General features: G+C 43.2%; 3 protein-coding genes and 2 non-coding genes across 11 annotated transcripts in view; 4 read left to right on the top strand and 1 right to left on the bottom strand.

Moving 5' to 3' along the window:
* The window catches only part of NGEF (neuronal guanine nucleotide exchange factor), a 63,560-nt gene extending 4,058 nt beyond the window's left edge, over positions 1–59,502 (bottom strand). Inside the window, exons 1-13 of one of the 2 annotated variants that reach the window (XM_066620217.1) lie at positions 59,247–59,502; positions 53,316–53,445; positions 35,007–35,237; positions 33,813–33,955; positions 28,791–29,065; positions 17,604–17,764; positions 16,166–16,318; positions 14,721–14,850; positions 13,681–13,755; positions 8,938–9,027; positions 4,766–4,929; positions 2,374–2,529; positions 223–302 (exon numbers count right to left, since the gene is read on the bottom strand). In XM_066620217.1, the coding sequence (XP_066476314.1) occupies positions 223–302; positions 2,374–2,529; positions 4,766–4,929; positions 8,938–9,027; positions 13,681–13,755; positions 14,721–14,850; positions 16,166–16,318; positions 17,604–17,764; positions 28,791–29,065; positions 33,813–33,955; positions 35,007–35,237; positions 53,316–53,445; positions 59,247–59,502 (2,044 nt within the window). Of the gene's footprint in view, positions 1–222; positions 303–2,373; positions 2,530–4,765; positions 4,930–8,937; positions 9,028–13,680; positions 13,756–14,720; positions 14,851–16,165; positions 16,319–17,603; positions 17,765–28,790; positions 29,066–33,812; positions 33,956–34,693; positions 34,724–35,006; positions 35,238–53,315; positions 53,446–59,246 lie in introns of those variants that run through there. The other variant, XM_066620218.1, reaches the window with a different exon arrangement.
* A 33,727-nt stretch (positions 59,503–93,229) lies between these two features.
* Positions 93,230–170,879, top strand: INPP5D (inositol polyphosphate-5-phosphatase D). Of its 3 annotated transcripts, none has more exons than XM_066619442.1 (28): positions 93,230–93,365; positions 105,820–105,883; positions 121,867–122,017; positions 123,157–123,328; positions 125,148–125,288; positions 126,264–126,351; positions 127,104–127,172; positions 128,914–128,985; positions 129,715–129,838; positions 135,999–136,105; positions 137,545–137,647; positions 138,858–139,054; positions 139,784–139,901; positions 141,294–141,390; positions 143,994–144,132; positions 146,891–146,999; positions 147,880–147,968; positions 148,153–148,234; positions 149,652–149,741; positions 151,757–151,870; positions 153,554–153,636; positions 159,300–159,387; positions 160,678–160,827; positions 162,846–162,942; positions 163,282–163,383; positions 166,556–166,816; positions 167,384–167,915; positions 169,638–170,879. In XM_066619442.1, exons 1-28 carry the CDS (start codon positions 93,232–93,234, stop codon positions 169,638–169,640), a joined length of 3,576 nt encoding a protein of 1,191 aa, XP_066475539.1. In that variant the 5' UTR covers positions 93,230–93,231; the 3' UTR covers positions 169,641–170,879. The 3 variants fall into 3 exon arrangements, with proteins under 3 accessions (XP_066475539.1, XP_066475538.1, XP_066475542.1); XM_066619441.1 differs by having other exon boundaries at positions 163,264–163,383; XM_066619445.1 differs by lacking the exons at positions 93,230–93,365; positions 105,820–105,883 and adding an exon at positions 109,432–109,513 and having other exon boundaries at positions 163,264–163,383.
* Positions 170,880–185,667: 14,788 nt separating this feature from the next.
* ATG16L1 (autophagy related 16 like 1) lies at positions 185,668–208,647 on the top strand. 4 transcript variants are annotated; one of them, XM_066619601.1, is made up of 19 exons: positions 185,668–186,053; positions 187,656–187,749; positions 188,458–188,563; positions 189,537–189,610; positions 189,714–189,965; positions 190,809–190,874; positions 191,631–191,717; positions 193,256–193,312; positions 193,512–193,559; positions 194,265–194,367; positions 196,050–196,155; positions 196,557–196,627; positions 198,179–198,250; positions 199,979–200,099; positions 203,545–203,650; positions 204,590–204,739; positions 205,124–205,171; positions 207,626–207,727; positions 208,463–208,647. In XM_066619601.1, the coding sequence occupies exons 1-19, from the start codon at positions 185,939–185,941 to the stop codon at positions 208,554–208,556; spliced, it is 1,872 nt and encodes a 623-aa protein (XP_066475698.1). In that variant the 5' UTR covers positions 185,668–185,938; the 3' UTR covers positions 208,557–208,647. The 4 variants fall into 4 exon arrangements, with proteins under 4 accessions (XP_066475698.1, XP_066475700.1, XP_066475699.1 ...); XM_066619603.1 differs by lacking the exon at positions 193,256–193,312; XM_066619602.1 differs by lacking the exon at positions 193,512–193,559.
* On the top strand, positions 194,575–194,853 carry LOC136647096 (small Cajal body-specific RNA 6). The gene has a single exon (XR_010794260.1). It is a non-coding gene; the product is annotated as a small Cajal body-specific RNA 6 (non-coding RNA).
* LOC136647095 (small Cajal body-specific RNA 6) lies at positions 196,899–197,161 on the top strand. The gene has a single exon (XR_010794259.1). It is a non-coding gene; the product is annotated as a small Cajal body-specific RNA 6 (non-coding RNA).
* Positions 208,648–215,729: the final 7,082 nt, after the last annotated feature.

The following is a 215,729-nucleotide window of genomic DNA, read 5'->3' as shown; positions in this document are numbered from 1 at the left end:
TGCTGAAATCTTTTGTTAGGGTAAGTTGACCTGATGGGACAATGCAAAACTGAGTTAAAAAACATAGCCTCAAACTATGTGTGTTCAAGAAATTTTACCTGACTTGCCTTTTACCCTGGGGTTCACACTGCTAGAACCCAACAAACAGAAGTAAGAAGCATTTTTGGACACATCCTGATGGCAGTTTCCCATCATCCCTCCTTTCCCCCTTGTCTTCCTTACCCACAAGTCTTGACGTAAAAGAGACAAACTTGGTTCGCCGATTGGGTGCCAGCAAGATCATCCAGCGTTTCATCTCACTTCTGCATAGGACAGGGGTAGCGGGGAGAAAAAATACAGCAGTCAATGCCTTCCATAAAACTTAGATAAAGGGAACAGAAATAGCACTGCTCTTACAACCACCTTCTCTTGGAATGCCCCCCCCTTCCCTGGTTTATACATTTTGCTCATTATGTTTTCTCCTTCTGTGCCAGAACTAGAAGAGTTCACACCTACTACTTTGAGTTTATTCTACTGTCATTCAAACTGAGACCCATTTGCTCTCCATTCCAGATAAGCTAATGCGTCTTTTAAAGTATTCCCTGCCTCCCTTGCTGTACACTCTTCTACACGTGTGAACTGGTGAAATCCATGTGTTCCTTGTCAGCCTGTCAGCCAAGCCTGCAAAGTGTCACTCTTTAATAAAATATTCATACTTCCTGACTCATCAGCTCCCACTCACTGGTTAGAATGTCACTCATGCACAAGATAAAACGGCAAGGTGTTCAGGACTAATCTAGGGTGGATACAAAGAATCCAGCCATGTTTCCTGAGAGTCTTGACAGAAGAGAAGCAGATGAATTCTGGTGTCACATTCCTCTTCTTTTCACCTTGCTTATGTGCAGTGTTTTCTGAAAATCCTTGCAACAGCCATTTCCTTTCTTAGGTCAAGTTACATGTGGTACTGTATATATGGAAATAAGGAAACCAGGGATGTTGGAGAGACTGAGAAGCAGCCCAGTTTGACAGACATCATTTTGCGGTTCAAAGATAGGATTGATTTCAGAAAGGAAACTGTCCCACTGCTCCACGCACATGCACAAAAAGTGTGCCAAAAAGGAAGATGGAACAAGCAGTCTCTCTCTCACATACATATGAACTCTTTTCAGTTTGGATACCATGGTGGGGGTTGAGCATCTTGAATGCTGGTGATGAGCTCACTTTGCCATGTTAATCTCCTGAGCTAACAACAAGCCCCCATGATTGCTTCAGCACCAAAGAGTTGGAACACAAACTGATTCCAGAGCTGAAAGCATGGTGGAGGGACAGGGAAGGTAGAAGTAGGAATTATTTCCTCTTTGCCATCTTGCTTCGTCTGTACTGCAATTTAGTTGCGAGACCCTATTTGTCAAATCTCAATAGCAACTGAGACAACAGAATAAATCCTCTGTCCCAATGGCCGAGTTGCTGGGACTAATATTTGGGTTTTATTATCTATGCCAAGAAATGTTTGATTTGATTTGAAATGGCTGAGTTGAAGCAACTCAGAGTGCAAATTACTATTGTTGGCATTGGCACACTGAATATGCTGTTCACTTTGCTATGGCATTAGAGTATTCCAACAGGAAACCTTCTTTGACAGCTGTCTGACTTCCTCCATCTGTGGGAGGAAGGGTGAAACCATTCTAGTTCTGTGAGAAACCTGTGAACTTTACTCTGATAACACCAGAACCAGGGGACATCCACGAAAGCTGAGTGTTGGAAGAGTTAGGACAGACAGAAGAAAATATTTCTTTACCGCACATGTAATTAGTTTGTGAAACTCTTTGCCACAGGAAGTAGTGATGGTATCTTGCCTGGATGCCTTTAAGAAGGAATTGGACAAATTTTCTTCAGTGCTGTTTTCTTCAGACAAATTTTCTTCAGCGCTGTTTTCTTGTGGAAAATCATTCCTCTGCAGAAATGGCTATTTAACCCTGACAGTGCTATTGTAACAAATGGCATTTTCAGGATTAAACAGCCACTTCGGGAGGGAGGATTTCTAAAACCAAAGAAAAGGGCTAAACATCCATTCTTGCTGCAAGCCTGTTCTGAATCACAGCACTGCCTGATTGCTATTTTAAGTAAAACAAGTTTTCACTACATGATGACGCTTTTAATATCACATGCAGTTTGGTGCAAGCATTATGCAGTTATTGGTTGCCTCCTGAAGTGATTGCTCTGCATAGAGACAATGACATGGTTTGTAAATGGGCCATATTCAAGCAATTTGTTTGTAGATTATCCCTCAAACCATAATGGTCTGGAATCCATTATGACAGTTTATCAGCAAATTATATGCATGATCCCATCCTAATGCAAGCTACACAATTTCACTTCTGTGTCCATACTCACTGGGTTGGTGCCTTCAGCATGTAGCTGACTTCACGATCATCTGCATTTTCCAGCAGCCTAAGGATGAAAACATTGGCCAAGCTCTGTCCTTGGTCCTCCAACTCCTCTACTCGAAGAAGCCCTCGAGAAGCAGAATCAAACACCTGGTATTTGTCACTGAGAGAGGAAAATATAGTGGTCAGAATCATTAGCTTTGAGTTGAAAGATGTGACAGAGAAGGCACGAGAATATGTTTCTGGTAGGTGAAAAAGAGTTAACCTGGAGAGGAGGGAAATGTAGGGCTTGTGTTAAGGAAGTAAGCTATTTGTAGAACTGCAACCTGGTGTAATGAAACTTTGGGAATCCCTTCTCAAGTCCTCAATTAAAGAGTGTGTGTGTGGGGGAATTTTAGAATGAACAGGAGGGAAAGGAAGGTGCTTTTACCCCCATCAGTGTTCAAAACTGCTTTCTTATCTAGATCCGTGTTTCTCAACCAGTGGTACTCGTATCACTAGGTGGTGTCTGGTGGTACTTGTGGGACCCCAAGACCCCTGGCAGCAAGACCAGCAATGCAATGTGACAAGCAGCAGTTGGAGGTTCGGCTTGATGGGCAGAGGTCCAGAGCCCTCCCATAAAAGCCCTCCCACCTGCCCTGAGCCTCTTACCAGTGTTTGTTACATTGCATCTGGCCTCTCAATCCAGATGTAACTGGCTATGACATCTGACATTATCACCAGTTACTTCCAGTGTGTGGACCATATGAAGTGGTACAGTGGGGAAATGTTGAGAAACGCTGACCTGAATGAATATGATTCCGGAACTCCAAAGCTGAGTGGGATGGGTGGAGTTTCAGGGGAAAGTGGCATTAAGCATGTCCTTCCTTCCCCTTCCTTTTCTGGGGCAAACTGCCACCTCCTGAAGCTGCTTGCAGCAAAGAAGTGGCCATTGGGGCTTCATCAAATGGAAACTGTGTGTAACAAGTAGCTTTCTCCAAAGGCAAGGCTTTCTTGGGTCTCCCAAGAATGGAGACCCAAGTTCTAATCTTTGAATCTCCACATGATGCTTTCACAATAAATTGCAAAATGTATATTTCACAGAGTTTTCTATCCCTGCTTTACAAAATGATCTACAGTTCCAGCATTCTGACTCTGCAGAACTATAGCTCATAAGAACATAAGAACAGCCCCACTGGATCAGGCCATAGGCCCATCTAGTCCAGCTTCCTGTATCTCACAGCGGCCCACCAAATGCCCCAGGGAGCACACCAGATAACAAGAGACCTCATCCTGGTGCCCTCCCTTGCATCTGGCATTCTGACATAGCCCATTTCTAAAATCAGGAGGTTGCGCATACACATCATGGCTTGTACCCCGTAATGGATTTTTCCTCCAGAAACCTGTCCAATCCCCTTTTAAAGGCGTCCAGGCCAGATGCCGTCACCACATCCTGCTCATTCTCTACACCATATGAGTTATCTTCACAACTCCAGTTCTTGCCAAACAATTCTGGAAGGAGGGGAAGCTAGGGAATTCCCAATTTTAAAAAAACAGAATAATGAAGTAAAGATACACATATTTGCTAAAATTCTGCAATAGCACCTATGAAGGTTAAAGTAGCATGCTTGCCTACAGCGGGGTCTGCAGCGCATCAAAAGACTCAGGTAATAATCAGATACCATCACTGGCGTAAGTGTTGAAACCCAACTAGATATGTCAGTGTTTCCCAAACTGTCAGTCACAACTCACCAGTGGGTCGTGACCTGATTGTTGGTGGGTCATGACAAGCTGATAGCTGACATGGAAAATGTATTGAGCTCTATGGAAAGTGAAACTCAGCTGCACAAGCATGTTTACTCATGAGTAGGCAAATGTGACTCAGTCCACTTCAACAGGCAGGCTGAGAGGAATGCAACGCCACTAGAATGGTCTCAATTTGATGAATGCAGGTCATAAAAAATACTGGAAAAGAAAGTCCCCCTTGCAACTGACAAGGAAAATGTATTCAGCCCTATGGAAAGTGAAATTGATCCATACCTGCACATTTACTTGGGAATACACAAATATGCTTCAGCTACTATGGAAGGCCAAGTGAAGAGGAACGCAAGGCCACCAAAATGGGCATGATCTAATGAACATGGAGCTCACTCAACAAACCATCTAGAAGGAGCCCCCACCGTAGTAAAAAGGATAAAAACAGAGGCTTGGGCAACTGGTAAGGTGAAACCTTTTTTTTCCAATCTCATAATGCTAGGTGGGTCCCAATAGGGTATCATTTTAAAAAGTGGGTCCTAGTGTTAAAAAGTTGGAAACCACTGAGTCATGGAATACTGAATAAACACAGTGCCCAATCTGGCAGCCTGGACTCACAGATCAAGAATGCATTGTCTGTCTGTCTGTCTTTGTTTCAAACTTACCCAGAAATTTGCCGACAGAGCACTAGCAAATCATTGAAGAGGAATAGGTAGATTTCTCGGAAGAGTTTCTTGGTACGGAGGGTCCGTGATGTTTTAGGGCCATTCATCTGCTGGAGCTCTCCTTGCTTTAGCAGCCAACGGGAGTGAGATATGATGGGCACAGACTAGTGAGGAAGATAAAGCAATGATCAGGATGTTGCAAATTAGCACCCTCTGTCAAGCAGTCTGAATTCACTATGTTGGAGCAATTGCAGTCTTATCACATACAGCCAAAAGAGTGCAATTTTTCCATTCCAAAATCAAGGAAAATAAATCAAAGGAATTTCAATTTTTAAATTCTGTCACCAGGAATACTACTACAGGTCTGTTCTTGGACCCCCAGCAGATACAAAAAACCATGGATAATGAAATCCATGGTTTTGGCCCCTTTAAACCCTCCTAAGGCAACTGGAGCTGCACTCCAGTCACCTCTGGGGGGCTTTCTGAAACCCACAGAGCATGCACTCATCTGCCTGTGGCCCCTTAGGCTTCAGAATAGCCATTTCAGTCAAAAAAATGCAACTTTCAGTTTCTGGAGGTTTCCCTCCAGGGCTTCCCCAGGCCTCAAAATGCCTTATATGAGCAAAAAAGTCACTTCCAGTTTCCCTTCAGAAACCAGAACTTGCATTATTTTTTGCCAAAACGAGCATTCTGAAACCCACAGAGGCCACAGGCAGACACATGCAGCCTCTGCTGGCTTCAGAAAGCCCTCCCCCCCCAAGGCAACTGGAGTGCAGCTCCGGTCGCCTCTGGAGGGTTCAGGTTGGGCCAAGTCTAGCTCAACACAGGTCTGGGGGAACCCGCATTGAGCAGAGTCCATGGATATGGAGACCCCACCTGTACTTTTTATTAAGTGTCTCCGATGAACTCAGTGCTGTCCAAATAGTAGGAAATATTATTGGCAGGGAATACTCAGCTAGGTCAGGATATGTCATCAACATTTGATAAACACTGTAAGCCACCAATGCAACAGGATAAGGAAGAATTTTTCTTTGAAAACTTAAATGTACAGGATTGCAATCAAAGTTTCATTAGAGATATTTATACTCTGTTGGCAATATCAAGGAAACGGAAGAAAGACTTGAGCATCACAGTTCTATAATATGTTTGGAAATTGATCATCTACCGATGTTCCCTGAAAATTAATTCATGTAAAGCAGTGATTCCCAACCTTTAGGAGACTATGGACCAATGAGGTCAAAATTGGAATTGTCAGGGACCACATGCAACCTCCTACCCCTGCACACAAAAAAGACATTTACGGTAGATACTCAGGTATAGTACTTTGCCTTATCTCTGGGTCAATCAGAGGGCAAAGCCTTTCAACTCTGAACAGTTTTGTTTCTCAAGGGGCAGGCAGGCAGGGCAGAGATCGTTTCTACAGCAACTGGGAAATGCCAGCCAAAGTTAACCTTTTAATCTCCTTCCTTCTGCTGCAGCCTGGTTCTGGTTCTGCTTGGCAAATGCTTGCAAAGCAGGTCTGTTTTTTGAAACACCAGGATGGGCCCCTTCTTCCCAGGCTACAATTCAGTGCACCATGACTTAAGAATAACACCCATGGAAAGCAGTGGGTCTACTGCTGAGTAAAAAGAGCTGCAAATAGACGCAGCTGCATCTCTCTGCTGTGAATTGCACACTCCCAGTTATGTGTTATGGGTTGTAGGTTGTACGCAGAGCTTCTGGCTTAACACACCAGACACCTTAAAGGTGAATTTGATTCATAGTTCAACCTTTTCCACTTGCTGATAGGTGAAACATTTTGCTGATAGCCCTTGGCAGCCCATTTCCATAAATTGTACCCTTCCTATCAGCAAAATGTTTGTAATTAATAATACAAGCCCTCATCTCCCCCATATGAAATCCCAGACTTCATGTATTCATCACAGTATTTTCTCTTTTCATCTGTTTGAAGAACAGAAGACTTTGTCTTTGCACTGTTTTGCACCAGAAATGTGCTGAGAAATTCTGGGTGATTGATCACTTTCCATATTATGTTTCAGCTTTTTTACTGTGTTGGTTTTCAATCACTGGTGCATACATGAATTGATGACCAAAAACTAGCTACTGGTGGGGCTTTCACAGTCAACTAAGTACCTTCCTTCCTGGCCCTGCAAAGCATTGTGGAGCACGACCTGCCTTTTTCTGCCATTATTCCATTCTTTTTCAAGTACCCCTACAGGTCCTGTTGATTGTCCCTGGGAGTACATGAATACCAGGTTGGGAAACACTGTTTTACTGGTATGTTGTCTACAGTGCACTTACCCTGATAGTGTTTACAAAAAGGTGGTGAAGACCAGAATTTAAAAAAGAATAAAAATGTATCTTATGATCTTTTATTATGTTTTTAATAAATTAGAGACTACAGTTTTTAGTAACAATTAGTGGTAGGTTATTTTTCAGGATCTGGCCTTGGGTAAAATCTATAGTCAGACACCCCAAGTTTAACCTGTGACTTATCTGAGAGTCATGGAAAATTCAATGATTGTTGGTTCAAAACCTGCCCTCGACTTATCTGTGGGGTCAACTTATGGGCGGGTGCCTGCAGTGAATTTGTGGTGCGGGCGGTCCTCATTATCCACAGGGGTTCCATTCCCAGAACCCCTACAGATAAGGAAAACAGTTATTTGAAACCCGCTGTTTTCGCCCCCCCCAGAGGCCGCAGGTGGACACACATGGCTTCTGTGGGCTTCAGAAGAGCCTCCGGAAGCGAGAGGAGCACAGCTCCCGTTGGTGGCTCCACTTTGGCCCATGCCATAGGTCCGGGAACCTGCAGATGAAGAAATCCATAGGAACCCACAGATAATGTGGGCTGCCTGTAATTAGAAAAGATCTGTTAGAGATTTTTATTTATAGTGAAGATTTGTGGTTTGCTGCTTTTGCTTCTAGCTGCTGGCGGTCCATTCTCCACTCTCTCTGGTGGACCATGGGGGACAACAGGTTGGGAACCAGTGATGTAAAGTGAAAGAAATTGTTATAATGGTGAATCAATAGTATTTAACACTTTCACAAAAAGTATAAATAGTAGGTCAGCCAAATGTTGGAGATGCAGCTTTTTTCAGCTGGCTTCATTCATATCCGGTAGTGAGGCTAGTTTTGGAAGACTAAAATTCCGTTCTCTGAAGATATTATTGAAGGTATGCATTCCACTAGACCCACTCTTTGTGACTTGAAGAAAAAGACAGAGAAGTGATCCTAAATTTATTACAAACTTTCTGTGCCCAGCCAACATTAATTTGGCAGCAAATTGGAAAAGAAGCTGCTGCTCTCAAACTTAAACATTGCTTGGAGGAAATCTGGTGCATAAATGAGCTGACAACATTTACAAATTATTAGGAAAGAAAGGGATGCCAAGAAGCTAATATGTTTGTGGAGCAATAAATGCTATTTATTCAATACTGGAATGAACAGTTTAATTATAACATCCAACTGTATATTCTATTCTCACAAAGGTATTTTGTGAATATTTGTGAAATATTTTGTGAAATTGTATAATAAACTCTTTAAAATTAGATAGTCCTAAGACAACGAGAAACTCTGAAACAGACTTTTGCTGTAAAATAGGAATTAAAGGGGTGCACACTGTAGATAATCAAAGGAAGTTATGTCATTGGACAGTTTAAAGGTCCATTCTAAGAAAAATAAAGATGAATGGGATTATAACGGTATGAAATACTGCTTTGAGTCTATTCCTGTATTGTCAAGCAGGACATGCATTTTAGAATATAATTTTAAAATGGAGTTTCCTAACATGTAGCTGGCTTGTGGAAGTTATGAGAAAACCGATTAAGGAGCTGGATGGAAGCTCCATCAAGGTATTCAGCACAGATATTAAAAATGTGAGTTACGAAAGATAGCGGCCTCCATTCTTTGAACAATCCAGTACTGAATTACAAGAGTGGGCTCTCAGAGAAATGTCTATGTACTTAGCAGGCGAAAATTGGCCTGGCAAACAAACCACTGGTATGAAGAGAGAGTACCATAACTAGGGTTGCTTTGTCCAATATCAAATAAGATGACTGACTGCTTAATAAGGTAATTATGGGAAAAACTATTTACAATTATTCCATGATTTTTCACCATAGCAAATGTTGTCTGCTCCCTTTCCTCATGATTCACCAACCTAGACAACCTACCTTGATTTTAAATTCTAACTTCTTCTGAATGCTGATCATCTGTTCAGTACGGCTCATCTTCCTGACACCTTCATTACATGCCTTCACCACCTGGAAGAGAAGGAAATATAGGTTCAAAAATAGGATTCCAAGTCCTAGGGTTATATTTTGGAATTCAAGACACAGTTTATGTAAAAGTCAGGCCATTTTGCCAGTAGAAACAGGTGACACACAGCCAGAGATAGAAGGAAAATGAGTTCCACTCTTCAGTAACACACATAAGTACCATAGGAGTATGAAACTACAAGTGCAGGACATCGGGTTGAGAACCTGCTAGTTAGAGATTGGCTTTAGACAGAGGATGTTACAAGATTACTGTTTTTGGCCACCTTCTGAGAATCCATCTTGGGGAAGCTTAGGGATGCTCAAAGCCTCCAAGTTTCTCCCAGAAATCCTACTCCTGCATTTGTGGTTGTCCCAACTATATTTATTCTTCAGGGTCTAAAATTCAGTTTCATGTATAGTTAGGCCTTTGCAAATCTGTTCATCAGGAACTGGAAACATCTTTCCATTGTTGTCTGATTGCAGGTCAGGGTTTACATTTCTGAATGCTCCCTCCTTGGAAATCGATTAAAATGCCATATTGCAGTGGAATTCAAACTGAGGTGTCGCAATGGCCCAGCCTGAGGGTCCTAGTCCCTTTTCCCTGAAGGGACGGGAGCAGCCAGGAGGCAGGGAGGAGGCAGCGACGCAATCCGCTCAGGGGGGCTGCAGGGGCTTGGTGCACTTGCCCAAGCCCCCTGTGGCCCACCGGGGGTGCGGGGAGCCCTGCGCGACCTTTGGCAGGGCGCCCCGGGTCAGGGAAGGTGACAGCGGAGCGATCGCGCCCCACTCCGCTAAACCGGAAGTGGTGCGTGATCGCTCCACATTCCCCTTTTGACCAGGCTGCAGGGACTGGGGTGCAACCTCCAATCCCTGCAGCAGCCGTCCCTGGCTGCAGGGAGCCCGGCGTGAGCACCTGCAGGGCTCCTCGGGTCAGGGAAAGTGAGAGTGGGGCGATCGCGCTCCGCTTCCCGTTTTGCGGAGTGGGGTGCGATCGCTCCGCTGTCACCTTCCCTGACCCAGAGAGCCCTGCCGAAGGTTGCACAGGGCTCCCTGCACCCCCTGGGGGCTGCAGGGGGCTTGGGCAAGTGCACCAAACCCCTGCAGCCCCCCTGAGCAACGAGATCCTGGGATTGTGCCACTGCCTCTCCCGCCCCCGCAAAGACTTCCTTCAGGATTCGAACTCCCTGCGAGTTTGAAAACCACAGCCGTATTGTATAAAACAGTTGCATACACAGACCAGAGATTCAAGAATGGGAAGTCTGATCTATTTAAACAAAGATATTTGAGCAGGTGTGACTTTATTATTCAGTTCTAAAAGTATGCTTGTTTAGAAATATGGTCCACAGAAATTGTGGGATGTGCTAAGAAGTGAATGTGTTTACTACTCAGATACAGTCCCACTGATGTGGAAGGCTGATCTATAGCAATTCTTCTTAAAGTGGTGGCCAGTGGACCAGTGCTGGTCTGCAAGCCATCACCTGCTAGTCCATGACAAAATCCAAGAAAAAAAGAAAAGAAAAATAGTAATACTATATCATGAATAGGGTACCAGACACTGGCACATTGGAAACAAAAAATTGCTGGTCAACTACATCAGATAGTTTGAGAAATACTGATTTATAGAACTTCTCTATAAACATGCATTTCACTTCTTCCTCACACACATCTGTTATCAAGCTATCTCCTCAACGATATCTTGGAGAATCCAGAACAATATCACAAAACATGATGCAACAACAGTAATGCTTACATGGACACTGCCCAGTTGCTGGTACCAGGTTGCTGGGTGTCCTTGGGGAAAGCTCTGTCATTGCCATGAGGGGTGGGTCATGCCAGCCAGGTGGATCCTTGGCCAGCATCCAAGTTGGCCAACTTCTGATGCCACCCACAACAGTAACAGTAGAGATTCCCAAAATCAACTGTTCATTTACTTTCATATACTGAATTTGATTGAGTTTATGGCTATTTGCCAAACTGTCTACATCTAAGAATGCCATCCAATTCATTCCTATCAAATGTCACAATACACTGGAGCAATAATAAAATAAATGACACCTTGCCACATCTGAAGTGCTGAAAGCAAAGCCTTTTGCTTTTTTATTCATTCCATTTTATTCTTGTGAACCATTAGTAGATGGTCAAGGTGGCAAAGTTCTACTCTACAAATAAGTCAGACTGACAAAACACTACCCATGTGATGCTATAGGGCAGCAAACATTTCCAGGATGCAAGATTCTATTTCCAGAATTGTCTCCAAAGCCTTGTGGGATAAACATTCCTAATTCAATACAAGCAGTAGAGATTCTGTCAAATTCCACTGTGATTATTGCGCTCTTCTTAAGAACATAAGAACAGCCCCACTGGATCAGGCCATAGGCCCATCTAGTCCAGCTTCTTGTGTCTCACAGCAGCCCACCAAATGCCCCAAGGAGCACACCAGATAAAATTCTTGCTCCCTTCTCTTTTTTCATGTCTGTTTCCCTAAAGGAAAGCCTCTTTGTACAGTTCCATAAGGGAGTTCCCTTTGGCCTTGCACCAGATGTGCAGTTATTCCATGAGAAAATACATTATTGAGTCACACCCACGAGTTTCAACCCATGTAGAATTTACAACCACACATTCACTCCAATTTGGGGATTCATCCATTGAAAAAGCCACACTAGTTCCTCTGCTGATGGTGGTGCCAATAATCCTTTGACACACTTCCTTCGTCTCAGTGGAGTAGCTGGAGGGGACGATCACCCAGCCTGGCATGGAGCTTCAGCGCGGCGGGCAAGCCGCCCCTCCCTTTGGAGCCATTCCCAGCGGGGTGGGGGCAAAACAGAGCTGGGCAGGAGGTCTGGTCTAGAGGGTTGAGCCTCCATTTGCCTGAAGATAACATCTGAAGGGCACCAGTTCAAGGCCACCAGCACCATGAATGGCGAGACCTTGAAGCAGCTGACAAGCTGAGCCAAGTTATTCCACCTGCTCTTTGGAGAGATGAAGGACCTGCTTGTCAGCCTGTGTGTTAGGAGGCCAGAAAGTGATAACAGACCACAAAAGATCCACCTGAAATGTTGTGCGGTTCTTGAAAGATAGAACCTTTCTTCAGCTGTAAAAATCCCTACGGGGATTTAAACAGCCTGCCTATGTAAACCGCCTTGAATTAAAGTCCGAGGAGAAATCTGACGACCAAGAAAGGCAGTATAGAAATACCCATAGTATTATTATTATTATTATTATTATTATTATTATTATTACCCGTCGTGCTGAGGCTCCCTGCCAGGCTGGGTGCTCCGCCCCCCCTCCAGCTATGCCACTGCTTCGTCTGCAGGTATTCCAGCATCACTTGCCTGCTGAAAGGAGTGGAAGTTTCCCCCTGAGATTTTGCCCTTCTGAGGGCAGACTTTGCCCTTCTGGTCCTGCCCTGCAAATGATCGCAGGATTCACGTTCTTTTTGTTTATTGTGTTTCTTTACAAGTCTGGTAACAGCCATTTTCTGGTAGCAGCACCCATGGTAGACCGGGCAGAGAGTAAAAAGCAACCTTGCCGCACCTTCCCACCTGCTGTCCCCTCCTGCACCACAGCAGGAAGAGAAGTGCTGATGAGAGAGCCATCCAGGCTGGTGGATGGGGGCTCTCAGTTTGATGCCCCTTGGAGTGATAGGATTATACCCCAAGCAGGCAAGTGGGGATGCCCACTGCTGCCACTCTGCCTAGGTGGCTATCCTATACACACTTTCCTGGGAGTATGCCCCATTTCACACAATGACAGCAGCAGCCATACCAGCCCCGGCAGAAAGCGGTGATGTCTACTGGACTGATACTGCTCACAGCTCACTTCTCCCCCATCCATCTGTCCTGACAGGGATCCTGAGCAAAGAAGCAATGGAATAGACCCATCCATAGCTTTCCCTGCCTCTGCTTTCACCCATCCCCCCCTTCCTCACTCTTTTTATGTTGAAGGAAGGAGTTGGAAGTTGTTCAGACCACAGGATCTTTGGAATGCAAATCAGTTTCGAGAAAAAGGTGGTTTTTGGTGGACAGCTAGAAAATGAAGATCCTTCATTACTGAAGGGGGATAGGAGAATTCAACCTGTTTCTTATGGTGACTCGTTCAGTACGTAGTCCAAAACATATGTCTGAACAGGCAGCACACAAGGTAAGGCTATATCCCTTATTCATTGCACTTGCTCAAGGCCCCCATAAAAATATAGCTTAAAATGAGCTGAAGTAGTCCTAAAATATATCTCAAGTCCCATTCAGTTTTGGGTCAGAAAAATAAGTTGGCACTCTTGGATGAAATCTGACCTACTAACAGCATGCTTCTGTTGGCAACTAATTAAATTACTGCTCTCCATGGATTCCATCACCTTCAGGTGTCTAATGTTTTTGCACTCCAGTATATGAAGCAATTCTTTCTCCTAAATTCTTTTCTCCCAAGGCCCTCCTACCAGACACTGAAAATGGGCATATGGTACAACATTAACCTACTGAGCATTAATGGTTCTAAAGTCACTCATTGGAAAAGTTGTTTAAAGTCCAGAGCAAAGGAACAGAATGATTTTTATAGCACTATAATACCTCAGCTACTTTCCTTCTGTAAAAATAATAAAACTGCACCAGAAAAGTATGTGAAAATTTCAAACATTTTGACAAATGTTAAGTAGCTTGGACTTACTGTTTCCAGTTCCTTGTGAGCATCAAGGGCTGTGATTTCCCGTTCAGATTTTTCTTCCACTTTCTTCAGGATATTCTGCACGAACAGAAAAGTATGTATTAATATCACTAGGTAATATTTTTTCAGCAATCAGAATTTTTCTGTCTAATAGTTAAGAAGAGATTAGGGCATTTTAAAAAGGTCATTTGATTGCTTTGGTTTAAACTCCAACCCAGACAGTTATAAATATTATGCTGGTAAGAGTATAATCAATTCACTCCTACTAGAATCTTTATGAAATGATAAACAATAATCTTGGTAAGGATCCAGTCCTGATGAGCCAGCCCCTGCACTGGCTCCCAAGTGTTGTAAATGTGCCATAAGGTATGTTTGCACCAATTTGGGAGTTGGCTGGGCCAGCGTGGAGGCCTGTGCCTGCTCAGGAGGGCCAGATCCAGACCCTGTGATTGTCCAATAGGGTACGTTTGTGCCAGGCGGTGCAGGGGGTGTGGGAGGGTGCTGAGAGGGCATCATGGAGGTGGGGAGGATGGAACAGGAGGCAGATTGGGTTCAGGAGGGGGGCAAGATTGGCCATGGTGGCACAGGCCACATTCTAACTCCCACTCCTGGCCTGAGCAGCCTCACATGGGCTGCTTGGATTTGCACCAGCTAAATAGCTGGTGCAGATCTGAGTAGCCCCATAGGGCAGGCTGGGGTTCAACACAAGAAGGGGAAAAAATCCCCTTACCCCCAGTTAACCTCCAGCTTGCATCTAACCTGTACTGGATGCAGCACAGACCACTGTGGCGCTGTTCCACCACAGGTTAGGATTGGACTGCCTATAGTTTCTACTTGATTGCATCTGTAAGAAAAAAGTTAACATTTTGTTTTCTGTAAATCATTGTATTTATTAGGTGTCTGGTGATTTATTTTGCCCCAAGAAATGTTCCTCAGTGGCTGTTCCTCATGAAATTTCTTGAGTTTCTGCTATCTAGTCCTAGGACATAATGGAGTGGTGTTCAAGCTCCATGAAGGATTGCCAGAACAGCATAAAGATGTACCTGCACCAGCAACTTCAACCTCGTGATCCTCTGAAAAGGCAAGATCAAGAAGGATGAGAAAGACAGGCCCTTGCATTTCGGATCCAGTTCCAATTGTGAGATCACCTCCCGGAAAGCTGGCTTGTCCTGGCTGACAGTGAAGACAGATGGAGAGTAATGTTTGTTATTTCCTTGCATTTTAAACCAGTGTGAGTAACTGACATGCTCGGTGTAGTTCTTTGTCCCATTATACTACGTTCCTCAGAATTGTATTTGGCTTTATTCTCTCTGAGAAATTTGGAAAAAAATATTTATTAACACTGAGTGAATTTTGGTTTAAGGATGATTCTATTTATAGTTTTGGGGGATGGAAAAATTGGCTTTTAATGTGCAAGCAAAAGTAATGGTTTCACATGTGTAGCACATACAGACTTAGCAGCATATGTTGTGTGTGTGGGAGGGCGTGAATGGGGTGTGTGTTCAAGGAGATGAGTCAAAGGCATAATTATACATCTCTACACAGTTGGATTACTGTGGCAAGGTAAAATGCATACAGTCATAGGAAAAAGGTCTTCCAAAAAGTGATTTAGCCAAGCTAGGTCTAGCTGAAAATGACAGGATGAGAAAGTCATCTGGCAAAGGAGAGAAGCAACTCACACTAGTGGAGATTTGCCAGGGTCTATCAGGGCTATAGATAGTGTGAATTTAGTGCTACCAAAAAAGAAGAAGAAAGCAGCACATCATCTTTTGCTTATGCTGCAAAGAGGATTACATTATTGAATCATTTTGTCATTTTCAATGACAAAAAGAGCACCAACATGTAGGAAATTTCTATTTATAACTAGCATACAATATATAGAAACTTTTGGAATAAAAAAGAAATTACTCAAGTTAATACAGCTCAAAGGATCAAGTGCATGGGTTCCATAGCGGCATTAGAAGGCAGCTTAAGATAGGACCTGACATAGTCCTTGTGTTTATTGAGTCATATGTTTTTACATTTAATAAACTGCCTTTCTGCCCAACCTATCTTTCCAGCACAGAACATGGTGCATGACTGGATGTGAATCTACAGCAACAGGCTCATAGTGTATTGCAGGAGTGTACTATAAAAATTGTATCAAGAAGGCAGCTATAACTGATTGCAAATGAATTCCAGCTTTCTGTCTATTGTTTATGTGTTAAGCATTTGATTAAATGCTAGTGAAAACAAGTTTCCCTTATATGCCAAATCATTTGTCCCTTTCTTGAAAGATAGAACCTTATTTCAAATTGTAAAAAATCCCTATGGGGATTTAAATTAGCCTGCCTATGTAAACTGCCTTGAATAAAGTCCGAGGAGAAATCTGAGGACCAAGAAAGGCGGTATAGAAATACCTGTATTATTATTATTATTATTATATTTGATCTCAAATATCATCCAGCCGATTCTAGCAAGCAATCCACATTTGGGTGAGTACACTTACAGAACTTGCTTGTAAGCTCTCTCCTGATAAGTCTGATTGGAGACATAGGTGACATACACGGAGAAATGGTTAATAGTATGCAGATATACAATGTCACAGACGTCTGAGATTACAATGTTTTCTTCTACTCGCTTCTCAAGGTCCAAGAGGAAACTAAATGAGAAACCCAGAATTAATCAAAATCCAAAATGGACATAGTAAAAAAAAGTAAAAATAAAATATTTCTTTAGTGTTAGCATATTGCTTATTTTCTGCCATATAGTGCAGTTTTTGAAACATATTCATTCTCATCTGTGTGTGCTACAAGTGGTTTAATTATTTTATTTTATACTTAAAACATGAAGCATTTTGTTCAATTAGGAACATCACTATGGTTTTTAAAAGCTCAGGTAATGCATCAAATAATCTAATCCACAGGTCTCAGTTTTGATGCAAATCAATTTACCTTCATTGCATTATTTGAACTATCTAGTTCAGAGAATTTCATATGATTAATTAAAGATCATAAAGATCAATCCTTAGCAATGTAATTTACGAGAGAAAACTTCATACACTGTTTCCCATGAAAATGGGGCAAAGAATGACGCCCACTGTTATGTATGCGTTGTAATAGCAATAAAAAAAATCTGGTAGATACAGGCAATGAAAGCCAGGGAATCTATGCAGCTTGTCTCTTGGTGAGTTACTCCAGATCAGTGCTGAGTTGAAATCTAGCCCCCCATTATGTATATACAACTATAGTAATATATAACAATACATATAACAAATATACTATATAACAATATAAAATATATATCAAATCTAAAAATATATTTCAATTATATATATATATATAACAAAAAGTATAACAATTATACTATTCCCTGTTGCACAATATGATTGCATAATCAGTGACATTATTTTTCAAATAGCATCTTTCCTCTGAACTGCCTCCAAGTCCTGCCGCTCCAAACAGCCTGTAGTGCCCAGCCAGAAAAATATACACATGAATGTAAGGATGAGCATAGGAGGGGCTAGCCATGCTGCACTGTATCTGCTGTCCGCACAATTCCCCATTCCCTCTCACCAGCCTGCCTAAAGCCTGTGCCTTTAAGGTACAACTGAGTACCCACCACAGGATGGGAATTCTTTTTCCCCATGCGGCTGTTGGAATTTAATTTTTTGTATGTGGCTATTTCTGGTGCAAAAGAAGAGACTGAACTAACTGCATGGGATTCAGCAATATTGCAACTCAGTATAGTAATGGAAATTAATGCATTTCTCCATGAGATTAAAGGAGAAAAAAAAGTAAATTTTTAAAAGTTGATCTAGGAATGTAGAAGAAAAGCACGATCTCCTCCCTACACATCGTCAGATACAATACCAAAAGAAGAGATGGAAAATTCATAATCTAACTGGAAGGTTTCATTCCAACTCAAGTAACCATTAAAAGATTTACCGTTCACTGACTGCCATGACATCCAAGACATTGGAGAAGAGAATGTGAGCCTCTGAGGGATGTAGAATCTTTTTCAAACGTTCATTTTCCATGAAATGATATACCAGTAAATTCAAGCTCTTGTAGTATGAAGCTTCTGAGGTGACCAATTCAAACATGGCCTGTGGGAGAATTCCAAAGTTTTCATATGTGAAGACCATGAAAGTCTCAGTGATTGTCACTCAAATCTGATTTTTCAGTGACAATGTAAAAGTTCACAGTACTGCACTGATTAGCAAGCCTAGTTAACAGGGCACATTAGAGACTGAAATAAAACATGCATAAAACAAAGGCAAACCCTAAAAGGCATGTCCAATATTTTGAATATTTATGTGCACTGGATGAAATATGCACATTTTGGTGACTGTTGTCCTGATCCATCTAAAGGGATTCACATTTTCAGCAAATCTGGACACTGATACAGCTCCCTTTTATTTTTATGAATGCATACATGTTATGGATAGAGTGCTCTCCCTCCCTCTGTTAAAAATTTTTTTACACACCTTTTCCTACATAATTTTCAAGATTCAACATTGATCTTCAGCAGTTGCTCTTCCTAAGTCCACAGACATGGAACTTGACTTCTATTAGCCTGCCTTTATCATAGCACTTTAAACAGAAAAATGTCACTGTATGGTTCGTACATATTATATCTGATAATTAAAATTGTAGTAGGGCAAGGAAAGTGAGGGTAATGTTCTAGAAGTGAAAGAGAAATGCCTGTGGGAAAAGAAATACAGAAAGGAGGGGGATAAACATACAGGTTTCATTTTAATGCCAATTTTTAATTATGAGGGATCAGCATAAAGTGCTTTATGCCTTAACTGCTTGGTGTAGGAATACTGCATCTTCTCAAAGGCTCAGCCAAAAGACTGGTGGGGGGGGGGAGTGTAGCAAAGAATGAAGAGGGAAAATAAGTTTCTTACAGTTGAAAATATTTTCCCAATTAATTCTAGTGCCTGTTTGAAGAAGGCATTTAATGAAGGCATTTAATGAAGAATTAGAGCCAAAGAGTAAACCTCCTTGCTGTATCTATCTACTTTTGTTTAAAATGTTAAATTATATTAGTAAGAATTCTGCTGTGGATAGTAAGGATAATGCCAGTCTTTATTTCAGCCCTGTACAACTGTTTGCAGGAGTAGGGGACCTATTAGGATGGTCCACCTCAGTGAGTCTAATGAATCTAGGTGGTTTCCTAATGGCTCTTGTTTATTTCCCTGTCCCCGCTGCTGCCAAAGTCCCAGCCAGCCTTTGCAATGAGAAAATGGCCTATGTAGTCAACAATAATCTCTGTGGTTGAGCTAAACTAGCTCCCTGATTTTCTAGAGATCTGGGACAGCAACAAGGGTGACAAATAGAGTAAAAGCAGGATGAATTCAGTGGATTGGCTAGCGCTAATTTCAGAGTCTACTTTGTGGCAAAGAAGTTGTACTGTTCCACTATCATTGCAACCACAGAGCCATCTGGTAGAGTTGTTTTCTACGATTAGGAGACTTAGCATCTTGATCCTTGAGGAGGGAAAGAACACTTGAATACACACTGTGAATTGTTTGCAAGGCAGACAAAATCTGTAGTTGGTAGTGTTTCAGTGGATCATTAGGAAGGGTATTGAGAACAAAATGGCTAGTATTATAATGCCGTTGTACAAATCTATGGTAAGGCCACACCTGGAGTATTGTGTCCAGTTCTGGTCACCGAATCTCAAAAAAGACATAGTGGAAATGGAAAAGGTGCAAAAGAGAGCGACTAAGATGATTACGGGGCTGGGGTACCTTCCTTATGAGGAAAGGCTACAGCGGTTGGGCCTTTTCAGCCTAGAAAAGAGACGCCTGAGGGGGGACATGATTGAGACATACAAAATTATGCAGGGGATGGACAGAGTGGATAGAGAGATGCTCTTTACACTCTCACATAATACCAGAACCAGGGGACATCCACTAAAATTGAGTGTTGGGCGGGTTAGGATAGACAAAAGAAAATATTTCTTTACTCAGCGTGTGGTCGGTCTGTGGAACTCCTTGCCACAGGATGTGGTGCTGGTGTCTAGCCTAGACGCCTTCAAAAGGGGATTGGACAAGTTTCTGGAGGAAAAATCCATTATGGGGTACAAGCCATGATGTGTATGCGCAACCTCCTGATTTTAGAAATGGGTTATGTCAGAATGCCAGATGCAAGGGAGGGCACCAGGATGAGGTCTCTTGTTATCTGGTGTGCTCCCTGGGGCATTTGGTGGGCCGCTGTGAGATACAGGAAGCTGGACTAGATGGGCCTATGGCCTGATCCAGTGGGGCTGTTCTTATGTTCAGTGGATATCCCATGTCATGCCAAGATGGATATTTTTCAGTTGGGACAGCCCAAGGATGTGTCCTGGATTTTTGGAGTCTAATTACTGGTGTTCTTGACCTTTGCCACTCTGATGGATAATGGTGGCTGGGGAATGGCAACTGGTGGAGCAACTAAAAGGAATAGTAAATGTTACGTGAGGATATTCTATCTATCATGAAATAAGCAGTTGTTGGACCTCGGGGGGGGGGGAATAGCACATCCCACTGTACCAGTTCATTTCCAAGCAATTTCCACATTTCATTTTTGGGCAAGGTGCTCAAGTGTATCCCACCTCCTAGCTTTCCTGGGGGGATGGAGATTATCTGAATCCATTTCAATCCAGCTTTATACCTGGTTCTGGAGACAAAGATGACCTTGGTCACCACACTGTCTATGCTGGAAAGTGGACAGGAGGAGTATATCCCTCTTGATCCTCTGGTGCTCTCAGTGGATTTAGCTGCCATCGACCAAGATATCGTTCTGGACCACCCAGCTGGGATGGTCTCTGAGTTGCTGTCTTCAGTCCTCAAGGGACAGTTCTAGAAGATAGTGCTGGGAGTGCTGGGACTGAACTGCTGTTTGACTATACAGTCTCAGTCATGCCTGTGTAGTTCCACAGGATCTATCTTGTTGTCCGTGCTGTTAAATATCTATTTAAAACTGCTGAGGGGTTGAAGTTTGGTAGAATTAATAAGCAGATGCTAGAGCAGATGCTCAACTTTACTTTTTGAACACAATCCAAAGAAGCTGTGGAAGTTCTAAACAGAGTCCTGCGGTCACTAATGGACTCACCTTCTTTGGATAAATCTTTGTTGTGGCAAGCATTCAATTTATAAACTACACAGAGATGTTCTTATTGTGCTGGTACATTAGATGCTGCTAATCTACTGTATTTTAATGCCTATGGCTCTAATTGTTTTTAACACATTGCAAGCTATCTTGGGCAGCCATTGCTCAGGCTAAAAATAAATAAAATAATAAGCAATCAGTGCTAATCTGAAACACAGAGAAGCATGTCACCTGAAAGCATGTTATTTCCAATCCCCCTTTGGTGAATTTTCTAATGTGTTTGCAAGGGTGGAGATGCTGTTGGGAAGAGTGAACATATTCCTGTTGCCAAGGCAACTGCTACTGGTCCCTTGCCCTGATCCTGTTTTGCATAGTTGACTCACAGCCCAATCTTAGGGCGCCTTCCAATGACAGAACTAGCATTCTGTCAGTGGAAGGAACCTCTCTGTTGGTGCTGCAGTGACAAGGCTTGCAATGGGGCTGACAGCGTGAAAGGCTGGTGACAGCGTGCACATGCTACCAGAGCACAACCAGAGGACATGAGTTGTTCTCATGCAGAGGCTGGGCTGTGGGTAGAGAGGGGGAAGATTGGAGCAGGGATTGGGACTGTGAAGAGGTGTGTCAAGAGATGGCAGTTATCGACAGCGACAGCACCGCCTATACCCCCCCACCTGGCCTCAACACTCCCCCTTGGGTCAACTCAGATAGCTGGTGCAAATCTGAGTGGACCAATCAGGGACCATGGCACAGCAGAGTAGACAAGTAAAAATTTCTTTTACTTTCCCATCACATCATGCTCCCTGGCTGGACCTTGGTCCCTGGCATATAGCAGAGCAGGTGCTGCAGCATGGTATTTGCCAGCAGGGGATAGGATTGGACCATAAATGTGGCAGGATGGGGCTGAACACTTAAATGCATGCATTGCCCATGTCGACTTCACAGTTTTCAATGGAATACATACTTAGATGCGCACCCAAATACACACCCCTGTCTACATTCTGCTGCTGCTAGTCACATGTAATGATGCATCACCGGAGCTAGACTGAGGAAATATCATAATGAGAAAAAATATATTTTAAACTGTAGTAATAAAATGATGAATTTATGTAACTGATAGGCAGTTGTTCCAAGCCTTCCCCCGTTACAGTCACTTCCTCGGTCATTTCCTCTATGTCACCACAGTACAAGAATCTGAGTAATGGCTCCTCTGGTTTGCTCTTCTAATTTTTTGCATCATTAAATTATATCCCATATAGCTGAAGAATGTCTTTGGTGATACATGTTTTTCTGCGGTTGACGCTTTACAGATGTCTAGATCATTAGTTATTCATCAGTGATATACTGTATAGTCCTATTTATCATTACTCATTACCCATTATCATTACCCCATTATTAGTGGCCTTTCCCCCTTCCCTATAACTCCTAGTGGTCTAAAGCAATTCAGCCTACTATGTTGTGCAGTTACTGTAATTTCCACATAGCATAATTTTAAACTAGTGCTTGTATTTATTGGAAATAGAAGAAGGAATGAATTATTGCTTAATATTCCATACAGCTGACCTGACCAGGCTGAAAAACAGAAATATGAAGATTTGAATCTAGTTACACTGGGTCTCCAAGTTATGGATGTCTAACATACCAAAATCCCAATTTACAGACAGTTTTTGCACAGATAGAGTCTATCCGGACTTTTGCTTTCATGCAGGTGCAACAGCAGTGCTCCAACTTGCATACGTTCTGACTTTTGGACAAGCCTCTGGAATGGAACCAGGAGATAAGTTGGACTTAGGGCCCAATCCTATCCAACTTTCCAGCACCAGTGCAGCTGCAATGCAGCCCCAAGGTAAGGAAACTAATGTTCCTTTACCTTGAGGAGGCCTCTGTGACTGCCGCCCCAACACAGGAAGCAGTGCATATTCCATTGGCACAGCAGCACTGGCACTGGAAAATTGGATAGGATTGGGCCCTTAGTTTATAACAGTATTATTTTAGAAGACTTTTTTTTGCTTTCTTAGCAGATCTGCTGTCATTCCCTGAACCTCTTTTTGACCATGTTCACAATTTATTCTAACATAGACACATTATACAGATTAGATCAGTGGTTCTCACACATTTAGCACCGGGACCCACTTTTTAGAATGAGAATCTGTCAGGATCCACTGGAAGTGATAGCATGACCGGAAGTGACATCATCAAGCAGGGCAATTTTTAACAATCCCAGGCTGCAATCCTACTCACACTTACCCAGGAGTAAATCCCATTTACCCTCATTGTTAAAAGCATATACATAGTAGCTTATTAAAAGTACAGGTCTGTAACATGTCCCCAAATGCAATCATGGTAGCATCAAATCTAATAAAAATAAAACATTGAAATCAACGGGGACCCACCTGAAATTGGCTCGCGACCCACCTAGTGGGTCCTGACCCACAGTTTGAGAAACACTGGATTAGATAGATAAAATGGATTAGAGTAACTGTCTAGATGATCCCAAGCACTTTCTAAGGTTACTATATCAGTAACTTTCCCGCAGTTTATTCTAGTACTTGAACTTATTCTGGTACTTGAGGGCACAGCATCCATTCTATTGTTTTTCCTCTGCTTATGGCCTCTGGCCGACTGATAATATTACACTAATTTTTCCTTTCTTTGGTAGTTATCACCCAGTTCTTATCTGTGTTGTGCCATAGGGTGGCATCAATTGTTGTTCACTAGCCCAATTCTATTTCCTCCTAGTACAAACAGAGGCTTGTACAGTTTTCAGGGCACACTCAAAAAACTTCAGGATGGAGAGTAAAAGATTGGTAGTAACTCTGTCCCCTTTCCGTCTTGAAAAGGCTCCTTGAACAGCATTCCAATAGCTGTTGCTGTAGGGTCAGCATCCAGTGGTAGGAGACGGGCATCTCCTTGTGCCAACGCTGTTGAGTTCTGATGACAATCCAATGCTCTGTGCTCATTTTAGAGTTATCCTCAACTTCTCCTGTTCCCATTAGGAACACTATTTAGGGAATGGAGGCATGTTTTTCCTCCAGTGCTTCCATGAGATAACTGGCATGTCATAACACCTATGGTTACTAAGGGGTATTAAAAAAAATAACCAAAACAAATGTTCTTAAATGTTTTAAAGTTTAATCTTGAATATATTAGGTTAGGTGTTTGAACTTTGATGTGAATCTAGTCCCATCCCCTCTCCCCTTAAACTGAAGACTTAAATGCTATTCCTGGCTCTCAAACTTTGCTAGCCCAGTTGACAGCGCTTTCTAAACAACAGCAGTATTCAACCTTCAAAGGAAGCTTTCACACATTCTCAAAAGGAGCCATACTTACATTTTGTTGTAATGAGGACAACTACCTTAAGTTTGACTGTTCTTTGGGAACACAGTTATCTCCTATGTTATGGCTACTGGACAACTGCATTGGTCCTAAGGAGACTTCTGTCAATAAAAATATGGCCAAGACTGGAGCAATAAGTGATATGTGACAGAAAAAAAGATTGCTGACTACGGCATCTGTTTTGAGTTCTCCCACATCATGTTTAAGAATATTAACAGCTCAATCCTACCCAGAGCTTATGCTAACAGATCTTGTGAGTCTGTGATGACAGCACAGAAGACATTCCATTGCACTGTGGGCCACGGCCACCAGGGCAAACAGCCAGAGACCGCACGTGGGCAACAGTGGTTCGCTGAACCTCCTCCACCTCATACTGCCACCAGTAAGTCAGCAAGGGGGGGTATAGAATGGGGGAGGATTGTGGGTGGCTTGGGATGGGAAGTGGGCTGAGCTGGGGGTGATTCAGGGGAGGATCTCAGTAGCAGTGTCTCAGACCAAGATTCTATCCCCCTTTTCTCAGTCCTACAGGCACCATTACACTCTTCAGTCTTATGCCAGCTATCTGAGGAGACCCATTGGAGGTCAGATAGTCTATGGTTGTGGTTCCCAAATTGTGAGCCTTGGCTCCCTGAGGATCTGTGGAAACCAGAAATGGGAGCCATAGAATCCTCGTAAAAAACCCATCGCCCTATACAGGATTGTAGCCCTAATGGCCATGGCCAATGGCCCAGTAGGTCAAGGGAACTGCTAGTCAAAGAAGTTTGGGAAGCACTGGCTATGAGAAGTAAAAAAAATTACTTATTCCTCCCAGACCTTCTGATCACCCCACCCCACCATAGCAAGCAGTACATCACTAGTGCTGTATGTTATAGTGGGGTTTAAGATAGGATAGGATATCCCACTCCTGGTGGGGGATAGAATTGGGCCATTAGCCCACATTGTGACATCACATTGTATATTTTTTTGTCCTTTCTTCACATCATTGGTTGCTATTAGGAAGAGCAGAGGAAACACAGTGTGATGACAACTTGACCTGGGGTAAGTGAAGAAGAGCTGGACTCAGAAATGCTGTTTTTGTCAGCATTTATGTGTCATGCATAATATGCAGTTCCTGCCCTGTGACACAGTGTATGTACACAAGTAGCAACACTTTCCCACTATTTAAACCTTGCTCTGGAAAAGACCCAGCACTAATCCTTTTGTTTTCTTTCTTGTTCTGTTTCTTTTGTCAAGGATCATGCAGATACATCCCGCAGACCACTGGTGGGCTCTGAACTACAGTGTACGTACATATTGCTACCCTATAGAACCTTCTGGTACAAATCTCTCTCAAAGTATCAGTTCAGACACTAAACAAGCACGTGAAAATTCATTTTGTTTATAGTTCAAGCAGTACTCTGTTACACCTAATTTGACACTGGAATCTTGAATTTAACATATTTGTTGCATCTCTTTATACACCCAGTTTCTGTTTTGGCTATCCCCCCGAACGTTTCTTTATTTAAATTTTTAATTAAATATATGAATTATATATATAACATTTATTTATCTGAACAAACTTTTTCCTGTAACTTATATGCCCCCTGAATTGACCTCCTATTCATTGTAAAGATGATCACCCTTTTCCCCTTTCCCTCTTAACAATCTACAAATGTTGATTTGCTATACTACAAAAACAACGCTTATAAGAAAACATTTTTCCAGTGGCACAATCCAGAAACAAGCATAAGATACAAGGTGATTTAAATTAAGTTACATACTGAGCTCTGTCTGCCCTAGTTATGATAGTTAAATAAGCACAAGAAATATTCATCATGCTTAATAGCTTATTATCTGTCTTTTGAAGCCACCAGATTTTGACCCTAAAATGTCTGTACTAACGTGTTGCTAAATAAAAAATTAATAACTACGCTGAGGTCCCAATCCTATCCAGCTTTCCAGAGCCTATGCAGGCTCAGTGCAGCCCTGAGGTAAGGACAAATGTTCCCTTATCTTGAGGAGGTCACCATGACTGCCCCCCAACACCAGGATGTAGCCCATTGGTAAGGTTGCATTGGCACTGGAAGGTTGGATAGGATTGGGCCCTGATAGTTCACAATGTAAATAAGAAATAGTTGACCTCTTGAGAGCTAAGACAGAACTGAAACTGGGGCCCTCTTATTAACTCTAAACTTCTTTGGTTATTTTTAGATTTCATAAAATCAGTCCAACAGAAACTATGAAGCTTCCTCTGACAAATATGGAGTTTGATCTGCCAATGAGGCACAAAGACCTGTCAGCTATATCTCAAATAATTGAATTATATCAATATTGAGCCTTGTCAAAATACACACTAGCTCTGTTCAGACAACATGCCCTCTGATGGTAATGTGTCAATTGGCTGTACTCGTTTCAGTTGCTGTGCATTTGGGCATTTTGTCTGCAAGGAGTACAGCTGCATGCACAAATGTTTCATTAATGTACAGACATGTGTCCACAACCTTTCAACCAGCGATGGACTGCATATACCACAGTCCCTCAGTGGTCTGCCCGAGACCGAGAATGCCCAAATAAGCCCATCTAAAAGTGCATTGAAGAGTGCATTGAGTGCACAAAAATCTATTTTGTGGTAAAGCCATCTAATATAGTGACTCATGTTTTATGACAGTGAGTTCATAATAAATATATGTCTAATGAACCTACAGCAATATCACTTTCATTCAGTGACCTTAGGCTGCTGTAGTAGAGTGTGTAGAGGAAAAAAAATCTGTTCACTATATATAATGATATACTTCTATCAAGACCCCTTGGTTCCCCCCCTTTTTTTGCTAATTAAAAAATCTCAACATTTTCAGCCCACCTCTTGGCCTTTCCCTTTCATTCACAGACCCCCTGCAGATAACGAAAATTGTGGATAATCAAATCGGCTACTTTTCAGTTCTGGTTCCCTCTGGAGGGCTTTCTGAAGCCTGCAGAGGCAGTGCATGTCCACCCACTGCCTCTGCGGGCTTCAGAATAGCCTGTAGAGGCGAAAAAGCGCCACTCCAGTTTCCCAAGGAAGGCCTGGAGGGCTTACCCGGGTGTAAGAATGCCTAATATGATGAAAACATCAATTCTGGTTTAGAACTGAGAAATAAATATGACCGGACATGGATGGATAACCAAATGGATGGAAGCCCCGGAGGGCTTCAGAATGCCTAATATGGTGAAAATATCACTTGCGATTTCCATTGGGAAACCGGAAGTGGCATTTTTCATCTCTCTGGGCCATTCCGAAGCCTGCAGAGGCAGCAGGTGGACGCATGCTGCCTTTTTGGGCTTCGGAAAGTCCTCTGGAGGGGACGACACAGCTCCGGTCCCCTTCAGAGGGGTCAGGCGGAGCCAAGTCTGGCTCAGTGTGGGTCTGGGGGATGCACATTGAGCCAGATTCACAGATGAAAAATCCACAGATTAACAGCCTCCACCTGTACAGGCTGAGCCTCATTATTCCATTCCCAGAACAAACGTGGATGGCAAAAAACGCATTAAAGCAAATCCATTTAAAAAACAAAGTTCCCTTGCTCCAGTGATTTAAAAACAGCTTTGCTGACCTTTGTGATGTAAGATAAAAGTCCTTAAGAAGACAACCGATCAATCAGTCCTCCGCTAAGTGCTTAGAAAGGCGCTTCACTCAGCCCCTCCCTTCACCAATGCAAAGTGATCACCTTTCTTTCACTTACTCAGGGAGAAGGGAGGAGTCACCTGGAGAGAGAAGGATTGATGAATTGTCAGCCAGTTGCCCTCTCTCTTTCTCATTAAGGAGGCTATTGTTCAGGACTGTTCGGTTTTTAAAACTGTCCTGTTCAGGCTGTTGTTCAGGACTGTTCAGTTTTCAAAACTGATTTTAAAGGAATGCATTTTTCCCCTTCTCCAGGGATCAGCACATTCATTCTCATTTGCAGTGGCCATTCGTGTTGAATCAAATCCGTGAATAAAAAATCTGTGTATAACAAGGCTGGACCTGTTTATACTTTACCCCCAAATCTTTTGGACCAATTAGTTTGCAATTTCCAAGATCCTTCCTTCTTCTTGTAAAATTGGTGTAACACTAGCTACTTTCTACTCATGAAGAAAAGAAACCTGATTTTAATTAAAGATTGATAATTTGACACTTGATTTTTTTGAAGGACTCTTGGATATCCATCCATTTCCAGTGTTTTGTTATTTATTTCTCAGTTCTAAACCTTTGTCATCTCTATTCGGCATACAAACAGAGATGAATGCAGTACCTGAAATCAATGGCTCATAAGTGGCCATTTCTTCAACATCTTCCATAGTGAGGACTAATACAAACACTTCATTTAGTTTGCCTGCAAAGTTTTAATCTTCAGTACTCCTTTTACACCTTCTTGTCCAGTTTCCCACTTCTGATGTATTTAAACACTATTTTATGATTAGCGTTTACATTTTCCACAACTTAGGCCTGGCTATACTGTATCTCCCATTGCTACTACTAATTCATTAGCAACACAATTGCTCTCATATGTAGAGGCTGGGTTTAAGGTGAACATGACTGAATGTTTGCTGGCTTGCTGAAAGACAGGAAATCAGTTAAAGCTTATCAAACAATCTCCTGAAAAACACCAAAGAGTTTAATTTTAAAAACAGTATCATCTTGTATTATATGAGTTTCAATAAAATATCAACAATGCAACACACACACACCCCCACAGCTGCTATTACCTCTTGAAGTTTGATCTCATCTGGCTGGAGAATATTCAGAACACCACTGCTTCTGACTTCTGGAAGATCTTGCCATAAATTAAACCTAGAAGTGGTGTTCCTGAGCAAGCTAATCTGGGGAATGGCTTTGTTTTCTACTGCATTTGTTTGTTCTGTTTCTGATGATGTTTCCACAGTAGCTAAGCACTCTTCAGTATCTGTCTGTGAATCCTGTAGCCGCCTAGCTTCAATCTCCTGGCGTGTGGATTTATCCCGATATTCCTGATACAAGAACCCTAAAAAGCAACAAGGTATGCAATGTGTTACTGAACAATCACCTGTTATACCAATGAGTATATTTGCTTTGCATTATTTTATTTGAGCATCTAACTACTAATAGCATCCATTAGTGAGCCACTTTAATTCCTCCATTTTAATAAAAGTAATGGAAAATATGAGTTTCGGTTTCATGCTATTTTTCAAAACCGGAATCACACTGAGGCATAGGCCTCCCCTGAATCAATTCTGTAAGACAAACTATAATAAATACATCCTTCTTTTACATATAAAACAGAAACATCATAAAAGAAAACATTTCTCCTCATACTAACAATGGATGTAAGTTTTTATAGTTCTTTACTAAAGCCCACCTTGGCACATTAGAGCAAGAATACACCATTTTTGTATGAGAAAACAGAATGTTTCAAATATTCACTCCTGAACCAAAATGGGTCTGCGAATCTTAGCTGCTGTGGTACAAATTATGAGTACTATGTCTTCATAGCTTAAAAACAGTACAGCAGCTTAAAATCAGTAACATTATCTCAGACTCCTACTGATTTTAAGCTGCTGTACTGTACTGTACTCAGGAGTCTGAGATAATGTTACTGATTTTAATGTACATAGCCTCCAGAATTGCATTTTGATAGGTATCATCTGTACTACAAAAAGAAAACTGTGAACAAATAGGTGTAGTGGACTCAAGCAACTGAACATCAAGCTATATTAGGAAAACATCAAACATACTAGCCAGTATAGGACAAAATTCCTTCCCAGTCTCAAATGTGATGATCAGTCAAGAGTCTGGGAATGAACAAGCACCAGCCATTTAATCTTATGGATATTTTATAGAGGCAAGTTCTACAATGCCAGGTACTTTCTTTAGTATCCAGATGAACCAAGACCAAAAAAAGAGACATGGCCACATGTAAAATACTTTTCTGATCCAACTGGTTCATCGCTGAGAAATCTGGATAAAAAGCTACCAAATTCTATATAAATATATCTAATGCTTTAACACAGTGAAGTTCCTTCTTTCTTGCAGCTATCATAGGTCCGTATTTCAAAATGTTACACTTCTAATAAGTAAAAACCTTCAGAAAGCAACAGCAGTCACCCAAGCACCAAAGCAATATATTTGTGGCAACTTTGCTCTACTGGGTATATTCAACACCAGCTGAAGCCAAAAGCAACCCAAGGAAATCAACAGCAACCCAAAATAGACCCAGTTCAGATGTCATAGCAGCTCAACCTCTAAAAATTAAGGTTTGGAAAACCAGAATAAGCCAAAGGCTTGCACCCTTCCTTCTCCTGCCACTCCCCCTCCTTTTGTTTGTTTAGAACCCTAATTTGTATCAATCCAGAAACAGGGCAAGCTATGGTTAGTATTAACAAGGAATTGCCCTCAAACTATGGTCAAAGGGCCCAATCCTATCCAACTTCCCAGCATATATGCAGCCATGCCAACGAGGCAAGCGTTGCATCCTGTGGTGGGGAGGCAGGCACTGTATATATTCTTTGGTTTGTAGCATAAATTGATAATGTCATTCTGGCCATGACATCACTTCCAGGTTAATGATTCTGGTTGATCCCAACAGGTTTTCATTCTAAAAATGTGTCCCAAGGCTAAAAAGTTTGAGAACTACTAGTCTAAGGCTATGTTTTTCAGTGGCTTGCAGATTCAGGTTTTGGGGTGATCCTAGTTAGCACTAACTCACATTGTGTTTCTAACTATGGTCAGACAAGAAAGCCATGAGAACTGCAGAACCTTGGTTGAATGTAAAAGAGAAAGGCTATTGCCATAGAAATTGCATCAAGCTATAAACTGCCATATGATTTGGCCTAGCAGTGACACAAACATATTGAACAAGAAACATACAGTTAAAACTAGTGGGAAATCTCACAATGAGAGATGAGGTCACCAATATACACTATGGCCTTCCCACCAAGATCAAGTTGCAGCAGTTCAAAAGCACTCTTGTAAACACCCATCAGACCCTAAATATCAATACAACCTCACAATTAACATAATCAAAGGAAACCTACTGAATACCTAGTGCAATGCAACAAATTTCTTCATAACTGCAAGAATACCATAAACATTTGAAATTTCTTTTGAATTTTCAGTGGCCCTACCTACAATAAAGACTCAAATTTGCACTGGAACCTTCAAAATATGAAGATCCAGGAACACAAATTACAAATCCAATTTCAGTCAAATTGGAAGACCAGTTACAGATCTCTAGAATATAAATTACTTGTTCTAAAAACATGAGTTTGTACTTACTTGTGAGCCATTCCTTCCATTAGCAAGCTACAATGTACTTTAAATTATTCCCCTCTTCAATGTTTTCAGTACAATATTAATGCTAGACATTTTAAAAATAGGTTTATTTGAATAATGCTTTCCATTTCATCTTATAAATTGTATAAATCAAGATTGTAAAGCAAACTGCTTGCATGTACATCAGTGCCAAGCACTTTCAAAACAACCGGAAATATATCTAGTGTATAAACTTAGAAACACAGATAATTTATAATGGGAAAGTAGCCATAAGGAATTCTTTTTTGTTTTTTGCATACTGCGAGTGCATTCAGTAATCACTTCTTTCTGGTACATTGTGCAAAATGGGATTAAAATAGAAATAGGAGAAACTGTACCTTGGAAACCATGCACTTTTCTGTTAGCTTCCCACACTTAACAGAAAAGGAGAGATTACACTTAAACGAACTGTATTATACGACTTTAATGGAATGATACTTACATAATTCCTCCTGAACTACTTTGTTACAGTTCTCAATAACTGTTAAAATGTTTGTTAATAATAAAAGCTATGCTTAGCATTAAACAGGACAATTAATATGGAAAGGGAAAAGCAATTCTTCAGTTGTTGGGGATAGAGCCATATAACAGATGCATTGAGGGGAATTTAATAATGTTTTTTGCATGAAAGAGAAGCATTTACCTAAACTCATATCCATATACCTAAACCAGTTATACAGATAGTACTTTTCACCAAGAGAGCTAAGAATCAACCTTGAAGAAGCACAGAATTATGTAAGTGGAGAGGGATAAATGGCATCAACCCTAAATCATAGCACTGAGGCAAGATTTTATCTGTAAATATATGTCATCAATTCACTCAGATAATCCAGGTATCATTATCATGAATACAAAGTAAAAGTTTTTCCACCCACTGCTGGAACAGAAGGGACCAACTTTTGCCCCCATTTTGAGAGCCTCACCACCTCACCACACAGCTGCAGAGGGGTGACATGGTAAGTACTGCAGGCATCGCAATGTGCTGTGTAAGCAGCCCCTCCTACTTGCCGTCAGAGCCAATTCGGTCAGCAAGGGCAATGTGCTCCTGCCACTTACAGGGCACGCTGTGGTGCCTGCGGTATTTACCATGCTGCCCCTGTGAAACTACACCACTGTTCTCCAACCAAACACCGAAAGGCTCCAATCTAGTGAGAGAGGGCTTCTCAACACTAGCATAGGACAATGGGTTATAATAGGGGTGATATTTAAGATTTTGATTGAGATCTAATACAAGGTTAGCAAAATAAAATAGTTCTCACTTCTTATGCAACTGCTGCAGCTGACAGGTATATTCAAAAGAGAGTAAACAGGTACAGTAAAGAAACTGCTGCTCCAGATACTTTGTACTGTATAATCAAGGCATAATGTTCTAGTACCATCCTGCTTAAATGGTTCTGAAACTTAAAAGCATTCCAGAGGAGGAAGTCTGCTCACAAATCTCAGGTTTTTTTGTTTTTATATATTCCACTCCAAATTTCTGATGCATATTATTCTTCATAACTTATTATGCCTTCAGCCACAGAAATAAAATATCTCTCTAGAGTATAAACTATAAGTCTACCCATTTCAATCAGCCAATTCTTCTGTTCTATATGTCTGTTGCATCATATTAACAGACTGATCCTCTGCATGTTCATACAGAAATCCCATGAAAGTGAAGAGGACTTAAAGGTTAACTACACTGCATGCGAACATGTATTCAAGTCTTAACATGGTAATGTTTGACAAAAGCAGTTTTGGGAGGGGTGTGGAGTGACAGGGGGAGGGTCATTATCTATTACTGTTTCCATGCTTCAAGTCAGTCACTCAATCTCAATCTGTCCCCTTCACCAGACTTCAAGTACATGTAAGTAAGGGCAAACAAGCATTTGAAGCCCCACAGTAGCTGTGTGCTTGTGTGTGTATATGTATACAAGTCAGTGGTTCTCACACTTTTAGCACCAGGACCCACTTTTTAGAATGAGAATCTGTCGGGATCCACGGAAAATGATGTCATGACAGGAAGTGACATCATCAAGCAGGGAAATTTTTTTAACAATTCTAGGCTGTAATCCTACCCACACTTATCCAGGAGTAAAAAGCATAAACATAGTAGCCTGTTCAAAGTACAGATCCATCACATTTCCCCAAGTGCAGTCACATACCATGGTAGCATCCAGTCTAATATATTAAAAATAAAATATTGAAATTAATGGGGACCCACCTGAAATTGGCTCATGACCCACCTAGTGGGTCTCGACCCACAGTTTGAGAAACAATGATTTAAGTAATCTGGGTCTGTGAATCTGTGAGTGGTGAAAGGGTTAAGTCCTCCCTGCAACCTCTCCACTCTCAATTACCTCCTCCCACATATGTCTTTCTCAGTCAAACACTGCATTAGATTTCTAATATAAATGTTTGTGGGTGAAATGTGCAGAATTGCAACTAAGTGCTCCTCTTACCTATTTGCTCTATGAAGTTCTTCCAGGAGTCAGCTGTCATTGGGTGAATCATTTGCAGTGCCTCAGGGAAAGCAGCTGGGCAGTCTGGAAGCACAGGGCTTTCTTCAGGAATAGAAATCTGTCCAGCCATGGAAGGGGATTCACTTTGGGGGAATTAAAAAAACAAAACACATAATCAGGAATGTGGGTGCCTCTCCTGCAACATTCTCAGCCCTTTCGACATGCTGATGGATAGTAGTGGTTCCATGACACTCAATTACTGTACACTGCTATCTAGTGAAGGCTTTCTTAGAAGTAAATTCCATTGCATGCAGTTGGGATTAAGGGTTATTCCCAGTTAAGGGTCCATAGGATTGCAGTCTAAAGGAAGGAAAATCAAACCAAACCAGTATGGAGATTGCGCTCCCTATAGACCAGTATATCCCACTGGAGTAGGAAGACAAGCTTGTGGGACAGACACACATAAGCAAATAGCACCATGGGGGGGGGGGGAGAAGACTGAGAAATCAGACTTTCTTTGGCCATCATAAGCCTTTGGTATATTGTTAAACCAAGAGGTGCCAGGGCTGAAACACTTCCTAAAGTCATGCCCTTATCATCAGTCCTGAAAGTCCTTCTCCCCTGAGCCCCAGTGTGGAAGAAGGTTCAGAGCAAAACTACTCCGCAGCTGCTCAGAAGCACAAACTGAGAAACACAGGCAGGGGGTGAGGGTGGCAGGAAGGGCAGCGTCTGACTAGGGCTACAATCCTATCCACACTTTCCTGGGAGTAACCCCATTGACTATAATGAGACTTACTTGTGAGCAGACATAACTAGGATTAGGCTGCCATGCCACCCACGCTTTCCTGGGAGCAAACCCCATCGACTACAATGGGACTTACTTCGGAGTGGACATGCCGAGGACTGGGCTGTGCACCTCGTCGGTCCCGTTCCAAGCGGAGGGTGGGGGGAGGTCCGGGGTTGGGAAGGGGGAGGGCAGCTGTGAGCGGCTCGAAGGCAACCACCCCCACGACCTGCGGGGCGAGGCGGGGGCAGGCGCTGCCCCTGGTTCCCTCCAGGGGGCCGCCAGCAGGCAGGGCGCGAGAGAAGCGGCACCGGCCGGAGTTGGTCGGAACTGCGGGGCTGGCGCGGGCGAGCGAGGCGCCCCGCCGCGAGGAGCTCTTTGCCTTCCTCCTCCCTCCTCCTCCTCCTCACCTGCCAGCCGGGCGGGCTCCGGCCACGCTCTCCGCGGAGCCTTCATGGTCCAGGGCGCAGGCGGCGCTCAGCGCGGCGGCCAGCAGCTCCATGCGAGGCGGCGGCGACAGTAGCAGCGAGTCCGGCAGCGAGAGGCGGCTGCTGCTGCTGCCACGGAGCGATTCCGCCGCAGTCGCGGGGCTGGGGGAGTCCGGACGGTTGCCACGGTAACCGGGGTAGGAAGGGAGCAGCCTGCGCGGGAGGGGGGAGGAAAGGGAAGGAGAAGTCGGTGAGAGCCGCCGCCGCCCCCTCGCCGCCTCTGCCAGCCCCCCCCCCCCAGCTCTCAGGCACCCACCTGCTTCCCAGAACCCTTCCCTGGCAGGCGCCTTCCAAAGGTCTTCTGGAGAGTCTGCAGCCCAGCAAGGAGGCTCCTCGCCCAGGCGTCCTGGGACACACAGTCTCCCCTGGCACACAAGAACCCCCTCCCCCGCGCAGGAACGTGCGGTGGGTTTGGAGGCAGGTGAGGCAGTGCCTCCCCACCAGAGTCCTTTGGAAAGCACCACTGTTGTGTGAGGTGCCCAAGCTCTGCGCTCCCTCCTTCCTTGCTTGCACGTGGGTTGTGGGTGCTTGGGCACCTCACACAACAGTGGTGCTTTCCAAAGGACTCTGGTGGGGAGGCACTGCCTCCCCTGCCCCCAGTGCCACGCACCCTTGCCTGAAGAGACCCTCCGCACCAAGGGGTCTCTGGAAAGACACACACCTGCACACCTCTTCAGATGCAGCCACAGAGGGAGGGGAAGGCTTGCCAAGGTGTCTGGAAAAGCACAGCTGGTGGTGTTTATTTATATTTAAAAGAGTTCTATCCTGCCTCTCCATTTGCAAATAAAGTGTCTGAGGCAACACACAATATATAAAAGACAAAATAGAAATACAAGTGAGTATTTCTTAAGAAGTCACCTGACCACATTTATAGCACAATCCTGTGCATATCTACTTGGAAGTAAGCCCCACTGTGGTCAATGGGGCTTACTCCCAGGAAAGTGTATACAGCAGTGGTTCTCAAACTTTTTAGCCACTTTTTAGAATGACAATCTTTTGGGACCCACTGGAAGTGATGTCACTGCTGGAAGTGACAACATCAAGCAGGAAAATTTTTGACAATCTGAGGCTGCAATTCTAGCCAAACTTACCCAGAAGTAAGCCCCATTGACTATCATTGTTAAAAACACACTAGCCCAGTGTTTCTCAAACTGTGGGACCCACTAGGTGGGTCACCATTCATTTCAATATTTTATTTTAATGTATTAGACTTGATGCTTCCATGGTATGTGACTGCATTTGGAGAAATGTTACAGACCTGTACTTTTAACAAGCTACTGTATATATTCTTTTAACAATGATAGTAAATGGAACTTATTCCTGGGTAAGTGTGGGTAGGACTCCAGCCTAGGTTTGACTTGGGGTGGTCATGTGGTTGCAAGTTCCATGTGCATTGACACTCAGGGTTACATTTTCTACAAACAACAATTTTATGTCTGGTGATTCTGAGTTTGAAATCAGGTAGTGGTGATTGTAACTTCAGCTGAACTAATCTGAAATAAATGGTGTGATGAATTATGTAGTGTTAACTCCATAGATCAAGATGGCTTTGCATCAAGAATTATTCCATTCTAAAGAGAGGTCTCTTACAGAACTATGGAGAATAGGTCTACCATTAATTAGCCCTGTCAGATAAACATGGGGACTCTGTGTTCAAAGATAGTATATCTGGGCGCAAACAGCTATCAATCAATCCTATTCTTCTTGTGCATTTTTCAGTACTATCTAGATGACTCCTCTTGGAGAAATGCTAGAATAGGGCTGCAGTCCTATACATTCTTATTTGGAAGTAAGCCCTATTGAATAAATGTGAGTTACTTCTGAGTAAACATGCATAGGATTGCACTGTAGACATACGCTATGAGATCTGATCCAGCAAGGCAATTATAATGTTTAGCTGATGTCCAACTTGCTGCTTTCTCTCGCAAGCTGGAGTGTAGGAGGAGAGTTATTTTATTCCACTTTCTATTTTGGTACACACTGTGCACTTATGTTTACAGAATAAGCACTGAGAACTGAAGGGATTTAGTTCACTTCCGTTGATTGATAAAGTGGCTTCCAAATCTAAACTCTCTAGAAAGACACAGCAATCCCGAGAATTCTACAACATCTCTGCAATGGTCTCTTCTCTCATCCTTTTTACACTGACTCCATCTCTAGGGGTGGAATCTTTGCAAAGGTGAAGTATCTGCAAAGATTCCACCTCTAGAGATGGAGTCAGTCCCTAAAGGAAAAAAAAAAATAGATGTTGCTATACAAGCAACCCTAATCCATGTTGAACTGGAGTCAGGTAATATTTATTTTGACTCAGGTATAGCTTTTGAACAGCCATACCTTTTGGAAACTATTTTATGAATCAAACTGATTAAAACAAAACTTCATCCAGGGTTATTCATTGCTGTTTTGAGGATTAAAAATAAATCAAGGATCTTTCAGGCACATTTTGCATGCAGACTTCAGTGCTCATCTGTACATGTGAAAATACATGTTCGGATATATGAAATATAGGCAATGTATTACGTTACCCATATATGAATCCCCTAGTTCAATGGAAAACAAATGATTATTTTCTTCATCTAATTTTAGTATCAGGCAAGTATTATGGTACTGTGTTAGACCATTCTGGATTTTTAAAAAGTTCTGATTCATTTGGCATAAACTCAGGACAGCTTGCACACACAAGTTTGACTCCTAGCTGTATGCAGGTGCTGCTGAGTTTTTTTTTCCCATATGTGCATTTATGAGACTGGGTGTGTTCTGTGAGAAGACAGTACTTGCTATCTAGAGGATCTGACAGCTCATAGAGGATTTCAGGGGCAGGGCAGGGTGTCATCAGAAGGTTTGATTTGGATTAATGTTCCAGTCAGTTGCCTCTTGTGGATGGAAATAAAAAGTGCTTGCTTGGTTAGCCTAAGAAAATTTCAATGAAGATGCAGCAAATTGATGTGTTTGGGCTGGTCATAAGTTATGCAACTCTTTAAAATTGTATAGGAATTAGTTTTGCCTGTTTCATTCTTAGAAATCATTAATATGGAGAGGAAATGAAATTCCACTTTTTCTAAGTCTAGCCCTTCAGAACATGCCCTGTTATAAATGAGGTGAGGGGCAGGCTTAGTATCCTTTCTTATAGGAAACTTGGAAAGTTGAAGTTGATGATACGCAATGTGTGTTTGGGGCCAAGTAGGAATATGTGAGTCATTTTGTGCTTGTTTTAGGAAGGAAGTTTTGTGTGAAGAGAAAGGTATGTACAGTATGTTCAAACTTGTGGGTGCTTGTAGTTTCTAGCACGAGGAGCAGAGGTTCTGAATAGACTCTCACTAAGAAGAGCAAGAGGGAGATTGTGACAGTAAATCACCATTTTCTCAGCAGGAGAACAAACTCAGTGGCCTTAATATTTGAAGAGGCAGATTAAAAGGAAAAACATATTTTGGGAACTGCTGCATTATGCAGTAGTAAAAAGTTTTACAAATGGGACTGGGATACAGCACCTAAATTTATTTTGACTATGGTATATCTTGAATCGTGCCCCAATTCAAAGTATTCCAGTATAAAGACACTTGGGGTAATTTACACCAATGAAAATGTTAAAGTGCTTCCACCCAATATAGAAAACTGAAATCTGGACACAATTTGCTCCTATGTGATGATTTGAAAAGTACAAGGGACATTTCTAGTCTAGCAATCAGAACACAAAATGCAAAGTCTTCATAACAGTACCCCAGTGGAAATGAACTACACACATGATGGAATGGAGAGGTGTGAGAGTTGGCCTTTCAGACATATAACCAGTTCCAGACTGGGAGTGAAGTTGCTAGGCCAAAGGTAAGTAGGATTGAAACAGAAAGATTATCTGCCAAATAAACTGGAGAGCTACTAATGTTCAATTGGGAATCAGTCTATAAAGAATTCTGCGCCTGACAATGCAGAACTGCAGATACCAAATTCAGGTTTTAAGGGGTATTTGTGTGGTCATGAAGGCTAGGCAGCAGGAAAAGGCAGAACAAAATACAGCAGAGTCACATCACACACATTTAACTGATGTGAATTCTAGTATATGCACTCAACAAAAAGACAAAGAGAAAAAATGTAAATAGTGCAGGCAATTCTGCCTACCATTCCATTCAGTGAGCATATGTCCCAGAGTGAGCATGAGACAGGTGTCAGGGGTCCCCCACCTGTACAAGGGCAGCAGCCTATTTGAGGCCTGCAGGGCCATGTATACCTGACTTGTCTCTTCTAGGCTGTCTTTCTCTTCCAGGCCTCAGAGCAGAGGCAGGCTGAAAGTTTTTTTTTTTAATAATAATAATAATAATAATAGTACAGGTATTTATATACTGCCTTTCTTGGTCTTTATTCAAGACTTTATTCAAGGCAGTTTACATAGGCAAGCTTATTTAAATCCCCGTAGGGATTTTTACAATTGAAAGAAGGTTCTATCTTTCAAGAACCACAACATTCAGGTGTTTCTCTCTGATCTGGTTTCACATTCTGGCCTCCATCCTCCCACGCTCAGAGCAGATGGAATAGCTCGGCTTCAGCTTGTCAGCTGCTTCAAGGTCACATGGTGCCGGTGGCCTCGAACTGGCGACCTTGTGGATGTTATCTTCAGGCAAATGGAGGCTCTGCCCTCTAGACCAGACCTCCTGCCCTTTTATACCAGTTTTATACCACCCCTCTGTGCGTACTCAGTGCCTACTCTAGCCTCCCTTCCAGAAAGCCGCCAGCCCTTTCTCATCCCTGGCCTGGCCGTATCCCTATATTCCCTAGGCTGGTCCCTCTCCCCTTCCAGGTTCTATCCACCCAGGCTGGCCAACCTTTGGGTCCTAAGCCTCCTAGAAGTGGGAAGGTTCCTGCAACCACTTGCCATGTCTTGCTGCCCTTTGTCTGCTCCAGTGGGTGCAGGCATGCTCTGCTCAATGGACTGATGGCCTGCACCCTGCCCTTCTGAAGCCTTTCCAACCTCTCCTGGCCTGTACCTGGTCCTGTGTCCAGTAGATCCAGCCCCAGACAATGGGAAATGTGAACCTGCTGTTTCCTCAATCAATCTCAGTTCCTGCTTGCCTCTCATAGTCTGATTCTAGGTTTTAAAGAGACATTATGTACATTTTGTACCACATGGCCCCTAAATGCAAGCAATAAAGGATTTTGAAGTATAATTTTGACTATACATGATCTTCACCTTACATGCTTGCCTTGAAACCTAACCCCCATCTAAGAGGCAACTCCCCTGTACTGTATGTTACTTGCTTTTTGAGGTACAACAGTTTAGAACAAATTCTATTGAGGGTCTTTGATTAAGCAGATATAATGATTAAAAGAGTCTACTCTGGACCAACAGCCTCAGAAGAAGTGAGCCAGGTAATTAAAATACAGTTTAACAACACTGCACCTAGCTAGGTATCTATTTGAAAAATAATACAACAAAATAGAGTAGTGCTCACATTCCAGTACCAAGTTTATTATTTAGGCTTGTATACGCAGGGCCGAATCCTTTCCAACTTTCCAGCACTGGTGCAGCTGCAATTCTGCCCCAAGGGAAAGGAACAAATGTTCCCTTACCTTGAGGAGGCCTCTGAGGGCCCAATCCTATCCAATTTTCCAGCACTGGTGTAGCTGCAATGCAGCCCTGAGGTAAGGGAACAAATGTTCCATACTTTAAGGAAGTCTCTGGGACAGCCTCCCCACCACAGGATGAGGTGCATGCCCCATTGGCACAGCTGCACTAGCATTGGAAAATTGGATAGGATTGGGCCTTCTGTTATCAATCCCAATAATTTTTCAAATATTCATCCAGTTACTGTCTGAGTGAGTTACTGTACTTTTCAAATATCTTATTACTCCTTTGCTACAGCTGGAAAAATAATGAATTCTTAAATTCATTCTTCCAGTGTCATCATCCAGTGACTCATTTTTAAAGCCAAGTGATGAGTTATCATTAATCACTACATTGAGTAAATTTAAATGGAAAATTCAATTCACTAGCAAAGATATATTTAGCTTTTTATATTTACCACACTTCAATACATTTGGTCACTTCATAACAATGTACTATTAAATTGGTTCCCTTTCTTTGCAGATTTGCAGACTTGTTTTTCTAGTAAACTATTATATCTAAATACTGCAGGTAAGGTAGCTGTTATTTCAAAAAAGTAATGGGCAGCCTAGTCCTAACCTGTAGTGATGCAGCCAGGCCACATGGCCTGCACTGTATCTAGCAAAGGTTAGGAGGCAGCTGGAGGTCTCAACTGGATAAGGGGATATTTTCTCCCTTACTTCAAGTAATGTCCCAGGGCCCAATCCTATCCAATTTTCCAGCCCTGGTACAACCACAGTGCAGCCCCATGGAAAGGGAACAAATGTTCCCATACCTTAAGGAGGCGTCTGTGACTGCTGCCCCACTACATGATGCAGTGCATGCCCCATTAGCAGAGTTGCACCAGCACTGGAAAATTGGATAGGATTGGGCCCCCAGTTACCCCTATGGAGCTACTCAGATCTCTGTCCAATATAAAGCTAGCAGAAGCCCAGTGTAACCCAGCTGACCCAGAAAAGTTTAGGATACCCCCTGGGGCCGATCTGCCCCCCCCATTCTGCCCTTTCCACTCAGAAATGTCCCCTCCACACCTCTGATCCTCTCCCCCCCTCATCTCTCCAAAGCCTTACTTCCACTGGCTGCTGATTGACAGGGTACAGCATCAGTGGACCAGTGCAGGTCCCCCTGCCAGGGGACACACAAATGTGCTTAATGGCATGTTTGCAACACCCTTGGCCAGCAGAGTTGCTGCTGTGCTGACAGAGTGCTCTGAGATAATGATTTTCTATGTCTCCACATGGACCCTGTTCTTTTGCATCAGGAGTGGCCAATCTTTCAATATTAGGGCTCCTGGACCTTTAACAATTGTGTAAAGGAGGGGAATTTCAGCAGGTGCATCTTGCCATGTGAGATGACAAGCAGCACCTGCTGAAATTCCCTTTTCTACACAATTGTTAAAGGTCCAGGAGCCCTAATATTGAAAGACTGGCCACCCCTGTCTTGTCCAAGACATCTTATATCATTAAACCCTTTCTGCATAACCCCCTGCAGCAACAGAGAAGATCAGTTTCCTAATCAGAGAACAGTTTCCTAATTTTTTTTAAAATCAGTTTTAAAAGTGCATTTATTCCACACACAAAAAATTGTGTCTCAAGGCCTTATGCTTCATAATTTTGTTACAGTATTTCAGTCATAAGTGTCAGTGAATTTGAGGTATATGGTATTTCTCTTTCAACACAAAAGCAAAACTGACAGCTTATTTGCATTTCAATTTCTGTTTAAATTTGTGAAATGTTATTTGCTGTAGCTGCCTAACAACCAATGTAAAATCACATTTGTCTTTGTCAGATATAATAGAGAAACTGAGAGGCAAAAATAAGAAAGAAACCCCCAAGGCCATTGCTGCAGCAGTTTTTTATTTTATGTATCACTGGGCATTCTCATCTCATCCCCCCAAAAATCTTATTCAGAAAAAAAAAAAAACTGATGAAATATAAATACCAAATTATACTAAAATATTTTTGCTGGGAAAATTCCCAAAAACATTTTGGAGGCTTCTAAAACAAAGAGATTTGGAAGAAGTCCAAAAGAGTTCTGCTAAGGATGAAATGGCACATAAGGGAGGGTCCCAGTCACATGTTTCCTGCTTAATGCTAATACATGGGGGGGGGGGAATCAATGGATAGGAGTGAATGCTTAACCTTCCTCTCTTGATTCTTTCTTGCAAATGCTGCCACCCTCCCTCAACTACTTATAATTATTTCTCCCAGCTGAACATCCTTGGGCAGGATATTTGCAGGGAAGAACTGGTTGGCATAAGAGAAGATGCACTCATCTCCTTTGCAGTTACTAATAATCCTTTAATGATATTTAGCCATATTTTTTTAGGAAAAATTAGACACAAATAAAAATTCTTAGTCGTGGTATCAGACAGGGATTTTAGAAAACTCGTAATATCTTTCTTGTCCTTATGTTTTTAAGGTTACACTGTGGACTGCAGAAGTTCCCACTGTTCCCACTGACTCAGTTCTCCACCTGTAAATAGGAATTATCAGTGAACCACAGGTATACTCATTTTGTGTGTTTTATTTATTTTAGCATCTACTGCCACAGATTCATTATCAGGTTTTGGGTGTCATTTCACCTTCTCATTCTATCTGTTAACAAAAATTCTGTAACGCTAGGATTCGTAGTTATTTTGAAGGCAGACATGATAAATATTGGAAGCATTTCTTTATGAAAGTATTAACATTATCTTTGCACTTTTGCCGGAAAGAGGAGATGGGAGCAGTACTGGAACCATATGGTCCTGTGCAATTAGATTTGCCTTTGAGAAACCTTAGTTCCACTGCCATGGAGTCATTATCTTAAAGGGGCCTTAAGCAAGTTGTTTGCTCTGAGCAAGACCATTTACAAATGTGTCTAACATAAGAACATAAGAACATAAGAACAGCCCCACTGGATCAGGCCATAGGCCCATCTAGTCCAGCTTCCTGTATCTCACAGCGGCCCACCAAATGCCCCAGGGAGCACACCAGATAACAAGAGACCTCATCCTGGTGCTCTCCCCTACATCTGGCATTCTGACTTAACCCATTCCTAAAATCAGGAGGTTGCGCATACACATCATGGCTTGTACCCCATAATGGATTTTTCCTCCAGAAACTCGTCCAATCCCCTTTTAAAGGCGTCTAGGCTAGACGCCAGCACCACATCCTGTGGCAAGGAGTTCCACAGACCGACCACTCGCTGAGTAAAGAAATATTTTCTTTTGTCTGTCCTAACCCGCCCAACACTCAATTTTAGTGGATGTCCCCTGGTTCTGGTATTATGTGAGAGTGTAAAGAGCATCTCCCTATCCACTCTGTCCATCCCCTGCATAATTTTGTATGTCTCAATCATGTCCCCCCTCAAGCGTCTCTTTTCTAGGCTGAAGAGGCCCAAACGCCATAGCCTTTCCTCATAAGGAAGGTGCCCCAGCCCCGTAATCATCTTAGTCGCTCTCTTTTGCACCTTTTCCATTTCCACTATGTCTTTTTTGAGATGCGGCGACCAGAACTGGACACAATACTCCAGGTGTGGCCTTACCATCGATTTGTACAACGGCATTATAATACTAACCGTTTTGTTCTCAATACCCTTCCTAATGATCCCAAGCATAGAATTGGCCTTCTTCACTGCCGCCGCACATTGGGTCGACACTTTCATCGACCTGTCCACCACCACCCCAAGATCTCTCTCCTGATCTGTCACAGACAGCTCAGAACCCATCAGCCTATATGTGAAGTTTTGATTTTTTGCCCCAATGTGCATGACTTTACACTTACTGACATTGAAGCGCATCTGCCATTTTGCTGCCCATTCTGCCAGTCTGGAGAGATCCTTCTGGAGCTCCTCACAATCACTTCTGGTCTTTACCACTCGGAAAAGTTTGGTGTCGTCTGCAAACTTAGCCACTTCACTGCTCAACCCTGTCTCCAGGTCATTTATGAAGAGGTTGAAAAGCACCGGTCCCAGGACAGATCCTTGGGGCACACCGCTTTTCACCTCTCTCCATTGTGAAAATTGCCCATTGACACCCACTCTCTGCTTCCTGGCCTCCAACCAGTTCTCAATCCACGAGAGGACCTGTCCTCTAATTCCCTGACTGTGGAGTTTTTTCAGTAGCCTTTGGTGAGGGACCGTGTCAAACGCCTTCTGAAAGTCCAGATATATAATGTCCACGGGTTCTCCCGCATCCACATGCCTGTTGACCTTTTCAAAGAATTCTATAAGGTTCGTGAGGCAAGACTTACCCTTACAGAAGCCATGCTGACTCTCCCTCAGCAAGGCCTGTTCGTCTATGTGTTTTGAGATCCTATCTTTGATGAGGCATTCCACCATCTTACCCGGTATGGATGTTAGGCTGACCGGCCTATAGTTTCCCGGGTCCCCCCTCTTTCCCTTTTTAAAAATAGGCGTGACATTTGCTATCCTCCAATCTTCTGGCACCGTGGCCGTTTTGAGGGACAAGTTGCATACCTTAGCCAAGAGATCTGCAACTTCATTCTTCAATTCCTTAATAACCCTTGGGTGGATGCCATCAGGGCCCGGTGACTTATTGATCTTTAATTTATCAATGAGGTCTGAAACATCTTCTCTTTTAACCTCTATCTGACTTAACTCCTCGGTTAGGAGGGGCCGTTCGGGCAGCGGTATCTGCCCGAGGTCTTCTGCCGTGAAGACAGATGCAAAGAACTCATTTAATTTCTCTGCCATCTCTAAGTCTCCTTTTATCTCCCCTTTCCCTCCCTCACCATCCAGAGGGCCAACCGCTTCTCTGGCGGGTTTCCTGCTTCTAACATATTTGAAGAAGCTTTTATTATTCCCCTTAATGTTGCTGGCCATGCGTTCCTCATAGTCTCGCTTGGCCTCCCCTATCACCTTCTTACATTTCTTTTGCCACAGTTTATGTTCCTTTTTATTCTCTTCATTAGGGCAAGACTTCCATTTACGGAAGGAAGCTTCCTTGCCCTTCACAGCCTCTCTAACTTGGCTGGTTAGCCATGCGGGCACTCTCCTGGATTTAGCAGAACCCTTCTTTCTTTGAGGTATACACCTCTGCTGGGCCTCTATTACTGTTGTTTTAAGCAGCCTCCATGCACTCTGGAGAGATTGGACTCTTTTTACCCTCCCTTTCAACCTCCTTCTAACCAGCCTCCTCATTTGAGGGAAGTCCGCCCGTCGGAAGTCAAGGGTTTTTGTTAGAGATTTGCCTGGTATTCTTCCCCCAACGTGCACGTCAAAACGGATCGCAGCATGATCACTGTTCCCCAATGGCTCAGTAACGTTTACATCTCTAACCAGGTCCTGCGTACCGCACAAAATTAAATCCAGAGTCACCTGTCCTCTGGTGGGCTCCGTGACTAGCTGATCTAAGCCACAGTCATTCAGCACGTCAAGAAATCCGGTTTCCTTATCGTGACCAGAACACAAATTGACCCAGTCAATATGAGGATAATTGCAGTCCCCCATGATTACAACCCTGTCCTTCCTTGTCACCTCCCTGATCTGTTTCCTCATTTCAAGGTCCCCATCAGATTTCTGGTCTGGAGGACGATAGCACGCCCCCAGTATTACATTGCTGCACAAGCCTGGTAATTTAACCCACAGAGATTCTACGGTGGAGTCGGACCCACCCTCAATCTCTACTTTGCTGGATTCTATCCCTTCCTTAACATAAAGGGCCACCCCACCTCCAACACGTCCCTGCCTGTCCCTCCTGTAGAGTTTATAGCCCGGGATTGCAGTATCCCACTGATTCTCCGCATTCCACCAGGTTTCCGTTATGCCCACTATGTCAATATTTTCCCTTGTCACCAGACATTCCAGTTCTCCCACCTTTGCTCGTAGACTTCGGGCATTCACATAAAAGCATTTATACACGGAATGCCCCAGGATGGGCTGCTTATTCGCTCCTTTGTCCCCGCATCCTCTCATTGTGCCAAACCGTCTATCACATCCCATCACCCTACCTTTCCCAATTTCTTCTCCTACCCTGCCTTTGTCTTGTTGTTCTCTAACCTCCCCATCCTCATCCCATAGGGATGAGGAGTCCCGAACCGGATGCCCCTCGGCTCCTGTCGGCCTTCCCCCAGGGATCAGTTTAAAAGCTGCTCTGCCACCTTTTTAATGTTATGCGCCTTTTTAATGTTATGCCACCTTTTTAATGTTTAACATAACATGTTAAATCCATGTTATGGATTTTCATGGTGACCTGTAGTTCAAGGGGGAGGAGGAGATGGAGACAAGGGCTGCAATCCTATATGCGCTTTCCTGGGAGTACAACTGCACACAATAGAACTTACTTCTGAGTAGGATTATGCCATAGATTAGACCAGGCGTGCCCAAACCCCGGCCTGGGGGCCACTTGCAGCCCTTGGAGGCTCCCAATCAGGCCCTCTGGGAGCCCCCAGTTTCCAATGAGCCTCTGGCCCTCCTGAGACTTGCTGGAGCCCATGCTGGCCTGACGCAACTGCTCTCAGGACAACTGTTCGACTTCTCATCTGAGCTGTGGGATGAGGGCTCCCTCCACGACTTGCTGTTTCATGCAGCAAGTGGTAGTGAAGCAAAGGCTGACCTTGCTTTATGCAAGGCCTTTTAGAGGCCTTGAGCTATTCCAAGACCTACATTCAGTCATATAAGTTCCACCTCTAATATATTCATTTATGTAAATTTATTCAAATTTTAAATGGTAAATTAATTCTTTCTTTCCCAGCCCCTGACACAGTGTTGGAGAGATGATATGGCCCTCCTGCCAAAATGTTTGGACACCCCTGGATTAGACTTAATTAGATATTGCAGAATGTGATGTAATGTAGTTTAATGCCAGTCTAAATATTGGCATAGATTTGTTGTGTGGCCTTAGGCAAGTTACTCAACTTTAGTCCTCCATCTATAAATAGGTAAAAAGCCATTACTGTTGTAAAATACATTTTCTTCCACCTGATGAACGTGCCATGCATTTTTTTTTACTCTACCTCCTATCTTAATCTAGCTGTTGTTTGGTTTCTAGAGTTATGTTTAGATTTTAATATTTTATGAACTTTTGTATTGCTGCTTTATGTTATGTTGTTGTTTATACTGCCTAACATACCATTTGGAAAGAATGTTATAAATGAAGTAATATTGCTATTAATAATAGTGGATTAATACTATTATTAATAGTATTATAATAATACTAATACATTAATAATATTAATACATTAATAATAATGTAACTGCTACGCTCTTCATTTCATGCATATTTTGCGGACAAATACAGTAAAAAAATGGTGCAGATTTTTGCAATGTGTGTTACATTTCTTTCTTTAATACAAGGCAAGGAGAGGCGTGACATGCAGCTAGAATTTTCAAGATTTGTCAAGTATATATGCACTTTGGATGGTTTGTTCCTCACTAGGTTAGGAATTAATGATTTGTAAGGGCAAGGTATCCATTACATGCTAAGGAAGTTACAAGAGCTGTTTATAAGAATTAATTTTTAATCCAGAATAATGACCATCCCACTGTTTCTGTACTGACTGTCACTAACTTAATTCGACTGGAAATCTGCACTTTTTACATTTTAAAAACCTATTTTATTCATTAATTTTATGCCTAATAAAGGTTTTGTTGACTGTTTATTCATTAATTTATTTATATTCCACCTGTTGCCACCATTGCTAACATATATTTCCTCCAGGGATGAGGGCAACTATCATAGTTGGAGGCTTTCCAAAAAGAAAAAAAAAACCCTCACAGAAATGTACAGAGTGGAAGTCTTTTCTGGAAAGAGAGACCACCAAAATAAACAGTGAGGATATCTCCAATGGAGAAGAAAATGCTCCAACTGAGTTAAGATGTGACATTCCAGACAGCAAACAGCCCAGTCCTACGCATGTCTGTTCAGAAGTAAGTTCCATTCTGTTAAATGGAAAAGTATGCATAGGATTGTAGCCTTCGTTGCACCCCCAGAGAGGTCCCTGAAAGGACAAAATGTATGGTGAGGGACAGCACCCATGCTTAGGTGGTTGGTGGAAGAGACAACCTGGAGAAGGAGTCTGAAAAGACTGTGCAGGTGACCTGGCTGCCTGGCAGTTAAGTGTAATTTATTATCCAGGAAGACTTGATCTTGGAAATGAGATTATGCCAAGGTGGGGATCTCAAATTTTCAAGTCCTGTAGAGCAATGGTCTTTTAGCATTGGGACCCACTTTTTAGAATGACCGTCTGTCGTGTCTCACCAGAAGTGATGTCATTAACCTGGAAGTGATGTCATGGCCAGAAGTGACATCAACAAAGGCTTCAAACCTAAGCTGTGATCAATCAGAGGTCCCATTACACTACGCACTTATGCTGATATTTTGCATAGCTTGGAATTCAAACATGCCAGCTCAGAAGTCAAAGCAGAAGGCAGACTCGGAAGCTTCTCCAACCTGACAGCCCTCCCCCGTTTCTAGTATCCATCTTCCCACCAAATCAAGGAAAAGCACCATGCCCCCCAGAACCCACCGGGAGCACTGCCCAGCAGCTCTGTAGCTTGTATTTTTGTCTCTCTGTTTTCAATGGCAGCTGAGCTAGGTGCTATGCAACCCACCTGCAAGTGGCCCATGATCCACCTAGTGGGTCCTGACCCACAGTTTGAGAAACACTGTTGCAGAGAAAGGTGACAATCAGTGCTACAGTCTTCCATTTGGATCAGCGGCCCTAACTTAACATGAACTTGATTGAGGGAGCTGTGCCTCACCCCCTCCAGGCAAAGTCCTGACTGACTCTCAGGAATGTGAACTAAGGAACCAAGATGGAGTTAGGAGAGACTGTGCACATTGAAAAAGTGAGGTCACTGGCAACACATCTTTCCTGAAAATTATTTCCAGTTTTAAAATGGGAACTAGTGAACATTCTGTGAGCTGGAGTCAACCACTTGGCCACTGAAGTTCGATACAGGTGTGCATCCACTGGCGTTGCTAGGAGGGTGCAAGCTGCACCAGGTGACGCGCTAGGGGGTGACGCGCCCTGGGGGGAGGACGCACTAACATTGCAGGGTTAGGAGCTAATGCATCATGCCATACAACGCTGGATGTGGAATGGCCAGCGGAGTGCAGTGCACAAAACAAAATTGCAATAGCTCCTTTTGTTCAAAAGTTATGGCCAAAAAAAGGAAAGAAAAAAATGCATGGAGCCCTATGGAAAGTGAAAGTGAGCCGTATCGCGTGTTTACTCAAGAGTAAGCATACTTGCCATAGTCAGCTGGGAAGGGCAGGCTGAGAGGAATTCAACGACACCAGAATGCTCCCAATCCAATGAATGCAGCCCCCCAAAAAACACCTGAGAATCTTCCCCCTCCTAGCTGCAAGTCTGAGCTGGAAACGAAGCCACATGGCCGCATTTACTCATGAGAAGGCCTACTTGCCTTAGTCGAGGCAGGCTGAGAGGCTCCAAGGATGTCAGAATGGTCCTCATCCAATGAGCGCAGCCCCCAAAAACACCAGAGAAGGAGGTTCCTCCCTCCCAGCTGTTTGCTGCTCCCTGCTCCAGTCTATGGAGCCCTATGGAAAGCAAAGCAGCCTCACAAGTTGTGTTTACTCATGAGTAGGCAGACGTCCCTTGGCTAGTGGTCAGGCCAGGCAAAGGGGAATGTGAGGACACCAGAAGGGTCCTGATCCAATGGAGCTGCTCCAGAAGGCACTCTCTCTCCCCCCCCCCCCACTAAAAAGAACAAAAAAGAGGCTTTAATGGTAAGGGGAAAGTTTTCTATTTTGCACTTGTGAAGCCAGGTGGGTCTTTATCTGGATATGCCTGAAATAGAACTTTAATCTGGGCACTGGGGAGGGCTGGAAATCTCACTGATTCTTTTGGGGGGGGGTTATTACAGGTAGACTACAAAGTAAGCCCCATTGACCACTATGGGACTTACTTCAGAGTAGACATGCATAGGCTTGGGCTCACAGGCTGCAATCCTACCCACACTTTCCTGAGAGAAAGCCCCATTGACCACAATAGGACTTCCTTCAGAGTATATTCACTTGGTGGAACAGGACTGGCTCCCCCTTATTTAATTATTTCATTTTAATTTAATTATTCATAATTATTTATTTTAATTTGCTTGATGATGTCACTTCTGGCCATGACATCACTTCCAATGGGTCCTGCACAGATTTTCATTCTAAAAAGTGGGTCCCAATGCTAAAAGTTTGAGAACTGCTGCAATAAGGTGTTAGTAAGTTGACACTGGGGGGGTGTGTGTGTGTGTGTGAGTGAGAGAGAGAGAGACTCTACAAGTTTTCAAAATCACTAAAATCAGAGTTTGGAGGAATAAGACCATCATGTTATATATCAATCAATGTGTAATTTCATGCAGAATGCAATGAAACAAACCACATTGAAATATCTGTGTTTTAACAAAAGGTACAGCCAAAAAACCAGTTGGGGCAGAGCGATGCCCCAACCACCTGGGGTGTTGCCCCGCCCACTACATGGGGTGACGCACAGGCCTCCTGCACCAGGTGACACGAATCCTAGTGACGCCACTGTGTGCACCTCACTATTTCCAAACAATGACAGCTTAAGGTAGAGGCAAATCCCTCCTCCTCCACTTGCAGAGTATCTGACTGAAGCTTTGCAAACACTGTGGGGATTGGTATAATTACACTTCTCTGTAAATTTGCTCAAATATAACTAGCTCTGCATTCTTATTGCTGTTTTGTCAATAGTTTATACAGAGGACTACACTTAAGGAAGAATTTTTGTACTGTACTCTTGTACAGTATGTACAAAGATTTAAAAAAGCATAGTAGTGGAGAAAGGGGTGAGGCAGGCAGAAGGGCATAGCATGTGGCATAGATCCTCACTGAATGTAGCCAAATGCCAAGCTTGCCTAATGTCTTGGTATCAAATTCACAGCTTGAATTCAGGTAACTGCAAGGTTGAACAGTGCATTCGTTGAGGTTACCACACTTTTTGCTAGACACTGATGCATCTTGGCATTTGGAAAGAAAAAGGAAATACGGGTGTGCCCCAGTGTATGCAAGATACCCCCCACAGTTAACTGAAATTGTGGATGCCAGGGAATGCGCCCCCATCCTCCATAGTAGTGCTTTTCAAACTGTGGGTCAGGATCCACTAGGTGGGTCGTGAGTCAATTTCAGGTGGGTCCCCATTCATTTCAATATTTTATTTTTAATGTATTAGACTTGATGCTACCATGGTATGTGACTGCATTTTGGGAACTCTTACAGACCTGTACTTTTAACAAGCTACTATGCATAATCTTTTAACAATGATAGTCAATGGGACTTACTCCTGGGTAAGTGTGGGTAGGATTGCAGCCTAGGATTGTTAATGTTCCTGCTTGATGATGTCACTTCTGGTCATGGCATCACTTCTGGTGGGTCCTGACAATTCTCATTCTAAAAAGTGGGTCCTGGTGCTAAATGTGTGAGAACCACTGCTCCATAGGGTAGCTTAGCTCCCCTCACTTCCAGAGGGTGTTCTGAGCCCTGCAGCAGCTGCGCATGTCATTCTACAGCCTCTGTCGGGCTCAGAATGACTCGTACAGCAAAAAAAAGAATCAAATCTGGTTTTACTGAAAATGCCTTTTTAATGCCTTATAAGGCATTAGGAGGCCCAGGGAAGGCCTCAGTGGTGCACGGCCTCTGCTGGGCTCAGCAGACCCTCTGGAGGTGAGGGGAGCAGAGCTCCATTTGCTAATACAGGCAGTGCGCAAGAAGTGCGGCGGTCCGCGAACCCGATCTGCATGTAAGTGAAACCGCAGATACAGGATGTGCAGATACATGGGGCCACCTGTACCTGTGGGATATTTTTTAAATCAAGCATCTCTTTATTTCGGGATTAGTGTTCCTTGTGGATCCGAAAAAGTGTAAGTCTGTTGACATTCAGAGTAGGAAAAAACATACTCTATTAATGATTTACCAACTGGTCAGTTGAGCAGAATTTGCAACTGCTATGCAAAACATAATAATAAACGTTCATTAGCTTTCAAACAAGTATCCAGATTGAATATGCTCACTTTGATCATAACATTCCCCACTTTAGCAGTTTTCCCTGTTTCCTGCTCTTTCCCTTCAGAACAGATAACTGGAAGGGGGGGTGACTCATAACAACAGAGACAGGAGTGGGGGGGGGAACCAGCAGCATGCTGTTACACTGAAAGATGCCTAGTTTGGAGCGCTCACCATGAATGAAACTAGGACTATTGGGTATGTGGAATTATTCTACAGCAACCTTTTGCACATGCGGTGGGGGAAGATTCACATGTGGAAACCTTGTGGGTTTTGCCATATTGTTATCATTAGTTAAATTCAAAGAGAGGAACCACATTTTTATGCATTTCTGGATCTTATTAAGGAATCACGTAAAATTTTCTGTTGAAATGAAAAGCTTGAAATATGCCATGCCTGATGATGTCATTATTTATAAAGGGGGGTGATGAGGCTGTTCTTCATATCTGAATGCTGGAAGAAACATTTTTCTGGTATAAGAAAATATTTCCAGAAGCGTGAAGAAGATGAAAACCTAAACTGAAGACGTTCTTGGAGGTTAATAGATAAGAAATGGGTGGACATAATTGTCCAATATTATACCTGTTTAAACCCCTTTGTTTCCCCCCCCCTTTCTTTTACGAAGGAAATGGGATTGGCTTATTGCTTTCTTCATTACCTTTGAATCCATTGTTCTTCTGCAGTTGTCATATCTGGTTTTACCTGTAGAGACAGACTCTTGTGGAATATGTGTAACAGTTGATCTTTGTTCAGAAGCTCATTTCTGGTGTTGCCATTCTTCAGTGAGCCTTTGAAATAAAGGATACAACTTTTTAAAACTGTTTGCAGTTATAGTAATTACAGCCCAATCCTACCCCTCCACTACTCTTTAGTATGCAGTTATGCTGTTGGAGTGTGTGCTGCATACTGTGTTGAGGGGACAATAAAATAGCAAGTGAGAAGAAAGTAAAACACATTTGTATTTATCCTGCAGCAAGCCACATGATCACCTATGGGTCTCCTTGGACCCAGGACTGCTATTTTGCTGGAGTAAGTCTGAGGAGAAGAAGGGAATAGGGTGGATTGGATAATCAGGGTTAGGATCTGGCATGCACTTTTGCAGCTGAGATCCACCCCCTCCAGCCTGTTCCTGAAGAACAGGATTGGCCATAAAAAAAGTTTGGATTCCTTCAATGGACTGGGCTCACACCTCTCTTAAAGCATGCATTTTTCAAAATGTCAACGATTGCATGATGTATAAGTAAGCATGTAGCTACTACCCTTTAAAAATTACAGGCTTTACTTTTTGGAATTTAAAACTCTATTGTGAGAAACAGGGCAAGGATGTTCGTGTGATGTTCTCGTGCCCCCAGTTTAAATTTGCTTTTTATTCAAAGTATGGAATGACAGGTCCAAAAAAACAAAAGTTCCTCCCCTTCCGTCAAAATCTACAGGGAAAATGGGAAACATTGTCAACAAATAAGAAAGGAGAAACTATTACTGAAAAATAACTATGCTGAAAGACCTTTTAAATATAAAGTGGTACAGTGCATCATTTTCTTTCTTACCCATATAAATTGCAGCATGGAGTCATTAATCCGATTAGATCACATCTGATTCTTTATGGGGATCTTATAGGTCTGTGTAGCATATACTCATGTTTCATGGATATCATATTTAAAAAATGTAGCATTTTTCTAGCTAGTACATTCATTTTGTGATGACTGCTGTGTGGAAATCAGTTGCATAAGATACATGGAGGCCTACTACAGGTTGATACTCATTATTCTTGGGTTCTTGGGTTCCCTTCCAAGAACTCAAGTGGATGGCCAAAAAAAAAAAAATGAACTATAGCAAATCAATTTAAAAAACAAAGTTTCTTTGCTCTGGTGATTTTAAAAGGGTCCTGATGACCTTTGTAATGCACACAGAGTCAATCAGTCTCTCTCCAGAAATTTAGATTTCACTTGGAGGCAGCAATCCCTTCCTTCACCAGGAGCCACAGTATTGTATTGGCAACCTTCAGTCTCGAAAGACTATGGTATCGCGCTCTGAAAGGTGGTTCTGGCACAGCGTCTAGTGTGGCTGAAAAGGCCAATCCGGGAGTGACAATCCCTTCCACACCGGGAGCAAGTGCAGTCTGTCCCTGGTCTGTCTCCCTGGCTATGGGCCTTCCTTCTTTGCCTCTTAGCCTCAGACTGTTGGCCAAGTGTCTCTTCAAACTGGGAAAGGCCATGCTGCACAGCCTGCCTCCAAGCGGGCCGCTCAGAGGCCAGGGTTTCCCACTTGTTGAGGTCCATCCCTAAGGCCTTCAGATCCCTCTTGCAGATGTCCTTGTATCGCAGCTGTGGTCTACCTGTAGGGCGCTTTCCTTGCACGAGTTCTCCATAGAGGAGATCCTTTGGGATCCGGCCATCATCCATTCTCACGACATGACCAAGCCAACGCAGGCGTCTCTGTTTCAGCAGTGAATACATGCTAGGGATTCCAGCACGTTCCAGGACTGTGTTGTTTGGAACTTTGTCCTGCCAGGTGATGCCGAGGATGCGTCAGAGGCAGCGCATGTGGAAAGCGCTCAGTTTCCTCTCCTGTTGTGAGCGAAGAGTCCATGACTCGCTGCAGTACAGAAGTGTACTCAGGACGCAAGCTCTGTAGACCTGGATCTTGGTATGTTCCGTCAGCTTCTTGTTGGACCAGACTCTCTTTGTGAGTCTGGAAAACGTGGTAGCTGCTTTACCGATGCGCTTGTTTAGCTCGGTATCGAGAGAATGAGTGTCGGAGATCGTTGAGCCAAGGTACACAAAGTCATGGACAACCTCCAGTTCATGCTCAGAGATTGTAATGCAGGGAGGTGAGTCCACATCCTGAACCATGACCTGTGTTTTCTTCAGGCTGATTGTCAGTCCAAAATCTTGGCAGGCCTTGCTAAAACGATCCATGAGCTGCGTCAATTGACACAGAGTCAATCAGTCTCTCTCCAGAAATTTAGATTTCACTTGGAGGCAGCAATCCCTTCCTTCACCAGGAGCCACAGTGAGGGGGAAAGAATAGAGAAGGTGATAATCCCTGCCATTTGGCCTTCTTTCACATGCTCAGGGGGAAGGGAGAAGTGAAGCCTGCAGAGAGAATGATTGCTGGATTGTCAGCTGGCTGCCCTCTCTGGCATTATTAAATGCATTATTAAATGCCAGACAGTTTTCCTTTAATTTAAAGGACCCTTCTCATCAGCTTTGAGATAGAAAAATCTGTGGATACTTAGATTATACCTGTAATCACTTGCATGACCATCTCTCTGCAATAGTAAAAAGCAGTTTTTTAAACTGTGATTTTTAAAGGAATGCATTCCTCTCCATTGATCAGCACATTCCTTCTCCATTGATCAGCACATTCCTTCTCATTTGCAGGGGCCATTCTTAATTTAAAGGACCCTTCTCATCAGCTTTGAGATAGAAAAATCTGTGGATACTTAGATTATACCTGTAATCACTTGCATGACCATCTCTCTGCAATAGTAAAAAGCAGTTTTTTAAACTGTGATTTTTAAAGGAATGCATTCTTCTCCATTGATCAGCACATTCCTTCTCCATTGATCAGCACATTCCTTCTCATTTGCAGGGGCCATTCTTGTTGAGTCAAATCCGTGTATAACAAGGCTGGATCTGTATATGTTTTTGTTGTGATTGAATTAGGTGAGCAACACAGGTTTCTGTACCTGTATTCCTGCACCTATTTCTGTGAAAAGGATTCAACAGAAATCTAGGGTCCTGTTAAAAATATATGGGGGTTATTGCTGCCCCCATATAATATTTCCATGACAACATTTATGTGAGCTCTTTATGAAGTTCGTCTTAAGCTTCAAAAATTATGTGAAAAATTTTACTGAATTTTTTTTTTAGTTTCAAGATCTTCATAAATATCTGACAATGATGGTAAGAACATAAGAACAGCCCCACTGGATCAGGCCATAAGCCCATCTAGTCCAGCTTCCTGTATCTCACAGCGGTCCACCAAATGCCCCAGGGAGCACACCAGATAACAAGAGACCTCATTCTGGTGCCCTCCCTTGCATTTGGCATTCTGACATAGCCCATTTCTAAAATCAGGAGGTTGCACATGCACATCATGGCTTGTAACCCCTAATGGATTTTTCCTCCAGAAACTTGTCCAATCCCCTTTTAAAGGCATCCAGGCTAGACGCCATCACCACATCCTGTGGCAAGGAGTTCCACAGACCAACCACACGCTGAATAAAGAAATATTTTCTTTTGTCTGTCCTAACCCGCCCAACACTCAATTTTAGTGGATGTCCCCTGGTTCTGGTGTTATGTGAGAGTGTAAAGAGCATCTCTCTATCCACTCTGTCCATCCCCTGCATAATTTTGTATGTCTCAAATTTGTATCATAATTTGATCTTTTTCTCAAATTGTTGTCTTCTTTCGTGTATGACAGTAAGCATAATCATCAACAGGCTACAAAGAAACCACATCATCATATTCTAAGGCAATGAGAAAATCTTGACAAGTATTGAACCTTTTATATGACACATACCTAACCTTGAATTGTGCATTTTCTCACCTAAATACCAAATTTAGCTTTCATGCAGTTTGCAGTGTCCTCCTTGCTTCTTTAGTTGTTTCTGATACCCAAATTCCATTCTTCTAGTCAACTGTTCTTTGTGACCTCCCTTAGCTACTAATAGAAATGTACATTTGGAGCCAGAGTGCCATTGGATGTATGGGTTGCTTCAGGCTGCTGTAAACCCATTTCAACCTATAGCTGGTTAATCATGTTTCTTCTATCGCACTTCAACCTCCCAGATAATCCCAAGCTAGCTGTTGTGGGGTGATTTGGAAAATTGCCTGGCAGTTTCAGAAAACACTAACCAGATTTGGATCAACTCACCTCACTAGGCTATTTCAAGGTGTTTCTCCTCACCCCTAGATAAATGGGTAGGGAGAGAGATAGGAAAAATCAGGAGAAAGGGAGGGGCAGAGCTGCATCCCTGGGTACCCAAATGCCCACTGCTAGTTACTGAGTAACCTCAGCTTGACTTGGGACACAAGCCTTTCCAGGTCTACTCAGAAGTAAGTCCTATTTTGTTCAATAGGGCTTACTCTCAGGAAAGTGTGGTTAGGATTGCATCCTAGGTTTTGTAAACAAATACTATCCCAATGATCTCAAATGTAAAATAAAAGAGCTCACCCATCCTCGTAGTCCATGCACTTGAGTCAATATTGCAAGAAGAGGCTCCCTATATGCACAAAAATTCAGGCTTTACCGGCACATGCAGTCTTCACTCAGACAGGGATTCTGAAGATTATCCTCTCCTATTTGTTTGAATAAACATTTGCTCAGCCTGAAGAGCTTCACTGCCTCCTAATAAAGTCCTGTTGACTGGATAAGGCATAGATTTCTCATCCAGCTCTTCAGTGGGAAGTTGCTGCTTCAGCAATGAAATAAGAAAGGGCATCTAGGAGAGCAGGTCAGGCTACACAGGTGCCCTTTTGAAGAGTCTGCAGGAGAACAACCTGTTTTTGAATGGATTCTCCTGAGCCCCAAATGGGCAGATATGTTTTCTTATATAATTGTTGTGGTTCTGTGCTGTATGCAGGTCAGCTTCTCCCCGTCTGCACTAGGTTTGGTGCAGTGACTCTCTAGAGTTGAGGCAATTCAATGAGAAAGGCTATATGTTAGCCTGGCTACAGGCTGGAGAAGGTGTCTGCCTTGGCATACAGAAGAGCTCATTTTGTCTATAAGCCACACTGATGACAGGAGCAGAATAGTAAGCAGCTGTTTTTGGTCTTGCAGTGTCTGTTCACAACCTTGGAGGAAGAAAGAAACCTACCTTGCTGTTTCATGCTGCAAGACAGGCCCCATCTTTTGTGAGAGGACAGTACTATGGAGCAATTGGTAAGGAAAGCAAGACCAACTTGTTCCCCAAGGGGAAAAATATCTCCAACCACTTCTTAAGACAATCCACATGTTTTTGCTGACAGGGAAATGATATATAGTACTGTAACTGGCATCAGAGTGAAGTTTCTTGGTGGAAGCAGCACAATGATTGAGATCAGTTGTACAAAATACTTCATATAATTTAACTGTGCTATGTTCATGCTAAGTACCATTCACTTCTCTGCTTTATGGTGAAACTGAAATCCACACTGATTTGCATTTTTGTCATACAGGTTATTTTAGACAATTTATTTATTGTTATGTTGAATTCTACTTGCTCCAGCAGACTCCCTCATGTATACAGAATTCATTATGCAAAGTTACTGTGCACTGTTATTAACTCTTCATTCCATCCTCAGTTAATTTAAAATCTTGTCAACTAAGTAGTGCTTCACTGTAAGTAAAATGGCATCAGATCTAGTTCATCTTGGCTTTTGCTCTTGAAGGCCTTGCTTTGAGTTCCTTCCTTGCTTATGTGGTTTTAGACTTGCTGCAACTTGATATTCTGTAGGTGCAGCGGAGGTATCAAGGCTGGCACTTGGATTTCAGAGCCCTAAATATCCTGTTACACAGATTCCTATAGATTCTTTCTCATGGCCTTATTTAACTCTCAGCCTCAGTGGGCAAAAAAGTAATAATCACTTAAACTGCAACTTACCTTCGACATGTTCGGTTTGAATCTCACTACTACTTCGCCCTTTCCCTCTATTCCGAAGTCTTATGGAGCGATAGTATCTTGAATTTCTTCGAATAGGAATGTAGCGTGTCTGTGGTTCCTGCTCAGTCACATGATCAGAGTCATCATCGCAGACCAAGCCCAGGCATGATCTTGCATGTGGAGAACTATCCTTCCTGAGACCATTGGCTGCTTTCCCATGATGTCTTTCCACCTCTTCCAGCTCTTCTGTCTCCATGGCAACAGAACTGATTGTTTAACAACACAGAAGCAGACGAGGAGGAATCTTTATAAACTCCATCAGGCCTCTTTGCTATAGAATGAAAAACAAAAAGATAAGAAAGTTTATCTAGGCACCAAGAGTTAAAAAAAAGATGTCACCTAGAGTTGCAATTTTCAAACAGTGTTCTGTGACACATTGGTGTGCTGTGAATGGAGTGCAGGTGTGCTGTGGGAGTTTGGGGGAGGGCCATTTATTAGTAGGGCCATTGCGGATGTGAACCCCCACCAGCAGCACAGAGTGCCTTGTCAATTGTCCAAATGATGGTGTGATGATGTGCCTTGACAATTTTAGTGCCTTGTCAGTGTGCTGTGAGATGAAAAAGGTTTAAAATTGCTTATGTAGAGGGTACTACTTTGCCTGATTTTTTTGGTTTGTTTTTGTAGTGACAAGAGGAGTAACTCCGTCCTGGTACAATTCAAGTTTATCAAACTCTCTTAAATACTCTGTTTAAACTACTGCCATTGTGCTTTCAAAATATTGCATCTGAACAGGATTTCTCACCATTACCATTCTCTCTAAACTACTTTGCAATGAACTGGTTCTCTCTGAAAAACGATTAAAGTTGAAACTCCAAATTCCTATTTGATAGAATTACTTTTGAATAAAACACATTAGTCCTCTTCTACTTTCCTTGAAGACACAATTTTCCCTCTCTCTTTTAAATGGCATATCTTTGTATAGTACAAAAAGGAAAAAGACCAACTCGGGTTGGTGAGAATTAGCCAACAATATTAACAGCCAACTGGACATTTGGAGAAAAACCTAATTTGGTTTTCCAACTTATTTCTCACACTTGCACCCTTATTTATTTATTATACTTGTACAGTATCTATTCACTCTACATGAAGTCATGCTCTCACTTTATCCAAAATCTTGTGAAGTAAGCCAAGTCAGCCCATCCACAAGGCTGCCTCAGTCAGCCTCATGTAATGGTTAGTGAGAGGGGCACCCATCTCTGTTTGTCCACTGCTGCTGCTACTCCGCTTCCTCCTCCTTCTTGAATTGGAAAAGAGAAGAGGTGGATGGAGTAGAAAAGGAAGTGTGGAGGAGAGGAGAATGCTGGGCTAGATTGTCTGATACTCTAATAATCTTCAACCTTTTTCATGCCACAAACTCAATAAATAAATAAAATGTAAGACTGGGGACCCACTGCCAATCCTGCCCCTCCTGGGATTCAATCCACCAACACTCACTCCCATTTCCCCCTCAGGTAGCAGCATGAGCAGGGCCAGCATTATGAGCTGCTGGGTAAGACAATGACAAGAGGCTGTGCTGGATTATATCAAGAACTCAATCCACCTGCCAACAGGCACACCATGAATACTGGGAACAGGGGTGGGATGCAAAGGAACATGGGAATTTCTGGGAGGAAAGGGAAGCAGAACAAGGGAGGAAGAGAGCAGGTTTGGTGGTACTCATGTGCAACTAAATCCTATCCTTCTCCCTTTCCACCACTCTTACACTTCTCAGTCCTGTGCCAGCAAAACAGCTGGTGCAGGACTGAGGAGACCCATTGGGAAAGCGGCAGCTTCCTCCAGGGGACGAAACAAAAGATAATTTATAACTCCATTGGAATGCCTGCATCAGCTGAAGTGAATTAGGTAGGACTGGGCTGAACGTCGTCATGTCACCTGTCAACTTGTGGTAGCTTTCACATCAGAATCACTGTAGGATTTGGCAGCACATAAATGCCTGTATGGTAAATAATACTGTTGTTTGATTGATGAGGTGAATTGTGTTACCATGGATGGTCTACATACAATCTAAAAAGAGAGCTAAAATGAATGATGGGATTTCAGAAGAGACATTTTCCTTTCCCCTCAGGAAGCAAATGGTGTCCAAACTGAACAGATGATTCATTAACACAGTAACAGCTCTTAAGAAAATGAAATAAGAACCTGCTGCTAAACGAACAACAGGACAAAGTTGGAGGGAGTATGATTGTCAAATCTTATTTTAAGAAATGTGGAAATATTAGCTTTCTGGGGAAGGAACTATACACAGTGGCAAGAGTCCCAAGTTTTAAAGTGTGGGTTGCTGTCAAACAAGTGAAGAGGGGTGTGTGTGTGTAATTTCCAGCAGGAGAAGGGGACTGAACCTTTCCTTCAATCTCTTTTCCCCCCCCATCACCAAAACTCCTCACCCCACACTGCACACTGTTCCACACCTTTCAGAGGCTGATTCAAGTCTGCAGGAAAACCCCTGAAATTCATTTATAGATTCTAGAACCTGCACACTCTTGGAGCTCTCCTACAACATGCCACCTCTTTCGCCCTCTGTCCTTTTGCCATCTGCCTGATGAAGAATTCTGCAGGACTCAAAGGCTGGCTGTTTTGTCATAATGAAGGGATTTGTCTACTTTGGATTTTTCTTGTCATCATTGCCTTCTAATGGGCCAATGCAAAACCACCTAAGATTCCTTTTTTATAGTTGGATGAGTGACATTGATACCTATTGGTATCTATGCCAATGGATAAGAAGTAGCCCTCTTTTCGCCATGCCTGTGCAGTTTGGAACACTTAAAACAATAAATTTATTCTTCTGACTTTATAGAAGTAAGTATCCTGCATTGTATTACTCCATAGGAACTATTCTTTTGGGGGGGGGGTGGAGAAAAATGTGGCAAATACTGTACAAGAAGGCTATCCCCTCCGCTGCAGCATTGTCCCACCATTTCATGAACCTTTATTTTTTCCCTCTGTTTAGTTTTGTTTAGCTCCCCCTGTTTAGTTTTGGTATGCATATCTGCTTAACAATAGAAAACACCCTGCCTTCCCCAAGCCAAGCAACTACCACAGCACACCTACCGTCCCTGGAGTAAGACTATTCTTCCTCCCTTGTTTCCTTGTAAGGAAACAGAAATATTGTTCTGTTTTTGCTGGGTCTGAGCTAGCATCTTTGTATTAACAGTAAAATCCTTCCCCTGCCACTTCCTCTCCCCCCCCCCCCCAAATCTGGAAAGGTCCTGGTGGTACTATTTTTAATGAATTGCAGAATGGCTATTGAGACAAATAGTGGAATAAGGCCAAATATTACATGCAATGCAATGCTGAAAAGGGAACAGAAGCAAAGGCTGAGGAATCTGAAGAATGGGGAGAATGTATTTAAGTAGCAGCTTTACTTTTCAATGCAAGTAGTACCTATTTGAATGAGCTGCAATTTCAAACATTCATTATAGCAACAAAGCACTGATAATGATTGTGGAAATTGAAAGGAATCTCAGAAAAGAGACCCATTCAGGTGGATGGCTGTGGGAAAGCATGAGCTGTAGTTGCACTTGAAGGAGTAGAACTGGCTGATTTTCAAAAATCAGTTCCTCAATGAAGCTGAGTGATTGTGGTGAGACATAGTAACAGTTTAGGAAAATATAAGTTAGGGGCCCACAGAAGGGCAAAAAATATGGGGGAAATTCCCTCTCTTTATAACACCATAGCATGAAACACTGTGTACATTTAACCATGATTTCTTGTTATGTTATGAATGCATGCTGGGTCATGTCATGTCTGTGCTCAAAAATGTTCTGGATTTCAGAGCATTCTGGTTTTTGGAATTCCAGATAAGGGGTAATCAACCTGTAATTGAGGACACTAGTGCAGAGGACACTTTGTGCCACTGCAAAATGGTTGACTAAACTAGATGCCCCCAGTTGAAGTAACAGCAGAACAGCTGGGCGGAAACTGACTTTCTCTAAAGTTTTAGCTGGGCAGTAGACAAGCCAGGCCTTTCCATTTGTGAAATCCATGGCACATATCAAGAGAAAGATAAAATATAAAGATTAAATGTTAGGCAAAATTTAAGAACTGTTCTTTTGAGCTTCCCCACTTCCTCTTGAAGTAAGATATTTCAGAGGCAGCTTTTTACAGGATCAGTTCCCTAGTGATAAAAAAGTGAATGAGTCCTCCTTTCAAGGTTTTTCTACCCAGATTTAAAAGGCTGCTTGCTTCAGTGCTAATGTTGACTCCTCTGCCAGCTCAAGTAATGGCTACAAAGCCTTTCTGCATATTTCTTTCCTATGTGCCAGTTATCCCTATTTATCAGGGTATGCCTGATGCCTGTTCCTATTTTTGCTTTCTGGGTAGATTTGGAGGATGAATTTTTAAAATTGTGTAAACTAAATCACTCTTGGCTGTTTATGCACAAAATACCAGTGTGTTACTTTCCTTCCCTTTCCTTGCAGCTGTCTATTCAAACACCCCAGCAGAAGCAATGGCTCTGCAGTTGTTCTTCCTAGTTAGGTCTAGTTCTCAAGGCAGTGATGCTGACAGCTGCTGCACCTCTGTGCTTCTTGTTTATGATCTAGGAATGTCTTGCACCATCCTGTCACCTTAGAGTGACAAGGAGGGATGGGTCTTTAAACTGTTCTGAAAGTGCCTAGCATATTGCCCTTTAAAAGCAGACTGTTCAGAGAAGTTAATGTATAATGTAAAAAGTATAATCCCCATAGGCCAAATGCACACAGATCATCTATCCTTCAAATCTGGTATCTTTAAAGATTAAAAGCAGAATACATAATTATTATGTATTTAAATGTGAGATATTTGATAATAATGTATATGCATTAATAACTCACAATTTTTTCACACTTGCCTATTGTTGGTTCCATGTGCGATAAGAGCACATAGCCAGTGTTCATAAAACATCTCGGCAACAATAGTCAATGCATCAAAAGACTCGGTAAGTTCACATTTTTTTTCTCTTTTTTCCCCCCAGTTCATTCACGTCCTTCACAAATCTGTGCTTTGTCTCAGGGGTCTAATTGAACAGAAACAGTGAACGCTCTATCTTAGAAGGTAAAAGATTTCTCCTTTGGGGTTATTAAGTACTCCTAGCTGTCATGCAGGAAAAGTCAGCATACAGCATATTGAAAGCCAACTGAAAACAGGACTCTCTCACTCAGTCATTATAACATATCAAAACTAATTAAACTAAAGACTGACCTTATTTGCTTCACACTCCTTAAAATGCATAAGCAAAGACTGAATGTCTTTTGCTCACTCATTCATTCATTGGTCTCCTTCATTCCTGAGGGGCTCACAAACAGAACGGAAAGGAAACTGGACAGAAAGACAGTTTCAACATCCCATTGATGACAGCATTCAGGAACCCAGAGATCCTTCTTCAGTAATTGAAGCCTCTTGAATTTAGGAGGGACAGGAAAAACAGCAGGACATCTTAATCTGATGCCATCTTTTCTCTCTTTGTTTTCTGTTTAAACATAAGCCTACATTTGCCAGAGCCAGGGACTGTCCAAGACCTCCTGGCACTTGAAATGGCATGCAAAATGCTGCCCACCCCAACTCTATGATGTGTCAGCCTCCACTCCTCCCATTCTCCGTTGTTCTAGCTCAGCACTCCCCTCCTCATGTTCTCTTCCTCTGTGTCTCCCACTTTGTTTTCCAATCCAATGAGGAGGAGGAGAGGCAACAGCAACAGCAGAAGTGCGAGCAAGTAGGTGCACAGAGATGGACACCCCCCATCAGCCTATTGCCTGAAGCAGTAACATCAGTTTGCCTCGTGGATGTGCCAGCCTTGGGCAGAGTGCTCAGTGTCACACTTTTATACATGCTCCAAGTTAGTTTAAAAGTTTCTACTGGAACCTGTAATTTTGATCATGCTACTGATCCCTTCCCCAAGATACAGTCTATGTAAACTCTCTTTAGTACAATGATTCTCAAAGCACGAAAATAACTTCTGTCGGGGGGGCATAAGCAGTCATGGGTGGAGAAGACAGCCCAATAGACAGGCTTATCTGTCACAAATGCCAAACCCATAACTAGATCTCTTTATTCAAATATGTTATTGGCTCTTACTTCCTTTCTTTCAGATACTTATGTGACTTTAGTTGTATTCTCAGCTGGTCTATGACTGCCCCAGTGACCCATTGACTGCAAATGTTCAAAATCAGTATTGGCATATCGCTTATCTCGACCACACCCCTATATTAAAAAAGATTGTCCCTTTGGATATGAGAGTATGCCTGGCAGTCCACTGACTTTTTTTCTACTACTTGTATTTACAAGTTAATTGCTTAATACTACTGACTTAAGTTATTTGTCTTCCATCTTGTATTCCTTTCAAATTCCTTCTTTTATTTATTAATCAAAGCAGCCCAGCAATGATACACCTCCACTGGCATCTACAGTTTTCATGTTCATACTTGGATGGGTGTGTGCCCAATCACCAAACTGCAGCCAAATGACACTGAGAAAAGTGAAGATCCTGTAGGCACAGTGTTCAGGCCCATAACTACTCTCGCAGCGTACAGTGTTCCCAAGCATAAGAATCCATACCACATTCTAAAATATGATGCATTTTTCGGGAATTGTCCCAGCCATATGAAGGTATGCTTTGCAATAGTATGAACTTGGGAAGGGCGACATAAATGATAGGGCACTGAGAACTGCAGAGATCCAGTTTCTCAAATCTCCACTAAACTGTGAAACTCATTACACTTTGGGTTCAGGACATTATTGCCAGAAACATTTATGAACACATATGCATGGTACTGGGGGCATGCTCAGTGAACATGACCCAGGACAGTCTTGATGTTTCTCCTAGACAGATGGTAAAGATCATCAGGTCCCTCTGGCCTTTAGAGAGATGGCCAAACTTTGGTTTGTGGGAGCAACCCCTCCCATACACACACTTGGCTGATGAGAAACTTGTGGCTTGTGAGAAGCTTTGCCTTTGGAAAATTCAATGATTGCACCTTGTTTGGTCAGCAAATTCAAACCTGTAGCAATGTTGGGAGCTTCCTGACATGGAAGTAAGTGAGACCACTAGTGGTTGCAAAAAAAGTGCCTTCAATCTTGTCTTCCCTCACCATTTCAAATTCCAGCACAAACACTATGCTATTTGAGGTATTGGCTTCCAGAGTATGGAAGGAGACCCCTGCTGCACCTTGCTCCTCAAACAATGGAGGATCCCCAAATCTCCAGCCCCGAATGGGCCATCAAGGACCATGAAAACACAAAAAATGACCCAATTCCTCACTAGTTGGTAGAGGCCAACTAATGAGCACTGTTTACCTTTCATTCCACTGCTGTATCTCTGTCTTAATTGGGTGAGTCTTATTTTTGTCCTTTGCTTATCTTATCTTGCAAAACAATGGGCATCACTCCAAGGTTGCACACCTGCAATTGAAGGGCCCAGTTTGTCTGAACACTTACTTCCTATGGTTTTTTTCTAACTTGTTTTTCCTTTCCTACTAATTAATGGGAGTATAAATGTATTAATAGCTATAATTAGGCACAGTGAGCCCCAGACCCATTATCGGTGAGCACCAGTGTAAACCTTCTACAGGGGTGCTGCGCACTGTATGGCTGTCAGAGTTTGCCTGTCATCAAACCTGGTGCTCCCAGCAACAAAAGGGGCATAAACATGCTATCTGTTCTGACTGCTTTCTAGAGATTGTTAATGCTGCTCATTTGTTAAAGACTGTTGCTTTACCCATTAGTGTGTTGATTGTTTTAGCCCCTTCCATTCAGAATCTTCCAGGGCCCCTGCATTCCATGAAATAATTAACACCCCCCCCCCCCCAAAAAAAAATCTGGTAAGGCAATTTTGTCTGTGGAAATCTCTTGGGTGTGTGTCACTCTCTCCAAATTATTCCAAATATCTGACTGGAAGGCAATGTTAAGTTCTATTACACCCACAGATATATACTAGGGAGTCACAGAACAGGGGTGGGCAACCTTAAACACTCAAAGAGCCATTTGGACCCGTTATCCAGAGGGAAAAAAACCTCAGGAGCCACAAAACCCTTTTGATATCTAAAATGAAGATAATACTGCATATATAGGTTTTTTTTAACCTTTATGCTCTTATAGGTCCCATTTTTATAATGTAGCCCCCTCTTGTAGCTTTTAGTTTTGTCATACGTTCTTGTCCTGTGTTTTCAGACGCCTGGTCCTCTATGGTGTTTTGCCTGATTCCAAAGCCATTCTCTGCCTGGAGAATTATGCCCACTTTAAGCAAATTAGCTCCCCTTCTTTCCCCCAGCAAATGACCCTGGTTCTGCCCTGCAGTCCTGCTGGACCCCACCTCCAGGGTAGCTCGCCTGTTCAACCTGCAGTGGTCCTCTCTCCTGCCAGCAGCCTCCCACCACTACAGCAGACCCTGGGTCATCAGCAGGTCTTGGGCACAGCAGCCACACACCAAACTCCAGTGTCTCCAGCAGTCCATTAGTCACAAAGTCAGTCTGAGTATCCAGGGCAGAGTCCAAAGTCAATAAGCCAAGCCACAGTCCAAGATCAGATTCCAAAGTAAGTCAGACAAATCAGTCAGAGTATCCAAGTCAAAGTCAATAAGCCAAGTCAGTCAGTCTCCTCTCCTACCTCCAACCTGCACTCCTTCTACAACCCACACCCCCTTCCTCAGGTGCTCCTTATATCCCTGAGGGCCCTAAGGCCTTCAAGTGGCTGCAGCTGTGCAGCACACTCTGCTGGATGCCCAGGCCTTACCCTTAAAGGGGCCACTGCTGACACATCTACCTCCTCACCAGATCTTCCAGGATTCCAATACATATGGCAGTTATGACATCTGCTTATCTTACATGGATACTAAAGAACTCCCCCGACCTTCCAGAGGCACCCTGCTGGAAGGAAAAAAGGACACAGACTCCAGAGGTGGGGAAGAGAAGAAGGGGGGGCAGCCACAGGCCAGCTTCTGCCCTGCCTGCCTGCCCTCCCTCAGTCAGGCTGCAACCCTCTCCACACTACCCTGGGAGTAAGCCCCATTGACTACAATGGGACTTCTGAGCAGACAAGTTGGTTGGAGCTCTTAGGTTGCAGTCCTCTCCACACTTTCCGGGGAGGAAGCCTCACTGACTACTTGTGAGTAGACCTGCATAGGAGGGGGCTGAGGCTGCAGCCCTCCACACCTTCCTGGGAGTAGCCCAGGGACTACAGTGGGGCTTGCTCATGAATAGACCTGCCTGGGCACAGGCTCCCACTCACCCATCTTTGCGCTTGGCTTTGATCAGGCTCCAAGGCTGCCATCGCAGGCACCCTTTCCTGGGAGTAAGCTTCATCCGCTGTAACACACAGGATGTCTCCTCTGCTGTGGAGGAAAAGCCTCTCCTTGCACTGAGTGGGGACCTGCTCAGGGAAAGGTGGGCTGCAAGGGCTCACAGTAGCTGAGGCAGAGGAGGGCCTCCTGCTGGAGAGTTGGGGAAGGGAAAAACAGGGAGCTTAAGCCTGCAGAGCGGGCAAAATTGAAAAGGGAAACCAATGGGGGGCAGGTGGGGGTGAAGGGAGAGGAGGGCAGTGAGCTCAGGGGCAGAGGGAAGCAGCCTGCCCTCCCAACACAGGTGCCTCCTGTTACCCCCTTTGCCACTTTCACAGGGAGGAGCCGCAGCAGACAGCTGAAAGAGCCACATGCAGCTCTAGAGCCGCAGGTTGCCGACCCCTATCACAGAGCAATAGTCACCACCCTGTGACCTATTGCCTAAAATTAATGAGGGGACTGTGGACCTTGGCAAGATGGAAACATCTCACTGTGTAGAAAATAGTAGGCTGCATTAATTTCATTATCTCTACACCAAATGGCAGGCTGGAATATTTCCTAAGGTCAGGATGATTTGCTCACTGACAACAGCTTGAAAAGATGCTCACAAAACAGAGCCTTTCCATTCTGTTTTTACTGTCATTCCTTCTACTCAAGGAGCAGTAACAGCCTATTTTTAGAACCTTGCACAGAGTCCCTCAGAGAAACACCTCTGTTTCTACTTTGGAATAAGGAAGAGAGAAGGGAAGGCCTGACAACTAAGACGCTGGACTGTGAGCTGTATAGTTGTCAGCTGGACATCCTGTGTGAGTTAGGATTGTGCTGTAAATCACTTGCTCTAACTTGCTGGGGAGGGCCTGCCCACCACCTGCCCTCCCCAGCCCCAAAACAACTCCCTCCTGCCTCCTCCCGACCCTCTGCCCACCCTCCCAGACCCCTGCGCTGGCCAAGCTCAGCTGTTGCAGACCTACTGTTCCTTGCTGCTGCAGAGGCTGTATTTGGCCTCCCTGGGCCAGTGCACCTCTGTGCACTAGAGCCACTTATTCACACAGAGGCGCAAACGTGCTTTACAGCATGTTTGCAACCTTTCCAGGTCAGCACAAGAGACCTGCACTGGCCCAGTGAGCATTTAGGATTGCGCTCTTAATCTCTCTCTACCTCAGTTACCCTTTGGGAGTCATATCCATTCCTTATCTTTGGTTAGTCTCTCTTTTTCCTACATATTTCCTGATCTGCAATATGAAGGCTTAGTGCCCAATCCTATCCCCTGCCAGCCCAGAGCATGCAGTGCTACCAATGGAGCACGCATTGCATGCTGTGGGTGGGTCACCAGACAGCCCAGGAGAAGTAAAAAAAGTTTGCTTTTCCTTTACCAGTAAGTAAAAAATTTTTACTTACTGGTAAAGGAAAAGTAAACTTTTTTACTTACCTCCCTGTAGGTGACCTGGTCTCTGACAGCTCTCCTTGGACCTATGCCAGCTATTTTGCTTGCATAAGTAAGAGGGCAATTCTGGCGTCTGGCCAGGGAAGGGGGGTGTAATGTCCATAGCAGGAGGAGGCCCCTTCCCTGGGGTTGCAAGCAAGCGCGAGGGGCTTACCCGGTCGATGAATGATGGTCGGTGGCAGATTAATGGACAGGAGGCGGGTATAGTTGCTCAACACAGGCGGTTTAATAGCATCAGCCGTTTTACATTCATATGGACTGACTGTTGCATCACAGACCAACATACATCATGCTGACTCATGCCGTTGTCATCTGGTGGACTCTGGACCCAACCCTACCCGTTCCCTGGTGTTATCAGCACCAGCTTTCCGCCTGCATCCCTTGGCCAGGGGCCAGGGCTCTTGAAGGATGCAACCCTGCTGGTGGGGGTCAGGCAGTCTGGCCTTAGGAGGGCCCCTGATGTCTCCATGCTAGCTCCCCAGCCAGCTGGCCCCCATGGGGTATGGTTGGCTCCAAGCCCCCATCTCAATGGCCCTGTCTCCATAGGGGTCACCTTCTGTGTCCAGGCAGGTCCTGGGTCAGGGAAGGCTCTCCCCCAGCCTCCTCTCTCCAGGGCAAATGTCCGCCCCCTCCCTCTGGAGGCCTCTCTCTTTTCCCTTAGGCAGCTATGAGACTCTCCCTCTGGCTTTCATCGTGTCTTACTCCCTTCTGGAGAGGAGCTACCCCCTCTCCAGGCTCCTTATGAGGCCTCTCCCCGGTTGGGCCCACCCCTCCTAACCACACGCCTGCTTGTTGTTCCCAGCTGGTCCTTGTTCCTCCTCCCAGGTAGGTGCTCTGTAAGGGACCCCAGTCCTGGGAGTACTTGGGTCTTACTCCTGAGGAGGCCTCTACCCTAGAGGAGATCCCTGCTCCTGGGGAGCTCCTGGCCACCCGGGCTGGACCCAGGTGACAGGGGGATAGGATCTCAGTGTGTATAGCTGCTGTCGAAATCCTTTCGCTCCTGTCTCTGGCCTGGTCCAATCCTGACCCAATCCATCCATGGTTCTTCCCCACTCCTCCCCTGCTGTCTAAGATAACTGAGAACATTTAGATGAAGCACTTAGAAACACTTGGAATGTGCCATGCAGGTGCTATGCTATGATCTTTCTATAATTCTCTTATTTATTCTCTTATTATAATTCTCTTATTTATTCTCTTATTATAATTCTCTTATTTATTATCACAACATCCTTGTAAAGGAGAATACTTTGACAATAAAGGAGCCACAGTCTGACAAGAGCAGTTCTGGGCTGCCATGATACAAGTTGTAAGGACTTGTTTATGTATTATGTTTGAAGGGGGGGTGTGTGTGTGATGGTGGTGGTAGTTGCCTTGAGGCATCATTCATTGCGGTTTTCCTCTCCCTGCTTTTGGGACAAACCTTATAAACTTCTTTAGTGTCTCCTGAAAAAAAGGAAACTAAAAAACAACAAGCAGAACTTCAATCAATAACAGCTTGAAACCAGAAGCACATAGAGTAATCCCCGTGAAAGTCACCTTGTCATTTGTGACAAAGGTCCTGGGTGTGGAATAGGAGGAGTTCAAATAACATTCCTTGAATCACTTGTATGATATAAAGAGACTTTGATTTCCAGGAGCAGGAATGGCTGTTTTGCATTTTTCTTAAGTATGATGTCAGATTTCTTTTCTTTTTTTAATTTTATTGTAATATTTGGTTTCCAGATGATAGCTCTGGTATTTATCAGTACATGTTATGAATGGAATACGCTGATGGCTGTATATTGTGCACCTGAATGTGGATTCACACAGTCAGTTAATGTGGCAGAACTGACAGCCTAATCCTAACCAACTTTCCAGCTGCAGCCATAATGCAGCCCCCAAAATAATGGAGCAAACATTTCCTTATCTGCAATGGTGCTGAAAAGTTACTTAGAATTGGGTTATTAGACCCTGTTATGTGATGAACTGCATCTATTTTGCATTGTGCTTGTGGTGGTGTGAAACTGTGCTATAATAAACAATACATGTATCAGGAAAGAGGAGAGAGACATGGGAGAGAAAGTGGAGAAAGAGAGAGATGAGTGAGAAAGAGATGGTTGAGAGAAAGCAATGTGGGGGGGGGGATGAGAAGGTGGCAGACAGGAAACAGGAGACAGAAAGAGTCTCCCATGGTTCACTGATTGTGTAGCTAGGTGGCCAGAGGGGTGGGTATGAGTTGTGTGCACTAGAATCTACCAGTCAACATGTTGGATTCAGGCATCTAGTCATACATTAATTTATATTGAGCCTTTCTCAAAAGTTCATTCTTTCCTTTTATGTATGCTACTAGGACAGGGTGGGGTGAAGAAGAAATAATAATTCATGGTGGTGTCAGGTCCATGGTTTGAGCTTTTACAGAAAGCTGTCTGGTAGCTGGCAATTTTTATCTGCTCATTTATATGTTTAACTCACTTCATCCCAACAACATAAAATAAAATAATTATCATTTATCATATGATGAATTAACATTTTTCACAGTGGAGAAAAGTAAGAAGTGGGTACCCCTCAAGGTTCTGACTTGAGACTGGTGCTTTTCAACCTGTTCAAAAGGGATCTGGAATTAGGGGCAGAGAGTGAAGTGGCCAAGCTTGCAGGTGACACCAAACTATTCAGCATGGTAAAAGCGGATTGTGAAGAACTCCGAAAGGATCTCTCCAGAATGGGCAATCAAGTGGCAAAAGCAATTCAATGTCAACGTGTGTAAAGTGATGCACACTGGGGCAAAAAAAAAATCTCAAGTTCAGATATCATCATCATCAATCATCATCATCATCATCATCATCATCCACTGCTTTTCATCAACAGAGTTAGCAAAGCGGTTTATAGACAAAAACTGATATCTGAGCTGTCAGTGACAAACCAAGAAAGAGATACTGGGGTCATGGTGAATAGTTAAATAAAAATGTTGAGCATCTGTGAGAAAGGTACCTTCTGTGCTAAGGGTCATTAGGAAAGGGATTGAGAATAAGCCCAAAACTGCATGTGCAGAAATCCATGTTGTAATGGATTGATGCAAAAATGGCTGATGCAAAAGTCATGTGGGTTTCCTTATCCCATAGACTTCGTGCCGTGTAATGTTCAGATATGTCTTTGCCGTTTGTTAGCCTCCTGATCCATGAGTTAGGATTCTTCCACATGGGTTTTTGAATGTGTGGTACTTGATAGGGGCAGGGGCGAGCTATTAAAGTACAGAGTTGGCATACCATATGTCTCCCAAAGCTCAGGACATCCTCCAGCCCCTCGATGACTACCATGACTGTATGTGAGATAATGCCCTAGACCAGCTGCCACCAGAGCCCTTCTTCACTGCAGTTCCTCCTCTCCTTATTTTCAGCTTTAAAGGGCGGTCACTTTTCTTGTAGTGCATAGGAGTGCATAGGAGAGGATTTGCTTTTGCTTTGATTCTATCTGCTTAGAATCTGGGGATGGGGAGAAGGAGGGGGATGCCAATAGCGCTTTGATCCTTTTCCCCCTGGAAGGGGGGCTGCTGTCTGTTTATATTACCCTATATATGCCTACTCAGTATTACTGTGTTCAACAGGGCTTACTCCCAAGAAAATGTGACCCAACGCCTCTTGGGTAAGTGATCTGCAGCGTCCAGACCCATCGAAGACCTGTACAGGCCTCACTTATGGATGGAGCAGTTCAGGCACAGGTTGGGTTGCTGCAAGGCATTCTGGGGCCCTGTCCAGCCAATGTGGCTGACAAAACTTTGCAAACCGTACTTAGGTTTGCTGACTGATTTGGCATCATGTTATTTAAATTATTTCTTTGCATAAATTATTGATTTAGTTATATAAAATGCTACAGTGTTTGAGAAGCAATGTTAGGGGACAGGTTTATCAATGGGTACTAGTCATGATGGCTGTGTGTGATCTCCAGGTTCAGTGGAAGAAGATCTCAGAGAAGAAGGCAGGAGAGTATGCCTTTGGGAGCAATCCTAACTCACTTTCCAGCACCAACATAAGGGCAATGCAGCTCCTAGGTAAAGGAACAAACATTTCCTGTCTGAGGAGGTCTCCTTGGGTGCCACCCAACTGCAGGATGCAGCACAGGTCACATTGTCACAGCTATGCCAGTACTGGAAAGTGGGTTAGGATTTGGGCTTTTGTCTCCTACCTGAGAGCTTCCCAGAGGCAGCTGGTAGGTCACTCTAGGAAACAGGATGTTGGATTAGATGGGCAAATGGATGTAGTTTTAAAAATTTCACTCTGAGTATTAATGGCGTTTTAAAAATTAAACTTGCTTTGGTTTCAAGCACATTTCCTTTAAAGGCATGGCTTTCTTAGTGTGTGGCTTTGGACTGTTAACTCTGAATGTTATAATGGGAGTGTACTGAAAAATCTCTATTACTCACGCGGAGCTGTCAGAACAATATGTACTTAGTATTTTACTGTCCCAGGCTGTTCAGCCAGTTAATATACAGTTGTTAACATACATGCTCTCATATGTATGTCAAATAGAAATGAAATCATCCTTAAATAACAGAGGTTGGTACCTCAGTTTGGGTAAATTGGATACATTTGGATAAATCAGAGGGAACTACATCATCTTTCAAAAAAATTTCTGAGTTTATCAGTCCCTATCCTCAGATTCAAAACCATTTATGCCATTTATGAATTGCATTAAAAAGAAAAATGAATGCAAACTCCTGCTTCCAGATACCTAAATTCTTAAAACTCTGTCAGTCTAACAAAAAACTTCATCCCTGCTCCCCCCTCAATCTAGATAGGCCTTGTATGTTTTGAAAAGAAAAACTTCTCATTAGGATATTTGCATAAAGTACTGTAATCAGATTCTATCTAGACAATTTAGGTACAACTGTTTTTGATGCTAACATTATTTCCTTAATAGGAAAGATAATCTCAGTAAGAAAAAAGATCATTTCTAAAAAAGATATATGTTGAACACCCAGTAACAGTCACTGCTTATAGCCTATCTCTGCAAAGTGCCATAATTTGGTGCTGTTGCTTAGAATCTGTCTTTGTGCCTTCCTTTACGTAAATTGCTGCACAGACTTGCTTGTGAACACTCATCAATATCCCGAACTCACTTGTAACTGTGACCTGGCTGTTATACTGTGCATCAGTGTGCTGTGGGGGTATATACCCCCCCTGCCCCAAACATTCCAACAGCTTGAATAATTCACAGTACAGACTGACTTTCTGTTCCGAATGAGATACAGTGGACTCATTTGCCACGCCAAATGCTCTTTCTTTTCTGCCAGGGGTTCCAGATTTATGTCCTTGTGCTGCCCAAGTTTCCTCTTCCTCTCTCTCACACGATTCCTTTCCCAACAAAACAGAGGTTGTTTTTTTTTGTACTCACCTGTTGATGTATGATTGGTGTAGTCCTTCAGTCTTTGCCAGCAGAGTGTTGTTTCAGATACAATAGCAAATTCTGTCCACTATGTACAGTGATTTAGGAAGCTTAAAGTGAAGTTCTGAGGTCTGGATTGGGAAAATCCTTGCTGGGAACAGCCACGACTTTCAGCCCTGGCACTTTCTGTCACCAACCTTTGTGCGCTAGAAAACAGGGTTTTACCAGGGCACTGTTTACTTAGTTTCCAGAGTCACAGCAAACATGATTTAAAGCAACAGGTCTCTTTTATAGAGATAGGTTAATGCAAACACAATGCCAAGTGTCATTTGTGCTGCTTGAAGGTTTAGCCATGAGGCTTAGGCAAACCAAACACCCATTGAAAAAATGTCTGGGTAGGACCCGAAATCTTCATGTTGACATATGATGGCTACAAAATGAGTGAGTCAAACATTTCAGTGGTTTTTGGTGGGGCAAAGTGTGTACTGAAGCCACTTAATTTAATGCAATGTGACTGCTACTCTGCTAGACATATTTTCAGATGCTTGCTTTTTTAAGTTTTCAAATAATGTCTTTTTAAAATTTTATTTATTTACAGCATTTTTACAGGTCCCCCCTGGGGGACCCAAAGTAGCTTACAAAATCAGAAAAAAAGTACAAAAAAAATCATAAAATCACAATTAAAACAAATTGCACTATAACCTAAAAACCAATAAAACAGCTTCATGGTGAAAAGTCAACTTTTCATTCACTTTGTGAATGTAGGCCTGGACAGAGCCTGAGTGCCCGAGGATTTCCAGCTCAAGTTTTAAAAATCATGAAGTCATTGTCATTGCAAGTGACCCAATGGTGCAAACCTATGCCAAAACCATGCTAGTGTCAATGTTGTATCAATGTCCTCTGTTTCCTAAGCCTGCCCAGCACAAACAGGTAGGAGGAAACGAGCCCAGCCAACTCCATGCTGGTGCAACCCTCCTGGTAACCCTGCCACTGTCCATGGAAGCCCTGGCAAAGCCCACCAATCAATCACCAGGTGGTGGCTGCCTGACAGCAGCCCCATATTAACTCAAGCCAACTCCACCCTACTTGTGACCTGATTGGGGGGTCACATGTGGTGAGGCGCAATTAGCAGCTGCCACTGGACCAATGCGCCCCATTGTTTGACCAGACTGACAGTGCAGTCCTATGCATATCTACACATAGATAAGGTCCATTGACAGTCATGGGGTTTACTCCCAAGTAAACAAGTACAGGATTGCAGACTGATAGTGAAAGCCAAGCCATATTTGCCCTGGGTGTAAACCCCATGAGACACAGTGGCGCTTATGGCTAAATTGACATGGAAGGTACATCTATCACAGGGTGGCAGCTCAGAGCACCAATGTGCTGACCCACCAAGTTAAACCACTTGGCACATTGAGTGCTATGGCCCAAGCCTTTACCCCAGCTAAGGGCATTATGTGATTCTTAGCGGCCAGCAATCAGAGCAGAGCCTTCTGGTTCTATCCATTAGGAGTCTGGGGTGCCCCGGCTCCTGCCGCCTTGGAGATTGCTACCTCCTGATGCCTGCCTTCACCTTCCATAGCCAATGCAATATAGTTCAGTTTTACCTCCTATAACACTGTGGAAATGCTCCCAGAAAACATAATGTGTGAAACAGTGCTATAAGAAGTAATTATAACATTGTTTAATGTACAGTATCTTGTTTTAAAAGTGAGAGCAGCAAATGTGTGCACAGTGTGTGTGTGCAAAGTGCTCCCTTTGTGCACAAAGTGCCCTTTCTCCATGGTTTGTATCACCACCATTCCTCTGAATCTGTGAGCACTCTGTAAGGGTGCATGGCATTAGGCCAGAAAAGTGTAGCTATGTGCTTTGTATCCTGTCATCTGAGTTGTGGTCTTCCTGGCAGGTGTTAAGTACTATACACACTTACCTGGGAGTAAGTTCCACTGAACTCAGTGGGACTTCTGAGTAGACATGCATAGGATTGTGGTCTTAGTGTGCTGAGACTGGCTACGGAATTTAGTCTGTATCTTATGCTCCACTGTAGAAAAATGGGTGAGGTGGAAGGAGTGGTGTGGGTTGAGATTTTCAGGCATTTTCCCCTTCCCCATTGTTTTCTATGGGATTTTGAATTCCAGCAACATTTGGGCCATGTATGTTATATGATGGGGGTTTGGCATATGGCAACTGACTCCTCCTCATCCTGCTCCGTGTCTCCACCCCATTTGGGAGTTGCACTGATGGAAATTGTACTGGCACTGGTGACATGTTAGCGTGGCACTAAGCCAGTGTTCATGTCTCATCAGCTGGTGGAACTGAAGCTTCCATGGTGGGGTGGTTGCTGTATTGGCAGAACTGTTTTTGCGCTGGCTTCTGGGGGCATACACCACATCTTCTGCGACTCAGACCAGTGTTTTAGAACAGGGGTGCCCAAACCCTGGCCCTGGGGCCACTTGCGGCCCCTGAGGACTCCCAATGTGGCCCCCAGGGAGCCCCCAGTCTCCAATGAGCCTCTGGCCCTCTAGAGATTTACTGGAGCCCACACGGGCTCGATGCAACTGCTCTCAGCGTGAGGGTGACTGTTTGACCTCTTGCATGAGCTGTGGGATGAGGGCTCCCTCCACTGCTTGCTGTTTCACGTCTGTGATGCAGTAGTGGCAGCAAAGGAAAGGCCAGCCTTGCTTTGTGCAAGGCCTTTTATAGGCCTTGAGCTATTGCAAGACCTTCATTCATTCGTATAAGTTCATCTTTGATATATACATTTATGTAAACTTATTCAAATTTTAAATGTAAATTAATTTTTTTCCCCAGCCCCCGACACAGTGTCAGAGAGATGTTGTGGCACTTCTGCCAAAATCTTTGGACACCCCTGTTGTAGAAGTACAGAAGCTTGAGAAATGCACCTTAAAGTCATGACAGTAGTGTGATGTTTTCCCCTGGGGGCTGGGGATAAGAATAGGCCCTCAGTTTGGCTGTACTTGTCGTAAGAGGCAACTAAACAGCCACCGGGTAGATGGGACTCGTCAGCCTGGGAAGGCAGCTCATCTGAGAGAAGGAAAACTCTGATCCCAAACCTCCACTGCCTTGTGGCTACATCCAGTTATGGAAAAGGCTTCAGGAGTCAACCTCGAGGCAAAATCTGGAGCCGGAGTCCCTGATGCAGTTCATGGCTGAACACAGTCACGTTCTGGCAACTCCTGCGACGCCACTGGAACCAACCGTATTGGCCTCTGCCTTTCCATTGGACCATTTCAGCGACGTGGAGAGGGGGGATTTGCTGCATGGGTAACAGCCTATCCTCCATACCTACTTTACCCAGGCTTCGTGCACTCTGTTCCAGAACCACCATTCAGAGCGTGACACCATAGTCTTCCGAGACTGAAGGATGCCAACAACAAAGTTTGATGTTCAGCTCTTTTTATTTTCTGTCTTTCAGATGATAAAGAGAGGGATAACACTGATGAAACCCCGACAGTGTTGAGCACTAGGCAAATGATCAAGCACCCCAGCATAACGTAGCTTACTATGAAAGCATTATGACTTGTGCCAGGTTTGCACATAAGCATGTATTGTTGCAACAGTCTAGAAAATATACTGATCACAATAGCACCAAACGTTGCATCAGGAGATTCACAACATAGGAAGGAATATGGAAGCGGAGGAAGGAATATCCAAGTGTCAAAATGCACCCTTAGGAATTGAAAGGATGCATTATGAATCTAAATACCACCGTAGGACACTGTTCTGTTAACTGCTCTCCTTTCAGAGACACCAATACTTTCCATCCCTGCCCCAGCCCACTTCTTTCTTTTGGGAGTTATGAATGCCTCTTTCACAAGACGTGACACCAAAAATTGAACACAATATCCCCAACGATGCTTCATTGTTCAATATGCTGTCATTATATTATGTTCTGGATTATTTCTGAATCCCTTTATTAGTGCACCCACGCATCTTATTTGCATTTTTATACCAAAAAAAGAAGAAAAAATTCATTGCAACTACCATAATATAAGAGAAGTGAAGTAATATATGCAAAGTAATAGAAATTGAAGGGCATGATTCTGCCCCTACTCCCTTGCATGATATGATGCCACTGCAACATGAAAGGACTCATTCCTGATTTATGCCAGGGAAGCAAGTGAAGAGTCAGGCCTACAGCAAGAAGCAAAAGAAGCTTTTCATCAGCCTGAAATGCAGTTGAAAGCTAATTACAGCATTTGGTAAGTTGCTCTTTGACAAGAGAGATAACTTGTTGATGGGGAATTATTTATGCTGTAAGTGGTCTTCCAAGGGAAATAGTTGACTCGCTGAAAACTCTAGATCAGTGATTTTCAGCCTTTTTCATCGCATGGCACACTGACAAGGTACTAATATTGTCAAAGCTTACCATCAGTTTTTTTGACAATTGACAAGGCATGCCATACTATTGGTGGGGGGCTCACATCCCCCAATGGCCCTACTAATAAATGACCCTTCCCCAAACTCCCACGGCACATCTGTAGAGCATTTGCGGCACACCAGTGTGCCACGTCACAGGAGCTGAAAATGGCTGTTCTAAATACACAAAGGAGATGAGCAAAAAGGTAAGGGAATTCAGACTCACTTCATACCTGTAATGGAGTCCTTGGTACTTTCTGTAAGCATGCAAACCTGTTATTGGAACTCTACACAGGTGTAAGTACAAGAATCCACAAATGCAACTGCCACGTAGCCAGCAATGACCATATTTTTTTTTTTATAGCAGCTGCCTGCTCCTGAGCATTCATCACAAAATGAACAGTCATTCCAAGGAACTTGGATGTGAGAAGGGTTCCTTACTTCAAATCTAGTGGGAGATAAGACTCCACCCCTCCCCTGAGATTGCTGGCATTTGGGAGTGGGTAAAGGTAGACAGAATCTCTCTGAGTGTATTTAAGTGTTTTCAAAGCCGTGTGTGTGTGTAATACATGGACATTTTGTGAATGTGTTTTCAAGACCATAGTTGTAAACATAAGGGACTGCCCAGTAACCTAATGTCCTTTAAAATATTTCTGCTCTGAATTTCACATTCACAAATGGTTGGCAACCTTCAGTCTCAAAAGACTATGGTATAAGCCTACAGCACATGTTTGCTGAATTGGAGCCCCAGGACACAGTCCAACCTCAGTCCAGGAAACAAGTTATTCTTGTTTAAACTCCACTAGAATGGATGGTTGTGCTGTTGTGCAGCTTCATTTGTTTCAGTGCAACTAAAGGAAGAGAAAATTCTGAAAGGCTGACATATGAAACTCCCTTCTGCACTGACAGACCATTGCTCCATCTAGGTCACTTTTGTCTGCTTACTGGTTGCCAGTATCCAAGGTTTTGGGCTCTTTCCCAGGCTTATATGGAGATGCCAGGGATTGAACCTGGGACTTCATGCGAAGAAAGTGCTCTACACTAAATTATGGCTTCTCCCCAGTGCTACCCATACCTCTAATCTGTACAATAGTGGCTCCTCCCCGCTCCATTTTAATCAAATCATATTTAGCAATGCAAGCAGGAGACAAAGTTCATCCATTTTTTCCATTCCAGGTTCTCCTGCTTGGGTTTTGTATCCTGATGGTGTTTAAATTTTCAAATTTGCATCCTAGGTTTCACTACAAAAAAAAATTAAAATTTCCCCTGTAATATGATAAAATAATACTTAGAAGTAGCTAGAACTATGTGAAACTAAGCAAACTTTCTAATTTGTAATACAAAAAGACAAGAGAAGAATTATCCCACTGGAAATTTTAACTATGAACAGAATCATTTTTCTTGCCCTATTCAAGTTATCCATTTCAGACTCACATAAGCACTCAAATTGCTCCCAGTGCAATTTTAAAAGCCTGTCTGTTTTTAGAATTAATTAATCCCAAGGAAGTGTGTGTGTGTGTGTGTGTGTGTGTGTGTGTGTGTGTAAAAAGAGGAGGTTTTACATTTAAGTGTACATTTTGTTCAGCTACCCATAAAAAGTAGATAGACTATTTTGCCAAAAGATCTGGCCTTTTAAGCCAAACAAACATCTGTTTCACAAGTATAAAAAGAGACAACTAGTGGCCAAAATGCATTTTACAGACCCAGTCCTAGGCTCTACTTCCTTGTAAAGTCACAAGAGATGTGCTTCATCTGTCAAGGTCTTTTACCTATATCAGAAGTGTTTGACCAAATTCATCAAGTTTAACAGCCCAGTTCAATTGAAATCCCCCCCACCAATATAGCCATGCCACTGGAGTACATCCTGTGGGGAGGGGGACAGTCCCAAAGGTCTCCTCTGGTTAAGGGAACATTTGTTACCTTGCCTGGGGTAAGCACTTACTGCCCTGCTGGCTCTTCTTGAATCTGCTTTAGCTGATGCAAATCTGAGTAGACCTGAGAAACTGCCAGCATACCACCTCCATCCTGGACTTGATACGCTCTCCTCCCTACCCCTCTCTCCTCCCTGTTCCTCCCCCTCCCTGCTCCACTCTGCCCATCCCTGCCTCCCTCCTGCACCCCCCATGCTAAGTCCTTTACTGGCATCAGGACTTCTGTTCATGGTATGGTGCATGGCTGTGGCCACTCAACACTGGCAGTGGTGGCCTGGGCACACTGAATGGCATGCTGCATCAGTGGCGTTCCTGGGGGTCCCCACACCCGGTGCAACACCCAGGATTTCGCCCCCACACCCCGTTTGGCCCCCTTCTCCGCCCCCCACGCACCTGAACCGGAAGTAATTGCGGTGACGTCATTGTCATCACAATTATTTCCGTGCAGCTGCCTCCTCCATTCCCCCTTTGAAAACAAGGGGGAATGGAGAAAGCATCCACGGCCCCCACAGAGCCTTCCACACTGCAGGGGTCTCCATGGCAGTGGTCTGGGGCTGCTTCCAGCTGCCCCAGACCACTGCAGTGGAGACCTCCGCGCAGCTTGTAAGCTGCGCAGAAGGCTCCATGGGGACTAGGAAGCAGCACATGTCTCCTCCGAAGTTGGAGGGAGTGTGCGCCGCTTCCACTCCGTCTCTGAGGGACACCCTCAGAGGCGGAGCAGGGGCGCCTAGGAGTGCTCCTGAGAGGCAATGGGAAGCTGCCTCCCAGGCAGTGTCTCGGCATCGACTGGGCTGCCCCCTCCCCTCCTTTATAGGAGGAGACGAGATAGGTGCCCTAGAGTGTCAATGCCTCTTTAGGGCACCTGTCTTCTATCCTCCTATAAAGGAGGAGGGGATGGGAGGGGGTGGCTCAGTCGGCGCCGAGGTGCTGATGGAGAGGCAGCAAGCTGCCTCTCTGCAATGCTCCTGGGCGGGGCGGGGGGTGAGGCTCTGAGGCACCTCTGGAGGGTTGGCGCTCGGGGCATTTGCCCCATCTGCCCCCCCAGTTATACCAGTGTGCTGCATTCTGCAACAGTCATAAAGGACTTTGCACTGCCAGAATGCTAGTTCCAGCACCACAAGGTCCTCATAGCATGGCTCCATAAGAAGACTTACTTTAGGGCCAAACTAGCCATGTCTGTCCCATTCACAAACCTCTCTCTCTCTCTCTCTCTCTCTCTCTCTCTCTCTCTCTCTCTGTATGTGTGTGCATGTGCTTGCACCAAATAGCCAGAAAGTGAATGGCCTATACATACTACTCCTATGTCTTTAATAAATGTTTTAGGTGCAGATGAAGGTGTCATGGCATGAAACTGAACGTGACCCTCTGTTGATCAAGATCAGGAGTGTCCAAAGCTTTTGGCAGGAGGGCCACATCATCTCTCTGACACTGTGTCAGGGGCCGGTGTGGGGGGAGGAAAATTAATTTACATTTAAAATTTTAATAAATTTACATGTATTTACATAAATGAATATATTAAAGATGAATTTATATGAATGAATGAAGGTCTTGCAATAGCTCAAGGCCTATAAAAGGCCTTGCACAAAGCAAGGCTGGCCTTTCTTTTGCTGCTGCTACTGCATCACAGACATGAAACAGCAAGCAGTGGAGGAAGCCCTCATCCCACAGCTCACGTGAGAGGTTAAAGAGTCGCCCTCACACTGAGAGCAGTTGCGTTGGGCCAGTGTGGGCTCCAACAAACCTCCAGAGGGCCAGAGGCTCATTGGAGACTGGGTGTTTCCTGAGGGCCGCATTAAGAGGGCACCCCTGATCAAGATGATCAAACTGTATAGGGGCCAATTCAACTGTTGGCAACCCAAATTGTGCCTGAGCATCTTAGCAAAATCTAAGCACGGCACAGAATGAGCAAAGCTTACTGATAAATTATAAATTGTTATAACACCTGGGACAAAAGTTTATTCTCACTGTACTTTTTTCCCCAAGAGGAAACCATCAATCTGTGCTAGGTGAGAAACAAGTTATATAACGCCTGTCAGTTGATTTCCCCCCCTTCATTCTCCATATATGGCCAAAGGACTGATCGCCCCCTTGTGGCCAATCAATTTTTGTTAATAATGGTAAGATGTTTTGCTGTACAAAAATCTGTAAAGCCTATTTTTAATGTTAGCAAAGTGTTCTGTTTCAGAATTTTACTGTTAATGTCTTGTCAAAACACAATATCGATAACATTATGAAATTATTCTTTTAAAAATATGTATTTAATTCTGCCCTATAAATATAACTAGCTGCTTATTATCTGTATTTTCTAGTGATTCACATAACAAGAAGCCATTGACAAGTAGTTCTGCCTGACTTTATGTACTTTCTCTGAGTAACAGGTTATTACTCCCTTAAAGATAATACAATCTTTTACAGCAGTCCTATGTGTGTTTACTCAGAAGTAAGTTCCATTGTCTTCAGTGGATTTACTTCCAGGAAAATGCTATAGAATTGCAGCCTTAAAGTGCAATCTTATGCATGTCAGCTTAGAAGTAAGCCTCATTAAATTCAAAGAGACTTGCTCCCAGGGAAGGGTGTAGCTGACTGCTGCCTTAATCTATTCATGTATTGGTGTTCACACACATAGCTGCTTAGATGGAATATGCCTCTGATTCTAGGGAACTTAGACCTTGCTCAGCTACACACAAACACACAGAGTGTCTCAAAAAATGTACACACTTTTTAATGAGCTCTGATATCTAATTCAGGGTTTCTCAAACTTGTGGGGTATGACACACCAGTCTGGGAAGTCCTATCTCCGCCCCTTAAGGGGCAGGACAGGGGGATTGCAGTGATTTGATCCTCAGGATCGCACCACTGCCAGGGACAAAGGGGCTTTAAAAAATTCACCTCTGCCAACATTGGCCTCCAGAAGTATGGGGAGCCCTGCGTAGGGCTCTCCCCCAAAATAGTGATTGTGATCCATTTCTGGGTTGCAATTGCAAAACTGGAAGTGGGTTGCAATCGCTATTTTTAGACATTCTGAGGTGCGGGGAGCTCTGCAGAGGGCTGCGTGGAACTCTTGCATCCTCTGGAGGCTGGTACTGGCAGAGGTTGCGTTTTTTTAAGCTCCTTTGTCCTTGGCAGCAGCATGATCCTGGGGGTCGTGTGTAATGGAAGATCAGAAGATCATCAGGTGGATGATGTGGTGTTGCCAGCGATTCCATGTTTTGACAGCTGGTTGACAGCTCTGGAAAGGGCAGGGCTGGCTCCACAGCTGTAATCAATCAAGGCCAATGGAGACTCTGATGGACACCTGAGCTTCATTTGACCTTGATGAGACTTTGAATGGACATAGACTCATGGACTGAAGAGATGGCTCAGCTGAGCCTAACTTGGACTTAACAAGGTAGCTTACAGCTGAGCTGAATTTGGACTTAACAAGGGGCTGCAGGATAAAAGGCAGCTTCAGAAGATGCAAAGTGCTGGCCAAGCAGGACGCTGATGGAGCCAAGAGCCAGACCCTGACCCAGGACCAAGAGCGGGACGCTGACACTCTGCTGGAGAGGACACTGCTGGAGAGGAGGAGCTCTGCTGCAGAAGATTGGACTGGGAAGACTGGACTGTGCTTTGGAGGCTGGATTGGACTTTGACTGGAGGCTTCAGACCTCTACCCACTAAGTTAAGTGGAGTTTTGTGGAGGGAAAGCCTCTGGACAAGAGGACTTGCAGGGAGTGTATGTGTTTGTAGCAATAAATTCTTGTTAACTGCTATAGATAAGAAGTTCTGTGTTTATTCCTTAGCACACCACCGCTGTGCTTCTTGGAAAAGGGGGGTATTAATTAGCCAAAAAGCAGGCATTAGAAGGGAGTGGAGATATTTGGCAGAACATTGTGTCTTTGCCATCCCCCTGCCCCCACAGACACTACATGAGAGTCTGAGAACCACTGATCTAATTCGTATATACTTCATTGTACAAAACCTGCAACACTCAAACATTTAAGGCAGCAATTTTCAACCTTTTCCATCTCACAGCACACTGAAAAGGTGCTGTCAAAGCACACCATCAGTTTTTTATAATTGACAAGGCACACACTAGTGGCCTAGCTAATTTATGCCCGGTGGATACAGCACCACGGGTACCATGCCTCGAGGGGTGTCAACCCTGGGGTATTTTTGTGGGCACATGGAGCAGTTGCATGCCAATCTGAGTGGCTGCTGTTTGTTTGTTTTTGCCTTACTCCCTTCTTTTCGAGAAAAAAAGGCGCAAAAAGTGGTTAGCCATTCAGAGCAGCTCACAGGCACTCAGTGCACCTTGCAGCTGCTCCGAGTGCTCATGAGGAGGGGTGCAGGAGAAAGTGCTGTGTTGTACCTGACACCTCTATGCCTTCCTGGTGGTCAGATGGAATTGGACTTCTGTAAGGCTGTTTATATGTCCAGAAAGCACATCCCACTGCTGGAACGCTTGTTCCAGTGGCGGGGAAGAGGGATTTGATTGAGCCTTTGGTCAAGCAACTGCTTCAGCGTACACCATATGAAGTAGATGTGTGAACTGTATTGCATAATATATTTGACACTATAAAGTGTGTACATTTTCTTGAGACATCAATACAGATGTATATATACGAAATGATTAACATAGCAAATGTTTTGATTGCTTGTCAACAGAAAATTGAGTCTCTGGATCTCAGGGTTGCATTGTTTTTTCCAATTGCTTCAGTCTCTCAGAGCAATCAGAATGAAATCTTGCCAGTGCTGTGATGAAGTAAAAGTGGTGTTACGATTCTGTCTCATGCTTGTTTTGGATCAATCATATCCTAGGCATTCACTTCTTTGTTGTGCTGTTTTTCATCCTCTAAAAGCAATGGGTAATTCATTGTGGTTGCAGTAACTCATGTGGGTACATGCTAAATAGGTAGAAACAAAGGAGCTAACCTATAGGAACCAGAGGTGATTGTTGCTTAGTGTTAATGTTTGAAGAAGAAGAGACTTTTCATTGGAAGGAAAAATCACCAAACGATGGCTCACCTATTTTGGCCACATCATGTAATCAAATTCAGTGGAAAAAGTGATTATGCTTGGAATGGTTGGCAGAAAAAGAAAGCCGGGTCGTCATAGGACAAGTTGGCTGGACACCATCAAGGCTGATATTAATCAGAATGTAGAGCAACTGAAAGAAATGGTTCAAAACCAAAAACTTTGGCACCATTTAGTCCATAGGATTGCTGAAAATTGGACCCGACTGAATACGGTTTGAAGAAGAAGTTATTAATGCTTGCTAACAGAGGGAGATTTAGGCTTTCCCCCTCTCATCATCACTCCTTGATCCATGCTGAAAGTAAAACGATATCACTTCATACATTCAAACCTCTTTCCTAGGTTATGTCAAGAGCAAAAGCATGATAATACTGGAGGATGCCATAATTGAAGGGTTCTCACTAATCATTCAGGTATTAAAGACCACTCTCAATTGACTTTTTTATTAATAATGATAATAATAAATATAGTTCTATCAATATGTATGATGCTTTCCAAATTACAGTATAAGTTTCTACAAAAACTTGCAATTGAACTTCATATTTTTATTTAGCAAGTGGAAGGTCTCTTGTAGTATTTATATATTGATGTTCAAATAGAAGTATTAATAATATGATAAATCAAGACTCAGCGAATAACATGTTGCTTAGTCCTGCGTCACTTTTTCAGCTGCTGAGAACTACAGAAGTGGTGGCAATTGCAAGAACTGTAAGAAAGCCTGAGAACCTGACACATGCATTCTCAAGACACATAAAACTACTTTGTCACTTTTTCACTGACACTACAGTACTACGCCAAAGAATTTTGATACATCTTGGTAAGATACCTTCTGCATGCTGCTCTAAATGCACATTGATCTCCTAGATAATTGTTTCTCAAACTGTGGGTTGGGACCCACTAGGTGGGTCATGAGCCAATTTCAGGTGGGTTCCCATTCATTTCAATATTTTATTTTTAATATATTAGACTTGATACTACCATGGTATGTGGCTGCATTTGGAGAAATGTTACAGATCTGTACTTTTAACAAACTACTATGTATATTCTTTTAACAATGATAGTAAATAGGACTTACTCCTGGGTAAGTGTGAGTAGGATTGCAACCTAGGCTTGTTAAGAATTTTCCTGCTTGATGATGTCATTTCCGGTCATGACATCACTTCTGGTGGGTCCTGACACATTCTCATTCTAAAAAGTGGGTCCTGGTGCTAAATGTGTGAGAACTACTGTCCTAGATTTTGTTTAAAGTTAGCCTTATTCTGTGCTGTGAAACTATTTGCTTGAAACACAGGAATGCAGTCTTTCATATAGCAACTATCCATTGCAGGGAGGAAACCACAGGTTTGACAGTTATACAAATTCTGCTGACCTATCTATCACCTACTAAATATAGCACCTTTTACTTGAAAAACAAAATGTTTGTAGCACAACTGAGCACTTGGAAATATTTGTCAGGGCTTTCACCCACTGTACTTTTTTCTTGTCCAGCAGCCTCATACACACAGTGGAGTGGCCAAGACACAAACACTGGAGTGGGCCCCTTGGACACCCCAGAACCATTTCTGAGACATGATGACTCACCAAGCACCAACGTCCCTGGGATCTTCCTGCCAGGAATAAGTAGAGCCATTAAAGCCAAGAACGGCACTCCTTCCAGATGTCACTAAAGCTTCTTGGTTCACAGGGCTGGAGGTCAAAGACAGATCTAGAAGGATTTAAAAAGGGTACAGTGTCTTTTTTCAGCCTCTAGGTGGCATCAGCCAAACCCATAGCACAAGTTCAGCACAAGTTCAGTTTCCTGGACCAAGTGTAAGGGGTCCAAAAAGGACATAGTGTCCATGTGCACCTGAAGCTGCTGAGTGTTGAACTCCATTTGCTTAATGGCCATACCCAAAAGGTTGGAAGTAAGATGGTAACTGGTTGGTGAATCTGTACCAGTATTTGATGACTTCTATTAGCTTTCAGTTGGGTCTGATTGGAACTGAGCACACAAAAAGAAATGCAGTGTTTACTACAGTCTGTAAGAGATAAAACACTGGGACTTAATTCACAGGTAGTTATTCAGATGGTCCTAAGCACCTCCTCTGTACCTTCAGGCAATACCAACTGAAACTGGTTCATTAAAAGCAGGATAAGACTGACAGCTCAAAAGCTCCTGTTCTCTAGTTAAGGTAGCAATCAAGCCAAGCATGAGCAATTTTGCCAAAAAAAAAAAAAGAGGCTGCCAGACTCATCACAGTGGGGAGATGATAGCTTTACTTCAGAGAGAAGGCAATTCAGATTTACCAGATTGCCCATAGCCTGGAATAGCTCTGCAGGATGGCACAAGATCCTCTTATTGCTGCAGAGATAAAACAAAATCTTTACAATTTCCACTGTCACAGCACAGCCTTCTAAAAATAATCTAAGCCTGAATCAGTCAGCTTTGACACACATTATGTGCTACTTGTGCTCTAGTCATCCGCCCTACTGTTTCATACTTATCTGCTCCCTTGGAAAACAAGGTGACACTTAATGGTGAACCAGCAAGAGAGGTTAACTGGGGGACACTGTTAGTGGCCTTCATCAACCTGCAGTCCCACAGACTTGCAAGATCAGAAACAGCAGATCAGCAAGGTCAAAGACAGTTGTGGAGTCTAATTGGTTTCATTAGCCTGCTTTTTTTAGATAATGCTGGAGTCTCACTGGTGTCATTAGAAACCAACCCACCATGTCTCACTTCTCAACAGGGCCATAGCAGGGCAGGGACTGTGCCTTTTGAAGGCTTTACTTCAACCATGCCACAGTTGTTTTCTCAGCATACCCAACCACCAGAGCACATACTTCCAAATTATCTTCCCATGCATGTCAACCCACTTATTATTTGGGATACCTCCAGCATACACAAAAGAACAGCCTCCCTACTCCCCCTGGGTCCTATTTAAAATGACTCAGAAGGGTAGAGCATGTTGGGAACATGCTCTGCATTTCCAGGTCAATGCCTGGATGCTCTTCCTACTTGCTTTGAGCATATGGGAAGGGGATCAGACTGTGCATCTGAGTGCCTTGGCAGTGGTGGGTATGGGGTGGCAGGAAGTTGCAGGGTGTGGCCCCCTCTTCTCCTTTTGCTGTTCCCTAGAACTAGATGCTAGGACTTCAGGTTGCATCATGTGTGGGCTGACTCTGCCCCTGCCTTTAGTAAAGGCAGGAAGTATGGGGAAAATGGGAGCCGGCCTGGAGAGGGAGCTCTGATTGTGTTGATAGCGGTTGCCAAAATAAGGAGCCAGAGATGGGGGCAGGAGAGATGAAAAAGGGCAGGAAAGCAAATGAAGAAAGAAAATAAATTAAAAAGACGAAGAAAGAATGAGAGTAGGGAAGGAATTAAGTGAGGTGAAAGTAAGCCCCCAAGCTGAGAAGGGGGACATAGAAAAAAACTTAGCATTTGGATAGTACTTTCAAGTGTGCAAGTGTGTATTATGCTGGTGACCTTACAACACCCCTGTAAGGTAGGTAAGTATGGCTATTTTTCATGTCTTAAAAATACATATTTGAATCCCGCCTCTATCCTGAAGCAGTTAACAGCATAGCTAAAAAAATATAAGGACCAAGAAAAAATAAACATTCGAAGATTGAGGGTGCAATCCTAACCATGTGTTAGGCTGGTGCAAGTTTGTTTCACCAGCCTAGGAGGGTTGCAAACATGCCTTAAAGGGCATCTGCACCTCCTTGGGAGCAAGCCACACCAGCACATGGAGGTGTGCTGGAGCATGGAGGCTACATCCAGCCTCTGTGGCAGTTTGTGGAGGGAGCCTTGCGTCAGCTGAGCTTGGCCGATGCAAGGCTCTGGGGTGGGTGGGGAGGAGGTGGGAGGGAGGTGTTCCAGGGTGGGGAAGAGCGGGCGGAGGGTGGTTCCAGGGGTGGATGGGCGGGGAGCGGGAAGCAGGGCTAGAATCTAGCTGTTATGCTGGATCCAAAGTCTCATTACTGAGCAGCATGGGATGGCTTCAAGCCACTCCGCTCTCCTTGAACTTGTGCCACCTCAGGAGGTGGCACAAGTCTGAGGAGACCCATAGGGGCTGCAGTGGCTTACCCAGGAGTAAGGGGAAGTGTTTCCCCTTACTTTTGGCTGAGCCACTTTGGTGCCCTATCTTGCGCTGGATACAGCACAAGCCTCCTGGCTTGCCTGTTCCAGCGCAAGATAGGATTGCACTGTTAAACTTATAGCAGCAACCCAGAATCTTAATATAATGCAACACTGCATTACTGCAGATGGGTATGTTGAGGCTGAGAGGGAGTGGCTTGCCTAAGACCACTTACAGCACAATTCGACACATGTTTCCTTACAAGTCAGTTGTGTTCAGTGGGCTTGCTGCTAGGAAAGGTGAATAGAATTGCAGAATTAGTGAGATTATGGCAAAGGTGAGATTTGAAGCAGAGAAGTCCTGATTTGCAGCACAGTCTTTAGCCACTATGCTATACCAGTTCTCAAGAAAGTGGGGGGGGGGGGGAGGAGAGAGAAGCAGTCAGGCTCTCCCTAACTAGAATTAGGTTGACCATCCTTGATAGCTGAGGTGCAACTACCAGACGTGATTTGGCCTAGAGCCCATGAGTATGAAGGAATCCTGAGGAGCTCCTATACTTACGCTACTGGATGCAACCATGTTTCTCATGAAGGCTGGAAGGCCTTCATATTCCCCCCAAATAACCCAAAGCCTTGGAATTCTGTAGAATAATTAGACAAACAACCAGAAATGTGTGAATCTACTGTGGCAAGATTTGTGTTGAGTTCTGAGTCACCGCCCCCTTTGACTCAACGTGTGTATGAGTTTTAATGGGCGTCCTTTGGGACTCAGCCAGAGCCTTTTGGGGACTCTGCTTAACTGGAGTCCAAGTCTTTTCGATAAACAAGTCAGGTGCAGCTCTGCAGAAAAAATGGAGCAACTGTGTGTATGTGTGTGTGTTGGAGTTCTCATTGAACGCTCCCCTGATGTACGCATCCCATCTGTAAATAAAAACTCTGCTTCAGAGAGTGCAGAAAGCACCAATTGGTTCCTTTCGAACCCCAGCAACCACTTGTTCCCAAGAAAAACTCCTGAGTCACTTCTGGTTTCAAAACACATGTCTTGAGTCTGCAGGAGTCCAGGCAACATGTTTTTGGCGACTCGAGTCCAAGTCGAGTTGCCTATCTGTGCAAATGACCCTATTCTATCTGGGCCGGCCAATGTTCTAGCACCTCTTCCATGGGTAAAGCAGCCATAAAGCAGTCAGTGCCAGTCATAAAAGGTACTCTAGCAGTGCACTCAGTAACCAGTAGCAGTGCCCTGGTAGAGAGACTGAAGCCTTCCCGCCTGTCAGCTCTCCCACCACCCAGAGGAGTAGGTAAGTCGGTGGGAGAGGCTAGAATGGGGTGGAGAGGGGACAAAACTGGACAGGAAAGGGCCATAATGGGGGTAGGGAGACTGCAGGAGGGAGTGGATCTGGCATTGATGGCACACTGCATCCTATCCTCTTTCCTGCAGCTTCCCTGCCTTCATTGACTAAGGCCCAAATCCTAACCTAGCTGTGCCAATGCGACGTATGCTGCATCCTTCAGTTGGGAGGCATTCATGGAGGCCTACTCAAAGTAGGGGAACGTTTGTTTCCTTACCTTGGAACTGCATTGCCCTTATGTCAGTGCTGGAAAATGGGTTAGGATTGCGCCCTTAGAAAGATTGGCTATGGCAAAGTTTGTGACTCCTTGTACAATGGTGTAGTGCAGTATTTCTCAAATGGTGGGTCGGGACCCACTAGGTGAGCCAATTTCAGGTGGGCCCCATTCATTTCAATATTTTATTTTTAATATATTATAGACATGATGCTACCATGGGATGTGACTGCATTTGGGGAAATGTTCTAGACCTGTACTTTTAACAAGCTACTAGGTGTATTCTTTTAACAATGATAGTAAATGGGATTTACTCCTGGGTGGTGTGGGTAGGATTGCAATTTAGGATTGTTAAATTTTTCCTGCTTGATGATGGCACTTCCGGTCATGACATCACTTCTGGTGGGTCCTGACAGATTCTCATTCTAAAAAGTGGGTCCCACTGCTAAATATGTGAAAACCACTGGTGTAGTGAAGTATTAATAGACCATTTTCTGGTAAGCCATTAACAGCTGCAACTGGACAGAGAAAGAGAGGAGGAGGAAGTTACTCAGGGCCAAATTCATCTTTTGGCTAAAGCACCAACTGTAAACTGTGCCTATCACATTGTGTGCAAAGCTGGTAAGGGCTGAAGTAGGTTCCTGCCTGCCTTGAGTAGCGTGTGAATGAGCAGGCTGCCTGACAATATCTTTCTTGCTCAGAGCTGCTTCATTTCTATGAGGAAGTTCTCAGTTCTGTTTCCTTTCCCTCTCCGCACCATTGAAACAGGAAGCTGAGTGAGCGGCAGCTGCTGAGCACTACAGGCAGACAGCTCTGGGATCTCCACACAATTGCCAGCTGAGTGGTTATTGTTATTTTAATATTAAAACTAGTTTTTGTTTTTTTAATTTGGGGCTGGATTTTGCGGGGTTCTTTTTAAAGGCATGGATCAGTGCTGGTACCATGGAACCATCACCCGTTCAAGAGCTGAGGACCTGCTCTCAAAAGTAGGCAAGGATGGAAGCTTCCTTGTGCGGGCCAGTGAGTCTATCTCCTCAGCATACGCCCTCTGTTTGCTGTAAGTATGACTCTTGCCTTCCACTGTACCAAGCAGCTCTTAATGCCTTCTTAGCTGCACCCAGAAAGCTAGCAGAAAAGTGTGATGCATTCTCTCTGCTCATGACAGAGAAGGTCTGTGCTCAGATCGTGATGGAGGCACTGACAGAAAAATATGACTGACCCTATACACTAAATCATCAGGGGAAAAAAGCATTAAACAGAGTAGGTCTATGTAAAAGAATATTTCTTTGCAAAATGTCTTCTTGTTTCACTTTTGTATTTATTTCCATTCTTCCATTGTGTCACTCAGAACAAACTGAGCTTGGGTACACCAGTTTTCTGAGTAAGCATGTATGTGGGTGACAAAGCCATAGTAGTTTTTTGCAGATGGGATACCCACAAATATGGTGGGTTTTAGTCTAATTTGTCAGAAATGTCCAGATGGCAGTGCCTTGCTCTTCTCTTGGGTGCTAAAGCATATAACTGGGAAGAAACATCCTTTATCCTTAGGACTACCCCGTTACTTGTGTGGAAAATCAGCGATGTGGACTGTACAACCTGCTGTCGCTGTCAAGCATGTGAACAAATGGAACTAACCAGAACAGAAGTATAGAAATAGCATTTACAGTTCTCTCAGGTGAAAAGGCCTGTATCATGGCTGTACAGTAGAACCGAAATGCAAATTCACACAAATGTGAAATTTGGCACTGTTGAGAATGTTTAATTCAAACATCTTGGATGGTGAACATGTTTAATTTTTGCTTTCAAAAAAACCAGTGTTAAGAGATGCATTTTAGAATCAGATATCTTAAGTTTTGTTGATTCAAGACAAGAACATTCTTTGTCAACTTCAGTGCTTTTACAGCCTGTGTTTTTCCAAAGGCTCTCATCCTGCGTCTGTCATTGATGAGGGTGAAACGCTAGTAATATTGTGAGGGGAGGAAATCTTATTAGGCAAGTATAAATATCTTTAGCTAGAAAATTTAACATGGGAGAATTTGCTAGCTCCACTCCTTTAAAAACCCCACTTCTTAAATTCATTTCAGTTAATCATTTCTCTGCAGTTAATAATGCTGAAAGAATATTGGAAGGAAAGAGTGTTCAGAACTCACCCCTTGGCAAACATTTCCCTGCACTGAAACATGGCTAGTTGGTTCAAATGAGAAAACTGATGTCTCTCCGTTAATTTGAGCAGCTTTTGAATAAGGGATAAGGAAAGTTCAGCGGGCTTTAAGAAACCAAAACGAACTGATTAAAAAAGAGAGAAACTTGTGTAATGAGTTTGTCCATGTGAATGGGCCTGTCACCCAATAGGTGGTGAGTTATTGAGAACTGAACCAAAAAACCTTAATGTTCCGTAATAACGGTGGGATGCTTTCCTTAATATTCTTCAATCCAGGGATGTGTGGTGGGTGGGGAGGCAGGAGAGGCAGAGCCTCCCCACCAAAGTCTTTTGAAAAGCACCACCACCATGTGAGGCACCCAAGCATCCACCACCCTCGCTCTCCCGCAGTCCTCTAGGACTTCTCACCGCTTGGGAAGTGGGGCGTGCTTAACTATCTTAAATGTCATCATAATCAGGCCTTGTTAAACTTATCTTCACAAGTACGCCAGTTAAAATTTGCTCCTGGGTGTCATAGTACCATGCTTGGATTTTGCAGCACAACTGTAGCCATGCATGAAAGCTTATTTTTCCCCATCAAGAGATGAAGAAATATCATTACAAATATGAGTTAGCATCCTAAATCCATGTATAAGGTCTTAAACACATGATCTACAAATTGACCCAACACAGCTTTGTGACATATAGTAATTCACACTGGAACTTTTCTGTGTCAGCTCATCAGGGAGCTAAGAGAGATGACTCATGTGCCATAGATGAAAGTTCATTTTTATTTTTTGAATTTAAAAATGATGACAATCAATTAATAGTTAATAAAGAAAAACATGGTGAGAGAGGCCCAACTGTAGTAACCTACATTTCAGAAACATTGGTCTAAGGCAATCCCCCGGGGGCTGGGGATAAGAATAGGCCCTCAGTTTGGCTGTACTTGTCGTAAGAGGCGACTAAACAGCTACCAGGTAGATGGGACTCGTTAGCCTGGGAAGGCAGCTCATCTCAGAGAAGGAAAACTCTGGTCCCAAACCTCCACTGTCTTGTGGCTACATCCAGTTATGGAAAAGGCTTCAGGAGTCAACCTCGAGGCAAAATCCGGAACCGGAGTTCCTGAGGCAGTTCAAGGCTGAACACAGTCACGTTCTGGCAACTCCTGCGACGCCGCTGGAACCAACCATATTGGCTTCTGCCTTTCCATTGGACCATTTCAGCGACGTGGAGAGGGGGGATTTGCTGCCTGGGAAACAGCCTATCCACCATACCTACTTTACCCAGGCTTCGCACACTGGAGAGGACACTCTGTTCCAGAACACTATTCAGAGCGTGATACCATAGTCTTCTGAGACTGAAGGATGCCAACAAGGTCTAAGGCAGTGGTTTTCAGACTGGGGTGTTGCAACGCCCCAGCCTGAAGGCCCTGGCCTCTGCCTCCTTAAGGGGTGGGGGCAGCGAGGAGGCAGGGAGGAGGCAGCGATGAAATCCCCAGGGTTGCATCACTTAGGGGGCTGCAGAGACTGGGATGCACTCACCAGTCCCTGCAGCAGCCTTCCCTGGGAGTGGGGACCCCTGTGTGAGCCTCTGCAGGGCTCCCAGCATGCAGAAAGTGAAAGTGGAGTGTTCACGCTCCACTTTCGGTTTTGCAGAGGTGGAGCGCAATCGCTCCACTTTCACTTCTGCTGACCTGGGGAGCCCTGCAGACGCTCGCACAGGGCTCCCCACACCCCAGGATGGCTGCTGCAGGGACTGGTGAGTGCATCCCAGTCCCTGCAGCCCCCCTGAGCAACACGATCCTGCCTTTCCCCCATCCCCGCTACCTCCCCCTACCCCCGCAAGGACTTACTGTGGGTTTCAAATTCCTGGAGAGTTTGAAAACTGCAGGTCTAAGGATTATGATTGGAGTCTTGAAATTTGGGGGGACATCATGTTATTTCAATTTTAAAATATTGAAAACTAAATTACAGGTATAACCTAATTATCCACGGATTTTTCACCGGAGGTTTTCTCAATGCAATGAGAAATTAAAGGAAAAATGTCCCTTTTAAAAACAGCCTCACCTACCATTGTAATGAGGGAGAGCTGGCAGCAGTCAATCTCTCTCTCTCTCTCTCTCTCCAGGCACTTAGAAAGCATCACACCTGGGCAAGTGATCCCCAGAATACATGAAAATGCAAAGCAGAAGTGGTTATCACCTCCACTTTGCATTCTCTTTGCATTCTTTCCCAGGCTCCCAGTGAAGTGAAGGGAGGGGTCGCTTGCCTCGGAGTGAAGCCTTTCTAAGCACCTGAAGAGAGAGAGATTGATTGTCTGCCTGCTGCCACTTTTGTGCAATACAAAGGTAAGCAAGGCTGAGCAAGGGAACATTGTTTTTATAATGGATTTCCTTTAATGCAACTTTTGACATCCATGGGGGTTCTGGGAATGGAACCCTTGTGGATACAGAGACTTGACCTTTATATTCAAAGATTCTACATGGATCTGCAATGGGGGCCTTTATGGCCTTTCTGAGTTGGAATTATTTTAGTCATAACTAAAACTTAACTAAAATTTAGTCTTTCTGAATACTATTTTTGTTTTGCTCCTTGTTTTAAATAGATGATTTTAATACTGTGTTTTTCATGATTTTGAGTTACCTTAGGTGGCCTTGTGCAAGAACTGAAGCATACAATAATAAACTAGTCAATCAATTATTCTATCAAACATTTTAGGCACAAGGATATCTATCCATCGTTATAGTTGAAAGACAAAATGGTGGAAGCTCTATGATCATATTTCCCACTGTTTTTTAAAAGGACTGCATGCAGTTGTGGTACACCCTAGTATACATGAGTGTTGTGGCACTGAGAGAGGAACTTGTGCTTCACCATTTCCCTGATTTGAATTTGCTCCCCCCCCAGCTGCTACTTGCATCACAGAGCAAATAATTGGGGGGGGGGGGAGAGAGAGAGAGAGAGAGAGAGAACAAAGAGGAAGCAAAGAGTTGTTTTAATCTTTTTTAAAATCCATGGGAGATCTGATCACAGATCTCATGCTATCACATCCAGTTTAGACCTGAAAGGGGGCTAATTCCAGTGAAGACAAGAGTATGCTTATGTCACATCCTTACTGGTTAAAACTCATGCATATGACCTAAGACAGACCTCCAAAGATTTGTCTTTGCAAGAAGTTACAGTTCGGTTGCCCAAGACTGCCTACTTGGTCCTGGAGAATAGCTCAGCTGATTAAATCTTAAAGCTTGTATCTAAATTCAATTTTATCTAGGCTAAACTATAATCTATCTAGGTTCTGTTGTGTCAGCTGCTAAACTAGAATTTAAGATTAGGGCAATGATTTCTTTATTCAGAGTGATCTTTCTTGACAAATGTTTAAGTGCTCCCTTCGATAGAATATAAACCTTAGAAAAACCTTAGCTTTCATAGGTTTGTCTACATTTGCACTAAGAAAATCTTTTGCACTGCTACAGTTTCAGTCAATACTGTTTGCTGTGTGAGATGGTCAATACTGTAACATTCCATGTAACTTAAGACATTGCATTTGTGAGAGAGCAGTGGAAGATTGACCTCAGTATGCAGTTTGGCTGCATCTTTCTTAAAGTGAGGTGCCCAGAATTGGACACAGTACTCTAGGTGAAGTTTAACCAATGCAGAGTAAAGCGGAACAACTTTCAGTAAGCTGAAAGTAAACTTGTAATAACAATAAAGAAGTCATTTGAGCCATAGATTTGTACATTTCCCTTAGTTGCTGTATAATAACAAAAAAATTCCATATGATCACATTGTTGATTATAATGCAGCAGTAGTTGATTGTAATGTAACTGAATATACTTGAATATTATATATGAGTGTTCATGCTAGTTTTACTGTGGCAATTTTGATCACTATTGGATGAATTGAACTGCACTGTCTCTCATCCAATACTGAAGTAACCTGCAGTGATACAAGTAAAGATGCTCGAAAACAGTAGTTCATTAAAAGCTCATGAAGCATAAGCCAAAATGTGGTTTTGTAATATTATGTATGTCAAAATGGAGTTTTGTAGAAAATCAAACAAAAGTGCAGCTTGGCTGCTAAACTGTTTTGCGGGACAAGTTTTTCTAGCTAGAGCATTCATAGCCATGCACTATGTAATCAGAGGGAATCAAGGGCTTGCCATAAAGAACAAAGTAGTAATTTTCCTGGAAAGAACTGAGAGTGAAATAAAAATTTGAATAAAGATGGATGGGGAAGGTACCTGCATTGGTATATTTTCTAGTACAGGGGGACCCTCATATCTGCAGATGGTGTGCTCCCCCTCTGGAACTGAGGAGACATCTGCTCCCCTCGCCTGCAAAGGGTCCTCTGAGCCCAGCAGAGGCCATGGACAGACAGCTGTGGCCTCTGCCAGGCTCAGACCGAGCCTTAGAGGTGAAAAAATGTCACTTCCAGTTTTTCCGGTAAAACCAGAAGTGATGTTTTTCATGCCTTATAAGGAGACCTGGGATAACCTCTAAGGCCTTCCTTGGTTGTCCTAATACTTTGCAAGGCATTGAAAAGTCACTTCTGGCTTTACGAAAAACTGCAATGACATTTTTGCTTCTAAGGCTCAGTCTGAACCTGGCAGAGGTTGTAGACAGATATCTGTGGCCTTTGCTGGGCTCAAAGAACCCTTTGGAGGCGAGGGAAGCTCTACTCCCCTCGCCTCTGGAGGGTGGGCTAGGCGTCCCCTTGTATCTGCAGATTCAGGTATCCATGGGGGGTTCCGGAATGCCTGTGCCTTCCTGTCTTTAACAGAATGAGAACAGCTAAAAAAGATACACAGCATTCTCAAATATGGCATTTAAAGTAAACTTGAGCCTCATTTGCACAATTTAGTGTACATATGTGAACATTGTTGATGCAGGATACAAACTGGAAGAGAGTCGCATTTAAACTGTATGTACATTCGAGGCAATAAAGGTTTCACATTCAAAACAGAATGTAGTCATTGCAAAAGGATTTGATTTTCCAGTATGGAACTATTCTCAGAAAACTGTTTGCATCACAGCTCCAAATCAGTAGAGATCCCACAGCTATTACAGTTATTCAGTTCAATAGTCCTAACCCCATGGTGCAACTGCCTAGTAAAAGAAAAGCAGCCAATTTAATTGTCCTTTTTGGGGGTGGGGGTCCTTGCTATCTAGAAATGGAAGTATGGAAATAAATTGAGCTAAAAATTAGTGTACTGCAGACTCAAAGATATCTTAACTTTACAGCAAGCTCTTTCTGATTACTGTTACTGTTCAACTGGGATTCTCTGTCCCACATCCTTTATTCTGCATGCTAAAAAATATAAGCAAGAAGAGAAGGGAAAGACTGTTGGATGGCCTCCATGTTTCTGTAAAAGATGATGTCATTGCTTACCCTTCCATCAAGGAAAGCAGACATTATAAAAGTAAAGAGGCACACATCAGAACTTTATTAGCTTTAAAAAGCATGAATGCATCTTTGAGAAATGTCAGAATGTAATCACACATTCAGTTGAAGTCTCACACATTCAAATCCAAAATAGACGTGATGGTGGCACCATGTTCATTTAGTAATGTATCTGTGCTGTTCATGTATAAAATGGAGAGTTGGATTTAAACCACAAAAGAGGCCTATAGTTAGAAGAGACAACCCCTTCCTTCCTTCCTACACTTCATCAGGGTCCATCACCCCAAGCACTCCCCCCCCCAGGCACTTTCCCCCCAGTAGGACTGAAAGAACAGAAGTCAGCCAGGCTGGGAGAAACTATGAGGAGATTTCTGTTTCCCTCACCTGCACATCCCTTTTGAAGTTTAAGTCACCTCCAGCCTTTGCTTTATATACAAAGTGGACAGATCTATTGTTACAAAAAGGGTGCTGCAGACAATCTTGTTTGAACCTCAGGGTCGGTCATAGAATATATAAAATAGATTTATTGTCTACCAGTTTGCCTCATTGAGTAATAACCTTAATAGAAAAGCCAGAGGGGATAACTGAAGATTAATCTCTGAGAGATGCTTCACATGTTTTGGGCTATTATGCTCTTTAATTACAAGGAAAATTTACCACTTGAAGTTATTCTTAGTAAAAGCTTTTTCATCAACATTTTAGATGCAGAATTGAGACAAGTTCAAAATTAAAAGTTTTATTGAGTTTATTCATCATCATAACTCTATTCCAGCCTTCCAGCAAGGGTCTCAGCGGAGCAGTCCTGGGGCCACGTGTGAGACTGATCGTTGAGTGGGTTATGAACCATTCCGTCCTAGACATGGCCTAGGAAACAAGTCCTACTGAATTCAATGGACTTACTTCCAAATAAGCATGTATAGCATCAAGTTTTACATCTAACACCACATGCTTGTTGTTTAGCATTGCTTCTAAACAATTTAAAAGTTTATTTTTTTAAAATCTTGGAATTTAAACTTCAACCAGTGGTGGACCTGGGGCAGAGGTAGGGTGGGGCAAAAGCCTTGGAGCTGTGCCTGCTGCCACCTCCGCCGCTGCCACCTTTGCTGCCCCTATCCACTGCCCTGCCCCGCCTGCCCTTTGGAGCTGTTCTGCAGGCAGGCCAAGCCCCATGTGGCACTTGGCAGCATGCCAGACTGAGACAACTACGCTGAGACTACTCGCGCGATCTTAAGTTGTGTCGGGAAACTGGAAGTATTGTTTAAAATGGTGCAAGATGCCACAGAAGGGTTTTTGACTTGTGCTGAGCATCGTGTGAGGCTCTTTGAGTATCAGTGAGTATCCTGGAAGGGTGGGCGGCGTGATGGAAGGGACAGCATGTCTCCGACCTGTGCCCTGGGGTGCAATGGGGGCAGGTCCGTTACTGGCTTCAGCTAGCTATGAATATGAATGTGGTTAGGTTGCTTAATACCTCCTTGGACATTTAAGCCATCCAGTCTATCCAATTTTAAGATAATTTCTTAGAAGGAAAAAGTCATTATCTCTGTTGAACAAGTCAAGATCTTTATGGAATATTTATGTTATCTATTTATCTACAAAGTTTGCAATGAATATTTCATAGTTTTTCTAAAAATTTCATAATTCACAATACACTTCTAGTGCCAGAATGGCTCTTGAAGTTGCACAAACAGCTGTTTCGGTCTGGTGGGAGGGTATCTGGCACTCATCTCCCAAGTTTTTCTCTACATAAATGACTCTGGAGACCTAGTACTATACCATGGATAAAATTTGTCAGAACCTGTGGACAAATTGAAGTCCTTCCCAGCCCTGAGTTCTTCAGCACTGCTGTCGGAGCAAACTCTGAGCCCTGAAGCACTTCTGCGCATGAAACCGAGTGATGTGTGGCAATTGCAAAGAGTGGTTTATAGATGCAGTCGAATGAATCCCAGGGCAAAACATGCTTAAACATTAAGAAGTAACTTTAAGAAGGAAAGACACAAAATTATTCTTGCATACAAAATAAAGTGTTATAACAAAATTCTATATTAGGTGTGAACAATTGTGGCTCCCTGAGTGCTTCCCATCTCACTTCTGTCGTAGCCTCTGATCTAAAGGGTTTCTAACATCATTCTTTCCTATGTACACAGCAACAAAGGCCTTTGCCAAGCCCTTTGACAAGCTCCTCACCCACTTACTTTGAGAAACAGGCAAAGGGCTCCTTAAGCTTCCACTTAGCTTCTTCTCAGCAATACAGTCCTCCATCTTGGCTGCTCCCTTCCATGTGTGACCAAGATAGATACCAATGGGACTGAGAAGCTGAGCAGCAAAACAAACACTTACCAAAGCTATCCACATGTGAGTGAGTGAGTGAGTGAGTGAGTGATATTACAGCAGAAGGTTCCACTCCTGACCTACACACATCCATTACAACATCTATCTACAGATGTTCTAATGAACTCATACTGGTTGGCGGCAGAGCCATACACATTCTACTACAAATAAACATCAGTGAAGGGCTTATGGGATGTATATGTTGCCTGACTCAGACTGAGTAGCCCATTCACTAATAGCACAATCCTATGCATGTCAACTCAGAAGTCAATATCATTGAATTAAGTGGGACTTCATCCCAGGTAAGTACAGGTATGTATAGGATTGCAGCCTGATTCACTTTGTGTGATTTTTTTAATTCAAGAGTCTCTATATGAATTAATTCCAATAATCACAGAGGTCACCCTTAATATTTAGAACTTCACAGGAAAAGTGGTCCATCCTTATTGTTAATGACAGATCTGACTAGGCCACTGCATAGAATGAGGTATAGGCTGCAATCCTATACACCAGTGGTTCTCAAACATTTTGGGCGCTTTACTCCCAAAGTAAGTCTCTGTGCGGGAGGGTTGAGGGCAGCAATGTGATCTCCAGGATCATGTTGTTAAGGGGGGCGAGGGGGGTGCTTTTACTTACTGTGTGTTAGGGCAATCAGCAGGAGGTGCAGAGAACCTGATTGGCATTTGGGCACTCAGATTGATATTTGGACCCCAGGGTTCTCATTTGTGCATAGAAAACCTCAATGCATTTAGAGTTGGCTTCAACTTTGAATGCATAGGTGCTGAGGGATGTGGCTAACTGGTGCATGTGTTCACTGTCCAAAATGGAGAGATGAAACGACTAAATACTGAATGAGTATTCCTCAGAAACAGGAATTTTGCCTCCAAAATGTTTTGCATCCAAAGCATGATTACAGCAAGGGATAAATGAAGTACTTTGTAATGATGCATTAGCTTATGAAGTGTATTTTAACTACAATTGTTGCAATCAAAGAAATCTTTGAATTGCATTTATATTTCACCAAAAAAATCTTCTTTCTCTCCCCTGGTGTGACTCAATTTCTGTCTTAAGTTAAATTGTATAATACTTTTTTTTGTTGCTGAAATACAAGTACTCTACATATTCATTTGTAGTCTTGCACAAATTAAAAAAAAAACATATGAAGGTAGTGAATGCAAAAGTGAGCTTAAGTGTTTTGGTGGAATTTTATACAGATGAATCTGACTCTCACTTTTTAGGAGCTATTTTTCTGGCTAGCAAGGTCCAGTGGTGGACTCCTTTATAGCCCTACCTTCAGATGGAATCAGCTCATATAGGGTCTCAGCCAAGCTTGGAGCAAGACACAATTACTACCACCAAAACCATATCTTAGAACAAGGCACTATGGAAACTTGAGATATGTAATGGACCTTACTACAAAAAAAGTCATTACAATGCCAAATACAAATAAACCAGCATACTACTCATAATATCACTGTAAAAGAAAATGAATGTCCTCCAAGAAATTGTTAGCACATATATTAGTGTGGGTGGATTTCTTACAAGGATGCTTACCAGCTCTTTAGAAACCTATGGACTATGTGCAGAACCCCAGTGTGCAGCACTCAAATGTATGTCTGTCTACTTGGTTGTAAGTTCCACTGAGTTCAATAGACTAACTCCCAGGCAACTATTATAGGATTGCAGCCCAAGTCTGCTAACCTCATACCACATGGCATTTCTCACAAACAGCAAAACAATATAGCATATAATTTAAATACACAACTCCTCTTTGTCGTAAACAAGGAAGCATATTATGAAAAACATACAGCAGTTGGAACCACACTAGAAAATACAAACATCAGCAGACTTTGCGATATCTGAAACAGACAATCAATGATTCTTTGATGGCATAAATGTAAAATACATGACAGAGCAAAACGTCTAGCAGATTAAAACAAAATTAGTCTCCATTTTGCTTTTACTCTATCGACAGAGTTTGTTACAGCAGCTGAAGTACCAGCAGAAAGTTGGCAACAGTCACTAATAACTAAGGATCCAATCCCACTTTCTAGCACCAATGCAGTTGCAATGCAGCCCCGAGGTAGGGAAGCCTTACCATGAGGAGGCCTCCCCCATGCAGGATCCAGCATATGGCCCACTGGCACAGCTGCTTCAGTGCTGGAAAGTTGGATAGGATTGGACCCTAGGGCCTAAATAAAGTTCAAAGACTGAAGAACTTCCATCTGTTCTAGAAGCTCTGCATCTTCCAGTTCACACTGTCAAATTTGTCCATGCTCCTATGTACATGGGTGCACAACCACATGGAGAAATGCTCATGTAATCCAGGCTGCTGGGGGAAATGCCATTGTTACCACTATAGAGACAGCTGCTGGCTCCCTTTATGTTCAGTCCATTTCACTGGAACATTTTTCCATGCAGTTGTGGCCTAAGTACACAATCACGCAGACAGTGTGACCCATCTGTAAGTGTGTGGGGACCAGTCTGGTTCCTCAGTGGTGAGTGGTGAACTATGCTCAGAGTTTTGAAAACAGTTTGCAGGCTCATCCTTGTTACCCTCTGGTTGGAGGTTAATGTAAATATCGGTGACAGTTTACACTTATTCAGCCAAGAACAGGTTTGTCTTGAACCTAAAAGCCTAACTATATTACAAGAGACATAGAGTCATCACTGCTATTTTCCTCTTTTAACAGTAATGGATAGTATTACATTTTGCTTTCTCCACCTCAGATAATTGGCTGTTTGCCGTGGGGGCTGGGAAACACCCAATGTGTTGGTGTCAGGCTATGCATTGTGTAACACTAGCCATTGCCAGGAAGAGAGAAAGAGACACAGAGCATCAGCAATTCTGTGCTTCTTCAAAGTCTTCATTTAATCACAGAACACATGCTTTCTGTGCAGATGTCCCAGGTTTGGTCTATGGCACCTCTAGGGAGGGCTCGGAAAGACTCTTGTTGGAAAACATGGAGAGCTGCTACCAGTCAGTATAGACAAAGCTAGATGCACCAATAATTTGATTCAATACAAGGCAGCTTCGTATGTCTTGTAATGTCTAGTTAGTCCATGAGAATCAACAAATGACTTCAGGTCTAGTATATATTGAGTAGTGTGACCTATTCATGTGTGTAGGTTTTTGCCAGTGGATCAGAGTTAAGTAGAAACTTCTTGGACTCACAAGGTAGATTGAATATTGGAATATGAAGCATAATAAAATGGGGGATTTTTTAATAATCGTTCTGATGGTAACTTGAATTTTTCAGGCCTGTCTCTAAAACCATATAAGCTTTTTATTTAATGCAGAATTATATTTTAGATACTATAAATAGCCTTTGTACGTATGCAGAACCTAACAGCAATCTTGGGCATATCTACTCAGAAGAAAGTTCCATTGGTTTCAGTGGGACAACTCCCATGTATTTGTGTATAGGATTGCAGCCTGACAGCCCAATCCTGTTAGAAGTCTGTGCTGCCAGAACATAAGTCCCCTTATGGCTGTTGAAAAGCACAATTCTGTACGGCCTGGTCACCCCTGCAAGCGGTGTGACTTGTTGACATCCAAAGACTTCATACTGATTTACCTTCTATTCTGCTAGAGAACCATTTTTACCTGTTCTAACACAGTCTCCTTTGATGTGTTCCAGGTGTCGAAACTGTGTGTACACTTACAGGATTCTACCTAACAAAGAAAACAAGCTAGTTATCCAGGTAAGTCCCTGATGAATGCTAAATATGGATCTGTAGTTTTAAATTGCGTAGTTGTATATAAGGCCAGTAGTCAGAATTCTGGATTTTTCAGCAGGGCATTGCAAGCAAAATTGTCACAGCCACTGCTTGTGTTACACCTGCTTGTGTGGGCTTCTAGCCCTGGAACAGGAATCCGACTTAGAGCATCACTTTTCAGGAGAGCTTCTGTTTATCCCACCTTACTCCAGCCAAGACCACCTCTGAACTCTCTTACCTCCCCTCATTCAACTGGTGGCTGGTAACTGTAGCCTTGAGCACCATAGTATTAGTGCTCAATACATAGTACAGTATTAAAAAATTTAGTACCAAAAATATCCCCCAGGAGTTTCTCTTCCAGGGACAGAGTATGTGGCACATCAACAAATTAACTTCCTCGAGGACCCAGTTAAGCCTAAAAGTCATGTGTCAATCAAATACTGTATGGCCCATTGGTTTCAAGCTTGCTTGTTAAAGTTGCTGTGTTTGGGGCATGGCTGAATGTTTCATGCGGTGGCTAACTGACTGGATTTGTAGCATCTTACATCAGGTAGCTGTAAAGAGGGATAAGACACTTTTAACTTTATTTCTGGTTTTTAGAAGCTCTAGCAAAAGATAGCATAGTTTATGTGAGAGGCTGGAGGTATAGTGCATTGAGTTTAAAAAATTAACTTGGAAAACAAGACAAGTTACTTATGGTCTGGCTTTATGGCAGGATCTCAAATATTGTATGCATTTTGCAGAGGGTCACAATTTGGGGTTCAGAATGAAAACCCTGTTGTATGATAAAGCCTGTCAGCCACAATGCCTTTATCACTAGATTTCATGTGGTTTGTTCTGGTACAACTGCTCAGTGCTTCCGCTGTCTGTCTGGTCCCAGTTTATGGCTGAACCTCTTTGGGAGATTTTTTTAGCAGTAAAATTAATGCCTCGTAAAACAGCTAACTGGTTTTGCTGTGATGCCTCTTATCACAAGCTATTGGTCTTTGCAGAAAGGGTTACGCCCCAACTCTCCATCTTTATCAGAACATTTTATCTTTTCCTTTTGCAAGGGTGTGTGGGTGTGTGTCTTACTTGATGCATGGCCACCTTCACAAGTCTCTTCTAGTAGACATCTCTGATTTTTTTTCAGTCTTTGCACATCTCTCTATATTTTGTAGTCCTGCAGAGCAATCATTTCAAATCCCTCCCGCTCTTCATTTTTAGATTTTGAGCACTCTCGCAAAGTATACTGTGCAAAGACTGTCTGTGTGGCTTTGGCTTATTTGGTGTAATAGAAAAACCTCTTCCAATCAGTCAGGAAACACAATTTAGAGTAATTGCAAGAGGAAGGAGTTGAATGGGCCTATTTTCAGTACTCCCTGCCCCATTTTAGGACACATGGTTGAAGGAAAACGAGTGAGTTGTCCAAGTCCAGAATGCTAGAAATTAAAAGCTTTGAAATCTGCCAGAAGAGAAAGGTCAGGGGAATTTTTAAAACCAGAGGTAAATACAGCCTTTCCTAGCTATTGATCAAGCTGTAAGATGTATGAGTCACAGGAGTCTAAACTACAAGAGTTCTGCCTTTGTGTCCTGAGCATCCCCACTTGAAGCGCACCTGGACTATTTCAAGCAAGGGAGGCACAGGAAGTGTAAAAAAATGAACGTGCTGATGGTAAACTGAAAGCTGGAGGAAATAGAACTGGCTTCCTAGCCAGGATTCAGTGAGGAAGAAACCCAGAGGAAGCCCTTAGGAGTGGGGAGACCTCAAGCAGCTGGGAGTAGGAAGTATTCTGCATGTACATTCCTAATTCTGTAACATGGAGAAATGGATGGAGTGGGAAAAGAGATAGGACACTGGTCAGCAAGAGACAGAAGCAACGTAAGCCAGTTGCTAGTTCAGACTTCTGTTGTCTGAACTATGAGCACAGAAACATGGTGTTCTTAAACAGAGTGCACCAGTTCTGTCAAATCAGTAAATAACTGCAACATTTCAGTGCTTTTAAGGTAGCTGAAGAGATAGTCTAGCCCGTGAGAGAGTTTTGTAGAAGAGGTTTTCTCAGGAAGGTATTAAAGCGCCTATCAGTACATTTGCCAAACTGCATTGTGAATCTGTATAAGAGCTCTCCCCAAACTGTCAGGCTGGGCTGGCTCTTGGTCCTAAGAGCATTAACAAGGACCCAGTGATTGATGGCTGTTCAAGATCAATAATAGGAAACTGTCTTATCCTGAATTAGACCACTGGTTCATCAAGGCCTGGATTATCAACACAAACTGGCAGCAGCTCCCCTTGGGTTCTGGCTGCCTTTGGAGAGGAAATCTCTGGAGATTTACGGCCCAATCTTACTCAGCTCCCCACATGGCAATGCAGTTGTGCCAATGAGGCATGCACTGTATCCCAGAGGGGGGAGGGAGAATTTTGGCCTGTGGAGGCTTCCTTGGGGTAAGGGAACAATCCCTTGCTCTGGGATAAGCCTGCACTGGACCACTGGGTCTTCTTGGACTTGCACTAGATATATAACTGATGCAAGTCTGAATGGACCCCAGTTGGAGAATCAAGGCCAGGACATCATTGTGCACTGCTGTCACTGCTACAGTCCCATTCCTGGCTCCAGACCTGTTTGTTTCCTTTGGACCTTCCCTTTTTATGGACCTTCCCACTACCATCAAGTGCAATGATACCATTTTCATTACCACTCCAAAGTCAAAGTAGGTAATTGCCATATTTTTCGCTCCATAAGACACACCTGACCATAAGATGCACCTAGTTTTTAGAGGAGGAGAACTTACTTTTAAAGTAAGCCTGCCCTCCCCCTGTGGCGCCTGTGCAAATGAGGACCTTGCCCCTGGTGCGGACCTTGCCCCCAGTATTCGCTCCATAAGACGTACACACTTTCCCCCCCCCCACTTTTTTGGGGGGGGGAAAGTGCGTCTTATGGAGCGAAAAACACGGTAACCAGAATAAAATTTTACTGACTGCTTTATACTAGGTTCCAATTTAAAAAGAGCTAAAACATAGTTTGACCACCAAAACAAAGACAGAAAAATCACCATCTAAGAGAACAAAAGGAGACAAAAAGGATAGCCTTTTATATGTTGCAATAGGAAAAAAAAAATGAAGGACTTCCTTCACAGCCTTTCTTGCTAATTAATTCTCCCCTTCCTCCAGCCCCAACTGTAAGTTCTTAACTGCCAGAGAGCGAACAGCCGTTTTCTTCACAGTGATTGACAGCTCTTCACACAGGGCATTCATCAGCTAGGACAGGGCTGGCTTGCTCATGCACTCCAGCCGTTACATTTTATGCCCAGCATCATAGACAAGCACGGCATTCATCTAGTGTTGTTTCTCTAAATATATCCTCAGCATTCTTGGCAGGAGGGGGTCCAGCAGGGGCTGCCCTCCTTTTGCTGTCCTTCAGCACCGGCTGACCTCAGTGGGTGTCAGGATTTCAGTGTTGTCTCTGGCGTTGCATAAACTGATGTTAGTTTTGAGCATCTGGTCAAATTTTTTTCCTGCTCCGCCTCTGAGGTCAGGAGGACTCTGTGTAACAGGAAATGGATGACACACTGTGCGTAGTTAGAAAGCAGGCCAGCAACTGTGACTCACTGCTCACCAGACGAAGCTCAAACTGTAAGGTACTTCAGCATTCTTATCACACTGGAAGTTGTCAGCTTGCTGAACGGCAGATGAGAGTAGATAAATACTGTACAAAAAGGTGGCTTTCCTGCTGGAGTCCCCACTGGAACTGGAAAGACAACTCTGCGACATGCTAATAAGGCAAGCAGTCTACGTCATGATGTGTTTGGCAAGGACAGGTCTCATCCGCTTAAGCTGAAAGTTCCAGTAAATAGGACTTGCTTACACAGCATGTATTTAGGATGTATTTGCACATGTTCATGCAATTCATTCTTCAAAGTAATACCAAATGAAATTTTCAAGTGCAGGCAGAGTAACAGCGTTTCACATACATAAAGCAGAAAATGCATGAAAATATGACACCCTCAAAATAATCCACAGAACAGCTGTAAAATTTAACTCCAGCCCGAGCAAAAATTGTCCAGCTGCTGTAACCATGCCAGCTCCTTTCCTGGGCTGTCAGCGACATGCTGTGCAATTATGCCATGAGTTCCTCTGGCATGGTTAGAATGGTGGCTTGAAGTATATCCTGTATTTCCTGCAAGCAGCAGGCCTTGACACTGATGTCAGGAACAGATTTTAAGTGTGTAAAGGATACATGGTGCCAGCTCTTCTCAGCTGTTGTCGGAAATGGGGTTAGGACTGTACCTTGGAGATGAAGCCATGCCAGCCTCTGCATGGAATTTTCTAGCAGTATGCCCCAACCGACATGCAGTTAAAGACTAATTAGCCAAATGTTTACTAGCACAGTAATTTTGCATCATTATCCTCTTGGAAATGATATGACTTGTCTAGTATATAAGCTAACCATTATCTGACAAGACAGCCCTACAGGACATACAATCCCACACCATGCAGGATCATACCTTATGAGCTATGATGTTGTGGCGCCTCTGTGAACAGTAGCAGTATCTGAGTTAGCTCACACAATCTCTTTTTTGTTCACACAAGCAGTTTAGGCCCTTTCCTGGCACATGCCCATGGTGACAAACATGATACATGAGCTAGGCAAGGCCACTGAAAATATAGTGTCACCATTTCGCTATGAGCACATACTTCATACCTGTGAAGTGCTTGCAAGGACTACTCATATGGGCAAAAAAATGTTCTGCATTAACCAATCCTTTCTTTAGACCAGGGTTCGCCAAACCTCAGTCCATGGGTCACATCCAGCCCTCCAGAGGATCTTATCTCTTGTTATCTGGTGTGCTCCCTGGGGCATTTGGTGGGCTGCTGTGAGATACAGGAAGCTGGACTAGATGGGCCTATGGCCTGATCCAGTGGGGCTGTTCTTAGGTTTTTATGTTCTTATCTGGCCCTCAGAGCTAAAATTGCCTCAAAAGATCCACTTCCGGGTCTCTGAGCATGAGAATATACCAAATTCATCCTCTAGAGGTGCTAAATGTAATGCAATGTAACAAAAAGAAATTATTCCATTACTTTGCATTACATTCAGCACTGCTAGTGGCTGAATGAGATATATACAAATGTTGGAAGACCTGGAATATAAATATAAATGTCTACTGGAGCAGAAACTGAGACCAAAAAAAGTTTGTGATTTGCCTTGTAGGTCTGATTTTTCTTTTCTCACCTCTTCCTGTGACAATTTTGCCCTCTGGTCTCCTCCTCTTTCCACCCCCATTTATGCAATTAAACTCTCAGCACATTGGTTTTTCATGTATTTATTAATTTATTTTCTGGCCCATGACATCATGGGCCATATTTGATGCAGCCCTTTTGCCAAAAAATTTGGAGACCCCTGCTCTAGACTATTCAAACGCAAGAACTCACTTTTATTCAGGTCACACTCTCACTAAATCCTTTGGGAGCACAAGCAGTTTTGCACTTTACCAATGAACTTTGCCTAATGAACATGCAAGACCCTATGATATGTGAGAAAGAGCCACTTTATTATTAAATACAAAGAAAGAAATATGAGACCTGTAGTAGATAATGCAAAATATAGCTTGTAGCGCAGAGGCTGCTTCACTCAGATAGTGCCAGACAAACATCCAACCCCTGGGGTGGGTGTTGCCGCCCTGACTCAAAACTGCACCCCTAGCCAGGGACACACAAACTGATCACAGTCCATTCCACAAGGGAAGAGAGGCAACTGGACTGCCCAGGGCCACCCCAAGTTGGTGAACATTTGAGGCAGCCTCTGTGAACAAGTGCTCAGGATTGCAATGGCCCTAAGCCTGCCCTTCTGAATGGTCATAGTTCTTATTGCAGAGCAATGTTTTGTTTTTTTTAAATGCCTGACTTTTTTTGGACACTAAGGAGTTAAGATTATCAGTAAATAAATAAATTCAAAAAGGGGAAAAAAGTCTCCTATCACAGCTTTGCAAATGACAAACTCTTACATAGAAATGCAAAGGACAGTGGTATTTTTATGCCAAGACTTTGTAGAAATAGGAAGTACCATGTGTTACGTAATTAAAGTAGGCTTTTCAGAATTAATTGCCCCTTCCTAAAGTACAGTATTTTAGACATTTTGGTCATAATGTGTATAATCAATGAGAGGTATAAGTGTATAACCATTAGGGAACAGTGACCATAGTGCTGTCCAACAGATATAATTGGTAAGTTACCAAGGACATCCAACGCAGACACTCTTGAGTTCACAAAAGGAGATTTCTCAACAATTAGAGGACTATTAAAAAGGAAGCTATGAGGAAAGGTCAAACAGGTTAAGTCTCTGAAAAGTACATGAAGCTTATTTAAAACCACCACCACAAAAGCTCAACTAGAATGTATACCACGGGCAGTGCAATCTTAACTTGCGCTGGAACAGGCAGACTGGCTCGGGGCAAGCGGAAATGGAGAGCTGCTGCAGCCCCAATGGGTTTACTCGATCGAGCAGCCTGGTGCTAAAATGTTGAGGAACTGCTGAGCTAGGGCAAATCCCTAATGCCAAGGAAGCCATTGCAGCCAAGGGAAAAGTCTGAGAATACTGCAGAAAAAGCAATAAAAAGTCATAGTGGCAATTATCAGTGCCAGATAAATTTTGAAGAGAGATATTAATTAAAATTTAAGACTGGGCAGGATATGATCTCATCTGATCTGGTATATATCAGTGAATTTGAAAATGACAGAATTAGATTGCAATGTGGGGTATATTTAATCAAAGAGCTATGAAAACAGCTGTTACGAATAAGTAAAGAAATAAGAAGAAGCAAACACTGACTGATGAAATGATCAAAGACAAGGATCAGACACACTTGCAGAAAGCTGGTCTTTATTGATCTTTGGAACCAAAAGTACAATGGCAATGTTTATTCTTTTGCTATATCTTTTTTGAAATGTTGTTGTTGATGATGATGATGATAAAATAAGTTTTGTGAACAGAATTTATAGCATAATCCTATACATGTCTACCCAGAATTATAAGTCCCATTGTGCTCCATGGGGCTTACTCCTAGGAACATGTTTACAGGATTTTCAGCATTAGAGTAGCTAGTTGCAGCTTCCGGTCTACACACTAGAGATTTCTAAAACCCTGAGACAATGTGAAATCTCATGCCTTTTTGGTCCAATATGGACATGATATAAATGTATTTATTTATTTATTTATTTATTTATTCATTCATTCATTCATTCATTCATTTGAAAGGTTTCTACCCCGTCTTTCCTCTGTTGAAAGATGCTATTAGGCTTTATTCATTGATCCTACAAAAATTCACAGATGTCTTTCGCTTGTTCTAACCCAGCTTACAGATAGCTCTGATAATAAACTTTGATATGAGCCAGTATCATATGAGCCAGTATCATGAGCCAGTATCATATGACAAGGGGTCTTGAGGGCTCCAAATATATTGAATGTGGAACCTAGGGTGGGCTAACTTCCTGCAGTTCACTCTGTAAAGGGAATAGGAAGGATTTACCATATCCTGCCCCTATATGCTAGCTCAAACCTGTGTGGTAAAGAGCCTGAAATTATCAACCCACCAACCACTCTAGAATTTTGGATCTCCTAAATGTCTCCTTGGAGATGACAGATGCTGTGATTGGAGGACATTCATTGGTGCTGCTTGGTCGAGCCTCAAACTTTACAATACTTTGCAACATTCGAGTTGGGCTCTGGCAACTCTGATCTGGCTATAAGAAACTCAGCAAAGGTTGGATTTTTCAGTCTTGCAGTATGTGGGTCTGACTGCTCCTTTCTGCTGATCACTGCTCTCTACTCCAGTTCAGGTTCTGCAGACCTTGCTCAGAACTTTGTGGTCTCTTAGGGTTAGACTATATGTTTGAATGCAACTCCAGTTCTTATTCCCTCCCCCACAATAGTGGCTGTAGGGGCTGATTCCAGGTCAGGACCATCATGAAAGGTGATCAAATGGGTATTTTAACACTTTCCTGTACCATTTTCTCAATGACAATCAGTCCCCTGAAGGTGCACTTTGTTCCATTGATAAAAACATATGGGGACAACTGCCTGTGATCAGAAGCCTCTGTGGCTGCTATTTAAAGAAAAAATGAAGATGGATTCATGCAACTTTGTCGTAATATGTGGTTTGGCCCTCAGCCAACTGGAAGGAAACACCAACTTGAATAACCAGAATCAAAGGAGAACAGTTTTTCTTTACGACCAGGAAAAACAAGGAACTTTGTTAAAGTTACTTCCTGATCATAACTTGATGGCCTGTCACATTTTGGAAACCTAGTTAAGTGGAAAATGCATCATAGAGAGCTTATCCTTATTTTCTTTGAAGGCAGAATTACTGAGCAAACTTTAGTAATTTCAAAATTATTTTTGGAAATCAGAGCTTCTGAAGGCAGTTACACCACCAAGAAATATGTGCGCTTTTTATACAACTATTCAACATATAGGAGCCCTTTCCTCATTTATATCCAGTCACCTGACCTCCTTATGGAACAAATGCAGAGCTGAAGTCTGCATCCAAAGGGGCTGGTACCAGGCTAGTTTGAGCCCCAGACAAGGTTAACTATTTGCACCCTCCAAAACATGACTGTAAGATTAAAACCTATGTGAATTTTTGCTTTTCATGTATGTTGTGGTGATTATCTTTAAATAAATAATGTAAATTGTCAGTTGCATTTTTTACATAGGTTAAAAAACGAATCTGTATAAAACTGTGCCCCTCAAAGGTCAGTACTGCTCCCCTCTGAGGTCTGCACCCTAGGCGGCCACCTAGTTGACCTAACAATAGCACTGGACCTGGGCAATAATCAAACTGGAAGTTATGGGGGATGGATGAAAGCCTGAGAGAAAGGAGGAGTAGGACTGGTCCAAGACCTCCCTGAGCCTGAGGTTCTTTTTTAAATGCTGCCACCTCCTCATTGTACAGAGGCATGCCACAACAAATGTTGTGACTACCTGGTGACTTACCAGGCACTTCTGTCACCTGTCCTCCTCCTGCTCCCTGGATTCAACAAGGGAATGTTGGTATGTACTGTACATACCAAGGGAATGTTGTACTGTACTATATATTCTCTGTTGTCTTCTGATCTCTGTGATTATGCATCCATAAACTTAAAATTAATTTTTGGCAAATAGTATTTGAGTTCAGCAGCTGACATTTTCAAGAAAAAAGCAGTTATCACATGGACACAAAAAAAACCCCCAAAACTACCCTCTATGGAACTGAAGAAAGTATGAGCAAAAATGTTGTTTATAGAAAACTGTTTGATTTTCTACTGCAGTGGTTCCCAACCTTTTTAATCTAGTTGCTGTTATTTCAAATTTATATGTTTTCAAATACTGATCCATATCTGATAATACACAAATTGATGACCAAAAACTAGCAGTTGGTGGGGCTTTTGTCGTCAGCTAGGCTAGCTGCCTTCCTTTCTGCCTTGCCAGCCCCACAAGGCATTCTGATATAGACCTGCCTTTTCCTGCCATTATTCTATTCTTTTTCAAAAACCCCAAAGATCCTGGCAAGTACCCTGGCGTACATGCACCCCAGGTTGGGAACCTCTGGCCTAGTGCTATTGGTGAAGCTTTAGGCTCAGTTGTCATAAATAGCAGATAACCTCCAAACCTGTTTCTGAGCTGCTTCATGATACATGCGGACAACGACGACCAGTTTTCACAGCCTGGAAAGTTCTTCTTTACAAAGGGGAAAAGTTCTAGCCTACCATCATCCCGATATACTAGTCTAGTGCTTTACCTGCAGTGCCATTTTTTTTAACATTCAGTTATGTGAGCTCCCACATGCAGTTGCAGGTCTACCTCCACAGCCATTTGTGAGAACTAGGCTGAAGTTGGCATCATTTGTGCAGTGCAAACATTGGATTTCCACACATTTTAACTTTCAGGAACAGCTAAGCCTGAAAGCAAACAACAAATAACAAATGCAGTTTGCTGTCAGCCTCTCCAGCATGTATCACACTCCCCCTGTCACCCTCATTCAGTTCTACTTTCCTTTCCACCCGCAAAGTTGTAGTAAAAATAGTCCAAACTTATGGTTGGCTTGTATTTTGGGAAGCAACTTTTCTCCTAACTGCAAGTCCCATCTAAGGTCACATTCCTGTGATATACTCCAAAAATTGCTTAGCATGAGATGAGACTTTTTTTTGTTACAAAAAGGTGTTAAAAGGCCTTTAAAATATAAAACTTCATATCTGTTCTAAAAAGTTGGAGTGTTTTTTCTTCTTCTTAAAGTAGAATATAAGGACTATCTTTGGTTACTGGTTCAAGGACTGTTCAGGCTTCTGAAAGGACCATGCATGCCCTGCCATTCATACAGGCCTTTACTGCAAAAATGAAACCGTTTCCCTAGTTCTCTCACAGGGCTTGTTTTATCCTGACACTTTCTGGAAAATGGACTCTTGGAGGGGTGGTATATAAGAGCTTTTGTGCTATCTTTGTTTTATGTAGAATATGTGTATGACCCTTTTCAACAAAGTGGTTGATAAACAAAGAGAAATGAAACATTCTGCAACAATTTGTCAGTGATGTTCTGGCAGCACTAGTCACTTTCCAGCCAAGACAAAAAGGCAACACACTGGGCTGGCTTCAAATGGCAAATGGCTGCCTCCATGTGCCAGTGCTTTCTGGATGCCTGCCTGCCCCAGCAAGTATGCTTCGGTGGTGGGAGGGAGGCAGAGTGGGCAGCTGGCGACAGGGGCAGGGAGGAGAGCAGATTGGGACGGAGAAAGCGGCAGTGGCGTTGATCAAATCCAAACCCTCTTCCCAGGCTTGATCCACTTTCATCCAAGTAGACCCACTGAGCCAACAAGGGCTTACCTCGGGGCAAGGGAACAAATCTTTCCTTGCTCCAAGGAGGCCTCAGGATGCTGAAACTCCCCTGCAGGATGCAGCAGGTGCCATATTGGCACGCATCATCATACAAGGAGTTACAGTGAATTGGACTGCCCATCTGCTAAAGACAATGATTTTCATGGACTTCAGCAGGCATCTTAATGTGCTCTCTGCATTTGTGAATTTCTCACTTCTGCTTGCATTACTTGTTTCTATTTCTGTTTCTCATTGAAAAATAAAATTAAAAAACTGAGCTAGTGTATATGCCACTAACATTTCTTTTTTGCTTCATTTCTGCCACCTTCTCCTATGAAGGTTTATATTAAATGTAACCAATATTCTTTTCCAAGATATCTTGCAGCCATGTTCTGAGATTTCATACTAGTTGCATTTTTTATTATTCCCCCTGGGTCTAAATGAATCTCTCTCTCTCTCTCTCTCTCTCTCTCTCTCTCTCTCTCTCTCTCTCTCTCTCTGTGTGTGTGTGTGTGTGTGTGTGTGTGTGTGTGTGTGTGTGTGTGTGGCAGGTCCAGTTATTTGGTTAACTTTTCAAGGTACCTGAACATATCGATTGTTCATCTGCAGTTCTTCTTTCTGCAGTTTAGTAGAGTCACTCACTTATAGTTCACTGGGACTGTTCAGAATTCCAGCAGTGGATTCTGATGAAGTGGCAGTTCCATGATACGTTCTTGGCATGATAAATGGAAACAGTCATTGTAAAAATATAGAGGAAGAACCGGTCTCTAGTGTGGGACAAACATTACAGCTGTGAGTTCTTGGAGGGTATTAGGGACATTGTCATTACAGGATTTCCAAGTCAGACATTTTCTTGTATAGATAAGGAGACAATATGGAATAGATAGGAACCAAACAGCATTTTAGAAAAACTTGTTGAAGCTAAAATCCCCCAAGGGACTATTGTCCAAAGTGTATCAATTATTGTTAAACAGCAATTTAAACACATGAGAAAAAAGTTTGAAAATCAAAGGTTACATGGGGCAATGAGTGTGAACTAGTAATTTCAGGAGAAATGTGGCAAGCTATTTTCACACATGAAACCAGCTACTCAATTTCTACTAGTCTGAGAGAGTGAATTATTCAAAGGTCTGACGCAGATGGTATCTCCTGTGCAAAATTATATGCACAAAAGAATAGCAGCAAATGTTGGAGATGTACAAGTCTAAATGCTGACAATTTTTCAGTGAGATGGGAGTGTGTGAAGATTCAAGAATATTGGTATGAAGTGGTTGAAATTAGGGTCTGTTTGCTTAGCAGTTAGCTTTTCCTCTAGTAATTTCCGTCATAAATTCTCCAAAAGACGTAGTGCAGAAAAAAAATGAGGAAGTCTTGTTTAGTTAATAATCATAATGGCAAGAATTGAAGTAGCTATTAGTAAATGGAAACTGAAAAAGGCAGACGGCAAGAACGGGGTGAACCAATATATGTCTGTGTCTGCAGTTAATGGAAACAAGACGAAATGATTGGCTTGTCCTGACAGCACACTTTTCCCATCCTTTTGAAGACAAAAGAGATGGCTGCTGTAGTTCTGAGTGTTCTACACAGTGTAAAGAACATGAAATGTATTTATCCCAGGAATTTTTTACCCCACCTTACTGTTCCCAAAGAGGCCCTTCATGCCCTCTTTACATCATCTTTAGACCAGAAACATATAATAATCAATAGGAATGCAGTGCTTTTCCTTAACCTATCCCAGTTACTTCTTGCTTTAAAGGGCAAGATGCTGTTCTCTTTCATCTGGGGGAGAAAGTGGTGGTATATTTTATCCCTGGACTGGAAAGGGTCCTGTGGAATTAGGAAAACAGCAGATCTCACCCGCTTCAGTATTTTTAGTTTTTGGCACTGGTTATGGATTTTGTTCTTAATACTTTTTTATTCTGATATGTTGGGCTTTTATGTTTTGTTTTGGTTCCCACCCATCCCCCCCCTTTTTTTACATATTTGGAGTGTTGAGTACTTTGCAGTAAAGAACCCAGCTGATGAATTTAGAAGATAAGCAGAGCCTTGCTACTTCAGCACTGTTCCTTTGAATCTGATAAAAGGGGGGGGGGAACCCCACATTTCCATGGCTCAGAGGAGAAGGTGAATAAGAGGGTGTGACCATTCCCTGCATGCCCAGGAGAAATTCTTATCTGCTCCAAGCAAGTGACAAATAGCATCTCTAGTAAATAATGTGATTGTATATTCCAACAGATTTGAAAACTCCCTTATCATCATATGAATAAAGAAATGTGAGGGAGAGTCTAGGTACTATTAATTTTATCAATAATAATTAATTGACAGCCAGTTTAGCATAGTGGGTATGGAGTTGAATGTAGACATGGAAGATCCAAGTTCAAATCTCTGCTTTGCCATGATGCTTCTTGGGTGATCTTGGGCCAGTCATTATTTCGAAGCCTAACCTACTTCACAGGGTTGCTGTGAGGCAAAAGGAGGGAAGGAATTATGTATACCACCTTGAGCTTCTTGGAGGAACAGTGGCATAAACATGCAAAAACAAATAAAGTAAAATATAAATAATTGAACTCTATCCTCAAACTTTGAGGTTTACAGTCCATCAATGGCTGTAAACCAAGATGGTCAAGGAATACAATCTTAAGCTCTGATTTTAAACTATCTGTAGAAAGCCAGGAAATGAGGACAAAGTAACCTGGTTAATGGATGAACCAATAAATTAACCCCCACTTAATTAAATGGAAAGAAACTCTAGAAATTAGTGGGAATACCCTGGGAGTCCAATCCTATTCAACTGTAACGCTGGTAGAATAAGTGTTTCTCCAGTGTTAATTGCTTTATGGCAATCGTAAAATCCCACCTGGCAGTGAGCAGAGTTGTGGGGGCAAAGGTAGGCAGGAGGCGGTGGCAGCAGATCAGGTCTGGGAAGGGGGCAGGTTCAGTGGCAGCCAATGAATCCAAACTTCCTTCTCCAGGTTTGATCCTGTGGCATAGGTCCATATGAACATAAGACAAGCCCCGCTGGATCAGGCCAAAAACCCATTTAGTCCAACCTCCAGTATCTCACAGTGGCCTACCAGATTCCTCAGGGAGCACACAAGACAACAAGAGACCTGCATCCCGGTGCCCTCCTTTGCATCTCGCGTTCTGAGGTAGCCTGCTTCTAAAATCAAGAGGTTGCACATACCCATCATGGCTTGTAACTTGTGATTCACTCCATGTGGACTTGTACCAGTTATTTCACTGGGGCAGGTCTGAGTAGACCTGTTTATGCTGTGGAGGCTTACCCCCAGGTACAGGAACATTAGTTCCCTTACCCAGAGGAGACTGGGTAACAGCCCAATCCTGAGCTGCCCAGGGCGCGGGCTGCAGTGGCGCCAAAAACGGCTGCTGCCTCATCCTGCACACTTTTGACAGCCACCAGTGGCTCCTCGGGAGAAGGGAACTTTCATCCTCTTTCCCCAGGTAAATGGAGTAACCCCGCAATGGGGCTACTCGGTTCACCGCCAACCAAAAGATTGGTGGTGAATCAAGTGCCTTCATGTCAGGCGGTGAGCCCAACGCGGAGGCTTTGGATCCGATGGAGCATCACTCCACCGATCCCGCCTCCCTCCCTCCCTCCCCCGGCATGCCTCCTCCTGTCCTCTCCCTGCCTACCACCTCCCTGTAATGCCTCCTCCATGCCCTCTCCCCACCCTCCACCCAACTCCCCCCCAAGAATGCCTCCTCCCTGCCTGAACCCACGCCCCCACTTACCTCTCCAGTACTCAGTGGTCCGCACGACCGCCAAGCAGTGGAGGTTGGGTTTGTGCCCGGCGGTAGCCTGGTGCTGGCCAGTGCTGGGCTACCACCAGCGCTTGTCCAGCAGTAGGGCCCACAAACATGCCTTATGGCATGTCTGCAACAACACGTGCTGGTGGTGAGCCAGTGCACCGAACTCAGGATTGGGCTCTAAGTCTCCTCTTACCCCCTCCCAAAGGTTGCAGTGCGACATTTTGGCATGGCTGCATTGATGGGGTAGAAACCATATAATTGGGCTGTGGGTGAACTATATAGAACAGTATGTAAAGGCTGCTCAAGAACTTACCAGAATATTTCATGGGAAATTTCTGTCACCTTTAAGGTATGAACCAGTGTTAGGAAGAACATATGTATGCAGTCCTGATGACTTGAGTATTGGAAGTTAAGGTTTTCATATGTTTGTGTTTCATTTGGAACTACAGGTTGAGCCTCATTATTCGCATGGGTTCCATTCCAAGCACTCACATGGATGGCAAAAAATGCACTATAGCAAATCCATTTTAAAAACAAAGTTTCTTTGCTCCTTTGATTTAAAAACAGCCTTGCTTACCTTTGTGATGTAAGATAAGAGTCATTAACAAGAAATCCATCAATCAGTCATCCTCCAAGCGCTTCACTCAGTCCCTCCCTTCACCAATGCAAAGTGATCACTTTTCTTTCATGTGCTCAGGGGGAAGGGAGGGGTCCGCTGGGGAGAGAAGGACTGATGGATTGTTAGCCAGCTGTCCTCCCTCCCTCTCTCTCTCTCTCTCTCTCTCTCTCTCTCTCTCTCATATTAAGGAGGCTATTGTTAAAGGACTGTTCAGTTTTTTTAACTGATTTTAAAGGGGTGCATTTTTCCGCTTCTCCAGGGATCAGCACATTCCTTCTCATTTGCAGGGGGTCATTCGTGTTGAGTCAAATCTGTGTATAAAAAATCTGTGTATAAATAGGCAGGACCTGTATTTGAAACATAGCATTATTGGTTTACATACCCTTAATCCTGTTTTTTGTACGTGCAGGCACATTTTATACATATGCAAGCAAATTGACCTATTTCCCATTTTTAAAAACAATGTGGGTGGAAAATGCTTTTAGAAACTGTTATGATTGATTAGGCTAGTTCACTGTTAAATTAAGCTTAATTAACAATAGGTTTTCCTTTCAGTGGGTGTTGTGATGGGTGAAACTGCCAGTTTTGCTTCACCTGTCAGTATCTGGAGTGCATATGCCATTCCCCCCCCCCCCAAATCTGTGACACTTGAGGTGATTCTTTGCTGATTTTTCTCTGTATTCAGAAATATTCCTGTTTATTTGGTGGGAACAGTCCTGAGCAACTTTTGATGCCTGTGATTTGTGGTGTGCTTTCAGGCATCTGAAGGTGTTCCAGTGCAGTATTTCAACAACTTGGATGAACTCATAGAGTTTTACAAGAAAGAGAACATGGGGCTGATCCGGAACCTCAAATTTCCAGTACCGCGGGAAGAGGAGGAGCCAACAGATGAGCCAGAGGAGGATATGGGTAAGAAATCCAAAACACAGAGGTGTGGGCTGCTCTTAACTTTAACCATGAGTGAAACAGGCCTCAGGTTGCCAGTTGTCTGAAAAGAATGTTGTTACATTTTCTGGACTTGAGCAATAATAATAACCACAAAGGAAAGAGTTGTAAATTCTCGGCCTCCACCCTTACCATGTATCTGTACAGATTGTCTTTCCAAGAATTTGTGAGTCAAGCCTAGAACAAATGTGCAAATACCCATGTGGAAATCAGCATTTGCTATGGATATAGCTCATGTTTGGATGCAAAGCCCATGTGGGTTTCCGTATCCATGAACTATCCATGAGTTTTTTCTCCTGGAATAAGTCAAATACTCTTTTCACTTCTTAATCTGTGAGTTTGAGATCTTCCATTTGGGCTTTAAACACTGGAAAACGCAGGTGGTTGTCCAATATCTGTAAGCATGACTCCTCGGAGGAGAATTTGCAGGGCCAAGAAGTTTACTGCCTGAAATAGGTCAAATCTTGGGGTGAACCCCTTTTGGCTGGTAAGTGCTGCTGGGATACATACAGACACAAGAAGACAGCCAAAAGGACAATTGACAGAGGTGGAGGGTGGACTAGCACAGCTTTTTACACAGATAAACCCAAGGTGAATGTGTGATTGCAAATCATACGTGAGTTAACACTCAAGGATGTGACTCACAGATGCGATTTCCCACAGATATACTGCATGTTTGGTTCAGGCCTCAGTCCTTCAAGGAGCAAGCAACTCCCAGGATAGACACAGATGAAAATACGTACTAAGCCAAGCTTGCACAAACAATTGTTCCAACAATTGAATAACATGGCCAAAATCAACCTGGCTAAGCTTCCACAACTGTGGCTTGTACACTTGGCAATTTGGCTACAGAAAGAGCAAGTTAGTAATGAAAATTCTACCCTGCCACCTAATTTTCTTTAATTTTCTCAAGCAACTTCAATTAAAATGGTTCAGGTTTAAACATTCAGTACCAGCTGTGTGTTTCAAAAGCATAAAGAAGGGAAGTTGATACTATGGTTATTCAGACTTTCAGTTTGGTCTAAGATATACATCCCACATCTTTCAAAGGCGATTTCCAAACTAGATAAGATCTTTAGGTCTTTCTTTTCCTTTTGTGATAGACCCTGTACCTTTACCACCTATATTACCTCCACGCTGTGTTTCGATACAACCTCTGGTTAGTGAGACAAAAGAAGATATTTCTGGAAATGAAAGTACCCCAATGACAGAAGTGGCGAAACCAACCCTTTCTGAGATACTGCTCCAGCGATTACAACATCAGGACACTAGCAGGTGAGCTCTGATAATTCATTTATGTTAAGAAATGAAAACAGAAGTCATTCAGTTATATAAACCCATTAATTAGAATTGTGAGCCATCAGGAGGCAGAAATGTTTGCATTTAGGAAGACTACTTAAAACAACTCTGAGCCTGTAAGATAGAGAGGGGTGTAACAGTGCAGCCCTATTCAAAACTAAACCCCATTGAGTTCAATGGGACACTCATACAAATGTGTATAGGATTGAAGCCTATATGTTATAAATCATCATCACTAAACATCTTTCTGAAGTATAAAGCACTTTGCCAACCACTTCAGAAGGATTTTTTCGTCAGCAGTACAGTGAAAATAATATTTAAGGGGAAATTATTCAGCTTTTAACCTAAACATTTCAGTGGACCAGTTGCTAACACACTCTTTGGTAAAATAGGAAATTTCATTTTAAATGTTATCTAGGAAGGTTCATAACTTACAATCACTGTACATCCAACCATTAGGATAGTTTAGTAGTGTATGCTTGAGCCAACATGCATTTGGCTGAGACTGAGAAAGCTTTTGAACTTTAAAAAACTTCAGAATTTACTTCTGAAATTCAACTTTGAAGGATACTTTAAAATTTAACTAAGATGTTTGATCCATTTTAAATCAATAATAATAAATAACTTAAATCTATCTTCCATCTAGAGCAATTACTGATTTTTGCAACTTGAATTTTCCAGAATTGCTAAATCAAATAACATCTATAACTGGAAGTGCAAAACATCCAAATTAAGAGAATATAAGCTGCAATTTCTGTATGCAAAATTTGCTAGAGAATGACACATGGTACACACCCCAACATATTTCAGCACTACAGTCTAGAAACCATCTTTATCATCTCACATTTCAGAGTCATTTCAAATTAGGACATTAAGAGAGTTTTCTTTAACAGGAGCTTAGAAGGTGGACTTTTAGTGCTGTGGTGACAGAAGAATTGAGCATTGTGAAATGCCATTTTTTTCCTGTATATCTAAGATACAGAAGCCTGGCAACTCTACTGACTTTCTTACAAGCAAACACATTAAAACCTCTGTCACATTAAATAAGATGGTGAAGAACAAGGTTCTTATAGATGGCAGTGAAATGAGCTGGCTGGGAGTTCTCTGACGAAAGGTTTAGGAGAGTTGATTTTGTGTGGGTTGCAGACAGGAAGGAGGCCTTCCTTCCCCTCAATAAGTAGTTACTCATACATAATACAGTAAAGTGAACAGGAACAACATAAAAGATAATGGGTGAAGAGTTAAGAGGCAGAGACTGAGCTACAAATCAGGAGTCCCTGGTCCAGATCTTGCCTTCTTCACCATGAACCCACTAGTGTAGCAATCCTAGCTGTGTCTGCTCAGAAGTCTCATTTATTTCAGTGGGACTTACTTCGAGTTATCTGTTTATAGGATTGCAACCAAGACAAACCACTTTCAACCACACACACACAACCCACATCTGCAATGTGGAATAATAATACAGACCTACTGTACTTTGTTGTTATAAAGTTTAAAACAATCCAATTTATGTCAAGCACTGTGAGCACCAGGCATTCTAGAAATGCTACATTTTCACTGTTATGCAACATTATATAGGTAGGTAGGTATTTTGCCTCCCAAGCAATTTCTTTCTTTAAAACAAGCTATTGCAATTAGGACAGGTAACAGAACAGGGGACTCATTCCTGCCTTAGTTCTCACCCCCAGCCAGTCACCCCCTTAGTTTTCGTTGGTGAACGAAAACATTTGCCATGTTTGCTCAGGCCCTGAGTAATCTGGGGATCTTCCAAGTGATTTCTTTCTTTCTTTCACAGTATTCCGGACGAGCACCTCAAACTCATCCAGGATTATCTGCGAGTTCATGTCAACAGTGATCTTGATGTAGTACAGTTAGGCTCTGAAAACCTGCCTCAGCTGAAGAAACTGATTTCAGGAATCTGCAAAGCGCTGTTCAAGTAAACATAAATTAGTTGGGAAATGCATTTCTTGTTGAAGTAAATTTGGGAATTCTGTATTTAATTATGTATGTAAGGTCTTCTCTTGCAAATTCTACTACTTTCAGGGGAAAACTAGCCCTCTTTATATAGATAAAATTATTTATGATCCAGAATCTGGTGTACAGTGGACACAACAGAGAGGCTTCCCCCCCCCCCCCCGCCATGCATCTTTGTTAAAATTAAGAACAGTCACTCCCAGTTCTGAAACTCCATCCCCACAGGGCATTAAGAACATAAGAAGAGCCCTGCTGGATCAGACCAAAGGCCCATCTAGCCCAGCTCCCTGTAGCTCTCAGTGGTCCACCAAATGTGCCAGGGAGCACACAAGACCAGGCACAACCTGCGTCCCATTCTGCATGGCAGGCCTGTATTTTCAGAGCTACCACCTTACCTAACAATCTGGATCTAAATTCTTGTTTCTAAAGACTGACCTCTGCAGCTAATTATGTATGAAAGCAGCATAAAATAAAACTGACTTCTTTGGATGGGTAAGTAACAAATTGTCCATCTAGCAGTCCAATGGGTGTGGGCTCAGCCCCAGACTTCCCAGCAGCTGAGGAAGCATGCCAGATATGACCCATCCTTAATCAGGTGGCACACCAACCACCACCTCCACCTGCTCCCCCAACTCCCTTCAAAGAGGAAGAGGGGAACAAAGCAGATGAGGAACTGTGGAGGAGATGAAAGTGATAGACTTGAGTGCCTCTTGAGGCTCTAGCCCACCTGTCTTCTCTTCCACACTTTCTCTTCTACTCCATTCCCCTCTTTCTTTTCAGTCATGGAGGAGAAAGAGTGCCAGAGGTGGGAAGAGGCAGATGGTTGGATGGAGGCACATGGCAGACACCCCTGCCAATTCACAGCCTGGGATGACTGCCTCAGTTAACCTCATGGGATGGACTGGTCCTGATTGTTTTTATGCCTTTGCATTTTCAGTGAGGTGACTCGAATTCTTCCCTCTCTGGAGTCTTTACAGAAGGTGTTTGACCAGCAGCTGCCCCCTGGTATACATCGACATTCTCAGGTGTGATCTCTTGGAATTGACCAGATGGGGACATGTCCAAGTGACATTAGCAGTGGATGTGGGGAGATACTTCTTGGCCCAGTGGATGCCCAGTGAAATTGACATATTCATTGGCACCTTTGTCCTTTTACTTGTTTCTTGATGCCAGTGTGCCAAGCACACGTCACAGTGGTGACTGACTTGTGGCACTGTTTGCCTTCTCCTTTCCCTCTGCTTATCAGGGAAAGTGCAACAAAGTTCCTACGAACTTTTGTCAGTGATCCAAGACTGCAAGTTTGTTCTTACTTCTGGTTAAAAATCTCTGAATATAGTTTCCCATCACCTCTGTTTCCCACTGGCAAGTCTTTCTTCCCATCAACTCACATGACTCAGGTACCCCAGGTTCTCCAGCCTGATGCCTTGAAGAGATCTGCCTGTAAATGTCACCATTTCAGTTTCTCTGCATGGCCCAGCTCTAAACCCATAATTACAAAACTGCCTTTCCATCACTTGCCAATTTCGTCTAATCAGCGCACCAGATTTGAAACGTGCTGTTTCTATTTTAACTCTTCAGCACATTCAGTTAAATTCAGGGTTGCCATACTGCAGGTTACAGATCACTGGTCAGCATAATACAAGGTGTGCTAATGCTGGCTAAACTTTCTGGCATGCATGAATGCAGTATAATTCCAAGCTTCCATTTTTGGAGGGTGTTGTGGGGTGGGAGAGTCATTTCATTGACATTTACACTGTTGTTTTTCTCTTCTTGCCAGCCATCTTGTGAAGCCAACCGTGCAAAACTTATCCAATTGACAGGCTTGCTTGGTTCCATTGAAGATAAGGTACAGTGATTTTAATAGACTAACCTTGCCCTTGTTTTATCTATGAATGGCTTTAACTTCACAAATTATTCACTGTTTCTTCTAATTTAGTTTATGGTAATATTTAGTGAAGGCAGTGGCTATGGGGGAAAAAACCTAATAGAAACATTTGCCCAGAAATGTACTAAAAAGTACCAGTTCCCTTTACTTGTGCTAGTGAGGAACAAAAAGCTCTCTACATACACCCCCATGTCTAGACTCCAAGTTTCTCTCACAGGCTAAATTCCAAAGCTTACCCTTTCACAATCATTCAGTTATTTAGGAACCCATTCTATTTATGTGTACTCATACAACTGTAACATGCACATGGCAAATACATGTTCCCATCCTCATTTGTCTTATGGTTGCACATGGTAGGATGCTGGAAACTAACACATCAATATGCTGCATCATCATATATTTGTTGCTGCATGACACGTGAAGGGACTTTCAGGCTATAACAAGCTGAGGATAAGGAGGAAGCTAAATTCACTCAAAGGAACTCACAGAAGTTAGGGACAGCACAACAATTGTGATCCTGCTCCCCTTCATGCTTACAGTATGCAGAGAGGAGAGGTGGGAAGGAAATGAAAAGAGTTAAGGTCAGTCACAGAACAGAGTCAAAGCTGAGGAACCCATTCAAGAAGGACTGAAGTAGGAATGCACCAAAGCCTAAGTGCGAACAGGCAAACAAGCCAAGCAAAGCCTAACATGGTAGCATTTATAATTAGTCCAGGGCCATGGGGACTAATTGGCTACCAAGGGGTGAGAGTTATGTTGACCTGTGAGGAGGCCCCCATCCATTCTGTACTTTGAACTGGATCATGACTTGAGTATGTAGATCAGAATGTTGATGGCCTGAAGCTGACTGATTCTGATACCACCCTGTGTTCCTGTTGTGGCTGGTCTGGGACACTGCACTGTTCCAGCAAAAGAAGAAATGAGATGAAGGTACCATACTGCTTTCCCTGCCATTCCGTGCAATTGAGTCATTGGAGGCCAGTCTGACCAGCATGGATTCTAGCCTGAAGACAATAGCTTTTCTCAAATGTTGAAGATGATATTGTTGCCCATAGTGCATAGGCTCATCATAACTTTGGTAATCATGGTTTCCAAGCATTTTGTACTGTTTCAAAGACTCACAATACTTTGTGACCAGAAACCACAGAAGCATACAAGCAGCTCCAAGGGCAACAACGCTTCTATTGTACCACTTTCAACTTGCTTAAATCAACAGTTGTCTCTTAATATCCTCTGCTACAAAGGAACAGGTAAATTTCTGTTTCTTTGACAATGGGAATCTCTGTGACTCACAGCAATTACTTGGAAATCAGTCCCACAGTGTTCAATGAGACATCATCTCCGATAGGCTTGCATAAGATTGCAGTTTATATGACTGTTTACGTCATTCAGGACTGGGCTGTTGTGTGAAAGGCTTTACAACAACAGAATAGAGTTCCACTGTCGTAACATGACTGCCAATGGAGTGCAGAGCACTCAGTTTCCATTTTGCGGAATAGAGGGATGAGGGGAAATAATTCCCTTCCTGTCTGAAGCCTCCCAATTTGCCCCCCACCCTCACTCAGCTGGATACAGTACATACTTTTTTGGTGTGGCTGCATCAGTGAGATGGAAAGGATAGGATTGGGCTCTAAATCAGGGAATACCTCCTTGAGTTGAAGTTTAGGCTTGCCAAACAGAAATCTATGTATTCATTTTACAGGTAAAAAAATTGTTGATTGAAGGACCTGACTCAACACATCGGCGTTCTCTTATCCCTCCTGTAACTTTTGAGGTGAATTTCATTTTTACCAAGTAGTTCAATTCATATTTATGATATGGAGAATTATGTTATCTGTGTTCTTTTAAAACTTTGATATCCTTCCATTCTTGCCAAAGTGACCCATGAGAAAAGCCTCATATGTATCAGAACAGCATTGACACATAAGATTCATGGGCAGTGTGGTCCCTTCAGGGGCGGATCCAGTGTTCGTATTTGGGGGAGGAGCCATGAACACTATAACTCTAGAGCCCAGGTCAACCAGGTGTGTAGACCTGGGCTCCCAGTTGAACTTTGGCCTCTGTGGTCAAGTTTTGTTGGGCAGATAGACCTGGGTTCCCACCTGAAGTTGAGATCTACCTGCTGGGTAGACCTGGGCTCCCATGCCAACTCTGCCATCTGGAGTCACCTCTTCCAAGCAGGTAAACCTCAGCTCCCAGCTGGGTAGACCTGGGCTCCTGGCTGGGTGCGATCTTGCTGCTGATGCTCTCCCCAGTGGGTTTTCTCTTGGTGCCCAACTTCACTCCCTACCCTGAAAGGCATTCTTTCCTTCTGGCATGACAGTTTGGGGGGGGGGGGTTATACACCCATGCCCCCCTGGATCCATCCCCGGGTCCCTTTTAACAAAAATAATATCATATCCAGCCAACCAAATCAAGTTTATCTTGGAAATTTCTGCTTAATGAATTGTTGTGTCTTTACTTTCTTAGATATGAAAGAAATGATGCTTCCCTTTTCTTGCAGGTGAAAGCAGACTCTCTTGGAATTTCTTCCAAAATACATCTTAAAGTTGATGTTGAGTTGGGAAAACTCATCATCAAGAAGGCTAAGGATGGTCCTGAAGACAAGTTCTATACCCACAAGAAAAGTAAGATGCTACTCTCACTAGTGAAGAGTGTCCCCACTGCCTTTCCTTGAGTCTTCTTCTTAGGATACTCCCAATATCAATTAGGACACAGTCCTAATCCACTTTCCAGCATGACATAAGGGCAATGCAGCTCCAAGGTAAGGAAACAAACATTTCCTTATTTCGAGGAAGCCTCTGTGAGTGCCACCCAACTGCAGGATGCAACACATGTCCCATTGGCACAGCTATGCAAGTGCTGGAAATTTGGTTAGGATTTGGGCCTTAGATTCATGCATCAAATGCTGAAAGAGATACCAAAATATATTATTGCCTGTGAAGAAAAGCAAGAGCACTAAACATACTTGCCATTTTTATTGAAGTAATCTCACAAGTCAGGTTTTTACCACCATGAGTTTACCTTCTATTTTGCTGACTTTGGGACACCCCAAAAAACATGCCCCCATCACCAAGAGATAGTCTCCTATAAAATCTTGCAAAATACAGTTCCATCTAATGTGAGCTACAAACTCTTGAGCATGTTGTCCCCATCCCTTACATTCAAATTAGCCTTTGGACAAACAGACTTTTAGACCAGGAAGAAATGTATAGGATCTCCTTCAGCAGTGCTGCCCTGATCCAGATCACACCCTCCCACAGTGGTGTTTTATCAATGCTGAAAGAGATCTGAGATCCAGTCACATTGTCGCACCTAGTTTGGTCCTCAATGTCACTTGTGAAAACGGCTTTTGTTTTTGTCTTCCACATTGCTGTTTTGTCAGTATCTGTAGTGTTTGCTACCAACAAATTTCATCAAGAACTGAGGCCACTTCATTTTTCCTTTCCTCTTTCAAATTGCCCTTTGTTTCTTTGTTTGATCATATATTTCCATTCCCTCTTTTTATCACTTCACTCTATACCATCTCTTTCTCTCCTCTCATCCACCTATGCCTGTCCTTTGTCCTCCATTTGTAATATAAATGTGACACATTCATTCTATGTGTCCGTTCATCATCTTCCCTGGGATAATATCCAAGCTGTGTTCTGGGATGTAGCTTATTGTTCTCTCTATCTTGATTCCTAACCCATTTGAGCAGCAAGAAAAGTGCTGCTGTTCCAGTTCACTGCTGGATTCAAATGCTTATATCAGGCACAACATAGTTTAGGTGAGATTGAGAATATGCCTCTCCACTCAAATCCCTCTTCAGTGTTGCCAACTTTGATGGAAAAAGTTTATTTTCAGCACTGGCTCATCTTTCATCTCCCTTTCACAGGCACTCAGGGACAGGAGGTTAAACTGTGGTTGCCTCAGAAAAAAAGGGGAGACAGAATTATTTTGGGAATGTCCACAGGGACTGGATAAAAGCAAAGGAGTAAACAGTATCTTGGCAGGGGCTTTCCCTATTCTGTCACACTTACATTAATTCATCTTCTTTCAGGTTATAAATATGACCTGCAACAGAAGTTCCCTTCCAGGCTGTGCCTGTGTTTTGTTTGTGTTGTGGGTACAACTTCATTTCACAGCACCTCTTTTGGAGGACATTTTGTTAATAATAAATATGTCATGCAGAGAGATTGGAAGGCAGAGCTGCAGATAAGAGATCTTTGTTACCTACAGATGACAGTAGAGTTTCCTGCATCAAGAGGAGTTTTTACTCCGGATTGGATTTTGTTCCAGCAAATATTAACAGGCATTCCTTTAGTGAAAAATATGCTAAAATGGATAACCCACAGAGCCTGGCTTTCAAGAGCTGTTGTATAAGATATACTGGGGGAGTGAAGGAAGAGACAATATCCTGCAAGGACAAGCAAAATTTCAGTCTTTTTTTGTAAAGCAGAGTTAAGTGAGGTAGGAATGTCTCTGACTCTTGACTCAGAACTTGTGTGGAAGATGTTTCTGAAAATGTTTGGAGTAGCTTCAGATACCACAGAAAGAGTTTTTCCTGGGCAGAATACATATACAGGGAGAGTTGCAGCTATTTTGATTAAACTAATCCTGGATAGAAAGTCCATTTGCATTGACTAGATTTGATTACAAATGCTTTTATGTCATGACAAGATGTCATCTTGTAGCTTTGTCAATGTACCCTATTCTTGGAAATACACTTCCTCAAATTTTTTTTAATAAGAAAAAAAGAGAAGCAAGGACAGTAGGCTGCTGTTAAAAAGTAGAAAGCTAAAGAAGACAGGTGTATGCTTCCTCTGAAGAGCCAATTTATTGACTATTCAGTTTACTTCCATATGTACTAGTCACACACCTCCACTTTGGCTCTTGGCCTTCATTGTCCTCCTTAGAGTTATAAGGTCATAATGCTGCAGTAACAGTAGGTTAAACAGGTAGATTCTTTTTTTTATGGGACTTGTTTTAATCCTGGACAAATGTGACCGTTTCCCCTTTTTCAGATAATTGGAGTGCAATCATTAAGTTCTTCATTGTCTGAGAAGTTGAACATAAGAAGGGCCCTGCTGGATCAGGCCAAAGGCCCACCTAGTCCAGCTTTTTGTATCTCACAGTGACCTGCCATGAACTTTCCACGCTGTCCCATCACATCTAATTCAGCCAATTAATGTCAGAGGCTTCACCTTCATACATGCAAGACAATATAGATATATGTATGATTTTTTATCTTTATTTTGTGACCTGTCCTAAGCTTTTGGTATGAGGCAAACTATGAATTTGGCAATATAAACATGAGGCAAACATGTTAAAACAGAAGTCCTAAATGAGGAATTGCCTGATTCATTTGATATCTTCATCCCATGCAAAGGATGAGGAGAATGCACTGCTCTAAGAGGCCCACTTCCAATCAGCTGTTCCTTTGGTGGGGATGCAGAATCTGACCAGGGTTAGAATAACAGTTTGTTGGAATGGTACTAGCTACATGATGGTGGATGGGTATCGTTTTAATTATCTTGGTGTAAAACATCAGAAAAACCAAAATAGTCATCATGGCTATTAGCAGTGGCATAGCTAGCCACCCTGGCACCTGGCGCAAATGCTACCTCCACTGATGGCACACCTGAAAGTGTGACATGATATCACCATGTTTAAAAAAATAGAAAAAGCCCCTGCCCCCCAAGCCAAGGAGCAAGGGGGCTTGGGGGGCAGCAGGCAGGGGGCAGTGAGCAGCCACAGATTGATTTTGCCACCGCCTCCAATCTGGCGTTCATGCATGGCAGGGGCAGTGTGGGGCAGCCGCCAGGCTGCTTCCCCCCAGAAGAGTGCAGCCCAGGGCAATTGTCCCCCATCCCCCTCTTAGCAATGCTATTGGCTGTTAGTACATTGTAGCTTCTTTATACTTTTTAACTCACCTGCTTGTAATATTGTAAGCCACTTACAAGATGAACAAAAGTAAGTGTTCAAGATGTCTTCCAATCTAGGAAAGAACCTTGACAAGTCTTTCAGTAGCTCAATTCATAAAGAAGTTTGCAGAATATAGGAGAGCTAACTCTGTGGTTGTCCTTGAGGCTATCTTGCTAGATGCTTGTCTATGTTGTTTTCCGATAGCTGGGAGTTTAGGTAAGACATAATAGGATGTGAGTTATTTCTGAGCTGGAACACAAGAGTTCAGCTGCCCATATCTTGTTTCTGCTGAGTGCGAGATGATTACATCAGCACCTTTCCTAATGAGTGAAGCCAATGCCTATAATAGAGGAATTTTCTGTCACAACCTCACACTACAGTAAGGAAAAGGCAAAGTGTCATGTTGACATTTTGAGCTATATAAGTCAAGATTTTGTCTTGTTAGGCAGCTCCACAGCTTAATGAGCAGAAATCATTTCAGCAATGGTGGGGCTGCAAGTCTGCACCCAGGTTTGAGTAGCTGTCATTTTTTAAAAATTCCAAACTTTGCCATCATAGAGGTGATTTGTTAGAGTTGATAGATCTTGCCAAGTTGCACCTAAGAACAGCCCTGCTGGATCAGGCCATAGGCCCATCTAGGCCAGCTCCCTGTATTTCGCAGTGGTCCACCAAATGGGAGCCACTCAGGGAGCACGCAACACAAAAAGAGACCTGCATCCTGGTGCCATCCCTTGCATATGGCATTCTGAGGTAACCCACTTCTTAAATCAGGAGGTTCCACATACACATAATGGCTTGTAATCTGTGATGGACTTTTCCTCCAGAAATTTGTCCAATCTTCTTTTAAAGGCATTGAGGCCAGATGCCATTACCACATCCTGTGGCAAGGAGTTCCACAGACTAACTGCACGCTGAATAAAGAAATATTTTCTTTTGTCTATCCTAACACTTCCAACACTCAATTTTAGCTGAGGTCCTCAGGTTCTGGTGTCATGTGAGATGGAAAGGAGCATCTCTCTATCCATCCCCTGCATAATTTTGTATGTCTCAATCATTTCCCACCTCAGGCACCTTTTTTAATAGACTGAAGAGCCCCAAACACTGTAGCCTTTCCTCAAAAAGGAGGTGCCCTAGCCCAGTAGTTATTTTAGTTGCTCTTTTTTGCACCTTTTCCATTTTCACAATATCCTTTTTTAAATGTGGCAACCAGAACTGAATGCAATACTCCAGGTGTGGCCTTACCATCGATTTGTACAACAGCATTGCTGCACACTGGGTCAACACTTTCACTGAGTTGTCCACCAGCACGTGAAGATCCCTCTCCTGATCCATCACAGATAGCTCAGAACCCATTAACATATAAGTGAAGATTTGATCTTCTTACCCCAATGTGCATTACTTTACACTTACTTACCTTGAAACACATCTGCCATTTTGCTGCCCATTCTCCCAGTTTGGAGAGATCTTTCTGGAGCTCCTCACAATTTCTTCTAGTCTTCACCACTCGAAAAAGTTTGGTGTCGTTCACAAACTGAGCCACCTCGCTGCTTAACCCTGTTTCCAGGTCATTTATGAACAGGTTGAAAGCATCAGTCCCAGGACAGATCCTTCGGGCGCACCACTTTTCACCTCTCCCCATTGTGAAAATTGTCCATTGACACCAACTCTCTGTTTCCTGGTCCTCAACCAGTTCCTAATCCAGGAGAGGACCTGCCCTCTAATTCCCTGACTGTGGAGTTTCCTCAGCAGCCTATGCTGAGGGACCATATCAAACGCCTTCTGAAAATCCAGATATATAATATCCTCAGGTTCTCCTGCATTCACATGCCTGTTGACCTTTTGAAACAATTCTGAAAGGTTTGTGAGGCAAGATTTACCCTTACAGAAGCCATGCTGATTCTTCCTCAACAAGGCTTGTTTGACTATTGGCGCAATCCTGCCCTGTGCTGGAATAGGCAAACCCAGAGGCTTGCACTGTATCCAGCGCAGGATAGGGGCCCAAGGTATCTCATCCAGAGGCAAGGGGAAACCTTTCCCCTTATCCCTGGGTAAGGCGCCATTGCCTCTATGGGTCTCCTCGAACTTACGCCACCTCTTGAACTGGCGCAAGTCCAAGGAGAGTGGAACGGCTTCAAGCAGCTCTGAACTCCCTGGGAACGAGGGTTTGGATCCAGCAAAATGCTGGATCCCAGCCCCGCCTCCCGCTCCCCACCTGCCTGCTCCTCTGCCTGCCTGCCTGCCCTCCCTGGGGCCGCCCACCACCTGCCCTCCGCCCACCCAGGAACGGTTCCTTCCCCACCTCCTCCCTGCCCACCCCAGAGGCTTGCATCGACCCAGCTGGGCTGGCAGAAGGCTCGCTGAGGAAGCTGGCATGGAGGTTTGTCTCAGCTTCTGCAGGCTGGCACACCTCCATGCACCGGCCCGGCTTCCTCCTGAGGAGGCACAAATGTGCCTTATGGCACGTTTGCGACCCTCCTGGGCTGGTGCAAGGGACCTGCGCTGGCCCAAGGGCACCTCTGAATTTTGCCCTATGTGTTTTAAGATTCTATCTTTGATGAGGCATTACACCTTCTTACCTGGAACAGATGTTAGGCTAACTGGCCTATAGTTTCTCAGGTCCTCTCTCCTTCCCGTTTTAAAGATCATTGTGACATTCGCTATCCTCCAGTCCTCTGATACCGTGGCTATTTTAAGGGACAAGTTGCATATTTTAGTCAAGAGATCAACTACTTTGTTCTTCAGTTCCTTAATAACTCTTGGGTGGATGCCATCTGGGCCTGGTAACTTATTGATCTTTGCCAATTAGGTCTGAAACGTCTTCTTTTTTAACATCTATCTGACCTGTAGATACCTTTATGAACACTTATTTATTCTCCTTAGTTCTGCAGCTCATTAAGTCTCAGAAGTTCCCTAACAAGCTGGTGATTGTACTTGAGACAGAAAAAGAGAAAACACAAAGAAAAGAATATGTATTTGCTGACTCTAAGGTAAATTTTCCAGTATGGAAACTGTAGTATTCCAAGCTCACATCACTGACCCATCTTACTGTATCCCAGTACTGTATAAATAATTGGTCCCGTTATCCAAAAGTATCTGATTTGGTTGCCCTCCAAATGTTGTTTAAAAACTTGCATGGTATATAACAAGATATCACCATATATTCATTCCTGGAGAACAATGTGCACCTCTACAGATAAGAAAAAAACAACAGCACAGTCTTAAGCATGTTTACTTCTAAGTCACATTGAGCTCCATGGGTTCACTCCCTGGTAAGTTTGCTTAGGATTGCAACCTAAGAGATTCTTTAGATTTTTCAGGATTCTTGTCTGATGAGTGCAAATGAGATTACAAAATATTCAAGGAACATCATGAGCATAAATGAGTAACAAACAATCGTACAATACCACAATCACAATACCTGCTTTGTTCAAGGACAAGGAAATTGGCAGGCTAGGTCTTCATCATTCACTGCAGTGCTTTAAATAAGACAAAAGCTCTTCTGGAGCAATTTAGAGAAAATGTTTCTCTCTGAGCATAGCCAGGCACAGCAGAGTGGCAGGCAGTCCAATCCTAAATTTCCTCACACTGATGCACCCTGCGCTAAATTTAGGAATTTAAAATCCTAAATTCCCCCATGCTGATGCAGCTATCTTTCAGGCAGCAGTTTCCAGTAGAGTTTGGGCCGTTGTACGTGTGGTGGGGGGAGGGGTGATGGTAGTGATGGTGATTCCTGGATCATGGCACTGCTGGAGGGGGAAGGGCTGTTTTTGTACATACTGAAGACAGCGCTGGTCTTCTGAGGAGTGCGGAAAGCCCAAACCCCCCCCCCCCCGGCTGGGCTCCCCGCACCTCAGAAATCCTCAAAAATGTGATCGTGACTCACACGTAACTTACAGTTTGTGTTGTGAAAACAGAAGTTGATCACAATCATGTTTTTGAGCATTTCTGAGAGAACTCTGCAGAGGGGACTGCAGGCTCACTGCACCCAATAAGTACAAAATCAGCCCTTTTCCCCCCAGAGATGGCGCAGTTGTGGAGGTCCTGTCACCACCATCATTGTTGCCCCAACCCTTAAGGGGGCAGTGACAGAGCTTCCCTGGTTGGGATGACACGACGCCCCTGTTTGGGAATCTCTGTTGTGAGGGAATTTTACATGCTTGAGGTCTCTGCAAGGTAAGAGGACATTCGTTCCCTTGCCTTGGGGAAATCCCCAGCAGCTGAAGTGGGGTAACTTGGACCTGTACTTGCTAAATCGCTGGTGCACGTCTGTGTTGCCTTGCATTGGCAGATCAGGTCCAGGAAGAAGCTTAGGATACGACATGTGCCAATTCTGCCACCCCCCCAGGCCCAATCTGCCACGCTTGCCCCTGTCACTACTATCCCCCACCCCATTACACTATTTCTTCTTTTGCTTCTCCATTTTCAGAAGAGAGAAGGCTTCTGCCAACTTCTACAGCAAATGAAAAATAAGCACTCTGAACAACCAGAGCCTGATATGATTACCATCTTCATTGGGACATGGAATATGGGTATGCATTTCAATATCTGAGATCCTGCTGCAGGTGATCCCACCCACTGAGGTTCTGAGTGTGTCCCCTAGATTTGGAGCTTTCTCAATAGTGCTGTCAGCTCAATGGAAGGACCCCTCCAGGGAGGCCTGCCTCATCCTGAGTAATTTTAGATGCTAAATAAAAATGTGTGGAAATGGAATTTGGGGCCCAGATCTTGCTATTCAAATTGATCTCAGTGAGTTTCTTAGGAAGATGGGAAAGCAAACATGCCCCTGGGTCAGATTTTTGTGTACATTATAGGCTGCAATCCTAACCACATTTTCCTGAGAGTAAGCCCCATTGAACAGAATATGACTTACTTCTGAGTAGACCTGGTTAGGATTGTGCCCATACTCTGTTTGCACTTCTTCACTCAGAAGTAACCACATCATGGTTAACTCGCTCTTTGTGGGTTCTGCTGCCCTAAAAGGCAAGGGCTGACCTGTGAGATGGCCTTCTCAGTGGTGGCCACCACATTGTGAAACACCCTGCAATGATGAAAATCAGTGATTTTTCTGCATATTTTGTCCTGGTTTAGACCTTCCTAACATCTGTAGGGGCTCCAATAGTGCAGCAGCATCTTTAATGAACTGAGGAATCATTCAGAAGCAGTTACCATGTTGTTGACTTTATCCTTTGGACTGGGAAATGGACAGTTTTCAGCCAGATTATTGGACCATGAAGCCCATCTTATTTCCATGCCCAGGAAAATCAAAAGCTCACGTTACACCCTCCCATCATAGTATCCAGTGCCACAGGTAAAGCCTGGTCAATGCCCAGAAGTTATAAAAAATGAGGTCAGGCACACCCCTTTACACATTTGCCCTGGTCCAGTGTCTGAAGCATCTGATGCTTTGACAGGGATTGCCTGCCCACCTGTCTAAGTGTGGATGCAAGAACCAACATTCTGGATTCTGAGTACATGTTGTAGGGAAAGTACCCAGAGAAGTCACATGAGTTGTCTGCTTGCATTTTAGTTGTCAGCTTGCATTTCAACATCCTTGCCAACAGCCTTTTTATTTCTACCACTATACCTGCCTGTTTCCAGTTCCCTTGTCCCAGGACTCCCAGCAACCTGGCACCAGCCCTGGTCCACCATAACCATATGAGCGTCTGTGCATACTAACCTGTTCAGATATGTGTCCTGAAGGTCAAATGAGTTGCTTTGGTTTTGGATTTGCCAATCCAGGTGATGCCCCTCCACCAAAGAAGATCAGCTCCTGGTTTCTATCCAAGGGGCAGGGGAAGACACGAGATGACACCGCTGACTACATTCCACATGACATCTATGTGATTGGTACACAGGAGGACTCTCTGGGAGAGAAAGAATGGCAGGAGATTCTAAGACAGTCCTTGCAGGAGATTACAAATATTAGCTTTAAAGTGGTAAGGTAATTTCCAGCGGATGCTTTCAGCTCAAAGTGATATTGAGATAACAGGCTTCACTAACTCTATTGTGTAAACAGGAATATTTATTTATTACATTTATATACGGCCTTTCTTCAGGGCTAGAACTCAGCAGCATCAATAGGATTCTCTGATGCTGTCCCCTCCAGGGGCAACTTGCTTTGGTTCAGCAAAGTGGCTGTATCTCATGCCTTCATAGATACTTGCCCTTTTGCAAGAAGAAGTTAATGTTCTTTGTGAAGGTTATTAGATATAGTAGAACATCACCTATAGTGTGTATTTTTAACATGGACAACATATTTCATCAATAATGTTTGCATTGGATAGTAATGATTAAGGCTGATTACACCATCCATCTTTCATTTTTAAAAAATCCAATTCTGCTACATAGTACTTCACTTAGATCAACTCTATTCCTATAAATACTCTTCCATTTAATGAGTATACAGTGCCTCTAACTGTAGAAAAGCAGGGTACATTTTGAGCATACAGCTTCCATTCAGCAGTTTGTTTATTTACGCAATTAAATCTCAGTACAGTTCTAACTTGGGTGGAACGTTCCTGAAATGATATTTAAAACCAGAGACGAGCTGTTTGAGGGGTATTTAGTATAGATCTCTGCTTGTCATAACCCAAATAACTTTATCTAAGCTATGTGATAGCTCAACCATGTGGCAGTATGTGAGAAGTGATTTCTTTCCTGGTTAGATAGCAATCCATACCCTCTGGAACATAAGAATTGTCATCTTGGCCAAGCCAGAACATGAGAATCGCATAAGCCACCTCTGCATGGACACTGTGAAGACTGGAATTGCAAACAGACTAGGTAAGACTGGGGCAATACACACCTAACAGAAAACACTCTCATCAAAATCTCCTAAGGTTGACAGACATGCAGAAAGGCAATCTTAGTGGCTGCTTCTCAACTAGGACTAAGGAACTCCTTTCTCTAGGAGATGCACAAGAGCCCCCAGCATTGTTTGAACATCTTTTAACACTGTCACATTTGCAACCCAATCCTATGGGCCATTGCTGCTGCTGGAACTAGCGTGCTGAGGTGGAACACATTTTCCAGCTGTTGTGAAAGGCACTCAGGAAGCTCAAACTGTTTTAGCGTGGTTGCATGCTATGGTAGGGAAAACCATATAATTGGGCCCTCAGGCTTGTGTTGGGAGCAGGGAGAGCCTTTTAGAAGGATGGTGATTTCATATCTGTTTAATTGGATCTTAATGAAATATTCAGGACATATTTTTTTAGTTAATTACTACTCATACCAAACGTTTGGAAAGACACAGGCTATATGTTTGAATAAATAAGAGAAAGGCAGGTACTTTCTAAATTTGTGTCCAGGGGACTTTATTGACCTAAGACATTTCTCTTTTCATGGCCACTCTTAAAATAATGCTTTCTCATCACCCTTGTCAGCAGAATTGCTGATGTTCTTTGGTTTCTATCCAGGGCAAAGTTGCCCTGTTAGAGTTAATCCATGTGAGTGTTCTTGGAGATTTCTAAGGGTGTATTTGAGTAAAATAGTTTGCTTGCTCTCAGTTTTTGCTCATGGAAACAAATGATTCTGCAAATAATGCCAATCAGTAAGATTGTCACTAACCTAGGAGGATTTCAGGTGTCAGTGTGATAGGAAAGCCAGAATGTCTGGCATCCTTGCAAGTAAGCAAGTATGTGAATCCTTCCATCATTGTAATTTGACTCATGGGGAAGAACCTGAAGGGAAGTTCTGTAAGTGAAATAGTGCTGGAAGAGCTTCTCAGACTGCTTATAAAGTTCTAACTGGAAGGACTTTGTTGAATAACAGAGGGTGCAATCCTAACCCCTTATGTCAGTACTTTCCAGCACTGACATAAGGGCAATGCAGCTCTGAGGCAAGGGAATAAACTTTCCCTTACTTTGAGGAGGCCTCTGTGAGTGACACCCAACTGCAGGAAGCAGCACATGTTCCATTGGCACCGCTATGCCAGTGCTGGAAAGCACTGACATAAGGGGTTAGGATTGCGCCCAAAGTCAACTTACACTTTGTGAACTTCTTGAAGAAAACCTTTTCTAGTACTTTCCATGACATAGGTTAGCTCTGTGTATACTGGTTGTCTCTCCTCCATGACACTTAAGAAGTATTTTGTTCTTTATTATGACAGTTTTCCTGTGAGTGAATTGATTTTTTGATATCTCTACTTTCTGCTTCCTTTTGTTTTTTACCCCTCAGGCAATAAAGGAGCTGTTGGGGTGTCATTCATGTTTAATGGAACCTCATTTGGTTTTGTGAACAGTCATTTGACCTCTGGAAGTGAAAAGAAACACAGGTAAATTGGTGCCTTTCTGAGAGTTGCTGGACAAGGCTTTTGTTGCTGAGGGAGAGGCTCCACTCAAATCAAAAGGCCAAACTGGAGGTGTCAGGCCATCAATCATGTGTTTATCACATTCACATATGAAGGAGTGGGGGGGGGGGTTCTAACAGTAAGAAAGCCCATGGGAGAAGGCATTGAACCCTCCCTCCTCCCACAGATTATCTCCCTGTAGTTGGTTGCTCCAGTCACTCTCCTCCATTCTCAGCTCACTTCTGTTACAGGAGCTGGGAAGAGAGAAAAGTGACTGAAGCAAAAAGACTGAAAAGAAACAGTGGAAGAACATTGAGTGTCCCACATACTCATTGTACTGTAAAAATAAAATGTGCACAACCCAGCCTACCCCCTGTTTTATATGTAGACAAGGCAAAGAAGGAGGGACTGTTGTTCTAGAGCTAGTTCATCCATGAGACTGGCTGATGGTCAGGTCAAGTTGCATGTGAGGGGCCAGCATTTCTCTGCCCTACCCTCGTAACCTCTACCCTGCCTTCATGCCTGTCCATTTGCTGGTTTACTCACCTGCCAGTCACTACCACTGTCTCTCTTGCCCTCTCTCCCCCCCCCCCACCTCCAACATAATAGTTTGAGAGCATCTCCTCACTACTCCCTTCTACTTTCTTTTCTGGAACTAAGAGAGTGAAAAGGAGTTGCTGCAGGGGCAGCAGCGCCACCCAGAGTGTGCATGGTGAAAAAAAAGAAAGGAAGAACAAAGGCAAGCCCCATACAAGCAAGGAAGAGAGAAGGAAGGAGAGAAAGGGGCAGGATGGCATTGACTACCTTGCTTCAGGGACCCCAAGACCTTGGGCTGTTCCTACATGGCTCAGTGGTGGAGCGATGGGAAAGACCTCTGTCTGAACCTTTTTTGAGTAGCACTCAGTCAGATGTGACCCCATTGGACCAAGTGGTCCAGGTGCACTAGTACCTTAAGTATGCCCTTGTTTTTCTGAGGTGAAAAAGTCAGTATGTCAGGTGTTGCTACACAGCATCTCTTCCTCACCCTCAACCTCACATGCACACATAAAAGCAGCTGCAATTATCATACAAGCAATTCATTTAAAGAAACAAACAGCTGAGAAAGATACTTTTGAGCCATATTTCTGAAGAGAATATTCCAGAAGAACTAGAGAAGGTTTAACTGTTTACACTTGTTCGTCAGATTTATGACCCTTTCTGTCCTGTAGGCTTCTGAAACGGAAATCATATACACCTGCTCATATAAAGCAGAGGAGCTGAGAGCTGTGTTAAATTGCAGCTCTTTTCTTTCACATGCCTAATTTAGGCTTCCTGCCGCACTTGCAAATTCCCATGGCAACATGTACTGCAGGGTCTCCATTCTGTCCCCTCGTTTGCTCGTTGCTTTGCAGGGAGGTCGACACTGGGCATTGCATGGCTGTTTTATATGACAACTATCTCAGCCTTAGTTTTCACTTGGTTACAATAACTCTGAGAGCAGATAAACACCCCTCTCGTTGTCACAGGGTATATCCCAAACAAGATACAAATGCAAGTAAATAAGACACACACTCACAGGCACTTACAAAATTGTAATGGTTTCCACTTTTCTACCAATTTTATTCTGTTGGGGCACTTATCATCCATTCAAGGATGGATTCAGGGACAACCTTGTTCTTCCCAGAGTCATTGGCTGTGTAGAGGTGATAATCTGGATGGGAGAACTGGCATTACCCAAGGAGCACATATTCTTTTTTTTTTGTCTTCTGCCACAATCACAAGTCAAATTCCTTTTGGGCATTTTTCAAGTCAAGCTATACCTGGGGGTAGGGGTGGGGAACTAGCTTCCAATCACATAGGTAGTTTCATTCCACTTGACTGTGTACAGTCATTGCAGGCAGCAGCGATATAGTGCTGGTAATAAATATTACACACGGACACACATTTAGCAATGCTTTTTCTTATAATATGTATTTCATATAACAAAGCCTTATCTGTTGAAACATTCAGGCTGCGCTTTAGAAAAAGAGTTGCCCAAGATTTTCTTATTCCCTGTCATTTCAAGAACTTTTCTCTACTTTTTAAATATTTTTTTCTTTAAATAGTATTTCTCTATCTCTTCCACAGTCAATACCTTTTTTTTAAAAAAAAAAGTTTTTCTTATGGGTAAACTAATTAGACCAAAATCTGCTGTTCAGTAGATCTAGTCAATTTTGCCAGTCCGTTGATTTTTATGGTCATCAGCAAAGGAAGCATTTGCCATTAAGAGTTAGGAAACAGAAAAACAGAGAGGTTAGATCTTCTCTGCCTGCAACCGGTCCACTACTCCTCCATTTACATTCCTACACTTATCAAGCCACCAATGCTGGATCAGGGCTGTTGCCACAGCAATGCCAAGGATTAAGTCACCCTTCATGCTCTGCAGAAATGATCATCTATACTACACAATGACAGGTGTGGAAGGCTTTGGGGCTGTACCTAGAGCACAGATAGGGAAGGATTCTTTCTGAGCTCACCTGACTCATCACTGCCTCAAGTAACTGACTTTGCTGGTGCTGCTAACTACATAGTAAAACAGTATATTGCATATTCTTCTCTTGTTTTCTTAGGCGAAACCAAAACTACACCAGTATTCTGCGCTTTCTGTCACTGGGAGACAAGAAGTTGGCTCCATTTAACATCACTCACCGCTTTACTCATCTCTTCTGGCTGGGAGACTTGAACTACCGCTTAGAGTTGTCTCCAATGGTTAGAGAGCCTGTTTGCTTCCCTGTTAGATAACAGTGATTAGCATTTTTAGACAATAATAATTATACCCTTTTGAGTCTTCGGAGCACTTCATACGTTGACAACACTTACAACAACCCTGCAAGAAGGCCAGTGATGTTACCCCTTTCTCCCTCCCTCCCTCCCCCATATTGTTAGTGAAGGGCTGAGAGTATGCTAACACAAGATGAATTCCAGGCTAAGAAGAAATTTGCTTCCTGGGTCACATGTCACATTCTTAGGGAGTACACAGATGTACATAATTTTTCATGGTGAGTCTCTAGGAAACATGCTCCCCACATTTTGTGCACATAGCCTTCTCTACATTAGCCTCAGAGGAGATCTTCAGGAGCTGGATTTGCACAACAAAAAGCCCTTATGTCAGTCTTGAAGCCAAATTCCCTACCCTCCTTAGAGTAGCACTATACATAGTGCTGATTAGGTGGACTGTTGTGTCAGTCATGACATCACCTTTTCTCTCCCTTCTGAGCAATTTGTCTATGGTGCGCAGGCACCAGCCAAGCTAGAACCAGTCCAAGACTTCCTGGCACCTGAGGCAACATGCCACATTCTACAACCCCCTTCTCGTTTTACCTTGCAATGCGATAGCTTTTGCTCCTTCCACTTCCTGCATTGGAAAAGGAAGAGGGGAATGGAGTGGAGGAGGTAATGTGGAGAAAAGAGAAGGATGGGCTCAAATACTGGAGACTTTTCAACCCACCACTCTCTCCTCCTCCACACTTCTGCTACATCCCCCTTTTCCTATTTCAAGCCAGGAAGTGGGAGAAGGAGGGTGGGAATAGCGGATTGAGGTGGGTGTCTCCCACCAACCTGTTCCCTGGGATGACCACATCATTTGGCCTCATCATGGATGGGTTGGTCCTGACCTAAGCTCTCCTTATTTTATGCTGACTGCTGCCTTAGATCTTGACCCCTGCCTGGTTTTGACAATGCACCTGCATTTGGCCCCTCTGATCCTTGTTATCTACCCTGGAACTCAATCTCTGACTAGCCCACTTGAACAGATAGCCAGCATCCCAGGTTCTGGAACTTGGTTGACTGGATTGTGACCCTTGCTGAGGCCAATGTACAAAATAACAGATGAGATAATTCCAGTATATTGCTAGACTGAGGATTTGGGAGTCTGAGGTTCAAGTCCCAGTTCAGCAGCATAGCCTGGGACTAGTTTATCACATGCCCATGGGGATAATAAAAATATTGATCAACTTTCCTGTGCAGGAATTTTGAATGGATATCAAGAACGGGACATTTGGAACAGAATGTTCAGAATGACTGTTCTCTGAAAAATGTTCATTACTGAGCTGCTTACAGTTGATTGAAAATGTTGATTACTGAGCTCCTACTTAGCATACTGTTCTTTCCCAGCCATTGATACAGCCATTCCCAAAAAACTGTGGAGTCTTTCCAGGCAACCAAATAAGCCCAGGTTTTATACTTGTTGTTATACTAGAATTAGCAACAGTTCAACAATAGCAAAAGATTCTGTATTCACCAAATAATGCTAAGGGCTGGAAATGAGAAAGACTTTGATCCAGGAAGGACAATTCTTCTATGTATTTTTAAAAAAAGCATTCCTCATTGAAGAGAAGAGCATTCAGCCTCTCTGAAAACCCCCAGGACAGGAGATAAACCCTCCACTCTTTCAGCACTGTTGCTCTAATCCAATTTTATTCAGCAAGGAACATGTGAGGAGAGCCAATCACAGGGCTCCCACATCTCACGTAGGGCGCAATCCTACAAGGCGCTTGTGCTGACAAGTCCTTTGTACCAGCCTGGGAGTGCCGCAAAAGTGCCATAAAGCACTTTTGCACCACCCATCAGGGAGGTAGGCTAGCACACAGATGGGCGCCAGCCTCCACGTGCCAACGCGGGCCCCAGGTAGAGGGTAAGTTGCGTCAGCTGAGCTCAGCCGATGCAGGAGTCAGGGGTATGTGTGGGGAGGAGGCCTTTCGGGGTGGGGGAGGGCGGGCGGTTGGCAGGATTGTGGGTGGGTGGGCGGGGCCAGGATCTGGCAGTTATGCTGGATCCTGACCCTGTGCCAGGCAGTCCCGGGCTGCTCAGATTTGAACTACCTCATCAGGTGGTGCAAATCCAAGTAGACCCATTGGGGCCACTGCAGCACAACACGGGGTAAGGGGAAACATTGGCTCCAAACTTGCACTGGATGCAGCGCAGGTCCACTGGCCTGCCTGTTTCCAGCACAAGTTAGGATTGTGCTTGTAGTTTGTCCAGATCATAGAGTTTTGTGCCTCAGATGATAGATTTATTTATTTATTAGATTTATAATCCTCTTTTCTCCCCGGAGGGCACCCAAGGCAGCTAACAGCACTTAAAATACATTCAATACATAAAAAATTATAAAAATACAATAACAATAAAAAATAAGACCAGCAGCGATAAAATCAGCAGTATTAAAAAAAAAAGTTGTTAAAAAAGCAGCCATCATGCCCTCTATCAGGCATCAAAGACTTTATGAAATAAAAAAAGTCTTCAGGCCTTGCCAGAAGGTTAACAATGAAGGGGCTGTTCGTGACTCAAAGGGGAGGGAGTTCCACAATGCAGGCACCACCACCAAGAAGGCCCTATTTCTGGCCGCCATCCCCCTAACCTCTCTTGATGGTGGCACTGTTTACTAGATCACTGTTTACTAGCAAGAGTGTGTTTATTAAGGAGAGAAAAGAGTGGTACATTGGCTGTTGTAACATTTCCCTGTTATCAGGAAGCAGAGAACATCATCCAGAAGATCAAACAGCAACAGTATGCAGAGCTGTTGAATTATGACCAGCTTCTTGTAGAAAGAAGGGAGCAAAAGGTGTTTGCGCAGTTTGGTAAGAATCTATTCCTGACCCTAGAACCAGCTATGTTTTCTAAGTCTTTCTTTTGTTTGGTTGTTGAAAAATATACTTGAAAATGGATAATCATTGAGGGCCAGTACATACATTATTGCTGCTATAAATTGCTCCTCTTAGCAGTTATCACCATGTAGAGAATTAATCTGTGGCAACTCACCAAAATTATATGATCTAGAGGTTGGGAAGGTGGTAGTGGTGCTGTGGCCTAAAGAAAATCATATGGTGGTTTTGCACATTCTAGTATTACAAGCAAGGCATGGGAGCAGTCCAATAGCTTGGCTGTATGAGGGCCCACTGTTCAAGTAGGTGGTTAGGAGTTGATCTGTGGAGGGAGTTAAATCAGTGGCTTCTAGACAGCAGTTGAGGCTTAATGTGGCTAGCCTGACTGCCTCAGGATGCAATTCTATCCACACTTTCCTGAGAGTAAGATCCATTGACTATAATGGGGCTTACTTCTGAGTAGACAGGCATAGGATTGGGCTCTCAGTCTTTCTAGTGACAAGAGGGATTCTGATAGGGGTTCAGTACAGTTCAATACCAGTATGTTTCATGCAGCCAAGTGACTTCTGTGCCACTGAGTTCAACCTCCAATTCAGGCTTCCTGCTCTTGGGATCCTGGTGATTGTGGAGGATCCAGAATTGCAGGGCAAAGACTCCTGTTGGAGCACACTAGGATTACAGCTCTGGGATCTGACAGTCCCCTTCAATGGTGAGAGATTGCCAACCAACAGCTAACCATGTGCTGCTTGATTGCCACATGGAATCATTTAAAGTGACCTCCATTAGGCTGATATCAGCCCCAGGTTTGGCATCATCAATAAAATTAAAATAATAACTAGACACCTGTCCATTTCAGAGGAGGAAGAAATCACCTTTGCTCCAACCTATCGCTTTGAGAGGAACACACGGGAAAATTATGTCTACACCAAGCAGAAAGCAACAGGGGTATGCCATGTCTTATAACATTTCATAATGTTTCAAATTATTTCTGTTGCCAGAATGGTTTCTTTTACAAATTGTGCAAATGGAGGAATTATAATTGGAAATAAGCTGATGACTTTTTGGCAGTAGAACCTGCCTCCTGACAGAGTAATGTGTTCTTGATATTGATTCTCCTGTTTGTTTGCAGCTGAAATACAACTTGCCATCCTGGTGTGATCGAGTACTCTGGAAATCACATCCCCTGGTGCATGTGGTGTGTCAGTCTTATGGTGGGTAGATAACAGATTGAAAATAGCACCCAAGCTGGTTTCAGCGGAAATGATTCAGAGCAAAATCTGTAGAATCTCCTTTCCCTGCCAAGTTCTCAACAACAGATACAAAAGTCATTATATTTGGAGCAGGATGGTCTGAAAGGTCTGGAAAATATTTTGAGTACTGATTGGGCTATATTGATTTTAAAATGTACAGGAACTCAAGTACAGGAACTTGCCTAGTAAAATGAGAAATGCCAGGGAGCAAACCTGCCTATACTTTCTGACTTGGATTGCCTATTAACTGGGATATGTGGTAGACAAGAAAATAAACTCCACAAATGTTCAGATGCACCCTTCTATGGCTTGTATTTCTTTGGCATATTTTGTGTGCCGAGTTCCGACATTCAAAAGTTCCATGTTTCAGCCCTTTCTCAAATCAAGCCTGAAACACTGTTTCTTCAGTTAACTGTTGCATGAGAAAAACCCATGTTAAAAATTCTGTGGCAGTCATGTGTGCAACTAGTTGTATGGTTCTTTAGATGCTAGTCATAGTCTGCTTATTCATCCAGCAAATAGGTCCCTTTGAATATATGGACCTCATTTCTGTAGATCACCTTCAGGTCTGGTGCAAACCCGAGTGACACATGAGTTGTTGCTCGTCTTCCTTGGTTTACAGGGTAGTGCATCTCCCCCCCCCCCCCAAATTACTGCCTCTTCCAAAGCTGGTTTAGAATAAGCATCAGCAGATGACAGGCAAAGATGGTGGCAGAACTGGTGGTGGCAAAGATGCTGTGGGAACCACCGGCAGCAATGGCAACTGAGTTCTTCTCTACTCTGTGCTAGTCAGACCTCACTTGGAAAATTGTGTCCAATTCTGGGCACCCTATTTTAAGGACATTGACAAGCTGGAATTGGTTCAGAGGAGGGCAACAAAGATGGTGAAGGGCCTGGAAACCAAATCCTGTGAGGAATGGATAGAAGAACTTGATATGTTTAACTTGGAAAAGGGAAGGGAGATGTGTTAGCTGTCTTCAAATATCTTAAGGCAGCACATAAAAGAAATAGTTAACTTAGGGCAGGACTAGAATCAATGAGTTGAAACCACAGGGAAGTAGATTTAGGCTAGACATGAAGAATATCCTAACTGTAAAAGCACCAACCCGCTTCCAAAACATCCTGTTTTGGTCTCAGTCCTCTGCCCTTGTTTCAAAACCGAGTGTCAGAGTGAGAACCAAGACGTACTTGGAGGCAAATCGGGGGTAAGGTGAGGCGGTTGTGGCAGGTTCACCACTTGAAGCAGCCATTTCACCTTGCTTTGTGTGTGGATTAATACTGATCAATTTGAGGATCAGACAGACAGTTACATTACATTCTTTGCGGAAGGGTCAAGGACAAGAACCCTTAGAATTTGCCTTTCCTTTCTTTTTGGCAGGATGCACCAGTGATATCATGACAAGTGACCACAGTCCTGTCTTTGCTACATTCGAGGTTGCTGTCACCTCTCAGTTTGTCTCAAAGAATGGTGAGAAAATTGTGTTTGAATGAGTATCTTGCCTTGTGTTTATAACAGTGATTTAGTGGTAAATGTTGAAGTGCAAGAGCTTTTCAGCATGACACTCTCCATAGCCACATTGCACGAAGACTATACAGGTTGGGAATCCCTTAGCCAAAGTGCTTGGGACCAGATTTTGTTTTGGATTTCAGATTTTTCGGTATTTCTGAATACTTGCATATACATAGGGTGCAACCCAAACCTATAGATAGGCCAGCCCAAGTCCCTTGGGCCGGTCTGGGAGGGTCACAAACATACCGTAAAGCACGTTTGCGCCTCCTCGAGGGGAAGCCAGGCCGGCACTCAGAGAAGCGTTGGCCTGCGGAAGCTGACAGATGCCTCCACACTGGCTTCCCCTCTGGTGCTTGCGTCGGCCCCACAGGGCTGATGCAAGCAAAAAAGGTAGGCCTGGGGGGGCAGGGAGGAGGAGAGAGGGAGGCATTCCTGGGCAGGGGGAGGGAAGGCAATGGGCAGCCTTGGGGGCGGGCAGGCGAGGAGAGGGAGGCAGGGCTGGGATCAGGCAGTTATGCAGGATCCCAACCCCCATCCCCGGGGAGAACAGAGTGGCTTCACTCAAGCCACTCCACTCTCCTCTGACTTGTGCCACCTCAGGAGGTGGCACAAGTCCGAGGAGACCCATACGTGCCAACACCCAGGGGTAAGGGGAAAGGGGAAGGGGGAAGGGGAAAAGGATTGTGCCCATAGTGAGAGATCTTGGGAATGGGCCCCAAGTCTAAACACAAAATTTGTTTCATATCCCCTTTATACACATAGCCTGAAGGTAACTTTATACAATTCAGTTTGAGTCTCATTATTCGCAAGGGTTCCAAGAACTCATGTGGATGGCAAAAAACGCACTACAGCAAATCAATTTTAAAAACAAAGTCTCTTTGCTCTGGTGATTTAAAAACAGCCTTACTGACCTTTGTAATGCACACAGAGACAATCAGTCTCTCTCCAGGAGCTTAGGCTTCACTAGGAGGCAGCAATCCCTCCCTTCACCAGGAGCCCCAGCAAGGGGGAAAGAATGGAGGTGATAATCACTGCCATTTAGCCTTCTTTCACATGCTCAGGGGGAAGGGAGAAGTGAAGCCTGCAGAGAGAATGATTGCTGGATTGTCAACTGGCTGCCCTCTCTGGCATTATTAAATGCCAGACAGTTTTCCTTTAATTTAAAGGACCCTTCTCATCAGCTTTGAGATAGAAAAATCTGTGGATACTTAGATTATACCTGTAATCACTTGTATGACTTTTTAAAGTCATGTTGGTGCTCAAAGAAGTTCTGTATTTCAGAATATTCCTTATTTTGGTAAGGACAATATTTGGTTTGCAGCCATTGGGTAAGGACAATACCCAATGCAGCCGTTGGTAAGGACAATATTTGGTTTGAAGGCAGTGACGGGATCGCCAGAATTGTATTGCTGCTGGGGACAAACAGTTTTTTTTTTCCTAACACACCATTAGCAGCACCAGCCTTCACAGAGAGCCTGTGAATGCCTCCACAGGGCTCTTCCAAGCCTTGGAATATCTAAAAATAGCAATTGCAACCCACTTCCAGTTTTGCAATGGCAGACCAGAAGTGGGTCGCAATCACTATTTTTAGATATTCTGAAGCTTGGGGAGCCCTGCGAAGGTGACTCTCCAGTTTGGGTACTTCTGGCCTTGACAGTAACATATGCCTCTGGGCACAGTTTGCTTCCTGTTGAGCCTGATGTTTTTTTTTTCTCCATCTAAGGTCTTTTGTGAAAAGTTTCATAGACAGCACCTCAGAATTCATGCTGATGACATTGCTGCTCATCAGCAGTGGTGATGTCAACGGCAGCAGCTTGTAGAAGTCTGTTCCCCTGTGCTCACCTTGACTACACTCCTGAGTTATAAAGGGAGATGTAGTGTGTAATTGTATTGGAAGAAGAACCTAGTTCCTGTAGGAGTCTTGCTGAAAATGACTTCATTTTAACCTAGACAAATGTTGTCCCTTGTCCTAGATGATCAATACAGAGACTCCCAGGGACAGATTGAATTCTTGCACTGCAGTGCCACCCTCAAGACCAAGTCTCAAACAAAATTCTACATTGAGTTCTACTCCAGCTGCCTAGAAAGTATGTTTTCTCCTTTTTTTTTTTGTATATAGAATATCATAATGTTGTTTAGGTTTTTTTATAGTGGTAGAAGAAAAGCGGTGGTTCTAGCTTGAACAGAATTTGCAGTCCTTCACAAGATGTTTATTTGAAAAAGCAAGGATTTTTATTGTGTGACCTCCTTGGTTTTAATTGCTCTATTACGAGCATCTCTTGTTTGTGGTTTTCATTCAATTGGCAGCTCCCAGGAAATCCCTTTGTTTATGCAAGCACTTTAATGGATGTTTTTTCTATCATGGCAGATTCAAGGGCTCACTTGTTTTCCAAACAAAGGGCAAGTATTGTGTTGTCAATAGGGCTGCTTCAACTGCCACATCTTTAAGTTGTACCTGCAAAAACATGTGTGGAATACACCTGAAAATGTTAGGCATCAGACTAAGACTAGTCCCAGGTCCCTTTCACTGAGCAAAGTTAACTGGGTAGCCTTGGGCAAATTTCTGTCTCTGTCCAGCCTGTTATATTTCCCTTCATTTATAGCCTGCCTTTCTGCTGTGGCATTAATGGCAACACACACAGGTACTTTTCCATCAAGGCATTGACAAGATCTAGAGCTGGTTAACTTTAGTTAACTCAAGGTTAACTTTTGCCTTCAGATGAAATCATGCCCTAGGATCTGCCACACTGAGTTGTAGTGAGGGTAAAATAAGAATACCCTGTATATTCTGCCAGGAGCTTCTTGGAAGAAAAGTGGACTACAGATGTGATAAACTTTAAAAGACTACTGTACAGAGTTATTGCATGAATACCAGGCTCCATCACTATAAAGGCTATCCTCGATCACACATGAGTAAACCCTAACCCTGATGACATCTATGCACAATTTCTGTCATCATGAAACTCATGGTGGTATACATGAAGTTCCAAGGCAGTTACCCACCCAGGCACTGGCCAATTACTTATCTAGGCACTATTCAAGTTGAGCTACCTCTGGGACTGTGTTAATATGTGGTAGCCAATAAAAAACAGTTGAGAGCTTGGAGGATCAAGTATCAATACATTCAAGAGATCAAGTCATTCTACTGTTATTATTCTGTGAACAGGACTGTACATCTGTGATGGAAAATGTATTTCTGAATTCCTGAATCTCAGCTGATTACGTAATGAAAGATTACATGCTCAAGGTGCATTGATTATGCTGTCCTTTGTCACAGGGCGAGACCTGAACGGGAAATAGGTACTGCACTCTTCCTGTAATTCACATGGCACAGAGCTCTATTATTCCTGCTGCAGGAAAAAAATATTTTGGCTGTACAGAGATTTGCATACATTTCTATGGAAACCATGTGTTCGGAATCTTAAATTAGAATGTTAAAAAATGTGCTAACTTGAGTGGCATAGGAAGACTGTCATGTTCTCCTTATCCTCTTGTCCATGCCTGCACTGAACCTTCTCATGCCTTTCTTTAGTGGAATGAAGTAATAGAAAGTCAACCATATAAGGCCATTCTTTGCAAATGTAACATGTCATTGTTCATTTAGGATCACATCCCTACACAGGCAGGTGCTTTCCAGTCTTGTATCCAGAATGAGGAATAATTAGCAGTTTCGCTTTGCTGCCAAGTTTTTATTTTTGCAAACATGTGTGCTTGTTCCTTGTTGTGCATTTTCAGCTGGCAAACTATTTTCTTTTCTAACACTTTTGCAGAGTTTGTGAAGAGCCAGGAAGGAGAAAATGAGGAAGGAAAAGAAGGGGAACTGGTGGTAAAGTTTGCTGAAGCCCTTCCTAAGGTAGTTCAGCTATGCTTTAGTACTTATTTTAACAAACTTGTTGCAGCTTTAGCTTTACTGTACAGCAAATAAAAAAGCTGTACAGAAAATATATATATATATATATATAAACTTAAAAACTGCTGGTTTAGGATTAAGCTACCCAAATGTGCAAAGCACACTTCCAGCTGCCACTGTTCTTTGTACGATCTGTCCACTAGTCTCAGATAGCACTGTGTCCACAGGATATAGACAGGCAGATTATCTTGCTGTACCACTTTGCCAATGTCAGTTTCACTTCCCTCCTTAACAGCAGGGAAGTGAAATTGACAAGATTCTTTTTTACATTCTGAGGCAAACTAATGATCTCAACAAAGAAGGGGGAACATGGAGCATTTAAAAACCATTTAGATAAAAGTAAATAAAAGCAGTGACAATACCTAGTAGAACTAGCCTATGATTTTATCTGCTTAAAACAGGTTAGACAAGAGCTAGATCAGCAATTTTCAATCTTTTCATCTCATGGAACACTGAGAAGGCACTAAAATTGTCAAGGCACCCCATCAGTTATTTGACCATTGACAAGGCACACCACACTGCCAGCTGGGGGCTCACATCCCCCAATAGCCCTACTAATATATGACCCTCCCTCAAACTCCCACAGCATATCTGCAGAACATTTGTGCAGTGTGCTGCAGCATAGTGGTTGAAAATCACTGAGCTAGACAAATGTGTTCCCCATGCTTGAGCACAACAGTAAAGAAGTCCCTTGCCTCTAAAGACTGAGTAAGGTGAGGAGATGGAAACAAACTTTTTTAAAGATACACCACAAACCTCCTGATTAGGCTATAGAGCAGTGGTACTCAAACTTTTCTGGCCAGTGGCTCCCTTAACCCCCGTGGCTGTTAGCCATGACTCCCCATCATGTTCCTGAGGGCTGGAAGCGACATCATTAAACAGGAAGTGGCCAGAAATATTAACTATATTAAATATATTAAATATAATATTATATTTATATTTATATTTATATTATTTATATTTAATAATCTTAAAAATATATTATTTTTAAATATATTCTTAAATAGATCTTAAAAATATATTATTGATACACAGCAATATACATGCTTTATAAATGATCAGCTGTGATCACTGTTGGAGACAGGATGCTGGAGTAGGTAGATTTTGTCTGGTCCAGGAGGACTCATTTTTTAAACTTTGTAAGCATACCAATAGAATTGTTTCATCAAATGAACTTTGTGAACAACCAGTCTGACCAACATCACATACAGACACCCCTGTGGACCCCAATCCAACCAGTCATTTCTCCCATTCTCCTTGGGTAGGATTGAACCCTTTATTAATTTAATGAAATTAAATTTTTCCAGCAGCTGGTGGGGAAAACAAAAATAGACCATGAAAATATATCAGAGCTGATAAGGGTTTGGTTAGGAAGCTGATTTGTCTCCTATACTAGGAGATGCACAGCTCAAGCCTGTGCATGTCTACTCAGAAGTAAGTCCCATTAGAGTCAATGGGGCTTACTCCCAGGAAAGTGTGGATAGGTTTGGGCTGGCAATCACTTCATCAATGGCTGATAAGTATTCCTTCAAATAGCAAGATTCATCACTTTAAAAATACAGCCTTTCCTCTTCAGTCAAACAACAAGATTAATAAATCACTTTGAAAACAGTACCCTTTTTCTGCTCCTGGCCAAGTAAAGTGTGTGCTTCTCTCTCTCCCCCCCCCCCCCCTTTGCCAACTGCATGGAAACAACCTTAAGACCCCTGGTGACTGGTAAAATAGGAAGTGTTTTATTTGGGGAGGGGGAGGAAAGTGGGAAGGTTTGGAGATTGAATGGGGGGAATGGAAGAGGTAGGGGGTTGAAAAGAGATATTTCACTTTGATTAGAAGGGATCCCAGGCTGGGAGTGGATTGGAGGGAGAAGAGGGCGGGGCAGCAGCAGTCACTCTGGAAGCTGAGCAACTCCCATTTCTTCTGCTTTAATAAAAAAGCACAGAGGAGGGCTTGTATTCTGCCCAGGGGTGTGACTGTATCGCTGTGAGAGGACATCCCACGCCTCCCTTTTGAGTTCCTGGCACCTCCCTAAAGAGCCACACCGCACAGTTTGAATAACACTGCTATAGAGTTAAAAAGAGATGAGCATGGTGCAGACAAACATGCCCAGACAGAATGATGTCCAAAGGAAGCTTCTGCTCATGGATTGCTTATGCTATAAGATTTAGGTTGAAATCCTAACCACACTTTCCTGAGAGTAAGCCCCATTGAACAAAATATGACTTACTTCTGAAGCCATGGTGTAGGCTTCCTCATGAGGAAGCTGCTTGAACCATTCACTAAAGAGGCTATGCCATGTCTCCAAAACTAGACATGATAGGGCAAAACAGATGCCATTTTTGGAATCAGCACCCCAGTTATACCCAGGAATTGGTGTTTCATTTAAGGAAGCAAAATGTGTGTTGGCCTGTGTTATTTTTAGTACCACCATGGGCTACCAAGATATATCATTTTGAGACTATGGGCCAGATGATTTTGAGGGGCGGATTGGAACTGGCCTGTGGGCTGCAGGATACCTAACCCTGGCCTATAACAACATTTTCTGATTTGACAGACTACTGTAAAAAATGCAGTCTTTCCACAGCAGACCTACTGTTTTGACAGAAGATATCTAGGTCCCACATAACCCTTAGTGTAGCTCTAATCTAGCACTAATGTTCTATTATTTCAGATAATCAAAAGATAAAACTTTCTGGTCTGAGAGATATCTTTCCTTCAAGATAGGATATAGAATACTTTGTCAGGGCCCTGCTCCAAAACCTTACACTAAATGAACATATGGGTAATTAAATAGCTTGGAAGAACATGTTGAAATGAATTTCCAGCTGGTGTCCTTAAAAGGATTTCTAGTTAAGTACTGCCAAGAGAACTCTAGTAGCCCCAGTTAGCGGTATGTGGTGTGCTACATTCCAGGTTCCTGAATAGCAAGTATGAGAAGGGGAAAGACCTAATGACTACCTCTCCTTCTACATAACAAGATGTTATGATGGCACCCACTGCTAGATACATATGTCTCAAATCTTCACAGATCTTTAGCTCAGAAACTGGAGCAGAGTATTGCTGCCACTACCTGTATAATTCTTTAGAACTGGATATTCTGGGAATATGGGATATTTGCTCTGATTTACTGACGTCTTAAGACCAAAGCGCACATCGTCAACAATAATAACAATAACAAAAATAATAGCTTTGACTAATGTGTGTGTGGGCCTTGCTATATCTCATGCTTTGGTTTGTTCAATATTGTACATTTTATTTGTAAATGGTTTTAATTACTGTATACAGCACACAGATTATCATGGCCCAAACAAACTAACACTGAACAACTTAACAAAAGTAATTAATTTGTTGAAGGAAAACTACTTTTAGTATTTTTATTCATTCCTTATTCTAGTACTAGTGGGGTAGCCCGATCCTGAGCTGCCCAGGGCACGCGGCTGCAGCAGTGCCAAGAACAGCTGCTGCCACATCATGCGCACCTCAGCCTGCTGCAGGCGGCGCCTCGGGAGAAGGGGACTTTCATCCCCTTCTCCCAGGTAAGGGAAGCAGCCCCACAATGGGTAAAGTAAACGAAGTAAAGGCATTCGTGTAGGGTGCCGAGCCCTACACAAACGGACCAGATCCGGTGGAGCTGTGCTCCACTGGACCCATCTCCTGCCTCCCTGCTCCCTCCCCCTGACATGCCTCCTGCTCGCCCTCTCTCCGCCCTCCCCATGCCTCCCCCCTCCCTGGAATGCCTCCTCCCCGCCCCCGCTTGCCATGCTGTGGCTCAGGGGTCTGTGAGACCGCCGAGCAGTGGAGGACAGGCACCTGCCCTGCGCTAGCCCAGTGCCGGCCAGCAATGGGCTAGCACGGACACTGGCCTGGCAGTAAGCCTCGCAGATGAGCCTTACGGCACGTTTGCAACAGTGTGCTCCAGCAGAAAGCCGGAGCGCTGAGCTCAGGATTGGGCTCTTATTCTAGTAACACACTAGAGTCAAAATGGTTTAGAAAGACTGAAAGACCAATCCTATTCAATTTTCCAGGACTGGTGTAGCCATGCCAATTGGGCGTGCACTGCATCCTGTGGTGGGGAGGCAGTCACAGAAGCCTCTTCAAGGTAGGGGAACATTTGTTCCCTTACCTCGGGGCTGCATTTCGGTTGCACCGTTGCTGAAAAGTTGGATAGGATTGGGCCCTGACTGTGCAATCAGTTCCATGTCTACTCAGAAGAAAGTCCCATTAAGTTAAATGAGACCTACTCCCAGGTCGGTGTGTATAGGATTGCAGCCTAAATAAGTTTGCCCTACAATTAAAATGTCTTCACTCCAGTTAAAATTTATTCCCATTGCTTAATCAGTTTATTAAACTCCCTACTATACTAATGGGCAGCCCAATCCTAATCTGCCCTGGAGCAACCAGGTCGGCTGAGCTACGTACAGAGTAGAGCTGGGCTGTGTTGCAGCACAACTTTGAGTAAGGGAATTTGTTCCCTTTACCCCATGTCACGCAACAGCTGCCCCACTAGGGTTACTCGAATTTGTTCCACCTAAAGAGGCGGCACAGATCTGAGCAACCTGGTGTAAGTCCAGGCCGCCCAGGGAGGGGGGGTTAGGATCCAGCCTAAGTGCCAGATCCTGGTCCTGCTCCTTTCCTGGGCCCAGTCCTCCCACCATCCAGCCTGCCACCTGCCCTCCCCCCACCCTGGAACGCCCCCATTCTGTCCTCCCCCTCCAGACCCCTGTGCTGGCCTGACTCAGCCGATGCAAGCTCGCCCTTCCACTTGTGGAGAAGGCACTTTTGCAACATCTAAGAGCAAGGCTGGATTGCGCTCTAAAGCCTATAACTCTTGTAACAGGCATGAAGCACAAACCACCTGTGGTTCCACAGCAGTGGAAGGAAAAGCAACCATAAGAATGTGGTGAAGCAGTGGCAATGCTATTCAGCTACTGTGGTTGCTTCATTGCCACAAATGAAGCTGATGTCAAAGTGCCAGTTCTGGTGATACCCCTTTTAGCTGTCAGAAGAATAGCTGCAAATCATCCTAATGACCCAGTCCTATCCTGGCCTGGCAGGGTCAGAATTTGCATTCCATCAGCTCAAGGTCTGGGCTGCTGGCATGGCAGCCGCTGCAACGGCGCATGGGCCAGGGCCACCAGTACAATCATCTGGTGTCTGGATCTGTACTGGAGAAGGCATGTCAGTGGAGAGGTGTTTCAGGGTGTTCCAGGGAAGGATCAGGACTGGCCAGGGGCGTGATGAGGGCAGGCCAGGGGCAGATATCAGCAGTGGCAGCACTGATATCCTATGCCCCTGTGCAGTCTCTGCATGTCAAACTGCCAAACAGCTGACACAGATCTGAGTTGGCCCATTGAGGGCAACGCAGTGATGGAGTAGGTGGCTGGCACACAGTGCAGGGTAAGGGGAAAATATCCCTTACTCCAAGTTGCTCGCCAGCCAGCACCTACCTTGCACTGGATACAGTGCAGGCCACTTGGCCTGCCTGTTCCAGTGCAAGTTAGGGTTGGGCTGCCCAATTCATTCATAAGGGGAAAGGGCTGCTTACTGGGAGAGATTAGATTCTTTTTTCTTTTTTAACTTTGCTAAAATCTTTGGACTTCTCCTTGCAGCTGACTCCAATTATTTCAGACCCTGAATACCTACTGGATCAACACATTTTGATCAGCATTAAGTCATCAGACAGTGACGAATCTTATGGTGAGCCCTTGCCTTGTGCATGAGTCAGTTTCTGCTTACATTTTTTTTAATTGCTGAAAGTGTGGGGGAAGAATGAGAGCAGAGGACTAGATTTCCAAGCGTTATGGTGCTCTCATTTTTTGCTATAGAAATATAGTAGCCTACGTAGGTAACATGTCATCTTCTTATGTACCCATGAAGGCTATGAGTATTTGACTAGGATTAACTTCTCTGTACGTTTATCCACCCTCAAAATATCAGTTACATAATGGAGATATGTTTTGCAGAATTAAAATTTCCTTCACAATAGTTTCCTTCACAGTAGTTTTGTTCAGACCAGTACAAACTTCTTCACATAAATGCAGCATGGTTGAAGTCTAGCAGAATATATTGCTTCTCCTATAGCCATGTTTCATACTTTTAGTGTTTACACCATGCTCAAACACTGCCTGCAGGCCTGATAAGCAGAGTCCATTGGGAAGATCTTGCACAAGCCCTACTGAAATGGGCATCAACCTCCTGTTTGCAGTAGTCATTAGCCAAATGCTTCCAGTGAGCCCACCAGTAGAGAAATGAATCAGAGCTACACAAAAGAACACATTTTTTAAAATCCTTTTTTCAGGATGTCTTAGTCCTGTTTACTTAGATGTCTGCAGTCGGTTGCTATAGGGTTGTCCTTGCCATGAGGCGACCCAAAATTATCTGGTGGAGTGGTACCCTTAGGCATCCTTGGAGGGTCTGCAAATGGACAAGCCCCAGCCCATCTTTCTGCACCTGCTCTAAGCTGCTGCTCCATGGGGCACGCTGATCCTCTTCCAACCTGCTAGGAGCAAGTCAGGAGTGGATAGTGGAAGCAGCAGCCCGCTTCTCCTTCCTGTGCTACTGGAAAGATGGGGAGAAGAAAAGCTGCTGCAGCTCCAGATCACCTCTCCCCACCAAGCAGACAACATCAAATAGGCAGGGACAGGCAATTTGGAGCCCACTCCCACCTTTCCCTTTACTTCCAAAGAGGGTGGCCTCCCTGCACTACATTGCTTCTTTATGAAATGAATGGGAGTGGTGGATGCTGCTCCTGTTCATTTCAGAGTGTGGAGCAGGGAGGATGCATTCTGCACATTATCAGTAAAGGGAAGGAGACTGGGCACTCCTGCTTGTCTGTCCACCCTCCCATCTCATCCATGGAGGGTAAGGACAGGACACACAGAGGCAGCATTTGGGGAGGAGATTCAGGTGACACAGGGGTGCACACTGCCCTGGATTACCATCAGATATGCCATGTCGTCAAAGATCAGTTCCCTGTTGTTGTTTCAGGTGAAGGCTGCATTGCCCTTCAAAGTGGAGCTACAGAATCCCTAGTCCCTATCCGAACTGTGCTTACACACCATGGGGAAAAGACAGGTATCTTCCAAGGTGAATTCAAGCTACAAACTTCCCAAGGAAAGCAGAGGGAGAAACTATACGGTAAGGCAATGGATCAAGCACAATCTTGTTCATGGCCCAATAAGAACTCCTGTAATGCATTTGAAAGAGTGGGGTTTGTTTTCCTAACAGCTGCATGCAGCCAAAAATGACTCTGTAAGATTGCTGTCTCTCCATGATTATGATGCTAGTTTGAGGAATTGATTTCTATTGCAGACATTCTGGAGAAAGACCTCAAGTTCATTCAAGACATTTGCCTTGGGATGTGTCCCCATTTGCTCCAGAATAAACCAGCAAAGTCATTAAATTATCAGTTGTAGATGTGGGGTGCAAGTTCTGATACCTGCTGATGACCTGGGCAGTGTTACCAGGGTATATAGGACTTGGAAGAAAGTGCTAAGGACCTGGATGCTTGCCTTTTTCATGCCCCTTTTCCTCCTTGTTAGAAAAAATTCATATGAACATAAAGTTGTTTTCTTTCAAAGAGATTTTATTCATAGAAAGGACATGTGTGAAAGAAGCTCTAACTCTTGTGAAGAACGAGACCTCTGAAAGAGGACCTATGAAAGAGACCTCTGATATGATAGTTGCAAAAATTAAAGGACTTGTGATTGTTGTTTCTATTATCAAAAAGTGTTTTCCCTCTCTGTGACTGAGACTCTGTCTGAAACAAGCAGGAGATGCACAGAATCCCTATTACATTTTCTTCTTGCTTCCAAGCAGATGAACAGAGAAAGGGAGCCCTCTATCTATCAGTAACGTACAATAGACTTCAGAATTCAACAGCTCAATTTTCACTTGTCTCTCTTTTTCCCCATCGGATCCCACCAGATCTGATGAAAACGAGTGCCAAGGATAGCACTCAGCTGGCACCACAAAACCTCAACTGAACCAAAGACAGGAGCTGTAGCATCTGTATCACTGAAAAGATCAGATGAACAATGCCAATTTTCACTGAAAACCAAACACTTCCCAGACAGGATTTAAAATCTCACAGAAAAATCAGTGATTTTCTTGATCACTGAGGCAACCAAAATAGTAGTTTTCTGCACACAGAAATCCCTCTCTAATCCTATGAAAGCAGGAAGTGTTTGGGGCACTATCAAGAACTTGCAAACATAATCTGCTGAGAAATGTAAAAGGGAAATTCTCATTTCTACACAACTCTGAAAGGTGGAGGGACTCAGACTTTCAAGGTCTGCCCTTGGAAACTCTAAGTAGACAGTGAAGAAAGAAAATTAATTATTAATTTCAGGTACTGACCCAAACTAACTAACCACCCAAACTCTGCTACAGAGGGAGGAAGATAAATAAACTGTGGGCTAGGTTGCTCCAGTCATGCTCTCTTTCTGGAGCATGAGAGATTGTCAAGATGGGCAGCAGCCCCAACAGCAGGTCTAACCTCGGAGAGATGCAGGTGTTACCACATGTGAGTGAATCCGGCAAGAAGGAACCTCGAGGGGGAACATGGTTCTCACCACAGCATCCTTCCTCTTTCTGGTCTACAGTCTACCCACAGTGGTTGCTTAGACCTTATTGATATCCTAAGCCTATGAATATCTGCTCAGAAGTTACCCACATTATAGTCAATGGGAGTTACTCTCGGGTAAGTGTGCATAGGACTGCAGCCTGAGTCAGATGCAGGTCTCAGTAGCACAGCCACTCTAAGTGAGGGCACAGGAGATTCTTTTCTTAAATATCTGTTAACCCATTCCTTTCTCCCATGACTATTCTTAATGCTCAAGCCTATGTATGTCTATGCAGAAGTAAGTCTCATTACAATCAATGGGACTTACTCCCAGGTAAGTGTAGATAGGACTGCAGCCATAGTACAAGTGCCAAACTATTCCCCCTTGCTACACAAAAAATTAACTCTCCAAAGTTTCATTTGCCCTTGAGTTTACCATATAATTGCTTCCCTGATGACTGATATTAATCAATTACATTACAATAGAGAGGCATAACACTGAGCATAGACAATTAGCTTCTCATAAACCAAGAATCTTACCAGATTACAAACCCAAACAACTGATTTTGGTGTGTGTGTGTCTTTTCTCCAGACTTTGTGAAGGTTGAACGGGATGAATCTGCTGGACAGAAACCTATGAAGGGAATGAGCAGTGTAGACTACGCTAAAGAGTGGGAGCAGGGGAATAGGTAGGTTTCAGGTGGCTAATTTTGTATGTGCAAAAGTGATTGACATGTTGACTGGTGACTTGCCATAAAGCAGAGCTGTATCTGCCAGAGGTAATGTGTCCTGCCAAATAAACAAGTTATTATCTGAGAAAGTAGCTTCTACGGATCCCTTCTTAACAAACAAACCCAAAACAATGAAATGTTGAGAATTTACTTTTTGTAATGTTGTGGATCTGAGAAATGGCTGCCTGGAAGAAAAGCTGCCACACTGATTTCTCTTTGAATTAAGACATATTAATAGAGCCAGCTCTCAGAACTCAGTAACCCTCCTTTCCCTGAAAGGGGCTCTTCTTCTAGTAGGAGATCTACTCACTGGGTGGCCAAAGAAGCAGCAGCTATTGCTCGCTTTCGAGGGACTACATCAGCATCTGTAGATGAATCGGGCAAAGACGACCTCTTACGGTAACCTCATTATTTCACCTTATTAAGCTTTTCTAACATATAGAAGAATTTTTTCCTGCCTGGAGGAGCTGGGAAGACATACACTGGATCTGACTGGATAGTCACTTGTTCCATCCCATATTCCCTAAGGGCCATCTTAGTGCTCTGTTGTTTCCCCACCTTGTGCAGTAATTCAGGACCTGCTAATGATATCCAAAACTCATTTTCAGTGTTCCGTATTTAGCTACCAATTGAAGGATAGATACATATTAGAAACCTTTGCCTTCTCATTGGTTAAGTTGTGGCTATGGGTGTCTGTCATGAATACGTTCATGTTAGGCCTAGGTTAGCATGTGAAGCCTGAACCAAACTAAGTCAGTAATGGAGAAGTGGCTAGCAGTTCCTAGCTGCAAGAATGTGAGTAAACAAACAAAAAGACTGTTGTCTCTCCTTTGCTGGCCAGAAAGGACAGACAACAAGAATTACAATCCACTGGAATGTTTAATACCTCAGTAGACTGAGAGGCACTTGATCAAGCGGAATGCAGCTATGGATCTCCAATTGGGAGGGGTAAAGAACTATGAGGGGCTAGCAACCAGGCCAACTTTAAGAAGGTTCTGTCCTCAAAAGTTTCTGATTGGACAGTCTAAATAAGTGTGAAGTCACCTCAGCACTATTAGCGTAAAAAGTATAATAATGAGTGCCCCAAGGGGTGTGTGTGTTCCTTCTTGAACAGAGTTTTTGGGTGCAACATCCTGCACGCTGCGAGCTCCATTGTCTACCATGGGCACCTGGCCTCATAGGTAGCCTTGGGGTTAAAAGATCTACAAGAGTAACTGACCCAGGTGAGAGATAGGGATTAATAGAGATAGCCAGCTAGCTTTATTATTTTATTGCTGATATGTTTTCTAGATGTTTATGCCTCTAGCATTTGCTGCCTTACTGTAACTTTATGTAACGTTATGTAGTTAATAAACTAAAATCTCTTTTACTAAGTTGTTTCATTGTCTGTTGGGAACAAAGGTTCAGAATCCTGCCTAGCCATTCAGCAAGCTACCAAGTACTCATTGAGGTCTAGTAACTTGAGGACTGAAGCTTTAATTGAAGAAAGAGCTCAGTGCCTGCAAGGGTTAAGCCTAGAGAGTCTCAGTGTCCCTGGACTGAGGCACTGGTGCATACAGGGTGGTGGCCTTGAGGGCTTTAAGGTTCCAGAACCAAGAACTCTGAGCACCCCAAACTCCCCTAAGTTTGCAACAGTGTCATACTTGATTTTTCCACTTCTGTGTTTTCTTTTAAAATGCGTACACTTTGCACAAATAATGCCACCTAACAGGAAAAAAAATTTCAGGTCTGCTTTTTCAAGCATTAGAGATATCATGAACATCAACTTTTGTAGAAGAAATACTGTACTTTCATATCCTGTAGCCTGAGAAACCCCTTGCAGAAAAGCAATGTGTACTTTTCCAGAAAAGACATTGTTTAAAAAAAAACACTTTAACCTTGAACTGAATTGTGTGCACCCATACATCTACGTCCTCCCACTGTGCGTAAATAAGATTGAAACCTTGACTTTCAGTGTTTTTTCCCCAGTGCTCATGATATAAGCTCCAAAATCAACTATTAACCTTGCCTTTAGCTGCCATAGGAGTACTTCATATAGTTCCCCATGGGTTATTTGACAGGAAGATGAAGTGATTCATTGTTTCTGGTCTTTGTTTGGAAAAACAAAAGATGAAATGTAGAAGTAATCCATATAGCTTCAAATACATGTTTGCCATTTATTATTTTTAATGGCATTAATGTTTCTCACTTGTCTACACTGAAAGCATGCCCCCCTGCATAAAACAGTGTTGAACTTGGTTGAATGTGCAATTATTTAAAATAAAACCCAAAGTAAATAAGTGAAGAGAGAGCCCAGCAGCAGTTTGACAAGTCTGTCCCCCTTTTTATGTTTCTTGCCTACTGAGTGGCTGGAGAATGCATGTTAGGTTAAGCAGCAGCTCCCATTGCTATATGAAAGAGCTCTCTTTATCACCCACTGACACTTGTGCAGTTACATGTACTGGCAATGCCTGCCTTTGTACCAACTCAAGCGATGTTCTCTGATGCAGGGCTATGTGACTTTGTGGAAGCATTTGGAGAAATTCCTTCTACCCAGATGCAGTACAAAAGTGACTTCAAAGTGTTCGGGTCAGACCTGATCAACCTGGAAGCTCACAAAATGACCCCTGACAAGCCAGTTTCTTAAGCTAACCTCATGGGGTTGCTGCAGAAATAAATGAAACAAACAGGGCTGGCTGCCTTTGTTTTGACTGGCTTTAACAGCACCCTGGGAATATGGAAATCAAATAGGTGACATCTTTTTCCCTTCATTGTCTCTTCACTAGAAGAATCTTTAATTATTAACACTTCTAAGTTGCTGTTAAAGGGACAGGAGCCAAGCCATCAGTACCAGTTAGATATGAATCAGCAACCTTAGATATGAATCATAAAGCACTTTCCAATGCAGAAAGAAATGTGTAATAGAAACAAGTAATATTAGAGTTCATCAATTTCAGTACAAATTTTTCTTCCCACAGAAGAAAGTTAATTAATTGTATTGTTTCCCACCATTCTTCAGCATAATTTTTCATGGCAGCACACATAGGGCCCCCCCAGGTAGCCTTTCATGCAGACACTGACCCAATGCAGATCTCTTAATTTCAGCAAAGTTGCTGGGGCTTCAGGTCTCCGCTTGATCCAAATAGGAAAGAGATTTTGTGACCTTAGGGGTTTTTTATTACTCCTCTTCCCCCTTTTTAACTATTGGTGACTTGAATTATGGTTATGGTGTCAAACATTGTGGCTGTCACACCTAGGCTCTGGAAGTCCCTCCTTGAAAGGTTCCTTTGCACCCCCCTTCCTCCCCTCCCCACTGGCCTTTCACTCTGGGAGCTAAAGCTTTTCTGTTTCAAAAGGCCTTTGGTCTATACTTGTACAATAAGCATTGTGCCTTACTACTGTTTGTTTTACTATTACAGTTTTTATTGTAATTTCTTAGTTTCCATATTTAATTCTTTATGTTATATCCATTTCAATTTGCTATGAGTCCATATGCTCTGTGTGTCCCTTTCAGGGTAGAAAGGCAGGATATAAATTCCTAAAATCAATAAATACAATTCTTTCTCTCCTCTTAACTCTTTCTGTTCCACAGTACTGTGACCCCAGACATCAACAATCCCAGCTACTTACGAATAGCTACTGCCTCTGCCAGCTCAAGCCAGCTGAAGCAGATCCCTTCACCAGACCAACCACCTTCCTTCTGGCCTTATGATCCACAACCCAAAGACAGCAGTTCTCTAATGGGCCTGGAATCTCCCACCACACCTTCCAACCTGTCACCTGTTTCTCCAAGACCACCCACTCAGTCAGCAGCTAATCAAAGTTCTGGATCCAGGACTAAGGACCAACAGCTGTGAGTTTTCCTCTAGAGATTATCTGGTCTCTCCCCCCTTTCACCTGCTCTTTTATACAATCATGTCTGACTGATTGCTGTGTTGGAGGTGCTGAGAGTGAATGCTGTCACTTTTCAACCCGAGAAGTATTAAATGAGATGCTGCCACCCTCTTGTTTTCATTATCAGACATGCTGATTAAAGTCTTGTTCTGTCACTCTCTTGTGCAGTTAATGTGTCTAACAGTGCAATCCTATACTGTACATATTTACTCAGAAGTATGTCCCATTGAGTTCAATGGAACTCTGAGGTGTGTACAAGATTGCACCCTAATTTCACCAACCTGTTTGCAGCCCAGCTAAATGCATTTTATGTCTAACTCTGTAATAGCAGAGACCTCATTTTAACATCACTGCTATTATGGGATTTGATGGTTTATCCACCCTCTCCTATTTCCTCTTCTTAATCAGCATTTTATTCTCATCTGCTTTAAGCACAGTTATTTTGACATATTTCCCCCTGGGATTTACCATGTGGTCTACCCTGACTTTCCTCCTTCCTTACTTGTTGTCTTCTCAATCATTGCAGGTATGCTGAGGTGAGGAAAAGCATGGTGGAACCACTGATAGCAGAAGAAGTGTACCCAAAACCAGAGATGATTGACAACCCACTGTATGATTTCACAAAATCCAAGGACAAAGTCTTGCCTAAGAAAGAGCAGGAATTCTTCAAGCATTCACGCAAAGAACACCCAAGCTTCCCTTTCAGCAAGGCACAGGAGGTTGACAGCAGCAAACCCAACAAGCAACAATCCTCCCCACCTTTCCTAGTCCCCACTCCCAGATTTCGTTCTTATACCTGTTCCAACCAATCTGAGGAAAAGACTCAGAGCAAGCAGAAACCCTGTGCTAACTTAGACCCTCTCTTGCCAATAACTAAGAAGCCTGTAAAACTCTCAAGGTCTGAAGTCGGGCACAGCAGACCTCCTGTCCCATCAAAGAGCCAGGTGGTGCTTGACATGCAGAACATCAAGGGGCGAGATTATCGTGAGAGTTCAGAACTTCCACACCACAGAAAGCACCCAAATGAAGATGGGACTGTCAGCAGGACAATTGTGCCGGTACGTTACTTTTTGGTAGTAGATTGTAAGCCAATGCATGGCATTAGGAGTGTTAAATCACTGCAACCTATTATTGAACCAAGGCTCAAGTCCTAATCAACTTTCCAGCTCTAACATAGCTGTGCCAATGGGGCATGGGCTGCATCCTGCTGTTGGGGGCAGTCATGAAGGCCTCCTCGAGGTTTGTCCCCTTACCTTGGTGCTGGAAAGTTGGTTAGGATTACACCCAAGTATTATATTATTATTACTACTATTATTAACAATATTTACGTATATACTGCTTTTCAACAGAAAGTTCACAAAGTGGTTTACAGAGAAAAATCAAATATCTAATGGCAAATAATGGTATTATTTGCTGAGAACCTGCTCCAGTAGCCTGCTGGAGTTCTAGGGTATTAGTAAAGCTGAGGCAGAAAACTTTTGTGGTGTTTGCTCTGGCACTGGTTTTTGCTATCACATTTCTTGTTGTGTAATTTGCCTCTGAGGAACCATGTGAGTTGCAAATAAATTAAGCATATAAACATCAGAAGTGGATTGAAAAACAAATTGCTTCTAGTAGACAGCCAATTCAAAAGAGCTATATGGGATGAGATAGTGCTCACTGCTGTGGTGAACTTAACCAGAACTCCAGAAGATTAGATTGCAGGCTCATCTGTTTTAGCTCTTCTATTGTTCTGTACTTTAGAACAGTGGTTCTCACACATTTAGCACCGGGACCCACTTTTTAGAATGAGAATCTGTCAGGACCCACCAGAAGTGATGTCATGACCGGAAGTGACATAATCAAGAATGAAAATTTTTGACAATCCTAGGCTGCAATCCTACCCACACTTACCCAGGAGTCCCATTGACTATAATTGTTAAAAGCATATACAGAGTAGCCTGTTCAAAGTACCAGTCTGTAACTGTTCCCCAAATTCAATCACATACCATGGTAGCATCAAGTCTAATATATTAAAATTAAAATATTGAAATGAATGGGGACCCACATGAAACTGACTCTCACAACCCACCTAGTGGGTTCCGACCCACAGTTTGAGAAACACTGCTCTAGAAGAAACAGGTAGTACTTTAACTGTGTGTCTGTATAAGTCTAGATCTGTTTGCTGGCTACTTCAAACTTCAAGTCTTGGAGTCTTATTCCAGAGAGTCTCAGAGCTGAGGTGTTGGAGAAGAGATACTTATATAAGATGGGAGGTAACCAAAGAGAGAGGCCTTTCAGTTGTGGCACCCCATTTGTGAAACATTTTCCCCCAGACAGGCCTGCTAGAGCTTCCACTGCTATCCTTTCAGTGCTAGGCAAAAGCCTTTCTATGCTCTCAGATCTTTTAATGTTGCTGCTATTTAATGCTTTTTTATTGCTATCATTGAGATAGTTTTACTTGTAAACTGCCTTGAGAAATGTGTTGAAAGGTGGTATATAAATACCCTAAGCTTACATAAATAAAATCTGGTGTGTTCCAGAGCAGGGCACATAAGCTTCTACAAAACAAGCTGACATTTTGACCTCATGCTAAGTGCTTCCACTAGCAGTGGTTTCCAGCATCACTTACAGTAGAGTCATTGTCTGTTTGAGGCAAGCTATATCTTGAGAGGATTAGCTTAAAGTTTCTGAGATCAGGCTTAAAATGTATTCTGCTTGTCTCTGGGCAATGTTAACTCCATTGCCAATTATTCTGCAGATAATTGAAGAGTGGATGTTCTTTCTTTTTGTCTTTGCAGTGAATAGGAATATCACAGATGCCATATTTGGAAGAGTCCTGAAGGGAGTCAGCATGGACATTTCTGAGAGTTCATGTTAATATTCTCTGATACGGTGCACAAAGCCCTGGATTTTTACTGTTTTAAAAAGAGAGTATCTTTATAAATTAGCATACATTTTCTGAGATATGTATAAGACTGGTTGAGATCCAAATTAACTAAGGCATCAGAGATCAAAAAATGCTGTAAAGATTTTTCCATCTTTGCAATTTTGTTCATTCCTCCAAGTGCAAGGAGGTTGTCAGCATTTGTGATTCAAGCGATCCAGTGGAAATGGGAAATAACACAAGCTGGGCTCATCCAAAGAATGTTCTGTACAAAGGCTGTGTCCTTATAGGTTTCTACATTGTGGGTTACTACATTCAGATCTGCATGAAGGTGATACGTACTTAGCAGAAATCCCCTAGAACAGCGATTTTCAACCATTGTGCAGTGGTACATTGGTGTACAGTGAATGGTCTACAGGTGTGCCACAGGAGTTTGGGGGAGGGTCATTTTATGAGTGGGGCCATTGTGGGATATGAGCCCCCCACTGACAATGCAGTGTGCCTTGTCAATTGTCCAAAAATGGATAGTGTGTCTTGACAATTTTAGCGTGTGTGTGTGAGATGAAAATGGTTGAAGATCCGCTGCTCTAGAAAGCTGAACAGCTCCACAGCACTTTTCCTCAATGGAGAAGGGAGAAAGTAAGAGCAAGCTTCAAGAGGGATGTAGTAGGAAGAATAGAGATTTTCAGCAGTGATAAAAACAAGTCCCTTGGAACCACAGATCTATTGGTAATTGCCACTTTTTTTCTTGATTGATACTATGAATTAGTGTGAAAGGGCTTCCTCTGAGATGTAGAAAGATTTTTATGTAAGACAGAAGACACTCAATTATTTGGTCTGTCCTCCTGTGTCTACTCTGTAATTGGAGATAATGCAGAGGTTTGTTAGCATCTTCAAGGACAACAGTGAAACAAATTGAAATGACAGCTAGAAGCCAGTCATTCCAGCTCTTCTGCTGAAAGCAATCGGTCTATAAAGCAGAAGATCATACTGGCTAGTTCAGTAGCATCTTACTAGATCAAGCTGATTTCATTGTAGATGTCATCAGCTATAATATTACGTCTTTTTTAAATTTGTATGTCCATTCATGACTTTTAGGCACAGATTTGCCATAAATTGTGCTGTTGAGGATGTCTTCTTTGCTGCTTTTCTATATTTGTTGCAAAATAAAAAGGTGATGATTATAAAAGGTGCCCAAAGAAATTATCAATTGTCTACACTGGGTTGTTAGCTCAACATAGTCTTTGGGCCTTGTAGTGCTCTGATGTCCTGAATCTGGGTGATCCCTACTCTTCCCTGAACCAGCATGAATGAGCTTCCACTTACCCTTCTCTGACTTCAGTTGCTGCAAGGTCAGGGTGTGTATAGATGTAACATGAACTGAGTGGCTGGGCTGCTCTGGAAGCTAATTTACCATGTTCTGCTTTAACACATCAATATCTCTCCATAGTTGAGCTCAGGAAAAAACTGGTTCAGCACCACACAGCAAAAGCCAGTTGTGCATAGGGCTGACTGGCTGGCACCTATGCTATCACAACCCATCCATCCCCAGAGCAACTCTTTTTTTATTGTTCTTTTTTATGGTAATGGAAGTTTAAAAGAATAAAGATTTAGGCCCCAATCCTATAATACTTTCTCCTGGGACTAAACCTCATGGCATCAATGGTGCTTACTTCTGAGTAAATATGCATAGGATTGCATTAAGTCTTGTGCTCTTTGCCCACCCAACCTATTTGAAAGGAGAGCCAGGAAAAGAATAGCAGTGGTAGAGCTAGAGAAGTAGGAAGCCAGATGGTTCTGCCTTCAGGATCCTCTTCCCTCCCACTCTCCTTTTCACAAAGAGAGTGAGCAGGAAGAGGGTCGTGGCAGTTTCAGTCTGTCTATCTCATCCTCCTCTAGTCTTGCGGCTGCCACCATTATTCTCTTCCTATTAATCTATGGAAAGGAGACCAAATGGGGAGACTTTGCAGAGACTGTGCTGTCACACTGGCATGCCTAGACAATGTGACTGGCAGACCAGCAGGGGTGGAACCCCCTGTGACTTCACTGCTCCCCCCCCATCTGCCACCCGAAAAAGTGCTGTATTAGGAGCTCAGTCAAGGATTTCCTGCATAATGTAGTTTCATCCAAGAGCTCTGTACCTATGAGTTCATATACATGAAGCAGTCCTAGCCATAGCAAGGTGCTTGGAGTTTTTATAATTACCTGCTATGAACAAGGTAAAAAGTCAATTGACTCACTTATTAGTGAATCTTTTACAGCACTATCTTTTCATCTGAAATAAGCATTTAAAAACAACCATGATTCATCTCATTTCTTCTCCACTTATGGAACAAAATTGCTAGATGCCTGGAATAAGAACAGGGTCCCAGTTCAGAGCCCAGCAAGGCAGCTGCTCTCAGCCAGAGAGATCACTTTTGACTGAGAGGAGGCTGTTGCCCAAGGATCAAAGATGCTGATTTGGCCACATAGCCCATTTATTAAAGCAATTTCCCCATTAAATTCTTGTGAGTGCTCAAAAGCAGCTTGCTTCCAACAGATACATTTCCCAACTTTAGACCAGGGCTTAAAATAGCTATGTTCTTTCAGTGTGCTAATTTCCATGGAGATCCAGCTGTCAGGAAAGCTTGAAGTTTTTTTCAGCTAAAAGTTTGTAACATACAGAATACAATGGCATTTTTGATGCATGCTTCTTTCTTTACTAAAGGAGATGAGCTTGTTTGTAGCTGTCTACCTGGGTCAGCCTTTGAGAATGAATGTTCCATATATGTTTCTCAGCATTATCAAAACACTGAAATGTTCCTGACATTGGGTACCCTGCTACCAACTTTCTCTGTGACCTGTGCCTGCATTGTGAGTTCTGTAGGACAGGTGTAAAATTCAAGGATGTGCTATATCTGATTAACGAAGGTCCCATTCACAGAGCTGTTACCCCGACATATGGCTGTGCACAGCTGGGAGTGCTGTCCTGGGAAAAGGTGGGTGGTGTCTTCCTGTATTCACTATAGGAACCCTGCTGTGAACCTTGCACATCTTGCAGTGGCCATTGTAAGCTGCCAGGACCAGCAGAGAAACAACAGAGAGTGAAACCACATCCCTCCACACAGATCTATCTGTCCATTTAAATCTGGGAGGGAGGGTGTCTGTCTTGGTTCGTGATCCCACCCTTTCCCTAATCCCACCCTTTCCCACCCATGGAACTCCCTACCTTTCCCTAATCCTCTTGCAACTCTTTTTTGCCACTTATCAAACGCTTGGTTATTTTAGCAGGTATTTTCTCGGCTTTCTTGGATTGATATTGTTGCCTTTCTTATGGTGTTGCAGCTTATATCAGTAGAGTGCTGTTGTCTTTGTTGATGATGAGTTTTTTTAATTGAATGGATTGTTTTTAACTGAGTTTTGTATGCTGCTTCAAGTCCCTGGCCTAGTGGGAGAAAACATAGGGAATCCATTTTTAAGATAAACCTGCACATTTGTATTGCATGGACCCAAAGAGTTAAAATAGCACTCTTGATTCCCTGAATGAGAACTGTCTCAATATATCCCAGGAATTGTATGATTTGTAGAATAGAAGCAGATGCTGTGGTGAGCATATGAAATTCTGCAGGTTCAGAACTTATGGAAACCCCTTACAATCCTGCCCATTTGAGAGAGGTTCAGTTTTCATCCCACATCTTTCATATCAAACAGATCTTCTCCCATTCAGTTTTCCAGAGACTTTACTTCCCACTGAATCAGACATCAGTCTTGAATGGAGCAGCTGCAAAGTCATAGAGAGATTTAAACTGCAAAGTTTGAATCAAGGCAGAGATCACTTTTTTCTGGATCACTAATCTCTATCATGTTGGCTTTAACTTCCTGCAGTGGTAAGTGTGGTATGTTTCATTAACACAACACTGGATACATGCAATGCTGTAGATCAGAGATTCTTAACCAGTTGTATGTGTACCACTGGTGGTATTTGGGCAGTTTTGGACAGTATGTGCTGCACTGTTTGTCCGGCAGCAAGAGCATGACAGGAGCTTTCAACAGCGGTAGGAGGCTGAGCCCAGTGGGCAGAGCTCCAGCACAGTTTTCATGTGCTTAAAAAAGCCCTGAGCCTTTTACTGCCATTGGAAGCTCCTGTTGTGGTCTCAGAACCTAGAAGTAACTGGTAATGAGTCATCGCCAGCTACTTCCAGCGATACGTCCATGGAGAACGTTGGAGCAAGTGGCATATCAGAGGAACAGCATTAAGAAATGTTGCTGTTGATCATATTTGGAAGCAAACAGAGATCTGTTGGAGAAGGCTATACATGCTAGGCTAATAGGTTGGGTTAATCAGTGTGCATTTCATTTTAGGTTGAGTGCATTCTAGCTGTGTAGTCTGAAATGGTTCACTCATTATTTTGGTAGAATCCAAATGGAGGTGTTGACAGCTTGTTGTATCCCAGTGTCTTCTGTGACCTCTTCTCATCTTATTTTTTTAGACCTGATCTACAGCTATTTTTCTCGCTTTAGATGTAGTTGCTGTGCCAATTAGACCCATGTGGACTGCCAAAGCATTACTGAGGTTTTTCAGGACTACTGGCTTTTAATTAGGAGCTTCCACCTTCCAGTGATCAGGGAGTCACCAGACTCCCAAAACACATCGTGTTCACCTGGTTCCCCCAAGCGGTTTCCTCAGAGGAAAAGCTGAGGTAAGGCACAGCAATCTGTCGTTGTCCTGTCCCAACCTAGTTCATGGAGTGTAAATTTGCTAGTGCTAGAGAGGATTTTCATCTTCTTGAAACTGTTAGAAACTTCTTTCCTGTTAGAAAGAAACTCCAGTCTTTAACTTGGGCTTCTCCCAGCAGTGAAATTGGTTGTAGAAAGAGAAAAGCAGAGCCAACAGACCAGGCCAACTCCTCTGTGTATTCAGACACACATTCAAAGACTTTGTAGGCAGTAGTCATAAATGATATGTCAGGGAGCAGGGAGGCACTTGACTGAGTGAAATAGGCAGGTAGGGTCTTAAAAACAAGTTTGGTTTATTTAATAAAAAAAAAAGTACAAAGACATAGGCAAAATCAAATGCTTGAAAGTATAGGCAAAGACTACTTAAACTGAACCTATCTAGAAAAACACTTGTGCTGGCTTCAGTTCCATTGTTCATCTCCTGGTCAGGTGTGCCAGTGAGCCACATTGACCCAGCAACTGCTAGAACAATATATGCACTTTTTCAACCCACCTGACTCTTGTTATGGGATTTTGGGGATTCCGATTCTACTTTTTCTATTGACTAATCCAAAGGCAGGAAACTGAGCTCAGCCCCAAGGACATCCACCCAACTACTGTCACATGGGTAGGCTTGACCAATGAACTGTTGCAAACAAAACCCAGTGGGTTGCCCTTGGATCCTGTTATGTAAAATTTGTCATCGCTGGCCTAGAGGAGATAAAGCTCTAGTCCAACCCTGGAATCTTATAGAGAAGTTCTTAGTCACTGTTTCAGAGCCTTGTGACAGCGGTGCTGACCTTATAAAGGAGATCTATCTTGATTACAGAAAACTGTAAGGTTTTTTTGTGTGCTACTTGGCTAATTTGTCTCTATCCAAGCATACCACTCAGGCATACAACTGGAATAGCCAACTCCAGCAAGGTACAGTCTGAGGCTAGAGTTCTGATGTGTGCATGTTGCTTCTGTCTTGGGCCAGCAATCTCCACTGCATTGGTCTGCTGTGTTCCCCTTTCACCCTTCTTCTCCAGCTCTCTGCTCCTTCAGAACCTCCTCCCCTCGACCACTACCAACTCAATGTGTTCTCACTCCCTCTGCCCAACCAGATGGAGCTCATCTCTTGGTATATGACATCCTGTACAGTTTGTGCTGATATTCCTTATGCTGTTCCTTATGTTCTGCTGCTTTCAAATGTCCATTGGTCATGCAACTTTTTATTTGCTTTGTGCTCAGTTTATTACAACTGGAGATCAGCTTGTCATCTCTGGAGCTTGGCCTTTGGTTGAAGTTGGGTGGTCTGCTATCTTCAGCTGCCTCTGAACTTTCGCTTGTCTTCAGTCATCTCTCTCTCTCTCTCACACACACACACACACACACACACCCCAACTATCTATTCAAAATCAAAAGCTTCCACTGATCATGACAATCCTTCCTGCGCTGCTGCCATTACCAGTACTGGTACTGCCAATACATTTCCTTAGTTAAGCTCCTGCAGAGTACTTACAGGTCGCAGTGGCAGAAGTGCAGAAATTGCTAAGCCATTGTGACCGTTAATGGCTCATATTCAACACAAATAAGGGCTTTACTAAAAGGGTGGTGTGCTCCAATTCAGCACACACCTCTTGAAAGAATAGCTTCCTTTGCGTCTTAACTGCTTCCTGTTTAGCACAGCATGGTGTCAGTGACGTGCTAATGTATTGTTCCTTAATTACTGGTTTCCTCTCTGTTTTCCTTTTCTTCCTTATAGTGAAATAATGTGGTTTTAAAAGAAATGAAATAATTGAATGGAAACTAGTAATCAAAGCTCTGCTCTCTGCAAGGACAGGGCTTGACAAATTAACGGGGAATTAACAGCAATGAGCAAGTCTAGCGCCGCTTGCCTCAAGTCAAGAGTCTCTGCCCCCACCCCCACTTGACTCAAAAATGAGTCCTAACAGCTGGACTTTCCAAGTCCCCCAGAGAGGTTTCATGACTCAAAAAGGCTCAAGTCTCGAGTCTTTTTGATACATGTGTCAGGTGCAGCATTGAGGAAAACGGAGCTGCTGGTGTGCGCACGCATGGGAGTTTACCTTTAATACTTCCCTGCTGCCCCGTCCCATCATGGAGAGGGTGGGACGAACTGCTTGAGAGCAGGGACAGAAACAGCAAGAGAGAGGAGAGTCATGCACAACATCTGCATCCTGGTGCCACTCCCTTGCATCTGGCATTCTGAGGTAGCCTAAAATCAGGAGGTTGCACATAACCATCATGGTTTGTAACCCGTGATGGACTTTTCCTCCAGAAATCTGCCTAATCCCCTTTCAAAGGCATCTAGGCCAGACACCATCACCACATCCTGTAGCAAGGATTCCACAGACTAATTACACTCTGGATAAAGAAATATTTTCTTTTGTCTTTCTTTTGTCTATTCTAACTCTAGAACTCTAACACAAAATGAATGCAGACTACAAATTGCCAGAAAATGCATACTTTTGTCATTTTTGCTATGCTTCTCTTTCTTGCACATTTTATTTATAATTCATGTCTGCACCAATTCAATATGCAGCACAACACAAGCTGTGAGATAAACAATACAAGAATTCATTCACCCACACAGACTTATCTGTTGGCTTATGATGAAGTATGCATGAATTTGCTCTTAATTACAAATGTGCTTTTCTTTCTCAATTATTTTTAATTTTTTCTTTCAGCTACTAACAGCAAGCAAAAGCAGTTTTGCCCTAAGCAACATAATTAAGGATATCACATACTCCAGGGCTTCAGCAGCATCCAATTAGACAATAATTAACATAATAGACTGGGGTTGCTCTAAGCTGTTTTTAAAAAGTACTTAATACTTAACAGATCTTCACTGCACATGAACAAGCTTATAGATAGACAACTCTATCAAGACTGTTGAAATGTTTTTGCTCTAGACTTTGATCTCAGTAAACCAAGATTTTTATTCCTGTGAACTCATTTTAAACATTCTTATAATGGTTATTACATGTTTACCTTTAGACCTCAAAATGTAATTAGAGCTCCATGGTGTTATATAGTCACACAGAAAAGCACTTTGCTGAACCAGAGAATTTGCAATCAATTACATGGCAAGCGATGTACTCACATTTGCACAGTTATGATCAGGGATGAGGGCTCAAGTTGCGAAAATGCACATTTTTCAGTGACTCATTGACTCATGTATATGGAAGACTAGGAAAAACACTTGGGTCAGAGGCCCCCTGACTTGGCACTTATCCCCACACATGCTGACTCGAGTCTGCCTGCATCTGGGTGTGCTTGCTTACTGCTTTCACACGGTGTAAAACCTCATGGGGCCATCATTCAGACCAGCTGAGCAGCAGAGAATCCCAGCCATGAGGCAAGGAAGGGTTAATGTTTTCCTCCAGCAATGAATAGAAGGGGGAGGCAGGAGTGGGCTTTTTGCCCATCTGTGATAGGAAGGAAGGAACAGATAATCATTGGATGCAGGAGGAACCAAGGGGGTTCTTGCCTTATTATTGACTACAGAAGCCCAGGGAGGGGAGGATTCTTCCCTGGACAAATGAGGGGAGAAATCAGGGGGGAAGCGGTTCCTAGCCATCCCAGAGAAATTCATGGCATGGCTCCAGCAGCCTCACTGAATGACTGGCTGAAGTGGGACTACTTCTGAGGGGACCTAGAAACTGAAAGAACCTGCTTATAGTATCTTCCCCCATCTGATGCCTTATACCACTGGTTCTCAAACTTTTCCACCCTGCAACTCACCTTCAGCATGGGGACCAGCAACTCAGATATGTTGGTAGTGATATCATCATGTCACCAAAGGAACTCCCAGGTTGCTGAATTTTTGCATGTTTTTTAATGCAAAAAGCCCGCCACCAGTCCTCAGCCCGGTGCGCAGCCTTGTTGCGTTCTCATTGACAGTGTGTTTTCATCAGAACACAATGCAAAGAAGCCCGGAGCAAGCCAAAAACTGTAGCACACGCTAAACAAAGTAAAAGTTCAGCAGACCAGAAGTTTTGGCAGGGTAATGGGTAGTGTTCTGTGACCCACCAAAAATATGGTTGCAACCCACTTGTGGATCATGACCCACTCTTTGAGAAATGCTGCCTTATACTAATGTGCCAGTGGCTATTCAACCTTGATTGCCCAGCCTTGAAAAAGGCTTTCATTCCTTTTTTTTTTTTTTTTTTTTTTTGGGGGGGGGGGTTCAATGCAGTAGAGGAAGACACTGCAAAACAGGTTTAATGCCTAGTGGTTAGTGATGGCATCTACCACCCTTCACCCTTTAACTGAGTAAACTGGGATTGCACTGGGGAAGGCTAGCCTTCGCTACCACCACTCAAAATTAAACAGCCAGCCAAAAGAAGTCTCCTTAGGAAACTTGCTCCTGGATTAACCGCGCAATCAGAGGCGTTCCTGGGAGTCCCTGTGCCCAGAGCAACCCCCAGTATTCCGCCCCCACATGCTGTTTCACCCCCCTTCTCCGCCCTGCCCCCCCCCCCCGCACACCTGACCCAGAAGAATATTTTTAAACAATATACAACAAAGAAGAACAGCAACCCCATCTGGATGACTCATCAGCTTGGGATGCTGAGGCATTGCAGAAGCTTCTGGGATGCTAAACAGATTCAAAATGGGTGAAAAATGAGCAAGGTGCTCTCTATCTACCCCTCTCTTTCCAAGCCCAGGTGTATGCCTGTCCTGGATTCCTTGGGCACTATACCTGCCTTGTGCAGCATTAAGGTGCTCCTGTGCTGAGCCACAGTTCTCAGCTGCCACAGGACTGAAATTACTAAATCAGTCCAGAGCCACAGAGGGCCTCTCATCTCAGACCCGGCACTGGGTCCTCCTCCACCTTCCTGTGACTCTGCTTGCATTGCACTGTGGATGCTCTTTCTTTGGAACCTAACCCCACAGACTTACCTTACAGCAGCTCATCCTGCGTAGCCTATTTTGTCATTACATTATGTGTTTATTTACATTAATTAATGTAAATTACATTATGCTAAATAACTACATTATGTTAATTAATGTTAATTAGATTATGTATTAATATTTGTTTCAATTACATTATTCCTGACTCCCTGACTCCCTCTTTCTCTGGTACCAGATTAGGAAGTGGGTACAGCATAGCCAATGGCTAAAGGTCCCTTAACACGTGTTCTGGGGAACATGTGCATCATTAATACATGTGTCTCAGAGCACTTTTGGTAACACTACTCAGAGACACTTTTATGTATCTCATTACATAAGCGGGCACACACCTAAGAGTTTTCCCCTCCCCACCCTCACCTGAGCCAATGTTTTATCGTCATCAGAACCTTATTAGGAGGTTATCAATAATTATTGTTGAGGATTGATGAGTAATTTAGAGTAAAGACAGGCAAAGGATCAAAAAGGCTGAAACTCCGGCAAACTAACACATGCTCCATGGCAGACATGCATGGGCTATTTATTGCACCAAACACCCATTAAACTGTCATGTACCCAGGCTCTGCTGAGCAAGACAGTGACAAAGCTTTTGTTGTGCTCTCAGAGGAACTATTTATACATTCTGAATCATGCTTCTTGAAATGGCATTCTCTCAGCACCTATTAAAATTTAGAAGCTTCATTAATTCCTACAAAAGCTGCTGCATGCTCTCACTGTTCAGTTTCTCGGAACAGGAGACAAATTAATTGTTTTGGTGGTTGTTTCTCAGAGCCTTAAGGAGCTTCCAAAATCAACAGATATTCTTGCGGTGGAGTCAGAAACACATTACTTAGAAATCACTCCTTACTAAATTCAAAGGGGCTTATTCCCAGGAAAGTGTGCACAAAACTGCACCTTAGGGCCCAATCCTAAATACCCTTAGCGCCGGCACTAGCGCTGGGTGTAGCAAACATGCCGTAAGGCACATCTGAAGCACCCGAAGAGGGGAGGCTTCTGGTGCTGGGCCAGTGCCCATCAACACTGAGCATCAGTGCCACGTAGAGGGCCAGCCGGCGCCCCAGCAGTGCCAGTCAGTGGTAAGTAGTATCGGGGCAGGGGAAGGTGAAGAGTGGACAATGGGGCAAGGGAGGGGAGGGCAGGGGGGAAGAATCAGGGCAGGAGGGGGTGGGACCGGTGGAGCTCTGCTCCACTGGATCTTGAACTCCATGTCAGGCCAGAAGGGGACGAAAGTCCCTTTCCCCTAGAAAACCTCCAGCGGCCTTGGCAGTGCTGCTGGATGCAGTGATGGCCGTTTTGGTACTGCTGCACCCGGCGGAGCTGGTGGCTTAAGGATTAGGCTGCCCATCTCCCGTGTAAGTCTTTTGTTTGCAGTGCTTGCCACAGCAACATTCACAAAGCAACCCTACGCGCGTTTACTTGGAAGTTACAAAATTCACTGAGGATAGGATTGTAGGCTTAGATTAGTTTTGCAACCTCCAGGCCATTTTTCCTTTAGAATACAACTTTTTAAAAAAATCTTTATAATCTTTATCTTTAAATAAAATGTAATATACTGTATACCATTTTCAAAACGATCAGCCTAAAGAAAACACAGGTCATGGTTCAGGATGTGGACTCACCTCCCTGCATTACAATCTCTGCGCATGAACTGGAGGTTGTCCATGACTTTGTGTACCTTGGCTCAACTATCTCCAACACTCTTTCTCTCGATACTGAGCTAAACAAACGCATCGGTAAAGCAGCTACCACATTTTCCAGACTCACAAAGAGAGTCTGGTCCAACAAGAAGCTGACAGAATATACCAAGATCCAGGTCTACAGAGCTTGCGTCCTGAGTACACTTCTGTACTGCAGCGAGTCATGGACTCTCCGCTCACAACAGGAGAGGAAACTGAATGCTTTCCACATGTGCTGCCTCCGGCACATTCTCGGCATCACCTGGCAGGACAAAGTTCCTAACAACACAGTCCTGGAACGTGCTGGAATCCCTAGCATGTATGCACTGCTGAAACAGAGACGCCTGCATTGGCTCGGTCATGTCGTGAGAATGGATGATGGCCGGATCCCAAAGGATCTCCTCTATGGAGAACTCGTGCAAGGAAAGCGCCCTACAGGTAGACCACAGCTGCGATACAAGGACATCTGCAAGAGGGATCTGAAGGCCTTAGGGATGGACCTCAACAAGTGGGAAACCCTGGCCTCTGAGCGGCCCGCTTGGAGGCAGGCTGTGCAGCATGGCCTTTCCCAGTTTGAAGAGACACTTTGCCAGCAGTCTGAGGCAAAGAGGCAAAGAAGGAAGGCCCATAGCCAGGGAGACAGACCAGGGACAGACTGCACTTGCTCCCGGTGTGGAAGGGATTGTCACTCCCGGATTGGCCTTTTCAGCCACACTAGACGCTGTGCCAGAACCACCTTTCAGAGCGCGATACCATAGTCTTTCGAGACTGAAGGTTGCCAATACTTAATACTTATACCATTTTCAATTTGTTTGTGGTTATAACTGAAAAGAATGGTCTGTGTTAGATTGCCAAGACCCCAGGAGGATGAAGAACTTTGGCAGATCAATCCTATGCACATATAATCAGAAGTCTATATTCAGTATAGTTCACTCGCCCAGATATGTGGGCATGAGATTGTGAGCTTCAGTTACCATAAGAGCTTGCAAAAGGGTATCAAAAATCAAGCATGGTGAAGTTGGATATTTAATACAGAATCTTTTTGATGTTGAATGTTTGCTGTGGCCATCTTTGTTTTATTAGGAATCTGTGTGTGGATATTCCAGAAGTCTGGTGTGAACATCGTTTGGAAACCAGCATCTTGCTGCTTGTGGAGACATGTAAATAACTGACAATATAACACATGCAAATGTGTGTGTGAAACCTAAATAGAAAGAAAAGAAAAATAAACACAAGACCACTGAAGAATGTTGTGGAAGGTTGGCTGAAATTGGACGAAAGAGGACAGTGAACAAAATTTGAAATGTAGTTATAATTGAAAGCGGTTGAAAGAGCAAAGTGAAGAAAGTTAAATGGATGAGACTCAAAGTATGCATGTACTGTACTGAGATGCCAAAGCCTTATGACTACATTTACATCTGTATGCATTAATTCCAGGATTAATCCTTGAGAAGCAGAAGCAGATTTATTTTAGAGCAGTGTTTCTCAAACTGTGGGTCGCGAGCCCATTTCAGGTGGGTCCCCATTCATTTCAAAATTTTATTTTTAATCTATTAGACTTGATGCTGCCATGGTATATGACTGAATTTGGGAAAATGTTACAGATCTGTACTTTGAACAGGCTACTATGTATATGCTTTTAACAATGATAGTCAGCAGGATTTACTCCTGGGTAAGTGTGGGTAGGATTACAGCCTAGGATTGTTAAAAATTTCCCCACTTGATGATGTCGCTTCTGGTCATGACATCATGTCCAGTGGGTCCTGACAGATTCTCATTCTAAAAAGCGGGTCCCAGTGCTAAAAGTGTGAGAACCACTGTCTTAGAGAGATATGAAGTATGGGCAACTCACACTAATACAGTTTTGAAAAGGCATCTTTTATACCAGGGGTGTCCACAGTTTTTGGCAGGAGGGCCACATCATCTCTCTGACACTGTGTCGAGAGTTTTTTAATTTTTATTTAAAAATTTTTAAATAAATTTACATAAGTTTACATAAATGAATATATTAAAGATGAACTTCTATGAATGAATGAAGGTCTTGCAATATCTCAAGGCCTATAAAAGGCCTTGCATAAAGCAAGGCTGGCCTTTCCTTTGCTGCTGCTACTACATTACAGAAGTGAAACAGCAAGCGTGTCTGATCTTATCTGATCTTTGAAGCTAAGCAGGGTCAGGCCTGGTTAGTACTTGGATAGGAGACTGCTTGGGAATACCAGGTGCTGTAGGCTTATACCAGGGGTGTCCAAAGTTTTTGGCAGGAGGGCCACTTCATCTTTCTGACACCGTGTCGGGGGCTGAATTAATTTACATTTCAAATTTGAATAAATTTACATAAATGAATATATTAAAGATGAACTTATATGAATGAATGAAGGTCTTGCAGTAGTTCAAGGCCTATAAAAGGCCTTGCACAAAGCAAGGCTGGCCTTTCCTTTCCTGCTGCTACTGCATCACAGACGTGAAACAACAAGCAGTGGAGGAAGCCCTCATCCCACAGCTCACTTGAGAAGCCAAACAGTTGCCCTCACGCTGAGAGCAGTTGCATCGGGCCAGTGTGGGCTCCAACAAATCTCTAGAGGGCCAGAGGCTCATTGGAGGCTAGGGGTTCCCTGAGGGCCACATAGAGAGAGGCCACATAGAGAGGGCTACAAGTGGCCCCTGGGCCGGGGTTTGGGCACCCCTGGCTTATACCATAGTCTTTTGAGACTGAAGGTTGCCATCAGATGGGAGGGAGCTCTAATTCCACAGCTCATGCAAGAAATCAAACAGTTGCCCTTACGCTGAGAGCAGTTGCGTCTGGCCAGTGTGAGCTCCAACAAATCTCCAGAGGGCCAGAGGCTCATAATAATAATAATAATAACTTTATTTTTACCCCGCCTTTCTCCCTGAAAAGACTCAAGGCAGCTTACAACAGATTAAAAATATAATTTAAAACAAATAAAAACATATTAACATATAAAAAACAGCAGTCAGAATTAAAAAATAGGTAAAAAGAGCATAGAGCAGCAGCAAGTCATAAAAGAATCAGGCCTGTAAAAAATATTAAAAGATGTTAAAAAGATGTTAAAAAGGCCAAGAACTCAGAAGGCTTGTTTAAACAGAAGGGTCTCATTGGAGACTAGAGGCCCTCTGAGGGCCGCATTGAGAGGCTTTGAGGGCCGCAAGTGGCTCCAGGGCCGGGGTTTGGCCACCCGTTTTATACACAGTTACAAAGGTTATCAACAAACACATAGTTTTGAAAAGGCATCTCAAAATCTCTCCAAAGGTAAGACAGCGACAACAAAAGATTTGCCACAGAGGCAATTGCAGCTAAACAGGGCATGTTATCTCCTTTTGTCTTCCAATACAGTTCTGGGATGCAAATTTCACACGTCAAAGCAAATCAGGCTCAGGGTGATCAGATGTCCTTTTTTCCAGGACATGTCCTCTTTTTTAGCCTTATGTCCTAGAAAAAAACTTAAATGTCCTCCTTTCCTTTGTGAGCAGCCCCTGCAGGCAGCACATAGCCTTCTTGTAATTAATAAATTATATGTCATATAGTTTTAAATTTAATAATAGATAATATAGTGTTTCAATTAACTACATGAAATTAATATATGAGTATTTTTAACTTTTATTTTGTCATGTCCTTCATTTTTCTTGGATGTCCTACATCTTGGGGTGCCTTCCTCTTTTGAGGTTATGACATCTGGTCACCTTGATCAGGCTCGTCTTATACATGCTTTCTTGGGAGTAACCATTATTGAACACAGTGGGACTTACTTCCGAGTAGCCATGCATCAGGATTGTTCTGTTACTGCCTGATGCCCAGTTGAAAACAAGGAGGCTGACACACATTTTAACACATCTGTATTAAAAAATAAAGCATGCCCTTAAACAGCCAAAACGCTACAGGCCACAACCCTGTGTGTCCAGTTAACTAAAAGGTAGTTGCATTACATGCACAGCACAATCCTATGCATGTCTACTCAGAAGTAAGACCCCTTGTGTTCAGTGGAACTTACTCTGAGGAAAGTGTGGATACGGTGGCAGCCTCAGAGCCCACTCCTATGCATGTCTACTCAGAAGTCAGTCCCCTTGTGTTCAGTGGGACTTACTCCCAGGAAAGTGTGGATAGGAGGGCAGCCTCAGTGGGGTTTATGTCCAGCTGAAGGACCCCAGGATCACACTGAGTGCAAATGACACACAACGTGTTGTCTGTAGGAGGCAGGGTGGGCGCAGCTGGCCCTTGGAGTGAGGCTGGGAAGAGCAAGAGTAAGAGCCCACCCTAAGGAAGCACCGCAGAGGCAGGAAGATGCTCGCGCAGTGGGTGGAACGTGCCCGGTTTAAGACGCGCAAGGCAAGGGCTTAACTCGTCCAATGACACGACCTTCCTAAGATGGCGGCTTCGAGGCGCCTGAGCCCACGCTCCCTTCCTAAGATAGAGCTGGCGAAGCCCCCTGTCGTCGGCCATTTTGTCCATAGACGGCCGGAGTGTTTGCCAGACTGTAAAACGCCTCGCGAAAGGAGGCAGACCCGCGCCTGTACAGAGGACGATCGGAGGGGCGGCGGGTCGGAGAAGGGCGATTGCGACGGGGGCTTTGCTTTTCAGTCAGGCACTCGGTGTGGTCACCCTGAGGTGACGTAACGAACGTGCGCTTCCGTGGTGGAAAGCCCCCCTCAGCGACGCGCGCTGCGACTCGGAGCGACCTAGTGGTTGCTGGAAGGGGGCTGGATGGGGGCTGCGGCCCGGCTGCGGAGGGGGGACGTCGCTTGCCCGGCTCCTGGGTGCTAGCCGGCGGTGAGCCTGCGGGCCGCTCTCCGCCTCTCACGCCTGCGGGCTCGACGCGTTCAGGAGGCGGGGGTCTTCCCCCCGGCCTCAGGCCTTGACGGCTCCCTCCCGCGTCCTCGCAGAGCTCCGTGCCCGCTGGGGAGGGCGGGGAAGATGTCTGCGGGGCTGCGGGCGGCGAGCCTCCCCGCCTGGAAGAGGCACGTCCTGGACGAGCTGAGGCGGCGGGACCGGCTCCAGAGGCAGGCCTTCGAGGAGATCATCCTGCAGTGTGAGCGGCGCTGCTGGGGGTTCTGCGCGGCTGAGCCCGGCGCTGGAAAGGGCTGGATGCTGGGGGGGCAGGGGGGGCAGTGGTGGCGTAGCTGGAGGGGGCGGAGCAGTCAGGCCGGCAGGGAACCTCAGCGAGGCGGGCAAGCAGCCCCTCCCTTCGGAGCCATTCCTGGCGGGGGGAGCAAAACAGCTGTACGCGGGAGGGGTGAGAGAGCTGTATGGCTCCGTTTTGCTCCCCCTGCAGGGAATGGCTCCAAAGGGAGGGGCCACTTGCCCACCTCGCTGAGGCTCCCTGTCAGCCTGACCGCTCAGCCCCCTCCAGCTACACCACTGGTGGGCACCCCAGCCTGGGGACCCTCAGGGAGCCCCCAGCCTTCAGTGAGCCTCTGGCCCAGATGATGACTGGAAGTGCTGGGGAGACTGTTGGAGCCTGTGCTTCATGCTGGAGGGTGGGCTCAGGAGTTATTTGTATGTCCGCCCCTGACTTAGCCGGCTCGATCTTCACGTCTGGCAGAAGCACATGCATCATTGTCCCAAGTGCATCAATTCACATCTCCACGTGCTTTCTGCTTTGCCCTGGGCGTTATTTTAAACGCTCCCCCCATTGCCACTGAACAACTGATAACACTGCAGTCTTATGAAAAGTCATACTGAGAGGTATAGCCATTAGCCAGAATGTTTTTCTCTTGGTGTGTGGCATAGCACATAGGACAGGGAAACCTTATTGAACAACACAGGCAGATTTCTCTACTGTGCTGGGTAACAAGATGATCTCTTCACTGGTTCCCCAATCGGCGGAGTATGGGGAATTTCCTTATTTCCTGAGGCATGCTGAGAGTATGGGATGGGAATTGCCTTAAGAGTGCAGTCCTATACACATTTATTTGGTAGTAAGTCTCATTGAACTCAGTGGGGCTTACTTCTGAGTAGCCTTGGATTGTGCTGTTAACATCTGGAAGGGTGCATTCGTTTGGAAGGGTGAAAGGGTTTCCTTTGCAGTTTGGAGCAGTCTCTTTGAATGCACCACAAAAACCTTTTGCAATTCACCTGACACGCACAGGGTGTCATCCCACCAGGTGAGCAGGAAAGGAGAACACATAGTGTGTCTTTGTTTTTTTTACAAGGCTGCCTGGGCACAAATGAGTCCTTTTATCTGAATTGGTGTGTTTGAACTCTTTGCTGAAATGTTGCTGTATGTGGGCTTTTTTCCTGTCTCCTCACTGCTTTCAACAGTAGAACTGAGTGAATAACTTTTTTATGCTAGCATAGATGTTTCAAGTAGAATAATGTGCTAAAAACTGAATTTGTGACCAGATTGTTATGTATGCAAAACTTTTGAAAAATGAGTTAGGAAAAAATATTCTCACAAGCAAAGCCTAATGCAGATGTCCAACAGTTTTTCCATCAGACCTGAAGCAGTTGGGCCTGCTTTCGTGACCTTACATGTCAAACTCACAGACATGTTAAAAGGGTGATGTTCTGTAATAGTTACTTCATGCTGCAAAAATTATAGTGACTACAAAAATTATATCCTTACTACTGAATTGTAAAATTGATAGGAATCTGGCAGTTGTCTTTTTAATTGAACTTCTTGCTCCATTAGATAACCGGCTGCTGGAGAAGTCAGATCTCCATTCAGTGTTCGCTGACAAGCTACAAGTGGAAAAGTATGACTTGCCAGGTCGGCATGAGAGCAGGTATTTTCCGAGTCTGGTGTTGATGATTGCAGGTGCTTGATTGTGTTTTGATTTTATTTCTACTAGCAGTGAATAAGCACATTTTGTATTTTCTATACACCACAGTTGTTAAAACTGCTATGATACCCCTACCTGCTATGATCCTGTGAGTGCTTTCTTGGAAGTAGCTCCCCCTAGGTACCACTGGGCTTATTTCCAAGCAACTGTGTATAAAACTGCACACCTATTGCTATAAATGCTCCTTTTAATAAGTTAAAAACTGATGATAGTGGGTTTTTTAAGTCTTATAAGACTTTGAGTAACATACATTGTCTGTATAGTGTGAAAGGGAATGGGTGTAACCTGCTCTTTACATCCGAAGGAACTGTCAAACCTTGATCTTGGAGATCAGTTTACCCACAGCCAACACATTTGCTCAAAGTGTGTAAAACCACAGGTGCACTTAGTATGTTAGTCATAAGATTTTCTTGATGTGTAGCTGCAGTGCTTTCTTTAAGTGATCTGGGGACTACATAATTAGATTATTTTAAATAGAGATCTGTGGAACACATTTCAGATAAGGCTAAGAATTTCTTAGTTCTACCTGAGTATAATGTTTGTGGAAACTGAATGTCTAGAAACTGTATTGCTTGTTGAAGAGTAGTTTGGAATGCTATATGAATTAGAGAAACCCAACATTCTTTCTTCTCTTCCCCTCGAAAATTCCAGTCCAGGACATGATGGTGCAAGAAATGATACTCATTTGCAAGAAATAGCCCAACTAAGAATCAAACATCAAGAGGAACTGACAGAATTGCACAAGAAACGTGGCGAGGTTAGGAACATCCTTCCTAGGAATCTATATAATTTCAAGGGTGTTCTTGTGTGATGGTACACAAATAGTAAATAATTATCTGTTTCTGTTGTCCATGACTTTCCACAATGCGGTAGCTGATTTTTTATATGCATTTCATGTGTAGGAAACATAACGAGCAGTTACTGCTACTACTTTCCTCATGCTTCCATTCCTATAAGGTAGTCTAAAGTGCAGATATGAAATGATGTATGGCACTTTTCATTGGGATCTTTTGCTTTTCAGGATATCTTATTATTAATAATATCTTATTATTATTAGCAGGGCGTGAGTGAAATAGTAATTTGTGTCTAATCTTTAAGATATTTTTCTGTTAATAGCTAAAGTTTACGGTACTCCAGATTTAAATTGAAGCAGAATAACATGCATTGGCACTAATTTCCAAACATAAATAAAATTGACTTTTCTTACTAAAATATCTATTTGGTACAGTGCATTGCCAGTTGAAATGTCTACCCTTCTTATTGTGGAAATGTTTAACCATAAACAGTTGTTATAGTTGGCCTTTGATCATTGTGTTTCTTGATTGATTAGGTGAGGGGTGTGCACACACTACATAAAAGTCTACACATACCAATAGTATAAAATCACTGGTACTCATAGTACCTCTTTGGGTACTCTAGATTTTTTTTCCTAAGGTACATAAAAAGAATCTTGCTGGATCAGGGTCCAACTTCCTGTATCTCACAGTGGCCTGCAGATGCCTCTGGAAGCACAAAAGATGCCTGTATCCTGTTGCAATTCCCTTGCGGCTGGTATTCAGACATAGACTACTTCTAAAACCTAGAGGTTGCATACAGTCATCATGACTTGTAACCTTTGATGGACTTTTTATCCATAAACATGCCTAATCTCTCTTAGAGACATCTAGGCCAGATTGCTAAACTATGAGTACCTGTCCTCTTATTCCCTGTAGTTTCTTTTTTCATTGTAGTTGGCCCAATCTGTGATCGACCTGAATAACCAAATACAACAGAAGGACAAAGAGATGCTAATGAACGATGCAAAGTGAGTAGAATTCATTTGTTGCTGACAGAATTTGATTTTGCTGCTGAAAGTCAGGATGTCATTTCTGGTTGGATTCTCATTGTATGGGCTGCTTCTCTTGAAGGATTGCAGAATATTTGCAAAAGATAGCGGAACTAGAGACAGAGTGCCAAGATCTGCGCAACAAGCTACAAGACCTTGAAAGAGCCAACCAAACTCTTAAAGATGAGTATGATGCTCTCCAGATCACCTTTACGGCTCTTGAAGAGAAACTGAGAAAAACCACTGAAGATAACCAAGAGTTGGTCACGCGGTGGATGGCAGAGAAGGCTCAGGAAGCTAATAGGCTCAATGCAGAAAATGAGAAGGATTCAAGGTACGATCCCAGCATGTTTCCGTAAACTATTTGCTCTGGGTGAAGCTCCTCACAATCTTACAAGCTCCTCACAATCTTACAAGCTCCTCACAATCTTACAAGCTCCTCACAATCTTTTGTGGGTGAGGGAGAGGTTTCCATCTATCTGTGGGTGAACATACATTTCAACAAATGTTAAAGCTTATTTTTGTAGCAAATGAAGCTATTGAGCCAGTATCCCAGCCAGCTACTTCTTAATGGCTCACTCTAGGAAAGGGCATTAATATTTTTTTTTAAAAAGTTGATCTGAATTAGAATAGTTTTCTAGTTTATTAATGCATTTTATTGTGAACTCATTGGGAAATTATATTTTGAAAGCTGGTATAAATTTATTCATACAACTCAAGTCCACATAAGTGGTCTCAGCTTTTCGTGTCAATGGGCATGCTTACATGGAGCAACATAATGTGTGAACTGGCAGGCTGTGTATTTAGTTCAGCACAATTCCTGTAATGGAAGTGGAAAAATGGCTACCACAGTCATTGTACATCCACAGTGCACTTTCTGTGTATCTTTCTGCATAAATAGTTACAAAGGAAGTTTAGGGGTGCTTCTGTGAATAAAAGTGTATTGCATTGCAAGAACTGCTCCTTGAAATTACTTCTTACAAGGTCTCACAAATAATATAGCACATGTAGATATGATGGTTGCAGAGACACTCTCTGAAGCAGTAAGTGTGCCAACTAACACTTCTAAGTAATTATGTTTAAGTATGTGGCTTTTGCCTTTTGGTTACTGGTTTCTCTTGTATTTGAGCAAATGTTGACACAGAATTTTCCAGCATATTTGTTTCTCTCCTTGTAGAAGACGACAGGCCAAGCTTCAGAAAGAACTAGCAGAAGCTGCAAAGGAGCCACTGCCAATTGAACAGTAAGATATTCCACTCTTATGTGCCCCAGTTCTCAACAACCAGCTCACAAGTAACAGTGGCTTATGTCCTAAGGAGTGCAAGAGGAAGGAAACTAGTGAAAGCAAACTTATCACAGCACCCCCACATCTCCCTCCCCAACGTGTTTGCCTGAGAATAGTACCATGATTTTGTGAGGGCTTCAGGGTTACAGAGAGATAAATGAAAATTCTTTATTTCCCCATGCAGCAGAAGCGTCTTCTGTTTGAGCACCAGGCCCTCAAAATGCAACCCAGTGATTTTCAACCGGTTTGCGGCAGTGCATCAGTGTGCCATGAATGGTCCACAGGTGTACCACAGGGGTTTGGGGGAGGGTCATTTGTTAGTAAGGCCTTTGGATATGTGAGCCTTCTACCTGCAACAAGGTGCGCCTTGTCAATTGTTTAAACACTAATGGTGTGCCTTGACCATTTTAGCAGCTTGTCAGTGTGCCATGAGATGAAAGGCTAAAAATCGTGAATGCAACTCATCTCTAATTTCTTTGAATGCAGAACGCTCTTTGTTAAATTTTAGCATTAGTACTCTGTGCTTACTAATGTTCAGTAGTGTGACTAAATGGTATTTATTCTGCCAGTAAGAAAATAGAGGGAAAGTACTCCTGATACCTATACAGGCTTTCTGATCTCTGTTAAGATAGTAGGCAGCAGATAACACAAAATACCTGAATTTCCTTCACCTCTCAAATGATTCAAAGGAGGCATGATCCTGTCCTCCTCTAGGGATGATGATATTGAGGTGCTTGCAGATGAAACCTCTGATCCAGCTGAGGAATCGTCTCCAGTGCGTGCTGTAAGCCGGACAGCAAGGTAAGAAATACAGAGAGGAAGACTGAAAAAAACCATTTGTCCAAAAAATATATGAAACAATTTAAATAGGTGGGAGGGAAGAATGCTTACTGTCCTTAATGGTACAGCAGTGGAAGTACTGCAGTGTCTTAAAAGGGAAAATATTTGATGGTTTTATTTTCCTTTGTGGATGTATTTAAAAAATCCATTGCCAGTAAATGCCTGCAAAGGACACAGTTAATCTATATCTTCTTGGTTTCCATTGAAGTGAAATGGGAGTTTGCATGATTATTGCGTGTTCCCTTTATTTCAGTGGAGACTTGAAGGAAGGTGCTGTGAATTATGCCTGTGGGAGTTATGATGGAATTCCTTCAGATTTCATTTTTTTTAGCATGAGTGACACCTTTCAAGTTTTACTAAAACTTTCTGCAAGATAAAGGTTATTATATGATGGTAGAAGTACTTCTTAATTGTAATTTGGCACTCACATAGTAACTGTCCTCTGTCATGCAAGCAGATAGTGTTTAGTCCCTGCCTCTACTTCTACCCCTGCCCTCTGTGTTATAGTCGCCTTTCCCAGAGACAGAAAGGGCACTACAGGACTAGTGCAGCCAAGGCCAAGAGTTTATAACACTGCTATCTCCCTGGTATTCTTCCACTTCAGAAAAGAATGTGTGTTGGGCTATCCCAGTTTTGCCCTCAACTAGAAGGCCACCACATAGCAGGTGTCCTGGGCAAAGCTCTAGACCTTCTCCCCCCCCTCCCAGTTGTGGTGCCCCTACCTAACATCTGGCACACTGGAAACTACCATTCCCCTTGTACTGGGGGTTCAAAGCTTGGGCCTAGCCAGGTGGAGGGATTCTGGTAGAGATGGATACTCAGCCAGTGTCTGAGCTGACTGAACTCTGATGCTTCTCCTGACCCTCTCACTCTAATTCTGGATGCAGGAGGATCCTGCAGGAATGGCAGTAACTGAAATGGTAAGGAGAGGCAATCAGGCTCTCCTTGGATCAGTTCAAGTCTAGAAGTGATAAAGTTTTGAATATTTTGCAGATAACTCTCTGAATAACAATGAAAATGGATTGAAGAAGCAATCCATTTTTATTGTTATTCAGTATGGTATCTGCAAATGTCCAAACTTAATCAAGTTTGATGAAGCTATTTTGTTTCCAGTTTTGTGGCATGTACTCATGCCATATTTTGAATACAAGAACCTGTTTGTACCTAACCTACTTTGAGTGCCTAAAACTTGAATTAAACCTACACACTTGCTCATCCTTCATTTTATTTTCAGGTCTAAATGACTTAAGCCTGTTAAAATGCCTCTCTTTTTTCCTGCTCTTATCCAATTATGAATTGAGTGTAATTCATGTTGGCCTTTGTGAGCATTTTTTAATTTCTATCGTGGCTTTTCGGGCTGTTCTATACGACTGAGTGTTCTTAATGAACTTGAGTGTCTTTGAGGAGGAATGTTCTCCCTGATGCATGTTGTGGGCTATATGTGTGATTGATCTCTGCTTGAACAATAAGGTTTAAATCTGTCCTCCCCTCCTCTTTAGTAAGCGACTCTCCCAGCCAGCTGGAGGCCTTCTGGACTCTATCACTAATATCTTTGGGTAGGTTAGAATACATCGCCTCTTTTGTTACATATCAGTTCAATATACACCGACATTTCAATGATGCAAGGAATGCAAACAGTTGTCCTTATGTCAGCCTTTTTTCTAGCTTCTGCCTCTTTTATTTTCCCTTTCTTTTTGTTTTCAACTTCCTGTTCTTTACATCTGCCGTGTGCTGACCTCTGATCTTTCCCTCCAGTCTGTCTGAGTCTCCCCTTTTGGGACATCACTCTTCTGATACTGCAAGGTGAAAATTCACTTGAAATTATTCACATTCACTTCAGCATGTGAGTGAGGGGTATTGAAGTAACAACCTTGTTTGATGTCATTTCTGTAGCAGTGAAAAGTCTCTCCTGTTGAAAGATGCATTTGACTTCTTTTGAGAGGGCTACTATATAGCAAGTCAAGTAGCAACATTGCTAAGTTAAGGGCTGTCACAATGTCTGTGCTTTAGCCAGTCATTGTAGTTTCTTCCTGCATTAAGGAGAAGGTATGTGTACAGTAGCAGTAATGTTGGGTGAGCTTCTGGAATAGGCATTATTGTAGTCTGTATCTTTGTGATTCACTGGGATTATTTCATATGGGAGAAGGTTAAGCATTACAAATAGTTGCTGAATGTGGCAGGGTGGTGACCCCTGAATCGTCTCATTTTAATGAAGGACTCCACAAGGCTGCTGAAAAACTAGTAAGTCTCTCATGCCAGCAGTGTCCATGTGAGAGGCAAATTGCAGAGATTATAGTAGCCAAGTGGATTCCCAGCCATGGGTTTTGGGAGGGATGTAACCACCTTGCTCCAAATGAAGTACTGGATTTTGGCCCAAATCTCTCCACCTCTTCCCTCCCATTCTTATCCTATTGTGTAGTCAAGACCATCCAACCCCATATCTATAATTTGGAAAGACAGCTAGTTGCTACTTGTGTTTAATTATGGATTACATGTGCCCTTTCTCAGGAGGCGCTCTGTATCCTCGTGTCCTGCCCCTCAAGATAGTGTTGATGTACACCCAGGTGCAAGCAAAGAAGTGAGAGTCCCTACCATTGCAGTGTGTGTCTTTGTAAGTATATATAGGATACGTTATCTTTAAAAGTATAGCCAACCATGTAGTGCACATGCAAGGAAAATCTCCTGCTTACTGAAACTTTCCCTTGTGTTTACAATTGATTGAAACCATGTGAATTCATACAGAGTTTCCTTTCTTCTTAAGGTTTTTTATAAAATAAGTTGCAAACTCCACCTCATTATTTAATAGATGGCTTTGTGAGGTCAGTGATGACAAGAGAAAGGTCTGATTGCATCAGCAGATTGCACACCCATTAATTTCCAGCTCCCAGCAGTGTTTTTCTTTCTGTCGCCCATCCATGCTCTAGTAATGCTGTGTGTGGTGTTATGAGGCTGCTGACATTATGTGGATGAAGTCTGTGCATGTTACTCACAGTGTAAGGGGCTTTGTGCAGACTGTCATCCAACAAATCCTGTCAAGGAGCTGTCACTTTTGGGATGTGTTTGAATGTGCATGATCTTTAGTTTTCAAGCTGAGACCTCTGCATTTTTAAATTGCGAATGGCAAGACAAGGAATTCATTCTGTTCTACATTAATTGTTGATATTTTAATAAATATATAGATTTTTTTGGTTAATAAAATAGTTTGACCACACATGCATCTGGAACTAAAGCTTTCTTCCAAATGATCCTCTTATGTAACTGCTCAGCATGCTTTAGAAACCCAGGGTTCCAAATCACCTGGAAGAATCCTTCCTATGTTAAGCACTGCCCTTTCTAGACAAATGCTGTATGTGCAGGTGTCCATGAGGTGTGGCTAGTGAGTGCATCACATGGTGGTGTAACTAGTGGGCCTGATCCTGCTGCCTCCGCCCCTGCATTAACTCTATGGGGGGATGATAAACAGAATTTTGGGGAGTGGGAGAATATATTTGTCTGCCTTTGCTCTGATGTACCCAATGAGTCAGATGAACCATGCTAGCAATGGCATATTTTTCTCAACTGCTTCTCAGTATGTAGGCCATTATCATTCCTCCACAATTTTGCAGCCAATTTGGTGGCAACAGTAACATTTTTGCACCACTCCTAACACATTTGTAGTGTCAACTTGTCTCATTTAATTAAACAGATAATGGTGGATTTTGGTATTCTATCCCAACATTTTTTCTCATCACTTTGATAGTGTTATGCCAGAATATTATTGGGGGTCTTAAAACACCACCACCTCATATGCTTTTTTCTCTGTCCTCCCTTTTTCATATCCTTTCTGGTATATGTAGTTTCTGTATAATAATGCTTTGATCCAAATACTTTAAAGTAGCAGACTGTGGCTTGCATCCCAACTTGTGCTTTCACCCCTGGGAGCTTCTGTTCCTGGAAGGAGCTACTAATGGCAAAATTGCTAGTGGGGATGTGACCTCATGTTCAGAAACATTCATTTGCCTGCTTGGTTAAAGATAACTTTTTTAAAAGGCTGAACTTGCAAAGTCATATTCTGGGAATATTTATTCTAGCTGTGTGGTTGTTATCCCTGCTGGTATCCTTACACTTTGGACTCAAGCAAGAAATAATAGTAGAGTGCTTTGATTTGGAAAGTGATTAATTTTTATTATTTACATTATGACTGAATGGCCCAGACTTTAAGATTCTGCCTGCTATTTTAGAATGAGAAATCTAGTCTGGGTCTCCTGATGCCACCTATAATTCTTGCACATGTATTGTTTTCCACTCCCCTAGGATGCTCATGATGGAGAGGTTAACGCAGTGCAGTTCAGTCCTGGCTCTAGGTTACTGGCAACAGGAGGCTTGGACCGGAGGGTCAAACTCTGGGAAGTCTTTGGAGGTGAGCATCGCCTTGACAGGGGAAGGCAAGAAAAGTGAAGATGTGGTGTTTTTTTGTTTGTTTGTTTGCTTTTAAATATCCTTATAGGTGAAAGGGGCTTTGTCTCTTAAGGCTGGAGGTTGCTAATCAAAATAAGCATGAGGTCCAGCAGCTACAGTGCAGAACTGAGGGATTTTAAGAAAGCTAAAGTGATGCAGTGGAAAGGGTGTTGGGTTTGGATATAAACTGTTCACTGCACATGAATATGGAAATTACAAGCTTTGCATGGTGCTGGTCATGGGAGATCACATCTTTGCTTTGCGTTGTTGAAGTGTTAGTCTCAGTTTAGCTGAATGAATCAGATGTGGAGTCCAGACTTCTTCCTGCTTCCCTACTCTCTCTTGTTTTTGTTTTATATACAGACAAATGTGAACTTAAAGGTTCTCTATCGGGCAGTAATGCGGGGATTACAAGCATAGAGTTTGATAGTGCTGTGAGTATGTGTGAACCCATCCTGTCAACTGTTTTCCACCACAGTACTCTAGCCATGTCACTGAAGGCAGCACCAAGTACTCTTGCGTAGGTGAAGAATTGTCCAGAAATAATGTTATGCCTCTTGTGGTGCAGAACTTCTTTATACAATGTTCAGAAAATGTTGTCATGATGTACAAGTTTTAGCTAGGATGTGAAATGCTACTGTTGAATCATTTTGAGGCATTTGGTGTCTGCTTTTTCATGATCTAAAGTTAACAGTGTTTTGCTGAGGTCAATGATGTATAGTAAAAGGTCTGATTACCCAGCAGCTTTGCCTCCTTTACCCTCATAACTCCCAGCAGTTCCTCTTCCATCATGCTCTAGAAATGCTATGGTTGGCAGAGATTTTGCTGATATGTAGTGATGTATTCTGTTTGTGTTACGCTAGAGTCCTGAGTGAACACAGCACAATTCTATCCAACATAAACCAGTTAAGGAGTTATGGTATTGGAATGCTGTCTGGATAGATGATCTCAGGTTTGCAGCTGAGACCTCTTTCAAAGCAAAGCAAATCTCTAGTCAGGAGTGAGTTCTTGTTAATTTATACTCTGCCTTTAAAACAAAATGATCCTCAGGGCAACTGATAGTAACAAGAGAACTCCAATCATCTGGCCAATGGCTCTGTTCACTTCTTCAATCCCCCAGCAACAGACAAGTGGAGCAGAGTGCTTTCTAGGCAGGGAGGGAAAGGCAGGCTCCTTGCAACTGCTCTGTTCCCTGGTTGGCAATGGGGATTAGGCTGTTCTTTCCTTTGCCATTCAAGGAGGTGGGGGGCATCCTCCAGTACCACTTAGTCCTGTCATTAATAAAGTCTTCTTTAGTTCTGTGCCAGGATGAGGCACATGGATGGGGCACATGTGCACATGGATGGGGCAAATGGATCCATATGAACCATGGATGGGGGAGACAGTAAAAAGAAATGTTGTTGGCATCCTTTGGTCTTGGAGGACTATGGTATCGCGCTCTGAATAGTGGTTCTGGAACAGTGCCTTCTCCAGTGCGCGAAGCCTGGGTAAAGTAGATATGGAGGATAGACTGTTACCCATGCAGCAAATCCCCCCCATGTCGCTGAAATGGTCCAATGGAAAGGCAGAAGCCAATACGGTTGGTTCCAGCGGCGTCACAGGAGTAAAAAGAAATAACTATGCACAAAATGGAGAAGCAAGATGGATAAATAGGATAGAAGAGAAATCTGGAGCAGATAACTTGAAAATAAGGAATAGAAACTTGTGCAGAAAACAGAGTCGGTAGAGTCTTAGTGGTAAAGATTTCTTGTCCTCAAGTTCCAGGGAGAAGGCAGGAGGAGATGAGCTGGGCAAAGGCAGAATAAAGTACAGAAGAGAGACAAAGTAGTACTGGTAGGGTTTGGCAATGGCCCAAATTAAGTAGGACAGGGGCATAATTTGAAAATGGGAAGCAATATCTGTCAGGTGTAGAGGACCGCACAGATTTTTCTTCCAGAAGATGAAAGAACACTGTTAATGACAGGTTTAAATGTTTGTTTCTCCAGGGTTCTTATCTATTAGCAGCTTCAAATGACTTTGCCAGTAGGATTTGGACTGTGGATGATCATCGGTTACGGGTGAGTGTCTTGGCTTATTGGTGTGTCTCCCTCTGCATGTGTTACAAATATCAGAAGATGTTAGACTTTTGCAAGGTTTATCTGCTGCCTTTTAACAGCAGTTCTCAATTCCTGATAAAATGTGTTGCAAGCTACTCTCTCTTTCATCTTTACTTGTACTCTTAGGATAATCCAGTTGGAGACCACTTGCTGCGACCTCTGATGTGGAGTGATTGACTATATTGTTTAGTCTATATTGTATAGTTTAAAAAAAAAAACTGAAATTGATTTTGGGGGTGGGGGAATTGCCCTTGGAAAGATTATATGAAGTAAGTTTGTGGGAGCTTTGCTTAAATGAGTTTTAATATTATAGCCCCTACTGGGGTAAGTGATTAAAAATGTGTTGTTAGGTGTGTATTGTTGCTTTGCATTTTAAAGTTGGTTGTACTAGGCCTGAAAACAGTTTCATTCACTGATCTGCTTCCCTTCTGCCATAGTTCAGTGGTAGAGTGTTCAGAAGTTGGACTTAGATCCCAGGTTCAAATTCCTGCACAGCCATCAAGCTTCCTGGGTGGTCTTGGCCCAGGTGCTATCTCTCAGCCTAACCTACATCGCAGGGTTGTTGTGAGGACAAAAGGAGGAAAGGAATTATATACACAACTTTGAGCTCCTTAGAGGAAGAGTGATATAAAATGTGAAAAAATAAAATATTTCACAGATTATTTTAGGTACAGTCACTGGTGTCTCCAAATGAAAAAAGCTCTAGGGTAGCAGGAGTTGGAAAGAACCTCTTGGTGGTATTCCTTGGTAACTCAGATAATTGGAATAGACAGTAAGCTGAATGGTTCCATGATCTGACTTGGTTTAGTAAATATGTTCATATAATAATAGTAATAATAACCCTGTATTTATATACCGCCTTTCTGGTCATTGAATTACTCCTCTGACTTTATTCAAGGCGGTTTACATAGGCAGGCATTTTTAAATCCCTCAAGGGGATTTTTACAATCATAGAGGTTCTCTCTTTCAAGAACCAACAACGTTTCAGAATGGATCTTCCTGGTCTGATCTCACTTCTGGCCTCCAGTTCTCCCACACAGGCTGACAAGCAGGTCCATCTCTCACATGGAGGGCAGCCAAGACGCTTCTTGCTTACACCAAGAGCAGGTGGAATCACTCACCTCGGCTTGTCAGCGGCTTCAAGGTCTCGCCATTCTCAGCCATTCAGGGAGCTGCCGGTGTCCTCAAACTGGCGACCTTCTGATGTTATCTTTGGGCTAACGGAGGCTCTACCCTCTAGACCAGACCTCCTGCCTCCAGTTTATAAATAGTAAACTGTTAATTTAGTGGTATTCTAAAGCTGCAATCCTGTACATACATACTTGGCATTCCAGTGGACTCATTAGGGATTATTTCTGAATAGAAATGCATAGGATAGAGTGGTAAGAGTTACTTTGCTGGGTCAGACAACACCTCAGCACCTATGTTGCTGAACTGGGTACCTCTGGAGAGCTCAGATTATTGCAGTAATCTCAGTATCTGGTATTGGAGGTGTAATGCCAAAGAATACTGAGATTCTATTTAGCTATCATGAATTACAGATCTTGGCCATTTAAAAGAGTGAGAGGTGGTCTTCTGTTGGCAGCCATTTGCAGTTGTATTCAAGGGCTAGCACACTAACTGGGTTTTTATGTATCAAGAATTATTCAGGTCTCGGACTATGAACTCACAGTTTCAATCTCTTTTTAGCACACACTTACAGGCCATAGTGGAAAAGTCTTGTCTGCCAAATTCCTGTTGGATAATGCACGTATTGTGTCTGGGAGTCACGACAGAACCCTCAAGCTGTGGGACCTGCGCAGTAAAGTCTGTAAGGAAGATATTCTGCACAAAACCATGATTTCCTTGTCTTGTTTGCCTCCCACATGCAACCAAGGGTCTAAAAGCAGATCTACTGTTGATTGATTTCTGTTCAAAACTGCTACTGATCATCCGTCTGTTAGGGCAGAGCTTTTCAGATTGGGTTGTCGCGACGCCCCAGCCTGTGGGACCTGGCTTGTTACCCCTTAAGGGGCAGGCGGGGGCGGCCAGGAGGCAGGGAGGAGGCAGCAGCACAATCCCAAGATCGTGCCACTCAAGGGGGCTGCAGGGGCTTGGGTACACTTACCAGAGCTTCCTGCAGCCTCCCGGGGATGAGGGAAACCCTGCGTGGCTGTCTGCAGAGCTCCCCAAAGTTTCACAAGTACGATCACTCCACTTTCACTTTTGAAGCATCAAGGAGCCCTGCGGACAGCCGCACAGGGCTCCTTGCACCCCTGGGAGGCTGCAGGACATTCTGGTAAGTGTACCCAAGCCCCTATAGCCCTCCTGAGTGGCCGCTGCCTTCCCCTGGCCCCTGCTGCCTCCCCGCCCCCGCAAGAACTTACTGCAGCTTTCAAACTTCCTGGGAGTTTGAAAACCACAGTGTTAGGGTTTTACTATCTGCATGGCGTCAACGGGGACATGTTCTTTGAATGTTATAAGAATGGTTTATAATGAGTACAGCCTGAAGTGTAATACCACTAAATCCACATGAAGTGAGTAATCCACTGATCAGTGGAACTGAAGACTTTGTTTGTATTCTAAGTATAATCTTAATTAATACTTCAATTAACAAGCACCTACCATACTTGAAGAGAGGATCCTTTGGAAACAAGGAGATAAAGCCCAGTTCTGAAATAGCTCTGGGTGTCTGATCACTCTTGCCAATGAAGTTACCCACTTGCATATTAGGACCTTTAAGAGGGAATAACCCACCAATTCATATTTTCATGTCCTTTTATCTGATACTGTCTTTACACAAAATAACTACAACTCTGTAAACCTTTTCATTTGAGTTATTCCTGGTTATTGGGTAGACTTGCATGCTTTTTGAAGCATGACATCTGATGGTCGTTTTTAGTTTCTGTATGGGGGGGCAATATCCACAGATCCTGTGGCTGTGGATAACTCAGCTGCAAAACACATATTGTAAAACTGACATGAACTATGATATGTATTGGCCCATAGATCTGTTTTCAGACAGCCGGGGCTTCAGCAGCTTCAGATTGATATTGACCTGCAGTTTACTTCTGTTTTCTAGCTAGGGTAAAGCAACCCCCATAAATCTTTATGGAGAGCAACAGGAAGCTTCGATCAAGTACCACTTTTTCTCCTGAAAAAAGATCTCAGTGGCAGAGATAGATCGCAGTGTGAAACAAGTGCTAGGGTCTTACAGCAGCTACTCAGTTGTTAGCTGGTTGAACATGAAGCTTTCTTAATGCCTTCAAATTTTGAGTTTTATGAACCTGGCAAAATTGTGCCTTCTGCAACATCTGTATTTAATGTTTTGTATTACTTTTATGCCCAGCACAGGGCAAGGAGGCACATCACTACTATTTTGCTTAGAATTCCTGTGACAAGATAAGATTTCCCACCAGTTCAGTAGAACACATATGCAGTTGCCTAGTAGAAATGGCAAAATTTGTACAGTAAAAGTTCTGGCGCTTGATATTCAGGAAAGCTCTGTTAACTGGCTCAGGGCCCAATCCTATACAGTGTGCACCGACTTACCTTTGGTGCACACTGTTGCAAACATGTCATAAGGCATGTTTACAGGTCCTAGCGCCAGTGCTAGCTCAGCGCTAGCTCAGCACTGACTGGTGCAGTACTAGGCTATTGCCAGTGGAGCACCAGTACTCCACCACTCAGCAGTTGTGTGGACTGCCGGGCAATGGAGAGGTAGGTAGGGGCATGGGGGAGGGGGCATTCCGGGGCAGAGGGAGGGGGGAGAGGGCAGGGAGGAAGTATACTGGTGAGGGAGCGGTGCGGGAGGTAGGCAGGACTGGTGGAGCTTTGCTCCTCCGGATCCTGAGCCTCCATGTCGGGCCAGCAGCCCAACACAGAGGCTCTTGATTCTACCCTTGGATCACAATAGAGTTGAGTAGCCCCATTGCGGGGCTGCTTGCCTTACCCAGGGGGAGAGGACAAAAGCTGCCAGTTCTGCTGAGGTTGTGCTTAGGATGCTGCAGCAGACATTTTTGGTGCCGCTGCAGCCCTGGGCACCAGGCCCAGGACTGGACTGCCTATGAGTTCACCAGCCCTAACTTCTGGGTTGCAACTAATGTAGCTGATGCCTGCCAAAGCTGAACTAGCTCCACTATGAAACTGACAACATCTGAAACATTTTAATACAAGAAATTGTATCTGGCAATCCTTCAGTCCCTGAGTTGTTAGATATCACAACTTTTACTGTATTTGCTTGGATACCCAAAACAACTGGGTCAGTGTTCAGTTATTGGGTTCCTAAGCTAGTTGGACTGGATGGCTTATGTAGCTGACATCATTAGCCAGTGGTATAGCTAATGATCATGTAGCCCGGTGCCAAGCTCAGACCATTGCCCCAGAAGTGATATCACAACAGGAAGTGAGGTCATGCCCGAGCTTTAAAAAAAGTGAAAATTGGGAGGAACCCACCTCCCCCCCCCCCAGCAGTTTGCCACTCACTTGCTCTGCTGCCTCCCCTCTTTCAGTGGCATAGCTAAGGCATCTGTCTGCTACCTGGGGTCAAAGAAGATTTGTATCTTCCCCCTCTGACCAAATCAAATTTAATTAAGTAAATAAATAAAAAGTATGACCCTTATCAGTCAGAGACACTGTGCTGGGGTGAAGAGGGCTGGTTATTCTCCCCCTGCTAAATATAAGAGGAGCACCACTTGAAAAAGTGCTTTTTTACCCAGTTAATTAGTAGGGGTAACTGTATTATGATGCATGGAAATGAGAGCTGACTCATATTAACACCTTATTGGTTTCACCCTGAATCATAACATGTCATTGCAACATGTCAATAACATAATAACATGCCATTGTCTCTCAGAACAATCAATTTCATGAGTCAGTTTTGAGTTAAGAAAATCTACTTTTTGTTCCATGAGCCAGTTGTGTTTTCATTTTATTGGCCATAACTTTCGATAGATACAGATATTCCAGTGCAGTTTGTTTCATTGCATTCAGCGTAAAATTACCTTTCCAATGATATATAACACGATGGTATTATTCATACATAAAAAGATTTTCACAATTTTGGTCACTAGTGTCAAGCTCAGTTTGTTGTTTCCCTAAAGCTTGATGCCCAGTGCAGCTGCTACCCCCTGCACCCTCTTAGGTACGCCACTGTTAGTAGCCAAGATTTTAGAACTCCTGAAAAATCTACAGAAATCCAATGTTGTGCTCAATTATGATTTGTTGAGATATGAATTTAGATCCAATAAGGCTATTGTGGGTTTTTTGTTTTTAAGGTATAAAAACAGTGTTTGCTGGCTCAAGCTGCAATGATTTAGTCTGCACAGAGCAATGTGTGATGAGTGGACACTTTGACAAGAAAATTCGCTTTTGGGATATTAGGTAAACTATTTTTTGAAAAGTTTTATGCTCTGGGGACTTGTCAGAAGGTACCACAAGAAATCAACATATTGTGTTAGAAATATGTAGACTTTTCCTCAAGCGCTGTGATGAGAATCTCATCTGTTGGAAGACTGAGTTATTGTTATCTAAAAATTGGCACATTAAACACTACTGTGCTCAGATGTCTATCTTCCTAGTTAAGAAGAGAAATCTGGACTCAGAGGGTGCAAAAGGAGTGGACAAGAGTTCTCTGTTCCAAATACTCCATGCAGAATTGTTTAATTTCATATAATTTAATTAGACTCTTGTTTGTGAAATTTGAAATTCACAGGCAATGGGTGGATTGCTAAAGGGCTAGAAAGATGAAAAGAATTAATGGGACGGTTCAGCTAAGAGGAGAATCAAAACCACAAGCAGAAGAAAAGATGGAGCATGAAGTTCCTCTCTTATATGACTAGAAACATATTATGGTGGTGCCACAGTTCATAATTACCTGATTTGGAATACAAAGTTGTTGAGCTCGTATTTGGATGTATTATGCAAGAAGTGACATTTTTACCAGAAGTTCTTGTCCATGTTGGGATGGAAAACTGTAAAAAAGCTTGGAGAGCTTTATTGGTAGCTTAGGGACTACATGGTACTCTGGAACCTTCAAGACCTTTGGGGACTTTGTCATAGGTTTGTCTGCACTGCTGGTCATGTCCAGGGCTGGACAAAAAATTATTAAAACTTTTTAGAGCAGTTGAAAGCATTAAACTGAGAGAAAACACACTGTTTTAAAACATTTCCAAGAAAACTCAAATATTATGATCCTCTTTCTATCTTGTATGATCATGCTTTAGCACGATGTTAGTGAAGCTGTAGTAGTCCCATGTGCCAGAGAACACTGATTTAGGTACTCTTAAGGAAACAATAACTTATACCACCTTCTGTTTTTAGAACTGAGTGTGTAGTACGGGAAATGGAATTGCTCGGTAGGATTACAGCTCTAGATCTCAACCCAGAGAGAACAGAGCTCCTCACCTGTTCTCGAGATGATCTGTTAAAGATTATTGATCTTCGAGTAAATGCTGTTAAACAGACTTTCAGGTGAGTGGGTTTTACAAGTTCTGCAGAAAGTAAATAGCTTGTAGCACCAGAAGTGTGTCAAGGAGATTGTTTCTTATATGTCAAAAACTAGGACTACAGGTTTTTGCCCTGTTATCTGGAAAATTAATAAGCTAGTCTGGTTCTGGAAAATCTTTGCTTGACTGTCTACTTCAGCTTGATGGAGATTATTGTTCTTAACTGACATCCAAAAGAGGTTTTGGTTCATGTGCACAAGATGAAGAGAGTTGTGGTGAAATGGATTCTTTGAAATTAGATGATTCATCTTAGATCAGTTGTCATTTTGTGGCTGCCTTAAGATTCATATCTGGGGGGAAAACAACCAACAACATTTCACTGAACATTTTTTTTTTTTGCTTCCTTCAGTGCCCAAGGGTTTAAATGTGGGTCTGACTGGACCAGAGTTGTATTCAGGTAAGACACTAAGCAGGTCAAGCTATAAGGAGCTTAAGAGGGGAGTATGATACTTTCCATTTGTATACTCCTAAGTGATCCTGATGTCAAAGCAATGCATTATTATTATTATTATTATTATTATTATTATTATTATTATTATAAATAATATTACATTATCCTAGTTATCACAACAACTTCCAGTTTCAAAAATAAAATGATCCAGGTCTAACTGCAGAACTTTCCAGTCCTTGTATTGAATCTGATTGTCCTGTACGTGATTCCTAGAAGGGTCTGTCTGACTGGATCCCCACAGAAAAATACCTGATCAATAGGTACTTGTTAACATAAACGGAGGCATATACATCCTATGGGTACTGTGAAATCCTGGAGTGCAGCAAGGTTCTTTTAGTACTACGAGGGTCGCCCAGAAAGTAATGCACCACATTTTTTTTCTTCAACATTTATTTATTGAACACAATGAAACTTACACACAAGAAAGAATGATGTTTCTTCTACACTCCCTATTTTTCCACGTAATCTCCGTCCAGTTCTATGATTCTTCCTCCAGCGAGACACGAGGGCATGTATGCCCTGTCGGTACCACTCCTTGTTCTGGTCACAAAGCCATTTCTGCACTGTGCGAATCACCTCTTTGTCATCCTCAAAATGTCTTCCACGAATGGCATCCTTTAATGGCCCAAACAAGTGGAAGTTTGAGGGACCTAGGTCAGGGCTGTAGGGTGGATGGGGTAACACAGTCCAACCCTGTTTAGTGATGTGTTCCGAAGTCCTCAAACTTGTGTGAGGCCGAGCGTTATCATGTTGAATCAAACATTCACCTGGGTTGTTATGGCGCCGAAGTCGCTGGAAGCGCTTCTTGAGTTTGGTTAATGTCTTCACATAAGCTTCAGAATTAATGGTGCTGCCTCTTGGCATCACATCAATGAGTATGACGCCCTCACAGTCCCAAAACACAGTGCTCATGACCTTACCAGCAGAAGCAGTTGCTTTGAATTTTTTCTTCTGTGGAGATTGAGGATGACGCCATTCCATTGACTGTTGTTTTGTTTCGGGCTCAAAATGGTGAACCCAGGTTTCATCACCTGTCACAATCCTGGACAAGAACGCTTCCCCCTCATCTTCAAAATGTTTCAGCAACTCAGAAGAAATGTTTTTTCTGAGAGATTTGTGGTCCACCGTAAGACAGCGCGGAACCCATCGTGCACACACTTTTGAGTAATCAAGAGCACGGATGATTGCATCCACACTTCCTTTGCTGATTGACAGCTTCAGCGCCAACTGCCTAGTCATTATGCATCGGTCCTCGCGAATGAGCACATCAGCAAGCTGCGTCTTGTCAGGTGTGACAGCCGTGGATGGCCGCCCCGAACGCTGCAAATCTTGGAGCTCTGCCGAACCGCCTTCTAATGGCCTCACCCTCTGTGCCCAGCGACTAACTGTACTTCTGTCGACTGCAGATTCTCCATAAACTGTACACAAACATTTGTGAATGTTCCCAACAGTTTCTTTCTCCGCAGTGAGAAATTCAATGACGACACGCTGCTTGTAACATACATCACTTATAGACGCCATTTCGAAACACTGCTGCAGCTACGCTATCTGTCTGAAGAACCCAAAAATTTGTGTGCGCACTCCTGAAAATTCAAATAATGTATATCTAAAGTTTCGCATTCGTACCATTACTGTAGGCTGAGAAAAAAAATGTGGTGCATTACTTTCTGGGCAACCCTCGTAATTGCCAAGAAGGGTTTTTAGATGAGGAGTGTCTCATTAGTGGACTTGCTTGGAGCTCTTCTTTATACAGGGCTTCAAAACAAAAAATGTATGATTCTTGTACCCTCTAGCTAACTTGCAGTGTTAGGAGGTGTCTGCCTTACTTGGATTACATTTTTCTTACTACTTCAGACAAGTAGGAAATAATTCAGCACCAACTTTGCATTGCACTGTGGTTGACTATTCTCCTCCCCCACTGGTTGAGAGGAAAATACCCACCATTCCAGAGGAGAATCTATCGACTGACATTTTGTCTTCCAGTTAGGCAAGCAGATGCTCTCGGAACAGAATTTTGGAAATAACAAATATTTGACAACAGATTTGTGCTATTGTCACTCCCTGGCTGTTTCCCCATCACACAGTCTGGAAAATGCCTGTGCTGGCACCCTTGTCAGCCATTGGTCTGCTGTAGTTTGTGTTGAAACTATGACTATGACCTTTCTGGATCTGGTCCTGGAAAAAATACTTTCTGCTCACTGAGCTTGTGACTTGAAGCTGTAACCGCTTTAAATCTTGCATCTGATCTATATTCGAAGCCTCCCAGAAGCAGGCTTCTGTGGTAACTTTACATTGTGGACACAATATGCATTAGTAGTGGAGGTTGGTATATTGATAGAGGAAATAAGTCTCAAAATGAAATACCTTTTTCTCCTCTTACCCTAATCTATGATTTTTCAGCCCTGATGGAAATTATGTGGTGGCTGGCTCAGCAGACGGGTCCCTCTATATTTGGAATGTGCTTACCGGAAAAGTGGAGAAGGTACTCTCCAAACATCACAGGTAAGGAAAGATAACTGAGGCAACTCATTGTTCAGTGCCTAGCGATCCCCCACGAACCCACAAGTGAGAGAGAAATTGAAAATGTTGAAAATACCATGAGAATGCTGAAGTCCTTGTGTGCTGAAATTGTAGGTTCCCTTTGTGGCAGGCTAACTGACTTATACAGTATATCAGAAATGAAATATTTGATCCTTGAACACAAACTTCAGTGACTGAAGGAGGCAACAACATAATTGCCCTAAATACAGGCGTGCCCCCATATCCAGGGAGGTGCCATTCCAGAACCTCCCCAGCCACTGGAGGCGAGGGGAGCTCCACCCCCCATGACTCCAGAGGGTCCTCTGATCCCAGCAGAGGTCCATGACCTCTGTTAGGTTCAGAGGACCCTCTAGAGTCCTTATGAAAAAACCAGAAGTGACATTTTTTTGCCTCTAAGGCTCAGTCTGAGCCTGGCAGAGGCTGCAGATGACTGTTCATGACCTCTGCTAGGCTCAGAGGACCCTCTGGAGTCACGGGGAGTGGAGCTCTCCTTGTCTCTGGAGGGGGCATGCGCTGGGGGGCCACACACCCAATCCATGGATAAGTGAAACTGCAGGTATGGGATCTGGATGTGAGGGGTCCTCTGTATAGCTTCCTTGAGATTTGATCTCATGTCCTCCTTTAACCCAGATTCAGTGTACTTCAAAGTATTTCTGGTATCTAGCATGTGTGATCTGGTTTTATGCTTTGTTTCAGCAACTCGATCAATGCTGTGGCGTGGTCACCCTCTGGAGCGCATGTGGTCAGCGTGGACAAAGGAAACAAGGCTGTACTGTGGTCTGAGTTTTGATCTTAAAGCTCCAAAACTGGCATGCCAGAAACCTGCATGGGAGGTCAATGGTCAGTGTGTGTCTGGACAGGATGGAAGTTCCAAGTCTGGCTCCAGTCTACAGCCTTCTGCGGAGAGTGCAAGCTTGGCTCTAGGAAAGAATTCCCAATGCAGCAACTGAGGAAGAAAAGCCCTTCCTGTCTGAGTACGTTGCTGGCATTCAGCCTCCTTAAAGGTTTGGCTGCATTGGGTGAAGAACCAATAGTCTCTTAAGACCATCTGTGCAAGAGTTCTCACCCCACACAGCAGTGCCAAACAATTCTTTAAACAGTTTCATACTACAACACTCAAGCTTTGGAGTCTTTTAGCAAAGTTCCTGTGTATCCTGATGTTATGCATGTACTGTCACCTGTGTTCTCTTCTGTGGATTACCTAAGATATGAGGTGAGGGATCCTGAAGCATTAGTAAGGGTGGGGTCTCGACTATAATCCTACTTGAACCAGCTCATGACTTTGGCAGTTGTGTCCACAAAGCCTCTATCACTTACAAAATCACAGCACCCTGCATCAGCTTGGCCTGTAATAGAAGGAATTGTTTGCTCTTCAGAGGTGCTGCATCCTTCAAAGGCAGTTAAGGGTACAGAAGCATTTTAGTTTGACCCAGTTTGTTTTGGGTTTTAATTGTGGTTAAGAGGGAGAAGTGCTGCTGTTGTGATGAAGAATGTATTACAAGCATGATTTCAGCACTAAAACCAAATACATGGTTACTTCTGCTATCTGTCCGACCTTCTGTACTGGAGCCTCTCAAGCATGGAGGTGCAAAGGGGGAAAAACAGAGATCTGAATGTAAATGTTCTGGTGCTGGCAAATCCAGATCAATTGCCTCTGAATACATGTGCAATATTCTCTCTCTGTTGGAGCTGTCCCTCTGCCATGGAGCAGGCTTGTTCTGTATCCCCGGCATTCCAGTGCACAATATGGTTTGGAAAGAACCAACGTGGCGCTCAGCATTGTCCAGCCAAACACTTATCCGCATCCAGTGGGCCTTGAGACAAGCCACCAGCACTGTATTGCCTTTTAATTTGCACTTTAATTTTACTTCCTTCCTAAGCTTGTTTTGTGGGGAAGTGTGTTTTGTATTGAAAGGCAGAGGTGAGCAGGAATTCTTTGTATCTGGGGTTTTCAGTAACAGCCCCCTTTATTTTGACATCTTCTGCAGAGAAAAACAGGACATGCACAGTACAAATCTTATTTATTGTATTAATCCGCCCACTAGTACTTGACTGATTATAAATAAACCTGTGTCCTGCTTCTAAACGAGTGCTTTCCCTTCCTTTGTTCTTTTATCCAGTTTGGATGTGGGCAAGTGGAGTGGGTGAAGGAATTGAAGAAAGCAGATTGAAGGCTCCCCAGGTCCTGTTGTGGCTTGTAGGTCCTATTTTGGGGGTTGCAAAACAGGTCGAAAAGTTTTTACGCTTCGTCTCCTGCTGCGTGGCACTGCCTCTTCCTCCTGTGTAAGCTTTAAGCTGCAAGGTGGTGCCTCCAGTTCTTTCCCCTAAGTAAGTGTTATGGCCTAACCTAGCATTGTGGCAGAGACTTTGCCAGTAAGGAGGGCAATGGCTCAAATGAGTTCTTCATGTACTGGGAAGGAGAGGCATACTTTGAATGTATTGCAGGCATGGACACAAATGTCATGTATTCCAGGTGGCTTGTCAGATTTTACACTTATTCCCTCTTGGCTTATCTTTTCTAACTCCTCCTTACACCCATTCCACAGACAGGATATCAAATGATTAACAGTAACGAGCAACAATCCTCTGCTGAAATGGACAGTGATGCGCACATGACCTGGAGTATGCTCCCCAGATTCATACTATCCCCCATCCCTGGTCCACTTGGCTTTATATCAGTATCAACTGTGTATAACTGATCCTTCTATCTATAATATTCTCATTACAGATTGGAAAAAAGCCACAATCAGCTTCATTTTCAAATAGACCTAAGTGGCTAACAGAGTGTGTTGGGTACATTTTTTTTAACCATAGCATCCCCAGCTATAAGTGCAGCAGTGTGGACATGGGCAGACCAGATGAATGGGCTCAATACTAGAAATTCCATGCATGACAATTGTAGGTGGAAGGGAATGTTAAGACTGGAAAGGATGAACTCTTGAAAAGCTATGTTTGCAACCATTTTTGCTGCTATAGACTCTCATCATGTGGCTAATGTGTGGATAAACCAGCTTTGAAGGTCCCTTGCTCTTCTCCAATGTCTGTTGAGTCCATTGCCAATTGCAGATGACACAACTATTTAGAGTGGTTAAAGCTAAGCAAGGTTGTGAAGAGTTTCAAAAGGATCTCCAAGCTGAGTGAACTGCTTTGCCATTTGGTTGCCCATTCAATGTCAGTAAGTAGAATGGGATGGTAATTGGGGCATAAAATTCCAACCTCATATGCACTGAGGCCTAAGTTGTCAGTGACAAACCAGGAAAGAAATCTTGGGATTGTGGTGGATAGCTCAGTGAAAATTCCACACTAGAGGTCATTGGGAAGAAGTGAGAATAGAACTGCTAATATTATATTGCCCCTCTGGTGCAACTACATTTGGAATATTGTGTAGTGTTCTGGCTCCTAAATATCAAGAAAGTTATTGTAGATCTGGTAAAGGTGCAAAAGGTGACCAAAGTGATCAGAGGGCTGGAACACCTTCTTTATGAGGTAAGGCTATAGCATTCTGGGCTTTTTAGTGAAAATAGGCAATTAAGGGGTAACATGATTGAGACATAAAATTATGCATAGTGTGGAAAGACTTTTTTCTTCTCTCACAATACTAGATCCAGTGGTCATCCAATGAAAATGATTGGTAGGAGATTTAGGATAGATGAAATTAGGTATTTTTTCACACATGGCATAGTTTGTGGAACTCATTTCCACAAGATGTGATTATCATAAGCTTAGATGACTTTAAAAGGGAATTGGACAAATTTATTGAAAACAGGTCTGCCAATGGCTACTAACCATGATGGCTATGCAGGTTCAACAACAGTCTGCCTCTGAATACCACTTGCAGGGAAACAATGATGGAAGAGAACTATAAATTTCCCTCCTGCTTTTGGGCTTCCTGGAAGCAGCTGGTGGATTGCAGTGGGAAACAGGATACTGGAGAATATTATTAAGAATATATACCGCTTTTCAACGGAAGTAGTTAACAAAACAGTTAAAAACAAAATAGTAAAATCTATAAATGACTCTGTGTCCCCATAGTGCTCACAATCGTAAAAAGGGGAGAGTTCTTCTCCTGCAAGTCTAAGAGGACACCACTTTTGAAAGGTGCCTCTTTGCCCAGCAAAGGATATGGGTCCTTGGCCTGAACCAGCAGGGCTTTGCTTATGAGAAGCAGAGTGGTGCCAAACTTTCAACCACAAGGTTTTTTTTTCCCTTTCTCAGTTGCACAGTGAACCATAGAACAATACTGAGAGAGAGCCAGGGGAGTGGGGAATCACAGGCTTTCAGGTAAAGTGGGAAGGAGGGAAACCTGAGCTGGCCTGAAAAGTTCTTTCATACCTGTCATTGCTTTCTCCAATCAGACATGTACTAGCAGTAAGACAGCATGGAAAATGTGGCAAGGGACTGCTCAGAGGGAGAAGGAACATGGGGACTGAAGATGACTGGCATATCATGGTGAAAATTCTATTAACCTGGTCTGTGCTTGAAATTTAAGAATCAAATCTGTCTGCCTCAAAAAAGCCTAGACAGAGAAGCCCTGTGAACCGAGTTCTTTCTGTGAACCTTTCCTTGTGTTTATTAAATAGAACTGTGACCATATTGGAAAAATCTACTAAGATTATGGTTATATTCTTGGGAAAAAAATCTATATTTTGTGGAATCGCAATGGCTCAGGTAACCAAATGTTTGACATCTATATACCCTGATTGAGAAAATACTTTTCCTGTGCACTACTGACCTTGAGGCAGGGTGGGGATATAGCAAATACCCAAGACTTTTCCTAATGCTGAATCAGTGGGATGAAAGATTACCAAAGGATTACAACTAGGTTCCAAAGGAGAAGAGCAGTGCAGACTGGCGTGGCAGAGGTGGTTATGTAAGAGAGATGCCATGTATTATACTAAAATAGTACGAATGTTACATGAATGAAGCCTGAGAGCTTTCAGTGAAAGAGACATAGGATTCTACCCCGCTAATGAGGAAATGGGTCTTTTGCTTTTGAGAGAGTACAAATTGGCAGATTTTCTGATTTGGTGGTACAGCTCAGCTTGAATGGGGATGAATTATGTGCATTACTAATTAATTGTAATCAAGCCCTGAGATCAATTTAAGAGAGTGAATGAAGTCTATAGAACAGGGGTGCCCAGACCCTGGCCTAAAGGCTATTTGTGGCCCCCAGGGACTCCCAGTCTGGCCTGCGGGGAGCCCCCAGTCTCCAATGTACTTCTGGCCCTCCGGAGACTTGCTGGAGCCCATGCTGACCAAACACAACTACTGTCAGTGTGAGGGTGACTGTTTGACCTTTCGCATGAGCTGTGGGATGAGGGCTCCCTCTGCTGCTTGCTGTTTCACATCTGCAAAACAGCAGTGGCAGCAAAGGAAAGGCTGGCCTTGCTTTGTGCAAGGGCTTTTATAGGCCTTGAGCTATCGCAAGACCCTCATTCATTCGTGTAAGTTCCATATCTAATATATTCATTTATGTAAATTCTTCAAATTTGAAATGTAAATTAATTTTTTTCCCAGCCCCTGGTACAGTGTCAGAGATGATGTGGCCCTCCTGCCAAAAAGTTTGGACATCCCTGCTACAGACAATAGAAACTCCCCGACAGGTGTCAAGTGCCTTTGGGTGCCCTTCGGGGAGAAAGGCAGAATACAAATCAAATAAAAAAATAAAAGAGGCATTCTCCCTTGGGAAGTGACATTGCAAGAACTATTCTAGAAGCAGCTTCAATTATTAAATGTGTTTAGTATATCAAGCATGAAAAGAGATGCTTTTTTAACCACCTTGATGACTTCCTACAAAATAAAAGGCAAGACACTCTGTTAGTTTAAAGTGGTGATACTTGTTCAGCCAACAAAAGATGGATAAAAAGACTTGAATGTATTCATCAGAGTTATCGTCCTATTTAGTAACCAATATTTGATTGCTTTTTAAGATTCTTCACTTAATGCCTTTTCATATTTCTTGTTATTCCACAGTATAGTGAATTAAATCCAGCCTCTGTTCCCTCTTTTTGCTCCCTGTAATATCTTGCGGTCTTGAGCAGTTACAAACACTAGAAACAAGATATGTTCCTTTCTTATTTTAGTAAATTAGGCTCCTGATTGAAGGCACATTGAGCTGAGAAGAGCCATGCATGTTGGAACCAGGCAATATATATTGAAATGCACTTGCCAGTTTGCTGACCATTCTCCCAGTTTGGAGAAATCCTTCTGGAACGCTTCACAATCCCTTCTGGTCATCACGACCCAGAAAAGTTTAGTGTCATCCACTAAACTTGGCCACCTCACTGCTTAATCTTTGTCTTCAGGTCATTTATGAACAAGTTGGAAAGCACTGGTCTCAAGACAGATCCCTGGCACACACTGCTTTTCACACCTCAGTGTGAAAATTGCCATTTACCCCCACTCTCTGTTTCCTGGCCCTCAACCAATTAACCCATAAGAGAATTGCCCTCTTTTTTCCTGACTGTGAAGTCTTCTCAGCAGCCTTTGGTGAGGGACTGTATCAAATATCTTCTGAAAATCCAGATATATCCATGGGTTCTCCTGCATTTGCATTTGCATCTCCTGTTGACCTTTTCAAATAATTCTAAAAGGTTCCTGAGGCAAGACTTAGCCTTACAGAAGCCATGCTGATTCTCCCTTAGCAAGGCTTGTTCTATAAGTTTCAGATTTTATCTTTAATGAGGCTTTCTAACAGATGTTGGGCTGACTGGCCTGTAGTTTTCCAGGTCCTCTCTCCTTCCTTTTTTAAAGAGGCATGACATTTGCTATCCTCCAATCCTCTGGCACTGTGGCGGTTTTAAGGGACAAGTTGCCTACTATAGTTGAGAGATCAGCAACTTCATTCTTCAGTTCCTTAATAACTCTTGGGTGAATGCCATCTGGGTCCAGTGACTTATTGATCTTTATTAATGGTTGCAATCTTGTAGACTGTGGACAAGCTGATAGATATATCATATTAAGGAAACTATAGTTTGTTCAAAAAGCCTTTTAGCTTTAACAGTTGAGCAAAGACAGTCTTGCTGCTACTCTATATTACTCCCAAAATATATTAAGAAAAGCTAGTTCCTGGGTTCTGTTGCACGTTGGGGGTTGTAGTCTAGCATGGCAAGGAAAGGCACCTAAGCTTGGAGCTATATGTTAGCTCCATTTTCAGTGGCTTACATTGAGTTCAATGGGGCAATGTATATAATAAATATGCCAATAAAGGTTTCTTGTCTTGTTAATGTATGTAATAGTGAATTAAATTAATGCATCTAATAGGGGGAAATTATAGCATCCTGGAAGTAGACATAAATCTAAACCCCTGGAAAGGGGGAATGATTACCCCAATAATTCCCCTTTACTTTCTGCTGTATAAGTTAATGACTACCGTTTTCCTCCAATGAAGCAAATTAACTTGCAGTAGGAGCAAACCTGCATTCTACCAGTAAGAATCTCATAGAACAGTGTTTCTCAAACTGTGGGTCAGGACCTACTAGGTGGGTCGTGAGCCAATTTCAGGTTGGTCCCCATTCATATCAATATTTTATTTTGAATATATTACACTTGATGCTACCATGGTATGTGACTGCATTTGGGGAAATGTTAGCAATCTGTACTTTGAACAGGTTACTATGTATATGTTTGACCAATGATAGTCAATGGACTTACTCCTGGGTAAGTGTGGGTAGGATTGCAGCCTAGGATCGTGAAAAATTTCCCTGATGACAATATCACTTCTGGTCATGAGATCACATCCGGTGGGTCCTGACAGATTCTCATTCTAAAATGTGGGTCCCGGTGCTAAAAGTGTGAGAACCACTGCCATAGAAGGTTGCATTGTGTTTCAGATGTGAATTGATGGATTGCACTCTTTTCTCTCCAAACTTTTAAGATGTACAGGCAGGTTGTCTTCTCCATATAAATGCAATGCCTACACCTAGAGACTGTCTGGGTGTGGGTATTCATGCATTCATACCTA

Source organism: Tiliqua scincoides, chromosome 3 (assembly GCF_035046505.1).
Source record: "Tiliqua scincoides isolate rTilSci1 chromosome 3, rTilSci1.hap2, whole genome shotgun sequence".
Taxonomy (NCBI): Eukaryota; Metazoa; Chordata; class Lepidosauria; order Squamata; family Scincidae; genus Tiliqua; species Tiliqua scincoides.
Note: the sequence above shows the minus strand (reverse complement) of the source record. Positions and strands in the feature narration are given on the sequence as shown.

Coding starts and splice junctions, on each gene's coding strand:
- ATG16L1 (XM_066619601.1), top strand. CDS start 185,939: ATGTCTGCGGGGCTGCGGGCGGCGAGCCTCCCCGCCTGGAAGAGGCAC. Junction 191,718..193,255: donor GCTGTAAGCCGGACAGCAAG/GTAAGAAATACA, acceptor CCTCCTCTTTAG/TAAGCGACTCTCCCAGCCAG. Junction 193,313..193,511: donor TCTATCACTAATATCTTTGG/GTAGGTTAGAAT, acceptor CTTTCCCTCCAG/TCTGTCTGAGTCTCCCCTTT.
- INPP5D (XM_066619441.1), top strand. CDS start 93,232: ATGGATCAGTGCTGGTACCATGGAACCATCACCCGTTCAAGAGCTGAG. Junction 141,391..143,993: donor GGAAGTGAAAAGAAACACAG/GTAAATTGGTGC, acceptor TTGTTTTCTTAG/GCGAAACCAAAACTACACCA. Junction 159,388..160,677: donor AGACAGTGACGAATCTTATG/GTGAGCCCTTGC, acceptor TTGTTGTTTCAG/GTGAAGGCTGCATTGCCCTT.